This window comes from Melospiza georgiana, chromosome 6 (genome assembly GCF_028018845.1).
Source record: "Melospiza georgiana isolate bMelGeo1 chromosome 6, bMelGeo1.pri, whole genome shotgun sequence".
Lineage (NCBI taxonomy): Eukaryota > Metazoa > Chordata > Aves > Passeriformes > Passerellidae > Melospiza > Melospiza georgiana.
The window spans coordinates 41,387,649-41,629,823 of NC_080435.1; the positions used below are offsets into that span (position 1 = coordinate 41,387,649).

At 44.5% G+C, this 242,175-nt stretch overlaps 6 protein-coding genes across 10 annotated transcripts; 4 read left to right on the forward strand and 2 right to left on the reverse strand.

Moving 5' to 3' along the window:
* Nucleotides 1–1,416: 1,416 nt before the first annotated feature.
* On the forward strand, nt 1,417–19,155 carry JDP2 (Jun dimerization protein 2). Of its 2 annotated transcripts, XM_058025879.1 has the most exons (4): nt 1,417–1,475; nt 12,433–12,656; nt 17,148–17,252; nt 18,103–19,155. In XM_058025879.1, exons 2-4 carry the CDS (start codon nt 12,456–12,458, stop codon nt 18,286–18,288), a joined length of 492 nt encoding a protein of 163 aa, XP_057881862.1. In that variant the 5' UTR covers nt 1,417–1,475; nt 12,433–12,455; the 3' UTR covers nt 18,289–19,155. The 2 variants fall into 2 exon arrangements, with proteins under 2 accessions (XP_057881862.1, XP_057881861.1); XM_058025878.1 differs by lacking the exon at nt 1,417–1,475 and having other exon boundaries at nt 11,465–12,656.
* An 11,948-nt stretch (nt 19,156–31,103) lies between these two features.
* BATF (basic leucine zipper ATF-like transcription factor) lies at nt 31,104–39,369 on the forward strand. Its single transcript, XM_058025880.1, has 4 exons — nt 31,104–31,230; nt 34,119–34,474; nt 36,309–36,413; nt 38,768–39,369. The coding sequence occupies exons 2-4, from the start codon at nt 34,409–34,411 to the stop codon at nt 38,972–38,974; spliced, it is 378 nt and encodes a 125-aa protein (XP_057881863.1). The 5' UTR covers nt 31,104–31,230; nt 34,119–34,408; the 3' UTR covers nt 38,975–39,369.
* Nucleotides 39,370–49,366: 9,997 nt separating this feature from the next.
* On the forward strand, nt 49,367–82,344 carry FLVCR2 (FLVCR heme transporter 2). 2 transcript variants are annotated; one of them, XM_058026620.1, is made up of 12 exons: nt 49,382–49,669; nt 60,275–60,416; nt 61,614–61,754; nt 66,620–66,687; nt 67,399–67,502; nt 74,130–74,240; nt 74,629–74,734; nt 75,141–75,252; nt 76,223–76,278; nt 77,786–77,885; nt 80,846–80,864; nt 81,982–82,344. In XM_058026620.1, exons 1-12 carry the CDS (start codon nt 49,382–49,384, stop codon nt 82,013–82,015), a joined length of 1,281 nt encoding a protein of 426 aa, XP_057882603.1. In that variant the 3' UTR covers nt 82,016–82,344. The 2 variants fall into 2 exon arrangements, with proteins under 2 accessions (XP_057882604.1, XP_057882603.1); XM_058026621.1 differs by lacking the exons at nt 77,786–77,885; nt 80,846–80,864 and having other exon boundaries at nt 49,367–49,669.
* A 1,564-nt stretch (nt 82,345–83,908) lies between these two features.
* ERG28 (ergosterol biosynthesis 28 homolog) lies at nt 83,909–86,433 on the reverse strand. Its single transcript, XM_058026303.1, has 4 exons — nt 86,234–86,433; nt 85,954–86,044; nt 84,595–84,713; nt 83,909–84,439 (listed from the first exon to the last, which is right to left on the reverse strand). The coding sequence occupies exons 1-4, from the start codon at nt 86,364–86,366 to the stop codon at nt 84,360–84,362; spliced, it is 423 nt and encodes a 140-aa protein (XP_057882286.1). The 5' UTR covers nt 86,367–86,433; the 3' UTR covers nt 83,909–84,359.
* A 268-nt stretch (nt 86,434–86,701) lies between these two features.
* On the forward strand, nt 86,702–219,196 carry TTLL5 (tubulin tyrosine ligase like 5). 3 transcript variants are annotated; one of them, XR_009114530.1, is made up of 35 exons: nt 86,702–86,756; nt 87,269–87,398; nt 90,985–91,094; nt 92,891–92,973; nt 93,750–93,856; nt 94,432–94,562; nt 95,124–95,206; nt 97,528–97,597; nt 97,881–97,965; nt 108,629–108,730; nt 108,852–108,943; nt 111,007–111,114; nt 119,136–119,217; nt 120,107–120,168; nt 120,859–120,950; nt 123,775–123,816; nt 126,610–126,723; nt 127,094–127,185; nt 127,802–127,864; nt 128,795–128,833; nt 129,753–129,898; nt 130,892–131,183; nt 135,159–135,279; nt 136,852–136,998; nt 139,153–139,244; nt 142,064–142,197; nt 142,815–142,928; nt 143,289–143,696; nt 145,115–145,299; nt 160,507–160,661; nt 185,917–186,091; nt 193,249–193,469; nt 200,487–200,572; nt 210,192–210,340; nt 216,935–219,196. XR_009114530.1 is itself a non-coding variant. In XM_058025396.1 (34 exons), the coding sequence occupies exons 2-34, from the start codon at nt 87,319–87,321 to the stop codon at nt 210,230–210,232; spliced, it is 3,954 nt and encodes a 1,317-aa protein (XP_057881379.1). In that variant the 5' UTR covers nt 86,702–86,756; nt 87,269–87,318; the 3' UTR covers nt 210,233–212,992. The 3 variants fall into 3 exon arrangements, 2 of the variants coding, with proteins under 2 accessions (XP_057881379.1, XP_057881380.1); XM_058025396.1 differs by lacking the exon at nt 216,935–219,196 and having other exon boundaries at nt 210,192–212,992; XM_058025397.1 differs by lacking the exons at nt 123,775–123,816; nt 216,935–219,196 and having other exon boundaries at nt 210,192–212,992.
* Nucleotides 219,197–219,583: 387 nt separating this feature from the next.
* Nucleotides 219,584–236,726, reverse strand: TGFB3 (transforming growth factor beta 3). The gene is made up of 7 exons (XM_058025398.1): nt 236,139–236,726; nt 230,617–230,780; nt 229,207–229,336; nt 227,603–227,710; nt 226,650–226,821; nt 226,026–226,179; nt 219,584–223,701 (listed from the first exon to the last, which is right to left on the reverse strand). Exons 1-7 carry the CDS (start codon nt 236,620–236,622, stop codon nt 223,543–223,545), a joined length of 1,371 nt encoding a protein of 456 aa, XP_057881381.1. The 5' UTR covers nt 236,623–236,726; the 3' UTR covers nt 219,584–223,542.
* Between the last annotated feature and the right edge of the window lie 5,449 nt (nt 236,727–242,175).

Consider the following 242,175-nt stretch of genomic DNA (forward strand, 5'->3'; position numbering starts at 1 on the left):
CAGTTGTGAAAAGAAATTAAATTGGTGAATGCTGAAAGGAAGCAATGACTGACAAGTCAGGGGAAGGAAAATGAGGTAGGGTGGATGGTGCCTCTCTGTGGTGTTAGGTGGGTCAGAGAGGTGGCATTGTCACTTAGCTGGTTAGTGCTGCTCAGCCTGGTGGTTTTGTTAACTACTCTTAGGGAGCCCTTCTGTCCTGAAATGCTGTAGGAGCAACAGCCCTGGAGCATCCAGTACCTATGGCAGATCCAGCATGGTCCTCGAGTTGAGCAAAGCTTTGCTTCCCCAGAAGAGTTTGCCTGATGCAGCCGGGAAGAGGGCAATATTAGAAAGAAAGAGGAAAGAAACAAACTCAAATCAGTTATCAGGAAGGCCCCATTCTGTCACCTGCTCCCATCCAATATCAAGGTGCTGGAACACTGGGCATCATGGGTGTGCCTGTGCTTCAGGCAATGTCCCATCCTGATGTCCCATTGACGGTAAGAAAACAAAACAGCCGTGAAGAGGCGCCTTGAACCCCTCTGCTTCCTCCTGGTTACTCTTCAGGCCAGTCAAGGGAGTGGTGGAGCTGGGGCTGACAGCCCTGAGCCCTTGTATGAGGGAGCCAGTGTTGTGTGGGGCATGAGCCGGCCGGGCTGGGGGAGGGTGAGATGAGAAGGTTCTTGCCTCCCACGGGCCAGTGGAGTGACCGTGCAGCCCTGCCTGCCTCTGTGCCTTTGCTGCCCTGGGTGATGTGTGCTCGATGCTGAGGAGCACTGGATAGTCTCTCTGGTCCTTTGCCTCCTTTCTCGGGACTGAGGAGCGGAGGCTCTGCACAAATCAGGCTAGCTCGGGCACGGCTGCCCGGGACGGTGTCCAGGCGTGCGACCGAGGGAAGCAGAGAGTGTGCGGAGGGGCGCAATAGGAGCGCGGGGAAGACGCGCACCCGGGTCGGGCTGCGAGGTCCGGGGGCGCCGTGGTGCGGAGGGGTCAGGAGCTGCGGGAGCGTGCGGGGATGCCGGCTGCGAGGGCAGAGGGCGGCCGAGGGGTGGCGGGTGCGGAGTCCCGGGGTGCAGGACGCGGAGATGCCTGGCCGTGGGGTGCGGGATGCCGAGGTGCGGGATGTCGGGGTGCCCCGGCTGGTCCCACCCCTGCGCGGCGCTCCCCGCCCCGCGGCCCCGCTCCCCCGCCCTCCCTGACGTGTGGCGCTGGCAGCCCGGCCGGTTCCGCATTCCCGACCCCTCCCCGCAGCCCAGGGGCCGCTATATAACCGGGGCTGATGCAACCCACCCCGCCGCCTGCCACAGCCTGCGGGAGGCGCGCACCGGGGCGGCGGGCGGTGGCGGGCCGAGGCGCCCCGGCGGCGGCCGGCACCCACATCGGCACCCGGCGGGGCCCGGGGCAGCGGCGGAGGCGGCGGGGCTGAGCCTGCAGCCCGCGCCCGGCCCCTACGGCCGGGCCCCGCGGGCACCCCGGCAGCGCGGTCGCCCTGCACGGTGGGTACGGGCGCGGGCGGGGGACGCGCCGGGCGGGCCGGGACTGCGGCAGGGGCGGGCGGCGGCGCGGGGCTCCGCGGGGGTGGCGGACAGCGGGGGCTGGAGCGGGGGCGCCCGGCGGAGCATCCCGTGTCCCGCGGCACGGGCAGGGTGCCGCTGTCCGGGCGGTCGGGCGCACGGCGGAGATGCGGGGACACCCTGCGCGGGGGCGGGCACCGCCGCATGGGCGGCTCATGCCGGGCTGCTGCCCCCGCAACGCGCGGGGGCTGGAGGTGCCGGCTCGGGGCTGCTGCCGCACCGGGGGGCGGCGGGGGCGGCCTCCCCCGCTCCCAGGGCGCCGCTGCCTCCCTCCCTTCACCTGCCGGCCGGGCGCGCAGGTGAGGGGCGCGGGTCCCGGCGCTGCCGGCCCTGCTGTCGCCAGCCGTGTCTCCTGGCCGGGAGGCCCGGGGAAGGAAAGGGGCCCTGGAGGTGCCCCCGCCGCGCGGTCCCAAGTCCGCTTTAGCAGTCAGGCATGGAGTTGAATGGAAGTTGCATTCTTTTGCACGCTCTGCTCCAGGAGGCACTTTTCTTTTTTCCATGGAAGGGAAATAGGTTTGAGAGCAAATTGGGGGAAAGGGAGAAATACCAGGGGAGCGAGAGCCACATTATGTTTCCATTTTCCTTTAATGAAGGCCCTGTGGAGGTGTATTTGAAAACACAGGGTCTCCTATGCCTTCAAGGAGGGTGAGAACACTGTGCTGGCTGGTTCCAGGGCCATATGCAGCGTATGGTGGCCAATGAAACAGGGCCTGGCTCGTTCTCTTGCTTGTCTTGGCAGCCTGCTCCATGGCTTGCATTACCAGCCCTGGAACACAACCACTGCCAAACTGTGAGTGTGTGTGCGTGTGTGTGTGCTTGGACTCCAAGAGCTCAGCAGAAGCAAATGCTGCTGCAGCTCAAACCAGGATTTTTTAGCTAGTTTTAGGAAAACTTGCAAAAAAATCTGTGTCTGGAGGCTCTCTTGACAGAGCATGCCCTGGGAATTTGTTGCTAAAAGCTTGTGTGAGGGCATCTGTGAATGGCAGTCTTTGGAATTCAGATTCTTAGTATTAGTCCTAGTGATTTAAAAATGCAAAAACCTGCCCATCTAGGGGATGAGTGTGTGGGTGCAGGAGCTGCCATCCACATCATTACTGGATCATGCAGCAATTGGTTGCCCCTGGTGTCTGGGGAATTAACAAAATCTGCTGAATTACTGTACAGGTTATTGCCTCTGCTTCCTCATTGAGATGCCTACGGACGCTTTCCCTGCATCTTCACAGAGGTCCCTGTGCTACATTCTTTGCCAAGGAAGAGTACATACTCCCTCAGACCTCTTGCCTCCTCCTGCCCTGTCCATCTGAGCAGTATGTCCAACTGCTCAAGGAGCACTGAGCATCTGTTCTGTGGTCTCCTTCCCTGTGTTAGTGTTTGCTACTTCAGCTGCATTGCCTGGGCCAGGTTCTTGGCAGCATGCAGTGCCTTCAATGTGAAGCTGTAAGAGGCTCTTTTCACTGCAGTGGCTGTTCCTAGTGGGCCTGGCCCCAACAGCAAGGGAGGCAGAGCCATGGTGAGGCATGGGACCCCTTGCCAGCATGTGTGTGTGTCCTGCAGTGCCGTGCAGCAAGGAGGGGGCACTGCAAACCCGATGCCATCTGTCTTTGGCTGCATTTCTCAGTTGCTTGGACTGTCCAGAGTGTCAATCCAAACATTGCAGGCTATTTTAACATGCAGACAGAGAGCTGAAGGCACATATGGGCCTCTGAGCTGAGCAGTGCTGCTGCAAGCTAGCCAGAGCTGGTCTTTATATGGATTAGAGGTCTTTGTGGATGACCCTGGTATTTAAGGCATAATTTTGAGGAGTTTGTAGGGGGTGTGGGGGCTGTCATCTCTGAGGCTGTCCTTGGCCCCTGAGGGCAGAGCATTGTGCTGGAGCAGGATTGTCTTCTTGAAGGTTCTAGCCCTGACCACATGTGGTTATGGAAGGTCCTTGGTGGTTTCAACAAGTCGGTTGTTAGGCTGCAGCTCAGAGACTGAGGTTTTCTCAGACCAGGATATTCCTTCCTTCTGAAATCCCTTTGAGCTGCTTCAGGTACAAAAGGCTAACTTTTACCTTCCTGCTCTGCACTGCTGTCCAGTGGGTGGTGCAACCTCAAACAATTAATTGCAATCTTAATAATACTGTGATAATTAATGACCTTTTTTTGCAGTTATTGCACTAACTATGGCAGTAGGGGAGCCTTGCTGTGGTAGGTGCTGTACAAAACCCTGCTGTCACAGGTTGCTTGGAAGTCAATCGCTGCATTGCAGTGGTGGGAGCAGCTAAACTGGAGCTTTTTGCTGCCCTGTGAAGGTATGGAGGAAAATGCTCAGGGAGGAAGGGCTGTGAGCTGACTGCTTTGCTAATGGCAAATAGAGATTATTTCTAAGGCTGAGGACTGGAGAACCAGCAGCCCCCCTCCTCACAAAAGGGACAAGAAGTCAAAGCATTAGACAGGCAGGTGTGGAGGCCTAATGGTGAGACAAGGCAGCTGGACAAGGGCTGCAAAATGGCATTTCTGCCAAGGAGGTGCTGTCTGCTCTGGGCTGGCCCATGTGCACATGTAGGGAGCTCTGAGCTTCCCTGATGGAAAAGAGGAGGGAGGGCAGCAGGCCTCTTTGCATTCCTGTTTTTAGAAAGCTTCTCATAGCCCTCTGTCTGTCAATGACTCGGATGATCCTCCTGCCAGCTAGAAGTGCAGGACTGAGCCAGAATGTTCCCACTCATGAAGTAGGTTTAGAATTCCACCTCCTGAGGAACTGCTCTTCATAGCTCCTTCTTCTGTTCAGCGTTGTGGCCCCCCACTCACTCTGAACTAGGGGTGGGAGGTTACATGTATGGGTGTTCACAAGCCCTGCAACTCTTCACCACGTGGCGTTGCCTGTGGGAGGAAAGGAACAGCAGGAATGGCAGCTCAGAGTGTCTGTGGGAAGGGCACAGATGTCTTTGGACCTGCAATCCTAGAACTTGGTTGTAGGAGCTGTCTCTCCCTCCTGGGATGGAAATGGGGTGTGGGGGCACTACAGTGAGCAGTGAGGCACTGCAGTGTCCTGCATTCTGAGGTGGTGTTCTCCACCTCAGTGCTCTTGGTGGGCCATGCTGTGAGCATGCCTTTACCTGGCCTTTCAACAAGGGGGATTGCTGTGATGCCATAAAACAGTAAGTCATGTTAGGTGCTCAGTAGAGAGAGACATACACGTTTTCATCCCAATTGGTGTTGCTGCAGCTTTTCAGTATGCTCTAGGTGGTGGATTCCTTGGCATCAACAGGTTCAGCAACTGCATGAATGAATGCACCATGGCTGTTGTTAAAGTCCATGTTTGCCAGAGCTACTGCATGGGGACCTGAAAAGACTGGTTACCCCCAAAGGGCTTGTCTGCTGCTGTGTTCTGATGTTTGGCAAATAACTTTGATCACTGTGGTGCTTGGCACTGGCCCTGCAAGTTTCTGCTTTTAACAGTGCAGAGCAGAAGCAGCTAGCCAGAAGGTATGACTGTAAGGTGCTACTCAAAATTGAATACATCTAGAGCAGATAGAATTGTGTGGCAATGGGAGTGTCTCATGTTTTAGATAGCAGAAGAAAGCTCTAATTGCATGGGAAGGTACTTGTGGCACTGGGAATATGGGGTAGTGTCTTTCTGCCTTCATCTGTTCCCACTGGGGCCTGAACCTTGAAGTGGAAGAAGAGTCTTTAGGCTTCAGACCATCAGCACTCTGCAGTCTTCTCAGAAGAATCCAGATGGAAAAAAGCAAGTGGCTCAGAGCTTCAGAGAAAGAGTAGTAGCTAACTGCCCTGTCTTTGTTTAGGAAGTTACATTCTTGGTTCATGAGAAGTTGGGTATGTCAGGAAAGGGCTTTCCTATAAATCATCCTTCTGCTCACAGAAGGAACTAGATAGATTCAATGTATGATATACAGACTGAGGTAGCTTGATACCCAGGAGCTAAAAAAAAGTTTCAAAATGGCAGCAAAGCAGAGTAGAATCTAAGGAACTATATGCTGGCAGTGCTGCTTCTGATCTCCAGATCAGAATTATTGTTCCCTGTTGGCCAGGAGCAGATGAAAGGCCAGTTACTGTGACTCGGGTGCCCCAAGACAGCACACACAAATGGCAATGTCGTGCTAGGTGCTAACACACTGATGAAGAGTTCAAAGATTGCTTGTGTGGGGCTCACAGACTCCAGCAGTGCTCTGATGCGTGGCAGCTGACAAGTAATGGCAGGCACCCAGGCTGAGCCTGCTGAGAGAATAGCAGGCAGGCACGGCCTTTATTCTGCAGGCAGCATGGAGAAGGACTGGTAGGACAGACTATGCCCTAGTGCAGTGCTTAACATGGGCAAAAGAGAAACATGCTGGCAGGTACAGAGTGTCAGAATCTGCTGGCTGGCAATATTAGATGCTAGACTGGCTCTCTGAGCATCAGAGGAGCACTTGGATCAACCATTATAAATGTCAGCACATGTGAAATAGCTTATGTTGGAAGAAACTGTGATTGTATTATAGACAGCAAAACTGATAATAAGGCTGCAAATAGCCCTCACTCTCACCGAGGAAGCTGACACCAGAGATAAGGCAGTAATGGCAAGTTAAATTGAAGTGTGACAGTCAGAGCCTGCTTTGGGATGTCATGGTCATCTCTGCAGGATGATGCTCATGGTACAACAGTAGCAGCTGCATTTGGTTTTTAAAGAAACTAACAACACCTCTGGATGCATAGGATGATGGATACAAACGGAGGCAGTCTATGTGCAGGGAATTGAATGCATGATTTCAACACAGGTAGGCATTCCTGTGCCAGTTTTAGTCTGGGTAAGAATAGCAGTGAAGAGGTGGCAGGAGGGGTGTGAATACAGGCTAGCAAGTGGAGCACAAGCCCCTGGGTTATACAAATTATGCCTCCACATGTTAGATTTATGCTGTAACTGCTGTGCAAACATCAGCTGCTTAAAAAAAAACAACAAACACAAACCCAAACAAAGAGTCCCCTGAAAAAGCAGCAACCAAATCAGTATAGGAAGAGGAAAAACCCAACCCATCTGAAAAAAACAAAAACCAAGAACATGAAGATTAGAACTGCAGGAGAAAGAATAGAAAGGTATGTGGGGGCAGGGTCACTGAGGAAGCTGAGCAACTGTATGGGACAGAAACAACTTGGTAAAGCTTCTTCCCTCTAGGCTGTGGTTTCCAGAAGATAACAGACTCTGGCAGTAGGAGAAAAACTAAGAGTAATGGGTGCTGCCTTCAAGAAATAGTAAATCAACAATGTCACAGACTGCTGACCATAGGGACATAATTGGGGAACAAAGCATGCAAACACTTGAAACTGGTGGGAAGGATGCAGCAAAACCAAGGTGATCAAAGAAAGCTGTACTGCTGTCAGCTTTTTGAGTATGAGACTGCTGATAAAATAACTGAGTTTGATTGAAGCCACAGGAAGAACAATGCCAAAGCAAGGATGCAAAAGTTGCTGCAATTATCAGGAGGGTTTACAGACATTTCGGCAAGAGGTCGAGTCTTGTGTTACAGCATTTTAACCAGAATAAGGGAGTGTAGAGGCAAAGCTAAGGAAATAAAAACGAATTTTGACCTGTCAAATCATGTGATGACCAGATTTTTGCTGCAAAGATGGTTGCTGAACAGAGCAACGAATGGTATAAGGTACTCATCATTGAACTGAAGTTGTAAGAAAGCCTTCTCTGTCTCCTAATTCCATCTGGAGCACCTTGATGTCATGGCACTAAATGATGAATAGTGTTGGTGCAGAAGGCAGAGTAATGGTGAATGTAAACTCAAGAAGCTGGTGTCATGCTGATCCAATGGTCTTGTGCAAGACTGCACATTCTCTTTCCCCTTGATGTGCTGCTATTGGCTTCATTATGTGCAAAAGCATTGCTGATAAAATGCATACAAAGGAATTGTGTGGTTCAATGTAGGACACCAGAAAGCTGGGTTGTACTGAAGACATGACATTTCCAAGCTCATGTAAGGAGATGTTGAAAGATCACCTGGCATTGAGGGAAAAAGGCTGTGTTATTTATCAGTTCTGAAAAGAAAAAAATATAATAGGAATCCCATCTGAAGCACTGTGTTAGAAAGTGAATGAATACAGAGGTGAGTTGGTTCATGTGCCTTAGAAATAGCAAATGCTGCAAGGGAATATCCAGAAACTAATTAAAATTGGCACCAGCTGTATTCACCCCATCCAGCCAGATGTGGCTGTTGAAGAGCTGCAACTTAAAGGTCAAACTCAGATCCTGAACTTTAAGGTTCTGCCCTTCCATGTGAACATGGTACCAGTATGCTGGAGCTATGGGTAGGCATGTCCATGTCAGCCAGGATAACAGCTTTGGGAGGAAGACTGAAGTATTAAATAGAATTCCATACTCTGGCTTTTTCACATGATCAAAGTACAACTTACCTCTGTCACTCACCAGAAAAGAATGGGAAAGTATCTGGGACCTGGGGTGAAAAGAAAGTTGTGCTTACATTAGGAAGAAGCAAAGGAATGGAACAAACTTGGAGTTTGTTTGAGTCCTTCCAATCAGCAGGAGTGACAGTGCCTGGGGCTGAGGGCCCTCAGGAACTGGGGAGATGATCTGTTACTGCACCCTGCTCTGCAGAGAGGGATGGCACCTCTCCTCATTCCTTTTTATTTACATGGTTATAGCCCTGCTGGGAATGGTGTTACATTCTTCTCCAAGGCCTAACTCAGCTTGACTCTTAGCAGTTCTCAATGTGCTCCTGAGCTTTCTGGCCCCTGAGCAAGCTCTCACCTGTAGAAGACACTTTCCTCCCTTTCTGTCTAGTTCTCAGCTCATCTTAATATGCAGGTTTATGGTTATTCAGAAGGCTTCTGGCACTTTGGTTTGATGAGCTTAAAATTTAGTTTACACTGATGCAGGTGTGATGTGGGCTTTGCCACTGCAGTCCCTGGATCCAGGATAAATTTTTAGAGCATATTGGATACTGGGCCAGCCCCTTCAGTCTGACCTGTGTTGTGTGTTACACTGGTACAGAGGCTATTTCAAGGCATATCAAGCTACCAGATCAAAGGTGCAGAAGGAGAAGATGTGCTGGAAAAAACAGTGTTTTCTCAAATCCTTAGCCACTTGTCTCCAGGGACCTGCCCCAGGCTCAGGAGTGCATGGGGAGGGTGCTGAGTGGTCAGATTGGCCCACAGTCTGAAGCATGGATTTCTCCTTGTTCCTTATTTCATACATTGCAGTAACCCCATATTCAGTCTGCCTGAGGACCTGGACTGTCTAACCTGGGTGCTGTCAACTGCATGTCATGATGGAAGAAAATGAAGCACAGCATGGCCAGCCAGTCAAGGGAGGGGATTGTCCTGCTCTGCTCCACACATGTGTGGCCTCACCTTGAATGCTGTGAGCAGTTTTGGGCACCACAATAGAGAAAAGAGATGAAGCCATGAGAGGGCATCCAAAGGAGGGCCACGAGGATGGTGAAGGGCCTGGAGGGGAAACGGTGAGAGGAGGAGTGGCTGAGGGCACTGGGTCTGTTCAGTCTGCAGAAGAAGAGACTGAGGGGAGACCTCACTGCAGTCTACAACTTCCTTGTGAGGGGAAGAGCAGGGGCAGGTACTCTTGTGACAGAACTCGAGGAAATGGCATGAAGCTGAGGCAGGGGAGGTTTACGTTGGATATCAGAAAAAGGGTTTTCGTCCAGAGGGTGGTTGGGTGCTAGAACAGGTTCCCCAAGGAAGAGGTCACAGAACCAAGCCTAACAGCGTTCAGTAAGTGTCTGGACAGCAGTCTAAGGCACATGGTGTGACTCTTGGGCTATCCTGTGCAGTGTCAGGATCTGGACTCGATGATCTAGGTCCCTCCAACTCAGCATATTCTGTCATTTTATGAATAAATTAAAACCAAGTCCCCCAAGTCCAGAATGGATTTTCATGTCCAGGGCTGGGTTCAAGTCAATTCTCGTGCTGAAGCCTGTGAAAGGGTGGGTCAGGGCCCCAAATCAGTCTGTGAGAGACTTCAAATGGATGCTCATATACTTTTGCTATTGATTATTTTTCTATTTTATTTTTTTAATTTTGACATAAGCTGTTCAAGCTGGGGATGGACATCTGTGGGGTTGCTGGCTTGGGCTGTGCTGCTGTTGGCAGGTGTCTTCCCCAGTGCCACAGCATGTCACCTGGGTGGCAGCATCAGGGAAATGGCCAGCTCTGCAGTGTATGCAGCTATCCCAAAATGGTTGACTGGATTTAACCCCATACAGCTCTGTCTTGTGGCAGGGGCTCCTGGGAAGAACCTCTGGATTCACCTCCCCTTTGTCATCCACCTCACTGACCTGGTGCCTTCCTGCTGGAGAGGGATGATCTCTGAGGAAGGTGGCAGGGATTTAGCCACACTCCCTAAATACCTTGTGTTTTCCTGTCTGGAGTGCAGCCTAAGGGTGTGTTGGTACTTATTTCTGGAGCAGTGGAGCATCTCAGCCATGTGTAGGCCTGAAAGGAAAGGGGAGGGAGGTAGCCTGCAGCTTCAGAACCCAGCTGCATTGGGCTTCTCCAGGCACTTTACAAGATGTTGGTGCAGATTCCAGTACAAGATTCTACTGCAGATGTGGAGTTGCATTTTTCTAGTTCAGAGATCTCTGTGGAAGAATTAATACTTTGCATCAGCTTAGGTCCTTGAAGTCTCAAGGAGTTGACTTGTAGTCTTATTTGAAATCAAGTATCATTATCAAGTATTTTTTCTTTCTTTTCTGTCCCCAAATGGGCAGGAGTCTGTTTCATCAGAGAGTATCTCTTCTCTTGGGAAATTACTTGTCTGTCTTTCCTGTCTTCTCTTCAGCCTTTAATGACCTTATGCAGATCACCTCCTCCCTGCCCAGCTTCCTCTCCCCACAGCAGTGCTCCCAGCATTGCTGAACACTGCCTTGCTCTCCCCTTTCTGTCTCCTAAAGGATGACTGGAGCAGAGGGCTTGATTCCTCTTTATGGTTTCTGTCTTGCTGCATCTGCTTTCCCTGCTCTTTCCCAAGTCTTGGTCACAGCTGAGCAAACCCTGCCAGGGGACATCTCATGCTGACACCTGGACCTCTTCATTGGCAGATTAGACTGTTTGACAGCTCACAGCTCATTGCAGGTTGTAGGCACTCTCTGCTGCAAATCATTCTGTCTGTCACACCCATACAGCTTGCACAGCACCCGTGCTGGATGCTGTGGAGCTTGCATTAGCTCTCTGCCCTTGACTAGCCTCTATGCTTGTTTTTCCTTTCCTTCTGCTGCTTATCTCTGGTTCCTTCACATTAACAAATATATTAAATAATCTCATGGGAAAAGGGATGTGCCAGTGCCAAGAAATCCTTAACTTCTGTGTTTGTCATGATTAACCCTGTTCACCCTGCATCCACTGAGGCCACCTGAGCAGGGCAGTTGGACCAGGCAATCTTCAGAGATCCCTCCCAGCCTCAGCTGTTCTGTGATTCTGTGATCCAGCAGTTCTATCTCACATGCAGCTTCACTCAAGTCTTCAGCCTGGAACTGGCATAGATTTGTCACCTCAGGATGGCAAATGCTGAGCAGCTGTGGCAGCTGTTTGGCTACTTGTGTGTGTGTGTGAGTCTGCATGGCTCCACTGTCTGGGCCAAAAGTCTGTATCTCCTGTTACCTGGTCCCTCAGCAGATGAGAGTGGGTGCTTTGGAAAGAGCAGGGCAAGTGCCTGTTATCCCTCATTTAATGCTCCTCCTTTCTCTGACACTTGGTGCTGTGAGAGCCTCCATGAGTTTCCCCAGCTGTTTGTTGAATCCTGCCTTCTAACTGGCTCTTGTGGTTGCAGGAAGCTGCACACTGGGGTTTTGTGTCCACTCCTTTAGTCTGCTTCTCTCTTGACATTGCTGGTCCTTTTCCCTGCTGTGTTGGTGCCTCCTGCTCAGGGGCAGAATGGGGTGGGTGCCTGTAGGCTCCTACAGTGCGCTGGGACTTCTCTGGATGGGCAGAGCAAGGAGAGCAGTGCACACACACTGGGACATGTGGTTGAGAAGAGGGGCAAATGGCAGCTGTGTGGACAGCAGTGAATGTTGTAAGTAGGTAACTTGTGAGTGTCCCAGGCCAGTTACACAGCAGGCATGTACCTGCATTGCAGCCAACAACCATCTGCTCCAATGGCTTTTGGACTGATGTAGCAGCTCCAGCTCTATGGACTTCCCATTTTAGGTTTAATTTTATTATATCTTTGCTGCTTGTTCTTAATAGTTACTGATAACTCCCTTTCACCTCCCTAAAAGCGACTTGCTGAAGTTTGCCTTGATCCTATTCTCACTTTTTTTCTTTCATGATAGAAGAGGACTTTGGAACCTTGCACCATTTCCCTTCCCCTCCAGCCTTTGTTTCCTCATGTCTGTGCTGAGAGATGTTTGTACAGTGGTGGGTACTTTTTCTTGCAGTTTTATCTGTGGTCTTTGTGTGCTGTGTTCCAGCCCTGACCAGTGGCTGAGCCTGCCCGGAGGGAATCCAGCCTAGGGCATATTATGGGCCTATTTGTGCCATTTTCTTCTTGTACTAATAATCCACACATTCATTCATCAAAATTCAGCTAAAAGCAAACCTTGATCCGCTGTTCTCCAGAGAAATGTGTCCATGGGATCACATCACTGTCATTGCAGCCAGCTCCTGTTTTTCTGGTGCTTTGCCTCTTAGGTGTCTTCCCTTCCTGATCTACACCCCAGCAGCCTATTCTTCTGGGCAGGATTCATATATTTTGTTTTCTATAATACAGATTCTGTTTATTCTCTGCCTTTGCCCTTCCTGGGGGAGAATGTCTGCCTTGATTCCTACCCCTGTAGGTGACGGGACTGTAGGGTGAGCTGGTCCTGTGCTGTGTCACGAGGCCCTGTCACTGGTTGTAATGGGATGTGTCTGTGCCCCTGCAGCCCAGGAAGCCGTGTCCCCTGCTATGATGCCAGGGCAGATCCCTGACCCGTCGCTGACGGCCGGAGCGCTGCCTGGGCTGGGCCCGCTGACGGGGCTGCCGGGCGCGGCCCTGACCGCTGAGGAGCTCAAGTGCGCCGACATCCGCAACATCGGCGCCATGATCTCGCCGCTCCAGTTCCTGGAGGTGAAGCTTGGCAAGAGACCCCAGCCTGTCAAAAGTGAGGTGAGTATTGGGGGCTGCTGGCTGCAGGTGGCCCTGCAGGGCTGGTGTCTGCGTTTGCCTGGGTTTCCCTCCTGCCTGTGCCTGGCTGTGCTAGCAGTGGCCAGCAGTGTGTTTTATAAGCTCCCTGTTTGGTGATGTGCATGATGTGCATGCATGTTGGCAGCTGCTCCACTAGCTGCCTCTTCTCCCTGCCTGATTTCCTGTCCCTGGCAGTGGTGGCCTCAGCATCCCAGACCTGGTCCAGTGCAGCAATTGGCAGCCATCTGAACTCAAACCCTGCATGTGGAGTGGGGTCTGCTGCAGCCAACATGTCCCTAGGTTGGGACATGCGCCCAGAGTAGAAGTCACACAGCCTGTCACCCGTGTCAACAAGCCCTTGGTGCTTCTGGCATTGGTGTTGCCTTTCCAATGGGAATGGGGTGTGTGGAGCAGTGGCTTAGCCTGTGCTGCAGGTGCTGCTGGCTTAGAGCTGCCCCAGCCCCATTGCTTGGGGTGGGCCCTGGCTTCACCTCGAATTTCCTAGGGTGGGGAAGGTGGGTGGTTTCTGCTTGGTACCACAGGCTGCCATGTCAGAACCAGGCTGAAGGGACTAGGGAGATGCTTGGATAGTGTTTTCCTTATGTCCCCTGTGTTGGTTGTCCACTCTTTGAGTCTGGCTGAGCTGGTGGTGAGTGTTTGCACCTCCCACATCTTGCAGATGGAGCTGGGAATGCACCGTTCCAGAGGTCCCACGGTGGTGAGGGTGCTGGCTGCTGTTAGAAGGTCCAGTGAACAGCCTTCTGAACAGAGCATTTGCTCTGGGAGAGGTTACCTCAGATGATGCCATATGAGGATGGGGTGATGTGTGTTCTCTGGCAGCGTGAGCAAGGAGGTGCTGGAAGATGTGAAAAGCTGCCTGTGATGAGCTGTGGGCTGAAAGGAGTAAAATAGGAGTTCCAGGGGGCAACTGCTTTCCAAATGGTGTTGACACTTGATTTAGCCCAATTTTTTAGCAGAAGCTCAGCAGCAGCACCTGTGCAGAGCATCCCTGTTCTTTTCCCCCAGCCATTTGAGGTGGACTCCTGTGGGTAGAGCTGGTATGATGTAGCTCATCTGAGCACCACAGGAGCTCTGTGCCCAAGAGAGTGTCCAGTCAGCTTGTGCAGCCTGGAGGTTGCCTGGGAAGGACTGGACAGCTCTGCAGTGGGAAGAGCTGAGGCTGGGGTTCTCTGGGAGGCCCTTGTAAGGCCCTGGGCATGCTGATGGCTTTTGTTCCTCTATGGGCAAAGCAGTCACGGATTTGCAGCTGAAGCCAAATTCTCTTCCAAGCTCTTGGCCTGGTTGTTAATGCAACAAATGGTCTGCAGTGCCTGCCTTGCTTCATAGGTAGGGGAAGACAGAGGGTGACTCTGTGGCTATGCTGTCTTTCCAGACCCAGCTCCTTTCCTTTAGACACCTCTGAGCTGGCTCTGCAACCGCTGCTTTTGCTTTTTGTAGCATGGGTATGTGATGTCACTGGCATCTGTGTGACAGGGACAGGGCAGTTCTGCCCCACAGCAGGTACTGGAATTGCTGAGTGTCCTCTGAACCAGCTGTTGAGGCAGCATGTGGAGGAAAGCTAAGAGAAAACCCACTGCCAGCCCTTGCTCAGCTACCTTCCATGCAGCTGGTTCCTCCCCTGCATGGCCCATAAAGCTGAGGAGTTGAAGGCAGCAAATGGAGCTGCCCTTGGCAAGGCTTTGCAGCAAAAGCCTGAGGGAGCTGTAGCAGTAGCTGCTTATCCCATGAGTAGCCAAGAAGCTGCCCACGCACGGTTTTGCAATGCAGCCTGCAGCTGCTTTCCTCCTGCAGGGTGCTGGAGCCCAGGAATGCTGGGTGCTGGTGTGCCACTCTGTGGTGCATGGCAGGACAGGCTGCCTGCCATGAGCCTGGCCAAGGCAGCTCTCTCTGCCCTGCTGGGGGCACCAGCATCTCCTGGCACTGGGGTCTGTGTGCCTGGGGACACACACAAAACCCATCCAGTGTGTGTTGGGGGCCAGCTTCTCTGCAGGGTGATGGACAGCCCCAGTGGGTAAGCTGCTCTCCTCTTGGACAGGTGTACACAGATGCTGCTGGGCTCCTCCACCACTGAATGCAACCTGGGGTGCTCCTCTGGGACTGAGCCCTGCCCCTCAGGCAGATGATCCATCCCCTCAGGCTCTGAGGCTGCTGACTGAAGCAGTTCAGGAGGCATCCTCACAGGGACTTCTACCCACAGGGACCATGCCCTGGAGATCAACTGCTGGGATGTGCTGTTGAGTGACACATCATCACTGTCCCATGTGCCTCAGAATAATGTCCTAACCCTCAGCACTAGGGCCGTGTCACCTTTTTGAACAAATCAAGCAGAAGCAGATGGCGAAAACCTGCCGTCTGGGTCTGGAAAAGAGAACTTCTCTGCACTGAGAATTTGTGGATTCTTCATGCCTGGAAGTGTTCAAGACTGGGCTGGATGGGGCTTTTAGCAACTGCTGTACTGGAAAGTGTCCCTGCCTGTGGCAGGGGGGTTGACACTAGGTGATCTTTAAGATCTCGTCCAAACCTTTCTATTTTCTATGAAGCTACAGGAGCTGTGCTCAAAAAGCAGAGCCTAGGGTTCAAACTTCTTCTGTCTGTGTTGAGCCACCTTCCTTGGGCATCTGTATTCCATCTAAGGACACAGACCTTTAGTGGGCCCTCTGTGGGGTGGAGGCAGGGTCAGAGACAGGTCATTTATTCTGTAATTCTTGTTGAATGGACCAAGAGGGCATGGAAATGTCAGGCAGTTTCCAGGGCTGGTGCAGTTGCTGGTTGCTCTTCCAGTTGCTGTTAGGCCCCAAGATGTACTTCTGACGCCAAGTTTGGGGGTGTTTTTTGAGCTTTGGAACTGTGGGCACAAGAGACCTCTGTGTCACCCTCCTAGTAATCCTGGAACTAACAGACCAGGAAGCTGTCTTAGGGGTAGATGAGTAGTTGGTAAATGTGCAGAGGGGAATTGCATCTACCCTGATGTCCACCTCCTCTTCATTTCTGTCAGGAACTTTTGTAAGACCCGGCAGTGGAATGTAGAGTTAGTGCCTTCCAGATTACTCCTGCTAACCTGTCACATCTAATTTATGTGGGTGCAGTGTGAGCTGTCCATTTCTGACTGGACTTGGGGGTATCAGTGCAGTTCCCATTGCAGCTCTCTCAAGTGTGGTACATTGGTGCCCCAGGACACTACGTGGCAGCCTGGCATTATGGAAGTCTGTGCATAGCTTGTGCTGGCTTTGCTTAATATTCTCACCCCAGCTGAAATAGCAACTGTGGTATAGTGCTTGCAAAGCAAGGTAGAAAAGATGCAAAACTGTTAGTGCTGTAAAGCTCAGACATTGCCTTCTACAGCGTGCTGTGTGCTGTGTATTGGACATGCAGCTTGCTTAAGCCACCCCTTCACCCTGCCTCTGCTGAGCCCACATTTCGTCCAGTCCTTGTTTGTGCATCACGCTGGGATGTTTGGATTAGTGGGTTTTGGAGTTGGTGACTGTTAGCAGTGTGCACAGTCTGCTGTGGAGGATGGCCCCTGCAGCCTTCATTGCCATCAGGCATTGCTGGTGTGTCTGCATGTGGGGTGTTCCTGTGGTATCATCGATAGGATTGAGGCAGTTCAGTCTGACACCTCAAATTTCAGAGACCCAGGACAAATGTGGATGAAGGCACTGGGGACCTTTTCTTCTCTATCCATGCTGCAAAGTATAACCTGACTTTGCAGGGCTTTCCAGCACTCAGATTTTTCTTGAAGGAGCTAGTTTGGGTTCCTGGATGTAGGCATGCCATAGGCCATTTACACAGGCTTTGCAGCATATATCAGTAAATACTTTGATTATGGTTTTCTGACTCCTAGGGCCTATTGGCTTGGCCTGTGTGGTTTGAGTCAAAGAGCACAGAGAACTGAGTCATGGCAAACAGTGCAGGTACTGCTGTGTCCTGCCCCCTCACAGGGAATGCAGGACCTGTCCCCACCTTACTGTGCTGGCCCTGTGACTCAGACAGTCCCAGATACTGGAATGGGGCAGGCCTAGCTGGAGTATGTTCTGGGTTTTTCTGCCTCTTGTCCTTGGCTGTGTGTGCGATGCTTTCAATGTCTGCTCTCAGAGCTGTGCCTGTAGATGTCTGTGTGACAAACCACCCTTGTAGAAACAAGGAGGGAGCTCTATTCTCTGTCTCTTCCCTCTCTCAGGGAGGGAGAAGCCCTGTGAAGGGCTGTCTGTCCCCTACCAGCCACGTCCTCAGCTGTGGGTGCAGGTGTCCCTCTCTGTGTTCCCACAAAGTGGAGGTGGAGGCTGTAGCAGCAGCATACCTGGTTCCATGAGGATTGAGTCATGTTGCTGGTGGCCCCTGACCAGGTGGCTGCCCATTGCCCTGCCATGGCTGGGGCTGCCACGTGCTCACCCCTGCCTCCTGCCCCAGCCCACATCTGCTGACTCTGATCTGGGTTTCTCTGTCTTGTTATAGCTGGATGAGGAAGAAGAGAGGAGGAAAAGGCGCCGGGAGAAAAACAAAGTAGCGGCAGCGCGATGTCGTAACAAGAAGAAGGAGAGGACGGAGTTCCTGCAGCGGGTGGGTGCCCCAGTCTGTCCCAGGGCACAGCAGGGACCTCCCTAGAACAGTGCTCCAGCTGCAGGAAGCATTGCCTCCTGAGCTTCCCCTCTGCCACCCCTTGCTCCAGTGCCTTTATCAGGGAAAATACAAAATACAGCCCCTGCTTTTGGTGAGGCTGTGAAGGTTGTGGCCATGTACGTGCCCAGGCAGAGCTTACCCCTCGTACCAGGGCTGGAGAGGGCTGGGGGGTGGCTCTGGGCTTGTGGTGAGAGAGGAATAATAATGTCTCTGCCTCAGTGCTGCAGCAGGAACACTCATATGAGTGTGGCACAGGACAGGGCCTGGCAGTGTGCTGGCCCCTTGACCGAAGTCCTAAAGATTTTCCCACTCAGAGGCCAGATGCCCACTCCACCTCTAGCCCCAGGGCAGAAAAACTGTCACAGCACCTTGCTGTTTTTCTGCAAACAGTGGTGAGACACAGGCAGATGACACAACTTGGAAGGAGTCATTTCACAAGGGAAGATGCTTACAGATGGGCTGGGTGAAAACTTAAGCATGGGTTTGTCCCCAAACACCTAACCAGAGCACAGACAGCAGCCGGGCACAGGTTTTGCTGGGGGGCGGCACAGACCTGCCCCAGGTGGTGGCTGTGTGTTCCTGTGTGATGGCACAAAATGCCAAGCACGAGGCAGCAGGGCTGGGGATGAACTGCCTGGAGGGATGTGATGCCTTGGCAGGTCTTCAGCCTGCTCCCCTGCTGCAGGGGCTGAGGGACAGCACCGAGCAGAGGTGGCATGTTGGCCAAATTGTTTCTTGTGTCTTGTCCTGCTAGATAAAGTCACATGCGGTTGTGTTCCTGTCCTGCTAGGAGTCTGAGCGTCTAGAGCTCATGAATGCTGAGCTGAAGGCCCAGATAGAAGAGCTGAAACAGGAGAGGCAGCAGCTCATCCTGATGCTGAACCGGCACCGTCCCACCTGCATTGTGCGGACAGACAGCATCAAGACGCCCGAGAGCGAAGCCAACCCACTGCTGGAGCAGCTAGAGAAGAAGTGAAGGTGGCACAGGGCCACGAGGAGGAGACAGTGGCACAGGGTCTTCCAGGGTCTCTAATGTATGTACTGTATGAAGAACTGTGCACCCAGGCCTGGTGCAGCCAGGACCCAGTGGGCTTCCTTGGGAACTATGGACCAAACATGGGAACAGAGAAGATCAGGAACCTGCCAACCATGTACTCTGAGGCTGAACCTGGGAGCAGGGCTGGTGATGCCAGTGAGGGCAGCCTCCCTGTGATACATCATCACAGCCCTTCGCCCTGCTCTCAGCCCTGGGACCCACAAAGCCACAGCGTGTCCTGCAAGGAGCAGGCAGCCCGTGGGTAGCAGGGGCTGCGGGCTGAGGAGTGGCAGCTGGGCAGTGCCCACCAGCGCCCTGCCCAGAGGCTGCTGCTGCTCCTGGCATGCTCCAGAGGGAAACCCAAACCCAAGAACCACAAACACTTGATGCAGCCCCATCTGGTGGGCAGGCCTGTCGGGGCTCGGTGGCGCAGGCGCCCCCCACAAGCACACTCAGTATAATGTTTACAGCCCAGCTGTCCGTGTCGGCCGTGCTTTTGAATGCACATTTTTACACTTTTTTAAAGTATTTTTTACAAAGTTTTTATACAGTGATCTCTATATGGATTTATATAATCACTAGATGTGATCCCATAGAAATGTATGTTACAATGGTCTGTTTGTTACAAACACATATGCCACAGTTATCTCCATTGTGTTACTTGTCTGGTAGCATCCAGCTCCTTTCCTGGCATGCTGGGAAGGGGGTGCAAGCTGCCCTCTGCAGTGGTGTTGCTGCCCTCTCCATCCATGTATGTCCTTCATAATACTCAGTTCTGTATCTCTCAGTAAATGTTACCTTTGCGTACGCTGTCCTCCTGTGGCTCTGTTTGGCTCAGCACTGCTGCAGCAGTGGGTTCCTGGCTGAGTGGCACAGTGGAGCAGATCCCAGAGCTCTTGTGATGATTGTGTTAGCAGCTGTGGGCCAGGAGAATTCACCCTAGAAGGCTGGCAACCTTGGAGGCAGCTCTGACTATTGTCAAGCAAGAAGTGGCTCAGTGCTGCACCAAAGAGGGTAGGTAGGCATGGCTTGCCACTTGGAAAGGTGGAGGGAGACCATGTCATCCTTAACTGGTCCTTTGTGTTTCAGTCCCAAATACAGCAGTTTGAACTCATTTCAGGGATGAGAAAGAGACAGGGGAGCTGTCACGATGTCCTTGTGCTGGTGTTCCCTTTATGTGCCTTTGTGCTTCCTTCTGCTTCCTTCCTTCTGAAGATTGGCTCCTGACAGCAGCTGAGGAATGGGTCAGATCTTTGCCATGAACTCCACAGTCTGGGAGTTCATGGCAAAGATCTGACCCATTCCTCAGCTGCTGTCAGGAGCCAATCTTCGTTCTTTGAAAAATGTGATACCTCTGCCTTTCATTAAGCTCTGCTGAAAAGATGGGCCTCCTTGTCTTTTCTCTTTATTTCCCTCTGCAAAGTGTACATGGTAATAATTTCCCTCTTTGGTGGTCAGGGAGCTCCTTGCGGGTACCAGATGATCCAGGCATCTTGTCCACAGGCATCTCGTACTTTTTGCTCACCTGGATAGCCTGTGTGCTCATCTCCACTCCACTGGCAGTGCCGTGGGTGCAGGTGATGGCCTTTCTCTGATGAATAGCCACATTGCAGTAAAAATTTCTTCTATGGAAACAGCTGGCTTGGAAGAGAAATAAAAGGTGCCCTTTGAAACCCAGCATGCTAGAAGCAGCAAGCAAAGGTAGCAGCAGAAGAGTGATGTATTTACATCAGTTTAATGCTCAGCTATTCCAGCCAAGGCTTGGGCAGGAACTGAATCCTAGCAAGGCCCAGGGTTGGAATGAGATTATCTTTAAGGTCCTTCCTAACCCAGTCCACTCCCTGATTCTGCCACCCGAACAACCTTCTGCTTTATTGCAGTCAGTACCAAGGCGTTTGACACTCAAAGTTTAGGGCATTTATTTTTCAGGTAACTTGTTTGGGCTGTAAAACAATAAAGTTAAAGCAGAGGGTTTGGGCCTCTTCCCCTATGTGCCACAGCCTGTGACTATTGAACGGAAAAGGTTCAATCTCTGTGCAGTTCAAAGTTCCATCTCTGTATACTGCAAACCCCTCCTGGTTCCTGTAGGAGACAGGCTATTTGATGGTCTTTTCTCTGGTAGCATCTGTCCTCTCAAAACCCAGCTCCCACCTTCTCAGAATTAAAAATTTTTCTATGGGACAGATGGTCCACTGGACAGGCTTGTGCATTATGGTGACATCTCCTGGGCACGGGCAGGAGCAGAGGGCACGTGCCAGGCACAGCCTGTGTTGCCATGTGCCAGAACACGCTCCCAACCTAAAATGCAATGGTTCTACCTGTGGCAGTGTCGTTGCACTTGGATCCGCTTCACGCACGGACTGGTCGTGTGGATTTGCTTGGAGAAGTCAACTGACACTTTTCAAAGGCCAGGAAGCCCCCTCCTGGCCATCCCACACAGCCCACCCTGTCTCAGGTGCACTGTGGACCGCTACTGGAGCGGAGCTGAAGGGATCTCGTTCTTCTGGGACGGGGCTTGGTGCCGGTAGCCTGGGAGCTGTGGGGCTGTTGTCAGCCGCACGCCCTGGGTCCGGCCAGCCGTGGGGCTGCATCCCTCGTTCTGCGGGGCGCACGCACGGATCCCTCCCGCGGGTAGCTGGAGCTGGCTGGAGAGCCGCAGTTGGCTCTGAAACGCAGAGAGCCCTGAGGACGGCCGTGGCTGCCGGCGCACAGCTCCAGCCCGAGGCTCTCCCGTGCCCGCTCAAACCGCACACGAGGAGTCTGCAGACAGGCGCGACGGCGGGGAGGCGGCAGCGCGCGGGCACCGGGCACCGGGCACCGGGCACCGGGCACCGGGCAGGGGCGGCCGCTCCCTCTCCCTGCCGGCAGGAGGCGCCGCGCGGCCGCGGGAGCGCCGGGGCCGGGCCGGGCTGCGCGGGGCTGGGCTGTGCGGGGCCGGGCTGTGCGGGGCTGGGCTGTGCGGGGCCGGGCCGGGCCGGGCCGGGCTGGGCTGGGCTGGGCTGTGCGGGGCCGGGCCGGGCTGTGCGGGGCTGGGCTGTGCGGGGCCGGGCCGGGCCGGGCTGTGCGGCCGGACGGTGCCGGCTCCGCTGCCGCCCGGTCACGGCCCTACAGCATCATCTGCCCGCAGCAACGGGCAGAGGGCGGGAGCGCCTCTGCTGTGAGAAAAGGCAGCGAGAGCTGGGGCTGCTCAGCCGGGAGGAGGGGGCGCCTCAGAGCAGCTTTCCAGTACCTAAAGGTCTCTGGGTAAACCGGAGAGGGACATTTTACTAGGGCTTGTGGTGATAGGACAAAGAGAAAGTTTTAAACTGAAAGTGGATTTGGATTGTATATAAGAACATTTTAAAATGAGGGGAGTGAGGCACTGGAACAGATTGTCCAGGGAAGTGATGAATGCCCCATCACTGGAACTTGTTGGACAGGGCTCTGAGCAACCTGTTCTAGTGGAAGGAGTCCCTGCACATGGCAGGGGATTGGAACTAGATGACCTTTAAAGATCCCATTCAATTCAAACCTTTCTGTCATTCTGTGGTTCATGGTGCCATCCCATGGCTCCATCAGATGGTTCTTGTTAAACATGTGAGCCCACCTGGCAACATTGGTGCTTCCTGGCCATTTCACCTGCAGGCCTCTCAGCTTCTGAGGTACCTGAGGTAGCTTAACAACCAGGACTGCCAGCAGGAATTTCCAGGGTGCCAGCAAACCTCCTCCAGGGATGTGCCCATCTTCTATTTTATGAGATCCCCATTCAGGTCATAACTCTTTTGCTCCTTCTCACACTCACTAGTAGTTCAGGCCAGAGCTCTCCCCAGAGTGGTGTGATACCGTATTTTTCCTGAATCCTAGGTAGGTGAGCTGCATTACTTTTCCATTGTTTAGATGCTTGTAACAGCTCTCTGGTGCCCTTCACATATTACCCTGGTTCCCTCTGCAAAGCCACTCTTTCCTCTTCACTCCTAAGGAAAGGTAGGTACCACTTTGCCCAAAATTACCAGGCCTGAGCCAGTGGGGGACTCTGGCTGGGAGTCCAGCTACAGCAGTTTGGTGTGAGTGCTCTACACTGCATGCCTGACTATCTTCTTCTTGCTGGACCCTTCACAAGGGTCAGGACCCATGGGCAGTGAGAACTCTATTTCCCCAGAAGTTTCCCCAGCTCCTCTCCCCTCTCTCCTGCAATCAGCTCACCCTGAAGAGGTTGAGCAGGCCATCATGCTCCCAAAGCTTCATCATGCCCCTTTTCCTTTCCTCCTCATCCTCTCCTGAACCACTGCCCCCATCCCCTTGTAAGCAAGGTATGTGTGCAGTGCTGGAGACAGGGCATCCAGCCCCTCCCTCCCTTGGCTTGCAGCAGAGGATACTTGGGGGTCATCACTTTGCATTTTCATAGTATTGTTCTCACATTGTCTATGAAAAATGCCTCCTCTGCCCTTCTTGTCAGCAGCTGAGGGCAACTCCCTAGCTCTGTGGTAAGTGGTATTAACTAACCTTTGCCAGTGACCTGTCTCTCTTGTTTCATTTTGAGCCAAGGGCAACAGGTATTCATTTGTCTTTGTCCTTATTGGTTCTTCTACTGAACTTGCTGGAAAACAAGCCCCAGAAATCCCCAGCCTTGATATTTACTAAGAGTCATGGAAACTGCTTTGAGTGCCGTGGGTGCCACACTCTGCTGAGCGCTCCTGGCACCAGCACGGCCCATGGCTGGGTGCAGGACTGGAGCTGGGGAGAACTGTGCTGCCAGGATGCTCCCAGAGAAATGAGAAAACCCAACTGCTGCTTCCCTGAGCCTGGAAGCATCACCTGGCTCCCCAGGGCTTTGCACACTTTTTGCTTATTTGTGATCACTGGTTGCTGGCAGTTGAAGTGGGGGAGGGCAAGAGGGTGGGAGGTGGGCACAAGTGAAGGGAATGGGTCCATGTGAATCCGTGCTCACATGGAGGCATCGTGCTCCTGCTGGCTCAGGAAACTGCTCTGTGGGCAGAGCTGGGTGGGTCACTTGTCTCTTGTTAGGGGCATGAGTCTTCCCACACCATGCAGCTGGTGGGGTGGCCAGGGTCATCTCCCAGGTGGGTGGTGGAGGCAGGCAGGGCAGCTGCTGTCAGAGGTGTAGCCAGCCCCACGGGCAGGGAGCTTGCTGTCAGCAGCTCTGTCACCAACCCTTTCCATATGAGGAAAAGATCCTTCCCTGCAGCCAGAAGGTCTTGCCGGTCAGGGACACCAGGAAGGGCTGGCACCCGTGACATTATGGTTGGAGTTTGCCTTTTCTCTGCATCTGAATCCTTGGGAGCACCTGTCAGCTCAGGCTGACTCCTCCACTGCAACAGAGCTGTAATTCCAGGCACAGCCAGTGCCTGTGATGCTTCCCCAGGCCTCAGCACCCGTGACAGCCTCAGTGGCTCTGTCTGCATGCAGCTGGGTCTCCTGCCCAGCACAGCTATTTCAGCTCCTCACCACTTGGGGAGAACCTGGTGAAGGAGCTGGGGCTGAGGCTGGCAGGGAGACACAGAGCAGCTCACAAAGGCCACAACCAGGCTTTGCAGCCCATGCATCACCTAGGGCTGAGTTTAGGCTGAAGATGCAGTGTGTGCTTGTGGGATGAGAGAGTTTTATGATGTTGAGCCTTTGGTTTTATCTGTCGGGGTCAGCAAGAAGTTATTCCCAATTAGCTAAAGTGATGGGCTAATTTGGTGGTGAAAAACCCTGCTCCAGATGCCTTGCTGTGGAGTTAAAGTGGGTTTTCTTTGGTTTGGTTTAAGTGGAGTAACCAACTCAAGTAGACTTCAGCCCAGGGACATATTTGGTAGAGCAGGCAGTGGTATGACTGCCTGGGCTGAAAATTTGTTTGTGAGCAAAGCCTACCCAGGGGGCAGGGAGTGAGCCCAGTTGTACTAGGATGGCTTTAATGCTGATTAAGAACACCTGCCAAGGAGTTTATTGAACTTCAGTCACTTCCAAGAAGGAAAGAAGGAAGGACTTTCCCCTCTCCAGTCCTGTGTCCTGCTGTGCTTGTGCAGAGTGTAAGTAAGTGGGGTGCCATGGGGATTGGAGAAAGGTTGGGCCCTGAGGAGAAGGAAAAGCTTTTGCTGCTCAAGGCAGGAGGTGGGTCACTGTGGGTGAGACTGGCAGCTCTGCATCCCTGTGTAGTTCAAGGGACTCTGCTAGACAAAAAGGCCCTGTGTTAGCAAGGTGATGGACTTTTCCAGCCCTGGCCCCCAGCTTTGTGCCCTGGAGCTCCTAGGAAATACCAGTATGAAGCTACTTCCAGAAGCCCACGTGTGTTTCAGCAGAAGCAGTTTGGGTCTGCTTGACAAAAGGGTTTCACAGCAGCCTGCCACGTCTCAGATGAAGCTTCAGGAACAGGATCGTTTGCCAGTAACTGCCACCTTGTGCTGATGTTATCTAGTTTCTGCAGAATGAACTTGCTGAGTTGTCATGTGTGACACTGTCAGGGGAAGTCCTGACTCCTGACACTGCAGTTCCTGCCTCTGCTTTGCCATGGCCCCAATTCCAGCAGCATCATCTGGGCTGGTTGGATTTGCTGGATACCTGCTTGTGCTGAAATGTCATGGGGTTGTCAGAAAGAACTGGGCAGCAAGGCTGTGCTGCAGGCTGTGGGCTCCCAGATCCAATGGAGACACCAGCAGGCTAGCATGTAGTTTCTGGCTGAGGATGAAATGGCCACTGACAGCTCATCTGTGCAAGGTGGTGCTGGACACTCAGTGACCAGACAAGCAGCAAGAGGGGGTTTGCACTGGAGCTGATGTGTGGGTATTGGCAAGTGCCTCTCAGTACATGGGCTCCTGACTTCTGTGACAGAGGCAAACTCCGTGGGTGCCAAGCAGAGGCACTGCTGCATTTTGCAGGTGTTTGCCAAGTGAGGCATCCCTTTTCTTCTGTGCAGACCTTCCTTAGAGGCAGTGACCTGTTTCACTCTCTAGCTCCAGACAGCAGGTAATGGATGAGTGGCTGAGGTAGTCAGGTGCTGGTGCATGCTGGCACTGCTGTATGACCGGGCAGCACGATGGCACCCCGTGCAGGCAGTGTAACAGGCTGGCAAAGCCAGACTCACTGGTCCAAACAAACCCCTCAGCCTCAGATGCAACGTGTTCTCCATGTCTGCAAAGTGGATGTAGGCACCTGTTCCACTGTCTGTTGAAAACCTGCAGGTTGCTGGATCACACGCACAAGTTTTAGGAGCAATGCAAGCAGCCAGTGTAGCCTGTGTGACATGGAGCCTCATTCAGGCAGGGCTTTGGAGCAGCACATTTCTTCATCTGGCAGCAACCATCTGCTGTGGCTGCAAGGTCCCACACTGCCTGGCAGCTGAGTTTGCATGCTGGGGTAGCACCAGCTCTGCACTTCTCCCAGCCATGCTCTGGAGTGTGCCTAAGTGCCAGCTGGTACCTGGGTGGTTTGCATGTGGGTGCCAAAGGGTTCAAGGCTGTGCTCCAAATTCAAGATAGAGATACCTGGTGGGTCCCTCTCACTGGGCAGCAGTGGGGAAAGGAGGAAGGCTGCATGAGGAATAGGATGAAGAAGAGTACATCCATCCTTTGTAACTGTAATGCCATGGTAGATGGGAGGAAGCTTCCCTGGGCTACTGTGTTTGCTTCTGTCTTCCTTTCTATGAAATCAGCAGACATCCAAAGATGGTGCTGACCTAAATGAGGGCTGCAGGAAAATTTCCCTATGCAGGGACTAAAAGTCCCACTAGTTTAGCGTGGAAACTAGTGAAATGCCGCGTGATAGAGATGTGCAGAGCAATTCCTGGCTTAGAGATAAGTCTGTTCCTCTGCTCACCCCCTCACAAGATGTTCAAAGAGATGGAAAGACAACTCATTTCACACTGGTAAACTGACACACTTCTCACAGAGCCAGCAAACTGGTTTGTGCAGGTGGACAAGATGCCCTGCTGGCCAACATTTTCAGATGGCTCACAATGGATCAGGTATTGAGATGAAAAACAAGGATACCCAAAACTGAAGTAAAAAACTTTGGCTTAAATAAGATAAAAGATGGCATGATTCTTGGACATCTACTTTGGGGTTCAGGTAAAGAATGGTGGCAAGGAGTTTCTATTTTCCTGTCCCTTCTTCGAAATCAATTTTGGCATTATTTGTGACACTAGGAGGACCAAGTCTTCAAATCAGGGCCTTGCACCATCACTGCTGGCATGGCTTAAGGTGTAGCACATCTCCCTTGTCCCACCTCCAAAGCACCATGAGGGATGAGGTGCCATGGGAGGCTGCAGGTTCCCATATCTGGGCACTGGTGTTGGCAGCCACATACAAAGCTGTAGGAAAAGTAGCCATGTCCCAGGAGGCTGATTACAGAACACCTCTCTCTTGCCAGAGTACCAAAATGCAAGGGTGGAAAGCACAGGATTGGTGATCATCTGAAACTGCTCCCTCTCCCTCCTTGCATCTGCTGCTCCAAGCCCCCAGAGGAAACCTGTGGGACTTTACAAGCCCTGTGAAACAGCCAGCACTAAGCAAGTCCTCCCTTGGTGTTTGACCATGGGCCTCCTTCCTTGTGTTTTTCTCAAACAGGCATTGAAGAGCCTTGGCTGGGGGCTCTGGGGGATGGACCAGGTTTGGGTCAGGGGCTCAACCCTGCCACTGCCTCCCTCAGCAACTTGCTCTGGGACTCTGGCTTGTCTCCCAGAGAGTTGGCAGCAGGCAGGAGCTGTGTGTGCCAGGGTGTGACAGCATGTGCCAGTACTCTGTCCAGGCCCATGGGGCTTATACCCATTTGTGTATTTTGGTAACTCTGCCAGCATGGTTCTGCCTGCTTGCACAGGCACCAAGTGTGCCTTCTGCACAGCTCCCCTGTCCCTCCTGCACAGCCACTCTGCCCCACACTGCCTCTGATGATGTGCTGGGCTCCAGCACCGCTGGTACAAGCACCACACGTGCCTGGGCACAGGCTCACTGCATGTGAGCCCATCAGCACAGCTGCTTGTGCTGCACACCTCCTCCAGTCATGCTGCATGAGCTGAAGGATTTGGGAAGCTCTTGTTCCTACCAAATGGGGTGGAGAGAAGGGAAAACTGGTGTACACACCCCCATAATCCAAAAGTGAAGCAGATCCCAGTGGGGTGAAAGTACAGTACTAGCATGAGAGTTGTTCATAGCCATCTCCTGCTGAGGTGGGTGTCTCAGAGTCTGTCTGCAAGAACATGCCCTAAATAAGCTGTACTCAATTCTTGGGAGTCTTGAACATGTTTTGTGGTGATGGGTGCTGTTGAAGGACATTTTCCTCTGAATGGAGTCATGAAGCAGCAATGTAATACACTCAAGAGTCATATATTAATTTAAGAAACACCATCCACCCCATGCCATGGATCATGGCTCCAACCAAAGCCCTGTGAACATCAAATCCTCCATCAGGCATTGTTCATCCCCTGGGAGCACAATATTTGCTGCTTGGTTGCTGCAGCTGGATTCACTGCAGCAGCAGCAGAGTCCCAAGGTTGAGTCCACAGAGCCACATGTGCCTCTCCTGCTCGTGTATCGCCTGGAAATGCACACACTGGGAAGCACAAAGGAAGCTGGGGCCACGGCCCCTTGCCATCACCAGTAAGTTTGCCCCTGGGTGGATCAGCCCCTCTGGTTAAACGGGTCACTGCCCTTCCTCTTTGGGCCTTCCCCATCATCAGTGAACGAGACTGCCAGCGAGATGAGTCAAACCGTCAGACACCATCTGCGCCCCGCGCACAGCACGTCCATGGATAGCTCACCTGGAGGGCTCAGCGGAAGCACAGAAACCCTGGCTGACTGGGGGTGTCTGGTAGCTGAACCTTTTCAGTGTCCCAGGCGCAGCTGGGTGATCTGGCTCATTTCTGACTGATCCCAGAAGGTAGGCAAGGCCTGTGAAGAGAGAAGTGAGAGGAAGTTTGGCCTTGAATGGATGTACTCTACCAGGGTTTGAGATCTGCTGACCTGGAGACTCTTGTAAGTGCACATCTGAGTACTTGCTTATGAGCAGCTAAGTCCTTGCCAGAAACAGATTAGAGGTTGCTCAACTAAATACACAACCTGTACAGGACAGGAGAGGGAGAATGTGGTTAATCCCTTCAAAATAGCCTGGGGTGAACTCTAATAATTGATGTCTTGAGACTGAAACTCCCCGATGTGCAGGAAGTCTGACCCTGCCAACCTCCTGTCAATCCCTCAGCTCTAGTTAAGCTTGCTCTTCCTCTCCAGTGGGGTCAGATGGACCCATCTACCTGGAGCTTGGTGTCCATATCTGGAAAGCTAGCACATTTGGCATTTTCTTTCTACAGTTTCCTTCTTTTAAAATATGGACAAAAAATAAAAGCATTAGTAATGACATTCAAAAAAACCCACATAAAAATGGCAAAGCCAAATACCAAAGACCTAGAAATTGCGAGAAATGGGGTTTGCCTGGGCAGCCTACCTTCAGCTGTCTTGTGCATATGATAACTTCCTGCATTTTGCCCTGGATTGCCACTTCTTCAGCACCCAGGCTGCACCTTAGCTGGAGGGAGAAATAAGCAGGACAGCTAGGCTGCCTCCTTTCTTAGCAGGGCTGGGGAACTCCTATCAAGCTGGAGAAGCAAGAGACTGCAGAAAGAAAGGTGGTTCTCCTGGGTAGACAGCTGATGCCTCCCTGGAGGGCTTGGTCTGTGTCTACCCCTGCCTTGAAGTTACTCTGTGAGTTGGTGAGCCACATGAGCAAGAGCTTTCACAGGAGCAGCTGCGTCTTCCTCATTTCCCAAGCTGCTTTACAGAAGTGCTAAAGATTGCAGATGCAGTCACAGACATCAGGATCTGGGGTTTGACTAAACTAAGTGCTGTAGAGTGCCAAAACCATCAAAAAATTTAGATCCTAGTTGGTTCAAACTGTGTATCCAAAATGAATGAGTACTTATGACCTATATCTCCTTTGTCTCTTATTTTGCACCTGTTAAATAGGTATAACTCCATTTCTTCATCCTCACCTCTGGACCTGAAAAGGTGCCTGCGAAAACAGCTTCATTAATAACCCTGAAGCAGTCACTCAGTGCTGAAGTGCCGAGCATTAGAAGGAGTCCATGAAGAAATGGAAAAGCAGGATGTTGGAGCATGCTGACTGCAGGATGAGATGAAGGTAACACGGCCATCCCAGGGGATAAACCCTAGAGGATCATACAGCTACAGAGCACAGCATGTTACACAGCATGAGGGCATAAATGCAGTGTGCTTTAGGGATTTAATTGTGGGATTTCCATGCTTTTGAGTGCTTGACTTACAGCCCTTGACATTTATCAGACATTCTGGGTGTAAAGTACCTGTTTTCCTCTACTTTGGCTGGTTGCACCCAGTAAGGACTGAAAGTGTTGGTGTTTGCTCTGTGCCAAGTGGGATGAATTTGGTGGGACTGTGCTTCAGCTCTCCTGGCACAACCTCACTCTCACACCCAGCTCAGTGAAGATGAAATAGCCCTGGTGACAGAGACTGGGGAAGCTGCACACGATGCAGACAGGAGAACAGGTGCTGGCAGAGCTGGACATGGCAGAAGCATCTGGTAGAGAGCAGGGACTTTGTTCAACACAGCCATTCTCAGCACTGATTTTTGCAAAAGTCTTCAATGAGGAATTATAGACAAGTCATTGCAATTGTCCAAATATTGTAAGAAATTATTTGCATAAAATGCTACATTTGAGGCAGACACAACCTCGGTGGTTTACAGGAGGCTGAAGTTCAGCTCTAGGCTGGATTTTTAAATAGCACTCTGCACTGAATGGCCTTGCAAACGAGATGAGTGAGGCTGATGCTGTTTTGAATGTTGCTGTCATAAGCCTGCTGCAGGCAAGAGCTCTGGAGCAGCAGGCTTACAAGGAAACTCCATCACTCACCTGTGCTGAGGAAGCTGGTTGCACAGGTGGGACATAGGGAGAGAGGCTTTGAAGCAAAGCTGGTTCTAAAATACCCCATGTGCTCTCTTGGTTCTGAGGAACCCATCCTAGTAGCACACTTTTTTTCTACCCCCCCCTCTTTTTTTTTTCCTTTTTCCTTATTTAAACCTAGGAACATAATTCATAACATAATCCATCTCACAGAGGCAGGATTCAACTTGGATTTCTTTTGAGAGAGGTTTCTTCCCAGCCACTTCATATAAAGGGGCTTGAATAACTTTCCTGAATTGCCCATCCCAAGGTCTTCCTAACCTCATCTTGCTTCAAATATCAGACCTCCACCTTTCCTGCTGCAGTTGGAGCCTGTTGGTTCTTACCCTGCTTTGGCTGCACAGAAACCAGCTGGCCACCCTTTCCATTACAACATATGAAAGACTGTTCCTTCCTCACCACCCACTTCCCACCCCCAAGACTTCTCTTTTCTAGGCTAAATGGGCACAATTTCTTCACTCCTTTCTCTTAGAGCAATATTTTTCTGTGTTTATCCTTTGTATTTTCTTCCAGACTACTCCACTCCTTGGCCTGGGACTCTGAAAGGGTCCTGCACAGGCAGCACAAGGCAATCATCTCCTCCTCCCTGCCCAGAACCCCAAGTCAATACCTGACCCCTTTGCTGCTAGCAAAGCTTCAGTTTTCAGTGCTCTGCAACCCCTGGATTTTTGCCTCCTATTCTGCTGCCCCATGGGTTATTCCCCAGATCTTCTGCCTACAGCTCACTTCACTTTACATTTGCATTTGTTCTTGCTGACCTGCATCTTGCCGCTTTCAAACCATTTCTCTGCAGATCACGCTGCACCCAGGCCCCGAGTCCCTGCAGCCACTCTGTCTTGGGAGAACGAGACTTCCTTCAGCATTGCCTGCTGTAATTTACAAGGGACAAGTACAAGGCTGGTCCTGTCCTTCCCCTAAAAGCCTCTGGAACCATCCTTTCTCCATCAAGCTGCTGGTATGGCAGTAGCCTAACATTGGTGAGTTTTCCCAGTGCCACTGACAGTGATTTCACAGCTCCTGTGATTAAGATCAAAGAAAAAGAAATTATTCCAGAGAGGAAGTCAGGGAATGTTATTCACAGTGTAAATTTAGACACCTAAGTCATGCACAGAGATTAGGAGACTGACTCCTGAAGCTCTCCCTCATAGAGGGGGGGAGCCTGGGCAGAGGCAGCAGGAAATCAGCTCCCCATGCTGTGCCTGCAGCAGGTGCCCAGGTCAGTTCCCACAAAGCTGTGAGCAGATGCTGGTGGAGCCATACTGGTGGTTTCTGCTGCTCTGGGTTGGGGGAATCACATCTTTGACCAGAGAAATGGCAGGGGGCTCTCTCTGCCTATGAGGAGAAAACATGGGTCCAGACCAGCCCAGAGAAGAATTGTGAAGGTTCTGCCCATCTTCCCACCAGGAGACACTTGTCTCTCTTACAGATGTTCATAAGTGGCAGGAATTCATTGACATCATAGCCAGTTCAAGAGAAAAGAGTGTGTTTCGACAAGGCAAGGAAAGAGATGCTCTCTTATTCCTGCTCAGAAAGACCAAGTGTCAGATCCTCTCCCATGCTGTTGCTCTCTCCTGAGATATCTTCATCAGCTGTTCATAAAAGCCCAGCTCTGGGCAAATTAAGGTGCACTCAAAACCTCCCTCCTCCTCAAAGCACAGTCTTTGCCATAGCCACATTCTGGACAGTTTTGCACTGACTGGCCAGCTCCTGCCAGGACACTCAGCTTCCCTCTCTACCTCCTGCCAACAGCCCCACCACCTTCCCAACCTTCCCAGCTGCCTCCCAGATGCTGGCCCTGCTGGGTACAAAAGGAATGAGTTCAGCTAATCTGTCAAATAATGGAGCAAGGATATTTTTCTCTGAGGAAGGTACTCCCTCCATCCAGCAGCCTGCAGAGCAGGAGAGGCCAGGCAGTCTCTGAGAGCTGCTCACCAGCAGAGGAGTGTGGTTTCCTTGGGAGAGTGGGAATCCAGCAGCGTGATTCCTGGAAAGGAAGAGCCACACAGTGTTGCAGAGTTCAGAGGAAGTGTAGTGATGCAGTGAGCTAATGAATCCTTCAAGGGTTGTGCTGCTAGCCAGTGCCTTGGGAGGCCTGAACTCAACACCTCTCACCTCACTGATCCCTTTGGCTACTCCATTTCTGGAGCCAGCTGCACCAGAAGAGCCCTGCGTGCTACAGGGGCACTGCACTTCCAGGAAATTGGGTCCCTCAGTGTGGGTCATGCCAAGCCTTGCAGCCGTGTTAATAAGTGGTGGATCCTACCATGTCCATACAGCACACCAGGAGGAAAAATGCACTCAGTGCTGTGAAATGTTCAGATAAAAGGGCTAAGAGTAGAACACCAGTGGCACAGGATGTTTCTAAAAAGGAAAATGGGTCAAATGGAGTAGTTTTGCTGTTGGAGCTGAATCAGGAGATTTCCCTGAGCCACCCAGCCTGCAGCAGTTCTTGGTTTTGGCCATATTTGCTCCTCTGTTGGCTCCATGAGTGGCAAGGATGGGAAGAAAAGCTGGCAGTGCCCATGCAAGTCTGCACTGTCTTCCAAGATCATGCTTCTCTGCAAGAGTGTTTTCTGTGCTGCAAAATAAAAATTATTTCCAATACTCTTTCCCAAATGATGACTACATCTCAAGTGCCCTTACCTACGTCCCGCTGCTGAGACTTGCTAGCTGTTCCTGCCTGAGGCAGGAGAAACTCAACCAAAAGACCCATAGACAACAAAAAACAGTAAGTTGGGAACTGGGAATTGCTGTTTTCCACAGGAGTGGGTTACTGTACATGGATTCATGCCTGTTTCTAGGTCTGCTCCTTATTGCACATGCAAGAACTTCATGCTGCACATGCAGCTCTGAAGTCATGTGCTTCTGTCTGTGGATGGAGGGCCTGTTGGCATGTGGCTCACCCTGCTGGATCTGGTGACATGAGCAGATCAGAAAGCGAGTAGTCCCTGCTTTGGCACTTCCTACTCCTGCATTGTCACCTCTAGAGCCACTAGCATGGGGTACTCTGAGGGTACCCCTGAAGCACTGCTGTCCTAGGGGCTGATTGCACATCTTTAGTCTTCTGAGACTCGCACTAAGGGTAGAAGTAGTCCCAGGGAACACAGCCTGGGGGACAAAGAAAGGGATCCAAAGCAGCTTCTCCTTGCTGCTGTCTGCATGGGCTGATCCATAGATTCTTACATTTCCAGCACTTTGTCTGCTAGGGCTGCCATTCCCTTTGGCCAGTGGGGACATACTAATGAATGTTTTAAAGCGCTAAATAGCTTTGCTTTACAGAAAATACTAGTCCTAGCCAAACCAGTCCAAATGTTCTATGATCCTGAGCCTTTCTTCTTAACTGGGGCTGGTGCTACATGGTGCCCACACGAGCCACCTGCACGAGCCGTGTTGGTGTGGCAGCTCCCCGGGACCCGTGTCAGCGCTGCCGGGGGCGGCAGGAGGGGTGGGTGGCTTCTGGGGACATTGGGCCTGCTTGGGAATTTCCTCAGCTGTGCTGGGGCACTGGGGTTGCCTGGGGCTGGACTGGCGTCCTGCCTGCATAGGGTTAGCATGGGACACAGTAGCCCTGGAATTTCTGGGGCTCCCAGTGTCACCTCCTCCGCACAGCCCTCCTGTGAGGGTCCAAGTTTCACAGCCAGAGCTGGGGCTTTTCTTCCTTTCCATCTCTGCTGTTTGTCTCAGAGAAAACCCATGGTGCTGTTTTTCAACTGCCTGAAGGTGTTTTTCGGGGGTTTTTCAGGCTATTTTGAAGCTCGTTTTTCCCAGATGTACTTTTTTTTTTCTTCTTCTTCTTCTTTTTTTTTTTTTTCTTTAATTGGTTTTAAAAAAATTTTTCTTCTTCTGTAACTTCTTTGCCCTAAAGTTTCCGGCCACGTGACTTTCAGCTTACATCCCTGAGGTTCTGCGAAACCACGGAAGGCTGAGAGCTAAAGACCTAAAGGGAGGTACAGAGGCTGTGAGAGGAGAGGCAGCGAAAGTGTCGGAGTGCTGGGCAGGAGGACAGAGAGCTTCTGGCACGGGGGAGAGTAGGAAGCCAAGGGCCACATCAGAGGTGACACAGGAGGACAGAGAGGCGGAGAAGCAAGACAGAGAGCAGGCACACCAAGAGCACAAAGGAAGCTGAAGAGACCCTGGGAGCCAGCAGCAGCAGCTATGCCCCACAGCTCTGACAGCAGTGATTCCAGCAGCTTCAGCCAGTCTCCCCCTCCCAGCAAGCAGGTAAAGCAGGGGCCCTTCCCCAGCTCTGCCCAGCTACTTCAGGGTGGGCCACGGGTGGGCAGGAAGCAGGGTGGCACCCACTGATTGTGTTTGCACAGGGCAATATGGCAGAGCTTTCTAAGAATGGCTGTGGGGAGAGAGATGCAAGGCTCAGCCAGGGGCCCTGGCAGAACTCCAGCCACTGAGCTGGGTATGGGCAGAGAGAGATGGCCTGGGTCCCTGGGACTACACCAGGGGCAGCTGGGGGCCCAGGAGCCCCAGGCATGGTGGATCCTGTGATACATGCCAGGCAGGCAGGAAGTTTTGGTGTGATTTGGTGCTCTGGTGAGGAGCCTGAGCAGGCACCTCCTGGCTGTGGAGCAGGACAGCTCAGGGGCAACCTGCCTGCTTCCTGCTCCTCTGGACAGCACTCGGGACCCAGAAAAGCCTTGCTACTTTGGATCTGCTTTCTTTACTGTTCAGCCTCAGCAGTTTTTCTTGTCAGTGATGCTTCACAGAGGGATTTTGTTTTGTTGCATAGCATACCTTAATGGTAGGTCTTTTGCTAGCAGACACAGACACGAGTCTGAGGTATTCTCACTGCCTTTTCTGGCTAAACTTTATCTGTCATTTCTGGCTAAACTTTATTTTATCTGTCATTTGCCATTTCTCTAGGGCTGGAAACAAGAGCAAGTGCCTGAGACTTTGCTCAGAAATCTTGGGGTTCATCAAAGCAGATGATTTTTGGCTTCCAAACAAGGATGGGAAAGCAACCTGGCTTGCATCCTAGTAAAGACAGGGATAAAGCACAAGGTTTTCTAAAGGATAGGGACTGCACTTGATGCAGGATATGGGAGGTGCTATATCTGAGACATTTTCAGGGTATTGCAGGCAAGGATAAAACGGTTAAGTTCAAAGAAAAATATCTTGGGTTTGGGGGAGGGGGTAGAGGATGTGGACAGATAAATGGGCTGGGAAGATAACTTTTGTGGCTGAGTTTTGTAGTCTTGTGGAGAAGTGGTGGTGTGAATGTTAAAGAGTCCACAAGAGGGGCAGTGCAATATGAAAGTAGAAGATGAAAGTCTGTGTGACAGTTTCAACTGCCAGAAGGCAGCAGAAGGACCAGATCTCAGCAGAGAATGGCTAGTGCATGAAGCTCATGACCTGAAGCCTGGAGAGCTCTGTCCTCCCCTGCCTAAGGGGCTTGGGAGTGTTGCAGTCAGCACTGCAGGCATTGCTAACAGAGGACTCCAGAAAAGAGTAAGGACAGGGATAAGAGAGGTGGAACAAATAAGATCTGTGTTAAAAACAAAAGCTCTGAGTCTGTCTAGTTAAACAAAGCAGGGGCCATATTGTGTTGTGAGGGTCTGCAACAAATAAAGCCTGAGACAGAAGGGTGTAGGAGAAGGGAGGCACCAACAGGGGTGAAAAGAGGAAAACACAGGCTGAATATCTGGAAAAATGGTATAGCCAAGGAGCTGGAATGTCTGCAGTGCCATTGCCCTGCAGAGAGACAGGAAAGGAAATGGTTTTCTGTAGAATTCAAATTGTCTTTTTTCCAGAGGGAGGTCCTTACTCTGGTCCATCAAACTATATCCCAGGCCAGTGTGTTGGTGAAGAAAGAGTGGTCATTTCCCAGCTGTGCTGGGATCCCCAAGGATGTCAGATGTGCCCCTCCTGGCAACAGGGGTACTAAAGGCATCACACATCCCCTGGACCACAGCTTTATACTGGTGTGGAGGGTGTGTCCTGTGCTTCAATGATGTTATCTGCCGTGTCCCTTTCCCAACTACTGCCCTGCAGGAGGAGGGTAAGGGAGAGAATACCCAGTCATTTCCATGCCTTGTTTCCCTAGGACTCTTCTGATGACATGAGGAAAGTCCAAAGGAGGGAGAAGAATCGCATTGCTGCCCAGAAGAGCCGCCTGAGGCAGACCCAGAAAGCAGACACACTGCACTTGGTGAGCACTCCCACTCTTTTTCCTCCCTGGTGCTTAGGACTCATGGGAGACACCTGTGCTTTCCCCCTAGGACTCAGAGCAGAGATGCTCAGTGGAGTCAGGACAGGAGCAGTGAGGCTAGGGCAGGATGCAGGCGTCAGTGCTTGCAGTGAGAGCACACAGCCCAGGATGACTGCCACTGAAACGTTCAGTTTTGCAGCTAGTTTTGAATCCATCTTCATCTCTCAGTCTTTCATTAGTGACTTCCTTTCCCAACCTCTTCTGACTGAGCTCTTTGAAAGCATAGTCTCAACTGGCTTGGCTCTCCCCAGGTTTGAGATTCATGCCTCCACTTATGCAGAGGTGCAACAGCATACAAAGATGCTTTTCTGTACCAATGTGGGCACCCCCAACAGCTCTTCCCAGTGTGAAGGATTAGATATCTGCCTTTCAGGAGGGATGGTCACTTCTGGCTGTGTGTGTTTGGGCAGGTGTATGGGGTCAGTGCTGGAGTATAAGGGCTGGGATGCTCTGCATTTTGCACATTGATAAATGTGTCCCATGTATTTTGGGCTACTCATGGAAAGGATGAAGAACATGCAGCTTGCAGGGCAGAAACCATCTTTATCCCTGTGCTGGGCCTGGCTATCTTTTGAAAAGTGGTAGCTGAGCTCATGTTTGAAAAAACATCCTTTGATTTAGCAGTCTCCATGTTCCCATTATTGGAAATAATTATTGAGAATCCAGTTCTGAACCTTCCTCCTTACATAGTGCCCTTAGTCCATGGTTGGAGCTAGGTTTAAGGGAGAGATTTCACTCTTTTCTTAGTAGCTGATGAGCCTTCTCGAGCTGACATGGTTCTAGGCTGATTGCATTACATCAGCCTGCAGCAATGGCTCTGGGCAGCTGTGTCAGAGAGAGGTGAGAAAATACCCTTTCCTTGGGGTCAGAGCTCTCTGTACAGTAATCCTAAAGGTAGGTATGGGCTCTGAGCTTCCCCCAGGAAAATCCTGCCTAGCTGTTGCTCAGCTACCACTGATAGCACACAGCCCCTGCCTTCCCATTGGGATGGGGCAGTGGGGCTAAGTCCATTTTAGATCCCAACAGGCAGATGAAGAATGCAGGGAGGCAGGTAGATGATGGATGGTAAATTTCTGCTAGGTTCTTTTCAGTTCCAGTGGACAGTGATCCCTGTTGCTCCTGGGTTCATTCCCTGAGCACCCTTTGCCTTTGGATGTTTCTGCATCAGGGACTTTGTTTCTCTGATGCGGTTCTTCACAGAAAAGCATGGCTCCTTTTGAGCTATGGTGGTATGAAAGGAGCCATCAGCTCCATCTGCCCCAGGGTTTTCTAGCTTGTGTTTTGAGGGGAATGAGTCATAGGAAAGCTGGGACTCCTGGCCCCTGGTCGATTCCCATCAGTTCCTGAGTTCAACAACAGTCATGACTTCCAAACCAGATGGTCTCCCCTGAGAGATGCTGTTTGCTGTGTGAGTTCCGCTGTGGGAGCAGCTGTAATTGCTGGGTGCATTTCAACCTGCGCACAGAGTGGGCACCATCTGGAATCAGCATGGCAGCAGAGGGGCAAGCAGAAAGTTTGCTTTGCAAAGGTGGTGGTGCAGCTTTCCAGAGCCTCCAAGTGCTGGGTCTTTCTTTAGCACTCTCAGCTGAGTTTCCAATCCTCTGCTCCTGCCCAGACTGCTGGCTTCATGGTCAGTTGATGCCTGCAATGCTTCAGCCTGGAGCTGGCTGCACTTCAGCAGAAGCAGAGGTATCAAAGGCTTTGATGCTCTCAGTATTGTTGAGACAAGGCTGAGCATCATTATTAAACCCTTTGTTGTTATTCTCATTCATACCAGTATTAATTCAGTTCTTCTGAGGCCTTAGTTTCTCTTTTCTTCTGAGTCAAGCGTCTCCTCTTCCTCCCCAAAGGCCGCTGCTTTCCTTGGGGCTAGCAGGAAGCAGTGAGTCTCTTCTTTCCAGGGCCATGACAGGTTTCCTGTGGCAGGTGGTTTTCTGGTTAGAGGCGGCGGTTATTCAGCGTGCTCTCCCCGGGGGCTGGGCGGCCCGGGAAGCGCCCGGAGCAGTGCGTGTGCACCAGCGGGAGCGAGAAAGCCTGGGCGGGAGCAAGCCACAGGCGCTTCTCGTAAGCCGGCCCGGGGAGCGCGCCTGGGGCTGCCGGCATCGCACCCACACCCGGCCTGGCCAGCTGGGGGAGGAGGGTTTGCCCAGGCGTGGCTCTGTGATGAATTTACCAGAAATATATCGTTCTGGAAATTCTGTGGGGCAGAGAGGCGAAGGACCACAACTCTCATGACTCTAGCTCATCCCTGTGGGTCCCATGCTGAGGAAGCCCCTGTGGTTTTGTCTCCTCAGGAGAGTGAAGACTTAGAGAGACAGAATGCTGCCCTGCGCAGGGAGATCAAGCAGCTGACAGAGGAAATGAAGCACTTCACCTCGATGCTGAGCTCCCATGAACCGTTCTGCTCCATCCTGACATCCCCTCCACCGCCTCCAGAAGTGCTTTATGCCACACACTCTTTTCACCAGCCCCACATCAGCTCCCCACGCTTCCAGCACTGAGCCAGCCAGGAGGACAGCAGCCTGCCAGCTCCACTGATGGCAAGAAGTAACTTTGTGGGGCTTGCTTTCCCATCCAAGGGAAGGAATTGGACAGACAGACCTTCCTTCTTAAAGTATGTATTCTGAGGGATTTGCCTAAGACTTGCTCCCTGTGCAGAAATGACAGAGCCACCACGAGGCATCTTTGGACAGTCTCCAGCTTGGATTCTGGGAGGAAGAGGCAGTCACAAAAGGGCACCATCCCCCTTCTCTGGTCCTTGTCTGGGGAGACTCACAGGAGTGTGCAGCTCTGGCAGCCTCCATAAGAGCAGCTGGCTGTGGCACACAACAGCCAGACCTCCAGGAAGAGGAAAGGGAGCAGGGGTGGAGGGGAAGGTGGCGGGCCACAGAGTGTCAGGGCAAAACTGGTTTATTTTTGTAAAATAAAGATTGAAAATGCTTAACTCTTTGTTTCTAAAATAGGATTTGAGTTACTCCTAAGCCTGGTGTGATACAGTGAAGACACAGGCAGCAGGATGGGATAACTTGGGGCCCAGAAAGCAGCCCTGTATGCAGAGGAGTCTAACCCAGGGCCAGCAATCAGAGCCCCACTTTTAGAAGGGGGGTTCATGCACGTAGGCTGGGCAGGCAGAGGGGTGATGAGGTCCCTGGAGAGGATGGGTCCCTCTTTGCTGCGAGGCTCAACCTGGCTAAAGAGTGTGACATGCCATGTAGTACCACAGGTCTCTTCCCTGCTGACCCTCTCAGCTCCCTGCTGCTGGTGGCTATGCCTCCACATGCTCCCTGGCATGAGTGGAGGTGCACTGCCATGCTGTGTCAGCTTCCAGGTCTTGGTGGGCTGGTGGAGCCTTCAGTTTGGCCAGCGGCACAGCTGGGAAGGAGCATCATGCTGTGGAGGGAGCTGGTGGTGTTTTTCTGGAGTGCACAGGAGAACACAGGATCTAGCAGAACTCTTGCTCCAAGGTACCCTGCTAAGGAATGTAGCTGCAGCCTACATTCTTTCCCCTTGCCCGACAGTTACAGCTCCACAAAAGGCTGCTGCCCTATCTCATGCATTGAAACAGATGAAACCTGAAAGGTCACACAGGAGTAGATTAGTACTCCTCAGTCTGATTTGTTGGAAGCACAGGCCAGTCCATACAGGCAGTCTCTGCACCTTAGCCCACACCAGGCAGCAGCTCACTTATCAGCCCCACTCTGTACACAAGGCTGAACCACCTGCCAGTGGTTCTGCTGCTAACAGTGGCTCAGGACTACTGCCATCTTCAAGGAGCACCAGCTGCAATCTTTTCAGCATAGAGTACCACAAGTAGTGCTGCTTAGGAAGGCTTTTAAATGAGGGAAATAGACCAAATTTGTAGATCTCCTTCTTGCAGGCACAGAGAAGCAGCCTATTTCCAGATTGGTTTTGGCCCATCATCATAGCCCTCAAGAAGTGAGGTCTGTAATGTGCCATGCAGTGCATATTTTCTCTCTCTGCTTTGCATTAGCAAGATGATAACCAAATACTGTCTTGTCTTAGCAAGCTGTCCTCAGGATAGGTGCAGGTAGCACTGTGCTTTCTCCTGCCATGATCTGCTCAGAGGTTTGTGAGCTTCCTACCTCTGGTGTCTGTGCCAGCATGGGAGGCACTGTGGTCAAAGATGCCTGGTGCCAGCACACTGGCCTGGGTGCCACCACTTACAAAAGCAATGCTGAGGCAATGGGTGATTGCACTGGCCTGCCTGTGTAGCTCTAGGATGAGGGATGAGCACACTCAGGGAAGGACATAGGGAATGATGGTGGTTATTCCAGCCAGGTAGCTGGGTTTCTGTATATATGACATGCAGAATACATCTACAGGAACAATTTAATTGTGTCTTACACCACCCCTCTCTGCCAGATCTCACACCAGTAGGCTTCACTCTAACCATCAGTTCAACAAACACCTCCTGATTCCTTGCACAGCCTATGCTTTGAGCCAGTCAGGCTGCACAGGCTCTGCCCAAGGTGCTTTTCTCTGGAATTTGTCCCTTTAAGCCTGAGAGAGACAACTGACTCCAGCTCTAGATGAGCTTGTCTTTATAGGCTCTGTTTCTGCTCCTTGAGCTTCTGGTGGATTTTCTCCCAGATTTTTCACTTTCACTTTTGCTGTTCCTTAGGGTTCTGATGCTCCTATGCTTCCTGGTTTACAGTCAGAGAAAAAAGCTACTGCTACCTTGATTGGGTTTGCTGTGGAGGGCACTGCAGGCTCTTCACTGGAGGATACAAGAGAATCCCATTGAAGCTTGCAGAGTTGCATACATTAGAGATCTCCATCCTTGCTGCGACCTTTGTATTTTCTCCTGGCTATAAAATGCTAAGCTTTGTTTTAGCTGCAGATGGAGAAGGTCCTACTGTGAGGTATATGTGACCTATGCCCACACAGATACAAAGCCAATATTTCTGCTGCAAAGCTGCTGAAGTCTAGATCCTTCAGGCTGGGTGGGGTTTCTGTGTAATGCCCACAGAATTGCTAGACCCAGTCACTGGTAACGTCTCAGACACATTACTGCAACTCAGAACGAAAATAAACAGCCAGGGGTGACACTGGGAGACGAGTCTGCAACAACATCCTCTCCAAAACCTAAACAATATTCTTGGCATCATCAGTCAATGTGTCCTCCCTCTGCACGGCTGACTGTGAGCTGGAAGGCCTCCTACCTGTGTTGTGCTCAGCCATTCTGGCCAAATCAAGCCATTCTGGTGTTTGCTCTCTCCTAGGAGACACATCTTCCAATCTGACCTGGCTTTGCCCCAGTCTTGCCCACAAAAACCTGATCACAGAACATGATCTGCATGGTTCAAGCCAGTTTTAACCTCTGCTTTTTTCTGTAATTGTGAGGTCTCTGGGGGGCAGTCTCTCAGTTAGAAAGAATGGTTATCCTGGGAGAATACCCTTATCAGCCAAGCAGCAGGGGACAACATATTCTTTCTGCCCTTTTAAACAGTGCAGGGAAAAAAAAATCTTTTCCTAAGGCTATTTCCAGAGTTGCACAAACTGCTTGCTGCAGCTGTGTGAGGAGATTCCTTCACTTCCGTACTGGTGCTGTCTCTTGCTTCTCCTTCCCGGGCTCCCGGCCCCTCCTCAAGGCTCCTCACACTTTTCATTTAATTCATCTGCTTTTCATTTCTGAGCAGCGACGTGCCCGTCATCTGGTGTGGCCCTCACTGCTGCCCGCAAATGAACTGCAACGATCCTAAACGAGGAGCAAGGTGCAGGGAGGTGGCCAGGGCAATCACTGCCGAATGCTTTCGATTATCTGCTCCTCCCAGCAAGGCAGTTCCTGTAATTTTCATTTCCTTGGCATCTGGCATTTCTCAAGTGTTGTGTGCGTTATCTGGCCATGCCCAGCCTTCAGGAGCACTGAGTTGCCGGCTGCTCCAAGGGAAGGGGATGCTTCTGGGCACACAACCGGATACACCGGGAGATGTCCGGGCCTGTGGAAGCCTGTCTCTGCCCCAGCAGAATGTCAGCGCCTTTCTGCTGTGCTACAGAGCTCCTCACTGGAAACCTCTCTCACAGCAGTACATAAACGGGGCTCACAGGAGGCTGAGAGACTCTTCTCCAGGCGGGGAAGGGCGGGCAGCAGAGACAGCTCTGCCCGGCGAGCGCAGCCTGCGAACGCCGCGTGTGTGCTGGCCTCTGCTGGGCGAAGCCGAGCGCTCCCAGCCGCTCCCGCGCTCCTCTCGGCGCAGCCGCTTCGGTAAGGGACACACTGAGCAGCGCTCCTGCCCATTTCGCCGCGGCTCCAGAGTATTTATGCACTTTTGTTTCACAAAGCCCGTCTCAGAATTCACTTCTGTTAGAGCTGCCAGCCTGCATCAGCAAGAGGATAACCTCCTGCATGCTGAACCAAAGCAGCAGCCCACAGAAGGGACCCTCTCTCTGCTTCCTGCAATGATCATAGCGTACAAAGCAGCACTAGTTATACGAAAATGCTGCCTGGATGCTAATACTCCAGCGCACAGAGATCAAAGATCAGGAATCACTGCTGAGAGACAAAGTATTTTTATAAATCACAAGATGTCAAGAAGAGAAAAACCAAGGCATGCCATGAAATGGCAAGAGTTTCTCTGAGTGAATAACCCTGTGCTCACTTTGTCTGTGTTCTGCCACCTTATTGATTATTGATCTGGAGGAGATTTGAGCAGTGAGGCAGAGTTATATGTATCCATGAAGTTTTTTTAGGTTACTCAAAACCCCTACCCAATTAAATGTTTGGCAGCACATATTCACTGCTTGCCAGGGTAGGGTTACAATCAGTGTGTTAAGGTTAGAATATGAGACTATAATTTTTCAGCAGACATCAGCTCCTGAGAGTTCTCCTGCCTCAGAAACATCCACAGAGTGACAACACACCTTCCCCCCAACTCTTGTACCACTTCTGTGCTTTTTGCTAAGACACAAGCAACTTTTCTCCCCTCACAACAGTGGTGGTTTGGTGCTGTGGTCCTCAGAACTTTTCCCAGGTTTGGTTTTATTGCTGCAGTGTGAGTGAGAGGAAGATGAAGGACATGCCTGAGTTCAGCAGCGAGGCTACGCACATTTCCAGCACTCTTTTGTTATTAGTTAATGTCAGCTGCAAGCAATAGAAGATTAAAATCTTTTTCTCATGTCATTTCTCATGCCATGAACTAGTATGACCCACTGAGATGGAGGCTGGAGGATGCTGAGTAAGAAGGGCTTATATACTTCAAGCTTTGACATTTGGGGTTAATCTGTGACCCTGATCTGGACTGGGTGTGGAAATCTAGACTATAGCTGAGTTTTTCAGCTAACTCAATCTTTTTTCACTTCTTTTATTCTGAGCTGAGCAAAGAGAATCGTATCTCATGTGCATGCCTGGTGCTTAGTAGAGGAGTGAGGTGTGTTTGCTCCAATAAAAGAGCTCATGCACAGCTTTTCTCACAGCTGTCTGTATCTCCACAGCTTTTCACAAGCAAAGGTTGAGAGCTGGGCTTAGATACTCAAGCAGCACAGCAGGCTAACCACAGCTACACAGTTTTTAGATTAGAGCCAGTTCTCATCCGGCCTGATCAGAGGATGGGGCAGAGCAGGTTGGTACGTTTGCAGAAGGCCATGCAGAGGCAGCACAAGCACCCTGTGCCCAGGGGGGGTGTGCACTTACCAGAAAAAGGCACCTTTGAGATGCCTCGTGCCCAAGTGCTCTTCCATCCTGTGCACTCCTTCTACATCTTGTTCTTGCTGCAAGGAGGCAGCTGTGAATATTAGCACTTCAGCCATGCCCTCCCATCTACCCTTCAGAGTTCAGACTGACATGATTCACCCACACAAACATCACATCTGAACTGGACAGGGTTAAATTAAAGCCATTGCTCTGTTAAAGCCAGGCTTTGAATAGGGAGATTGGATTTGCAAAGAAGTGATAAATTCAAGCTGCTCTTGGACAAGCCCTTGCAGCCCAGGCTGGAAGGTGTCAGACTGGAAAAAATCCTGCCCCTGGCAAGGCCACACAAATCACCATAACTCTTTGTGGCCCTGTAAAATAGACACAGATGATGCATCCTCGCCAAAGCTCCCAGAGTGTGAGAGCTACACATGAAATATGCTGAAGTGGAGCAAAACATTATTTCCTTCCCCTGAGTTGTACTTTTGAAAGGCTTAAAGCTTTGGACAGTACAGGTTTGGTGCTCAAAGTTAGCCTCTGCACAACTTTGGTTGTTCTGAGGTCTGCAGTCTTCTTCAGATGAGATTTTAGACTGTGCAACTAAGCCATTGTGTTTTGTGTAGAGGAAAGTAATTTTTGCAAAATCTTTAGTGCTGCAGAGGTCGCCTGCTGCACTGTTATGAATGGAGTTGTCCATGACTGTTCATGTACCCAGATCTTCATACTGAAAATGTAACAGGAAAGATTCTTAAGGGTTTAGGGTATCAAAATAACTGTGTATCTAAACTACAGTAATAAATGAATCCATTGCCTTTAGTAATAAACTAATCCATTACCTTTATAAGATGTACTCTGGGTGGCTCTTGGGATGCAGAAAGCTCTGGGTGCCAGCAGAGGGCTTGCAGGGTTCCCTGCTCCATCGGGGCACACCACTGGCTTTGTCCAGAGCAGCAGCCCAGCCGGCCCATGCTTCACCGTGTGTCTCCAGCTGAGCACTGCGTCCAAGTGTGGCCCCCAAATGAGGGGCTCTGCCAGCTATTCGAGTCTTGTCATTTGGTCTTATGCTACAACTACCTAACCTCCAAAGAACTTCACTAAAGCAGTTTAGGTGTTGAACCCAAAAGAAAACCTTCTCTTTCCACTAACAAAGATCTTGTGTTCTTTCCTGCAATGTCTGTTGTGAAAAGTTGTGTGTGATATCTGCTGACAGTTCTTCTAGACCTAAATGCTGTCAGTCAAAATGTGATAGGGCCACCTAAGAGGTAAGCTAGTTAGGCTTTATAAGTGCAATGATGAAATTTAGAGGCACAAATAACAAGGCTGGCAGTTTGAAAGCAAGGGACATCTGTGATCCTTTCAGGTTAGAAAGCTCCCATTTAAAGGGAACCTAAAGAACTGCATGGATGTAAGATTTGGCAGATCCTCAAGTACTTGCTTGTCCTTAGCAGTTTTCTTCTTTTGTTCACCTACTCCTTGGATCTCTGAACCAATGTGGAGAGAAAAGACACCAAGGAATTATACTTTCCAGAATAATTTTCTACAATACCTTTGCACACCCTCCAAGCTAATTTTCCTCATCCATTTATATCACCTTGCTTGTCATTGAGGCCTGTTGCCATCTGGATTATCATTGCTGTCATCATTCCTAGCATTTGTATTTATTGCGTGGACTTTGAGAATAGTAAGCTTGTTGCAAGGCTTTAAATAAAGGAACTGTATGTACTAATTGGTCATAAAGGCAGCATACATTCCAAGACTGTCAGTGCTGGATTTCTTGAGATCAGTAGGGAATATTACAGAGGTTAGGTTCTACCTGATGGCCTGTATTCTAACACTTAATTTAGGTCCTGCTTCTTCTCTGATTTAGTGCATTCCAATCTTCACAGATACTTTTGGCTCTAGGATCCTATAAGCTTTTTAGCACTTCTGTTAATCTCCATGTAAAGGAGATTTCCCTCTAGCTTTAAAATCCACTTTAAGGGGTTGTCCTGAAATATAAATAATTTTTCATGGCTAAGAAATTTTTATATAAATATGCTGTGATGAGGGAAATCCAAAAGCAGCTGCTCTGTTGCTTCAAGAAGGGAAAGAGGCATGTGAGTAGAAACAGATGCAGCAATAGAGGAGGAAATGCAAAGCACAGGGGTTTTATTTTAGTATTTTATAATTAGAAATTGGCAAATTACATAAAGGGGTGATTGAGTACTTCACAGAGTTAGTAACAAAACAGCCCTGAAATCCAAGGACAGGAGTTCAAGGAAGTGTGGGCCTATAGGTATGAAAAGTCCTTTTCTGACTTGGCTTTGAGGAGCCAGTGTTGCTTCTCTGCCTGCTCAGTTCACTTGATAGGCTGCAGTCACCAGTGGCTGGGCACTGCTTTCATGCATCTCATTTCAGCAGAAGTCCTCATGTTATTTTCAGCAGAATCTGTGTTTTAGTCATTCTTGACTTCCCATTTGACTTTTCTGACAGGACTAAGGCATGGGAGCAAACGGGTCCTTGCTTGGCAGGCTCTGACTTCCTACAGATCTTATGTTGATGCTGAGTAAACCCAAGGATTTTTGAGAGAGATTTAGAAGCTGAAGGTGGGACAAAAACAAAACTCAGGATGACAGACTGTTTTTGACCCCAGTGTGGAGTACAGCTGGCAGGAGGCCAAGGACCCAATGTGTGTCTCAGTCATCTCCCATATATCTGATAATTTGTCTATTGTGTGTGTGTTCTTTTTTAAGTACTACATTAAGAAATTTAACTGTTCTCTGTGTCTCTCTGGTGTGTGACAGTATCTCCTTAATTCCTAATTTGTTTTCTTTATACTTTTACTGCTTATTCTTTTTCTAAAAACCATTCAGTCACTGATATCTTCCTCTTTGCTGCCCAGAGACCTTATGACACCAGTCTGCCATACAGTACCTAATTCCATTATCCTGCATTTATCTGAGTTTACAAATTAAAGATGCCATGGACTGTGATAATACTTTCAGTCACAGACAGCTAAAGCTACAGTCCCAAAGTCATTCTAGCCTTAATACAACATGTAGGTGACATATTTAAGTTAGGCTTGACTAACTCAGTAATGTCTTAACCATCTGCAAATTTTATTCCTTACAGTGCTAAAGGGATAATAAATGATGGTCCTCTGAACAAACCCGGATTGCCATCCTAAAAGTTGCCTGTACATTTATTTTCTTGACTTGGTTTTTCAACTGCTCTTTGATCAATGATAGTGATTACCTCTGTGCAATTTTGATTTCTGTATAATATTGTGGAGAATTTTATAAAGACATTTTCAAGTCTTATCAGCCCAGAAGTTAATCTTCTGTACTATCTCACTGTTTTATTGTTAGAGTTTTCAGACTAAGCAGTTGTTGAACCATAATAGTCTTATTCCTGCTCCATTTCACCTCTGCCCTACCTGCACGGCTGTCACTCATTGCATTCCTAATAACATTTAGATTATGAATTTGTTATACCAAATTCCTCTGTTTGTTCTGTTGTTTCAGTGCAGAGCTTCGAGTTAACTTTGGTTGCCTAATTTAGAAACAAATGGGATTGAAAACCTCTTTTCTGGCTTTTGCTTCTGAATTTGCCTCTCATATTTATTATGTAAAAGGGCTACATTATGACTATGCTGTACTGTTGTGAGAAGCACCCCAGCTGAGGTCCATTGGCAAATGGACTGTAGAGGGAGAGAGCAGGATGGTTTGCAGCTCTGCCCTATGGAATTTTGAGCAGAGTACATATGGAAGACTGCACTGGCTCTGCTCATCTCCAGCTCTGCTTCTGGCCACCTCTGGGAGTAGGAAACCCAAGCAGGTGAGAAGAAACAAGCTCTGTGAGGATACACAGCAAGAACAACTTAAACTGACATTTGTGCTCCTTGCAATCATTTTTGCAAAGCTTTTTTGTTTTGGGGTTTTGTTTGTTTGTTTTCTTTCATGGTAAATAAGAACATAAAGGCATCAAAGCTGTCTGTCTTTGCCCTTGACAGTAGGTAGATAACTCAGAGGACAGCAGCAACAACCTCTGACAGTGCTCCACCAAGTGTGTAAAAAGGCTATGTTATGATGCAGCTATCAAGTAAACAGAAGGCAGAAAAACTTCATTTTTTCATATTCTGTATTCGTTTCAGGAGTACAACATCCAAAAGACACTGCTCCCGTTTTTCCAAATGAATTTTGACTTGTGTATTAAATGCTGAAAGAAGGCTGAACACCAGCAAATCTTCGTCCTTGTGCTGAGGAATGTTTACGCAATTTAGGTAACATGATGCTAATTAAATGAACTGTAGATCATAAATGATCTCCAGGCAGGCATCTCCCAGTGGTGTGTTGCTCAAGTAATGGGAAAACAAGCGCTGACTCATTAACTGCAAATTCCTCATGAGAATGGAAACAAACACCACTTTTGGCTCTTTTACTTCAGTGACGCCGAGATGTTTTAATTTTCACTTCACTGGATATTTTCACTCTCAAGTGTGCCATGTTGTGAGAAAAACCATGAGAGGCCAACCCAAACGAAACCCAAACCGGTTCCTCCTCCAGGACTCCACCTTGGCACCTCTGGCGGCGTCGGGCACTGCCCACCGGCTCACAGCCTCCCCCAGATCACAGCTCTGCTCAGCCCACGTCCCGTTCATCTCTGCCGGCCGAAGCCTCTCCTGTCCCGGCCCTCGGAACGCCGGGGGAGGCCTCTCGGCGGGGCCGGGCAGGGGCGGGGAGCGGCCGTGGGGAGGGGTGGCGGCCCCTCTGCTGCGGGGCGGGCAGGGCAGCGGCCGGACCCGGGCAGGGCTGCGGCCCCGTCAGTGCCCCGGCGCTGTGGGTCGCGCCATGCCCCCCAGCGGCCCGAGCCCTCCCCGGCCTGGCGGCGGGGCGGGGCGGAGGGCGGGGAGGGTCGGGCCGGGGGCACCTCCCCGCGTGGCGGCCGCCAGTGAGCGCGGCGGGGGCGGCCGGCTGGGGTGTTTTGGACAGGTGGGGAGCTGAGCCTGGCCGAGCCGAGCCTGCCCGGGCCGGGCGCGGCCCACGGTGCCGGCATGGTGTTGCAGGAGCCCGCCGGGGCGCCGAGTCCGTTGACTGCGGCGGGAGGAGTGGGTGATGCCGCCGCCGAGGTGCAGCTGTCCCGACTTCGTTGGGCCGTGCTGCTGCTCTTCAGCAGCTACTCCTTGTGCAACGCCTTCCAGTGGATCCAGTACGGCAGCATCAACAACGTCTTCACGCGCTTCTACGGCGTGAGCCCCTTCGCCATCGACTGGCTTTCCATGAGCTACATGCTCATCTACATCCCCCTGCTCTTCCCCGTCGCCTGGCTGCTGGACAAGAAGGGCCTGCGCCTCATCGCCCTGGCCGGCTCGGCCCTCAATGCTGTGGGTGCCTGGGTGAAGCTGGGCAGCCTGAAGCCGCGCCTCTTCCCCGTCACTGTCCTGGGACAGGTCATCTGTGGCCTGGCCCAGGTCTTCATCCTGGGCATGCCCTCACGCATCGCCTCGGTCTGGTTTGGCTCCCAGGAGGTCTCCACCGCCTGCTCCATTGCGGTCTTTGGGAACCAGGTAATGGGCAGCTGCACCCCGGCTGGCTGCGCTTGTGGGGCGGGCTGTCAGCTGCCTGGCCGGACTGTGGAAGTGCTGAGGGAGCAAACCAGGGAGGGGTGAGGGATGCACAGGGCTGGAGGGCAGCCGCAGGGATAACACGAACTTACATGAAGTTCCCTCTGGAAAATGCATCTCGTATTTGGAAGGATGCCACTGGTGTTAGCCTGAGGGCTGATAGTGGGCAGAGGCAAATGGGACCTCCATCTACAAAGTTCAGGGCAGCATGGGGGTTAGGTATGATTCTGGCTCTGAGAGGGCTTTGGCTGAGGCTCTTCTCCAGTGCCCTTCACTTCCAGTATGTGCCAATCCCCAAGTCCAGGGCTCTGATTCGGTAGCCTGGGGGGGAAGGCACAGTGCTGAGAAACTGCTTTAGGCAGAGTGCCTTTCAAACCTGCAGTTGCATCTGGACTTGATACTGCCATGTCCTCTTTCTGCTGACAACTAGATGGGACAAAGGAGATTAGCTTTCTGCTGAAAGCATTGTCATTGGGCTCTGGAGGAAAAGGACTTTAGCACTTTCATACCTCTTAAAAGTAGGTACAGTGTTTACACAAGCAGTTGCTCTGAAAAAAAGTTCCATCAGGCCAGTGTGAGGTCAGCTCCTTGAGCACTCTTTTACCAATACAGGTGTCTGAGGCCAGTGACCCACACTTGCTCAAGGTGTGAGTCTCTTTTCTTGTATCCAGAGAAGATAATTTTTTACACAGCTTTGAAAGGATCAGGGAAAATATCTTCCTGACCCTTGCACCGGAACACCTGCTCATTCAGCTGAATGAAGTAAATAAGCTAATACTGATGCAATGAGGCATAAGTGAGCCTAGCTATGCAGCCCTGACCCAAAGAAGAGGAAAGTGGAACGTGGCATTGGCTCCTGGGCCTGTGCTCCTTACTTTGAGATGCAGTGTACTCCTCTGCATGTGACACTGTGCTGCACCCTGGACCGTTCAGCCTGTGAGTGACTGCCATTCTGATTTGAGTGGTTTTCAGTTCAGGTAGCTTCTAGTGCAGACTGATTCTTCCTGTGCTTCCGTATTTACTTAGGTACTGCTGCGGTAAAAAGAGGTGAATGCTTGGAGAGGGTATTCGAGGAACAGAAGTTTGCAGAACAGCACTAGGGAATTAAGGGGACTGCTTTACATCTTCAGGAGAGAGAAAACATACTTCTCTTTACTTGAGTGCACCTAAGCTATCCTTTTTGCTCTAATCATCCCTTATAGTGGGCTGTTTCTTTACGTGTTTTTAAATGAATCTTTAGAGTGGAACTTGGCATGAGCAAATAAGTAACTGAGCATTTTGCTGTCAGACTTAAAAAATTATTCAGGTGGAGTTACACAACAGTGTGCATTAGAAATCCAAACAATGAGGCTGTCTGCCTGTGTGGAGTCATGAGCATCCCAAAAGGAGTGGCTTAGTGTAACGGTTGTGAAAAGCAAACTTTAGCTGCCCTTTTGGTGCTCCACACTGCTCTGGTGGTTGCACTGACACGACAATGAGACCTCAGTTCAGTACATAGACTTTGCTTTGTAAGCCCAGACTTTCCTTTTAGACAATCAGAGAAGTCAGAAATAGTAGTGACTAAAGACAGAGTATACTCCATAGGGAAGACCTATTTATTCCCATAGTCAGGCATAATCCCAGTGAATGAAAACTAGCTATTTTGTTTATTGGTGAGGTTGGGCAGGGAGAAGAAATAGAGGCATACATTTTTTTTCCTGACTGTAGTTAAAGACTGTATTAGAGAGTGTTAGCAAAGGGTATAGTGCAGTGGTTTTGTAATTGCAGTATGGTAAATTATTCCCTATGCTCGTTTCTCTACAACTGCATGGTCTTCCTTTCCTTGCCATGTCACTTAGTTTAATTATTATTATTATTGAATACCAAGCAGTGTTGTCCCTCTCCATTAAGAATTGCAAGCAACTGCATGAGGAAGTAGGGAAGTGTCACTGCTTCTTTATTTGGTATACCTGCCCTCTTTCTGCTCTTGTTCTCTTGGCCCCAGGCTGCACTTCAGCAGTGCTGTCCTGAGGGAAGCCCTGTCGGGTCTGCCAGGGCCATGTTTGCTCAGGACACCGCCTCTGCTTGCTGACTGATGGTAACCTTCAAGCTCAAAGTTAGCCCTGAAGAGTAAATGATTGAATCAATCAGACCAGGTGTTAAATGCCCTTTAAAAAAAACAATCCCTCGTAAGGTATTAGAATCACCTCACTTGTTTCTGGCCATATGTTGGCTGTGGTATCTGAAGTGCAAAAACAGATTAGATTGAGCACTCTTGAATCAGTGCTGAGAGCTTCTAGAAGAGTGTGAGCACCTGTGAATGTGATCATATTCTCTTGTTTACCCCCTGCTGGTTTTCATGACATTTTGCTTTTCCACATTTTAACAGGAAGACACATAGGTGTTTTTCCATTCTTTTTCCTTGTCGTGGAAACTCATATGTGGGGAGGTATAGAATAAAGTTTGCCTATAAGATGCCTTGGCATTAATATATTAATGTTATTGGAATACTACTGGCTTCTCATTGCGTAAAAGACTAGGAAAAATCTATATGGGGACTCTTCCTCATGCTGAAGATCTGGGGTAAAGAAGCAGAAGTGTTATGGAGAGTTCACTAATGTTCTTCAGACATAATTTAATACTGGCAGGGATTTGTCTGGCATTCTTATGAAATGCAGCTGTCAGTAATAGTGTCCTGCTACATCAGCAGTGCTCCCTGTGGAGCACCTCGGTGCTGGATATCTGTGTGAAGTCCCACACACGAGGTGGGTAGGAGACAGCAGTCTGAGTAAGGCCATGCTGTTTCCATTTAGTTGTATTGATTCATCATCTGTGTCCCTGTTTGGGACTGTGGTTCACACCTGGCAGGCAGCAGCAAACAGGCTTCTGACCTTCTGTGCTGATGGCAGACTGTCCGTCCCTCTCGCTGGGGACAGGACTGCTGTGGGAAGGAGCCTGAGACAGTGGCATTGGCAGGAGTGTGTGCTTGCTGGAGCAGCAGGTCTTGCCCCTCCATTGAGCACAGGTGCTCTTCTGGAATGTGGGGATGAGGAGGCAGATTGTCCTTTGGCATGACAGAACTAACATGCTGGGGGGATGTTTAGGTAGTGAGGTAAGTTTTTGTGGCATTTTGAAATTGATAAGCGGGAGTCTGATGGCCAGTTACCAGCTCTATGCTTCAGCTGCCATGGTGCATGCTGAACTGCTGTGCCTGGCTTTTGTGCATATCTCACTCTTACTAGTTTATTTGGTGTGAGATATACATAAAACCCAAGCACAGCAGTTTGTCACTTGATGGGCAAGGGGCATGGACAGCATTCAGAGAAGTATATAACTGTGTTGCACACAGACAAAGAACATTTGTGCATTTGATTTGTATTGCTTTGCCACCAGTATTGGGTTTTCTGTTGGTTGAGAGAGACCTTGTTCCTGTTTCTTGCTGTTTTGACAAAGAAACAAGCCACTGATAGGCTTGGGAGTAAGGATGTGGGCCTGGTAAATTATCTTTTTGCAGTAATTTTGCCTTTTTTTCTATTTTTTTTAAGCATGGCTTGAAAAAAAGTGATGAGATTTGGGAGGAAAGAAAACTTCAGCCTTATATTAAGCTCTGCTTTAGAGAAAAAATCATGCAGCACCTTACTGATCTTAGGATCTGTCCGTGTTCTGATATAGTTGCAATGTGATTTTAGATATTTAGGGCTTTCATAACAGAAACAGCCTGAGGCAGAGGTTTTAGGTGGTATCTGCAGCCTCTGGGAGTGCCAGTCTTGAAGTGTTTAGATGATGGCTTTTGAAATGGACAAACCTGGTGATAAGCTGTGAATTAAATTCATGGAAATGTTCTCTCTGTCACTCCTGGAGGGTCCTTTCATCTGTTTTGAATTGGGGGAAAGAGTCTGCCTGGGGTAGTGGCTGAGGTGGGTTTTGCCATGTAGATGGGTCTGCAACATCTGAATAGCCATTGCTTATGAGCTGGTGATCCTACAGTGCTGTTTGTGCTGCTCATGTGCCATTGTTTGATGCCTCACTGATAACTTTCTTCTGTACCTTTTGCCCTTCAGGGAAGGCAGCATCTTAAAGTCTAAGAAGCATTTTGGAAAGGTATCATGTCCTGTGGAGTCCCTGTCTTCCAGTCTTAGAGTGGACTTCTAGATCTTCTTTGGCTGCTCTGTCTCTGCTAGAGGATTCCCATCCCTTCAAATGATTCCTTGTTAGAAATATGGACAGGATCTACCTCACAGCTCTCTAGCTTGGCCCTGATTCTCTCAGTTTTAGCTATCAGAATAGAGAGGATTTTAGTGGCAGTAGCTAATGTTGGCATAGTTGCTTGTAGTGATAGTAGTTAATGGTTGACATTCTCCAGCCCTGTCTCCTTTCCCTCCCTGACAAAAAAAGAGCAGGGTGGATCAGAGCACTTGGATCTCAAGGAGTGCTCCATGGCTAACTCTCCAAGATCCTGGATGTGGCTCAGTGTGGGAGGGTGTGCTGACCAAATAGCAATGTGGCTTTTGCAGGAATGCCTCTGTTTCTATAAATGGACATGAGAGCCTGAAATGAACTTTTTCTACCCATTTCATCTGGTGCTCCCTTCCCAGACAGGACAGCTGCCTTTGGTGTATTTCTCTTTCTCTCAAAAGAACTTGTCTTTTGGGTTAAGTTCTGCCTGGGAGTTTAAATGAATGTCTGCAGTGTTTCTGGGAGGCCCAGCAAGCACCCTCAGCACTTGCCCTGCAGGATATCCAGGATTGCTGTGCTAGGTGACTGGAGTAGGTCCCTGACCAAAGCATATCCTCACTGAGGATTCCAATAGCAGCTGAGGTAGCTGAAACCCTTCTGTTTTGTTCTCCCTCCTGTCCACTGCTGTTGTTTTGCTGTGTTGCATATCTTTCCCAACAGACTGGGGGAAGGTGCATTCAAGACTGCCAGGCCCTGAATGACTTGCACAGGGGAATTCTGACCGGTCTTTGCTGTACAGCATTGCACCATATGGAGCATTATGAGATGATGCCACAGAAGCAGAAGTGTGATGTGGAAGGGAGTTTGCTGTGCTTGCACTTGAGCTTTGGTTGTGCAAGTGGGGTTTGGAGAAGCAAAGTGTCTCTCACATTAGGGGGAAAGTAAATCGAGCTTAAGCCCTGTCTTTTCTCATCACGAGGCTCCATTACAGTTTTTCCTTCCACAACTTGTGTGCTTCTTTACTTTTTCTTAAAACACTGCAAGAAAGTTATGCAAACTGTGCAGAAATGTACACTGGCTTCCGGACTATCTGGATTTCAATAGGCTTTTCTAACTTTGCTGTCAGTGGTATGGAAGAAGCATATTCTGAGCACCAATTCATACAGTAAGTTTACTGTATAGGAACTGGCAGCTTCTGCTTAAACAGCACCTCAATTGGGCATCTTCATTTTTCCTGTAGCCTTTTATATGGCTGCGACCTGTGCTGATAGCAAAGTATTGGGAAGCCAATGTGCAGTTGGAAGGCACAGGGTGTGAGAAGCTGTCTGCTCTCTGCAGGTCACAATACATGAATTATAAGGTCAGAAGGTTCAGCTGCCCTGGTGAAATGTCATGGTTACAGTTTGAGGGGCACCTGTAGTTAGAAAAGGAGGGAGAGCCTAGGACAGAGCTTTGATACACAGATAAGAGTATAAGAGGATCCTGTGCTGCCCAGAGCTCTGGAATAAGCATCTCAAAGGAGTTTGACAGGGTGAATCCAGATGGAATCTGGGGTGTATCCTACTCACTCTCCAAAGTCTTGGCTAAGACCATACTGAAATCATGGTTTCTGAAAAGCCTGTTGTATTGGTGTTTATCAAAGCATACATCTTTTGATTGCTACACTTTCTGTCCACTTGGCCAAACCAGCTGGCTGCTGGTTTCAGGGTTTCCTGGGACTTCTGTTTATGTTGAGCCTCCTAAAAATTAGCATCACTTTTCTCTTCCTCCCTTCGCAATTTGAATATTTGGTAACAGACCATTTGGTATGTTTTTATGCCAGTAGTGTGGATTTTCTGTTGAGTTGTTCTTTTGAACTTGTAATTGAATACCAACTGGTCCTGATGCCTCATAGAATAAATTAGTTTAAAAAATTGAGTAAGATCTTCCACTCATAAGGCATCATGTCATGAATGATGGTCCAAGACCTCTTTCTTGAATGTTCTCCTTCCACACTGATCATCTTTTGACCCTTCTGTCAGGATTCCTGATTTTGTTGTGTTTGAAGAGTTTTGACTTTGTAAAGCTGTTCTGGTGCTTCTTTTGGCCTAATTATGGTTTTGCTTTAGCTTGGTCCAGCTTGCTGTCATTTTTCTTTGCTTGAAGGAATAATGTCCAGTTTTAGAGCTGGTGGTTTATGTTCTTGTTGGTGGTTTATTTTTTTGTGGTTTTTTGGAGGGGGGAGGTTTGTTTGTTGGGTTTTTGTCTTTATTTTTTACTTAATTGTGGTTCCTTTATTCTAAAATATTTTGCTAATATTCTCTAGGCTTACAGTGAGCCTCTGACTTAGTGTTTTTCCACAATCCTAGTGACATTTAAAAGCATTTAATTTCTTAGCATTTTCTTCTTCATTTCCATTTAACACACTTTTTTTCCTTTTAGGCAGCTTCCTCTTTTGAGTTATATATTGCTGTAGTGTTTTGGAGGGTGTTTCCTTTTTTTTGGTCACTGTTGCAAGGCAACTGAATTTTAGTCCAGTACAGAACCATTCTGTAATACTGATCATAGTCACACTGCTGTTCTGGGTTGAAATCACAAATTGTGCTGCCTCTTATAAGTTTTCCTCAGAAGAGGGTATTTATGGAATCCAAAAATGCAGTCTCTGCATCATCCCTGTCATGATGCTTATTTAGCTTGCAAGGGCATTGTCAAAATTTCTAACTGTTGTGTATTTTTGCTTTTGCAGCATCTCTCTGTCTTTTAACATTTTAATTGACCTTCTGTATTTGGTGGTCCCCTCTGTCAACATTTATACCTACTTATAGGTAGGTATAATGGTATATATGGAATTTTACAGGGCTTCTGTGTTCCTGCTGCTGACTCGTAGTTTTCTTTGAGGTGGAGGTCCACTCCTGCACTCCTCCATTGATCACTCATTTACAGTTTTTATGCTGATACACCACTGGTTATCTTCCTTCAGGAGACTCTTGGCAGCTAACCTTAGACATGTCATTTTCTGTTTCAAGACTTGGGGCACATTTATACCACCTTCTTAGCTACTTGCTCTTGGTTTTGTTGCCTGTTCTTGAGCACACTTAAATATTGAATATAATGTTGTTGTGATCCTTCACAAAATTCAGGTAGGAAATACATTCCTTCTATCCTTTACTAGTCTCTAAAGAGTAAGTCATCTGAACAGTGCTCTCTGTTGTAGTTGTTGACTTTCCAGGTAGTATGTTTAAAAATTACCCCAAAGTCTTATTTTAATAAAGTGCCAGCAGCCTGATCTCTTGGAGAGATCCTCAGAGATCAGGACAGTGCTGGGTGTTTTGGGTGAGAGGATTCTGAGTGATGAACCAAATTTTGAGAACAAGCTTATCTGTATAGGTATTGGAGACCTATCTGCCTGTATAGAGGTTGGAGATGCAAGCTTAGTAAGAGGGTCCATTATGATCCCTTATGACTGATGGTGTCTGTGAGCAGGGTAGCATGGACTTTTACAGAACTAACCTTATTTTTGCATTGCTTTATTTTCCCTGATGTGCAAGGTGTGTAGAAGGGAGACGTGATTTTTCCCTTTCTAAGGTATCTTTTACATTTTCTGGTTAATTGGTTACAGTGTTTCTGTGGGCTGATGGTAATGTGCACACTGACCTGCTGAAAACCAGGCTAAAAATCTCCTTGTGAAAGGTATATGCAGTGTAATAGTCATCATGTTGTTGAGAGCTTGTCTTCTTTGCTAAAAATGGTATGAATAATCCAGGGTCAGTGAGTGTTCAGGAAATCTTCAGTTTTAGTCAAGTCAAAGGGCCTTATCTTCACTGATCAAGAGAATGAGTTGCTCTGAAATATAAAATGTAGCTCCTATTGCTATGATTTTTGTTCATTCTGCTACCTGATTCTTATGAAAGGCATAATGAAGTTTTAATGGATAAAAGTTGCTTCTTTTTGGGGGAGGAGAAGAGAAAGCACAAAACATCTGTTTGTGGTTAGAAAAGTTGTTCAGGAAAGTCCTTCTGAAAAGGCCAACAAGTAGTTCAAGAAAGCTGCGTGGGTCTGTGGCCCATTGGGTAAGTGATGACTGTAGGACCTCCCAGGAAAGGATTTCTAAACAATTTGCAACACAGACTCTCAATATCTTCTCTGCTAGTTATATCAGGTAGATCCTTTTTCAGGATTGAGCAGCTGGAAGGGGATTGGAAAAGATTGAATCTCAACTGTGGTCCTGGAGAAAAACTTGTGTCAGAGGTCAGAATAAAGCGTGGGTCTCTCCTCCTTCCCCTGCTGGTTTGCTGCAGTTCAGCAGCTCATGTGATTGCATGTGATTGCAGAGAGAAGGAAGCCAAGAAGTACCTGGCACAGGAATCCAGCTTAGTTCTTCCAGGAATGAAACAGTGGTAAGAGAAAAGGTCAGTTTCCAGTAAGGTGTTTGTAAACCTTACTTGGGAAAGGGTGAGGGGCACATGGAAAACCTGATCTATGAGACTCAATAGGACTCTTCCCTCAAATGGAAAGGAGCATTGTTGAGACTCTTCCTCAAAGGTTAAATCTTCAGAAATGTTTTGGAGATAGGAGTGAAGCCCAAGCTGGCTGTGTCCTGGGCTGACCAGGCACACCAGAGGCACAGGCCTGCACTTGGCCACAAGGAGGACAAAATAAATGTGCTGCAGAGGCAAGCAGGCTTCTGCCCTCTACCAGCCATCTCTGAGAGCTTCTGTGCTTGATGCCATTACCTTTTCTGATGCAGCTGCAGGCTTGGGAAGGGAAGGGGAGGCATGCAGTTTGATGGAGATTAGAGCTTGAAGCCTCTAAGCCATGATAGTTGTGCTCACTGTAGTCACTGAGCAGTGCAGAGGAGGAGAGTCAGCCCGAGTTGCTGTGATGAGAGGCTGGGCATAGGGCATATCTGAGCAAAACTGAGCTCTGGCAAGTTTAGTCCTGTGTCAGAGTCTGGCTGTGCCATGTGGGATTTAGGAAGGCTTATCCTTCCTAATGATCTTTTAAGTTTCCTCCTAAACTAAGTCCTTGAATTGCTATCTGGGATGGCACAGCTTGGGTTTGTCTTCAGTCTGTGTAACCAAACCTCAAATGTTCTTATTCTTGACAGTGCCTTGAGCTGGTGGGGCACATCTGAAATCTCTCAGTGGCTCTTCTCACTAGCTCCCTGTAATGTCTGAGAGAATGAATGTAGTGTAGATATCTGTTGCTCATTCTGACCCAGGATATTCCAGGTCCCGGGGTACTGTGAGGGTACTGTGTGACACAGGAGAAGTTTGGCCAGACGTGGTTGAAAGTCACTTTTTTGTAAGCTAAATGTGGTACCTGAGGGCAGCAGATTGCTTAGGATTCAAACAGAGCTTTCTTCCTTTCTGAAAGGTACACCAGTTGGATGGAGGAGTAGGGATTTTGTGGAGAGTTTTCTGGGGCTGGGGGGCACAAGCTGATTTTTAGCTGATATATGCGATATGGCAACTGAAATATATTTGTTCTGAGATCTTTGTCTTGACCAGTAAGTCACGTCTTCCAGAATGAGTCTGTCAGTGTCCCAGAAACATTGAGATATGTGTGCAAGGAGGTTTTGCTAGAAGTCAGCCTGGGAAAGTTGTCCAAGCTCATGCCTGGGTTACAGGGCTCTTGGGTCTTCTGCTCTGTGCTGACATGCTTCAGTGAGGTTTATGGGCTGCCCAGAACTTGCCTTCCTTAGTCCTTGCTTTCTGTACACTTCAGAGCAGTTTTTCCAGGGACAGTTGCCAAGCTCCATTACTAAAACAACCTCGACATTGTCAACACTTCCTTTGCTTTCACCCTGATGCTCTTCTAGGTTCTCCTGATGGTTATAGGATGAGCTTTGTCCTGGGAGGATGCTCATTTGAAACTGTATCAAAGTTGGCTGAAACAGATTAATATCTCAGTTATGTAGAGTGGTCAGGTGCCTTGGCCCTTGCAGTTATGTTGTTGGAAAACTCATTAACCCAGCAAATATTTTGGTGCTTCGTTTTGATGGTCTTGATTTCTTCTATTTTTAATGAGCAAAACTGGATTACCAGGTGATCAGGCCAGCTCTAGAGCAGGGGCAAGGTAAGGAATGGGATGTGTATGTGAACAGGAGCATATATTTGTGGGGGAGGTCAGAGCAGGCAAGACCTCCACTTTGATGAAGCCAGGTATTCATTCTTCTCAATTGTGTTGTAATACCTTGCTTTGAATATCCTGACAGTTGTAATTGCAGTGAGGAAACCTCTCTTATGGCCTAATTGAAATGGGTATCTGACTTTTAATTGTTGGATGGTAAAGAAGAATTTCATCTTGGTTGTGAAATTGGATTAGGCTCAGTTGAGCCTGCACTGAGCTGTAGGGTAGTGGCCCTGTTGCGGTTTCACGTCATGCCTCTGTTTATCCCCTCTCTCTCCTCAGCTTGGCATTGCTGTAGGCTTTCTGGTCCCTCCAGTTCTGATCCCTAATGTGGAGGATGTGGAGAAGCTGGCCTACCACATCAGCATCATGTTCTTCCTGACTGCAGGTGTGGCATCAGCCCTGTTCATCCTGGTCATTATAGGTAAGGAGGTGGGAGTGTGCACATGAAACCAGATGGGACTGACATCAGCCGATGTGTGACGGGAGCCTGTGTGCCAGGACATGGGCTGGGCAGGCCATCTGGGGAGGTGTCCTACCATGCAGCTGACAGGCTTATGCAATACTGTATCTTGCTGCTTCAAACCCTTGATGAACAGCACATGTTGAAGGGAGGTTGTCAGCAAGCCTGCCAAATTCTTAGTTTTGTCCATTGCTTGCATAATAAATTCCAGGCATGAGTAAGTCTTTGAAAAACCAGCCGAAATCTTTCATAGTCATCTTCCCTACAAACACGGTGCTGGCCCCTGGGTTATGTCTGGGACCTGCCTATCCCTTAAGAGTAGAAAGAGGCAGATTATACGGCATCACAGAAACAAGCTCTTCCCAGTTATGAGTGAAAGCAAAAAAGCATGAAGGACAGTAGCAGGACACTAGAAATGCAATTCCCTGCTTAACACATTAAGTTGAAGCCAGATCTTTAGCATGAAACATTGGCATGCTCACTGGAGAGCTGAGTTTAGTTGCTGAATTCCATGCAATTTTTTTGATAGGCTCCTCTTGCCAGTTTGTTCTGTTGCTGATGGCTGAATCAGATGTAGCTGCAAATAGTGTAGGGCAGGGAATGGACAAGGTACAAAAATGCCTGTCTAGCACCTGGCACAGCGGTATCACCTGTGACTGGGATTTCTGGATGCTACTTTAATGATAGTAAGGGGCAGCAGATGGCTTGGCCTGAAATAAAACCTGGGAAAGGTTATTGTTCCCTGGGCACTGGCCACTGCAGAACACTAGGCCACCTTTGTCAACTGACTTGTCCAGTTCTGCTTTGTCATTTGTAAATCCACATAACACTTTTGCACCTGGATGGTCATCCTTCTAGAGACAAAGGCTGATAATAATCTTGAGAACTCTTTTGGTGCTGCTGGACACTGCCTACACAAAAATCTAATTGAAGGCAAGATGTTTCCCTTGGGAAGGAGACAGGAGCTACTGCTGGAAGAGAGCTGTTCTTTCTGTTCCTGGATAAGTTCATGCATGGAGATCAAAGCTTAAGGAAAATGGTGTGTTTTGTGCACTTGGTTCTACAGTCCCTCTGCCATCCCTGAAATGGCACAGTGTGTGCTCAGGCCCCTCAACTGTACCATTACAAACAGGTGTACTTTTTTGTGTCTGCTTTCAGTCTTCAAAGAGAAGCCCCCGAACCCTCCAAGCCGAGCTCAGGCCCTGATCCAGTCCAGACCAGCTGCAGAGTATTCCTACGTGCAGTCAATCCTCCGCCTGCTCCGCAACACCAACTTTTTGCTGCTTATGGTCACTTATGGTAAGGTCTGGTCTCCTTTCTTCTTGTGCAGTTATCACAGCTTCTCCCTTCCTCTCTGTGCTCTGCTGGGATAGTAACTGGCTTGAGTTGTTTTAGGGGAACATAAAGATAGCTCCCCTGTGCTGCCACAGACCAGGAATCCTTATAGCCCAGTCCTCTTCAGCAGTGGTTACCCGTGAATGCAGCAGGGAAGAACAAAAGGAAGGCAAGCACGCAGAGGATGATATGCCCCTACAACCGTTCTCCCAGTCTTTGACTGTTTGCTGTTTAGGGAATTTCCTTATCTGTTCTTTTTTTCTAGTAATTTAGCTAATTGCAGCAAACCAATCGAAGTGCTTACATAAGAAATGTATGGAAGTGTCTGAGTGCAAGTCACAGAACTGAGTGAAAGTAATTTCTGAAGGCAAGGACATGAATATGACTGCCAGGCATCTCTGTAGAGGTCATATGGAGTATGCAGATGTGCAGACTGTCAGCTTTCTAGGCGGTCCCTGTGAAGCACTTGGGAGGAAGGACTAGAGAATATTTTATGCCATCTGTCTTTGCATGCTGAATTTGCTGCTTGCTTCTCTTCAGTATTCTCGGTATATTTGTTTGAGGGCAGTGTGATGTGTTGAATCTATTCCCTGATGCTGAATTGGCATATGGAGAAATGTTTTTCTTACTAGCAGAAAGGCCATTGTGGTCTCTGCCTGGCTGCATAATAGGGTATACTGTAGCCAGTTAGTCTGTGGGTAGTTTTGTCCTCAGTCTTCCTACCAGCTCGCTATGGAAGCTTCTCAGAGGGACAGTTAAATATTGCTGAAAGTTCTGCACATTCTGCCAGCAATTGTATCTGAAAGGCCTTGTGGATGAGTGGGCAGGTTGGAGAGAGTCAGATGGTGGCTTTGTACTTGGTGAGGATGCTAATGGTCTTTGGAGTTGCTGGAATCTCTGTTCCCTTCCTTCTCACTGAAGTAGGAATGCCCCTCTCAGATTGCTCTTAAACTCTCCTGGTTTGCATTGCAGCTGCTGGGTTTGGCTTTTTGTCACCATAATACCCTCTCAGAAAGTGAAGACAGAAAAATCTGTCACGTCGAGTGTGTCTAAAGTTGGATTGTATCATCTGCTCAGTTCACATTTACCCTTCAGGAAAAAGAAAGGGGAAAGCATCCGCTCTAATAGGTATAAACAAGTCCTAGAGGAGAGAGGAGGGCTCTCAGTACAAAGAACATGTTTAGAATCTGACCTTCCTGGGATAATTCTTTTCTGGCAGTCACAAACAGTGTGGAAAATCTGTTTAGTGGCTCATAATTCATTTTCCCTTGCTGCTGGTCTGTGCATTTTTTCTTTTCCTCTCTGTGTCAGCCTCATGCCAATCTCCAGCTTGACTTGAGATGGTGACTGTTACTCAGAGAGGGAACTATGCTGTGAAACTTTTTTTTTTTAGCTTGTCTGGGTTTAATATGGTGACAGTTTTTCCTACTCAAGTCAAAAGTTACGTTGGCCGAGATTTAAGACATCTGCAGCCACATGAGTGCAACTGAGTCATCCTGCCCACCTAACACAAAGATATCTGCAGCCTGTTGGCTTTTGTGCTAGCATAGCATGTATCAGGGAGAGAGGGGCTAACCTGCTGCTTGTCCATCTTGCCTGGCTGTAGAAAGAATGAGGATCCTTCCACAATGACAGGTCAGAACACATCTGCAGACCTCTAAGATCTTGGCATTACCAGCAGCCAATGGTTCTTTTCTTGTGGCACGACTTGCAGTGCTGGACACAGTGGTGTCACCGCAGCTGTGTCAGATGCTCGTGAACTGATTTTCAGGAAACCCTCAGAGAACCTTTTCCCCAAGGCTGCTGACGTTTCTTCCATAAAACTGAGGTATAACATGGAATGGGCATTAAGGAATTCCAAGTCTACGGGGTTGGGCTTTGCATTGGAGAGCATGTTGCTACTCAGAGGCAGTAGGCAGGAAAAGGGTGAGAAATTCTGGGAAAGAGTAATAGAATGGGAGTCATGAGACAGTGTTAAAGAATCAGCATTTGGAATGGTGATGGGGCAGTGGGACCTGCATAAGGAGCCATTGTTGGGTAGTATTACATGGGTGAACAAGAAAGAGTCTGGCAAGTAGGTAATAGGCTGCTTACCTGTGGGAGACCTGGGTTCTAGTCTCAGGCTTAATAAGGGCTCTGTTTGGAGCTGTAGGCTATAAACTTCCCTGTTCTGGCCTCTATAAAATACCCCAGGAGACACTGGGGTATCAAAACATTATTCTACATTACAAGCAAACCATGATAACTAGCTAAAGAATCAGGTGGTGTTGGACCTTCAGATGGCCACTTTTGGATGGCAAATGGCCACTTTCCCATTGGAAGCAACCATGACCTGTTTTATGGTCATTCAAACAGCTGTAATTCTCAGAGAAGCTTCACTGAGCAGCTGTGACAAATGAAGTGCCTACAACTTTTCTCAGCCCTCGCATATGCAAATTTGACACATTGTCTGATTCTTAGAATGTTTTACTTGACTCTGGTGCCAAGTGTTGCTGCCAGCTCTTACTTTTTGCCCAGCTTGGGAGCAGAGGCTCTTCCCTGTCTTGGAAATCACAAGGATCACAGAGCTGCTGTAAAGCTGGTTTACTGACATGTTAGTTACCAGAGCAGCATCTGGCTGTCTTCACAAGGCTGCTGTCCTCTTGCCTGGGTGAGAAATAGAGGTGCACAAATGAGTGGTTAATGTTTATGCCCAGCTTTGAAGTGAAGAAACAGAAGGGCTGTGCTGATCTGCCATACTCCCGTGTCCTTGCACTGCAGCTTGTGGTGTCCCCTAGTGGGCGGGATGCTCCAGAGGTGGAGGTCGGATGAAGCTGATTTAGGGTGTGTTATCTGTTTGCCATAGCTAAGTGTTGCAAAGAGACAGCTTTTATGGCTGGAGGGTGCCTCCTTGCTGAGAGATCTCCAGTTGTTCTCCCCCATCCTTGGCTGCTGGCCCTGCCCAAGTTTCCAGTCTTCTGAGTAACTCTTAGTAAGGATTGGGTTGATTCTCCTGCCTAATGAGCATGTCACTCAATTTTCTAGCCTCTCCTGTAATCTTCTGACAGAGGATTCTGAAGTGGGAAACATTGTCGTGGGCAATATTTGGGATCACTTGCATAAGAGTCTTTGTCTGTTGTCTGTGCTATACAGCTGTGGAGTGAGCTTTACTTAATCAAGGAATGGTTTAGAATCATTAGAAGGGCTCTTAAAGATCATCTAGTTCTAACCCCCATGCCATGTGCCAGGACACCTTCCTCTAGACCTGATCACTCAGAGTCCAGTCTAGCCTGGCCTTAAACATTTCCATCTATGTCTTTGGGCAGCCTGTTCCAGTGCCTCACCACCCTCACAGTAAATTGTCATGTTGTCAGAGATGGTGTATGAAGGTAGTGTGATGCACCCTCCAGCTGCCAATCTTGTGGCTGCTCACAGTGCTGTGTACTGCAAAAGACATCCAGTGCTCAGTGGAAGACTGGGCTAGGTGCAGGATTGCTGAGTACTTAAGGGGAGATAGGGGACTTCAGGGTTAGCAAAGCTCAGAGCTTTGTTCACTCTGTCAGAGCTCTGCCTGCTAGACTGCACTTCTGTATCCAGTATCCTTAGTGTCTGCTTTTAGCTGAGGCTTAGAGAGGAAAAGTAGGAAGGGGGAACTTGACGTGTATCTGTTTTGTCAGGATTTCAGGCATCTGTGCCAGACTTTAAAACCATGTCTCCTTTTGGAGCCTATAGATGTGTGAGCTGCAGTGGTAAAATCTGTCCCCTTCCCTCCACCCATCAGAATCACTGAAGCCTTGAAGAGAAACCAACTGCAAATGTAAATGACTTTCTGAGAAGAAAGTGACATACTAACTGTTACAGACCTCATCAGCCTGGGGAAGGTTTCTCAGTATCGCCCAAGGTGAGAGTGGAGCCGTTGCAGTACTGCTGGTCCAGTGCACATGTGTATGCTGCTGCCTGCTGAACAAAGCTGTTGGGTTTTCTGCCCTTTGGGGAAGGCATTTAACCAACGAGAATTACATGTAAGATGCAGCTGAGTGTCTGAATAGGGCTTGACCAGTATCACCCCAACAGTTTCATTCTCACCTTGGGTGATACTGAGAAACCTTCACCAGGTGGTTGATCCTTGTAGCAGTTAATGCAAGTTCTCTGTCAGAAACACAGTTACTTTCACGGGGTTTTTTCAGGCCTCAGCGATAGCTTTTAAAATGCAAGACTTTTTCCATGCAGACACACAGCCCAGGTGCCTGAGGGTAGTGCTGTCTGTGCTTCACCAATCAGCTTTGCTCCCACTTGTCTTCTGGCATTTCTTGCCTTGGAGAGAATGTTATTTACTGGCTGTCAGCAGGGAGAATGCTGACCAGGCTCTTCTCTGGGAGGAAAATACACAGGTCAATGACACTGTTGTTAATTGAATCTCAGGTCCTTGTTCAAGGTATGGTGCTGAGGCAGATGCTTTTCTAGTTTTTTTACTTGGCTGGGAGCAGAGGAGAAAATTGCAGTGCTAAAAGATGAATCTGGCTGCTCACAGGGTTGCTCAGAGGGTTGAAACTTTGTGAAGGAGTTGCAAGACCTTTCAGTACCAGAAATGTGCACAGCCCTTCCTCTAGCTGCTTAGATAGGAACCATCCTGAAACTGCAGGGTTCTTCCTTCTGCATGCTGAGGCCTGGATGTTGGTCTGCGTTTCTTTCAGTATCCTATGTCTGCCAGTCTGGCTCACTCTCCTGAGACACTGCAGCCTTGTTCTGGATTGATGGTCCCAAAGATTTCTCTCTGCGTTTCTACCATTTCACAGCCCAGCAGGAGAGGAGCAGGCTCTGAATATGCTGCATTTTTATCCCCTTCTCAGGTCTGAATGTAGGTTGTTTCTACGCCTTGTCCACTCTGCTGAACCGCATGGTGATCCATCACTACCCAGTAAGTGCATCCAACCCTCATGGCCCTCTCTGATGCTTGCTGCTGTCCAACACAAGTTGGGTCCAGCACAAGTTGGCTGTTCCTTTTTGCCTTTGCACCACCCCATGCAAAAGCTGATGAGCTCTAGAAAAGACGGCTCCTTTGCACCTTAATTGAAAGCATTTAGTTATGAGAAAATCTTCCAGTAATTTCCTCTACTTGTTTCTAACTGTGATTTCTGCTGAGACATCTGTTCCAGGAGGTTGCCCATGCTCATGCTCTGGTGGCAGAAGGATGGGGTTCTTCTGTACCTGAGCTATTGTACAGCTCACTGCTGGTGCTGCATGCCACAGAGCTCCTTTCTGTTCTGCCTCATAGTGAGTCCCAGTATTTCCTAGTCAATCTGGTCCAAATCCTAACAGCAAGCTTCGTAGAGTTTATGCTAACTCCTTTGAGACTATCTGCTCACGCTGGCCAGTACACATTTTTCTCATAGTTGGCTCAGACATAATTGCCACACCACTTTTTTTTTCATGGACCAGAAAGCACTGGCTCATAGTGGGCCCAAAAGTGTTCCTGCAAAGGCCAGTTCTGGTTAGTGTGTTACCAGCAGAAAGCACGTGAGAAGACTAACTTTGCTGTCTCTTCCTCTCTGGGTTTTGTGCACTTTGCTTTTGGTTGGCTATGAGTTAGCTCCTGCACTTGTGTGAGTGTGTATGTGTCTCACCACAGGGGGAGGAGGTGAATGCTGGCAGGATTGGACTCACCATTATACTGTCGGGGATGGCTGGGGCTCTGATCTCTGGCATCTGGTTGGACAAAACCAAAACCTACAAGTAAGTCCCTTGTTTGCCCCTGTGCCCTGGTGACTGTGCTCTTCCTCCATACTGTGCAAGGAGGAACCCTGTGCAGTTGCAAGTTGCCACTGTAGAGACTGAATCATTGGGAGGATTTGTAGGGAAAAAAAATAGGGTTCTTCCAAACCCAGTTAGTGTAAGGTGAAGTTTGGAGCTGTGCATTAGCCAGCACTGGGCCCATACGAGATCTGGTGTTGGCGGTCCCTAGGGAGGCTCACAGAGAAGATGAGATGGCCCAATAACTGCTTTGCCAGGGATGAGAGAGTTCTTGGCACAAGCAGAATCAAGACTGTACCAGACCATTTGTCAGCCCTTACAAACCAGCCTCTGTGAATTTTTGTCCAGTTAATGAAAGGCACATTGAATCCAGTGCCCAGAGGCATTGTGTTGGTGGCGTGCTGCTGTATTTAGGGCAGGCACAAGGTTATTGGGGTTACGGGTGGATGAGGCTGTGCTTGTTGCCCTATGAGTTGGGAAGGCAGATCTGGCCAGCATGCTTTGCCATCTGCAAAGGGACAGTTAAGAGTCTTTGCTTGTCCTACAGTTCCTGGTCCTCAGAAACACCTCTGTAGGATATCCCAGGTGATACAGAGAGACTCTTGTCTATTATACTGGGGTCCACTTAGCTTTTTGATTTCTGTGCTGGCTTTGAGAACTGTGCTACAACCTGTTGTCTGAGCAGGTTGGGTGAGAGGGGGCTTTACTGGTGATGTGCTGGTAATGACTTGAAAGCAATTTCAGAGTTTTATTCCTTGCAGCAGCTTTTTATCTGGGGGAGTCCTACTGTCATTATCCTACCTCATATCTTGGGCCAGAAATGCAGTCTCATTGTAGACAGCTTAGATTAATCTGGCTGGCTGTGAGCTTGCAACTTCTGAAGTGGCCTCTGGCCCTAGCTCCCTGTGCAGTGCAGGGATCAGAAATAGAAAACTGGCTTCTCTAATAAGAAATAACAGTAGGTGAGGACTTCTGGGATTGGCAGGTTGTTTGTTGCTGTGTCTAGATGGTTGTGGCACTGAGTAGTGCTCATGTGGGAGTCCTGGGAAATAGAAATACAACTGTTAGAATTGCACTGCTAACCATGCAATGTCACTTGTCTCTTTCCAGCCCAGGGCTAGTGTTAAGGTAGCCTCAGCTGGAACTGCTAGACTGGATGATCTTCCTGATTCTCCATAAGTGAGGTTAGGTTGCAGCATGAAGGCTCGAAGAGCTTTGTGACTCAACATGCAGAGCTGGGACTTGAAATTTGGGAGAACGGGAGAGAGACAAAAATCCACAAATCCTGTATTTGTTCTGCATCCACTCCTTCCTTGGAGAGATTACATAGGTAGGCAGAGCTGGCTAACAGTGCAGAAGAATAGGACAATGTCACCTGTGGGGTTTATTCTACAGACCCCAGGGCCTATTGGGAGATAGTTTTAGCCTTAGGTGAGGAAAAACCCTGCTAAGAATTTGTTCTCCATTACAGCCTACAAAATGGATTTCTGTGAAACTAGCACATTTTTTTTTTCCTGAGTGCTACATAGTCTTTATTTAGCCCCATTTAAAAGTCTATTTAAAAAAAAACTGTCAAGATGCCAGATGTTCTAGGTGGGTACCCTCCCCCTTCCCTCTGTTGCTGAGATAGTGTCAAGAATAAAATGGTAAGCACATGAAAATCAGGAAGGAAAGATATTAAGTCCTTTTTTTAGTCAGCTTGCAGAGAGAGGGAAGCAAATGAATGGGATCCAGCTGTGATTGAGGGGAGCAGTGGAAGGTTAATAACAGAAGGAATTGCAGAGCTCTACATGCATGTTTGATCTTTACTGTACCATCAGCAGTTCCTTGAAAGGGTGAGGCTGTGCTAAGTCAGGCTTTCCCCATCTGTCATGCTCGGGCACCAATAAGCCTTGCACTCTTGCTTTTATTTGGCAGGCAAGTCCCTGCACTGTTCTTGTTTTTGGAATAGCAGGTGCAAATTTGGTCCATTAAAATAAACACATGGGTTATGTAGTGATGAGCGAGCAGTGCAAGAATTGGGGTTGCCTTTGGTGGTATGGCTTGTTGAGAGCATTCCATCTCTTTGAATCATAGAATCAGGAGAAGACCCTTATAGCTTTGACATCAAGTTCCTGGCTCAGAGGACAGATGAGGTTGTGACACCTGGAGACTGCTGGGTGCATTGGTGTTGGTAGGGTAGTCTGGCTCAGAATGAGGTGTTTGGGAACTGAATTAATCAGCACTTCTCTTTGGTTATGCTTTTCTTTAAACTGCGGTGTTCACATGGCCTCAGATCAAGCTGGTTGCAGTCAGTACTCTCTGCCTTCATTGCTGCATCTCTATAAGGCAAGATGTCAGAAATACCCATCTCTCTCTCTCCATTGACTAGGCAGAAGACCCCAAGAGGTGTTTTAGGTCTGTACAGATGCAAAGTACAAAAATTTGGGGGAGGGAGAAAAGATGGTGGAGGATGAGGCACTTGGCTCTCTTCCAAGTGAGAAGATGAGTGCTCTCTCAGCTTAGCCTGACCAGCAATATGGGCGTTCTTATCATAGCCTGTTTTACACAAGGTTAGTCCTTGTGTAGTAAATATGTCTTCACTCTGTCCTGCCATATGTCTTATATAAATAATTTACCAAGGCTGTCCTTTCTTCTGACCTTCATACAGGAAGAAAGTGGCATAAAACTGAATGCCAAAGGATAAGGGTGTGGTGAAAACCAAAGCAGTCTTCTCCAATTCATCCCTTTCTCCAGCATCTGACGCCTCTGTCTCTTCAGCAATGACATCTCCTGGGAGCATAGGATCGAGGGTTTTGTTTGGGTTTGTGTGCAGCCTGGAATGTGCTGTCCTCATGGCAAAGCCTGTGGAGGCCATCCGTCATCCCTGTCCATACAGGAGAGCATGCTGGAGCTACACACAACATCCCTGTGAGCAGCTAAAACTGTTGTATGTGCCTGTGCCCCTCATCCCACCTCCTGCTCCCAGCTTGTTCATTTGTTGCCTCAGATGTTGCTTGACTTTGTTTTTGCAGCTGCAATCCCTTCGTGTCACTTGCTTTCTTTGTCCAAGTGACCTTGTGAGACATGGGCTGGGCCATACCCATTCCTTACTCTGAGGCTTCTTCTGGAGCTGACTGAACAGCAGGAGATGTGTTCTTCATTTCAACCCTGTTCCCTGGGTGCTGGCCCTGCCTGGCTTTTCCCCCAAGGTCTCTTTTTTCTCACAGTCCCTTGTGCAGGCCCTTTAATCTGCCTCTTCAGAAGGTTTGGGAATGTGACTGGGAAGGCAGATGAATGTCAGGGCTGGTTAGGTTCATCTAAGTGACAAGTGTGTCAGGTCCTTCACAGATCTCCCTCTGGCTGTGCCATGGAGACTTGGCACTGGTGCCTTTGTAGCCATGCTTCCTTCCCAGAGCACAGGGTTGGGTTAATCTCAGTTTCTCTAAGGTAATGTGGCAGGATGCCTAACTTCCAGCCTGTACTCGCTGCACTAATCAGCCTGTTAAGTGGACAGTCTCTGTTCCCTGTTCCAGACTATGAAAATTGTCAGTCCCTGTAGAGCCATCATGGCAGTAGGTTGCTAAAAACACCAGAATGCAGTGCTGAATCTGCTCTGTGAATCTGAATGCTCTGTGAATCTGCTTCTCCTTCTTTATGCTTTTCTCATTCCCATGAGATTTATGGCTATGATAAGAGGCTTATTAAGCTAAACCTGGGCATTTTTCCATGCTCCAGTGCCCCTATGGCTACAGAGTATTCTTGTTCTCTAGTGAACAGGGTGTCAAAGGCCACTTCCTGAGAACGCTCTGCCTCTGTGTCTTTCCCCAGGGGATTTTGTTTCGCTGTGCACCAGTGTCTTCCAGTATCTCAGTTAAACCCTATTCAAAATTTTGTGTCTTTCTTGGACTGCTGAGCTCTAAATCTCCTTTTCTTGTCATCAGTGGTATGCTCGGGGAAGGAGGGTTTTGCTGAAGTCTAAGTCTTAAGCCTTTCAGGTTTAGGAGAAGTCTGCTTGTGTGCTTAAGGCTGTTTCCTGCAGCAGGATTTGCATTCACTGCTCTCTGTTCAGATCCTGTGAGGGTGTGTGGTGAGCAGGCAGCAGTTCATGGCTTCAGGGTGCTTCCTGGTCTGTATTTCTCACAACATTCAAGCCTGTGGTCTTGTTCTTTTACAAAGGTCTGTTGATTAATTTTGTCCTTCTGCAGCCTAATGACTCAGGAAAACTTGATACATGAGGTACCCCCGGCAGGATCAGTTTTCTCCTTTTTGTCCTCTACACAGTTCTGCAGTTTCAGTGAAGAACACCTTCAAGAGTTTGCCTGCAGCTATGAGTCTGCCTGCTCTAGTTCTCTGTGGGGCACAGCACGTTCTGGGAACTGAACTCCTCTCTCGCAGCTTGACTAATGACATAGCATCAATGTGAAATAAAGTCTTGACCACATCTGGTCACTGTCTCATTCATCACCTTTGCCTGGAGATGAAGGGTGAAGTGCAACACTTGGCAGCTGTCATGACACTGAATAAGATACAAATCCCTTGGAATACTTGAACCATAAGCCTAGAAAACTGAGTGAGTGAGATTTTTTGTGACTGTCCTGAGACCTCTGCACTGAGCCCAAACTGGCTGTGGTGAGAAAAAAAATTATAAAACTCCATGGACTGTGTGTCCCTGCTGGCAGTGACTAAACTTCAACCAAAGGCTGCAGCCACCTCTTGGAGGCCTGCACAGTATTTTAGCACTAATTGCTATGTAGTTTGGAGACTCCTGCTTGTGGAAGGAGCACCCAGTTCAAACTTGGTTCATGTAGCCCAAGTATAGAACTGTAATTCTAGCTTTGAGCTCCTTTCCTAATCATCTCTTACCTCCATGGCTGCTTGTCAGGGCATGAGAGGCATAAGAACTCATGGGACATACCTGAGGAACCTGTATTGAGCAGAAAAAAGCTTTTGCTTGCATCTCTTTCACTCTCTGGGGTTGCTGTTTGTTCAGTCGGTCTTTCAGCTCTTCTCCTTCTGCAGCCTCCAGGCACTGTGCCAACCATGTAGCAGCTCTCTGCAATGGATTATAACAGAAGTAAGCAGTCCCTTTATGCTGCCTTCATAGCTGAATTTTTCCTTTAGTGAAAACTTTGGAAAGAACATTCTCTAGAAATGATACAGCATTGGAGGTTAAAGAGATTTAACTACTCCTTTGATACACAACAAGTTTACAAAACAAAATACACAACATGCTCGCCACAGCATGTTGTTTAGTCTTTCAATATATTAAATGAGCTTGGTGAACCTTGTAAGTATGGATCAATAGCTGAAGGCTGAAATTAGCTTCTCAGGCCTATGTTTGGGTGAGAATGTGCCCCACTGACTGCAGTCATTGCAGCAGTGAAGGAGGAGAGAACCTTAGCTGGAACAGTCTGGATTTATCTGTAGTAATTCAGTGTACTGGAAACATTTTCTTACACATTGTAATACTTAGTGCATACTTGGGTTAGATTTTTGACAGTGATCATTTACATTAAAAAGGAAAAGTGAAAATAGTTTGAGATTTAGTTTCTTCAGTGGAATTCTAGGAACTGATATCAAACACATTCTTTAATGGATTAAGACTTAAGTTTGGGAGAAAGTACACAAGTAGCTTGTGGTAATACATGTAACTTCTTCCTAAAAGATTGTGATCAAGAGGTTTTATCGACTCTGGTAACTGTTTTGCTTTCAAAATTGTGGTGGAATTTCAGTCAGGTAAATACCTTTTCCTCCTTTCCCTCCTTTTCCTCATCAAAACTATGTACTGGGAAGACTTACTGCTGCCTCTTGTACTAAAAAGAGCCTTTTTTTTTTAATGTGGGAAGGGTTTTCTTGCTGTCTAGTCAAGGATGACAATTGCTAAATGTTGTGGTGAAAGCTGGCCTGGGCTGCTGCCTGTGTCTCGCAGTGCTGAGCTCACTGGTGATCCTTGCACGGCCTGGCTGCAGGTGTGGCTGTTCCCAGGGTGTGACTGGCATACCTCCTGAGCACAGGGTGTCTTGGTCTCCTCTGCACCCAGACAAGAGCTTGTGCCTCAGCTGCTGTTGGCTGAATGCTAAATGCTCGCGTGGCTTGAGGGTGAGGCTGTGAGGGCAACCTGGCTTGCATGTCACCTCTCCAAATACAGCAGGTGGTTTAAACAACAGAAAGGAGCAGCAACGAAAGCTGTTTCAGACAGCACTGAAAAATATAGGCCCATAAGACTCTAGCAGTGTTGACACCTCTTTACTTTCCTGCTTGAGAGTGCTTGATCTCCTTGGCTCCTGCTTATAAGTTAAGTATATTCAACTGACTATAGTATAGAGGATGCCCAAGAAAGATTAATGATCTCCTTAATTGGCTCTTGTTCTCTCCCTCAAGTGCCATGTACCATATATGACCAGGCACCTGTCAACCTGTGGTGGGATCTTTCTTCTGATGTGCTGCTCTGTGTGCAGGCCTTTCCATGCTGTCTGTCAGTCCATTTCCTCTGTCTGGGCATGAGTGCCAAGAGACTGGCAACTTTTAAATGCTTTTTTTTTTACCCATGTGCTACAAGCTATACTAAGATCTGTGGGCAAAAAGGAGGACTGGATTAAATAAAACCCTGTTTGCTTTTTCTTGCAGGCAAACAACGCTAGTTGTCTATATCATGTCTCTGGTGGGAATGATAGTCTATACCTTCACTCTGAGCCTGGGCCACCTCTGGGTGGTCTTTGTGACCGCTGGGTTGCTGGGGTAAGTCCATGTGCAGGCTGCTTTCCTCAGCATGTGATGGGAGGGGGTAAGCAGGGAGGCAGAACTGCTGTGGGAGGGACTGGGAAGAGCCATGGTACCTGAATGGCTCCTATTTGCCCTTCCCATCTCTCACTTGTATGTGTCTCATTTGAGTGAGGGACATTATCGTGACCCTGCTCAGCTTAATTGTTCCAGGTAAGTGGAAGCTTTTGGGAAGCAAGTGGTACCCACAGCCCCATAGATGACAGTGGACAAGAGTGAAAAGCATGTGGGCTGGCATGGCTGTTTGTGCTGGGGGTGATGCTGCTTAGAGTTACGGTCTATACTGTACCTCTTCAGTCTTCCTTTGGCAGTTGCTGAGTCTTCCTTTCTGTGTACTTCATTACAGGTTTTTCATGACAGGATACCTTCCCCTGGGCTTTGAGTTTGCTGCAGAGTTGACATACCCAGAATCAGAAGGAACATCATCAGGACTCCTTAATGTCTCAGCACAGGTAGGTGTGCTGTTTTCCCTCTGCTTGCCTCCTTTTAGGCAGAGAGATTAAATTGTAGTTCCAAGCCTTGAGTCCTATTTCTTGTCCATTATGGTGTAATGTACTGCAGATCTAAGCAGTATTTAAGAAAATACTTCAGGGTGCCAGTCATCCTTGCCTTTTCCAACATAGCTCTTAAGAGTTCTGGTTTGTCTCCAGTGAGAGATGAGATTCCACCCATCAGGGTCATCTGTCATTCCATTAGCTGCAAGGAGATGCCCCTGGATGTATTTATAATCAAACTTTAGCCTGACTAGGCCAACTGTTTGACTGGCCTCTATGCTCTGATACTTTGGTAAAGATTGGAAAGGGTTTGGGCTGCTTTATAATAGCAGTATAGCTTGACATTACCTTTGTTTGTTTGTAGATTTTTGGTATTGCCTTGACCATTAGCCAAGGGCAAATCATGGATCGCTTTGAGACAAAGGCAGGAAACCTCTTGCTTTGTTCTGTCCTGTTCCTGGGGACCATTATGACAGGTAATTAAAATTTTAAGTCTTTTGCTCTGACTTTGCCTTGGGCTTGACACATTCATTGGAGGCTTTTGTGTGCAGTTGAGTCAAAGAGTTAAGTTAGAAATGTAGTTAGCAAAGATCATATGCTGTGATTAGAGCTTAACAAGGAAACTAATTGATACTGGGTGGGGATAACTGAAACGAGGTTGGGAATGACAGGTGATAAATTAAGTATTGTAAGAGTGCAGGAACCATAAATACCACTGGATTCTAAGAATGAGAGGAGGTTTGGACTGTGACCAGCAAGTCAAGGAGCCCTGCCAACTAGACACAGATTAAGAGTTTACCATGAGGAAGACATCTTACTTCCTCCTCAGAGGGCCACTGACCCAATTAAAGAGGACAATTGCGCAGCTGTAATGGATGTTCAGCTAATTATAATACCAGGCAAGAGCTAATATTTATGTAATAATCATTGTAGAAACCATCCTGGAAACCATTTGAGTGTGTAAAACCTTTTTGGATAAATAGAGAGCAGGAACTTGTGACTTTTTTGCACATGCCTTTGGAAATGATTCTGCACGTGTTCGGTGCTGTAATAATGTACCCTCTTTTCAACTTAATTCATTGAAGAGTCATCTGTCTGTGCTTCACAGTGCCTGCAGGAAAGGGCAGAACCCACACAGCAGTCCCATAGCAGTGCTGTTCCTCTTTAAACATCTGCTCTGCTTACAAAGAAGAGCCAAGGCTTTTTTCCCTGGCTCTGGCTGGGGTCTCAAAGTTGCATCTTCTAAAGCTGCAATAAAGAATCTCTATCCTGCCTGTTTCAGAAGTGTTCTCAGCCTTGTCCAGGAGAGTGATTTCTCTTGCTCATTGTAATATGTTTCTATCTCTTCTGGGGCTTCTGCTGCTCCTTTGAGGCCTGAGGAAATTGACTTGGGCCCTGCATGGTGACTTGACTGCCTTCACATCTCTCTTCCTCCCTCTGTTCCAGCATTCATTAAGGCTGATCTCCGAAGACAACGGGCCAATTTGGAAAATGAACAGACAGTGAGTAAATCCCCCTTCAATCCCTGCTGTGCCCCTGCTATTAGCTCAGGACAGCACCCAACCTCTCTCCTTTCTAGGAAAAGGGGTGGCTTGTGGGGAAGCTCTTTGTTGACATTTTCAAACTGGATGTAATCCCAGCTCTGCCAGCTGCTGGGGCCTCTATTTGCTCAGTGTTAATGTCATGCAGAATCTGTAGGCTCTGGGGTTCTGCAGGGTTTCACACATCTTCATACCAGCTAGGGCCAGATGTAGGGCAGTGCTGTGATTGCTTCTTTCCCTTGACAATGTGTTGCGGCCTTCAGTGCTTTGCTCTTTTGTAGAGCTGAGTAACTATTATTCTAGGCCCCTAGGCTGTTAGGTTATTCCTCTTACTCCTTGCCCTTAGCTGTCAAGTGGGGTTCAGTGTATGTGACTGGAGGAAGCTAAGGTGCCAAAGCCTAAGTGAGGGCTTGAGCAACCTGGCTGCTCACACTTGGCATAGTGCTGCTGACAAGGCTGCTAGTTCATACTTGCACACCAGAGCTTGGGGTGTAATGTACTGTGCAGTAAATGCAGTTGTTTGCACGTGGGTGAACTAATTGCAGTGGATACTGTCAGAAGATGCGGGAAAGGGAGGGGACTGGTTCCTTGAGGCTATTTTCTGTATTACTCTGGGCTCCTCTTCTAGGATGTTAGCAGAGATATCCACTCAATGTTTAGGCGACCATCAGCAACCATGACTAGCAAAGTGTGAAAATCTCAGTTCTCTGCTGTCTATTCAGAAGACAGTGCTGCCCTTCTCCAATGCTGGCAGCACTGTGAGCTGAATTCATAACATGGATGTGGAAGGCCTGAGTGAAGGTGATGCCTTCTAGTAGTAGATCCTTTCCTTTTGTCAGACATTTCTCTCATCAGATGAATTGTACATTTCTGCCTAATCCTTTTCAGTCTGAGTACTACTGCAAGAGCTTGCTGCTGCATGGGGAAGAGTGTTGAGACCAGAGCAAAGGTGGTGCAATGTCAATTTTATAATCCTCAAAGTCTCCAGAACTGACAGTAGTAAGAACCAGAGGGATGTGTGTGAGATAACAGGTCTCATTCAGTCAAAAATTTCACTGGCAGCTCCTTCCCCCTGAGGAGACATGCTCGGAAGAAGTCATGTTGCACACCTCACCAACACCCCCAAATGTGTCCTCCACATGGCTGAGCTCACCTGAGTATTCTCAAACTTAACAACCAACTGCAGGTGCTCAACTGACTGATGGTAGGCTGAATCTGGTATTCTGCATTAAGATGGAAGCCTCGGCCAGGGGATCAGCCAGCTGGGCTTGGGCGCTGTGTGCTGCCTTTGTGGAGAGCTCTGGCAAAGTCAGGTACTGGGGCTTTTCTGTGTGGCACAGCTGCCTTACACATGCTTGGGTGATTTGACTGGTTTCTTGCATTGTCTGCTTCCCTTCCTTATTTTGCTCTGCTTTAATTTCTTTTCCTACTTGCCTCCATATTTTCTGACTTGTGACTGTCCTTACAGAGACTCCAAGGCAGCAATCAGATCATGGATTATGGGACTGTAGCTTGTAAATCTAACCCCATCAATTGCCACTCCTGCTCACTAGCTTATACACACCAAGGTAGGATAATTGCACCAATCTACTTTGAATGTTCCCAGGGTGTCACAGGCATGAAGCCAATGGCATTTCTGGGGTGACTGCAATGGCTGTAGAGTATCAAGAATCTTTCTGGTCTTCTCAGGTACTCAGCTGAGAGGAAGGACAAGACAGCCTCCAAGAACAGAGTGGAGATCCCCCTAGACTCATGTCAGACAGAGATGTAGAGATTCAACTAGGTGCACCAAAGAAAAGCCTGGTGCTGGAGCAGATTAAGAACTGAGCTGTCAGTCATTTGTTAGGGAGAGGAGGTGCAGACATTTGGAGTCACTTCTCTGTCATTTTTACAGTGCAGATTCTTGGCTGGAGGTGATACCAGGAACCCTTTAAAGAATTGGTTTTGGGGTGGAATGCTTTACTACTCACTGTCCTCTGTGCCACAGGCTGGTCTACTAAGTTATCCATGCTACCCTTTGCTTTTCAAGGTGTGATAGACTGTGTGTATCATACAGTGCCACAGCCAACAGGACTAACAGGCAAAGAAGAGTGAGTCAATTGGGAAAATCAGCCTTAGCCCTGCCAAGATTAGGGCATGTTCTGCAGGGACCATGAAGCTGCTATACTTTGATGGAAGTGTGAGGAAAGGTCCCATGGGCAGGGAGAGTGTTGGTAAATGGAGTTATATCCAGCTGGCATCAGGTCACCAGTGCTGTGCCCCAAGGCTCAGTATTGGGGACAGTCCTGTTTAATGCCTTTGAGGGATACAGTATGAGGGGATCAAGTCCATTCTCAGTCAGTTTGCAGACCAAACACCAAATTGGGCAGGAGTATTGCTGGAGGGTTGGAAGGCTCTGCAGAGGGATCTGGATAGGCTGGATCCATGGGCTGAGATCATTTATGAGGTTCAACAAGGTGAGTGCTGGATCCTGCAGCTGGGTCACAACAGCCTCAAGCAGTGCTACAGGCTTGGAGAAGAGCAGCTGGAAAATTGCCCATTGGAAAAGGATCTGGGGATGCTGGTCAGCAGCCACTGAACACGAGCCAGTGTGTGCCCAGGTAGCCAAGAGGGCCAGTGGCATCTTGGCTTATGTCAGAAATAGTGTGGCCAGCAGGACTAGGGAAGGGTTTGTCCACCTGTACTTGGTGAGGCTGCACCTCAAGTCCTGTATCCAGTTTTGGGCCCCTCACTACAAGAAGGACATTGAGGTGCTGGGGCATATCCAGAGAAGGGCAATGGAGCTGGTGAAGGATCTGGAGCACAAGTCCTGTGAGGAGCACCTGAAGGAGCTGGGGTTGTTTAGCCTGGAGAAAAGGAGGCTCAAGGCAGACCTTTTTACTCTCTACAACAACCTGAAGGGAGGTCATAGTGAGCTGGGGGTCAGTCTCTTCTCTCAAGTAACAGGCAATAGGACAAGAGGAAAGGAACCTCAAGTTACACCATGGGAGATTTAGATTGGGTATTAGGAAAATTTCTTCACTGAAAAGGTTGTCAAGCATTGGAACAGGCTGCTTTGGGAAATGTTAGAGTCACCATCCCTGGAGGTATTTATAAGACGTGTAGATGCAGTTTTTAGGGACACAGTTTAGTGGTGGACTTGGTGGTGCTGGGTAATGGTTGGACTTGGTGATCTTAAGAGTCTTCTTCAGCATAAACAATTCTGTGGTTGTTGCAAGGAGAAGACTCGGAGTCAGTTGTGAGCCTCCAGAGCATGCAGAGCTGTGGAGTTGTGCATATCTCACTTTCCATTGAAGCACTCTACCATTGACTGTGTAGCAGTTTGTCTTCTATTTGGTGCCCTCATCTGCTGTGGTTATAAACAAGTGTTGCAGTTAGTAGATGAAATTAACCTAATGGCCTTGTGTACACCTTGTCCTCTATTAATTTAGCTGTAATGTGGTCCCAACAATCCTCCCCACTTTTGTCTCTGCCTCAGTTCCCAGAGTTCCAGCTGGGTTAGCTTTCTGTATCTCTGGATGCTTGAATCAAATGCCTGTTTCATGTGACAATGAGGCTGTTTGTGTGCTGCCTTTGTTGTAAATGCATCTGAAGCCATTCCAGAGTTGTGCCTTAAGATTTCGTAGTAGTGTCAGTTGATTGAGCATGTACATTATACTCATGAATATGCTGTGTACTGCTCATGCTCATTTGCTTGTGATTTGCAGCATCCATGCAAACCTTTTTTGTACTGTTCTTTTGCATTAAGAAAAAGTACCTTTGCTGATCTTCCATAGTTTGTTTAGGACAAGTGTCCACCCTCAGTAGCTTACTGGAGTCTGTTGGAAGCTGCACCATGCTTGGCCTCTAGTGAAATACTGCCAATAAAAAAATGCTGGAGTTTTGTGTAGTAGGCACAAACAATGTGTACCCATTCTCTGCTTCCCAAACTTCCCTACTCCATTTCTCTGTTTACTGTGTGGCAAGCAGCCTTCTCCTGTCCCAAAGCCATAGGTAGGCCATCTGTATGCCCTTTTCCAGTACTGTGACTCACAGCTGTGAGAGAAGCTTTCCTTTCCCAAGGTGGTGGAGCCCTGCAGACTGTCTGATCTAAATCTCTGCTCCTGTAGCTCCACAGCAGATAACTGGTGCTGAGACCCCAGAGGTGCTTGGGGAACTTGGTCTGAGTTGCTTGAGTGCTTCCATGGTGCATTCTGGTGGAGTTTCTGAAGTCTAAGTGTGGATTTCCCCTTATTCCTACCTCTTGTACCACTTCATGCATCCCCCCTACCCTTCCTGCTTGTTGAAGTTCCCTCTTTGCACTTCCTGGTGTTTGCTTTCAGACATGTCTTTGGCGCTTTCCTTATCTCACTCTCTGCTTTGGGATATTGCTGCTGACTTCTGTAAGACCTTTTCACCTACAGATTGTGTAAGAGCCTACTCAAAATGAGACTGTTTCCTATCTCTTCCTTCCATGCTGCCTGGATTTCTCTTGAACTGCACTGGGGATGTGAACCTCTTTCCTGTGCACCTCTGATTTCTGCCTCAGATATCAGTCTTGCCTTACAGTGAGTAAACTTAGAGCCCCGGCTGCAGGAGACTCCACATTAACCCTTACAAGTCTGTGTGCTGTCTTCTGAATTGGTGACAGCTGGGCTGTGTCTCACTGTAAGCAGAATTAGAACTTGAGAAGTATGCTTTCCAAAATCCACTAGGGGGAAAAAAAGTCTCAAGTTTAATCCTAACACACCCCAGAAAGACTCAGAAGCTGAGTTTGTCAAACTCCACCCAGGAAAGCTGAACTGGAATTACAACAGTTTGGCTGTTTCATGAAACAGAGGATGGGGTGGTAATTGGGCAGCAGTCTCCATTTTCCTTGATTTTCCTCTGGGAAAAGCTTGTTCCATCTTAAGGTTCAAAGAAATTAGGTTGGTTCTTCTACAGGATTTATGGAGAAAAAAAATCTTTTGTATGTTTGCCTCTTATTTCTTACATCTCTTTAAGATACGAGTAGTGAACTTTGAAGAAGGCACTGCTCTGTGGAATTATCTCAGCCATAAATCCGAGCTGGGGAAAGGGAAGAAGCAGGACAGAGGGGGCCAGCACTTCAATGGGCAGTGGGGGTGGGGATGAAAAGACTTGGAAGAAGAGCAAGATAAGTGATGTGTCTGGGAGTTGAAGAGGCCTCAAACAGGCTGGAGTAAGAACACAGGGGAACTAGTGGTTGTGCTGAACCTCCTCAGGATGTAAAGAAAGCAAGTTCTCTCTGGTGTTTGCACAGACCCTGTGCTGCCTCATGGCATGGAGTGCACTTTCCATTGCCCAGGGAACTGGCCCTGCAGCTTCATGCTTGTAGCTGAGCTTGTGTCACAGTGAAATGTTGTTGGTGAGCTGGCTGTGGATCTGATCCCTCCAGTGGTATCAGCCCCACAGTGAATTAGCAGACCACGCTAGTGCTCTGAGGACTACAGCAAGTAGCTTAAACAGTTGGATGTTGCACTGCCCTGCTACCCCAGTGCCCCTTGCCTGGGCAGTCAAAGTGGCAAGAGAAGGAAGAGGGAACCAGCAGCATTGTCTGAGGATGGTGATTCTTCTTTGGGGATTTCTGCAGTAGTAGGGAGCTATGAACTACCCAGGCTCTGGCCAGCCAGGATCCTAACCATACTGTTTTTCTCTGACTTGCAGAAAGTGTTGCCAGAAGCCTACACTAATCCCATAGTCCTTGAGGAATCACGGCTGTGAAGTGAAGGGGTGGCAAAGCTGGGAGATACAGCCCCCCTCACTCCCATCTCTTCTACCTGCACCATCCTCCTGTCACATGCATGCCATGGGAGGGGAGCAGCCTCGGGACAGGAGCCCTGTGAACTGCTTGGGGAAAGTGTGAAAGAGCAAAACAAGAGGGGGGTTGCTTTCATCACTTTTAGCCTTGCATCATGCTGTTTTGGTGTTTGGGAGGAAAAGTTGGGAAAATCTGCTGTGTCTTCCCAGTCCCACCATGTATGCTTGGAAAAAGCATATGTGCTGAGAGAAAAGCCACAGTACCAGGCTAACCCTTGCATGTGGCTGTGAGGTGGAAGGCAGAAGCTGGATCACACTTAACTCTGTGAGCAGCCCTGGAAGAGCTGGCTCTAGGGAAAAGGGGTTGCTCTGCCCTGGTTCCCATGGTGCTCTGTGTTGCACAGGTAGGAGTAGAGGCCTCAGTACATTACCAGCAAGTGCAAAGCAGTGCACCAGCTGCTGCCAGCTCTTCTTTTATTATTTGGCTTTCCCAGATAAAGCACTTTAGTCTGGATAAACTTCTACTCAGAATTCACTGGGGTTGCCCTGATGTTCTTACATATTAGGAGTAATTAAGAGATACCAATATGCCTTCTAGCTTGAGGCAAGGACTAGTTCTGCAGCCTAAATCTAGCTCATCACTACATTGGCAACAAAAGTGACTTAAACCACTATTTCCCTGGGCTGAGGACCATGTCTTCATCCTTAACAATAAGGTGCTTTTTGCATGTTTCAATATTACATACAAACTTTTGTGAAGTGTTATATTGAGAAAACCAGCCAAGGCTGTGTTGCTCTTCGCAGCCACAGCGAGGGGTATGATGGAATCCAGCTTTGCTCCAGTGTGGAAGCTTCTCACTTCATAATAGAGGAGAAGGTGCCTACTTACCAGCTTTTGTGGCTTACAGACACTTCCCATCTGTATGCTGTTTATCTTCTAAACACAACTGTAGATCCTTTTATTACGTCTCCATCCTTTCCAGCATCCCACCCCTGCTGGAGACATCAAGTGTCCTAATATGCCTTAAATCATGCTGTTACTTATGTATTATTTGAGGCAGGGGACAACAGCTGTACTGAGGTGGAATGGTTGAAAATATTCCTCTCTGACAAACTATTTTTGACAAAACTTTTTTTGGTGAAATTTTAACATTTTTTGATACACTACATTTTGATACAGCCTGAGTTCAGTAAGTGCTTAGACAACACTCTCAGGGACATGGTGTGATTCTTAGGGGTCCTGTGTAGGCCCAGGAGTTGGACTGTGATCCTGATAAATTCCTACCAATTCAGCATATTCTATGATTGAAGTCCTATCTTTGCTAGTTTGGGATTGAGAATGGGGGTTTAGAATGATTTTCAATGGAAATTTTAATGTAAAATATAAACATCTGAAGTGTGCAATGAAACCTGATGTATTCATATTAAATCATTGGAAGCAGTCTATATGTGGCTCATTAAATGTTCTGCAGAACAGAAGAATCATCTTTCTGCCCAGTGCTACTGCTATGTTCTTTTCCTTTGTTTCCTCTTTCTTCTGCATGTGAATTATCTTCCCAGCTAGGAGTTCCTGGTTTGTTTTTTTTTTTCTGGATTCTGTGTGCTGCCCACTGTTTTGGGCATTATTTTTCTAGTTCTAAGGAACCTATTCCTATTTTCTCCATCTTCTGTAGTTATAACTTGCTACACAGACCTGGAACTCTGTGGCAAGGACTCAGGGAAAGGTAGGTTTGTTGTAAAGAGAGATTATATATTCTGCAGCATACAGTGGAAGGTGCTGTTGGCTCTGTTCTTCTACCCACTGCTGTGTAGCAGAAAGACAAACAAAGCCCACTGCAGTTTTTTCTCATTTATTAGAAATGGCCCCTGGGGAACACACACATGCAAGTTACACAGCAATGCCTGGGCCAGCACCCATTCTCTCTTTCTGGTCCAAAGTGTTCAGCACATCCTGGATAGTTCTGCACCTTATCCCCACAGGCACACTAGGAGAGAAGTCCTTAGTGCTCTGGGCATGCCAGAGGCTTTGCCTGCTACCCAGGGACTCAGTCACCAACTGCCTCCCATAAGCTTTGACACAAACTCCTCTGGGACTTGGTCTTTGACATCAGTCAGTTGAAATGTTGCCAGGACAAGACTAAAACAACTTGATAATGACAGTGATTGACAGAGTCCAACATTGACCCACCAGTGGGACTGGTGTCCTGGAGAAGTTCAGCTGAGCTTTTGTGGAAGTCTGGCAGTGAAGGCAGAAGATGACACTGACCCACTAAAAGCCCTCAACTTCAGTTTTTCTTCTTGTTTTGTGATAGTTCTTCTACCTCCAGGTACTGCAGTCCAATCAACATCCCCAAAATAGAGAAACCTGTGACAGGGATAGAGGATGGATTGTGTAGAAAATGCTGGACAAGAGATGAGGCATCCTACCCTCCCCTCAGCCCATGGCTGCACGGGCAGTTTTTCTGGGCTGTCATAGCTCCAAGGAGAGTATGCAGGGGGAGGATACAGAGCTCTACTTACTTGCTACCATGAGGGGTGCCATGACTCCAATTGTCAGGGCTGCAGTGTGGTATACGAAGACCTCAGAAAGGAAGTGAGCAAGGGCCAAGAAGAAGGTAAAGAGTGTGATGTGGTAGAGGCTGTTGAAGAGCAGAAAAAAGCAGGTTATCGTACCATACTATGGGCATGAATATGGCTGAGTGGGAAAAAAGAAACCTGCATGCTGCCATATCTGATCTCACTGGCAGCACAGAGGGGACTTTGTCCCTTGCCTAGTGAGGTGCAAAATCTCCCTGGGCAACAGCTGAGAGGAGAATGGGGCAGCGTGTTCAATGGTGCATTGAAATTCACAGGCATTATCTGGCCTGAAGGAAGGTGAAGAGCACGAGTAGGGCACCAGTGAAATGAGAAGTATGTGCACACACATAAAGAAGGTGAGAACAGGACGAGCAGAGAACTAGGGTGGCAGGACTTGGCTGACTTCAGGCTGCATCACCCAGTGTCTTCCCACCTGTGCTCTGCTACCCTCTATGGGCCACGGCTGGTGAAAAGGGAGCAGGTTCAAGAGATGCAAGATAAAATTCCTCAAAGAAACAACTGATTCTTGATAAATGGCATTGCCACCACCCTCTAAAAACATATTGTTTGGTTCCTGCACCTCCCTACCTCGGATAACCGTGGGCAATCCAAGCACATGCTGCCAGGTGAACAGTGACTTCTGCTGCAGGGCTGAAGGAAGCACTGCCAAAAGCATTTTAGCAACCTCCAATAAAGGCTTTGTCTAGCACAGACCTCAAGTCATCTTGCTTAGAAATCCCTCTCAGAAACCCTTCTCTTCTGTTAGCACAGGGAGAAATGGTGTGTCTCCCACTCAGCATCAGGCTGCCCCTCGGGCCTTGCTGTCAGCCCCAGGTAAGTGTAGGAAAGAAAGCAACCGGTTCAGACCACTGCAATGGGGCACCTAAAACTGTCCCAGTCTTTAGCTGAGCTGTCATAGTAAAAGTATTGAGCATCAGTCACACCACAGCATTGGCAATTCCTTAATTAACAGAGCAGCAACGGCATTCAGAAAATGCTTTCCAAGCTGGAGCTCAGAAATTGGTGACAGTAAGAGAAGGAAGAGGTTCTCAGATCTACCTGTTTCTGACTGAGCTAAGGACAGAACTCAACGGTGCAGCCTGTCCCCCCACAGAGGAAGAAGGGGGCAGCAGCTACCGCGCAAATCCCACACTGCTATTTGAGCTTCTTCTGAGAATGCTGTCAACGCCATCGAAAGTTCAGGAACAGCTTTTGATTCCCCCCCTCCTCTGTGCCGCCCCCTAAGCTCAGGCTGTGTCTAGCAAGCAAACTAATGGATTTCTCAGGTGCTGCTTTACATACGTCCTGTTACGGATGTCGATTGCGCAGAGGCAGCGGATCACGGATGACAGGAGGGTCCAGACGCCGAAGGTTCGAGCTTGGAGCCCATTCACTGCGTAAAGAAGGAGGGAGCACATGGACATCACGCACGGCCCTGCCTGCCACCCCCCGTCCCGCCGTGGAGGCGCTCGCCGGGGCAGCGGGCAGCTCCCGAGCCCCAGAGGAGGGACCCCGAGGACAGTCCAAGGCCCCCGGCTGGAGGGCGGCCTCCAGGCGCCAGGGCGGCCGGCGCGGCCCTTACCGAGGCCGGGACTGGCGGTGTATAGCTTCTCTGAGAGGAAGCCGTGATCGCGGAAGCTCTGCAGGGTGTTCCCGGCGGCGATGACCGACACCATCACCAGCCAGCTGCGCAGCACGTTCAGGAACCGGCTCATCCTCCCGGCCGGCTCCAAGCGCGCCCGCCGGGCCCGGGCCGAGTCCCCGCCCGCTACCAGCGGCGTTCCCGCCCGCGCCACCGCCCAGCGCTCCGATTGGCCGCTGCGCGCCGCTCCATGCGCGCGCCACGGCACGCAACACCGCCTCCCGCCAATCGGATCCTTCGACCCGCGGGAGGCGCGCCCGCCCCGTCCCCGCCCACCTCGCGGGAGTAGGTGGGAGTGCCGGCAGGGGGCGGGGTCGAGCGCGCCTGCGCAGTGAGGCGGCGGGGGCGGCTGCGCGCCGGGCGGGGCCGCCGCCCGTCGGTTGTTGTAGTAACGGGGAAGCGGCGGGAGGGGCCGGGGCTGCCTTGTGCGCCCGGCCCGGCGCGGCCCAGCGTGCGGGGGCAGGTACGGCTCGCACGGGGACCCGCTGCCTTGGGCGCTCCCCGCCGCTCTTGCTTCCTCTGGGGCCGCCGGAGGTCGCCGTGCTTAGCCTGGCGCGGGGTAGGCCGGGCCGCAGCCGCCCCTCCGGGCCGAGGGCCGCTCCTGCGCCGGTGGAGGCGTTACGGTGTCCGGCTGTCCCCGGGCGGCGGGCCGGGCTGGGCGGGCGGTTCCCGTTGGGCTGGGCCGGCCTGGCGTGGGTCTGCGGCCCGAGGCGAGGCAGGGCAGGGCAGGGCGGGGACGCGCGTTACCGGTAAGTGCCCGGGTGGTTCTCACGGGCAGGTGCGGAATGAGCTGCTGGAAGGTGATGCTGCTTGCTGCACTCGCGTGGCTCGGAGGGGATGTTTAACAAATCGCAGATGTTAAACAGACTGGTTGATAGTATTGTGAGAAATCCGTGCTGGCAGGAGGTGGTACTTACCTGATAGCTCTCCCTGTCCTGCTCAGCTCTTCATTCCTGCTTTTAATCCTTATTGCAGGTAACTGCTCTTGCAACTAGGACTGGGCTGTATGAAAACTCCCAAAGGAAATGCCAGTTGGGATGGCTAAAGATCTGGAGGAAACTGGCTCATCCTCAGAGGAGGAAGAAGATCCTATAGATGCACTGGAGTAAGTAGGAAAAAACCTCTGAACTGTATCTATGTCTCTTGCTTTCTGGTGGATCTGTAGTAGTTTGAAAAGACAGATGCATTCCTTTCCTTCCTACCTATGAAGTAGAAGATGATCTGTTTGGGCCTTAAACCTATGGGGAGACTATCTACATCTGCAACCTCTCATTCATCAGGGTTGGATGTGCAGCTTTTCTTTGGCTGCTCTGAAGTCGATATTTTCATTCTGTCATGTTCCTAAAAGGGGAATGTTTTTGAAGATATCTGTTCTTTCTTTCTTTTTTTTTTTTTTTTTTTTGGCATGTGTGGTTTTAAGGGGGGAGAGGTTTGTGTCGTTTTGTAGCTTTTTTTTTTAGTTTTTACTGCTGCAGAGATTAGAAATGTGCTGTACAGTGGATTGATATACAATGCTTTATACCCTGTCTTGTGATAACTCATCTCCTAGACTTCATATTTCTTACTTCTTCTTATTTCTTCTTAGTAACAAGTCATAATGTTTGCTCCATCTTTGCTTAGTAACTTTTTTAGCTTTGCTTGTGAAGGAATTGCTCCCTTATTCTTTCCCATAGCAGAATCACTTTAGTTTCTCCTGGACCTACTTCACTGTGTCCTGTTAGGGTTTTTTTGGATGCACAATGTGACTGAGTGCTCAGCTGCAGACTACAGTGACTCAAGACATTTAGAGGATTGTTGCTTCATAGCAAGTGGTTGGCTTGGGTTTGCCAGTTTCTCGTGGCTGGAAAGGTCCAGAACTAGCTTCACCTGCAATGTAGCTGTAACAGTGTGTCTGCATCAAGTGACCAGGGGTCATGCTAGGAATGAATGACTGTCACCTGGAGGATTGAGCCTTGCTGCAAATCCTCAGGACAGGCTTAGTATAAACTCCTGTCTTGTTGCCTCAGCTCATTTTCCACTTACATAAGGCTCTGGCCTGTAGTATGAATTCTGGAAGCTTCTTGGGTCCCTCCTAATCTGAATAGCTAATTACACCCCAGTTGTAGATTAAGAAAAAAATATTTTGTAGAGGTAGCAGAAGCAGGTAGGAGTGCTGTGAAGTTAATTTGTCTGGGTGATAATGGTAGTGGCTTCGTTAAGAAGACCAAGGCTACTCTTAAGAACCCTGGTCCTAGCATCAGAAAGTTGCCCTTCTATCTCTGTTCCTTTGTTCTGAGTGTTGGAGGTGTTTTGTCTTGTGTAGCTTCTCCAAACCTTTGGCAGACAATGATCTTTCATATTCTATAGACAAATGCTTTTGTATATGACTGTCAGTCTTTGTATTTCTTCTTGTTAGTGTAGAGACGTCTCTCCAACCCCTCAGTCTCTGTTTTCTCATGTTTTAAAAAAAGTTAACTTTTTAATGTTTTTAATTTCCCTATGCAGTGTTCATAAACAGCCTGAGTTTTATTTGCCTAGGGAGATTGACAGTTTTTCTTTGTGTGATCCTAGAATTTGATATAACAGGTCTTGATGGGTTTTTTTTTGGTATGTCCTTAATTCCTCTGAGGAGATGATATTTTCCAGTGCACTCTTGTTGTTTGGTACAGAACTGATCACTGCATCACAGAGCCTGTAGCTTAAGTGGTGCACTGGGGGGCATTGTTCTTGAATTCTGGTCTTGCATTCCACTGTATCTGACAGGAATTAAAAGGGAAGAATACACAGCTTTATCCATTGTGTTAAGCCAGGTCTGTTTTAGTCTCTCAAACTCTGCATTATTGCTTTTTTTGTGTATTTCAAACTCCAATATTACAGCCAGGCTGACTGCACTGATCTGCAGCTCTAAAATTGGAGGCTGGAACCTGCATTGAAAGGTCTGGTTGTGTGGATACCAGCAATTGTGGTTTATGATGAATTATAGATCTTGTTTTCAGGCTATAAATTCAGAGAACTGTAGCTGTGAAAGCTCATGAGGCCTCTCCTAAATTGTGCCCACTAAAATAAATACAGAACTAAACAAGATGAAATAGAACTCAGACTGGCAAGACCAATTCTAAAAGAGTGATCTGGGAAATTCCCTTTATAGCTGAGTACCAAGGGTGCTGTCTTGCCTTTGTGTAGCCAGGTTTTGGTGATGGGGGGGCTCTGGTGGTAGGTTCTGTGAGAAGTTGCTAGAAGCTTCCTCCGTGTCTGACAGAGCCTGTGCTCCAATATGGACCTGCCACTGGTCCAGAGAAAAGAGGACTGAGAATATGTGACTGGAGGAGCTCTGCAGCCCTAAGGTCAGAGGCCAAGGAGGTGCTCCAGGTGCCAGAGATGGGATTCCCTGCAGTCTGTGGTGAAGGCCATGGTGAGGTGGTTGTGCCCCTGCAGTCCATGAACGTCTGTGGGGGTGCAGAAATCTACCTACAGCTCGTGGAGGAGCACGGCACTGGAGCAGGGGCATGCTCAAAAGAAGGTTGGGATCTCATGGAAAGCCTGCACTGGAACAGGCTCCTGGGAGGGACCTCCAGACCCATGGAGAGAGGAGCCTACCCTGGAGCAGATTTGCTGACAGGACTTGTAGCCCTGTGAGGGAACCCATGCTGGAGCAGTTCATGAAGAACTGTGGACAGGATTCACACTGGAGAAGTTTGTGAGGGACTGTCTGCTGTGGGAGGGACCCATACTGGAGCAGGGAATGGGCTCTCCCTGAGGAAGAAGCAGTGGCAGAGACAACATGTGATGAACTGGCTGTAACACCATTCCACATTTCCCTGCACTGCTGAGGGGAAGGAGGTAGAGATTCAGGAATAAACTTTAGCTTGGGAAGGAGGGAGGGGTGGGGGGAAGGTGCTTTTTAAGATTTGATCTACTTCTTATTATCCTGCTCTGGTTTTGATTGGTAATAAGTTCAGTTACTTTCCACAAGTTGAGTCTGTTTTTCCTGTGGCTGTAACTGGTGAGTGATCCCTCCCTGCCTGTGACTCATGAGTCTTTTGGTAAATTTTTTTCTGACCTGTCTAGCTGTGGAAGGAAATGATGGAGCAGCTTTGGTGGGTGCCTGGCATCTAGCCAGGGTGCAGCCTGGAACCACCACAGATGCCTAGCATGTGTGTGTGTTGAGTCAGCACAGGCATGGCTTAGGGACAGCCACAAGACTGCATCTGAAATGCAGAGCAAATTTTTTTTCATTACCTTGCTCACTGAGGGATCCCCAAAGCAGCAAGCAGAGGCAGTCACTGTGGAGCTTGGTCCTTGCTAGAGAATCACTGAAGCTGCTGCTCATTTTTCAGGGATTCTTGCAGGTGTATTTTACCACTGTGCTTTGACCCTGCTCACCGTAGGGCAGGAGTCTCAAGCAGGTTTGATAGAGTGCCTTGAAGTCTGTTGCAGTGCTGTGCTATCTGACTTCAGAGGTTCTGCTTGTGAAACACACAAAGACAACAGTTAGTATGTCATGTGTATTATTCTACACCCAAGCTGTAAGTCACTCAGGCATGGTTATGGTTCTCCTCACCAATCTTCCACTGTTTTCCCCAGCATGTTTGCTTGTGTCCTGTCCAGAGGCTAGGTGGGTAAGTATGGAGAATTGCTGTGTCATTGTTGTAACTAACTGCTGCATGTATGAAGCTCAGCAGTTGTTTATACTGACTGTCTTGTCATTGCAGAGGTCATCCATGTATCAAGTGGACAGGTGGTGGCTGCAGGCGGGTCCCTGTCTTGGTGTTTCATGCTGAAGCCATTCTGGCCAAGGACAGCTACCTCCGTCTAATTGGAGGTGGGTGCTACTACGTGCCAGCTTTTAAAAGGCTTGAAGGCATGAGTTAAAAGTCTCTAACCTGATGGTCCCTTCACTTTGTGGTGGGAAGAGGACATAGTAGGAAATTGGAATCCTCTCTAGTCTCTGACCACTGAGACATTCAGAAGTGCTTAATCTGTTGGTGAATGCTTATATTGTCTTTGGACTGTGATAGTGTCTGTCCCTCCACTGGGTCCTGATGTGTTTTGAGATGGAACTGTCTGCTTGCAAATTGAACTTGGAGGGCATGCTAGAACTTAAAACCAGAATGCAAATTCACCATAGCTAAGACCTTAAAATCAATCACTGCTGTGGGTTTTGAGAGCATTTTGTTGGGAAATAAAGCAGCCAGCCTCACAGTTGAACAATAATAAGCTGTAATAACAAATCTGAGTCTACAGCCTCACAACCCCTAGAAGGCCATAAACAAATGGTTCCTGGCAGCACTTGAGTTGGGAGACCAAATCTGTCTAGTGTCAAGTAAGGGAAAGCCTCTGAAGAGGCTGGGTTGTTATAAACAGTCACTTTGGATTTGAAAAGTTAATACTTGTGGGTGTGTACAGCTGGGAGCTTGTTCTGGATGTGCTGAGTTAGAGAAAAGCTAAAATGTACTCAGTTCCCTTTTGTGAAGGTGCTGACACTTCTTTCTTCTCTTGCTTTTCCTTTCTTAGGTAATTGGTGCTTTCGTTTCTAATATCCTATCCAAGCAAAAATGCTTCTGGCTCATTGGGGTAAGGGGTGGAGAAGGTGTTTTATATGTGGAAACTCCAGATCCTTTTCATGTGAGTTACAAACATACTTGGATGATGCCAGGAGCTGATGGTAATTGTAACTTACATTTTTACTGCAGCGTGGTGTCTCTTCTGCTTTTTCTCACATGGTTTAACAAGTTTACTGCTGAATAGTGCAACATGTTAAATTTCCTCCAGCTTTGTCTTGTTCCTGATTATGATACTTCTTGCTTTTTTGATTTACTTTTGTTGATAGAACATATTTCCATAAGTTTAATTTAATCTTCACCCTTTTATTCTCAGTTTGAATACATTTGTAAATTGCCTTTCCTAGGCAGTTCTGTATTCTAGTGTTGCAATTTCTTTATCTACTGTCTTTGAACTCTTTTTTTGGATTGCCACATCCTTTTATATTACCACTGACCTCTAGTCTTCCTACTTGCTTTTGGTTTATCTTATACCTTTGGGTCTGCTTATTGTCTTTGTTTTTACGACCTTCTACTTCTATAGTGAGTGTTTATTTCCTCGTACTTTTAACTTAATTTCTTACTCTATTTGCAGTTATTTGTTGGAAGATTGGTACAGGTGAATGAGATGTAAACAAAAATTCAGTGCTTTATTTTGGATTTTCATGATCTAAGAAGTGATCACATAAGCAAGCCATATCAATGAGAGGGGCATTAGACATAATTACTTCTAGACAGAAATACCAATATTGACTAGAGAGGAAATCTGAAATAATGTTTGGAGTGTTATAAAGCAGTCTATATAATGGAACATTTTTAAAAAGTGTGGGTATTTTTTAGGCTGTCCTGTGCTTTATTTTATATGATGGGGTTCTGTGATGCTACTATATTATAGCTAAGGACTGATGTCAGTTCAGTGGTGCTGATGTTGGCATTTCCTATCTCCCTTTGCCTGTTATGTGCTGCTGCTCTCTGTGAATTAAGTGCAGCTGTACTGAGTCCTTTTCTTTGGCAGCATGACTTTGGTTTATTCTCCCAGGTGCAGACTCTAATCCTGTGTCTCTTTGCCTCCTCACAGAGCGCTTCCACATGTCCTATAAGATTGTGCGGACAGACAGCCGGCTGGTTCGAAGCATTCTGACTGCCCATGGATTCCACGAGGTGAGTGCAACAAACTTCTCTCTGATTTTGTGCTGGGCTGGGAGGTGATGGTAATGTTTTTGGATTTTTTGTGTGTGTGTGGTGTTTTTTTTTTTTTAATTCTGCAGGGTTAGAACCAGGAAGTTGCTGTGGAAGTGGCCTCCCTTGAGGTTTTTTGTTTTGTCTTTTAATGTATTCTGCTAGTCAGACTGAAAATAGGTCATTTTGCTCCCTCAAAGGAGAACCCATTAGACTTAAGCCTTCAAAAACAGGAGAAAAGAAATCCTGAAGTTTGGTCATGTGATGCTTTTAAAGCATCACACCCTTGGGAAAATCTGAAGGATTTAATTTCTCAGCCTTTACAAGCTTTCAGAAGTATTGATGTAGTATTTCACACTTCTCTTCTAGTGCCTGTCTTACTCTAAAGAGTGTCCTGCATGCAGCTAATGGCAATTTGAGAGATGTGTAGGGTTGATTTTTAAATTTTTTTTTCAGAATAACAGCAACTCAAGGAATTGATCTGACAAGTTTCTTGAAGAGATTAAAGCTGCTGTGTTTAAACCATCTATGAAAATAACAGTCTCACAACTTTTTAAAAAAAATCTGACATGGTTGTTTCCCAGCCTGGGAATACCTTAGGGTAGCAGTTTGGCTGGAGTTGCCCCTATATTGGAGATAGTAGAGGAAACTGTCTTAGACTAGACTTGCTTTGGCCTTGTAGATCTAGGGACAAGGTGGCATTGCTTTTCATTAGTTCAATGTTTTTGTTTGTGGTGTTTTTTTATGCTGCTTTTTAGGTTCACCCTAATAGCAATGATTATAATCTCATGTGGACAGGATCACACTTGAAGCCTTGCTTGCTGCGTTCCCTTACAGATGTCCAGAAAGTCAACCATTTCCCTAGGTAAGGCCTTGATACCATGTTTTGTTGAAAATCATTGTGGTGATTTGCAAAAATCTGAACATAGATAACTCCCCAAAAAATAGAATATATGTGGTACTGTAAAATCCCAACAGATTGAGACAGCAGTGGCACTGGCCCATTCTTAATGGTCTTGGGGGTTTTTAGGGAATAGTATATCTATTAAAATGTTGTTTGTATCCCAAATATTGGACTTTTAATTCTATTTTCTTTATTTGATGATAAATTATTTGTGGCTTCAGTTTTTAGTTAGAGGGATGGTCCTATGTCCCCTGCTGAAGTTTATATACCACTGTTATAACCAGTTGGTTTATAACCACCATTATAACAGGTTGTTGTGCTTCAGTCTGTCTTGGGAATTGCAAGAAGTGCCACAGAGGATATTAATACAGCTATAAGGTAGAGGCAGTAAAGCTTGAGAGTCAGTTAGGGCTTAGACATCTGACAGGTTAGGGCTTAGACATCTAACAAAGCTACAGATACTTCAGTAACTAGGACAAAGGGTTGCTGTAATGTTGGGGAATAAATAGATACAGTCTCTTGTTTTGGGACTCCAGGTCGTATGAACTGACACGGAAGGACAGACTGTACAAGAATGTCTGCCGAATGCAGCTCACCCATGGGTTCAAGGCATTCCATATCTTACCTCAGACCTTTATCCTCCCAACAGAGTACCAGGAGTTCTGCAGTAAGTGAATGGATGATGATGCCCCAATGTAAAATAAAATAATGGGATGTGGGGGGAGGAGAATTATTTTTAATATCTTAGCCTTTTGATCATGCCAGTGGTTAAGGTAACAAAATTAGAGGAAGCTGGGAAGACAGTAGAAAAGGTCCACGTGATTTCTTTGTCATTTCTGCTGTTCTGTTTACTCCATGCCTATGTAAGTTTGCAAAAGCTGATGTGGGGTTTAGCATTCCAAAATGGAGGAGTTAGGTGCACAGTGTTGTCGATGATCAGCTTCACAATATCACTGCCTAGTGCCTGGGGGTACTGAAGTGAGAAGTGCCAAAAGGAGGCATAGGGCAAAAGAATGAATCTATCAGAGCACCATGGGGGGCTTCAGGGAGGGGCTGTAATAATTGCAATGATTCCACAGGGGTGAAATAGCATATTCGAAAAGCAGACTTTGATCTCCCTGTGGAGTTCTCTGAAGTGTTTACCATAGGCAGCATTCTTGATTCTTGCTCCCCTGTTAATAAGCAGAATGGAAAATGTTGCAGACTTGTGCTGTTTTCTTTTAACCAGATACCTATTCTAAGGACAGAGGCCCGTGGATAGTGAAGCCTGTGGCTTCTTCCAGAGGTCGGGGTGTCTACCTGATAAATAATGTAAGTGTTTACAGAAAGGACTGTTCTTGAGTAACAGTGCCTTCAGAACTATGTTGGCTTCCAGGCCAGAGGCATGGAGGCATCTAACTGGACACTGGCCTTACTCTCAATTTCAGCCATATATTGGTGAGCAATTCAACAGCCCTGAGCAGCTTGGAAGGCCTGCCTGGGCCTGTGCTGTGTAACCAAAAGCAGTCTTTCTCTTTGTATGCTGTGCTCATTTTGCAATCTACCTGCAAGTCTTAGCTTATTAGGAGCAAGTTTATACTCCCTGAGACAGTTTGGGAAGCTGTGCTGCTTCATGCTCTCTTTGTGGCTGACAGTAGGCTGACCTTGTGGAGATTTCCAGAACTCTCCTTAGTTGTTTCCCTGTGGGACCTAAACAGTTCTCAGACAGACCCCTTGTCTCACACTGGCCCGTGAAAAAGACCAGTTTAAATGAACCTTGATAGAGTAGTGAGTATATCAATCTTAAAACTATGTTATCTAAAAGCCAGTGTGTCCTTCCTGAGGTGTAATGGGGATAGTCCTTTGAAATCAATGTGCAGGTTGTGGTGCCTTTTGCTGTTTGTGAGCTTTGCAGGGAGTTAGGTTGTCATAGATAACAAATACATCTGAACTGGAGCCAAACACATGAGGGGATTCCAATAAATATGCTCAACAGCAAAATGGCTGTTGAGTCATTTTGTTTTCACTCATTCAAGCCCCTTTAGCCTTCCCTGCACTGAAGGGGTCATGCTGCCTCATCTGTTCTCTACTTGGATCATTTCCCATAGAATAAGGGAGCAATTTGCCAAGTGTATGAGGTAAGTATTTCCAGAACTACACTCAGTTTTTTCTTTGCTTGAAAGGGAGGAATGAGCTCAGGCTCACATGGCAGTTGGCCATGACCTGGGGAAAATACCCTTCTGGGACCAATATCCCTTTGTGTATTTCTGTTTGAGAAACACTGCAGCTAGTTTGGCCCACAGGCCTTTTTCCTTCAGTGTGATGCCATTAAAAGAGTGTCTTTTAGAATCTCATCACAAAAGTTTTTTAAACAACAATAACCCTCCAAACAAATAACAAACCTTTGCATTTCCCTGATCCATATATAACAGTGTGTTCCTTTTGTGTGATATTCTGAGGGAAGTTGAGCTTGTTCTCTCACATTCTATATAAACATCTTTTATGCTTAGGTTTTCTGCTCATTGTGCTGGTGTTGTGGCTGAATAGATACAAAATTGAATAAAGGCAGAATCCTGTGATTCTCTTGCCCCTTTTGCAAACTGAAGGCAAGAAAGTGTTGTGCAAGAAACTGGTTACAAGAGAGCCTTGCATAAAGCAAAAAGTAAAAGCTTTTCCATCAGATCCAGTAACTTTGTGACATGTATTTGTCATAGTTTGAGCTTTCTGTTCTTACCTACAAGTGTAGCTTCTTTTGGGTACAGGAGCTCCTGCTGTGAACTGAGACTCAGTAGAAGGTGGGCAAAAAGGTTGGATACCAGCCCAGGATGTAGTTATAAAGATCACAAGTTGAGTAATTTTCCTCACTTGTGGCTTCTTCACCATCTGTAGTTGCATACTCCATTCTGGGTCTTCTAAACCTCTTCTCCATGTGTTTGTTCCTCTGCTTCTCAATGGTTTAACCAATTTCTCCTTAGATGTGGGGCTTTTTTTCTCTGCCTATTTTACATCATTGCCATGTGGCTGTTAAATCAGTATGCTACACTGAGTATTTTACTGGAAAATTCAATGAGCAGTTTTTTTTGGCAATGTAATCATTCTCTTTAGGATCTAAATACCTTAAATATGTTGTGACTGACAGTCCTGTGTAGGACTGACAGTTTGTGGTGATTGGGAGTGGGGCTGTGGCTGAGCCTCATCCCCAATGGGCACAGCTGTGAGCAGCATTGACAGCAATGAGCCATGGAGTGCCCAGGGGCACTGACCAACCACCAAAGGGAACAGAGGCACACAGGTGCAATGCATCAACATCAGGGGTATAAGAAGTTGGGCCAAAGAACAAGAAGAGCAGATGCCTGGAGCCTTCTGATGTGTTGTGGTGTTACTCTGCATGGGTTGAAGCCTTCTGATACTGTATGGTGATACTCTGTGTATGATGGCTGTCTTAACTCTAAACTGTGGCGTATGCTGTGACAGTTATGTTTTTTCATTTTGGTTTTATTTCTTCCTTCCTCAGATGTAGTTATTGGTACAGGGTGGCTGTACCAACCTCCTTTAGGAGGGAAAGGTAGGAAAAAATGGTGGATTTGACCTAATTTCTTCTTATTCCTTATATCTGCTGTTTTTTCACTCTTAAATACTCTGTTCTTTTGCAGCCAAACCAAATTGTAGTGGAAGACAACATCTTGGTGTCTCGTTACATCAGCAATCCCTTACTCATAGATGGTGAGTGTGCTTAGGAATTGCTTTTCTCCCTTCCCCTAACCCTGCATCTGAGGATCTCTGCAACCTTTGGAGGAGTTTAGTTGAATAATTGAGTGGTCTAGCATCAGACAAACGTAACTAGAGATTCATTAAAACCTGGAAGCTTTACAACTGGGACATATTCAGGCACCTATGTCAGCAGCAGATAATGGTTTATTGCTCCCAGAGTCTGTTGAAATTCCTCAGCTAGTTATGATGTCTGAAAGATATTTGCAGTCACTGACTCTTGTCAACTCTATTTCAGATTTCAAGTTTGATGTGCGTCTCTATGTTCTGGTTACATCCTATGATCCCCTTGTTGTCTATCTCTACGAGGAAGGATTGGCCAGGTATGGGAGAAGTCTTTGACTTTTGATGTACCTGCATTTAGTGATTCAGACATTTCTTGGCTTGCCTCTCTTCTCCTGAAACAATAGTAAAATGAGGGAAGTGCCAGTTAAGGAATTCTGCAGAGTTGAAATAGATGATACTTCATTGTGCTGTGTCCCATCAGATTTCTTCATATATAGATTATAGGATCTTGAGTGAGGGATTTTACTGGTGTTATATATAATTAATAAAGCAAGTTTTCAACTCTCAAGGGTTAAATGGCCAAACAGATTGTCACTGGCATGTTCATTCTCAAGGCTAAGTACTTCTTGAAACTTGGGATTGTTGATACTGTAGAGCCTCTTATCCATCCTCTGAGGGAAGGGAATGTAAGCTTTCTCAAATTTGTCTTAAAAAAAAAAAGCAGTTGCAGACCTGCTTTGAATGAATGAGCTCAGTGACTCATTCATTTCAATGACTCTTCTAAATTTTAGGTTAGCATTTATGTTTTCTGCAGTATCTACGTAGTGGTTTTAGGCTAGTTTACTGTTTTTACTCTGCAAGATAACAATTTTCCTTTGCATGTAAGTCATGAAGACACCTAGAATCAATAGAATCAATACTTGTCTGCCAAAAATACCTGTTTTTCTTCGTCCCAGAAGTTTAACAAAATATTTGTCTGTAGTAACTAATAGTTGTCTGTAGTAACTAATATTTAGCAAAGTATTTGTCTGTAGTAGCTGGATTCGAAGCAATCACCCCTCTGAATTCTCTACGGATCAGAATTTTAACTGTACTGATGCTTGAGAAAAGAGCACCACACAACTGTTTCAGCAACAGTTTTGAGTAATGCTGTATCTTTCTTACAAGCACCTTTGATTTATTCAGAATATCTCTAGGGTTCAGACCTGACATAGCTCTGACTTGGGTAGATACTGAATCCAAATTCTTTGTCTCAGGAACATAGTGAATCCCAAAGAATACAGAAATAATGATCCCACAAGACGTATCCATTAAATTGATGAACACCCTTCAGGTGTGTTGTGATGTGCCTCTACCTGCAAAGATAATGTGAATGCATTTTTTCCCTAAAAGGGGGCAGAAAGGAGAGGCTCATCTTTGTAAGTGGAAAGCTTAACAACTGTTTTCACTTGGGAAAGGGAGCCTTAAACATGCCAGTCATGCAAGACTTTTCTCTTGGGAACTGGCAGCTTAATTGCTAGCTGCTAGTAACTGCATGTTTTTGGAAAGTGAAGAGGGAAACAAGATAGTGTATAATTCCAGCATGTTCTCAGAATGGGCAGTACGTAGCAGGCCTTCAAAAATAGGATTTGCACCATCATTAATATCATAAAGGTGGTTCTGCAGATCTTGTAACAAAGGAGTTTCAAGAGCGATTTCTGAGCTATGGGGAGTAGCTCTGGTTCTGCTATTAAACTTCAAGAGCCCACTAAGGAGTTTCAGCTGAAGTGTCAGCTATGGCTGAACACTTGTAGTTGAATGCTTCCACATGAGAGCTGTACGTTTATTGCAGACAGTATCTCTAATTATCCTTAAGCTTTCCTCATCTACTGTGGTTGTTCAGCTGGTGTGTTCATGCTGCAAGTGCTGGCAAGCTCTCCTTGGGGGACAAGGCTGAAGGTGAGCAGAGGCTGGTAAAATTTTAGGTGGGCTGTTCTGGGTGGCCTCCAGATGGCACTAGTGCACTTCAGTTGGAGCGATTCGTGTTTTCTCCATAGTGTGCGTTTGCAGGTTCAGTTGGTGGGAGGTAGAGAACCTGGAGTTACTGAGTTATGGCTTCCTATTTAGCTGTTTTGCCATTCATTTTAGTGGGAGTTACGTGCTGGGAGACACCATTGTATTGCCTCACGTAACGTAATGCTTTGGTTTAAAGCTGGGACAAAAATTTAGCTCTAGGGAGAGGGAAATGTTTTAACCTTGGGGAGTAGAAGCTGCTTTTATTACTTTGCTTAAGGAATAAAAAAAAAAGCCCATGCTGCTTAAGGATAGAAACAATTTCTAGCAGAGAACTGGGAGGTAATGTCAGGGCCTGGAATCGAAGGTGGTATAGAAGCAATCCAAGGTGAAAAATGCTGGCAGAACAAAGCAATCTGGTTTTGGAGCCTCAGCTAGTGCTTGTGGTGTACTCTGGTGACTTCCATGTTTTGAATTTGTTTTCTGAAGGCAGATAGTCTGTGAAGTGTAGTAAGGATGACCTAGCTTGGTGTTTTAATTATTTGCTTCCATTTTCTTAGTCTGAAAGGTTATCTTCCTCTCTAGTGTTATGCTTTGCATATTCCAAGAGCAACCTGACTGCTTTGTTAAACTTGGTGGCCTCTACCAGAAAAGGAGTGCCATGAGGAACCCATAAGATGTAATGATCTGTACAAGGAACAGACTTGGTATACCAAACATTTGTGATGTTTGACGAGATAGTTCCTTAGGCCTTGTTTCTTCTGGCACAGCTAGATTTGTCATGACATGATTTAGAGTGGAATTTGAGGCTTCAGACCTGAGAAGTAAGAGATTGTGGATCCAACATTTTTGTATCTTCTATTTCACTTTCCAGTTTTCATCTAAAGGAGATAGGAAGGGTATGTACCCAGATGTGTGTAACAAAGCCTTCAGCTGTTGTGCTGGAAGTACTAAATAGCTACTTGGTTTGCCTATGACAAAGTTCTCTCTCTCTTTTTTATTAATTTTTTTAAATGCAGTTTTTCAGGAAGATAATGACCTCAAAATGATGTTTGTGTTAGAGGGGTTTTGTTTGGTTTTTTTTGTTTTTGTTTTTTTTTTTGGCGTGGCGTTTTGTTTTATTTGGGTTTTTTGTTTAGGTTTTTTTTCTGTTTATCCTCTGAAAGAATACTGAGTAGAACGTAGGAAGCACTGATGTTGAGTAGGTTCTTTTTCTAGCTATTTCCACCCCACTCATGTGGAATAAGCTGTATAAAGGGACAGAGCCTCAAGTGAGCAGAGTCAACTATGAGACTTCTGGAGAGTTTTTAAGAGTGGTATCAGTGAACATGCCGTGGCTTTATCTTTTGTTACAATACAACTTTTCTAGTTATGCCTTCTTCAAACTCTGTCAAAACTCTTTGCATGTTTTGTGCCTGGTGGACCTTTAGCAGGAATGCTGCTAATAGATTAATTTGGAGATATTCAGTGATCTCTTTGGAGGGGGTAGAGTGGGGCAGGCATTTTCTTTTCTTACTTGAGGCTTGAAACAAGGCTGAAGCTGTGCATAAGACATAAAGCAGCACTGGGTGACTTAAGATCCTCCTGTTGGATTGAAAAGTACGTTGAACACTTTGCTAGTACATGTTAAAAAAAAGTAGACACAGTGTACTGCCATACATATGTTAAATTGGCAGATATTTAGTAACTTTTTACTGGAAAAGACAATTATAATCTAGATTGGTTGTCTGTGATCACAGCCTGGAGGATTGTAGCTGGGACCCTTGCATTGAAGGTATAGGTTTGGAAAATGAGATGGTCTTGGCAAGCTTGGTCCAGGTTTGCCTGAGGGTATAACTCTGTCATCTGATCATACATTAAAAATCTTGGTAGTTTTATTTATCTGAGATTTCCAAAACAGGCAGTATAATATATTTATTGACATACCTTTTGTATCTTAGATTGAATAAGAGGTACATTCTTAATAAACTACAGTCTCATTATAAACTTTTGACAGTGACTCACCAAGCCCAGTTATGTGGGAGTCCCAAGGCTTCACTTAGAGCCAGCTGTTGAATTGGTGCTGGATTATGCTGGTTTTTGGAGGGGCAGTCATGTAAGTGGGGAATAACAAGCCTGACTTGTGCCTGAAGTACAGCTGAAGAGAACATAGGGCCAGGAATAGCTTGTGCTGGTTTTGAACCTTCCCTGTTGTGCTACTTCTCTCTCCTGTTGAACTTCCTCTCCTTCTGTGTGACAGAAAGGAGCCTGGTGGACCTTTCTTGCTTGGTGCCTGCAGGCATGATGAGGGCTTGACACATAGTGTGGGGAATTCATAGTGAAATGGCTCCTTGTTTTGGGGAGATATCTTGATTGACTGCTTTTTCTCCTGAACAGTGTTTAGACAGCTGTATTTCTGAGTTTGAATAGCTGGAAGGATCATAGATCATCAGGGACTTGCCATTCAGTTTTACACTGAATTTGAAAAATAGATTAGAGAAAAAGAATCAAAACTGATCTGAAACCCAAACATTCTTGCCAAAGGCCTGAGGAGCTGCAGCTTGGGGGGACTTTCCAGTGGGACACGAGGGTTTGCTCTGGGCTTAGAATGCTGGGCTTTGCAGCACCTGCCACTAGCTGCCATGAGCCACCTGAGCTCACACCACTCAGCCTTGTGTCACCCTTCCTTCAGTAGCCTGGCTTCCTAATTGACACTAGCTCCTCTGGGATATTCACCATTTCTGTGCTGGATTCCTGTGGTTTCCAAAGAATTCAGGTATTTGTTTTGAGCCAAGGAATTCACATTAGCTCACAGGCTGTGCTTAGGCCAGAGCTGGCTGGGCCAGCTGCAGTAACCCCTGCCCAGCAGCTCTGCTGCTGAGGGAGTGCAGCTCATTTGTTTCTGCATGGACACCTGGGGGTGGGCTGCAGCCACTGCAGCAGACACTGCCCCATGCAGAAGCTGTGAAGCAGTGTTATTCACTAGATGTACCTGCTGGGCTTCAGGCCAGTGGATAGACTGTCAAGCCACACAGCTTTATGTTGCTTCCTTACTTGTTAATGAAGATAATCAGATTCAGATCACTGAGGTGTATAACTACATGACCCTTCTGTTGTGCTTAACTGACAGCCTACTAAGCAGTTGTTAAATGTGGTCAGCTCAGTTGTTGATGCTGCTGACAGTCTGAACAATGAGAAACCAGAAAATGTGAGAGAGAACATGAGAGGTTCACCAAATCACAGAGTAGCTGAGGTTGAAGGGATCTGGTCCAACCCCTTGCTCAAGTGGGACCATCTAGGTCTGGTTGCCCAGGACCGTGTCCAGATGGCTTTTGAGTATCTTCAAGGATGGAGACTCCACAACCTCCCTGGGAGGCCTGTGCCAGTGCTTTGTTATCCTCATGGTGTTTTCTTGTGCTCTGAAGGTTCAAAATCCCATTAATGTCAATGCATAAATTGAAAATATGCAAGTTTGTTGTGAAAAGATTAAAGAAGTCTTTAGTTTTTCCCCTGTTCCTGCCGATATCTGGTAACACTGCTCCTGCATCTTGTTCTTTAATACAGAACTGTTTGAGTAATTTTATTCAGCTTTGATTAGAGAAACTGCCATCATAGAGGTGTCACCAAAACTGCTTTTTATGTTTAGTAATTCTCTTACATGCTTTAGCTCCTGTTCATGTTTGATTGCTAACTGACGTACCAGGTGAATGCAGTGAAACATATTAATGTTGGAGGTAGGAGGATTGTGTTGGTCTTTAGACTTCTGTTTGCTGTCCTGTACTGTAAGGAGGAACTATGTTCCCTAAACAAAGTGGCAGCTAATAGACTAACAGGGAGGCTGAAGTTTAATGCATGGGGAGGAGTGAGGGAACGGGAAAGTGACTCCAAGCATAAAACGTGAGGAGCATGCTTGTAAAAGCACTACACTGATTATTTCCAGGACATTTATGCAGGAACTCTGTGTGCAGTCATGGAAAAGTCGATCATAATGTGTGCTTTTTTTGTAGAACTCATTTGAGAGAAGAAGGATTAACTATTCTTCCTTCTTCCCGCTTGAGTCTTTTCCCTTCTCCTCTTCTTTTCCCAGGCTCTGACTAGATGCCTCAAATAAGCATTCTAGAGCTGTCAAGTTTCATGCAAAACCATGTAACATCATCTGTAAATATTTAATGATCCAGTTTACATGTTTCTGAAATGACTTGCAAACTTTACCTTGTGGTTAATTCGTTTCCTGAAGTAATGCTGGAGATAAGGCAAAGAGCATTATACAGTCCCTTGGGTAATGTCCTGCCTAAAATTGTGACAGTAAAAGGGTAGTTGCTTAGGTTAAGGCAGTGTAGGGATGTGGGTTAGGGGCCAAAGTTTGGTGTGGTGGATTTGGGGACTTTTCAGTGTGACTCTGACATGTTTTGTAGACTGCTAGGTGAGCAGGGAAGAAGCTTGCATGGCACTTGTAGAGAAGGTGACGTATTGCAGGTAGAGCTTAAGTGAGATTATTAGGCTTTTAATGAACTCTCACAAGAAAGGGAAGGAAGATTGGAATCTGTCAGTGTCTGAATACCAAAGGTGAACCTGAGGCATGACAGGGAGGCAGAGAGCTGGGATGTCTCTGGATGTTATACTATTAGTCTGGAGGTTGAGAGTAGTTCTGGAGTCTGAAGGAATTAGTGAGGATTTTTCCCTTAATTTTCTTTTTGTGTTGCCCAGGCTACCTGCTGCTATTGTCACCCTTCTGCTTGCTTTTGATTGCTCTTTTTTCCTCTCTGATCCAAGACAACGTACAGCCAGAGGGAAGGGAAATGTGCTGTTGGGGAAGGTGAGCAGTGTAGCAGTGCATAGTTGCTGGTAAGAGAATGGGTTGTTGCCTTCATCCAAGCTGCAATGTGCCTGTGTCACTTGGCTGAGACATGAGCAGAGGTATCAGAACAGTGGAATGCATGAATATCATTTCTCTGTTCTAAGCTTTGAGTTCAGAAATGAAGGGCATCTCCTCTGTCCTGCTGGAGAAAGGGAAGCTGCAGTGAAAGGGAGGGAGGCTGCCAGGGCTGTTTCCAGTATGACTGCAGCTACTTGTGCCTGGGAGGCTGTGTTACAGGCAGCAAACTGAAACTGAACAATGGACAGCCAACCTCAGTTTAACCTTTCCTCTTTCCAGTTGTAGTTTTGAGGTTGAAACTCTCCTATAATATTTCTGCTTAGAGGCTTTTGGAATCTAATCTCTTGTAGACTATGTTAGAATGTATCCTTAATTTTCTTAACTTAGCCCTTTCCTCAGACATTAAAATGACAAGATTTATTAGGAGGGGAGGATCTTTAGGAGGATGAGACTGTAGTAAGGCCAGGTAAACAAGTTAATGAAAGTGAGTATCTTTAGTATCACTTGGAGTTCCTTTTCAGCAGTGACTACAAGCAATACATAACATTAGGACATGGGAAGGTACTTTCTGTGTTTTTGCTGCTGTGAACTGCGTTACCTCTGTGTAACACATCTCAGAGATGACCTGGGTCAATGCTGTCAGAGAGGACCTTTCCTCCTGCATCATCTTCTCCTGCACCCTCTCCAGGTACATTGGCAGGTGAAAGAAGGTTCAGTCATTCATTTTTGAAAACTAGTGGTTAGAACTTGTGTAACAGAGAAAGCAAATCTCTATTCACGCCAAACCAGAGTTGATATTCTTCTGATGGTGGATACAGAACAGACACTCATTCCTTTCTTGGCTACCTGCATAATATTTCACATTGTTAACAATAAGAACTGCTGGTTTAGATGAAGTGGGGACAGAAGAATGCACTGAAGTGACAGAAAACCTTCCTATCTGACTAGTAGTGGAAAATTTTACCTTTTCGTAGCTTTTTTTTCCACTTGACAAGTCATATAGAAGAATTAAAAGAATTAAGATTTAAAAGCACTGTGAATCTAATTGTTGAACCACTCAGTCCACACACACTTTATCAGCAATACCTGTTAAGTATGTTGGGTCTCTGCATTGCAAGGCCTATGGAGTAGTCCAGAACTTGGACAGGAACAGACCACAGTGGGGGGAAAATGAGAGTTGCTGGAAGCAGAGTAAGAAGAGATGGTGTTAGTAAGCACAAGATAGTGTTTAGATGAGTTTCCCTTGATAAAATAGTCTTTTTTGGCTAAAGTGGGGGCCCCACATGTGGACAGTCCAGCCTCTGGTTTAGGAGTACTCCTGGATTCCTGTGTGGTTGCAGGCTCCCACATAGCAGCATCCACGAGTAATGCCTTGGCTCAGAAGCAGTCCTGTCCTGGCAGATGGGGATCTGGACTCGTGTACTTGTGCCTTCATCACTCTTTGGCTGGATTATAGCAATATGAGACACCTGGGCATGGAGCCTTTAGTGTTTAGAAAAATAGTTCATGCAGAATATTGCAGCATATGCTTGTGGTAAATTCTGTTACTAGGAAAACATGAGGCTTGCCCTTTATTTTCTGTGCCTGCTTAGCATATAGTTTTTGAATTGCCTTTAGGATCTGGGCCCTTATCTTTTGAGTAACATAGAATCTATTCTTAGTAGTGGCCCAGAATGAAATTGGAAAAGAATGTTGCCCTTAAATGAAGTAATCTTCTGAAGGATTGTAAGATTCCTCAGGAGTTTATTCCAATTTCAGGTTAACACCTAGAAAAATTTTACAAGCACTGTTTCTCTATTTTTCACTATTACTGTACTAATCTTGGTTTCTCTAAAATAAAAGTAAATTTCTGCTGAAAGAAGACAATTTGTAGCCTGCAAGTCTCTTCTTCTTCCTGGAGAGAAAAAGTGTGGTGGATGAGCAGCATAGTTACTACAGGGGCAGAAAGATACAATAAGGTTTACTCTTAAAAGCTGCAGAACTGAAGAGTACTGAAGGTGATTGTGACTGGTATTTCAGAGTTAGTAACACTCTTCCATCTCATATGAGTGCAGAACACAGAAGTGTAGGGAGTGTGGGCTATTTGCTTGCACTGTACTTCTGATTTGTTACTACTTTGGCATCCAGAAGCTATTGATAGAAGCTCTAGAAATAGCTTGGATTTTCCATTTGCAGACTTGCACTTAGCATGAGGCTCGTCAAACCAGCTCTGGGTGAATGTATTAAACATAGGATTATGTTGTTTAAAGCTTGGGCTTTTTAGATAGTAGATATGAGTAATTTCATGGTTTGGAGGTTTTTGATCCATTGCTGAAGTTGCCCATGATGTCCTTCAAGAAGATAGCATCCTAGCAAAAGAGAAAGCTTAGCTACTGGGAGCTCTGGAACACAGTGAGATATCTTCTGAATAAACAATCCCCATGGAAATGTAAAATTCTGAGCATGGATCTCAGACCACCTAGTAATTAAGGATGGTCTCGTAGAAGGAATTAATGCAAGCATTTGAAGGTACAGAAACACTTTTGTTTAGAGTACTGTCTGTCTGCCGGGGGTTCCTATTCTTTTATTTGAGGATGGAGAATTAAAAGCATAAGGTGAAAAACATGGTGAACCCCTCTGCTTGGAACTACCAAGGGAGACTTGAAATGGCTCCCTGATTGTGCTCAGTATCTTCCAGGATCTGGCTGAAAGTGTATTTCAACAAATACTTCTGGTATGCTGCCAGTAAATGATTGTTAAGATGGAGATTATGAAATCATAAATAAGAACCAAATATATGACAGGGCTTTTGTCACTGTTTTCAAAACAGAAGTGCTAAATCCAGGAAACTTACAGTTAAACTGAAAAGAAATTCAAATACTTTAAGCTGTGGAAATATGTGGAAAGGGGATCCAAACTTCCAAATGCTTTTGTTGCCAGCTGCTCTGACTTAGTACGTAGTTTAAGCTGAGAAAAATATTTTTCCCTCTTTTAACCTTGCTACTCAAAATTAGTTATATCACGAGGGGTTTGTTTCCCCCTCCCCTGCTTCCACACATGTATTTAAGAACAAGTTTAAGCATTTTTTGTGGATTTGCTGGTATAGTTCTTATGGCAATAGGTATTTCTCAAAATGGCTACCAAGTGAGGGCAGTAATGGCATAGTTTTAACTGAGAAATAAGGTCTTTGTTTTTTTGGCAGTTCTTTCTAAAGGAAGGATTATGGGGTTTTTTGTCTTTGGTGTTTGTTTGTTTGCTTTTGTAACGTGTTAGCTGCCTTTGTGTAGTTCAGCTTCTTCTGAGCTATGGGCAATAATTGGGAAAGGATGAAGAAAAGAATACACCTCCAATTTTTTTCATTTTTATTAATGAAAAAAATTGGAGGTGTATTCTTTTCTGAACATTATTTCATTGCATAACCAGATGATCCAACTTTCTCTCACTCTTCCATTTTTCCAGAATCCTGTCTCCTTTTCCCTGGGTTGAGGCTTCCCCCATATCTACTCCCCTTTTTGTGCAGCTAACCCTGCTGTGCTTGGTACATACTTTTCCTCTTGCTGTGGCTTCTTTGGGTAGCATGTGTTTGACTCTCCCCTCAGCCTTTCTTACTCCCCTTATCTCTTTTGAGACATTGGCATCTTAAGCTCTTGTGGTACAGGAGGACTGTCAGAGTGAAGGTGTTCTTTCTCTTGTTGGATTTTTTGAACTGTAGCATGCTTGCTGTTATGAGTGGTGGTGATTATCAGTGGCTCATACTGGTCATTCTACCTACCAGATGTTCTGGTTTCTCCCCTCAATTTTTTGAAATTGATCTTTCTCCAAAGTCTGAGACCTAAAATATGTATTGAATCAGGATTATATGTAGTGTAAGAAAATGATTCCAGTTGGGCTAGATTACTGTTGTAGTTCCTTTCCAGCTGCAACTATTCTATTGCATTATATTCACATTCTATGGCATTATTTTTTCTTGATGTGTCCTTTGAGGATAAATTGTATTTTGCATTTGATGAAGTCTCATTACATGCATTCTCTCCCTGGGTGTTGCTGTTGAGTGGTCTGTATGGTGGTCTGTGATTTGTAGTGACATGCTTGCTGTATTTAGCAAGAATGCCACTTGCTCAAGAAATACTGTGAATTTTTATTCCTCTTTACAGATTTGCAACAGTGAGGTATGACCAGGCATCCAAGAACATTAAAAACCAGTTCATGCATCTGACCAACTACAGTGTCAACAAGAAGAGTGGAGATTATGTCAGGTACTTGGCTGGAAAACGGAACCCATTCTTCAGAGGTTGGGTCTGTTTACCTGAGTTGGTCTAATGCTGATCCATAGAGGTAGGCCAGTGGTGTAAGTCTCCTCCTTTCATTTATTTTTAGCTGTGATGATCCTGAAGTAGAGGATTATGGAAACAAATGGAGCATGAGTGCAATGCTGAGGTACTTAAAACAAGAGGGGAGAGACACTGCAGGTCAGTAAAAATCTTGTTCTGTTGTTTCTTTGTTGGATCTTGATCATCTCAGTAGTGTGAATTCTAAGAAGTCAAGGAAGTGCCCCAGTGAGTCCCACTTAGCACCAGAGCAGGGTGGAGGGAAGCATTGTTCTTTACTCATGAGAGCTGTGCATTTATTCCCTATCGCCAGAGATAAGGCTTAACCCCTTCCTTGTTGCAGCTAGTGTTCTGAGACTTTCTCGGGGTGTGTTTCTTAATATTTTACCTACATTTCCCCTTTCTTAAGGTCATTCCATTCGTTCTAAAAGCTTCCCTCCCTCTACTGCTCCCATGGCCTGTTCGGTCTGATGAGTGACCAACCTCTGGACAGCTGTGCCAGTTTGAATGACTCTTGGATGTGGTGTCATCTTTCCATGGCTCAGGTTTTTGCTGGGTGTTTTCATTTAGTCTGTGTTTCATATACAATAGCTCCCTCTTCCACACCTTTGCCAGGTCTGCTGGTAGTAACTGCATCTGCAGAGCAGAATCCAGGTATATCCTTAAAGGGATAATTTACCTGTGATACTGAGGCATCAGTAAAATTACTGATAGCAACTATGGCCCATATTGCTAATGTTGCCAAGGAACACTCAAATGTTGGAGAAAGGGATTTGAATCTGGCTTTCAGATGGAAGTAGATTTTTTTTCCATCATGTGTGTGCATGGCAGTCCAATCCCTTGCACCATATGTGTTGAGCCAGTTGTGAATGTGCATTTATTAATATTAATACATCTCCACTCCTCACCCCAACCTCAAGTATAAAATATACACTCTTAATTAGTAAGCAAACTACTGAGCAATGCAAGCAGATTTCTTTAACTGTTCATTACAAGACACGCACCTTTCTCTGATGCATCTGGTTCTGGCCATAGGGAGGCAGAATGCTGGCTGAGAAGTGCTGGCCTTGTCTGGGCTGGCAGGGTTTTTGTGCTCTGGGTTGTTTATGTGTGCTGGGATGTTTCCATGCTGTGTTGGTTCCACTTAGTTGTTTTCTGGTACAGAAGTTCACATCTGAATTTGCTTGCATGATCTTTCTGTAATTGTTCAGGTCCCTGCATGTCATCATGTGAGCATGAGAAATAGTAATTGTACAACTAAAGTAAACTCTCTAGTCAAGTGGTTTCTAAAAGATACTCTTTGAAGTAGTGATTGCCAGATGTCTCTGTGAATTTGCTTGTGCTCCCTTTGAGGGGTGGGGAAGGCTGTCCTTTCATCTTTATTAACTTCTGAGGCTATGACTCCAGTATTTGTTCATTTCTCCTTTCTCTCACTTCTCTATTTCTTGTCCTTGAAAACAAAAGCAGTGTGGTGTTCTTTCTATCGCATGACTCATCCCAAGTCCAGTGTAGAATGCAGGTCTATGTCTAATGCACATCTTTTCTTGCCTTTTGCTTCCTCTGTCTGCTTAGACTCCTGTTCCTGAGCTCTTCACAGGCTCATGCAGGAGCTGGAGAGTGCTTTCTTACTGTCTGTTGTCTATAGGTCAGCAGGACTGGGAGCTATCACCAGTCACAAAATTTTGAAGAGATTTATGAACTTTGGTTTGGGAACAGCTGCTTTAGAGGAAGGTGCAGTGTCACAGAACAGTTATCTCATAAAAGTTCACCAGAAAAATTTTTCTATCTTGGTGTTATGGCTTATTCTCTGTAGTTTGAGGGCTTATCTCACTAACCCACTCCTGTCTAACCTTTGTTTAATCCTTCCTATACTCCGAGTGGGCAGTGGTCAGACTCCAGCTGACTTGTGCTGGTGTGTTTGCCATATGTTTGTTTACCTGCACTGGACATATACTCACGTTTATCATTCTCACATTCTCATTTGTGAGTATTTTTGCACTAAGATATGTATGCATGTCTGTTTACTTAGGCTTGCATGGATTTCCAAGCATCATTGCTTTGTCATCCATAGGGTCTCATGTGCTTTGATTCACAAAGCTGTATCTCCATTTGCATATTCTCATGCCTTCCTGGATATTATGTGTTACTTCACAATCTACTTTTTTCCTTTTTCCTCCTCCTCCCCCCCCCTCCCCTCCTTGCAGCACTGATGGCCAGCGTGGAGGACCTGATTATCAAGGCTCTAGTTTCTGCTGAGCTGTCCATTGCATCAGCTTGTAAAAGTTTTCTTTCACATCGTGGCAGCTGCTTCGGTAAGACACTGGGGACATCTTTGTTGATTGCCTGCTGAGTTCTATTTGGAACCTCCAGCTTTGTCATGCTAGAGAGAAAGTGCATTCCCTAGTGCAAGAAAGCTGGATGCTATTTTGGTTGGTTTTTTTTTTTTTTTTTTTTGTTTTTGTTTTGTTTTGTTTTGTTTGGTTTTTTGTTTTTTTTTGCATAAGTCTCGGTGAGGGCAGGGGGCATCACATGTCATTTCACCCTGTGTCAGCACCATTGATCAGAGTCTCGTGCAAGAAAATGAAAATAGGATTATAAAAAAGGACTTGAAAGGGAACTTGGGGAAGTGCTGGGAAGTTGGTGATTTACCAGTGCCCTTGCAAAGAATGGCTGTGGGTGATTAAACACGTTTCTAGAGCATTTGCTGTTTCCTCCTGAGCCAGGTAGCAGTGTAGTTTTGCCTTTCCCCGGTGCGTGTGAGGACGGGGAGCAGCCGCGGGCGGTGCCGGTGCGGGCGGTGCCGGTGCGGGCGGTGCCGGGGCGGGCGGTGCCGGTGCGGGCGGTGCCGGGGCGGGCGGTGCCGGGGCGGGCGGTGCCGGGGCGGGCGGTGCCGGGGCGGGCGGTGCCGGGGCGGGCGGTGCCGGGGCGGGCGGTGCCGGGGCGGGCGGTGCCGGTGCGGGGACGGGGACGGGGCGGGCGCCGCGCGGGGGCGGCCGAGGCCGCTGCCGGGCCGGGCGGTCGCTGCGGAGCTCCCTGCCAGCGCAGGCTGGGAGCGGCTCCAGAGAGCAGCGCCTGGTACCGCAGTGTGCCTTCTCCCGCTTTCCAGTGCCTGCTTCCCAACCTTCCCTAAAGAGGCCTCCTCCTGCTCCTAGCCGTCCTTCACTCATTGGATGCGTGCACGGAGATGAAGTCTCAGTCAGTGCTTAAACCAAAGGCCAAGCTTGGCTTAGGCTATCCTGTGTTTAGGTATTGGGGCTTATATTTAAATTAGCTGTGACAGGTCAGATCCCTTTATGTGGTCCTTGAGTTGCACTTAGATACTGATAATTCTGCAACTTTCAACACTCCAGCATAAATGCATCTTTGGATATTTGAGAGTGATAAGACAGTCAGGAATCAAGGAGCTATGACTGATAGGTTGTTTAGTTGCCTCACAAAACTAGCTACCTCTCCAACCATAGTTTCTCCTGACTGACTCTGATGCCTTTGTAAGTTGAAGGACCTGGTGATACATGGGGATTTATGAGTAAGATAATAGTCTCAGTGAAATGGCACTTTATTGGCTAGTTGAAAAAAAGACATGTCAAAACCACTTTAGCTGCCCCTTTTTTTTGGCTTCTCTCTTTTCCTTCCTCAGTTGTGTCTCCAGAGCTGTGTATATGGAAACTAATGTTCCTAATGTACTTTCTGCTGGGCCTGGCTCTGAGGTTATCCCACTTCCTGCTGCCTCCCCAGGGCTGCACTAACCACCCTCTCAGATGCTCCCCCACAAATAAACTGTTTTGTTCCATTTATTTCAGTGTAAACATAAATTAAGAGCTTCCCAGGAAAGAGAGCTTAAGTAGGAGCCATACTGCTTCCCTTGGGAGACTTAGGCATTTCCAGAGCTCAGTACTTTCTGCCACCTTCCCCCCACAATTAAGTGGTTGTCCTTGTCTCAAGGATTTGAACTTCCATCATGTTGTATGGTTCATTTGTCATCTGTGTGTGTGTCTTTTTCTGACACTTTTGGGTTGTATGGCTTTTAACCTTGTAAATATTCAGTTTTTCTAGCTGGAAGTGTACATAATGGTTCAGATCATAGTTGTTAGCATGAAGGAGAAAGCTGCAAAGGAAGACTTCAAGGCAGCATGTTGAGTCTCAGACAAGAGCCTTTTTTAAATTTTTTTTTTTTCATTCTGAGCTGTGAACAATGAAACTGAGTGTGTGTCCTGAGGAGGGCTGATCATGTGAAAAGTATCTTAGAAACCTTTATCTGAAATTCAGATGCAGAGATGGGTCTTGTTTGGAAAACTCCTAAAAAATATAACTAAGGTGTATTCTACTCTAGTGCTTGTAATGCTGTTATAGGGAATAGAACTCCTGTACAATTGCCGTTTTCTTCCTAAAAAATTAAATCACAATTACTTATTTGTCCAGATGAGGTTGCCCACTTTATTTCTCTAATTGTTTAGTACTGCACTGATCCTTCAGTTCTTGCACAAGTAAGTTTTTATATGTACTGTACTTGTTTTCTGGATTTAAAGGATGAGAGTTTATTCGTGGCTTCTTCATTTTCTGGGACTGGTGAGACAGGCTGATTCCTGCTACCAATGCATGCCTAGAAAGAGAGAGTGCTAGGTCGGGAGGGTCCTTTTTCTCATGTCAAAACAGAGTGCTGGTGACAGTTTGTGTAAAGAGTGAGTTCCATTTTGGTCATGTAATGTGAGCTATTTACTGCATTCTAGTAATAATCAAAGGACTTGGGATGTTCAGTTTTGTTCCTCTGAAGTGCATCACAGAAGCACTGCAAGTACTACATGATTTTGTTGTCTTGTTCATACACTGTTATTAACAAAGTGATCCCAGTCATCTATTTTGTTCTTTGTAATTAGCTAATAATTCCTCATGTAAAATTAAGCTTGTAGTAAAAATTGTTTCAACCAATTCCAGAGTAAGTAATTCCAGAGTAAGGGCATGCTGCAACTCTCCAGATCACTGCCCTGTCCTGAAGCTGGTCACCAGCTGAGTCAATGGTCACCTCTGGAGCCTTCTTTAAGAGACAGATAGATAGATTTTGCACTTATTTAAGGGATGTGACATCTCAGTGTGGGAACAGGAGGTACAATAGGGCTGCATATGCCCAGGATGATTACAGACTGTGTTTTTCTCCCTCCTGAAGTAAGCATGGCTGGGTAGGCTGGAAAAGGCAGTGAGGCCTGCTTTCAGGCAGAATGAAAAATCTCCCTGTGGGATTGGTTTAGTAGGGTAGGAAATGAAGGTGGCTGGGTGCAGCACATATTTTTGCCAGCAGCCAGGTAGCAGCATTTTCTGCACTCACTGAAATGTGAGCCTAAAGAAGCACCAGATTGAAGTCCTCTTGTTTCATTTATGTTCTAGGAAACCCAGCTGTGACACTGTTGAGCTTGTCTACAATTAAGAAGGCCGGCCAGGATAGGGTAATGGGCATATTGATCCCACCAAAGCAATGACTTTCTTATTTAGCTGCTTCTGTGTCTTAAGGCTGAATTGGTCAGGCTTTTGCTTTTAATCACATCTGTATTGAGATAAAAGCAAACAATGCACTGTTGTATGACTTGAGTGGGGGTGAGCTGGAGCTAAATGCTTTAAAAAGTCTTCATTTGTGCCAAATCACCAGTTTCGCAACTGCCTGTGTTGCTGTTCTTCATGAACATTTAGCTTTCTGAGTGGTGGCAGTTGACCTATTTAGGGGAAGCCTTTTGTAGTTTTGAACAGTGCTGACCTGCTCCATCATGAGTTTTCCAGGGCACTAAAAACTTGAGATTCTTAAGGAGTTTCTGTACACACTTACTTGATGTGAGGTGAGCCTATGCTTAGTGACTTAAGTCAACCATACATATACCACACATTTCCTGTCTTTTTCTAGTTTCTTACATGACATGGCACAGAAAAGCTGAACAGGGATTTCCTTATTTCCTACCGTTACCTTTTTTTTTTTTTAATGAAGCTTAAAACTGTTCTTAGCATCAGTCTTTGCTTTGAAGCCAGTATGTAAAGATGCCATTGGAATCTGAAAAAGGTTGTAGACTCCTCTGGCTACAAGGAGATTCAGGAGGCCTGTACCCTTCATGACAGGTGTTTTGATGATCTGATTGGTGAGGTAGATTTTATAATGTAACTGTGTCTTCAAATTTGACTAAACTGTCAGCTGAGTGTGAGGGGTAAAATGAGTTCAAGGGATAGGTCTTCTAGTCATAGCTTCTATAGGAACAGGGGGTCTATCCCTGCACTGTTTTTCTTACTTGTCACTTCATGGCTCTAAGTGGTACCTGTCTGATATTGATTATTTAGTACCCAGAGCTTGGTTGAAAGACTCAAGATCCCTGTTGCTGCAGAAACTTTCTTTAGGAAGTTGTTCTCAGCTTAGTAGTACCAGTTTTCTTCCTCAGAAGGCTGGAGCAGACCTAAAAAGCTTTTATGGCTGTTTTTGGGGGACTTAGGAAATGACCAGCACTGTCAATTTATCGTCAATGGGCTTGTGTTATCAAAGTCAGAATCAACCCTGGCTTCTCATTCTGTCTGCTACTGGTTCCTGTGGTGGCATTAGGGTCTTCGCCATATAGATGACATCAAAGTGAGGAACACCAGTTTATTCTTGCCTCATGGCTTTCTTGGAGTGTAAGAGCTTGAAATGGGAACTAATGAGGTTGGGAAACATGCTCTCTTTATCCTTCACTTGATGTATCCATCTAGAGAGTCAGATGGCTTTTATTTTAGTCTACCTGGTATTGTTCTGTTAATTTGTGCATTTGAGTTTGTTGAGGACCAAGTAGCCACGTACCTACTCTTAAGTTCCTCAGTGCTGGAAGGGAAGTTAAGTGGTTACTGGAATATTAACCTCTGCTCACTCTGGTATCACACACTGGGTTGAACAAGTTTATACCTTGTGGGTGATAATTTATTTACTCAGTAAGATTAGGATTGCAAAGGCAGCTGAATCTGCACCAAGACTCCCATTCTTTGATGTTAGCCTTGAAGCTACCTGTCCCCTCTTATTGGGTCCTTTTCTGTAATAATATAGAGATAACACCTTTCTCTGTTAAAATAAAATTATCTTAAAAAGAGAATTAAACCTTAATATAAAACCAGAATGAATAGGAACGAAAAATTGAAGACTTGAATTTCAGTGGCAAAATTTCCTTGCATTAGAAATGTCTGTAACTATGTTCCTACATAAAATGAGGAGATAGGTTTCTATTGCATTATCAAAAAAGAGTTACATGCTGTGCAATTTTTTTCCCACTGTTTGTGTCCCTTCATAACATCAGGTTGTCTCCATTTAATTGTAGAGTATGTACTTTGCAGTAAAGCTTTTTTTTTCCTCTAGGGAACAAGCTGCAAAGAAAGACTAGAATTACAGTGACCCTTTAGGAACTGAGCTTATTCATGCTGTGGAAAAACATGAAAAATTTCTTTATGCTACTGTGCTATCACTTGTGACTTAGTTTCTGTACTTAGAGATAATAACAAATTCTTTGGGGGTATTTTGTAAAAGAGAATGCTGGTGCAGTCTTGGAGGGGATTGTAAGATAAACTTGGAATACATGGGAGTTTACCAGAACCAAAAAGCCTGAGACTATCTCTGTAGCCTTTGTCTTAGTCTTGGATAATGTCATTGGCAAAAAAAAATCTCTGGCTGAGCTGTTGCTGTTAGACTGCATACTGAAGCTAGGCCTTCTTTTGGGAGTGGGAAGCTCAGTCAGCAGTGACTTCTCTTTGGGCTTTAGAGGAGGAACAGGCAGGCTGTTCCTGCTGAGTCTTGGAAACAGTTGGTACCTCCTGGTATAATTCCAGTCTTTAGCAAACCTAGGGGTGAAACATGCTGTTGTGGATTCTAGTAGCAGGAGAAGGCACTATGGAAACTTGGTATCTTAGTTTCTTCTGTTCTTCCCTTATAACAGTAGTGGCACTAGGTGGCTTGTCATGAATCTAGCATTGCCACAGTGTGAGGCATGTTTTGCTCTTTCAGTTGTTGTTCTCTTTACTCTCTCTGCAGAGGAAAATGGCAGCCTCGCTGAAGTTGGTAATTGCAGAGGATATACTTTTAATTATCCTATGCTCGTGTGACTCCACATCTTTGTCCTGCCTGTGTATTTTTTATTTCAAGTGGTAGTGGAGTTTCACAGTGCAAGGGTACTGTAACTACTGTGTTTTATCTAGGACGTGCATTTTCAAATGTGGAAGAGGGCCAGCAAGATATTTCTGAGTAAACTTCTGACTGTTCTTAGCACAAAGATCCGCTCAGCCTTGCATGTAATCTATGAGGCTTGATTCAATTGCCAGAACGTGGATATTATGTAGCTCCTGATGCCCTGAGGCAAGCAGAGACATCTCTCTAGGGCTTGTAGAAATCTCAGAATATGTGAAACTTGGGGCATTATGGAGCAACAATGGAGACTTCCTAGGAGACCCTAAGTCATTGCAAGTGGCTTTAGAATCTGTGTTTAACAATGGAATTGAGTCAACAGGGATACCCTGAAGAACTTATTGTCCTAATAAATAAGGCAGACACAAGGGAAAGGAATGTGAAGCTCCAGCAGCATGGTTAGAGCTAGCTGAGGTCGAAAGGTTTCCCATGTGTATTTGAAAAAATGGACAGAATGACTAACTGGGTGGGAAAGATGGAGCTTTAAAGAGCCAGCAATTTGCAAGAGAATTGTGTGGGAGAGGAGCACAAAGTCAGAGGAGCCAAAACACTAGGAAAGGGCCTCCGAGGGGCCAAGGAAGGGAATGGCCAGCAGCAAAAGAAGTAGGAGCTAGTCAAAACAAAATGCACTTCTTCCTGCCTGGGGCTGGGAGGCTGCAGACCAGCAGCTGCTGCAGGCCCACTCATTGCTTCTCTGCCTTGGGCATGAGCTGCTGAGTTTTCTGTGCTGTTAATAGTCATGGGTCTTCACCAAACCTGAGACTGTACTTTGAAATAATGTATTAAAGTAATTTGGAAGTTTCTCCTGGTCAAAATGCTTTACTAATATTTACCCTTACTATCCCCACCTTCTCCTTTTCCCTCTACGGCAGCCATTCCTGTCTGGGGAGCAAGAGAGCAAAATGTAGGTTCAGCCTCATTTCTTTGCAGTGAAGCAGTTCTTTAACTCTCTGCTGTTTTTGTTTCTCATTCAGTGTCTGGCTACAGACTCTAGAAGAGTGAGCAGGCAATGCTCACTCTTCTGCCTTTCCCTCCTTCCAAGCCTCCCCCTGACCCTAGCTCATTGACTTCCCATTTTAAGCTGCATGAGCTTTTGCACAGCTGCCTGCATAGGAAGATCTTGTCAAGCAGTCCAGCTCCCCAGAGCCAGCATCAACGTCAGGCAGGAGACAAAAGGCCAGGGCCAGAACTAAAGGAAAGAAACATAGCAAAGAAGTTATCCTGCTTTTATTTCAGGCACTAGGGAACTGGTTAATTCCATGAAAATCCTTCTCTGCCAATACCCTGTTTTGTGGTGTTAAAAAAAAAATGTTTAAGTTGCCCTGATGATTACAAAGTCTGTTTCTTAATACTGAAGGAAGGAATTGCATGCTTCTGATTTACACTCCTCTTTGTGCATCCTTCTTGCAACTCTTTCCAAACTAGAGAAAATGTGTATAGAGAGTGAAATAGTAAAATCAGATTTGGAATGGGAAGCTGGCTCCCATCTGACCTGTGTAGAGCAGAACACATCTAGCAGATGTAATATGTTATGACTGGTTTAGAAACTAAGGAAAAAATATTTCTGTTGTGGTTTGCTTCAAAGTGGCAAGCTATCAATAAGCTAAAGTTATGGAAGGTTGTCCATGTAGATGGAGTTGCTGAGGAGAAGTCTGCTGTAACCCCATGGGATGTTGCAGAAAACATATAGGAATAATTTAAAAGAAGCTGATACTTGAAAAAAGCAAGATTTTCTCTAGCTGACTGGAACAATGAATAAAGGGATTAAAAAATGGACAGGAGAATGAATTTTTGTTGTTTCCAGGATCTAGTGGAAGAAGTAGATTTAACCTGCTATGCTTGTGTCAATTCTATGTGAAAGCAAGTGGTAGGGTTCTGTATGAACTACAGCTTGTGAGCAGTAAAGAGTTTTTTATTTTTCTACATAATACTTTCCTAATATTTTTGTTCCCCTGTTCCCCCCCCAGGGCAGAATATATTTATGTTTAATTCTGAGGATGTGAAAATTGCTACTTGAGGAATGTTATTATTTGTTCATCCCTAGAGAGTTTACTGGATTTAACATGTATAATTTAGTTTCTACCAGGTCATTTCTATCTACTGTTGGACCTTATGTGAATGTTTAAAGATGCAGTGAGGTAAACTTGGTGTCTGCTGTGTTTTCAGAGCTCTATGGTTTTGATGTCCTTATTGATGACACTCTGAAACCCTGGCTGTTGGAAGTGAACCTGTCCCCATCATTGGCCTGGTAAGTGATTCCCAATATAATATTAGGCAGGGACTGTTGCTGGAGATGGTTGTCTTGGAAATGTGTGGTCCAAAGAGGGCATGGTTTCCTGATGCCTGCAGATTTTGTTCCACAGCTGATTGGCAGAGAGGATATTCCTTTGCTTTTTTCCTTTGGATAAACAAACTTACTGCAGCAATAGGTTTTGAAAGAGCCCAGTTGGGATTCCATTTACTTTTTAATTATTTCTCTTCCGTTGTCACTGTTAACGATTCATAATCTCTCATTATAGATAAATTTTGGAGCTCTGTCAGATTATTGTGTTGGATTTCAATCTTCTTGGCTGATAGAAACTTTTAGATTTTGGAGTCCAAGCAGAGTTCAATCAGTTGCACTTTATTTGAATATGTAGAGGAGTTCTTGGGCTCAGTCTAGTACTCTAATCAGATAAATGCTAAAGAGTGAGTGTTGACTTGGCCCTTATGCTGACCCTCATGCTCTAATGGAAGTTGAGGGTTTATTTTGGTAGATCTCTCAGCTATAATTTTATGTGGAAGAGGCATAGTTAAGTGTAGTTTTTAAGAATTCTACAACAGTAACTTTTATCTACTTCATGAAATGTAACATACGTACATTCAAAGAAAATGCTTCTAGTCCTAAGGAGAGTTTAAACAAAGCTGTATGTGTCTGCATTAGGACACTAAAAGCTGTGGAAAAAGGATAAACAGATTAAGCCATTGCTGTCTGATCTTTACCTATGTATGTGAAAATCACCTAATTTTTTTCCTGTTTTTACCTGTTTTAAGAAGGCAAGGAAGCTGTATTGGAAGATATACTAAATACTGATGCATTCCTCTCATGTAATGCCAGACAAATAATTGCTATTATCCTCTGTTGCATGTGGGGACAGTGATGCTCCTTTGGACCTGAAGATCAAAGCTAGCATGCTTTCAGATATGTTCACTCTTGTAGGTGAGTGAAACAAAAAAATCCTTCAGTCTTTCCCTCATTTAAAACCAGTTAAAGGTAGGTTCATGAGTTGCATATTACTAGATGAGTATAATAGGTGTGAACTCTAGTTAAGGAGAGCAGCTGTATTTAGCATTGAGAAGTGATATATAGACATTTCAGCTTCAGAATAATCATCTGTTTGTGATGCTTAGGTCATTTTAAGAGTCCCTAATTTGGTGTTTGAAGACACTGCTCTCTTTAGCTTTCAGAGTTGGTATTCATGCATTTTTAAAGTTGAATGTACAGGTTTTGGTTGGGTGACTAGACTTGGAGTACTGTCTAGAGCACAGTGTCCCTTGCATCTTGATTTAGTTGCTTGATGCAATTTGCCTTAGTACTGAAAGAAGTAAAATTGTCATCAGGTATGCTGCTCAGCTGTTTAAAAAACCAAGTCTGTGTCTGTGCTGCTATTCAGTAACCCATTTATTGATTTAAGTACTTGGTCTTGAAGCAAGTTTTTTTTCAAAAAATGTAATGCAATTACAGTGTAGGATTAAACAAAGCAAGGTATAAAAAAGAAAAGGATTCTTATTGGTCCTTGGGCAGGGACAAGAAGGTCTTGTATAGACTGAGATGGTGAACAGAAATGCTAGATTCATCTTTCAGGCTTTGTCTGTCTTCAAGTTCTCATGCAGCTCTTGGTGCCCATAGGCTTTGTGTGCCAGGACCCAGGCCAGCGGTCAAGCCGGAGCATTTATCATTCGTCTGAATCTGTCAGAAGAAATCCATACCAGAAGCTGCAGGTAAGTGACTTTTACAGGCCCTGGCTGAGGAGCATAGGAGGAAGTCATTCTCATAGAATTTGACTCATGGGTGAGAGAGGCAGTGAGTGAGATTATCTGGATTTCTAGCATAACTATGGAAGATGAAATCTTTACCTGTGGGGGTGGTGGGGCACTGAAACTTGTTGCCCGAAGAGTTTGTGGACTCTGTATCCCTGGAGGTGTTCAAGACCAAGCTGGATGGGGCTTTGAGCACCTTGTTCTACTGGAAGCTTCCCTCCCCATGGCAGGGGAGTTGGATCTAGATAACCTTTAAGGTCTTTCCAACCCAAACCATTTTGTGGTTCTCAGGGGATACGCCTGCATTCTGGGCTGTTCAACCACTTTGATTTTGTTGTGGACAACAAGCTTCCAGGACCCTGGAGCTTTATGAATGTCTCTCCAAGACCTTCTCCTAAGTGAAAAACTTCTTGCATTTGAAGTTTAAGGCTTCTTTCCCATTCTCTTTTGGAATCTCACTTTCTTTCCCATGGATCATTGGACTGAGGCCTCATGTATCTTGCTGTGACTGCCCCATGTCTTTTCTGTTGAGGTAGTGCTTTCTCAGCACTGTAATGTGGAAGGACAATTGTTCTCCATCTCTTTTTGTCTATGAAATGGATTCCATAAATATCTTTGAAAATAGAGCATTCACAAAGGGGGCAGGGAGATCTGTTACATCACTTGGACTTTCAACTCATTTCTCCTCAGGCAAATAGGCAGATGGTGTTCTTTGACATCTCTGCAGCTGGTGGTGCTGTGATGGACATGCAACATGGCTGTGTAGCTCAAGTTCAGTTAGGAAATGTCAAGTCATTTTTGTTCAGTGACAGTGTACTAAGACACTGCATTTTGGTATAGGGAAAGCTCACAGAAATTGCAATGTTTGTCTCTTGTAAAACTCAAGAGTCTTTAGTTGCTGTGAGAGAGGTGAATAGCTGGTAAGATGAAATTTGAGCATCTTTAGGATGCATGTCTGAAACTTCTAAGACAGATATAAGCCTTAAATACAGATCACTCTGACTGTATAGGTGCTCTTTGTAGCAGACAAAAGGTATGTGAGATAAATTAGAAACCATTCAAAAGAATTACCCTTCTTAGAGTAATGGGATCAGATCCTGATGATTCGACAAAATTATACAAGACAGTCTCAGAAAATTAAGCTGTTGTAAAGAATTGAATTTTAGTGAGGCTTTCAACTTTGTTTTGCTTAACAAATACCCACAAAGAGATGTAAGGTTGGCCGGTTGAAAGTTGCAGAGATTCATATGACAGTGCATTGGTTATGAGACAGGATTAGGTGATTGCTCTAACTACCTATATTTAATAGGAACAGGTTTGTAATGCAGTCATAGTTTTACAGCATTTTTTTCTTAAGTACCTAAGTGGAAAACCCATGGCTAGATAGGTGTTTAGATCTTTCCATGGTCCCAGAATGTTTTAGCTTGTTCTTTGCTGAATATGTTCTATCTCAGATTTTTGGATTTTCAATACCTGTTCCAATTTTCTATTGCAAAGGCTATATGTAATCTTTTGGTTTTTCCTACCACCTTCATGATGTTTTAAGTTTTGATCATTCATATAAGCCATTTTTCATAATTGTAAAATTGCTGCTTGAAAAAAAACTGTTGGTGCCTGTGCTCTTGAGAGTGCTCTTGAATAACTATCTTGAGATGGTTACTCTCTTTTCTGAGTTTCACCAGACTGGACTGCAAGTTTCTTGTACAATTACTTTGGTTTGGCTCTTCAAACATTTCTCCCTCTAGGGAGATGAACAATTTTGCTGCTTCCATTGTAACTTCTTGTGGATTTGGGTTGGAGCTCTTTCGGTTAATTGCAAGCAATGGAGGGACCTTGATCTGTTTTGAGTAGGCCAACTGTAGAGAGGAACTTGTCAGTAGTACAGCTAGAAATGATAGATAGGTCTCCTGAGAATCCTTTCTTCCACCATTTGCTCCTCTTGGGTGTTGGAAGAGGAAGACACTCTGAACACCACTGAAGGCAAGAAAAATCTCAGCTCCGATTGTTTGCTTTTGAACCTGTCCTTAAACTGGTTTTACTTGTAGGCCTGATACCAGGTAAGTAAAACTTCTTGACATTCTGATGTTTCTACACCTGTGTTAGAATGTTAAGTAGTATTTTTTTTTCTCCACAAGAACTGGAATATTGTTGATATATTTAAATGAAAGTACTTGCAAAACTTTTTTTACTTTTTTCCTCCCTCTGTTCTGTGAACAATTTTACTTGACAGCATCTCTTTCTCCTTGATGCATAGCTATTAAATATTTTTATATGGGTGACTCTAAATTTACAAAAATATGAATTTTGCTCATCATAGTTGAGTTCAGTGTGCTTTTGAAAACCATATGTCCAGGTGCATTCTGCACAGTTGAGCACATCTGAGCTTAGAATGAATGCTGTGTTTGGAATGGGGACAGGATACATTTGTGCAGGATACAAGGGAGATCTAGGGAGATCTAAGTGATTAGCTTTATCTCTGGACTTCAGTTATCATAGAATCATACAGTGCTTTGGATTGCAAAGTACCTTAAAGATTATCAAATTGCAACCCTACTGCTTGGACAGGGTCACCTTCCACTACACCAGGTTGTTCCAAGCCCCATCCACCTGTCTTTGAACAGTTCCAGGGTTGGCAAAACTTCTCTGATCAACTTGTTCCAGTGGCTCACCACCCTTTGCTTATACTGTTTTGTTTAGGGTACTTGCCAGTCCTCAACAAGTCAGGCAGGGGTCGTAGTGTCTTGGAGAACACAAGATTTTTATTCTCTTTGTGTGTCTCTTGCAGCGTCCTGTGTCTGCACAGTCACAAAGAGCAAACAGCAGTTCAGTAAGTACCCTTCAGCTCCATCACCCATGTAAGGGCTACACTTTCAGATGTTACTGTGTGCAATGCTTTTGGCATTGTTAATCCCCAAATATATTTTACAGTTTGAGTAGCCTGGGGCAAGGGGGATGGGGGTGAGAGGGAAGTCAACATGAGAAGAGGATATGGCACCAGCATGTTTCCATGCAGCAAAAACAAATGTTGAAAAAATATTTACATCGCTTCTAGTAGCTTAAAAAAAAAAAAAAGTAGGTGAAGCTTGCTGAGAGTCAACGTCAGCTGGATCAAATCCCTCAAAGTTTTTAAGACTACAAGTCTGAATGATAAGGTAAGCACAGGAGAATCTGTGCAGACAAAATTCAGGTGGCCCTACAAGAGAAGTAATCCTTTTCTTTGAGGCAGTCCTCTGAGGGACACTGCAAAAGTTTGAGAGTGAACTGGGTCAAAATAGATGCAGAGAAAAGAAGGATTTCTTAAAGTTAATGGAAAAATATGGGACTATTTTTAGCCTAAGTGAGACTGATCTACCTATCTTAGTATTATGTTTGTTACCCTTACAAGCTGTATAGACAAATCAAAATTAGTTTACAATTCTAAGCTATTGGCCATGTGGAGACATGTTAGGCATTTTGCTGCTGGGCTTCCTGCACAAATGTAGTAGGAGTTATTATTTTTTAATGGGGCTTCCCCATCAGGAAGAAAAGGTAGATGGAATCATCTTGAGAACCTAATTCAGTCTGTTCCCTGCTGTTTGTCATTCTGAGTAAGTTTAGCTGAGGTTCAGAGGAAAGAGTATTACTGAATTACAAGGTTTTGTAGAGAATAAGAATGATCTTTGTGCCAACTGCTGTCAGTGCTTATTAAATTAGAATCATGATTTGGGAACCAAGGATACTTGCAGAATTGGAGATATACCAGAGTGGTTTGATTTATCTATACTTTTATAGATAAGCTGGGTCAAAGAGGAAACAAGATCTCTGAAGTTGGAGACATTTCTGTGCTACAGCCAGAGGGCATTCTGTAGTGAAATATGGAAAAAACTGTGCAGGAAGTCCAAAAAAGAGAGTTTTCTCTAGAAATTTGACAGCCATGTAGTTTTGCTCAGGGAGGAGTCAGACCTGCCCAATACGTACACATACATTTACTATTTGTATTTGATGCAATCATCTCTGTTGTGTGGAGACAATGGAAATGATTTCATTGAAGTGTTTCCTTAGTAAAGCAGATAATTTAATAGATTGAAGAATTTCCTGTAATATTCTCTTGGAACAACAGTTCTCACATGATGATGGATTGTTATGGTAGTGCCAGGAAATGAGAAATGGTTTTTAAGAGAAATGGTTTTTGCCTCTCAGGTTTTAGAGAAAGTTGTTAAGCAACATTTTTGAGCTGTGGAGTAGAAATGGAAGGAAGCTTAGAAAGAAAGACTTAAAAGTCTTTAAACTTAGTGCCATCCACAGCATCAAGCAACCCTGTTTGATTGCTGGCATTTTATTTCTTCTACAGATGTTTGTGTCTCCTGCCTTTTCATCCAGATTGTCTTGTTTTCTCCTATGTTTTTAAACAGACTTAACAAAATGTTACAGCTGGTACCTGCTATGTTTGTTTTTTCTTTGGATTTTTCTGTGCCAATCACTGCAGTATTACCTATTCTAGTGCCATGCCTGTTGCTTCATCTACAGATTCTGAGTAGCTGCTTCTCATTTCTGTTGAAATGGAGAGAATGGAATTAAATTCCCATAGTCTTTACAAATAAAGATGCTTCCTGATCTTGCCATGGAGTTGTTTTTTTTTTTATATCTGAGCAGTATGGGATATTCCCTTGGACTTACCCACCTTAAGGTTTCTGTCAGATTTTTGTCTTCTTTCTAGATTAAGGCTTTCTGTGCATTCTTTGCTCAGTATAGAGCTAAAATAAACTTTTGAATTCAGTAGAAATGCTTGAGACCTTCTCAGTAGACTCTTTTAATGCTGTTTTTGCAGAGGTAGTTTATCTAAACTGAGCCTAAGACCATCTTAAATGTACTTGAGAGCAAGTTCAAAGGTTTTTTTGCTTGGATTTTAAAATTTTATAATCCTGATGATTTGAAGACATTTTGAATTCCTGTTCTTTTGTTAGAATTGGCCAGGACTGCCCATCAGGTTAAAAATAAGCTTAGTGACACGGTCTGCAAATTATTGCTTGTTTTTAAAAGTTTGCATATGTATACAAATTTGCATGATATATCTGTGTACATCTGCAGAATGTGTCTGTTAAATGTGAGAAGTAGCAAGTTGAAATTGAGCAGTATAGCAACAGAAGAATAAAAGGCGGTGAACTTTTCCCTGCAGCTTTTATCTCACCGGGGAATCCCAGTTCTGTTGTTCTGGTATAGCAGCACAGCTAGAACAGAGAATCATGGTTCTGGTACCCCTGATGTGTGAATTCAAATGTATTTGGTTCTTGTGAATGCTGACTCCAGTGCCCCTTGGGTGAGGATTTTCCTTATATGACATTCTGACTTTGCTGTTTTTGGTATGTCTCCTGTTTTTGCAGAATGGGCCAGAGGTGTAAACACTGGCAGTGATTCCTGAACTGTGCCTGCTGTGCTAAAATCTAAGAATCTGAGTACTCATATGTAGTGACACTTGGGCTGTGGACTCTTCAACAGCTGGGGTGTGGAATTGTGAATTGTGGCCTGTAGTGCTCTGAAGTGTAGATCCTGCTAGGAATGGGGTCCTGGGATTTGAATGTAATTTTTTTAATATGAAAATTGAGAAAGGAAAAAAAAAAATCTGGATTCACTGTCTCTGCAGCATACCCGTCCTCTGTCTGCTGGCGATGCTGACGTGAAAAGCTCGATGCCCTTAGGCAGGGAAAAGGCAGCAGGAAGGCACAACAGCTCTATGCTAGGCCTCTCCATGGAGGAGGTAAGGAGGCTATTAAATAGCTTTTATTTACCTTGGCTTTCATGCAGTATGTGGGGCTATTTGCTCAACAAATGGCAGGTGCATATAAATGAAAAATGTGAGAGAAGAAGAGTAATTTTTGAAACAGAATTTGAGTTTTACTGCTCGTATTGCCTTGCCCACAATCATGCCAAGCAGAGATGTGCTTGAAGCAGTGATAGACTCCTTCCAAATTTAAATGCAAGACAAAATTCATTAAGGATATCATTATCTACTCAGTCCATTTTCAGGACTGAATAGTCTTTTTTTCTGAAATTCAGAGATTTTTGGAAGGTTTATTTTTCATTGTTATCTATTTTGCTGACTGTTCTCTATTTTTCTTTTTAATCAGATCAAAGTTCTTCGACGAGTGAGGGAGGAAAATGAACGGAGAGGAGGCTTCATCCGGATATTCCCTACCCCATTAACATGGGACCTTTATGGGTAAGAATAAAAATCTGATAGGATGGCACTGCTGCTCCATGTTGAGGGATGTTCTATGTTAGAAATGTGTAGATCAGCTATCTTGGCATTTTAAAAGAGGTATTAAAAGTTTTGGCAAAGTTTACTTTAGCCTTGAATATTCTTTTTTCTGATCCCTTGTTCAGAAAAAGGGATCAGCTGCTGCTTTGCATAACTGCACCCCATGGAAAGCTGTTGGACATTATTTCTGGTATTGCTTTTCTGTTATAATAAAAATGTCTTCCTTTCAGATTTTTGCTATCTACTTTTACATCCTCAAGCTGTGCACTGTGTACTCTTGTCATTAGGCCATAAATGCCATATAGAACTCACTCCTTCTGAAAGTTATACTATATTACAATTTTCTATGTTTATTTTTCCAGTCTGTAATGTTTTCTGTCTCCTGCATCACCAGGAACTTCAGCTGAGAAATGATAGCTCTCCTCCTTTTGTCTTTTCTGTTGTGGTGCACCATGTTGTCTGAATTCCCTTCTGGGATATGTTTTAGAGGCCATTTATTTCTGCACTGTACTGCCTTTCATTGAGTTGAGCTGTCCTGATAATCCTCTTTTTTTTTTTTTTTTTTTCCTTTTCCTAGATCTTTTCTAGAGCACAAGACATCAATGAACTACATGCTGGCTACACGTCTGTTTAAGGACAGGTAGAAAGCTTCTCTGTTTGGGAGAGAGGTAAAGGGCACAAACAGTACAAAAAGGATTGATTGCTCATTTATCCAGTGTTATAAACACAAGTCTGGGATTTAGAGGAGTGCTGATAATTGTGCATCTCTTTTCTAGTGTGCAAATGATTGTTGGTCATATATTTGTATTGCATTTCTGAAACCAAGGGCAAAAATGACAGTACTCAAAAGACATGGGAATCATTGGAGTACTAATATTACCATAGGCATGAAAAAACTTCAAGCTCTTATATGATTTTTTTTCTCTATGAAAGGATTATAGGTGGTCCTGGCTTACCTTTTGTTTCAAATTTCAAATCACATTAAAGTTTGTCTTCATGTACAGTAAGCCCTGAAATTGACTTCTCCAATGGTTTAGTATCCCTGTTTTGATCTGTGCAGTCATGATTTGATGATTCTTTTTCTGGGTGGCGGTGGGAACAGTTCATGCCACTAGCTGAGCTTCCACTGAGAGTTGTATGCAGTGTCTTTCACTGTGTGTTTAATGCCCTTCCTTATCAGCATTTCTTCTTGTGCAAATTTGAAATCCACTATGAAGTAACTACCAAGTAAAGACAAGGTGACTGAGGAAGGAGACAGTATTTACAGAAGTTCTTCCAACATCAGTGATGTACAATTTTTTTTCTCTGTGTATGTTCAGGGATGTGTCTAAAGAGTTCTTCTAAATTATGCCTTCTCCAGCTTAAGCCAGACAAATGCAAGCATCAATTGTAGTACAGCTGCTCAGGGCTCCTCTTTTGTAGCCCTTTTTATTTTTTCTTCTTTGAGATAGAACTCACAAGCAATTCTGTAAATATGGTCTTTACATTGTACATGTGAAAGACTAGGGAGGCTTTTTAATCAAGGCTGATCTGGTATGCAGAGTAATTTTTGACCTTTTTCTCTATGTAGGAGCAAGACGAAAAGAGAGTTCCTCACTGGAAGATCCCGGTAAATAGCTTCTTAATGAAATAATTTGTACTCTGTAGGATTTATTACAAATTTAGATTTCCTTAGCTTCATCTTCCGAGTTGTGAGTCAACGCCTTTCCTGAAAATCCATGAAAATAACTTTAGAAACATAAATACAGTGCAAAAAGAATATACCCAGATATGGAGAGCTCATGTTTTCATTGGATGTTAAAATTTCTCCTCATACACTTCTCATTTTGGTATTCCTATCATATTGATAAGCCTTATTGAGCTCTCTTTGAAAGATCTTGTCATGCACAAGGATTTGGACTTCATATACTCATATATTCACTTTGTTAGAACTGAAAAGATAAATGAAACAATAAGCATTTTCTATGCTTGTTTACACTTATATCATGGGGAGCACTTTTCTGGATTTTTGTGCACTGGCAGAAAATTGTTACTTTTGATGTTTCCCTTCTGGAATCTGGCAGGGCTCCTCGTCCCTTGTCTTAGGTCGAACTTGTAGAAAGTTTGGCATTTTCCACTTTTATTATGTTAAAATGCTTTTATCTGATCAGTGAAGAGCAAGCTGTCTACATAAATGGTTCAAACAACCAGATTCATGTAAATATGCTCTCTTTCCATTCCCCTTCCCTATTTTGTACTCTTGCAATGTTAATTGTGCCCTGAGCTGTTGCACGATGGGCAGAGGCTGCTCAGTGATGAAAGTGTGACACTAGGTGAGTGTGTCTTGGCGCTTTGAGAGGTGATGTTCTGTGGAGTACATACAAGACTCTCTTCAAACATTTACAGGCTTAAGTAGAGCAGAGTTAGACTGATGGTAAATATTTTTTCTGTGTATCAGCAAGAATGTTTCTTGAAGTTTGGTCTCTTGTGTTATCAGGGAGAGAAAGATAAAGGGTGACTGAGGGATATCTGTGTACTGTGCTTCCCAGAGCAGGTCTCCATGGAAGGCTGGATAGGAGGATGGAAATTGTGGGCTCTCATGCTCTCTTTTATGAGAGGAAGCTCGTTTCACTGGAGTTACGGAAGCGGCAGCGATACCGTGGCAAGGTTGGAGCAGCACAGGCAAGAGCATTAGGTATGCATGGCTAGAGTTTTAAATGAGCAGCTGGTAAAAAAAAAGGCAAGCAAAGGACTTTTTCATTTGAAATGTGTGTGAATGGGGTTGTTCTGTTTCAAATAGTTAATAGTTTTCACTTCATTCTAGTTCTGAGCTTCTTGTTTGTTTAGTGCCTTGAATTTCATTCCCACCTTCCCACACTTCCATGTGTATGATTAAAGGTAAACAGTGCTTACTTACAGATGAGCTTGTTTGTTGCATTTTGGGTAAAGAATTCAACAGTATGTGTGCCTCTGTAATTCTTCAGCTTTTCAGAGAAAGATGGGATCTTTCAGATTGATTCTCCTAGACAGCTGTGACTCTTAAGCTGTTGGGAACAGAAGTCCTTATCCAAGCTGGTGTTGGAAAAACTTAAAGGGGTACAGAGATGAATGATCCCCACAAGTGACTGTTCCTGCCTTTATCTAAACTCTTTCTAGTAGCTGTATGGTACTGATTGCAGTAGGAGAGATTGGATGTTATAAGATGGTTTTTGCTGCTGTCTTAAGCTCTATGATTGTTATTGGCTCATGTGGAAGTTTAGATTTTTGTAGCTTTATTTGACACACAGCATACAAAAATTTGTGTGTGTGTGTATATATATATATATATATCAAGTGTGGGTGTAGGTATGTCAGTATGTATGTAAGAATCAGGATAAAAATAGAGGAAAATGTCTTTGCCTCTTTGATTTTGTGTGGGCGTTCTTTTTTCATTTGTAAGGCTAAAACAAGAATCTTAGTGTTCTTCTGTGTTCTGTAATACTGGGAAAATGGACTTCTCAACTGATGTACAAGATGAAAGACAGAATAACATAGAACAGTCATAATTAAGATGGTGTTCTGAGATGGCAGCGTTCTGTCCTCCTAGCAGAAAGGAGTTTACCCCTAAACCAAAGGGTGTGAGCAGTAGACAGTCCTCTCCACTTTCTTTTTTTCTTAATCAGCATAAGTGATTTCTCCTCTACTACAGGCACATCAGAACCAACAAAGCTGTCCCTCAAGTCCGACACAGAAGATGAGGAGGAAGAGGAGATGGATGAGGATGAAGATGAAGACGTAGATAGAAGTGTTTGCTCTCTTTCGGACACTCCGGTGAAAAACAAGCCAGAGCTCTCTGACTCAGTGAAAACTGCTTGTAAGGAGAGGTTACCAAAAAAACATAACAAAAAAACTGGAAATGGAGAAAAGCTGTTTCTGAAAAAACCAGACTCAAAACCTCAGTTTAACTTGCTTCAGATTCTTCAAAATCAAGGAAATTTGAGGTGAGAATTTTCTGCGTATTGCCTCTAGTTTTGACTTGAAGCTAATAAGAGTTAAAATATAGAGGATGCACATTATGAATGTGAAGGGATAAGAAGGCCCTAGAAAAGGGCCTAGATTTTTGTCTAACTGTGGGCTGCCTTAACATCTTGTTGGTACAGAAGGGAGACCATTGCAAAGTCTGACAGTTTACCCGAGTGCCTGACCTGTTGGATCAGTGTAAAGCATGACCCTGTAGTTTCCATTGCTGTTCTTTGATCTGATGATGTAAGCTGTTCTTTGTCAGCTCAGGCTTCTAAAATGCCTCTTTGCCTTAATGCAGGATGTCTGCTACTGAATTCTATTTTTTTTTCTTCTCATTCTTTGCATTTGCCAAGAGGTGGTTATAAATGTACATTAAATTATCCAGGAAGGGTTGGATAGGAGTATCTCAGTGCTGTCTCTCTGTAAAATTACTTTTCTCATTTTGTGCTTTTATTTTTGATGATAGAATTTTTCCCTCTGGTAGTAATCTTTGCTCAAGGTCATGGCCTTCTGAGAGCAAAATTAGGAAGTAACTTGAGAATGACAAATTACTGAAACATCTCATTGCATGTTGTTGAGTAGGACGGTGTGGAATAGAGTGTCTTCTGATGCATGGCTCTTTCTTGGAAAAAATGAGATGTACTGGAGGAGATTCTATAGAAAAACACCAAGCAAGGTTTTAACCAGCTGTTTTGAAACACGGTCCTCCCCTTGAATGTGGTTAGCAAAACTGTCTAATTGCAGATGGACAGAAAATATAAAAAAAAAGGATGGTTATATATACCTGAGTAGGAAGACTACACATCTTCTAGACAAGAAGCAGCGTTATGTTTTCTGTGAAAAATAGAGGTAGAGAAAATGTTTCTTGTTGTTGCTTTCTTAGTTTAGTTTCTGGGAGAAACTATGAATTATTCAATAGCTTTGGGGATTGTTCTGATGTCTTATTGTGGGAAGGACATTTGCTGCTGTGACAGGGAAGATTCTGAAACCTCTTTTGAGGATAAACATAGCAGTGCTGTGTCTATATCTATATATATATATAGAACTGACTCCTGCCAAGAACATAGTCTCTGTCTGATGTTCCTGGCAGAATCTTGCTCAGCACCCAGCACTGTTGGGATTCCCCACAGAAGGGTATAAGGCTTATGGTGACCTCTTGTTCTGAGATTGTGTTGGGCTTGGCCCCATCTGGGATGTCATTGATGTAAGCTTTGCTTATGGGCTCAACAGGCAGAGGAGCTGAATAAAATTTTCCTCCAAGAAAAACCAGGCCTATTCTAGTCAGTTTTTGTAAGTGGTAGGACTTTTCTCTCCTTTAGTCAGCCTGATGAGGAAATATCTGCCTTCCACATTTTGGGTGTTACTGGTAAAGAAATTATATTCAAAGAAAACCTGTTCCCCCAGCTCTGCCATTCCCAAGGAAGTAAAATGAAAAGCAAGTTACTTGTTTCTGAATTTAAGGCCTCAGGTTTCAATATCACCCCCACAAAAGGAGAGACAGTGTTAAACAAAAGCCTTCTGTAGTTTTTAGTCAGAAATTTCAGGTGCAGGCAAAGACCTGTATTATTGTGCTGATGTTGATAATGGGGGCTTCTTACCAAGCAGAAATCTTGAACTGGTCATGAGATGTTTGAGTTGTACCTACACCAAAACTGGCAGCTCTAGAAAGCCAAGGTGAGAGCTTTTTCTGATACGTGGTGGCCTGATGTAGAGAGTGTCAGTTCTCAGCAGGGATTCGGAGAGTTCTCCCAGTGTTCCACACATGTAGAAAGAAAAGGTAGATGTAGTGATTAGTGGCACGCAGAGCTCAGAGGTGTTATAAGGCCTGCTGTGCATTCTGGAGTTCACTGAAGTTCCTGGAAGGCAGAAATTGTAACCATGTGTAGTTGCTGCAGTATAGCTATGAACAGGATGTGTACTTGTCATTGGTTTAGCCCTTCTCTGGCTCTATGTGACCTTCCAAAAGCATCAAAAGTTGATGATTAAGCTGATACATGGATACTTCCACTGTTTTTTATTTTAGTTTCAATTCTTACCCAAATGGATGCATTGATCTCTCTGAGTGTTGCTATGGTATGATTTCTGTGTAACACTAACATAATGTTCCTGAAATTTTTAGACCTATAAGCCAGAAAGACTTAATTGCTGCACAGAGTTTTTAACAGCATTTCAAGGACTTGTGTCCCTGGAGTCATAAGGACTATATAAGCATGTGAGAATATTTGTAAGAAGCAGAATACAAGTAGAAAAAATATGGTGAGGTTCCTCAGGAATTCGTCTGAGGCTGATTATATAATCAATTCAATAATGCCACAAAATATACAGCTGTGCTAATGAAATTTGCTGATAGAAAATATTTGGGAGTTATTACCATGAGAAAAAAGTAGTGCACTACGCATGAGAAACTGGATGACCTTGAGGATATAAATAATATAACTAGGATGAAATTCAGTAGCACAGAGTACAACGGGATGCTTATAAGAACTAATAATTTACACCAGAAGTTCTGTCAGCTGGGTGTTCATCAACTAGAAATTAATTACAAGGAAAAATATCTTGCATGCTGGTTGATCAGAGGAAGTTTGTGAAGTCCTAGCTCATGCATGCATGAAAACACCAAATGTGTTCCAGGGCTTATCACTTGACATACTTCTGAGACTTGATGTGGAGTATTGTATCACCCATATTCATGGAAGGCAAATTGTGAGTGGAACACAGGTGGAGGTGAGCTGCTGGTCTCATCATGTCACCATTGTGGGTGCTTTTATAGAGGACACTGGCAAATGTGGATAGTTCACATTAATAAAAGGAAAACTATGAAAGGATTTAACTCTGTTAACAAAAACATTCAAGGTGGGAGATCTGTCAGGGATTATATTTAAGGTACAGGACAATGCTGGAGAAAGAACAAGCAATTATAATCTGCTCATAAGTGAAGCTGTGCTGGGCAGAAAGGAGATTCCTATTTATTAGAACAGTAAGTTCTGGAATAATATTTCAGGAAAGTAATGGGTTCAAAACTCTAGTTTGTTGAAGATGAAATTTAAAATTCTACAGAGCATATTAGGACACTTCCTGTGATAGAAAGGGAAATCTGTTGCTGACACTAAGGCAAATCTGCTGCTATATCCTTATGAAAAGCTTCTAGCAACTGTGGGGAAAACAATGAGGGAGAGCAGAATGTTTGAGGATAAGGTTTGCACCAAGAGGACAATGAACAGAATTAGGCAGAGCTTTCAGCAGTTTCTCTCACAACAGATGCATATACTAAAGTGGCTACTATTGCAAGGGAATGAGAAGCTGTGTCCCTCCCAGTCTTCTCCTCAGTTCATGCTTACAGCTTCCCAACATGTTCAGCCAGCTGCACAGCAGATTTTGCTGATGTTCCCTCATTCCTCAGTGGTGCCTTGCTCAATGAAATTTGGCTTGTATCCCTGAGCTAGCAGGGGAAGAGCTCACTTTCACAGATTTAATTCTTTCATTTCTAATGGGAATTACAGGGCCTTTGTTATAACTCTGGCACCAGTACCAAGCCCTTTGTTTATTTTATGGTCTGTTGTTGTGGTGTTCAAAATGTTTGTGAAAACAGAGGCCCAGTAGAGCCTTGAATTTGTTTTAAAAATACGGTTTTGCTGATGTCCACGTTACTGGCTTTTAGAGGAGAGTAACCAAGGCTGTAAAAGGCAGGAAGAACATTCCATTTTTAGAATTTGTCTGAGAGAGTGTGTATTGTCTTGTGTACCTCCTGCAATACCTAGCACCCCATCTTGGTGAACTGAAGGTCTGCTTGAAAATGCTGATGGGGTGAAGGGGTTCTCCTTTCTTTGAGCTTCAGCATTACTGCACTTAGGAGGACCTTGCTGACTGTACTTTGGTTCATAAGCTGTGCCTCACTGCTGTAACTCTTTCCATTCCTGTTCTGAAGACAACTGGTTGATTCTTTTTGTCCCCAGCAAGATTCAAGCTCGTGCAGCTTTCTCTGCCTATCTACGGCACGTTCAGCTCCGACTGGCGAAGGAGGCTGGAGAACAGATCCAGAATCCTGCCTGGGTTGCCAAAGAGGATGAGCAAATGGTAAGAAGCTTTGTGTTGGCCAGGCTGAAAAGCCAAGTTGGAATCTACCTTGAGACATTTGAAGTCAGTTCCTATTCTTGCAAGTACAGAAGTCCAGCTGTGATGATGGTTGTTCATCTTTGTCTGGCTGCCAGTGCTGTATTTTTAATATACCCATGTGGTAGGACTGCTAACAGACCTCAGAGCAATGATAGACAGGTCTTAATGACTAGACTCTGTTGACATTCAGGCTCCTCAGATCTCATGCTGAGATTTCTGAGCTTACCTGCTCTTGAATTCTTCTCTAGAAGATTCTTTGAGAGTATTTGTTAGGATCTGGTTTGTGCTGCATTAAGCAAAGCCTTCGTCTATTCAAATAGAACAGGTACCCAGTTAAGCTTTTTCTCTTATGTACTGTTGTAATATATCCAGACATCTGTGTTTATGAATCTTACTTGCATTCTAGATAGAGGAAATTAAAGTAAAAGCCAGTGAGAATAGAAAGCAAAAGTGATAGACTTTTCAAGGCAGTATTTTGAAGTCCTGTGTTTGATATGTATGCATTTTAAAAAGCACAGCAATCCCGGATCCTTTCACAAACCTTCCTAAAAGAGCTTTGTACAGTAGGCTCTTGAGCTTTCTGCATATATTCTCACTGAGTGTGTGTTGCAGGGAAAATGTAGTTCAGAGATAAAATTGTGTGTCAAGAATAATCATTCAACTCAGTGGAAAATGTTACCTCTGCTCTTTCCAAGTGGAAATTAAAACGGGCTTTTTGAGAGTCACTTTGTCTGCTGTACTGTAAAGACTAATGTTTAAAATAACAGATCAAACCAGCCTGGAGTAATGGCAGTGAGAGGCGAGCTGTGAAATCCAATAGTTTGGCTGTGAGGCTGCTCATTTATGCATTAGCAGAGCTCCTGAGCAAAAGCAAATCCAGAGGCAAGACAGAAAGGGTTCAAAACACCCACAGGATGCATCTTGCCTTAGGATCTGCCTTGCCATATGTTTCCCCCACCAGAGGTCAAACAGACCTGGTGAGGGACTGGAATTACATGGCTATAGATGTAGACATCTAGTGCTGTGGAGAGGATGTGGCAATAGCACGTAGTTGAAAAATGATGAAATGGGGCTACCCACTGCAGTGGAGATATCTGACCAAGATCCCCTTTACTGTGGTACTGCTGAGAGAGTTTTATGTCAGTGCACTTTCCACTGGCCACCTTTAACACATTGCATGTGGGATTTTGGAAACATTCTCCTGAGATACTGGACTTTACAGGTGTGTCACTGCATTTTGCTGATTGGTTATTTTTTCCTTTATCTGCTATGCTTTTGAGACAAACACTTCCTAAGTGTTCAAAATTCTGACCCACTTCAGCCAAGATACACCACTGTTTTTCTCCCTCACATTGGATTTATAGGGCTGTATTAAAGGTGCATGTTGCAGAATGCCTTTGCCTGCCAGTTTCAGCTCATTTTCTCAGGACAATGCGTATAGTTCCTGCCAGTCCTTAGCTGATGTAGTGTCTCTATTCTCTTCTCCCCACACCTTGCAGACAGCACGTTGTTAACTCCATCTCTTGCTTGCAGGACCTCATCATCCGCTTTCTGAAGCGAGCTGCCAGCAACCTGCGGCCGTCTCTGAGGCTGCTGCTCCCCAGCCGTCACGTGGGACTGACGGACAGGCGGCGCATCCTGGCTCGCCAGCTGGGCGAGTTCATCATCTGCTACAACAAGGTGACTTACACTTTTTGAAATGGGTTCTTTGGTTTCTCTTTTCTTCTTACAAAGTGTTTCGTGCAGGCTATTTCAAAGGCACTCTTCTGTTATTTACATGATCTGCTTGCAGCTGTGCATCCAACAATGGTACTTTGTTGAAATTGTCAGATAGACAACAATATTATTACATAATATGTGCAGGCCAGTAATTATGTGCATAAAAAGAAGTGCTGAAATGAAGTGGAATTTAACTGGCAGTGTGCTTTTTCTTTGCCTTGCCTTTGATTCTAATGCTTTGTAATGCCTCTTCCCACTTCTTATTTTTATGGGGCTTCTTTAAAGATGTTTTATGCAGAACAGCATGAAATATGTATTTTACTATTTACTTGCTATACTGAGAGACTGCTACATATCTGTAGTAATGTACTCTGCATGCTCAGTGTAAAGGAGTTGTGGGTCCTAATTTAAACAATTTTCACATCTTTAGATGTAGGTGGTGTTGTTTTTAACATAGTGGTTTCAACCTAATCTTCCTCCTGCAAGGACAGCTTCCCCTTTCCTTTGCCCCCTAGCATTTCTTCAGTGTTAGAACAAGGGTAATTGAAATTCAGCTTTCAGAGGCAGCCATACAGAGGCCTTCAAGCTTCTACTCGTTAGGAGAGGATGTTCACTTACATTGCCTTGTCAGAACTGACATCTGGTAACTTGATCTGTCTAATCAAGGTTGGTATTGAACCAGGTCTGTTCCAGGGAGTGCCTTGTATGCCTAATGCTCACTGAAGTACTCTGTTAGGAGGAACCACAAAGCACTTGGGTGGCTCTGTGGTGAGTGAAGAATGCAACTGCCTTTGGATATAATTTCCACTCAAATTGTATTCAAACATAGGATTTTCTGCTAACTCTTGAGTAAATTCACAAAATAAAGCTTTGTAGCTGGTAATAAATCAGTGCATAAACATATTTTCTCAGTTAAAACAAGTGAGAACATATCACTTGAGGTTTCAGGGCATATGTGTTTAAACCCTTGAGAAACTGTTAGGCTGTGAGGCTTTTTGATTTCGGATTCCAGCATACAGACTTCTTTCATTGACTTGTAACTTCAGTTTTAATATGAGTAGATTTAATATATTAAATGGCAAATTCAATACTTGCCATTGTATATCAGCTATAATGACACAGAATAATACAGCTCCAGTAAATTAAGTTAAACCCATCACATATTATCCAGACATTTACTTAAGTAGTAAATGGTAAAGATGTCCCAAACTGACTTTAACTTCCCTGTCTTGAATTATGTATTAAAATATGTACCTGACCCTTTTTTCCTGGGAATGCTCAGGGTAACAACAGGAAGAAATGAAGTGGAGGTCAAGTCTGATCAGATAAAGTTTTTAAACTGGTAGTGGTATTTCAGACAGGTCTGAAGGTTTTTCTAAGGAACAGATATGTTTGTATCAATCCAACCTCTAGTGCCAATCTGTTCTACTGGTGTAAAATAGACTGTATTTGAAAATTTGCTCCGATTTTCACCCACAAAGGCTTATCATTTATTCCAGTATATTTCAGTGTATAGGCACATTTGCCATAGGCTGTACTATTTTACTTTCTTAGTCTTTGCTAAAGCAGTGGGGTTTTGGTATGTCTGTAAGCCCTCAATTTGCTGCTTGACAGAAGAAATTAACTCAAGAGAACTACTAGTTTATAGTAGAAAATCTGTTGATTTTTCTACAGACATCCTTCAGTTTCTTTAAGATTAATTTTATACTTTTTCCCTCCTTCTGTCTGTCTACTTCTGGGACAAATGCATTGATAAAAGCTGTTTGGAGGAGCTCTGTGGCAGGAACAACAAAATGGAGAGGGGACCCAATATCTGTAATGAATGATTTAATTTTTTTTCCCTTCCATACTTCCTTATGTTCTAGCAAAGAGTGTAGTTGAAGGAACAGCACACATTTTTGAAGACTTGATCTTTTCTCAGCGGTTCATTTGTATCAGGTGGAGGAATGGACTTTAGTGTGTGCTTAGGATGCTGTCTCTGGGGCTGTCTATATTTATTCATGTTGTTGCATGTAGCAATGTTCTTTTTTTCTTAGCTCCTATGGAATTGGATTTTGTATTCTGGGAGCTATGCCATGGAACATAGAGACACTTACTGATACTGCTTCTTAACAGGAAACAGAGCTGATGGTTCAGAAACAATCAAAAAAGGAAGAGGAGGAGGGAGTGAATCCTCAAGATTTTGAGAACTTCATTGCCAGAGCAAGGTAGGAATAGATTTTATTCCCCTTGAGAAATGATCTTTCAGCCTTGAAGCCTTGTTCTAAAGAGGATTTGATTGATCTAAAGCCTCTACATACCTTTATTAACTGTAGGACCTTTTCCTGCTGAGGGACAGAGAGCTTGTCTTCTCTTGTCTCTTCCAGCAACCAAACACTTGTAACATGAGCATCTGGTGCATAGGGAAGAGCATACAGTAGATGTTTTGACCATCAAGTTCACTTCCCAAAGGACAGCAGTGGTTGCCCTGGCCTTTGTAAATTTCAAACTGCTGCTGGTGAGTTAATGGTTTCCTCTCCTCTGATGCTGGACCAAATAAGGCAGTACTTCAGAAGGAGAGTGAAACTAGAACTGCTGCTCAGATGATCTGGAGCTGCTGTGGTTGAACAGTTGTTACAGCTCTGACTCAAGTTTCTGCTCTCAGAAACAAATCTCATGCTTGCTGCCTCTCTTCAGGAATTTTCCAGGTCTGGATTTTCTGAGATGAGCAAAGAAGGGAGTTAGGTCTGCTAAGGCAGTTCAGTTCAAGCAGTTACTTTCACAATGGAAAAGCAGCATTTTCTATCAGTGCCCTCTCTGCTTTAAACTTTAAAAAGTCTGCTAAGAAGCATATTTTGAAAATAGTTGAGTATTCCTTAGGGCCTGTAGCATTGTGTGAAAAACAATGGTATTATAACTATCTAACTATGGAGAGGTCTGAAATTATTCAGTGAACCACAATTATGTTTTCAAAATCTCTGATTCTTGAGGACAAAAAGCAATTATTCTTGACTCTGTTATTTGGTCAATATATGACATGCCTATATAGGCAAGAACCCCAGTCAATATCTGGACAGAGTTTACCTGCCTTTTCCACGTTCATCTTCTTTTTTCTGTGAAGATTATGGTCACTTCTTTTGTGTGACTGCTTGTTAGTGTTCTTTCTTTCTCTCTTTGGATAGCACTAATAGTGAATTGTTAGAAGTGGGTGGTAGCTGAGGCATCCTAAGTTCAGGTGGTTTCACAGTCTGTCTTGATACATTCTTATGAAAACAAGTATTTTACCTTTTGCTAATATAATTGATGGAGTCATTACTGCAACAGATTTACAGGATTGCAGAAAAATCTTCAGATAAAGATGCCTGACTGCCATACACCATAGATCTACTGCTCTTGCTAGAAATGCATATTATGTGGGCCCAGGCTTTTGGGTCTCTGAACATTCTGGCCATTAAATATCTGTTGTGTCCCAGGCAGGTAATTTTCCCTTTTGCAACAGAAATGATAAGAGATAGCTGCATGGAACTGATCTGCAAATTCTTCTGTTTTGATATTATTGACTACCATGCCATCATGGCCGGATGCACAGTCTAGGCTGGGGCTGGAGATTTTTGCTGGGTTGTGTGAGTGAGTGATATAGAATAGCTTGCCCATGATCACATGATTTCTAGGGATGATCTTTCTGCTTCTTATGAAGTATGAGCTGTGTTTGAAAACTCTGATATCTGACACTACTTGGCATGGTGCTTCAAACTTAAATCAGTGAGCAAGTCATTTGGAACCAAGCAAAGGGGATAGATTTCCACTTCATGTATTCATTCTGCAGTGCAGTGAATGCAACAGTGGAGAAAATGGGGTAATAAATGTTGCTTCTTAATTGAGATGGTCTTACTGACTCTAACTTTGGTATCACGTTGATGTGATTGTGTTTAGTTGTATGTATGCTATGACCACTGATTCTAAACATCCTCAGTGCATTGTAAAAACACATACGTACTGATAAATTCATTTAAAAGCTTAAAGCAGCTTTCCACATACAACTTCTCATTCTTGGATTTCCTTTTCACTTTTCCTCCCAGAATAAAAGTGAAGTTTGGATCTTCAGGGCATACTGCAAACTTCAGTGTATCAGCTTTAGACCTGGTTTTTACCAAAGCTTAAGCTAGCTAAGGCTAGTTACAATTGTGATATTCAGAGGATATTTTGAAAGGTTCTAACTGCTGCTCTGCTGCTTTATACTCCTGTGTTACATCTTCTTGTAGTGTTGATGGCACTAGAGTACTTGCTTTGGTCTTTGCCATGCCATACAGCTACTTGCTGATGCTGAGGCAACACTATAAAGCAAAAGGAAACCATTTCAGATACGAAACAACCAGAACTACAACTTGCACAAGCTCTAATAAGAATGGCCAAGTAACTGATACTGGTTTGGGACCAATAGATGTTTAGGATATTGGGGCTGTCCCACTTTGTTCTTGTAAGGAAAATGAGAAACATATGTGAGTTTTGTGAGTTTCCCAAAAATATTGACTGTTCTGGTTGTCCTGCAGTTTTGGCTAATTAACAAGCTTTTGCCTTCTTTCCTCTTCTCCCCCTACTGCTGAACAGAAACTACTAATGGTGACTATAAAACAGAGACTGTGCTGAATTCTCTCATGAGAAAATAGCTGCTCATTCTAAAGAGCACCTGCAGAAGATTGACAAATTTAGCTGTGAATGGAATCTCTCATGTTGAGCTCATCTCCCCAGATGTGTTCAAAGTATTCACTTGCTCTTTATTTATCCTGGGAGGGCTCCTGAATGCCTTGGATTTCCTACTGCATAAGAAGATGGTATTTTAGTGGGAATCTCAGGTTTAACCAGGGCATGTTGCCTTCCTTTTGCTCTTACCCTGTAGAACTGAGCAAATCGTTAGCTTGTCAAGTGTCACGTTTTTTTTGCCCCACTCCACTCTTCAGTTTCCTTTTTGTTTATTGTCTTTGATTGTTACACGAATGCAGAAAAGCTGTGTCCTCACTCTGCATCCATTCTTCTCTCCTTATTGCAGTGAAAGTGACCTGGAGGAAGTACTGACTTTTTACACACAGAAAAACAAATCAGCAAGTGTCTTCCTAGGAACAAAATCCACAACCACAAAACACAGCAACAGCAGTCACCAGTTAGAGAAGCAGCCCCAAGGTGGTAAGTTTTGGAGGCAGTTCTGAGATGATGTTGTCCAGACAAATCTAGTTTAACTTATGTCTATGAAAAGAAAACCACCTCTCCACAATATTACTCGGGTTTTCTGAGGTTATGTATATTTTTGGTTTTTTTGTTCTTTTTTAGCTCAGTCTTATGTGAAGACTAGAGTAGCTTCACTACTGCCTTCTTTTCCTGAAGTGAAATGGGTTGAACTTAGACTGGTATTTATAAGGAGTTAGATATGGTACTTCATGACTGAATTGAAAACGTGAAAACTGAAGGCAATAAGAATTGAAATGAACAGAGAATCCTGAAATCAAAGTAAGGGATTAATGAAATCAAGATCTTAAATTTTGCTGCCTGCAGTGAGTGTATCCATTGGAGGGCAGAGACTGTATATTTGAGCCTAATTGCACATTCTGTGGAAGGAAGAGTGTGCTAGCCATATGTATCTAGTAGTCCATGCTACTACACATGACAGCATAATTGTCATCAATGAAGTTCTGTGGTCTACAGGAAGTATTAGCAATAAAGTCAATCACAGCAAGGGTAAATTCTGCAGCATTGTTCTAGTGATTTGCATTGTTCTACTTCCTAACTCCTTGATTTTGTTGTAGAGCATCCTGAGATGGTGAAAAACATAAAAGGTGATTACTCCAAAAGTTCAGTTGCAGATTTGTCTGCAGAAGGAGCACTAAAAGGCTGTAAACCCAAAGAATCTAAATCAAGCTGTAAGTGAACTGACTTAAATAATCATTAAAAAAAAATTGACTGCATATACTATTTTAAAGAAAGGTTGGAACCTTTGGGTTCAAATAGAGATCCGAATGCCCAGTTTGTACTTTTAAACACAAGATACTGCAGAGTAGGTAGTGGCAAAGAGTTAGCTGCCCCTCCCTGGGGGGGATGATCTAGATATGGCAGGCTTTGAAAGGAGGTATTTATCATGTAGAGCCTCTTCTTGTCTCTGCCGGTAGATGAGGTCATTTTGGCTTCCGTGGGTCTGAGTGCAGGCATTTGATGTGTTGATATTATCAAAGGACCTAAAAAGCAGATTTTCCTCATATAGTATGTTCATTATCTTTATATAGTTGCAGAAGGACTCACCTTCTCCTTAAATGCCGAAGTGAAATTACCTCAGTGCAGCCCTCCTGATGCTTCTTCCTCTGTTCCTGGTGCCACGTTGCAGAGAAGTTCCAGTTCTTGCATGCCATCTCAGCCTGCAGCCTCTGAAAATCCAAAGGTGTCTGGTCAGCCTTCACTGCCGGCTCCTCCAGCTGGTCCCAGACTGATTCAGTCCCCACCCCCACTGCACTCCTTGCAGAGCACAGCTCCTGACAGCTCTTCTGTCCTCACAAACTCAGTGTCCACTGAGACTTGTAGCCTTGCAGGGTTACATCGTCGTTCTGGTAACTACACCATTGGCCCATTCTCATCTTTTCAGAGAGCTGTTCAAATCTACAGCCAAAGATTGTCCCAAATACCCTCTGCAAAAATAGGTGAGTGCTCTGGGATTCATAATAACCTGCTAGTTCAGTACAGAGACTGTGTAAATTTCTGTTGTGGAATACGTAGAAATTTTACATTTCCAGAATTGAGTTGTTGGATGGTGCTAAATTTCTTACAGAAAGCAGGAGTACAGGATGCAGCCCTTGATAGGCAGATGCCCTTTTGTTGACCAAATGAACAGGCAATCATATAATCATTTGGGTTCAAAAAGACCTTTCAGATCACCAAGTCAAACAAATAATGCTACCAAGTCCAGCATTAACCAGATTCCTAAGAGCTCCATTTACTCCATGTCTTTTAAGTATCTTTGTGGTTTCTGACTCAGCTGCTACCTAGCAGCCTGTTCAGTGCTTGACAATCCTTTTTCCTAGTATTCAATCTAAATCTTCCCTGGTACAACTTGAGGTCATTTCCTCTTGTCCTGTTGTTTGTTATTTGGGAGAGGGGGCTGACTTTTACCTCAAAAAAACCTCTGTTCTGGTAGTTGTAGTGATATGGTCTCCCCTCAGCCTTGTGCTTTGAACTTGGCCTTTGAACTTATTCAAAAAGAGCTGTGGAATTAAGTATTGTATATTTTCTTTATTATGCTACTGAGTTCATCTATCTTTAGTGGGTTTAAGGTTGTTTTCATTAGCAGAAGTCCTGTCTCAGTCTATGTGCTGTTTTTAGTACTCTGGTTGTCTATCAAAAAGAGAAATATTGTAATGAAGCCTCATAAGTGTTGAATACTTAAAGGTGTGTCAAGACCTCCAGAAAAGGATCTGAATGAATCATTACAATATCTCGTTCTCTAGGGTGTTTTAGCACTGCCATATCCAAGGGTATCCCAAAACCAAAATGTAGAGATCTATCATGCTGTCATAGTACTCACTTAAGCAATGCAGCTTGAGAGTGTAAAGAACCTGAAGCATAGTAGAAACAGTAGGAATTTGCATGCAGACTGTAATCTATTGGGAAACTTTTGGGAACCACATACATGCTAACAGTTGTGATTCCTGATAATACTAATTTTGTATTTTTATAGTATTTATTTGTTCTAGGTTGTGTGTCAGGGTCAGCACATATTTGCTAGGGTTGCTGTGTATATATCGACAACCCCTCAAGCATTAAAATACATCTTACTTCCTAACTGAGTAGCTTACTTAAAGAGATCCATTTGGTTTTAAGGGCAAACTGCAGTTTTAACTTGGGTAACAGCTGCCAACATCTCTGGAATTGGGTGCCATTAGATACATTGTAATAAAGAGCATACGGGTTTGGAATTGCTAATTGTTCATTTGGGCAATACCCATGCAGAATATGGCTATTCTGTATTATTCTTGGTGTCTTATCTGCTTTTGTGTGTCTGTGATCAGCAGGCTGAGGGTCTGACTTGCTCATGGAGCACATTGCAATGTTTGTTTGGTAGGTCTCCATCGCAGCTCCAGCGGGCCGTGCATGGGCTCAGCCAGGATGCACAAGGATGCAGAGCACCCTGCCCAGGCCAAACGTCAGGGGCACGCTGTGGCAGCAGCAGAACTGCAGCAGCTGGCAGAAAAACAAGCAGCCTGCCAGCATTCCCCACCAAGCCACGTCAGTCTCGTTACACAGCAGGTATGTAAGCACTGAAGTAGAGTCCCTGTGCAAGGGAGAAGTTCTGTGTGAGCACTAGGCTGGCTGAGATAGGCTGCATGCTGTAAATGTCGTGAAAATTCATCTCTGACCTGTTGTTTCAAAGTGTTTACAGTCACCAAAATTTGCATTTTTCTATGAGTTGACAAGAATGTCTTGAAGTCATTTCATAGGAGAAAAGGCAGAGGATTAGAAAATATGTTACAAAAAATGGAATCTGTGCTTTGTCTTACTAGATAATAGACCAAAGTCTTCTCAGATTTGTGCTTCCATGCAGTTTGCTTCCTTGTTCCTCCAGTGTGTCATTACAGTGTTGGCAATGAAAGTCTGCAGAATGGGTTCTGATGTAAATTCTATATTCCAATAACACTGTAAAGACAGAATGAAATACTTACTAGCATGATAATCCTTTTGTCAAACATGGTGATACATGATTGAGTTCTGGTAGCATTCCACTTGATTTCTTGTTTCATGTTGAATTATGTCCTAAATGGCTACACAGAAACATTTTTCTTGCTTTATAAGATGCTATAGTTGAACTCATCAAAGGTGTTTAAGTTGAACACTTCTCAGTTAATTAATGCCAACTGCAGATTTTCTAGCATAGGCACTTAGCCTTGGACAGTAATTTTTTTTCTGTAACTTGCTGGAGACAGAGGATTTGAATGTCTTAGTTTGATTCTTGTATTTTGGAATTACTGTTTTAATGGTTATATTTTCCTGAGTTTTCTGAGGCATGTTTAATAGTTGCAACAGCTGCTGGTATTTGCTTCTTTCAATTTTATTATGTTTAGATTTTGAATAACTAGTTATGCTATTGGAAATATATTTTAAAATGTGGGCTACATTTATAACTTTAGGAAGCTGAATAGATTTTTCTTTGCAGATAGGCCTTTAATTTTTAAAGAATATGTCAAATAATAAAGTCTCATCTTGTTGATGGACTCAGGAGAGTCTGTGAGCGCCAGCTGTACTGGTGGTGCTGAGGCCTGCTCTTGCATAAGGCCAGATCCTATTTAGACAATTTGTTCTTGTTTGCTTGTCTAGTAATACTTAGAGCTATCAGTCTGGTTCTCAGCTGGTTTTAAGTGAAATATTGTCAGTAAAACTGTTCAAAAACTTTGATGGTGAAACATTTTCATTCAGGAAATGCTGATTTGTTGAAAGCTAAGTGTATGATGGAAACTACCTCCTTGGATAGAAGATACTATCTAAGCAAGTACTCGGGGGGAAAAAATTGAAATGTGTCGATTTCATTTCAGTCTTTCCGGAAAAGAATTTTGAAAAACAAGTTAATTGATTTTTTTTTTCCCTAAAGTCATTCATTAGCCATTCCACTTCAACTTTGTGGTTTGTTAGGTCGGTCTAGAGAACTCATTGTTTCTGCTTGCAGCCATTTGTGTAGCTGCAAAAATGAAATTATTCCTAAACTCCTGTATTCCTACCATGGCTAGTTACTCCTAGATAAATTACAAAGTATAAAAGGGGGAGTTAAGAGGGGAATTCAGAAAGATCTGCATGGGAAGGCCGGTGCAGTTTCCTGAGCACAGCTGTGTTGGGTGGCAAAGGAGCATATACTCTGGTGGCAGCTGAAACCTGTTTAGCCAGCAGTCAGTCTCTGTGGGTACACTCAGGAGTGAAAGTGGCTGTGAAGTGCATGGATAGCCTGGAAATGTATTGGCTGCAGTAAATGTGTCTGCATTGCTTTTGCTTCTGGATTCTTCCAAGATACTTACCCACAGAAGAGGTGGGAATTGGATAGTAGGAAAATGATGGTGCTAATTTGCTTTGCAACAAGCAGACAATAGACACTCAGCTCCTAGACACTGCTGATTTTGTCACTCTGCTTTATTTTGTGTTCAACTATGCAGTGTTTGCACAGACTTTGTTTCAGTAGTGAAATATAGAAACATGTTGGGTTATGTCTTTGTCATCTTCTGTCGTCATGAAAAAGATCAGTGTAGAAAGGAATTCTTAAGCCAATGAGAAGTTTAGAGCTGGAGTTCTATCTGACAAAAAATTTCCTTCCTGAGCCTGTGTCCATTCAGTTTTAGACATCTGCTTTCTACTGTGATTTTTCTGGCTCTGTTTTTTAAATTATGCCTTTGGAAAGATGAAATCTGAATCTGAAGTTTGCTTAGTATGAAAATTTGAATTTAGTTGAGAATAGTTTTTAAGGCAATCTGTTTCTTCAGTACTGAATTTATGGCACATAGCAATTTCTAAACCGAGACCATTATTTTTAAGCGCACTTGAAACAGTGATGTTTTGTAAGGTTCAGATGTAGCTGCAAGGCCCAGTGTACAATAACTAAAGCATGCAGTTACTACTTCTGCTTTTTTTTTTTTTTCTTTCACATGGACATATTTTGCTCTTCTGTCAGTTGTTAAAGAGTCATTCTGATTATTTTTTGATCCGGCCTGGATTTTAAATCCTGTCTTGCAAGAAGAGCCCAGGGATTTTGTGAGAAGACAGGGCTGCCAAGACAACAAGGGGCAGTAAGAGGTATCAGCATACAATAAAACACAATAGTAGGGCAGCAAGGCTTGGGCTTATTGTTGAGGGACCTGGAACCAGGATATCTGACTTTGAACTGCTAGGCATGGATGTACATTGGAAGCAGGGACATTGAGTCAATAGAAGTGCAGGAATTGCAGAGTAGGCTGGCAGTTTGGAAAGTGATTTGCAGAACAGCAGGTACTATTGAAGCTACCTGGGTGTGCTACATGGTTTTAGATTTGGGCAGACCAGGATTTGGCCTGAACCAGCAAGGGGGAAGGCAAGGACAGATGAGACAGAGAAACAAGTGGGAGAGGATTTAGTAAACACCTGGAGAGAACTGGGAAGTCAAAGACTATTGGTATGAGATGAAAGAGGGAAAGGCTTGAGATGGGAGGGTTTGAGGGTTCTGGGTTATGGAACTGATGGCTTTAGGACAGGAGAATTAAGGGGTGGAAAATGGAGAGGAGAGAAAGGGCTCATATCAGGATCACTTAATTAAACAAGGCATTACTTTTCTATACATTTCTAGACAGGAAACTCTGAATTGTTTTCCCCCTTTTCACTTCTGTAAAACCACTTTAAACAACTTGAAATATGATGGTATTTTTTTTTAAAAAGCAGTCTTAAATAAATTGGCATGAAGATTAGAACATTACTTATCTAATAATAAAAATAGTACATTTGTTTAAAGCCATTCCAGAAACTTGGAGTTAGTCTACCTTGCTGGAAAGTACCTGGCTGGTACAAAAAGGACTTGATATATGGATTTAATTATGTTTCATGATAAGATAGGACCATTTATTTGGAGGGGGTATATGAAAGAGTGACTTGAAAATACTGGTGTTGCTGTGGACTGTATTTTTGTGGGGATTTTTGGTTTGTGTGTTTTGGGTTTTTTCCCCCAAGGGCAAGAACTTCTATGTGAGAGTTGAATGCATTGGTTCCCTGTGTTGCACCAAGCTGTGTCTTGTAGGCTGGGGTGCTCTGAATACATGCCTCCTTCCAAGAGCAGCTGGGAAGCTTGTTTTCCATTCCTGTTTTTGTGAGAATTGCTTCTGGTATCCATACAGTAGTGTGGGTCTCTGGGGTTCCCAAGAATGCAGCCTCAGCAGCTGTGCTTGGAATGGTGTCATTCTGGTTGGGAATCCACCTCTGTCCCTCTCCAGTCCCTGCTGTTCTTCACTGTTTTCTACTCATGCCTAAAGCACCTGTTTTGTGTTTCCTCTTTTAAACTATTGTTTTCTAGTCTATGTATTTAATTAGTTTATTGTTGAGGTTTTTTAATTGATATAATTTTTTTGATATTATTGATACTACTTTATTATTTACTACTAAAGTACTAATGTCCAAAGGGAAAATTTTAAGTATCTGATGAACTTTGAAAAAGGTGTTTAAGATCTGTTCTCTGAAGAAAACAAGATTTTTCTGTTTACATCAGCTTTCTCTTTTGTTGGACCTTTTTATTCTCTTCTGAAAGATCAGAAAGGAACTTCACACAGATACTCATAACATACACAATTCTTAGCATATGAGAGATGGAGATGTAGGAAGGTAAAGCCTTACTGATGTGCAGTTTTGTTCTGTTGTACTCAGTTTTCAGTCCTCACAGACAGTCACACGAAGTGTGTAGGAACACTTTGCCTTTCATTAAGTTGTGTATTTCTACTATTTTGATTTTTTGTCTAATAAAAAAGCTCATTTTGAGATCATGACAGCAGTGGGAGTTAGGTACCTCTGTCCATACTGTACATTTCAGACGCTGCCTGATTTTTGCAGTATGTGCAGTCTGACTATAGTTACTCTACAGCATCAGAAAATAGAAGGGTGTCCCTCTCATTAGCTACCCAGTGTGTCTGGGAGCAAGCAACAGAGATCTCTGTGGTAAATGTGCCTTTGAGGGTCCAGTATTAACCTGGTAAGGCAGGGGCTGAGTAGGCTAATAAGGAGGTATCTGATCTCCAATGGCCAAAAGAAAGTCAGTAATTATTTATGTCCTATCTGTTATGTACTATCTATTAGAGTTCTTTGAACTGAGAAAAACAGCACTCGGTTTAGCTTGTTCATATTCAAACTTCCAAAAAGGTTTTTGACAAGCTTTCTTCAAGTACTGTTAAGATGGACAGGTGTCTGTAGGATGATAAAGGAAGTTTTATTACAGATCAAAAACAGATAAGTAAACAAAAAAAATAATAGTCAGTTTGCCATAGCAAGGGGATAACTGAAAATGCATAATACAGGATGTACATGATCCAGTGTAAAATTACAGGTTTGTAAGGAGGGGGTTCATAAGGGCATTAATAAGGCATTTTATTACTTAAAGAATGAGCTTAAAAGCAAGTTATTGCCAGGTAATATAGGGTGTGAATTTACAGTAGGTGAACTACTCTGTAGTGTTCATCCATGTTTGTACAGCTCATTTTTACTACATGGGGTAATTTCTTGTTACCTTCAGTGTAATGTGGGCTGCAAGAGTCTCGTGTTCAGTTACAATGAAGTTAGGTGTGTGCTGTAAACTTAAACTTGAGCCTACCTCCTGGTAATTTGTCACTATGTTTCCATTCTTTTTTTTATTATTATGAGTAAAACTAGTAGAAATCTAAGAGCTGCCTTAATTAGGCAAGACACTGGCAGATGAAGTTCAGTGTTTGTAATTAACTGACTATATGATAAGCAATAATTTTGACCTCTTGAATGATTAATCTAAACTTTATTTCTTTAGGGAAGAAAAAAAATTATTTCATTGAAAACTCAGTGCAGATACCTGTTTTGAGTTAAGCAGTAAAATCAGCAAAGAAAAATGATTAGTGTGTTTAAGGAACAAGATAAAATATATTATGTTTAGTGTAAGCACCAATTACAACCTCCCTCAAAACTGTTTTCACTTCTGGGTGACATTTCTAAAGTGAATTTAGGAAAAATAACTGTTTAAAATGATTGACTGCAAATGCTGTTTTAATGAGATGGTAAAAACAAAGTTTTTTGAGGGAGGAGATAAGTGTGAAGGAATTACATAGAGCAACGAAAGACAAGGTAAATAAGGTTTATTTTATTCACGTTTCTCGTAATATGAGGAGGATATTCAGTTTAGCAGGAAGATATTGGAGTAAAAAGTTATAGTAAAAGTGAATAGTTATTGTCACAGAATTTACCTTCTGAAACTTCCCAAAATGAGATACTGTTAAGGCTGAAAAATTAGTAGGCCATAGTTTCATCAGACAGAATAATGAGCATTTTGCAAATGATAGATCCCTAGGTCTTACAGAAATAAAAAATTATTTGCCTTATCAATAAGACGTTTGTTATATGCATGGAAACCAAAATTGTTTTCATCTTCTGAAACATGTCAGACAGGATAGTCAGTTTGCTGGGCCATTGATCTGAACTGACCTTTTATACTGAAGAGCATGTGCTGTGCTGCTGCTTCCATGTTTATGGGATTTTCTTTGTCACATAGCTTAACTGTAGTCAGTCTTTTCGTTATGATAAGGGGGTTTCTGAGACACTTGTGAGGAACCAAGTATCTGAAATTGGTGATTTCCCTAGTTACGTCAATTGGATGTTTGCTAATTATTTTTACAGAATGATTATGTCTTTGTCAATGTGTGCAGTGTAGTGGTTAATGGTGCATGGTAAAACAGTTTTTCAGTTTCCCGAAATGTTGTTGTTCAGTTTGCCCATTGGCTCTCATGAGCCTAGGATGGTGACAGTACTATTGGGGAAACAAGGCAGGTATGTTGGTAGTCAGTTGGGGAAGGAGACCTGAGGGATACAGTTCAGCAAGCCCATTTCATTGGAGAGGAACTTTATTGCCTTTCTTGCCTTGATTTTATGATGTAGAGATCTCACTGACTTTGTGACTTCTGCACTGCTGAGCTAAGAGGGGTTTTTTACCTGTACCTAGCGTAAGCCATTGGCCTTTCTTGATGGATGAACGCTTATCCAGGCTTATCTACTTTTCCTTTTATACCAGGCTTTAATCTGAAGTCTTTATTTCATGTGTGTTTAGCATAAAATATTTCCATGTGTTTGCATTGCAAGACTTTCTGCAGGGAGGACATGAAAATACGCAGCATGTGTGTACTTCCAGAGCCAGGTGGCTGCTTCCTGCATGCATGTGAGTGTTTTTCTTTGTAAACAGCATGCTACTTCTTTCTGAAGCATGCTGTAAGGTAAAAATTCTTCTGCAAGGCTGTATCTGTGTGAGGTCCCTATCAGTGCCTGGTGATGGAAGGGAGCTGGAGTTGATATCTAGCAGGCTGTAGTACTTCGTAGTTATTAATGCTCGGGAGCTGAAGAATGTGTTGAGTTGGCCAGCTTGACCAAGAGGAGGAGGAAGAGAAGGAGGGGAAACCTGATGGGAGCTCTGACTCTTTGTGTGTGTGGGAGAGTGAGAGATTTCAGGTCCCAGCTATCATCAGGAATAGCTCCAAATCTTGCAGCCGGGGAGTTTAATCACAGGGATAACATCAGACCACCCAGGCAAGGGCTATACAGAGCTGCCTCCTTCTGCGCTATGCAGCCAGTCAGTGCCCAAGATCCAGCAGCCAGGATTCCTGCAAACATGCTGACAGATCCAGTGGAGGATGGGGCACTTGTCTTATTCTACGTTTTTCATTTAGACACAAGGTAGAAATGAGAAAAAAGCAGGTGAGTTTACTAAACCTTAGGGCCAGGGAGAAGGAGTGAGGAAGAATTGAATGGAGCATTTTACAGTATCCCAGAGGAACCCTGTATATGCTATGGGAATCCCAAAACAGTGAGCTTCATCTTAACATGAGCTACAGCAATATTGGAAGCCACACCACTCCTCATTTAACTGTTTTAGTTACACAGTGTGGTACCTTCACCTGCTTTGTCCTCGACACAGCAAACTGCCAGTCTGCCAAAACACCCTGTACAGGTCCCAGTGGGCATCAGCTTTTTCCTGTCTAGACCTGAACAGCACAAGAAGAGCTGTTAAATTTAGGGTGCAGCAAATATTTACAGAAATTCAGTGATGGTGTTTTCCCCACTGAAGACCTTTGGGTTTTTTCCAGTGATGATCCCTTGGTTGACTCAACCCACTTTATCTGAGTCTTAGTTTTAGTTTCCTTATGTGACTGTTTCTTTGGTTTTTACACTCCCACTGATGGAGAGAAAGGGAAGTGTAAAGTAAAAAGGCATCTTACTGTAACTAGTAAGAGAAGCAAGAAGCAGGAAATCACCTCTGAGGGGTATTTTTCTTTCCTCTCACACACACTTCTGCACTGCTGCAGGGCCCCATCTTCTCCTCACTCAAGCTGTTCACACAGGAGCTGGAATTACTTTTATTACTACTGATTTAGCAGCATCAGTAATGTAACCAGTTGTCTCAGCAGAGGTTGTAGGAAGTGAAAATATCACAGTAGTTTCTGCAGTGCTTATGTTGAACTCCTCCAGCTCTGAGGCTCCACAGGGAATAGAAGCAGAGGGTTTTGTTATGATGCAGCAACATCTGCAGATAGTCACCAAACAGGCCAGGCTGAGCAGCTAGGTCTCATGTTATGGGAAAGATTACACCCTGATCATCAAACTTTTGGCAGGATTGTGCCTTGTAAAAATCACTCCCACTGGAAGTTTTGAGGCAGAGTGTGTCTAAATGACAGCCTGACTTTTTCAGAAGGAAGAGGGGGGAGTTCAACCATCCACAGCAGCAGCACTAACTTGAGTTTTCTTTTTTCATTGTTAAATGAATGCATATGCTGGAGACACTACAAAGGAATTTGCGAGTTTGTCAGGTTTCCCAGGAATGTCTTTGGCAGGTCTTTGTTTGGAACATTTTCTGGAGACTGGAACACTTGTGCTCTGTATGCATATGTATATCCTGTAAGCTGGTAAGCTCCGAGAGCAAAGAAGGAATGTCACAGGCCTTTCTTTGGGCAGATCAGCCTTGGTGCACACACAGATTTCACACTTCCCAGCCTCTTAGCCCCAGTTCTTCCCTCCTGGCCAGTTGTTACTGCAAATTCAAGTCTGTACATGAAATGAAGGTGCTTTAATATGGAGTGTGGTCAGCAAGATGGCCTCTGGGTAACAGAAAGGTGGTTTTAGAAAAATCTGTTTGTATTACATGATTTCCTCATGGAATTTGGAGTGGTACATTTTGTTACACTGTTCACACAGTGGTTGTGTGTGTATGTATGTCTTATTTGTGATTTGGGGTTTCCTTTGTCTCTTAAGAGGCACGTTAAGATAGTGTGATTTTTCTTTTTCCTTCCCCCCCATGCTGGGATAGCCTGTTGGATTCCTGTATCTTAATGCATTAAGGAAGGCAAGGCAGCTGAACTGCTTCCAGTAGTACTGGCAGATCTGCCAGTAAGCTGTTAGACCAAGTCATGGTAGCCTGTCCTGGATCCCAGATGTACCTGGGAGCTCTGTGGTAAAGCTAGGAAAAAAGCAACACACTCTAGGGAGGGGACAGGTTAACAGTGAGTATTTATATTGTTGTAGTATTCAGTCATCTCTGAAGGCTGAAGGAAGAAAAATAACTGAAAGAATACAGTAACATTTCTTTCCTTTTTTTTTCCCTCCACATGGCAAGTTCTTAGCTCTTCCCTTCTGTTAAAGATTTCATGGATCTTGAAAGCCTTAGGGGTATCTGTGTTTGAGGAAGGCTTGGCAAGTGAAAATACTTGTGACTATGAAAGTCAGATAATGAAAGAAAAAGCACATTTCATTTGCAAGCTGCTGGATAACACTGGCATTGCTGGATGAATAATAAGCAATAAAATGGAGAATTAGGGATTGACTGCAGGGTTGTGAAGGAGTCAAACTGGATAAACTTATGCATACATATGCTTACAGAGCATATGGTAAAAATAGATTGAAAGGCAAAGGAGAACACACTACAAATGATGAAACATTTTGCACATTTTCAGTTTTAAAGTGGAATGGTTCCCTCTTTGGACTCATGATACAGTGTCATCTTGTCCTGCCTGACTCATCAAAATTTAAGGATTCTTGTCTGATCCTAAGGCAGAGGAGTAGTAATCTTATGTGTATCTTATCATGATCTTGTCCAATCCTTCTTTAAACAAAAAGGTCTCATTAAACAGTTTATTCATGTATGCCTTTGTTGATGGGGTTTGTTGTGCTGAAAACTGTCTCCTCCCATTTCTGAAAATTGTATCATTTTGAAGGGCTTTTTTGAAGAGATGAAGTAGGTGTATGGTTACTGCATTCTTTTAGCATATCTTTTATATGCAACATGTGAAATGTTGTTTGAGCTCTGGACCCCTTTTCCTCCTCACCAGTCAGAAAGACCCAAATGGAAATGTGAGATGTGTAAACTGCAGAGGATGCAGTGTGGCTCCAAGTAAGAGAAATGATCTTTAGACTTTGTAGATCCCCAAGCTCCACCACTTTTTAGGCAATATGACTGGCTTCTGCCAGAAAAGTACTGGAACTGCCAACTGGAGAGGATCAAGTAGATAATTTATAGTGTATTGCTTGTTGTAACATGTTGACCAGTGCAACTTTGGATCTGCTGTTCAGGATGTTGGTAATGAAAATTTAAGTCACTTTTTCACTGCCTGCCAAGAGGGCGGCAGAGTGACAGCTTTTAGTGATGTGTCCCTGTTCAGCCTGGTTGACTCCTAGAAACTAGTTAAGAGAAGCATTCAGGACTTCAGGAGGCTGTTCCTTAAACCATGGAGGCTGATCTGCAGCACTCATTATTATTGTTTTTTTTCCTGATTGTTATAATTGATGGCTTTAGCTTATTTCAGCCATTAGAGAAGATAAAAAAGAAAATACTAAATTTAATGTAGAAAAAAGATTGAGTATGATAATGGACAACTCCTGAAGAACTAGTATAATGTGGATCAGAAAAGTGAAAGATAGTAAACTCTTTTTCTGACTCTTGCTTGTGATTTCTTAGAAGTACTATACAATGGATCTTTGTCTGTAGGCTGCTATTAATTGGAAACAAATTCTATCCTGAAGGTTTTATTCTTATCTGTACTTGGAGAGTTCATATTTCATATTGAATTTTAAAAGCAGATTAACAAAAACAAACCCCTCAGCTCCTATATTCAGCACTTTGGGATATCATTCTGTGTTGTGGCCTTGCTTTCAGTCTTAATTTTTTTTCAGAAATAAATTTCTCTGAATAAGGCATGACCATAGAAATCAGTTCTTTTAAGCTTATGTCTCTCTTGCTGGCAAGTTTATTGCAGTCATAAACCTACCTTGTAACATTTTAAAATAAAAATAAAAGTAGAAAAGTACTTTGGCATTATGCAATAATTTGTCTTTTGGCTTATTAGCATTATATTGAAGTAAATGTAACAGTACATATAAGTACTGTTTCTAACAGGGGTCTCTATTGACATGGCTGTGACAACCCATATGTTCTCCCCTCCCCCCAATTTTTCATGTTGTATCATAAATAGAATTATACCAAGTGGGCTCTTTTCCTTCCGTGTGAGCTTTTGGGGATTTACTATATTATGGTATTCTTCAGTCAGCATGGTCCTTTCAGCTTCTGACATCTTTGCTGTTCCAATCAGTTTAAAAATTGCAACAAAACTTTATGAATCCTTCTCTCATGAGAGATTTGGTGCATATTGTCTTGCCTTTTGCAAGGTCCACAAAGAATGTGTAGATGTGACAAGAGAAGTTTGAAAATTGGCATGTTTGAAGTGTGCAGGGTAGGCCACACACGTTTCCTGTCATACTGTCAATGTCAGGAAAAATATTCTCAAGTCCATCACTGCAAATGAGAACCAGGAGTCTTATCAAGCAGGAGAGTTTGAGCCCATCTTGTTGCAACTCAAATTGAAAACCATCTTAATTCTTATAGATCCACACCAATAACCATCTTCTCTGTTGAGCCCCACTAGCCTTCCTTGGTTTTGGAGAGATTTTTTTGTTTGGTTTTGCTCTGTTAGTGCTATTTCTGAAGCTACAAGCTTTTCTATATGGATATTTTTGTCCAGGTGCTCTACATGACCTTTTACACCAAAGTACCAATTGATTTGCTGCTAAGTGTTTGCCTCTGTAAAGGGAAGAAGAATGCAGTTCCATCAGGTGCACAGGAAGACTAGAAAATGAAGGCACTGCTGAGCACAGATGTGTTGGGGGTGCCTCAGTAATCCTCCCAAACATCCTGGCCAGCTAATTATAGCAGCTGAGATGTCTCAAAGCATGGCATAGTAACAAGCAGTAACACCTGTCTGGGTGGGCTGGCTGCAGATAAACCTTGTATTCTTGCTGGTGTTCTCTCTCTCTTTCTGAATCCCTTGCCTGTTTTTAATCCTTCTGTAGTTTAAACACCTGTCTGTCTGGAATGTGTGAAATGTCACTATTACCCATGCTAAGCTATTTGCTCATCTGCTTAAAAAGATAGCTTTTAAATAAGCGATGATACATTGATACAATGATAATTAAAGAGGAAAGCATGTCACAGTAATAGAGTAGGATTGAGGTCGTAATTCATCAGACTAAATGGTTCTTGGCATCAAGATAATGAGGAGAGAAAATTAGATGAAGTCATTTTCATTTCACATATTGGATGTGTTAGCAACGTTGTGATCGCTGTTGCTGACAAGCTAAGAATTGTATATAACCTGTTTTATTTACCATGTTGCCTTCTGTGTTTACATAATTTACCATTCTTCCTTCTTTTCAGACAATGAATTCTTTGTGACCAGCAACTGTCATTGTTAGGTATTTGTATAGTGCCTGGCACAATCAGAACTAAATCTCATTTGAAGCTTTCTGTTACTGCAATGAAGATGCTTTAAATTTTAATTAAATTCTACGGAACACAGCAACGTTAAGGATGAGGTAGAGGCACCAAAATGTCACCTAATATTGTTTTCTGTATAAGGTCAATAACACTACCCATAGCTTGCCTGATAATGCCCCACTCAAGATCTTGTCTTTAAATTGCTTACAGTGATCTGAAACTTTACTTATTTGAATTAATTTTTTCTGTGCTTATTGTTCAGTTTTCAGAACACTTCAGGCAAGGTGAGGTATTGTAGCCAAAACCAAGGCTGGATTAAAAAATATTTTGTGCATTTTAATATCTGTGGAACTTTTCTTTCAAATCTCTTCATCTCCCATGCTTTGAAAGAGCAATTTGGAATTCAGAATTTTGTTGAAACTTGATTGCAGAGTAACTATTGAAAAAGCTTCAGGTGTAATGTACTCAGGAAGACCTGCTAGACCTTCTCAGCTTCCTGAAGATTCCCTCCACACTGAAGATGCTGAACTGAATTTCTCTGCATTTGCACCTCTAAAATGTACTTTGGCTCGAGCTTCTGTTATCCTGTGTTTTCAGTAACCTGGTCCATGCTGGACAGAGGACCTGTCTGACTTGACTGCAGAATTAGTAGGAGTTCTGCCAGGCTGTGAAATTTCTATCTGGACATAATTTAGGAGAGGACACTGAGAGCCATTCAGACAGAAGAACAGAAATGGATGGAGTGATAGTGTGGTAAATGTGGCCCAGTGAGCAGCCCACATTCAAGGACTGGATGAACAAAGAGGTTGGCAAGAGGAGTGGACTGGGAAGGGTAATAAAACCAGAGCTACTAGCATAGAAGACGTGTGAGAAACCAAGAATGGAAGTTTGGAAAGACAGATCAAGTGGATTTCCACTCCTGTGGAAAGTTCCAGACCTGAAATAATGTGGGTCAGGGTCCAGATGTAGTAAGGAAGCTGGTGCTGGAGGTCTGTAAGAATGAAACTCTGAGGAAAACAAGGAGAATGACAGCTGAAATGCAGAAGCTGAGACTGACTCTGTGATAATAATGACACACAGATGAGGAGCAAGGATGGGAAAGGATAGACCTGAGAAGGGGTGAGGTAAAAGTGGCTGCTTTTGGAGAAGTGGGCAGAATCCTAGGTATAGCCACTAGAATTTAATCCTTTCCAGAACTTGAAGTAGGATTTCTGAACCTACAACATGCTTAGGTGCCTTGTACTACTAAAACACATGGAGGGGCTACCTGCTGTGTAGTCCATGGCAATATTTGTGGTCCAGAGTTCTGTGAGAGGACTGTCTGTTGTCCTGAACAAGCCCAGTTTAAGTATGAGTATATTGTATTGCAGTGAAGGTGGTATGTACTTGTTAGCGTTCAGAAACACATAATCACGTAGGGATTATATGCGGTGCTTTTTATTAAAGAGCTTTGGGAATCAGGGTATTACCCAAATCTGATTCTGACCATACATCTGAAATGATCATGTTTTATACTCTATCGTTATATAACTTTCATGTTAATTATTAAACTTATATTGTTCTATTGTATACATAGATTTAGCCCCCCTCTGAATTTCCAACATAGTTTCTCATTATTCTTCTTATGGTTATATAATAATTATATTTAATTACTAAACAATCATCATATCTAACAATTATATAAATTTATCATACTGCTTATGCAGGTGCAGTTGATCTGGGAAAGCACAAAGCTTAACATTTTAGATTCTATCTTTAACTTTTTCCAGGGCTCCACTATCATACTTGTTTGAGTAATTGCACACCAATTCTGTTAGGAAAGCATTGTTAAACTATGCTTAAGTCACACTTGAAGTGTCTTAAGCATCCCCTTTGAGATCTGGAGCAGATGCAGGGCTAGTTGTTAGACTCTTGTGTCCTATGTTTCATTGGACACATGCCTTCCAATTGCTACAGAAGTGAGGGGGCCAATACAGGTTCACCTGACTATGATCCTAGGCATTGTGCGGGCCCTGATGTTTCTGCTGTTCCCAAAAAAATAACATATGATCATGTAATTTGAAGTAGTTGTATGTCAGAGCCTGACTGGGAGGCCTTTGCAAAGCTGGCTTTTCAACTTTTCTATTGTTTTGTTATTTTTTGTTTTTGAAATGTAAACTGTTATACTGCTGTAGTAGATCCATTGCATTATGTATTTCTTCAGTACATCAGCTGATAGTGTCTACATGCAGAGTTTGATCTTTCAAGAGTATAAGCAGCACAGGAGGAATGCTCATAGAAAGAAACAATGGAATACATGTTATATGCTTAAAAACTTCCAGGTTTTAGAGCTTGATATTGCAAATGTACACCTAACATGATTTTTGTGCATTTACTTGTGTGAACATGGTATTTGTAGGTGGTTGTGTGAGCAGTTTCTTTAATGTTTGGTTGAGTTTTGGTTTGAATTTTATATCCAAAGTACTTATGCTTTGGGTTAGGCCTGTATGTTTGTATAAAGAGGGGTAGAGACATGACAGGTGTGCGTGGTTGGCTTATACTGACACAGCTCACCCTGACTGGAGAGGTACTCTGGTTCTTTGCTCAGTGTAATATAAGCTTCTCACTTTTGATCCATGCATGTGGAGTTTATTTTTCACATGGCAGGAACTTTCTTACTTTGGGATTTTTGCCCCATCTTTGTCCTTTTCCTCCTCTGTACTTCTGTGGATGAAAGAGCTGTAATTTTCATGCTGGCCCCTGAATTCATCTCAGGCACGGTGGATGTTGGTGTCATTGCTCACTGCTTTGTGCAACTAGCACAGTGCTTTTGCATTTGAGTATTTCCATATTCTAGCAATTTCACTTCTTGTAGTACATACTCTATCCCATTTACTTAGTGATACTTTTTTCCCTTTTCTTAGCTTTTAATTGTCTCTGATAGTTTGTTTGGGTTTGTTTTTGTTTTGTTTCTTTTTTTTTTTTTTTTGCCTCCTTAGTTAACAAACCTGGACTTGGCAAGTGGAGCTATAAGCAAGGGAAATGCAGCTGCCCCACAGAGCTACTGGTCACCACTCAAAAAAAGAGGGTCACTGTGGCCTGTTCAGTCAGACACTCATAGAGATGACAAAAGATCTGTCTCTTCAGCAGTCAGGTAAGTTAAAATTGCTGCTCTAGCTTTTTGGAGAAGAATGCAATGCACTGCACTCATTGGTCATTTGTAATTTGTGTTTGGCTTCTTGCTCAGATGCAGGGGTGTGTCCAGAGAAGGGCAACAGAGCTGGTGAAGGGTTGGGAGCCCAAGTCTTAATGTGCAGCAGCTGAGGGAGCTGCTTAAGGGAGGTTGTTTATCCTGGAGGAAAGGAGTCTTGGGGAGTGGGGGGCACAATATTGCTCTGTACAACTCCTTCCAAGGAAGTTGTAGCAAGGTTGTGTTGGTCTCTTCTCCTAAGTAACAAACTATAGGACATGAGGAAATGACCTCAAGTTGCATCAGGGGAAGTTTAGATTAGATATTAGGAAAAATTTATTCACCAAAAGGATTCTAAAGTATTGGAACAGGCCACCTAAGGGAGGTGATGGAGTCACCTGAAGGTTTTTAATACATGTGTAGATGTGATACTTAGGGACATGTTTTAATGGTGGACTTGGTAGTGTTAAGGTTAACAGCTGGACTTGAGGATCTTAAAAGGAGGATCCTTTCCAGCATTAAACAATTCTGTTTCTTAGGGCTTAGTAATGGTTTCTCTCAGGTCTAAAAACTAGCCCAGTGAAAATAGCTGTGTTCCCAGAACTGTCATGTTCGTGGTGAAATAAGGGCATAAATGAACATGGTGGATGAGAAGGAAATGTCTGTTTTTCCTTGATTATTTCCCATCCCTGTATCTGTAAGTTTAGGTTTGCTGGCATTGAGACATATATGCAGAATGAAATCTTAGACCTTAAAGCATCTTCATGCTTTTTCCTTGAATATCAAGTGTAGATTGTTCAAAGATAGAGCAGTGTTTATCAGAGTTTCTTTTTTGGATCTCTTCTTTATACCTTATATTAATTTTGGGCACTGGAATTTATAGTTATGACTTTTACACTCCTGGGAATCGGGGCAGAGGACTGATTCTATGGTAAAACTATTTTCCCTGTGATTCAAAGAGCAGCAAGATTTACTTGCAGGAGTCTGAATCTTGGAAGCTAGGAATAAGGCAAACTTGCTGCAGTAACCAGGCAGGAATACAGGCTCAGGACTGCTGGAGATTTGAGTTCTTCCTTTGCCATTCCAGTAAATAATATTGAGTCCTGAGCCTGTATTCCTAGGTGTTCATTTTTGTCTTCTAAGACCAGATAATAAAGCAGAGCTTCTCCAAGACGTGAATTTAGGTCTGGAAAGCACTATGTACATGAAAATACTGATTTTTATCACTGGTGCCTGAATGCTACTGGAAGATGGAGAGAAGTGAGAGAGGGAGAAACACAGTGCAGAAGGCATGTGATCTGAGTGGTGATCCTTTCCCAGATGGGTCCTTCAATAGAAAGATTGTAATGGGATTTGGAAAGCTCAAGTAAAATTGTTCTTATTTCATCAGTCACTACTTTTCATCCTGCCTCCAGAAGAGGAATGTGAGAAATGAATTCCTGGCCTGTTTCTGTTCCAGCACAATGTTTGCCTCAGGGGTTTAAACTTATTGAGAGAAGTGGTGGTGATTCTGCTCTTGGACCCCATCCAGGCAAGCTATTACCTAGTCCAAATACAGAACCTATCCAACAGGTGTAAATTGCCTTCCCCTCCTACGCCTTGGAAGAGCAGCAGCATGCAGGCTGTCCTAGAGCTTTCATTGCCTTTTCAGCTGTTTGCACCTTTGCATGGGCTCGCAGACAGAGCTGCAAACCCCACCACTAATGCCTAGAACTGCACTCTGAATGACATCCAGGGTGGTGCCTCATCTAGCATTGTGTGCATAGTTTAATTGTGCCTTTAGTTAGAGTTTGTGTTTTATTTTGTACCGCAATCTGAAAATACTTCAGAATTTTCTAGTCACAACTGATAGAAGATTCCATCTTCTAACCTTTTATGAGTCATTTAGTCTTTCATTACTTCAGTTGCTCTGTTTTCTATCCTCAGAACAAGAGTCAGAAAGATGTCTTAAGACTCTCTATTGAATTATCTTCATGGCTGCTTTTATTGAATGGCCAAAATACTGGTGGTTAAGAGTTTTGTGTAAATCTGGAAATGGAAAAAAAATTCTTGAGGCAGTGCTGGATTTCTTGGTCTGTGAGCTTCTGTTTAATGAGAGAATTCCAAAAGGAATATCAAGGCCATGGTATATGGGGATGACTGTCTTGTATTGTAAGTGCCTTTTTTGCTGCTTGATTTGTTACATTGGAGCAAGCAATTCATAGAGGGTCATCTGATGGGTGTCAGCCTGTGCTCAGCACGGGATGACTGAAGAAAAGCTTCCTGTTTTGAGATTGAGATTGTTGTCTATGGGTTGCAGAATTCAGCAAGGATGGAATTGTTCTGTGAATGGGTCTCTTATCTGGCTTGCACTTAACTCCAGGTCAAGCATCTGTCTCTGAAGTGCAGTCCCCACTCGGTTTTTGAATGGCTCTGTGCTGCTGAGGTTGGTTAGAAGATGCTCGCAAAGCTGTAGGATTCAGGCTATTCTTTTAGACAAATCATCTTCCCCCTTAATTCCCACTCTCACAGTAGTAGCTTACCTAAATGTATCTCAAAAGAAGTTATCCTTTCTTTTGTTGATTCCTTTGTGTTGCATGAGATAAGGTGCTGAACTAGTAGTCTGCTTGCCAAAAGGCAAAGGAGGTCTTGGGTTTGCAATACAGAGACAGAGGGCAGTTCTAGGTATGTTAAAATGTTGTTTTATACATCTGCACTGCTGTGCATTTTGAGGGGTTTTTTTGCCACTTTCCATAATCATTGGCACTGTTTCCACTCAAATGATGGCCTAGCCTGTTGCTGCACCTCAGACAAAGAAGCCTGCAGGGCTGCACAAGTGAAATATTCCAAATTGTATGTGGCCTTACTTCTGACTGCTGTGATGGGACAGTCAGCCTCTGCCACGTTTGCTGCATACCTGCCTTGTTGCCCTCTGTATATCAATGAAATTATGCCAAATCTAGAGCTGCTCTTGAAAAAGCATTTTTCTGAAAGCATTCTTGGTTTCATAATAAAGGTAAAAACTCAGGTGTTTGACAGAATGAAACTTGTTGATTCAGAACATAAACTGGCTTTGAAGTATCTGTTAGCAAATAGCTGTGTAATCCCAAATTGTGAGGACAGTAGGTGGAGGTTTCTGGCTTTGGAATTTGCAGCTGCTGTTTCATTTGTATTTGAAAAGGACAATGGATTTTTGTCTCCAAGAATTACTTGGGCTCTGCAGGTCACAAAATCTTTAAGACCTGGACCAAAACTAGCAAGAAAAAATTTCTTTCTAACTGGTACAGATTTCTGTGTTTTCAGTGGGCACCTTGTATTCAGCAGCAACCATCCTTGCTCGTGTTCATCTCAAAGGGGCAGTAAATTGGCAAGAATTCAGCAGTGAAATGGTCAGTGTGTTCTCAGATCTGTTTTATTAGCTTCCTACTCATTCATAACATCTCTCCCAAACCTGAAGGCTGACCTCACACTTCCAAACTGCTCAGCATATTTTTTTTCCTTGGATTTTCTGACAGACTTATCTAATTTGGTTGGGGAAGGCAGGCAAGCTTCCTTGTAATCTGTCAGAGGGTAGAATGGCAGTTGAATTTATATTACAGAGCCTGTGAAGGGCCACTGCAGTCAGAGAAAAGGGATTCTCCTCTTTTCCTTGCTTGACATGTCTGAAATACTTTTTAGCTCATAATTTCTGCCAAGGTGCTCAGGTTCATCAAGAAATGTTTTGTTGGTAGACTTGTCTAATCTGGTTTAAATTTATATAAACACATGCTTTTTCAATTTGCTGATGTAAGGAGGTTTTAAGTATCATTTACTCTGGTATCACTCTCAGTGATAGTAATAGCAGCGACTCTCAGGGCCTCACAGGGTAGGTGCATGTACATGTACTTGCTGTATGTCCAGGTTCTCAAACAATCTCTGCTTTGGCTATTTTTGTTTTTATTTTTCCTTCCTAGAAGTATAGAATAGGTGGAAAAACCAGAAAATGCTGTCTAGACTTTTATCATCTCAGATGCTTCTGGTTGCATTGCATATATTTACTGCTCATGTACAGATCAACAATGTAGGTGCAGGAAATCCAGTACTACTTAAAAAGCTTCCTGTGCCTGCTCTAATAGAAAATATGTATCAATTTACATCCCAAAAATTCTACAGCAAAATGATTGTACACTCTGCTCACTTGCACATTCCAATTGACAAAAACAGTCTCCCAAATCAGGACCCTCCTTTCAATTGCTGGCCTTCCTTAGCCTTGGCTGGGTAGTGGGTACTTTCTATTCTGATTCCCCACCTAGTGCTTGCTGTTGCTTCATGCCAGTTTCTTTTACTGCTAGGGGTTACATGTACTATGTGTTCTAGGTTTGAGATGCTCTGATCACACCCAGTATATATCCTCTGGACTTATGAGGAAGAATCCCAGGTCTCTTTGGAGGGTTTTCTCTGAGCTGGTCTATTTGGCTTCTGTAGTTTCACTGAATCTTTGAGTTTTGTCAGAAAGACGCCAGACAGCAGTCAGCAGCTAATTGTGGTTCACTGGTCTCAGTCCTTTGCGTCAGAGGGGCAGCTGGCTGTGTTTGACATGCAGGGAAGGTGAAAGTGGCTTTGTTGTTTCCTTAGTTTTTATTTTAAATTTTGGAGCTGTGGAATGTGAAATAAAAAATTGTGCTTGGACCCTGACTAGACAGGCTCTGAAGAGCAATAAGAAAAGGGAGACTGAAATAGACAAAAGATGTGCAGGTTGATCCTTACAAGGATAGAAGGGTGAGCACTTGATGGGACAGTCTTGCTTTTTGCAAGACTCTTGACCCTAGACTAGGGTGGGCTTAGCATGGCAGAAGCAGCATGGGTGTTGCAGTTGAGGCTGTGGGAGACGGTTAATTATGTATGAGCTTGCAGCTAGAAGTAAGGACAAGAAAATTTCCTGGGATGTTGGTAGCTAGCACCAAGTTTTTATAAGAATAAATATCTTCTCTATGTAACGTATGTGTTGCCTTGTTGTTCTGGCTTGATGGTAACTTTATTCTCTTCAAAATAGTTTTTTCAAGCTCCCTGCAGTTTCTTGCGAAGTGGAGACTACCTGACTGCTCTCCAGTGCTGCATTTGCAAGTGCTCAGGGCCTATTTGTTTGCACAGCATCTAGGTGTAAGGTGATTTGGAGGCTCTCCTATGCTGCTGCCTGTGGAGGATATGAAGGGATAAAGCAGCAGGCACTGAGGGTTAAACAGTAGGTCCTCAGTTCAGTCTGAGCAAACTGCAGTGACCTTAACACCTCCCTGGCTAAGCACTACAGGTGTGCCAGAGCAGCAGCAGCCCAACAGCCCTGACTCTCCAGCCCTCTGCTAGCATAGCCACATGTCTGTTCCTTGATCCCCACAGTGCTTCTTCTCTTTTCCCTTTACCTTAATGCCTGAATTAATTTGATTTCTTTTATTTGAGGTAGAGAAGTAATTCAGGGTGGGTTCTGTGATTTTTCTGTAATCTGCATTGCCTCAGTGTCTCTGTCATGCTGATTCTACCTGTGGGCCACGAGAGAGGCAGCATTTCTGAGAGCCCTGAATTTGGGGTTTATTACTTCCTGCTCAGAAGAGGTTTGAGGAGGGCAGGTGAAAAATAGAACTACTACCTGGGTAGCTGTACATTTTTACAAGTCTGTTTCCAGTTTGTGCATGTTCTTCTCCCTGTGCATCCATGCATATTTGTGCCTGTATTTCCTGCCTTAATAACCTTTTACCTTTAGTTGGTTTGTTTTTGGTATTTTTTTCCCTGTGCGTGTCTCCCAGGGTCACCAGTGACAACTTGTTAAGTGTGGAAGTGAATTGTCTGACTTAAACTTCAGAAATACATGGCTCACCTTGGTTTTTTTTTCTCTATATATATTGGTCACACTAAGGAAAATTGTCAGGGCCAATTGCTCTCCATCCTGCTTGGAAATGGCTCTGGGCCTGAGCACCATGGGTTGGCAGAGTCCTCAAGGATCCCAGCTTCCCACAGCTAGGCCTTGGCTCTGTGTGTGTGGAGGCTGCAGGGAGGGAAGGCGCAGAGCTCGTGACTGGCCCAGACAGTCTGAGGCCTGGCCCCGCAGCTCGGCTCCCCAGACGCTGTTGAGTCGGACTTGGCTGGCGGCCGCCGCGCTGTTCCTTTGCCGAGGTAATAAGTGAGATTAATCACAGGACCCTTTCCAGAGGCAGAGGAGGTTTGTGCTGCATGCAGGGAGACCGTAGGAGCCAGTGCTGGGAGCTGGAGGCAAAATCGGAGGCCTCACAGCGGGGCAGAGCAGGGCACCGGTGAAGCTGAGCAAGTGCGGCCTCTCTCTCTGCTCAGCTGCTTCTGAGAAGCGCTGCTGGAGCTGCAGCCTGCTGCCTTACTGAGCACAGGGGGCTCAGCCACTGCACTGCCTTTGTCTGCTGGCCTTGGACAATTACATTTCCTGCAAGTAACTCAGAATTTGAGGGGGAGCAAGCTTCTTTTCGACTGTGTGACTTCCAGAGGAGATAAGAGGATCTTTCCTACTATTCCCTGCAGCACACTTTGGAGAGCAAGCAGCCCAAGTTGATAAGTGGAGGAGAGTGACAGGGGTCTCCTACCTTCTCCCAAACCAATACTATGTAATGATTTTGGGTTTCCTTTTCAGCTCCCTCCACAAATTGACCTTACCCTGATGTAAACACAGGATTTGCTATCCTAGACTGGGCTGCTAATCTCTTCAGTACGCCATCCTCTGCTTCAGAGCAGCTATCTCCAACATCATCAGTACAAAAAATGTTCTGATGGGCAGCAGGGAAATTCCCTTTCTGAGGTGAAGATAGATTTCGCCCTCTAACTGTTAGCAGCTGGCATGTACTTCTTGCAGTACTTTTTTCTGCATAGTCTAGTGTGGATTTTGTCATTAATAATCTTTTGCCTTCTGCAGAAAATGTAGTCCCGTTGAGTTGTAGCAATGAGTTCCATGGGTGGTGCATATTATGCAGAAGTTTCCTTTTGTAATTTTTTTCCCAAATTTTCCCAAAAGTCTGTGTACCTGTAACAAGATCACATGAAGGCAAACAGAAATGCTTGATTTATTTTCTGTCCTATTTATTCTGTCTTTTTCTTGTCTCCCTTCTTGTTTGTCTCTCCTAAAATAAACAGTTCCATTCTTTTCAAAATCTAAATGGAAATTGTCCTGGCTGTCTAATAATTGTCTGGCTATCTTTACAGAGATGACAAGAGATGAAAACAGTACATCAAGAAGGGGTAAAACATTAGTTTTATGTAAATAACACTAGTGTATCTTTAATTTCTGTCTCATTAGATATAGGAATATCTTGTTGGTTTCTGACCACGCTAAACACTGAATTTTTTATTAATATGCAGTTGTTTTTCTTTGATTATTACAGTAAATGTTGAACTGAACAGGTATAAGTAGTTAATTTTTTCCAGGGATTTTTTTTTCTTTCCCCATTCCTAGGCAACTCTTCTTTTTCTGCACTGGTGGATTTTGTTGGCTATGGTGGAAGTTGCTGGATCTTTTCTGTTCTGTTAAACACCTAATTCAATATGGAACAAGTTGCAATCTTCTTGTATCTTGCCCTAGACTCAAATTTCCCCAGTTTTTCCTGATCTCAGAGGTCTTTTAAATACACCGTATCAGTTCTTGATACTTCATGTTGCAAAGTGACCAGCGCATCTTCCTTTCCCCTGCATTTATTTAATCCTCCCATTCACCATTAAAATAGTTGTTTTCCAGAGTGGTTTTCAGAGGGTTAATGTGCCTGTAGTTGTCATGGGGGAGATCTACTCTGCTCCTTACATTCTTGTAGGAATGAGGGGACCCTATATTCTGGTGCTCTGTAGGAGTGGCTCTGCCTCCAGCAGCCCTCCTCTCTGAAGGAGTTCTGAAAGGGTTACAAGGGAGCCTTGGCTGTTTCTCTGAGCTATTTGGAAAGCACTGGCCTCAGACAGCTTGGCAGGAACCTGAGGCCCTGTTTTTTCCAGCCCAGCCCTTCCTTCTGCACAGAGCTGTCAGGGAATCCCACGAATGTCTGGTTTTTCCCCCTTCCCTAATTCTTTTAACAATATTTTTATCCATCTGTGACTCTTCCTCACACAAGGATCTCAAATTTTATCCATTGATTTGCCTTGCACGTAGTGAAGTATAAAGGAAAGCTGTGCTACAATGCCATAGCTGTTGGAATTGGTTCACAGTTGTGCAGCTGAGAGAAGGGCATTGGGAAGTTTCCCAGAAGAATGTCCTTTCTGGCATTGATCTTAGGGCAGGTCCATCTGGACTAAGAACAGAGGGATTGAGTGGGCCCATCTTTGAACTGTGCTATTCCTGTGTGTTACAGTGAGACACTCTGAAATCTTGGGGCTGCATGTTCTGTATCCTCCCTATCAGAATGCTGCTTTGTAGAAATAGAAATCCCCTTTGTAAGCCAGGCTTATGAAAGACAAGATAGGGTTAGTGACTTTTCCTTCATTTGCCTCACCCTGTCCGGGACTGCCCTGAAGCTGAACTCATTGTGAATAGTTTGGAGATTTCCAAGTCTGCCCTGTACCTTTTCACTTCAAGTAAATGAAAGTGTAGTGGGTATTGTGAGGAGGGAAGTTTGGTTACTTGTGAGAGCAAAGGTCTTGAACAGCTGTGTTGAAGACACTGGTGTTGCACAGCTGAGGAAGAGAAGTTGAATTGGGGTTATATGACTGTCTCAGTAGGCCTGTCCAGTGCTGGGAGTTGGGTGTGATCTGAGTTCCATGTAGAAAGACTTCCATTGGGCAGCCCTCCTGTGGGCCAGTCCCTGGACAACCCTACAAAGTCAGCAGCCAAGGGCTTGGAATCAGGCTCAGTTAAGGGTTTCAGTGACCAAGTACAAATGCCAGAGCAGGAGGTAGCAAAAGGGGTCAAAGGGTTTTCCTTCCTTACTAGGCTTTGTTTTGGAGCTATCTTCCATTGTACAGTGAACTTTCCACCAGCAATACACAGTCCACCAGCAATATTTTCTTTCCAGACCGAGGTCATGCTTTGACCTCCTCAACAGATGAACATTCTTCTTTTTGGTGTTTTGTACTGTGATATAAATGGGAAATGCCTGCAAAAGCACGAAGAAACCCCTTTCCTGTCCCTGAAAGTGTTAGTTGGCCTTTCCTGTGAAGACTGTGCTTTCACCTAATTTCCCCTAGCTTTGTGACTGGTCAAGTTTTGTGGCTGACACCAGAGTTTGCAAATTGCACGCTGTTGGCTCTATGTCAGCCTGTTATTCTCTAGGGTTTCTCTGAGCTGCAGGTATCAAGCAGCAGCTGTTTGTGAACCATGCAGAGATCCAGTATTTAACAAGAAAGTCTTTTGAAAAAGGGGAAGGGAGAAATGTAAAAGTCAGGATTATTTCAGTTCCCCTGTGTATGTGGTAACAGCTTTGCTTGGTGATCCTGTTCAGTAGGTCCTAGGGGTAGATGTGTTTTACAATCTGAAGAAGATGCCACAACCAGAACTCCACTGTGGAGCACCAACTTTTTGTGTAGGGATTAGTGTGGTTTATAATAATAAATAACATTTTTGGTTACAAGTACTTTTTTAGTGTCTACCTAACACTGGATACTATCAGCCATTGAGTAGCTTGACCAAAATGCTCTGGGTAAGAGAACTTTTGTTGGTAATAAGCAAGAAAGCTCACTCAAAAAAGCTTATTACTGGGTTGTCCAGAACCAGTGCCAATTACAAGAATTTCTGAATGCTCTGTTAGGGCTGGACTGTGCAGTGTCAGGATGGAAATGTCAAGAATCCTTTATTACAAGCAGTTATTTCTAGGATTTCATTCTGTAACAGTAGTTGAAAGCTATATTCTTAAAAAAAGAAAAAGCAGGGGAGAGTGAGCAAAAAAAGCTGGGTAGTGCTAAAAGATACCAGTTTCCAGACACCCTTCTATTGCACACATGGCATTTTTATGAATATTTCTTATCCAAGAACTCTTCACAGCAAACCAGGTGGGGAGATGCCAGGCCAGCCTGGCTGATTCAAATCTATTTAACACTGGCACTGAGACAAGAACCTTTAGTGAGAGGAATTTAAAACTAAGAGAGCTCTGCTGGATGGTTGGGCATGTGAACAGGCTCCCCAGGGAAGTGGGGAGCCTGCCAGAGTGTTTGAACAATCCTCTTGGGCACACAGTGTTACGCTTGGGGTGTCCTGTGCACAGCCAGGAGTTGGATGTCAATGATCCTTGTGGGTCCCTTCCAACTCAGGCTGTTCTATGATTCTGTGTTGCTTGGCTTCTTTGCTTGAATTTCGGATTGTGTCTGGCTCAGTACATGTCTTCCACTCCCCTTTCAATCTTTCTGCCCTCTGGCACATGGGACTTGACTGAAAAGTTAGTCAAGGAAGATCTGGCAGTGCTGCTGTTGGCAGCTGTCTGTCAGGGATGCGTTGCCTGGGCAAGATTGATCCTTTAAAGCAAAAGGGCTGTGACTTTCTTGGTCTAAACCTTTTGTATGCATAAAGATTTCTTTATTTGCTTGCTGCTGGAAAAAAAAAACCAAATAGAATCTTCTCTGTGAAGAATGTAGCCAAGTTGGGCCATGAATGTCTTCAGTGCTGGAAATTTGAGTTTTCTCAAAATTCAGCTGAGAAAATTTTCCTGTTTGGTAGACTATCTAAAAAAGAGGAGGAAATTTCAAGTCTGGACCATCTGTTTCTTTTTTGATATTGAGATAATGGTGCTGGTGAGTAAAGAGGTGTCAGCTTATCTTAATTTCACATAAGTTGAAGATGCAGAGACTTGAAATTGAATAAGTTTAGGAGTTTTGTTTCTTGATACTGGTACTTAGTTCAGAAACACTTTTCAGTCAAATTCTGAATTTCAAATGAGAATTTTTCATTATTAAAGACAATGTACTCCTTAGTGAAGTGACTTATGCTTCCCATTACAGTTTCCTAAAACTTCTCAAGCTGTTGTGTTAGAAACAGTGTGAAATAACTTGTTAGAATGTTCCGTTCAATAAATTTCTGATCTCAACTCCACTAGACACGTAGGTGTGATTCTTTGGCAGTCTCACAATGCTAAAGATTCTGGCTTCTCTGTAAATATCTTTGGATGCATCATAATTTGAGCAACAATTAAAGGCGTTCTGATTCAGGCAGTCCACATGACAAAGAGAACAGAATCTCATCTTTTCTGAAGAAATCAGTTAATCGAGCAGTATATGTGAGAGATTTAAGCACAAGCACAAAAACTCAGCCCCAAAAGTGATTCTTCATTGACTTTGCTGTTCTTAAGATTGTCTTTGGATGAACACATTCCTTTCTAGTAAGGAACTGTGTATAATATCTCCAGGAGAGTGAGATTTGGATTTCTACTATCAGTGATCCCCCTAGCCTTCTGTTTTTAAAATTCCTTACCAAAAAATCCAGGAAGTTTAGACATATCCCTCAGGAACAATTTCAACAAAGGTTGCCAATTAAGGTTTTTTTGGAACAGTTGTCTTTCATAGAGATTGATTTTGCATATTGGCAATTTGCTTATCTTTCTTCAAAGCTGAAAAACCTCAAGGAGGAGCTGTGTTTTAATGTGGAATTAGTTTTGCTGAAAGGTCAATGGGAATAATAACTTCTCTCTTACCAAAGTTCGCAAATATATTAATTTTTTTATTTTAGTTTCTACAAGTAAGCACATATAATACATTTAAAGGTATTATGTAAAATGATTTTGAAAACCCAGTTTTAATAGTTGGATTATTCTGGTATATTTAAAGAAACTTGGATCCAATCCATCTTTAGTCATTTAAATATTTTGTTTTTCTGTTCAGGACATTGTTTGCATAACTCATCTTGCTTTTTTCAAAGGTCAGAGTGGTGTTTTCATTTGTTTCTGAAATCCCACTTTGCTGCTGCTGATAATAACGTGAATGATTTAAATATGAAAGTATCCTCCGCTCTAAAGAGAACAAAATATATACATCAATTTCTAGGCTGTTTTGTGATGTAGGAGACAGACTATGGTTTATGTAGTGCAGAGGTTTTCTCTACTGATATTTTCTAAATAGAAAAAAAGAAAGGTTAGCATTCTGTGTTCTCTAAAGAACTGCAAATCCTGAATATGAGTGTAGACATTACTGAGAAGCATTTCTGTGACAGCAAAAAGAGCTGTGGTCCTGGGTGTTTTGCTGTTTGCATGTTTCTGTCTGAAATTACCTAAACTCCTGGTATCCTGTAACACTATGAATTGTGAATTGTTGTGCTTGTTGCTATACAAGGCATAGTTGTTTGTGTATTGTTTGTCAGAATCTCACTCTGGTGTTTATGGTGTATATTGTTTGGTAGCAAAACCAGGTACTGACTACTCCTGTCATTTACTTTCAGTTTTTTTCTAACACTGTTACCTTTATGTGAGGGCTTGCTTATGGTCTTACATTCCAACTGGTCTCTAGAACCTTAAACACTGTCAACATGAAGGTTGCAAGTGTTTCTGCCTTCAACATGAAGGTTAACCTCTCTGCAAGTGTTTGTGTTCTCCTCAAGCCTTCTGGAGGCCTTGTTTGGACTCCTATTTGCCTGTACTGCAGATGAATTTTCTCTGAAATGTGCCAGTTATGGCCTTTGAGTCTGCTCTACTTAGAACATTTGCTGAAACATCAAGAAAGGCATTGAGGATAAAGAAGCAATATATAATGGAGATTTCTTGATGGACACTGTTGTTATTTTCCTTGCTTGATGTATCTTATCTGTGATAGGAGAGAAGTCTTGAAAGGATGTTGTTCCATGAGTGGCAGGGGTATTTTGGCCTGCCCTTTTAAGGGATTAGCATCTGCATCTTTGTGTTCATGCTCAGAATTACATGCAATCACTTAGTGAAATTCCTGGGGTGGAGATTCCATGGTTTCCCATCTGTGTTCCTGAGTCTGGGAGCTTCGGACTAATTATACCATTTTCTCTGTACTTGTAGGAAACAATTTCATTTTGGCTCGAGAAAAAGGGATTGGGTTGGAATGGAATATGGGATTGCATAACTTTTTTCATGTTTTACCACAAATTCCAAAAATGAAAGCTATTGCACTTCCTCTGAAGATACCTACTCTTGGCTTTTGGTTTTCAGAGTCAGTAGAAGTATTCAAACCCCATATAGAGTCCAAAAAGACCTATCAATTGAAAGGCTTACCCAAAATTTGTTATTAATGAATCCAGCAAAATTGCATCTCTGAAGAAACAGCACCATTCCTAGATGCCTATTCTCAATCCCCAAGTGGAAAAGATGGGTATAATATGCAGTTGGGATGACCAGCAGAGCTGGCACATTGCATCATAGACTTCTCTGTCCACGCTGGAGGAGAAAACATCACAAACACAGGTGCCTGATCAAATGGAGATAGGAAAAAAGCTTTTAAGCTAAGTGTTGCAAACAAAACTAGTGCTTACAGTCTCTACCTCCTATCTTACAGTTGTAGGTAGAGACAAATCTCATGAAAAAATGCTTTAGTCAGTGGGTGATGAAGTAAGTTTTGTGCAAGGTGAACATCTTCTGCAGACAGGACCTGCCAGAGAGGGATCTTACAATGAATACTGGACAAGTCTAGAAACTGCATTTTAAAATGTGCTGTCTCATCTCTTGGTACTATATGATATAATTATCTTAACATCCTTTTACTCATCTTCCTCTAATGACAAACTTTGTCTGTCATCAGATGTATCAGTTTCCTGGAGAAAGATTTTGTTGACCCAGTTTACCAAGATAAGTCTGAGCCTTTTCTGTAGTTTCAGAGAATTAGTTACAAATCTCCTGTTCTCAATTGTTTCCTGTCAGCTGGCCTTCTTGGTCAGCATGCGTGTTGCTGCCTGCTGGGGAAAAGGAGATAACTGCATGATTTGGGGCTCTCCCATGATTTTCCACTGCACCACCTGTTTTGGAAGTGGTTGTAGAATTGCCAAACACGCTGAAGTGGTTACGTGTGTACCAGCTCCTAAAGAAGCTGAATGGGAGGAGTGGTTCTTGCCTGATGGGTTTTCAAAGGGAGCTGAGACTTTGATGTTCTGTTTTAGCAGCTGCTAGATATAGTGCCTCAGCCCTGTGCAGCACTTGTGCCCCTGCCTTCAGGCATGGTATCCTTCTTTATACTGCCAGAATGGAGAGAAGAAAATAAAATAAACCAAGAGTGTGGGCATTACCAACAGTGTTGCTTTATTATATTTTACACTTTGAGTTGTAGTACCTTGTGTCTCATGCCAGGAAGTACCTTGGACTTAATCGGGTCTGTTAGAGTAAGAAATTTATTTCACTTCAGCTTTCTTTGCCTTTCTAATTGCTTCTTCCTCACCTCTTCTGTTTTATATCTGTTTCTGAAATAATGGTAGTAATTTGTCTTTTGTTCTGTAATGGCCGCATAAAATAGGGGGAGATTTACATGTGTGGTGCACCAGAATTCCTTGCTTAGTCTAGAGGGACTGGATCATCTTTCCCATAAGGACTGAGGGAGACAGAGCACTGTAGTGCCTGAAACAAGGCTTCTTATAAAGCCTCTGTTAAAGCAAGAACAGACAACACTCCACTGTATCTGCTGAAGGCAGTTTGCTGGGAATTTCCCTTCTACTAACTTAACTCTTCACTGCCAGATATAAGATGCTGTAACTCATTTTATTATGTTAATATTGAACTTCTTTGTGGTAATGTGGACTCCTCTCTGATTTTGCTTGTTGAAATATTGGTTTACTGGAAACACTGGAGGCCGAGCTTTGTTTTCAGGTGAAGAGGCTGGTAGATTCCAATTGTGGGAGTGGAAGGGGGACTGTATTCTGTGTAGTTTGAAACAGAGGCCAAAATTGTGGTAAACTGGAGTGGTCTCTTTTGGCAAGGCAATACACTTCTGTGGTATTTATCTCTAGAGGACAGAGTAAAAAAAAATGTGGAGATTCTTGCTCTGCAGTACTTGTTTTTCCAGGTAAGGCTGTATAAATAAATACGAGCCTTTCTAGTCTTTTCTTGCAGTTCTTTGTAATACAATTCTGATATGTCATCACCCAGGCAATAAGGGGGACAGATGTGCAGAAGTTTTTGGGAAGGAAATGTCACTATTGGTTTTTTGTCTTTGTTCTAGTGCTGGCTACAGAATTTCTAAATTTTTTCTCTTCCCATATTAAAAATCCATAACACCTAAATCAAAATGGAACCTACCATACTATTCTGAAATTTTTCTTAGGCTGAATTTTAGCTATCAACAAAACAGAACATATTTGCTCTTTTCTGAGAAGTAGTTTCCTTCAAGTAGGATGTCTCTTGGGCATTCTCAGGAGCACTACAGACCTGGAAAACTTCTGTCGCTTTTGGCCTGAGAAAATTATTGCTAGGAATTTGTGCTATTTTGATTGAAATAATAAACACTTTTGTAAAGTATCTTCCATTTCCTCTAAGGATGTTGGGTGGAGTGAGGGAAAAATAGCACTTTTTGCAATACAAATACAGTGCTTTGTGGCCATCAGCGAGGCTTGCAGTGATTTAAAAAAAAAAAAAAAAAAAGCTGTGAAACAACTAGCATCACACCTCTGGTGTTGCCTTGCTGTCAGTGTGCCATGCTGCTCTTAGAATGGCTGAATGTCTATATCATGATAATATCCATCTGTGGTGTCTGTATAAGTAGCCTTTTTTTCTTATATTTTTTAATTTCCTGCAGGATGTGGGATAGGATGATCTTGCCTATGCAGCATATACAGTCACTGAGCCAGCTTCTTCAATAGATAACAACCCACGCTAGATTCTCTGTGTATCTGAGCATATTCCGCCAACATCCCCTGGGTATCTTTTACCTAACTTTGTAACAGACATTAGGAAGTGTGTGCTGTCAGATACAGTCACTTCCTCCTCTAGTCCATTGCTAAATGTTCAGGGAGCCAGGGCAGGTGAGTCAATCTTTGTACAGGAGGTGGAAGTAGAAGAATTCTCCCTCAGCTCCAGCATAAATGAACTGCAAAATGAGCCTGAGGAAGAAAAAAAAAATCAGTGTAACAGGTGGATTCACTCTCAGATACAGTCTATGTTGTGTTATACCTTGTTACCTTAGAGAAATCCCCTTGAAGGATAAGGAAAGCAGAAACTATGTATACATATGGAATTGAGTTTCTAACACTGGGCAGATAAGAATGCTGGAGGCACCACTTTGGCCAGCATGTGAGTATTGTCAAGCTTAGGGGACTGTGCAATCTATCTTTTTATTGGCAAACTAAGTCCGTTTCATTACATTGGATGTAGGTTGATAAAATTCAGTTGTTTAAGGGTAGAAGTCTCTTTAGGACCTTTACTTTGCCCTTGTATTCCTTGGGGAATTATTCAGCAACAAGAGACTTAACCACAAGCCCCCAGCCTCACAGCAAGGACCCAGATAAGTGACCTTCAGTTCTTGTTTTGTATCTTTTGTCTTCTTTTACTTTATTTCAGCAGCTAGATATTACACAGCTTCAGTTGTGTTACTGAATGGTAGCACAGCAGATGCATCTTACGGGTGCCATGCTGTTTCTCTACCTCTTTTACCTGGAACATTTATATTAAGATAACTGTGGCCTGCTGGCTTTGAGGTGGCACTTGCCACAATCCCTGATTAGATGAATTTGTATATGTTTGCTTAGCCTTCTCTGTAGACGTATGTAGATTATAAATGTAAAGTATTGCTTCTTTTGTGAAGTTTTTTTATCTGGCTATAATTCTTGAAATGTACAGTCGTGATGTCAGGCAACTGTATGCTTCAACTGCTTTGTCCCCATAGACAGACCATCTAAGCTGCCAGATTTATCAAATCTTCTCTAAGAGACACTCATAAGAGTTTTCATCTATCACGTAACAAGGTGGAAGTTGTACTGGATGTCAATCAAAGTTAGTTGACATCCTCTTTAATTCCAGTGCAAGTTTTGTGAAATCTAGTGGCTTGATGTGCTCTCTAGAGGTTTCAGTATACTAGGTCTTTAATATTTAGACAACAAAATAGCCAAAATAAAGTGCATGAGATGTCTCTACTACTTGGTCAAATGGCACTAAAAATTTGTTTGGGCTCAAGTGGATTGATATCTGGACAGCACAACCCTAAGGAATCCTTAAGGTCCCCCCAGTGTAACACCATCCTGTGCTATGTCTTTTGGGATACTGATGTGGCTGGGGCATTTAGCTCTGGGCAGGGGCAGGGCTTTGAGTACTCTTCCCCATCTCGTGAATCCTAACTCTGAAAAACTCAACAGCCTGTTTTTGTTTGTTTGTTTATTCTTCTCAAGTGCTCTAGATTTCACCAGTTTAGCCTAATTGTAACTTTTCACTTGCCTCTTGGCATTTAAAGAGGAGCCTGGGCTGCTTTCTTCATTCCCCCTTTTCTTACTCATTGGGATCTTGCAGCTGCTGCTTGAGCACATATAGCAAAGAGCACCACAGTCCAGGAAAGCTTACACAGGAGGAAGCTTAATGGAAAATATGAAAGGGAAAAAAATGTGTTTGATGGACTTTTAATATAAAAAGGGGGTAAGAAAAGAAAAGGAGGAGGGGGAGATTTATTTGCTGTAATAGGAACCAAATGTTGGCTGGGACAGCAACAAGTCTCACTCTTTCCCTGTAAACTCTGTGAGCAGCTTTTCAAAGGCATTACAGGGTGCAGGGCTAATTTAGTGGTCCTGACTTAACCCCTGCCTCTCTAGAGAGAGGTAAGGAGTATGGGTTTTCAGGAGAGATTAGTGACTTCAATTCAGTCAAAAGCATATTCTAGACAGATAACAGTGCCCATTTGTTGTTTTTATCCTTGTGTGCTACTTCTGCTATCCACCCATAAAATGCAAAATCTGCTTGCATAAAGCACTAAAAAAGGCTTTCTGTCTAGAAAAAAATAGAGTCTGTAAGTCTTTTTCAGTTTGGTTTTCAATAAACTTGTCTACAGTGAAAGAGAGGAAGTAGAAGAATGTTGTTACAACTCCTCTTCATCAACTTGGTCCACTTGATTCATGCTAGGCTTTTGCAGTGGAACCTCCTCAGTGAGGAGTACCTTTCCCATCTCTAAGTTGTGCAATACTGCATCTAATTTTATGTACTTTGGATTCTGTGAAGTATGTATATTGACACCAGGAAACTGTGCCTGGATTAGGATAAGCCATCAAATTCAAGATGGCACTTAACACATGTTTTTAGTCTGAATTGCTTACCTTAATAAAAACAGATCCAGACAGTACAGTGAGGTAAATTAATTGTGTCCACCCTGGTCTGTCTGAACTTCCTTAGTTAATTAATACTTTAAAATTGGGAGTAGGGGGTGTGGGACCACGCAACACAGTTTCAGGCTGTTGCATGTCAGAATTAAGCAGTTAATCCCCCTAAAACTCCCTTATGATAGCAAAATGATACCAGCTTTCTATTTTAGTCTTACTGTATGCTGTTAAATATTTTTGCAGGCTCTAACTGTGTTTGCAGGTGTGGAAATGTGTGCAAGAAACATGAAGCCAGAAGAGCCTTCCACTCAGTAAAGGTCAACCCTGTGTTTGCACTTATTGAGGGTGGAAAGGCTTGTGATTTTGTTAGTCTCACTTGGAGGAGATATACTTAGTTACCTTCCTTACCTTTCCAGTAATCTGATGAGCCACAATGGGATGAAGACACTGAACTTTGTAGTCAGTTGATTCAGACTTTCTTGATTCGGCCTTTCTGCTAGTGAATTTCAGAGCTGCCGTGTGTAAAGAGGAGGAAAATAAAAGTGTTGTTTGTTAACCTGCCTAGTATTCCCCAGACCAGAGAGACTGACAGTATTTTGTAACAGGCACAAAGGGATGCTACTAGGGTCCCAACAAAAATTGTCTCCACTAAAGGGTAAAGATTGGATTTAATTTGCTGAGACTAGCATGTTTAGGGTTTCTGACTGAAAATGCCAGCTAAATCCAGGAGTAGCTGAGATAGCTTAGGCCTTTCCTGAAGAGGTTATCCAGTGCTCCATAATCTCATTCTGCCCTTCCCCTGCTAGACTATCAGAAGGGTGATTTGATGCACCTCATTTCTAACCTAGCAGGTTAGACACTTAACACTCATGATCTTTCCTGTATATGGAGACCTAGGATGTAAAAGGCACTTAATTCCCAATCTCCATTGCCTTTGTTATAAGAAAATACTGATGTTCCAAAACCCAGGTTTATCAATGACAAGGAAGCAGCAAGAATAATTTTCATAAGCTAGGGAGCAGGAAATAATTTATCCAGCAACATATACCAGAAAAGAAGGAAGCCTGTGGACTTTGATAGTAGTTGTAGAAAAAAGTGAAGAGCAAGAAGGCAGTGGGCTTTCCATATATAGCTATTATGCCTGCACATCTGGAATAATAAAGTGGAAAAAGTTCACGGAAAAACAATGTGCAATCAAGGCCAGAAGGGACTGAGTTGAGGAAAAAGAAGAGAGCTAAATGTGCCAAGGCTGGCTGAGCTCAAAAGAGGCATGCATAGTTCTAGTAGTGAAGGCTTAGTCCTGAAATAAGAGGAATGTCATATAAAACAGTGAAAATGTAAGTTTAATTGAGAATGCTGGGGGAAATTATTGATGCTGAATATGTACCTGCTTGTGGAGTTATGCAGCTGAATGTGACACATGGACTCCTACAGCCACTGAAATGTTTTGATCCTGCATCACAAGGGGATAAGCTGGATGCCTTTACTCACATATTTGTTTCTGAGTAAAATTCTTACAACAATATCAGTTCTCTCAGCTGAAAGGGGGAAGTGCGAGAATAGCAGAGGGGGACTCTTGGCAATTGCTAGATATTATGCATATTAAAATGTTCTGGAATGCTTGAACTGTGCCTCTGGTAGCTCTTAGAGTTTACCTGTGAATGGATTTGGAAATTGCAGTTAAATGCACAAAACTTTTCATATTTTTTGCCTAAACCAACTCAGTTCTAAGGTTTTGCATGTGAATATTATACATCTGTTTTCTCATGACACAAATATACTGATGGTAAGAGCCCCTTCTGTAAGTAAAAGTAGCTTGAGCTACTGGGAAAAGGGAGATAAGAACTAAGGCTGAAACTATTTCATGATGCCTTGTCAATAATAGAGGAAAGTTTGATTGATGGTCTGTGCCAGAAACTCCCCTGCATCTCTGCACCAGGTCTACCATGGGAGACTGTGCTTTTCATTTTGAACTGGATTTGAACCCAAAATGCGGTTCTGCCGGTTTCTTGTGCCAATGCAGCCTTAACAAGCCTCTCATTAACTTTAGAAGCTTTTCCTTAGCTTCTTTTGATGAGTATAAAAGTAGATTGCAGCTCAGGTGATGGCATCCTCATTTCATACAGGCCAGCTGCTTCCTGCCCCTTCCCTGTCTCCAAGTTCCTGTGCCATGGGGAGTTCTGGACAGCTCACAGTGCCTCAGATCTCCAAAATCCCAGGCTTAGCTCTTACAGAAATATTCAAAATGCTTTGTTTGCCCCTAGTGTTTCGTGAAACTGTTTTTCTTTACCTTTGTAAGACAGCTCATGCAATGTTACAAAGCAGGAGGTTTTTACAGGCTTGCATGTTCCAGCAAACAGAGCTCCAGTCCTTGCTAAAGTGTAGACTCTTGCTGACTAAACTGCACCAAAGTCACTCTTTCATAGACACTCCTGATAACGGCAGAGGCCAGGAGCAAACCATTCTCAAAGACTTGGTGCTCTGTTTTTCAGTTTTTAATTTATTGCTTTTGAAGCTAAGGGGAAAGAAAAAGGAAGAAAGACAAAGTAAGGCCTTGAGGCAAGTGAGAGGCCCAAAACTCCTGCATCCCAGCCAGGACCCCAGCGTCCTGGGCTTCATCCCACTCTGTTTATCATTGTTCTGTAGCCAGCCCCAATCTAGGACCTATTGTTAGGGATGGAAGAAGCACATAGTGTGCCAAAGAAAATGTTCTGTGTTTTTCTGAGTGCCTGAACATAAGTCAGCAGGATGCTGGGAGCTGCCACACTAGACAAAATCATTAGTTACTATGCCAACTACTTTCTAGCAGCTGGTGCTCACCAAGGATTTGTACTGAAAACTTCCTAGACTTGTCATAGCATCTGAATGCCCTGTGGGAAGGAAACTGGTGCCCAAGGTTGTCTTGCGTTCTATGGCAAGGTGGGAGCACTGATTTATAAATGCACTGTGTTCCCTTATTGCCAGCAATTGTTCCTCCATAGCTCCAGTCTTTACAGGAGAGGACTGTACTGATGCAAAGTAATTTCATTGTCAGCTTGTTTTCTTGTTTAGTAGGAAAGTAATATTTTTCTCAGTTTGCTAGACCTCCAGATATACTGATTTCTGCTGTGATCCTATCAGTTCTGACAAACTAAGCAGGTTTAAACAGAGGAATATTCTTCATGAATGCTGAAGTTTCATTTACACAATAATTTGAGCCAGTTTGCCCTGCCTTTCAATAGGATGTAGACACTTTTCAAGTATTTCAAAAGTGCCTGCTTAGTGAGTGATATATGGAAAACACCAGTGTACTTCATGAATTGGTATTGTTGCCTGCCACACAGGAATTGGTATCAAGCAAGTGCCCAGCTGTGCCATTGGAAGAAGGCTTCAGCTGAAATATAAATGTAAGCCTGATGTGTCATTCTTTTAGTACAGACTTGCTGTTTGTCCTATAGTTCTTTGTAACTATGAGATCCTCAGAGACTGGTGTTCTGGGATCTGATCTTGTCTACAACTTCAGTCCTTGGAATTGTCTTCAAATTATTTTGAAATGGAAACAGAAGCCAGCTCTCTCCTTTCTTGTAAGAGCTGATACTCACATCCCTTCTGTATGGAGACTGGATTTCATAGAAATCTTTTTTTTCTGAAATCAATGAAAGAATGCATTAACGTTTTGTTAGTATTTTAGTACACTAACATTAGTTTCTAGTACAGGTGTAAATAGTTGATTACATAAAGGCTGCTTACATCAGAAGAAGGGCCAATGGATTGGAAAAGGGAACTAGAGTAGAAAGGGAGTTTGGAACCAGAAAACCTGGAGATGAATGCATGGTGTTTTAGCGCTTTTGGACTGGATCCCAATCATAATCGCATGGTGATTTGTTGAAAATGGTCTCACAAGCAAACCTGTATCTTTTGTGGTACAAAAAACTGCAGCAGAGAGGTTTTATTCTGTCAGTAATTTGGAAGAGAGAATTCTGGCCCAGCCTTTATGAAAACTACAGTTGAAAGAAAGGAACACAGTGGGTTTCTTGCCAATAACACTGAGTAGCCTGAAGAGCCGCTGGAAGGACAGAATCTTGCTTACAAAGGATGGGCCATAATGCCAAAGGCTGAGATTTCCTGTGCATAGTGAAGGCCTGAATCCTGGCCAGGTCTCTAAACTAAGCAACTCATAAATAATTCTGAGCAAGCTGTGAGAAGATTGCTCACAACCAGCCTGGCTGACAGAATGAAACCAAATCTTTTCTGGTGGCACAGTCAGGAATTTGTATTTCTCATTTGCATGTGTGTGCATCTTTGCCTAAATCTGTTGTCTCTACATGTGAAGAAATGAATATTCAATCATTAGTGTTCAAGCAATAATCCTGAATTGAAAACACGCAGGTCTGGGAGTACTGACTGTACAATTCTCATTAGGGGTGTGGAGGTTTTTTCTGGTAATTTTTGGCTTTGCCTGAAACAGTGTAAGTTTTGAGAAAGCTTTTAATTCAGTTTGAAGTATTTATCCAGTCCTCTTAACAAGTGAACTCTTTAATATCCATTAAGATGTGAGGTCCTCTACTGCTTTTTTGCAGTCTTCATTATGGTGCTGAACAAGCTGTAATTTCCTTAAGCAGAACTAATTTCTGCTTCAGGATGCAGAAGTGTTGCCATGCTGTAATAAATCATCCAACAGGAGAGACTGAGGATAGGAGATGCTCCATGATGCATTCCTGTGAGCGTGGCAAATAGACTGAGAGCTGGAGCCTGTCTCTGGCAGCAGTGTTGAGTTTCAGATCCTAAGCCTCTTCTGTACCAGGGCAAACATCACCTTATAGATGTAATATCACTTGATAACATGTTATGTGGGGACTTAACGAAGCTGCAGATGAAGTATCTCTTTATGAAAGTGACTGGCAAATGCACTGGCTTGCTGTTGTCAAGTATTGTATGTTTATATTATAGAAGGTTGAAGTTATGTTTTGCAGCATAGTATCTAAATGCAGAATAATGCATTTACTTTGATTTCTGTTTGTAAATAAGGAAAACCCATAGAAGCCAACAGAGGAAGGATTCTGCAGGCCAGGAGGATAAAATCTGCTTAGGCAAGCAACAGTGTTTTCAATATAGTGTCTAGAAAAAAAGTAAGTGTTTTTTTGTTGTGTCATGTGGAGAGAAGGTACTGCAACTGCAGGGAGTTGTGTACGAGATTGTTGGCCAAAAAAATCTTAGACAAAGTTTTGTAGTTTTGTTTGTTATTTTTAAATTTAGTTTTTCCTAAATGTTTAATAATGTAGTTGCAACAGCGTTTGCCTGGGTAATATAAGCCAAGTTTACCTGGGCAATACTATGTCCATAATATTGGTTGAAATTGAAAAAGTGAATTAAAGCAAGTTAAAAATCCCGTGAGAGAATTTGAGAGTTCATTGAATTGGACAAAGATTGGAGAAAGGCAGCAATCTTGGTGCATTTTTAATAAGTCAGATTTAAGGATTTGTAATTCCATAAGTTAATCTTTTGCTAGATACCTCAAAACAGAAGAAATGAGAATCAGGGAAATGTTACTAAAATGTTGCCATTTAGATAGTGGCCCACATAGTGCTGCAGTCATTGCACATTATCTCTGTGCCACAAAATCTGGCTATTGGCAGGTCCAGTTTTAGTGGAGTTGTCGTTCATATCAGTTTTGTCTCCTCCATTTTGTCTTCACTGTTATATTTTAGAAGTAATCACTGAATCCTGAGCTTCTTAAGCATTCTTTTGGATCAAAGGATGAATTTTATGCATTGCAGGTTCTGAGCTGAGGTAGATATGGGAGGAGTTGGAACAGATATTAGTTTTTAGAATTAATAATATAACTTGAATAAATAGCTTGAAGAGTCCTTGAGTGAATTCTTTCTGAACGTTTTAAGGGTTTGCAATGACAAAGCTTTTGAGGGAAGGAGCAACATATTCAAGGCAAGCTGAGATGTGTTTAAAAACAATCTAGATTGTAGGTTGTGATAGGTTCCTGAAGCAAAGAGATTGCAGTGAACTCCCTTGCCAAAGCCATGACCTACACTCCAAACCGTGCCATGAAAGACACCAATTATCTTTTATGTCCCTGTTACATATTATGTAGATAGGAAATACGAGGGAGGCCTGCCTTGGAAATCCAAAGGACAAATTTGGAAGGAGTGGTTGAGAGAAACATCAGAGATCAATGGACACTTAAAAAGTTCAGGCCTTGAGGCTTGAAGGTTATATTAGCCAGAGTGTCAGGATTCAGTGGGTCATACAACATCTGTGGTGTGAGCACAGAGTGTGTGAATTGCTGGGTCGTTGTAGCCTCTTCAGGACACCTCTTGGTCCTGTCAGTCCTGAGAGCCACCTGCTCTCTGCAAAGCCCCTCAGCCTTGTGTAGAAGTGTGTTGGTGCTGCCTTCTCTCTAGGGCTTACAAACTTCAAAGCAAGCTGGTGAGCTTCTGTTGGTGCTTATCATGTTGCAGGCCACAGCTGAACTCCTACCATGTAAGCTTGGGCTGCAAGAGCTCCTGTCTCTTTGCAGGAGGCCTTTTGTCCTCTAAGAAAAGCTGGCATTTCTCTGAGGATGAAAGAAGCGAGCCTATCTCACTCTCCCCAAGCCTTTTGGATTGTAACTGTATGGAGTCAGCATGTATCCTAGTTCCAACCTCACCCAACCAGTCCTTTATCCTCTCTGGATGTTGTACTTGCATGTGTGTTTCTATTCTCTTGTCACTGCAGCATGGATGTGTTTAGTGTAATCCTTGTGTTACTGTATTAAAGTCTCTACAAATCTAAATAACTACTTATCTCATTAGGAATGGGAATCAGCTTTTTTTCCTGCTGCTATTCTGCCTGTCTTCAATGCTAATCAACCACAGAAATGTTCCAGTTTAGTGTTTTTAATTTCCTTTTTTCTCCTCAAGAGAATGTCTAGTAATATAGTCCCAGCCTACATTCAAGAAAGTGCTTAGCAGGAAGCAGTTGGCACATGACACCTCTAGCAGGTGTTGTTCTTGCTAAAGCCATGTAGTACAAATTCATAGCTGGCTAAATATTAAGAGATTTCTTTGAAGCAGCAGTGCCTTATAGGCAGGAGTCCTTAGATGCAGAGTAGTGAAAACTTGGTCTCTTTTCTTTCCTCAGGGCTCCAGAGAATCATCATTTTGCCTTGGAAGGAGAGATGGAGAACAGCATTTACAAGGTGACACGGGGTCCTGTGGCACATCCCAGCTATCAGCTTCAGTTTGCTGTGCAGCAGCTTCAGCAGCAGAAACTTCAGTCGAGACAGCTGGGGGAGCAAAACCAAGCATGGCAACAGGTAACTAAGAAGAATTCCTGCCTGGGATGTAGCAGTGCTGGCCGAGTCTTAGATGTGAAAACAAACTCAGGGACAGTATGGATGGCAGAGATTTTGTCAAAGAAGTAGCTCTTAAAGTGGGTTGCAACAAAACCAGTATTACCTGCAGTGATTTTGATAGCATTTTGATACTATGGTTCCCAATACCTTCTTCCATTATGTTGGCATCTTAAGAGCTGGAGAGTGTATGAAAAAGGGCTGGTGTTATTGATGTTCTGGATGACTCCTAGGTGCCAAAGGTGGACCACTGTGTGTGCAACAGCATTTTCATTCTGCTGGGAGAAGCTTTCAAGGTTATAATGACTTAATTGATACACTTGTTACCTTCCTTTGTTATTATGAAGAGAGAGAGATGTATTCTGAGTGATGTCCAAAATGCTTCTCTGCTGAAAGGAAGGAAGCCTTTGGGTGATGAAACCTTCATTCAAAACAACTTGGTCTCCAGTAGCAAGGAGCTATTTGTTAGCAGTCTGGCATGATTGGACTCCCATGAACAGACCTGACACATGGAGGTCTGGACACCCACTCTCCCTCCTGTGAAGCAGATGAGTCAGGGCCCTTGGGAATATGTTATAGGCAAATTGGGAGTAATCCTTTTCTGGGAGTATCTTGAAAGAGAGGCCCTTCTGCTTTTTGCTCCTTGCTCTCCTTTCAAGGCCCTTACTTAGCTGTGTAGTTACCACCCTCAACTTCTCTCACAGTCTTCTTGCTCTCACTCACTTTCTTTCATCTCTGTCCACTGGGCTCTGGGTGGGCAGATGGGCCGCTCACAAGTTCAGGAAAGAGCCATAAACTGGCTTGTGCCTGTGAGGAGGCTGGAGCTGGCCATGGGGCCTGGCTGAGCCTTCTTCTAACTGCTGACATTGAGCTGATGTTATTCTTGGCCTGGGGCAGAGCCATTACTCAGGAGTTTCTGTTAAAATGATTCTTTGTTAAACCTCCTCTCACCCCCACAACATCCCCCATCCTTTCTCTCCCTCCCTTTTCCTTCTGAGCCAAGCATTTTGGAGTTGCTGTGTTGAGGCTATTGCCATGCTGCAGGGCTCAGGCTGCACTGAATTTGATGTTGTTGAAGAAAAATACTTGCTGAACATGGGTGCCTTCAGACTTTCTGTTATGAGTAAAATGTCATCTTAAAATGATTGTCTTTTGGACACTTCCTGTCAAGACATTGTGTGGAGCCAGCCAACCCTCCTCTTCCAATAACAGTTGCATCAATCCTCTCATGCAACCCTGCCAGTCATGACACTACCCTTTCCTTCCCTTGCGCCCTCTCTAGCTTTCTATCACTGACCATTCTGCTAGTTAGCTTCTCAGACTTTAGTCCTTTAACTTGGCCTTTATAAGAACTGCCTTCTTTTTTCTGCTGCTTATGCATTCTCTGACCTACATCTTCCCATTCACACTGCTTTGACTTTTGCACCATCCTTTCATGCTGACTCTCATTAGTCCTCCCCTTTTAGGTAGTGTTCATGTAGCTTTTCCTAGGCTGCATAGCTTTACCACGTTTCCTTGTCAGTGTCACCTATGCTACCTATCTCCCATTGCCTGCTGTTTTGTTCTCTTCCTTCTCATGTATTGAGATCTACATCATCCTTTGTTGTCTTGCCTGTTACATTGAAACTTGTCAGTCTCCCCTCAGCAGAAGAAATATATCCCTCAAGACTGAAGACCTATCACTTGAAAGAGTGTCATCATCTCTCTGCTTTGGGGAATGTGTGCAGGATATCCCTGAGACTGTTTCATCTGATTGTTCAGGTTGTTGTTATGGTTAGAAGGCAGACTAGCCATTTGTCAATAGCTGAAGTACATCTATTAATGAATATATCTTGAGCTGCTCCCTGAGTGTGGTATGACCATGCAATATGACTAGGTGCCAGTCTTTGCTTCTGTCTCTGGCAAAGGGACTAGTTACACATGTAACTACATATATGTGATCAAGTAACAGAAGCACCATGATTAATAACACAGCAAATGCTTCTCCTGTACATTAACCTGCTCAGTATGTTGGAGATGAGATGAAAAGCATGGCTTTTTTAATCAAGTATTTGTGTCATAAGAATCCCTCCATTTACCAGGCAGTAGATCTGTCTTATCATGTGTGTAAACATGAAGGCTTGTTGTATGCTTTGTTGCAGTACCCACTCTTGGTTGAACACTTTCCAGACACATAAGAATGATGATGATTTCTCCAGGCATTTAACGATCTGTGGAATATCAAATACTGTGTGGGTGAAGGAAGAGGAATTCTAACAAACAGTTTTCACTCGTTGTATGCAGTAGCTAGTTCACACAGCTAGTGTAGTATGGTAGGAATAGACCTTTGATTGCAGAATAGGTACTTGCTTACTTGGATTGAAGTGGCTGGATGAGAATCTAACAAATAGGTGGAGTGATATGGACTAGGAACAGACACAGTACAGACCTTGAGAAAAGTGAACAAAGATCGGAAGGGGAAGAGTTTTAAAGTAGCGACAAGAAGCTTAAATCTGATATCAGTAAAACCAAGGAACAAGAATTAAACAAGAATTAACAAAGTCAAACCAAAAGACAAGAAAAACAGGCTTATAGCAGTATTTTTCATGTTTAAAGGAGACTTTGTGTGACATGTTATGACCTAGATGTTATTATCACTGCTGCAGTTGGCAAGACAGTTAATATACCATCATTGTTTATTCTCTAATTGTTTCCTGTACTGGAAAGATGCCATTAGCTGTTAGGGAGGTTCCTTCTTTGTGTGGCTATGTTCTGTCTGCTTAGCCTAGCATCTACTGGATTTAAAATTTTATGCCAAACATTTCACATGGGAAAAAAGCTAAATTAAAACAAGGGAAGTACAATTGTATGGTGGAATGATCCCTGTCAGTCCTGCTTACATCAAAAAGGCTCCTGTTAAGTAAGACATGAATCATGTTAATGAGTTGTGTGGGCAGTTACGTGATCACAGTTTCAATCACAAGTTTAAGTAGATTTTATGCTGTAGAAGATTAGGCTGAGTTAATATGAAATAATTCTCCTCTCAGTCATTTAAAAATTGTATGTCCTCTGAAATATTCCTCATTTCATGAAGTTCAGCCAATTTTTTGTCTTTTCAATATTTCTGATTCCCTCCTGACATACTTATCATTTATTTAGATATGACTGGAAACACTGAGTACTGTGAATAATATTCCTAGTGTTCCTAGAACTGTATTATTGCTGCTTAAGGATACAGGGCATCTTTGAATGCAGCCTCATCATTAAACTGTTTTCTAAACTGTTGTATATTGAACTGCTGTCAGATTTGCAGTATCTCTTTTCCTTCCTTCCTTTTCTTGTTCATTCTTGTTTTGCAGCTTTCTCCCTCAGATTGTTTTCCCACACAATGTGCTAACTGCCATTTTTCCTATTTGAGTCTTGTGATACTGATGAGTCAAAGTCTCAGTGTAAGTAAAACAGAACAAGCATTCTAAAAGCAGTAGTCTGAGCTGATTTATACCAGCTGAAATTTTGTCCCCATGTTTCTGATCCTGTCACTATTATTAGAATTATGGTGACGCCCAGATGTCTTAACTATCTTTCCAATACAATGATACAGTCCAATTCTTGTCCCAAAGAGCTAGCAGTACCAAGAGAAATAAAACAGAAGGCACCAAGTCAATTGAATAAAGTATTTTTTTTTTTCTTGCTCTGAAGAATTTACCAAAGAGGACATGGTTCACGACAGTCTGTGCATACCATATCCTTCTTCTTCTTCTTTAAGACCTTAAGATACTCTTTTTAGTGCAGTTTAACACTCTGGTAGTTAATAGTACATTTTGAGCCTGCTCTTTATTGCCACTTTTTGAATTTTCAATTCAACCAACCATTTTATCCAAACTGATTTAACTGAATGCATTAGTATTTGTTCAAAATAATTTCCCCTAAACAATTTATATGGCTGGAAAGGTCTTCCAAGGCTATTAATTCTCTGTATTTTTGCTATGTTATCTGAAACACAACTGCTTTTCTAAAAGTGGTTGCTTGTGTTTTGTTGGGTTTGCTTTTTCTTTTTTTAACTTAGAACCTCTTTATTGTTTATTGCTTGTAAACATCTCAGTTTGCAGTGTCAGGGATTTGGACTAGCTGCACAGATCTTTATGCAATACATGTGTGTGTGCATCTGTCTGTCAGTTCTCATACACTGCTGAGTCTCTCATCTTTTTCAGATTTGCTGATCCAATTGAATGTGAATGACTGTGGGATAGAAATCTCACGGCGATGTTTCATACAAATTACATTAAAATCAAGAGCCATATATCTGGGAAGGGGGTTCGGCTACTGTTCCCATTAAGGCAATGGCTTCAGTATGAGACCACTCCAAATTAGACAGCACAAGAATGCCCAGACCCATGAAGGGAGGCATAATTTGGGGTATGCTTTATATTAGATACTGTAAGACAGATTTGCAGGAAATGAGCTTCATTACCTCCTCTGGTCACACAGTGAACGTGTTTCTGCTTGCAACATTTGTTCCATTACTGTGCTGTGGATGGGTGTTAGATACAGGCATGGTAAGTGCCAGGAGCATTCTTTCTGTTTTTGAAGAGCATTATTATATCTGCTTTTCTTCAAAGTACTACACTACCTCTGCTTTTAATCGCTAACAGCCCCAACTTAGCTGCTACTTATACTCTTACGTGTTCATTGTCCTTACTGACAAGGTGCACACATTGAGATTTTCTAATTAAAAATTTATTTTTTTGTCCAAGGAATACTTTGTGTATGGTGTAGTAGATGTTGAAACAAGAAAATATTGCTTCAGTCTGTGATGTAGGGAAAAATACTTTCGGTCAGTTCTTTCTTTATGGGCAAGACAGGGTTAATGCTGTTCCTCCTCCCCAGAAAATTATGCACCAGAATTAACTCACTATTAATTTACAGAAATTTTAGCTAAAATGTCTAACGGCTTTTTTAGTATTTTACAGATTTGTAGCTCTAGAGACTTCTTAGGGTAGCAAATGTCTCCTCAACATCAAGTTATATCTGCCAGCTTGGGAACTGTAATTGAAAGTTTTTCTCTTGAAGCAGCAATAGTTGTAGAGTGCTACATGATTCAGGACTGCATCTGTCAGGATTTGTTGAGGCTTCTGCTTTCCCTAGACCCTTAGTTTTCAGAATCATGAGTGATAAGGTCTGTCTCCTATGTTTTGGATGTGCTGAAAGCTTCCCAACCCTTCCTTTGTGTGGTCAGGCTCTGTTCTCTACAGCTGTCCTCTTTATTTGCACAGAAGCTTCTCCTGGTTTCCCCTCCTGTCCCCATGGAGTTCACAGCAGGGCAGTATACTTTGTAGCTGAATCCAGAAGCCGTGGTCCTTGTCAGCTTCCAGTCTCCCCGTCCTTGCCTGGAAGACAGCCAGAATCTCAGCACAGTGTGGAGACAAAGGCATTTTCAGAAGTCTGTAACCCCCAAGAAAAACATCCATGACCTTTCTTTAGGCAGGTTTCCACACAGTTTTTGCTGATCAGGCTTCATTAGAGCATCCATGCCTGCTGTTTCTTCAGAGTCATGGATCTCCTTGCCAGTGCATATTAACACAGGCAAAGAGTTATGACTGTACGTGTTGTGAGCTCCAGGATCTTAGTGATTTTGGTAACAAGAAAAAGAACTCCCAGGAAAAATGCGTAATATTAAAATAACTTAAAGGAAAGATGGATAATATAATTTCACAGTGAAATGTCACTGCTGAATAAGAAGTGGGTGCAGTGACTTGAGAGTCTCCATCCCGACCCTACGACATGTCAGGCTCTGAGATGCCAGAGTCTAAGTGCCAAGTTCCATTATAGTTTGTTTTTCTGGGGAGAGGTGGGGTGTGACTGCTATTTTCCAGACTACTGCTCTTGTACTAGCTTCCTGATTGAGAATCTGGAAGCTGCAATCAAGGTAGAGCTTCAGGGAAGGGAGAGGTTAAGAAGGATTGGGAGCCCAAGGGCGTGTTGTCAGTGAGCTCTAGTTAGGAAACAGGCCTGTTTTGGCTCCTGCACTTCCTTCTCTCCCTAGAGCTCTGCCTGTCAGAAACGCCTTCCCACACAGCGCTGCTCTGCCATTTGCCAGAGAATTGCGGGGGAGAGGGGCTTTTCCTGTCTGTGTGCTGAGACTCAGCCAGCTCTCAGCCTGTGGTTTGCTCTGGAGCCTGGAGCCCATTTGCTGTGGTTTTGTGTATTTTCCACCCGAGGAGAAACTGAGGGCAAACTCAGTGAAGGGCACTGCTCCCAGGGTCACACAGAGGGCTCAGGTCTTCCCTTTATCGCCTATCACTGACCTCTAGATGCCAAATTACAAGGTTATGGTATTGCCGCTGTTCTGGGAATCCGACTGACTTCGAGGAAAGACAAAGCAGAGCTCCCAGCAGGTTGCTCCTTTCTGAAGAAAATTTAGCAGTCTGCAGAGCTCCCATAGTGGAAATATTCTCCACTCCCTGCTTTGCCAGGCCATTGCTCTGTTCTCCAGTGTCTCGTAACATGCAGATCCTTTTGTTCCCAGTGTCACATCTTCAACAAGCTTACTCTCCCACATGCTATAGGAATAGAAATATTTTCTGTTCCCTCATATTACTGGGAATTTCCTTTTTGTCAGTGGTGGCATTAAAGTTCCCTTTTCAGAAGAAGGTACCGTAGAGCTTTTCTATTACTCCAAGCACCTACGCAGTTAGACCAAATAAGTAGCATTGTATCATCTTCCCCATAACCTCTCTCCTAGAACTGCGTCTCAATCCTACCTCCCACATAAAGAATAATTTAGCAAGATAACACAGAAAGTCAATGTACTGAAATATTTACTACTTTGTGAATAGAAGCCCACTGCAAGATTAGATTGAGTATTGGGCCTGTTGTTTTTAATCTGGAATAGTAGAATTCTGTGGCAGTAGTGAAGTTGTCTGCCTTCCTAGAAGCTACTCCTGGTTTCCAAGAGCATAAAATTCACTGACTTAACAACTTAACTCTTTATGTGTGGGGCTTTGCCTGGAGCCCTGGGATTGCCTTCACCAGGCAGATATTATCCCTCACAAAAGTGTCACCCACCTCCATCAGCAGTCTCAGCAATGTTCACAGAGGTAATCACCAATTACTATGGGATTTTTTTTTCTTTTTTTACCCAGGCTGTTTTTGCCAACTACTCACAATCCAGCACCAGTCATATATCTATGCCAGCTGGCTCTGATGCCCGCAAGACATCAAATGCCACTTCTAGTATCCAGAAGGCAGCCAGTTTGCACAAAGTGATGCCATCCCAGAGTACAGCTCCTCAGCTGGTTCCAAAGCCTCCAACAAACCACAGACAGGCAGTGATCAGAAAGGCTGCAGCCCAGAGGATATCCAAGTAAGTTTTGTCTCTTCCATCCACGATAGGGAGTTGGCACTGGTTCCCCTGAAAATGAATATTTGAGAAGAAACTGTCTGCATCTGACTCGACAGATCTTTTTGGCTGTGCTATCCAGGATAAATCTCAGAATAATCTGAGGTGTACATACTGAAATAAGCATTGCACTGTGCTGCAGTTGTGTTTCATAGGGGTATGGAAGGTAACTGTAACCTTACTGTAAGGTAAGGACATAGAAACTGTCATTCAGTAATGTAAATACAGGCTGCTAGTGGCATTTTGGATGCCCAGGGCTATTCCACATGACTTTCAGCTGCTCTTCCAGATGAGTACAGGTCTTCTGAAGTTCTTGTGTTGTATCTGTCAGTCCCATGCAGATGTCTCAAATAACTTGAGAGCACCAATTAAGGTACATCTATGTTTAGGCACTTAAGTCACTCCCTCAGTCTAATCTTTGATGGGGGCTAGAATCTAGAAGAGGGTGCCAAAAAAACCCCAAAACTTAATAAAAAAAACCAAAACAAAGCAACAAAGCAGTTCAATACCTTTAACAAGATAATCTGCCCTTGAGCCAAGTTTTCCCATAAATTTAACACACCATGTTGGATTTAGGCCTTCAAGCATAAGTGTTTATTTCATTCGAAATGCTTATTTTGTCCCTGATGTAATGATAGCTTTTCTCATTAACTATAGAAATCCCTCTCTTTACTTTTAGTAAGCTTTTAGTTAAATAATGCTTGCTATTCTAAGGTAAGTGGATGGATTTGACAGTTATCTTTAAAAACAAATGCTGTCTTTAGAAACAAACAAAAATATTCGCCGTGAAATTTTGCTTACTGATTATAAGTTTCCTTCCTTCCTTTCCATTTCTTGGTATGTCTTCTCTTTTGTGCATTATGAGAAAATGTGAGCAAGACTCCTCTGGGTTTTCAGCCTCCTCAAATCTCTGTTTATCTCCTCTTAAATGGCCAAACTGCTTTAGTCTAAATCCTTCATCAGGTTTTTCCTCATATATCCTCAGACTTGTTTCATCCTGAAAAATTGATTTCATAACTTCCTTCCTTGTACTTACTATACAGCCAGAAGAGTTGTAAAGCTTTCAGAGCAAGCTCCTATGAGGTTTCCTGATTCTGTTTTCACTTCCTGTTTAAAGAGAGAAGCTTTAGTTTTATGTTACTGATGAAAGACACCTCATGAAGATGCAGTCACTGTGTGTGAATCAAATCTGGAACCGCAAGGCATATTTAAGGAACTTGGACAGAACTGATTTGGGGAAGTTTGTGTATTTGCTGCCTGTACTCTTGCTATCTTAAGAGATAGCACACAGAGTTAATCCCCCAAAACTATTTTAAAAGAAAACAAGATGTTAGTAAATTTTGTCAGCTCAGCGAATGCAGATGTGAGCACCAGGTCTGTCAGGTATGCGCTGGTGGCTTTGCTATCTGATTTCTTTCATGTTGGGTGGCTCTTGTTAGTACAGGTGACAGGCTGTGTCAGTGGGTTTCTCTGCTGGGCAGCAGGCATGTGTATTTGAAGATGCCGGTGTGCTGTGCTCACTTCTTGGCAGAGGAAATGTTTATCCTTGTGAGATGGAATTGCAGCTCCTTGGACAGACTTTACTTTGCTGCATTTTTGTGGTTTCTGCTCTGTGACAGGCAGGAGTGTGGGAAAACCGGAAAAAGTTCAGCACCAAAAATGCACAGAAGGGGGAAAAAAAGCAAAAGATTCCTTCAGAATTTCAGAAAACTAATCCAAGTATTGAAGGCTGCAAGGAGCCGCTCCGGAAATATTTTCCAAGTTGCCTTTCAGTCTCCAGCACAAGGCTCCAAACCCATTCTTGCCATTCATGGGATCTTGCAGTAACATTTTTTCACTTACATGGAAAACAACAGTGCCTAGCTGTAGTTCCAGCACACTGAGAGCTGATAGTTTAAAAACTGCTATGTCTCAGACTAATTTAATCCATTCATTGTTGTCAGGAAAAGACCAGATACACATCTACAAAGGAGAGTGAATGGAGAAAAGCCTCTGTGTCAAAGGAACATGGACTAGAGGAAAAAAAGATGTCTTGCATGCTTCAGCCTTTTTTCTACAATCCCCGATAAGTTGTACAGAGTATTTTCAGACACAGTGTAGTTTGCTTTCAAAAAAGTCCAGTGGTAGAAACTCTACTGTGTGCTATAAAAATCTAGTTAGGAATCTAGACAACCTTTTAATCACCTAGTTTCTCCTGATGTGCTGTATTTTTCTTTTGAGTTATTTTCTGAATTTTTCCTTTGTTTCATCCTGTTGTACCTTGTTCCTACTTCCTGAACCTGAAACACTTTCTCATGTAAGTACTTTCCATCTTTTGAATATTCTTTTACTTCTTGGAGTAACCTAATTTTGCTTAGACTTGTTGAGGTATGTTAACCTCAGATAGTAGTTCTACTTGCCAAGTCCTTAATTGTCTTGAATTTACTCTATTTTCTCCAGTTTGTCAGAGTGCTTGGGCTGTGGCACCCAAAATTGTACTTTTCCAGTGAGACTACTGTGTCCTTAGGTTACGACATGGCAAATATCCCTCTCCATAACATCTTTTTGGCTGCTGCATTTGTCTGTCAGGTCACACTTGATTTGCTGCCTTCTCTCACTCCCTAATACTTCTTGGCTGTTTTTCTGATACCTTTCCTCAAAGAGGATCTCAGGGCTATGTATTATTTACACGAGACTTCCCTGAAACTAATCCCATTCTGTTGTTAAAGCTCTCATGTCTCTTTCTCCCCCCATATATTTCATTAAGCCAGACTTTACTTCTGTGTGCTCTTGCACTGCCTGGCTTTTGTTTCACATCTTTATAAAGATCATCTTTTTGAAGTTGTTTCTAGAATTTCTCCAGAGACAGGACTGTGATGACAGAACTAAAATCAACTTTGTCTCTTTGACCTATCTCCTCCTTGCATGCATTATCAATTCTCCCCCAGCCAGCACACGTGGCTTCCAGAAAAGGAAGAAACAAGTAGAAAACTCAACTACAAACAGAATGAGATGCTAAAGATGAACATTACTGACTAATTCAAAAACTGTCTAGTAACTTGGACACTTTCCTGGTTGAAACATAAAGGAAAAAAGTAATGGAGCAGCCAGACAATTCAGTTTTGTCTTTTCAGTTCCTGGCTTCTCTTGTTTTTGTAGAAGGTGGTAGGTTGACTTTATAATGGATTGTGTCCAAAGCAGACTCCTTGCTTCAGCTAACAGAGTGGAAAACTGGGGCCCGTATTAAGGTGTGGAAAAAGACTAACTGGGAGAAATGATTTAGTATGCAGCTCTCTGCTGAAATACAGTGCCATAAAATGGTGTCACAGGGCTCCATAGTTTTGATCAAATGCACTTGTATCACTAATAGATAGCTTTTGAACAGCTGATAGAACAAACTCTTTTTCTTTCCCAGAGTCAGACTGGGTCCTTCCCACTGCTCATGTTGCCACTACTTTTGGCAGGTAGTGGTTCTGTGAACCATGAAGAGACCTGCTGATATTTTGAGATAGAGATCACAGATACAGTATTTATAAGCAGTGGAATGAAGCAGATATTCCCTGGCAACAGTATTTGGTGTTATAGAGTCTTCACATTACAGATGACAGCATGCAAAGTAGAAAAACATACATTAGCTCAACTGTTCACAAGAGTGAACTGGTGGTAGATGAAAAATCTTTCTGCTTTTAGGAATGCCTGAGTTGTAATAAATACACGTTTCTGTGCTGTCATTCGCATAGTAACTTCTCAGAAACTTTCTCTCTGTGACAGTGTCAAGAAGAGTAACACTTTGAACAATCTGTGAACAGAACCATCAGTCAAAGAAAATAGCTTAGAAAAATTGGTCTATCAATATTAGACCACTGTATATAAGGAGAGGAAATGCCAGGTAGGGCAAAGGAGCATATTGTTCAAGATGTCAGAGAGAGACCAAGTTTACCAGTAGTAGACTGGAACACTACAAACTGTTGGGGATATTGATCAGCATGTCATGGTTTCTTGTTCTGAACATCTCTGTAAATGCCATAACAACTCTATTCAGGAAGACTTTCAAAATAAATATTCCTTTAAAGCCCCACCACCACAGAACAGAAGTCTTTCTACGTTCGCTTTTGTTTTACATGGTGCCAGCAGTAGAAGAGCCAAAGTTCTTCTCTATTGTAACTAATACAGAAATAGGGTAGAGGGGGATCCATTTCTCTAGGGTTCAGGAAATCCATCCCAGAGTGGGGAGGAGTTCTGACTGCAGTTGGACACAGAAGTAGCCAGCTTTTTTCTAGGATCCACTGGCCAAGCCTAGCAAATGTGCCAAAAGCAGATGATGATCACAGAGCGAGGCTCTGTAAAACACTATGGCTCTGTTTTGTATCCTGTCTTGCCCATGTGTGAAGTGTCTTTAGTGAGCCAGGTACATCACACACAGAAACTGAGTGCCCACTGATAAGAGGACAGGCAGCAGAACGCCCATCTGACAGTTATTGGAGCCCCTTTGACTGTTTTGCTGCTGCTGTACTGCAGCACACTTGTTTTTTCAGCTCCTGAATATCTGGGTTAATCAGGCTGCCTGACCCTTAGACATTTTTGGCAGTAAAAGCAGTGCATCTGAGAGACATGCCTTCATTTAACACCCTGCCACAGCTGGGCTCACTAGACCTGTAGCTCGTAGCCCTTGGCTAGCCTCAGATCATACACCCAGATACACATGCAGGGTACCCCATCCAAGAACAACAAAGAGGATCAAGCTTCCTTGGCTCTGGGTCTTTACATCTGCTGCTGTCCTCTTGTCAAATCTGGACTTTTTGTGATGTGAATACGGTAGTGTCAGATCTGTCTGGTTCCATTGGACCTCTAGATGAATCTGTAGCATCCCAGAAATAAGTTGTTAAAACAAAGATGTTCAAAACTCAGTCAAATATCTTTCACCTGTGGAACAGAATTTGCAGTCCAAGGCTGGGCAGCTGAATGCTAGTCTAGTACCTAAATAAAGGAAGCCCGTATCAGTCTTGAGGACAAGTTACCCATATAGGAGATAGAAAAGAGCAATGACAGATATTAAAATGGAGGGGACAGTTGGGACTGTTTTTGTTAATATTGAATAAGAAATGGAGAACATAACAATGGATTTGCACTGGAGAAATGGAAGCAAAAACATCAGAGACATTGACATTAAGAAACTGAGAAAAAGCAGTGGGATTTCAGCCAGTCTGAGGAGGAAGAAAGTGGAAAGGGATTACCTCAGTTTAAACAGTGAATATGTTCTGGCACTGAAGCTTTCATCAGGACAGCACAGAGAGTACGAGGAAGTGATCTTAGCCTGGTGGGAGATCCCAGGAACAGAGCTGAGAATGAGCTCTCAGAATGAGGTGACTGTTGAAACTGCAAGAATCAAGGTACCCAGTGTTGTGGGTAGGCAGAGAAGAAGGGCAAGTCTGTAGAAATAAAGAAATTCTCTGAACAATAAGGTAGAAGAGTGACTGTTTCCTGTTTTGCTTCTATATTGTTGTAGTACTTGCTGGCATTCTTGGTTACTTTTTCAACTACTAGTTTTGCATTCCAGAAGGGTGAGCTGAATTTGACTGTCAGTTGTGCTGTGTTAACAAAGTGGGCATGCTAATTATGAACATGGAACCTCTATGTAAGAAGCATAAAGATCCATTTAGATTCTCAGCTTCCAGAAGGACCATGCAATATCAGCAAAAAAAACCCCATAAATACAGATCCAAAATTCTCTCCAAGAGACAATAAACACAGAAACAGGCACCTCATTTGACAATAGCATTTCCAGTTAAGACTGACTGAATTAAGGGGCTGTGGAATGCAAATGTATCTGCATCCCTCTCCCTTCATGTGTATACTCCATTTCACTGAAATCCAGCTGAAATAAAACAGAGGAGTCCCTCACAGACCTTTTAGCTGTCAGAAGCACCTGGTTTCTGGCAACTTGTTGACCTTGAAATCTGGAAGCAAAAGGTTTCAGATAAAACCATAGAAACTGTATGTGTTTAAACAGCGAATTACAATTTTAAACAGTGAGTAACAGTCAGTTGTGAAGGCATCCCATGGGGATTGGAGATCATGATGCTCTTCAGGGGAAGAGCTGACAGCAACTGTAACACTGCAGAGCTGAGAGAGTGAAGTACTCTGGCAGAGGTGAGACTACTCGCAGAAAAGTCTGTAGTGATTGGAAATGAGTTGGACCAGAAAGAAGAACAGCAAGGAAGAATAAGGGAGGAGAAGACAAATCAGGAATAAATTATATAGGTTTTTAAGGACAGAATAGATGCTTGCAGCTGTATAGCTTGCCCTTCTCTTGTGAGTAGACCCACTTTTTCTGTAGTACATGGTCTCAGTTTGGTAATTAATATTTCTGAGTCAAACTACAGTTGTAGTCTACAGAGTATAGTTCTGCTGTAACTCAAGTGCTGAGATCAATGCAGAAGGATTTGCATAAGGTATCTGCTTGAGGAATGGCACTGGATTACTGAAAATTAGATGCATCCCATGTGTCTCAGTTTGCAAGATAAGTGGGAAATCTTGGCTAAATGAGCTCTCTCTGCTGAGGCAAGATGCAAAGACTTAACTCTTGAATCTAGTATGTTTTGACAGCATGTGCATTTCTGTGCAGCAGTTGCTTAATCACTTTAATTTAAATCATTGGACTAAGATGACCACAGCATACACTAGTTGCGGTGTATGTTGGTGGCCCAATACCATTTACTGTCTTCTTTATGCTCCAGAATCAGCTTCCAGGGCATATGAGACAATTAAGTGTTTAATCACATCAAAGTTTCCCTGGTGGCTTGACTGTTCATTTGTCTTGCTCTGCTTTTTGGAGTCAGTTGCTGCCACTGCCTTTTTTGTACCACGTTCAGGCACAGCTTCATGGTTACAGTCCCAGTGAGATTATGTAAACTAGGAGAATTCTCATTTTTTTGTTTGAGACTTTCATTCTTCCTCGCTTTATCACTTACCTCTGTCTAATTTTATGGTGCTACCTCTTAGGTTGATCTCCGCTGAAAAGCAACTGGATGGATTCCAGAACAGCCTTCACAGTGCTGCACCCTGTGAGCCAGGGACATGTTCCACAGGTGAGGGACAGTGCCAAAGCCCGTGAAAGTGGGGGTGGGTATGCTGGGATGTTTTCATCTTTTTCAAGAACTGGCAGGGAAAAAGCTTATCAGCAAGAAGAAACACAGCTGCCTCCCCTACATGTAGTGGTTCCTAGGTAACAGTCTGGGTTCAGCTGTGCAGGGAATTTATACCCCCTGGGATAAAAAAGACTAAACAGAAGGGAGCATAGGCTGAGTTTCATAGAATTGGAAGACCCCCTTAAAATATGGCTGGGGAGGGAAAAAAAACCACCTTGGCTCAAGTGGTTCCTTTTTGCTTTAGACTTTGGCTCAAGATGCTCTCTTGTTTAAGCTTGGCCTGTAATAAAAGGCCAGGACATGCTTTACATTTTTCTTTGGTCTTGCAGAAAAGCTCTTAGTGCAGAAAGACATAGCTGAGACTTGTGAATCAGCTGCATAATGAAGTCAAGTAGTAGACGTGAAAGTATCTGATAGAAAATCACTGAGAATGACAGAATCAAATCTTTGTCTTTCCCTAGTGGCTAATTAATTCAAACAGGTTTATCTGCTGATAAGTTCTCAGCAAATGAAGACCCAGTCATTTTTGCAGACCTATTGGCAGGTAGAGCATAGTCTTGCAAATCCGTACTACCTGTGGTTCACAGCAATTTGTGATAGTGTTATGGAATATGTGGACACATTATGTTCCAGAATGCTTTGAAAAATTATGTTTCTGATCTTCTGTTTTGAAATAGAACTGTGAATGGCTTAAGTGTCACTAATGCAGTGATCTCTGTGTTTTCAGAGGCTGAAAGAAAAGTTTATGGAGAGGTTCATCTCTTGGATATTTATCTCTGAAATTAAAATATGACATTTCCTTTATTTATGTCAGTGATTTTTTTGCTGATCCTCTAGCACAAACATTCAGCTAATGCACTTAACATACAGTTCAAAACTGCCTCCCACACTTTACTACCTGCCAAAAACTCCAGTTGTCCTACCAGAAATTTTATAGGCTGAATGGCCACAGTCAATATTAAGCACTGTATGGTACACTGTAACAGGACAGTGTACTCTAGCATATAATGGCATTATCCAAACAAATAGAATTATGTCAACCCTGCATTATGTGTATAGCTAAATAAAAAGTTTTGATCTACTGTGTAGTGCAATTTAAGTTTTTAGTACAGTATATAAAGCAAGATTACAGATAAATTTATAAGTAAATGTAAAAACGAAGTTCTCAATATATTGGCAAAATTAGTTTGTTGAGTGGACTAACATGAAGGTGTTTTGTGTGCTGGATTTTGCCTTCTTTTTCACATTTTATAGAGTACTGTTGCAGTTGCCGCTCTGTAATTTTAACCTTTCCAAGAGAATCTTTCCATCTCCGCTGGATACTGTTGTTATGTGTGTCCATGATAACTGTAGGTAGCATTTTGCTATCCTTCCCCATTTCTGTGAATACCCACACAATGCATGCATGAAGATGGATGATAGTATTAATGATGGTATGCAACAGCCAGAGTTGGAGGAATAATAGAGGCTGGATACCAACAGTGAATTTCAGGGTAGTCACTCCTCTGTGAATACTTATAATCGAGTGAGAATTGAGAATTTCAGCTCATGTTTCCTACTGTAGAACTGGTCTAGCTGCATTGTGCTAAACTACCCTTTCTGAAGCTGAAAGAAAGGGTTAGCCTGCTATTTAACTGAGAGTATCAGGGCCTAGGTAAAGCCTGGGTTTGGCTAGGGGTGGGTTAGTAGAACCACGGTGGGTGGGTCACTCAAAGCTTCCTGCTGCTAAAAGAGGTCCATATCTCCAAGAACAGTGCTAAATGTTTCCGTGATTAAACTAACTAGAGCAAAAGATTTGTTCTTTAGAACTGGGGGATGATATTTTCTTCAGCTTTGCACCAAGTTACTGGTACGTGTCAGAGGCTGTTGTGCCCAGTTTGTGTCTCAGAAACTACTCTGCAGCAGTAGTCCCTGCTGCAGCAACAGCTGTTTTTCTTCTTCACTCTCTCCATTGATTGCTTACACTAGGGCGCCAATTTCCCCTCAGCAGCAGTTTACTTGGGGTTACTGTTTCACATGTATTTAGTATCTTAGATACCAACTGGAGAGGTTGGACACACGAGGCATAAAGCAAATCACAGAATAAACTGCAAGCATTTAAAAATGGATGGGTGTGAAAAGCTGCTGATATAAAAGAGGAATGAGGCAGAACCTGTGTTAAAACACATACACACAGATGATCAGAAACGTCTGAGAAGCTTGAATAGGCCTTCTCTAACAGCCCATCTGAGAATAGTTATGGGGCTCTGTGAAGAAGCATAAAGGTGCCACGAGTGATCTTACCTCAAGCCACGATGTTGCTCAATGGAAGAGAGAATCAGGCAGTATGGAAACTTTTAACTAGAGTGTCCCGAAGACAATTCAGTAGTGGTTAGTGCTGCAACTGTAAAATAGCAGCTGTAGACACTGTTGTGCAGTGGGCTCAGGCTCTTGAGAACAGATCCTTTGAAATAAAAGGGAAAATAAAAGTCAGCATTTCTGCAAGGTAGCTCAGGATCCTGAAACAAACCACCACTACAATGAAAGTAGCCTCATCTTCATTTCACAGAGGCAGAAGTTTTGGGAGCGGTCTGTCACTGGTGTAAAGAGACAAGGCAGAGAGCCTCATGACTCTATACAGACAGGAATGTAAATTTGAAAGATAGCAAATGGGGGTTATTTGTAGTGTCTGAAGAGACCGGTTCTTAGCAAAATTTGTGGGAGTTTAGCAGGATTTATTCTAATAAAGAAATACTAAGAATTACTGCCTCTAGGGAACATTTAAATTGCTGTGACCTGAGTTTTCACTGAACACCCAGTCGCTAGTGGGTTTCTGAAAATAGGGCCATTATCACATTGCTTTTTTTATTCTGTGTTACTTTGAGGGTCCCTCAGCATGACATTGATTGTTTCCTGTTTTGTGGAATTCAGTTAGTATTATTGAAAAAGGGTGATTTTGAATTAAGGAACCAGTTCTCTTTTCAAAGTTGTCTTCAGAGTATAGCTTGCTGAATAACAGCTAAGATAAGTACTGTAGCTCGTTGTTCAGGTCTGGGTTGTCTTTAGGAGCCTGTGCTTGGTATATGGAGGCTGTGCTTGAGTTCAGATGATGGTCAGGCTGGTAATTTTTGTTTTACTATATATTTTAAGAATGTAAGGTGTATGGAGACATTTTGCCATGTTTTGCTGGTTTATTTTCCTTTCCTCTCTAGTGGCATTAGATAAATAGTGTGGGAATTTGTTTTCTCCAGAAAGTGAAGGTCTAGAGAAAAAAAGTCATTTTTCCACCAGAATTTAGCTTTGAACAAGCTGGCAAGAAATATGAAGGAATTTTTGTAGTTATGTGTCGATCTCAAAATTTGAAATTGTTTCTATTGATTATTTTTCATTTTTGAATATACTAACACAGAGGAGGTTTTGGGGAGACCAGAGGATGAAGAGCACTTTATGAAAATACAGCAGCATAGTCCCAAGCAGCTTCTCTGTTCCTGAATTGGACTCTTGTTTGCAAGAGTCTGGAGATAGGAACAGTCTGAAAGTATAGTTAACCCCTCAGTGCAGCTGTAGAGTAGATGCTTAAGTTGATTTTATTTGGTTTGGTTGGATATGCAAAGGTTACCAGCAACTGTTGAGTTGCTGTATGAGTGACACCTGTGTTCTTTAGGCTTTTATCCTTCATTTGCTGCCAACTTCTTTAAAGTTTGTGACATTTTTATTTTAAAAGCTTCAGAAGACAGAACACCTCTGGGGTTCTGTTTTGCTGTGACGGAAACATAAGGTACTAATAAACTATATAATTACAAACATGAATCATTAAAACTGTGCAAGACTTGATGGCTCCAAGCTTGACAGGACCTTCATCTTTCCTTTATCAGACTGATTAACAGTAATGCAGTTCTATTGTGCTGATGTTTATGTTACTAGTGTCCACATAACTTTTCCACTGTGTCTGCTGGGAGGAGAAAAAAACCATAAGAATTAGAGGTCAAAATTAATAATATGCATTTCAAGTTTGACAGTGAAGACTGCTAATTCATGCAAAGTCTTGGATCTCTACCTAGTCTGGTTGAAAACATGAGTCCAAAACTAATTTATTTGTATTTTAGTTCTCTGGATAATACTTGAGGCAGAAAGCGAGTGTCAGAACTCAGTCTGAAACTAGGGTGAAACTTCTTGAGCGAGTTGGTATAGACTGGATTGTATTTCCCATGATTCTTAGTGCTGTAGCTGTGCTTAGTTGCAGGGTGATGAACAGTTGTCTGTTTATTTTAGACATTCACCTGCCCCTGTATCTGCTTGAATGCCAAGTCCACAAAGTATGCAACTCTTTGAAATTGTGTTATCATCTGTAAGGGCTTAAAACTGCATCCTGAACTGCAAAGAGACTAGAAGAATATGGGGATTAATAAAATGGTTTGGATCTAATCCGTGTAGAAGACAGGCTGCTATTCTTAATTTTCTAGTGATACCCTTCTTTAGGCTAAGGTGGAGAGCAGTTCCTGAATGCCATCGAAATATGATGGCTGTGTAAGCAGTGTGGTCCAGTGTGGAGCAGTGAATGGAGCCTGCTTGTAAACCAGTGACAGTAACGAGCACTTTTGTACTCACTCACCATCTAATATGCTCTAGATTTTTTTCATTTTACAGGAAATCTACAAGTTGACTGTCTATTTCTGAAGTTTTTTTATCCAAGATTATTGTATGGACTTTCAAAACAAGGTCATATTGTTAGATGTCGTTATTGGAGACCTGAAATTAGAGTTAGCATTGGAGGTGCTAAGTCTTGACTGACTGTTGCCTACCCACAGCTTGAACATTATTCTTGAAGTGCAGCCTCTTTAGATTCATTTAGCAGGTGTGCAAATGTACAAGCTTCTAAATTGTCCTGGTCCAGGAAAAAAAAGGGCAAGTAAGCACAGCAGGCATGTAAACAAGACACATACAAATACTTAATATTTTTTGCCAGATCTAAACAAGCAAAAAAAAAACATGTGGAATTTGGAGATTCTTTTATCAATGAGAATGTCTCAACTCTCTTGGAGCATAAAGGGTGGGGTTGGGATGTAATATGCACTGTTACCACTGTGCATGGCCTGTGTCAGTCTTCCAGCCATTTGTTACAGTGGGGTGGAATTCCCAGCTGCCCAGCCTTGTCCAGACTTCCTCAGCTTCTGCCAGGTTCCCTGCAGCCTTGGAAAGCAGCAGATTGTTGAACACCAATGTGTTTATTTTTATGTTGTTACCACATTCCCAGGAGGAACCTTGACTATGATTTCAGCTGGTCTCACCACACTGTCCAAATCCTTCATCAGGAGCAGCTGGGAATAGAAATCACTCCGGTTTCTACACAGCACATTGCTGGTACACTTCCTCCTTCTCAGTAATCCTGTTAATTCCAGTCTTCATTTGCCACTCTCCTGGTTCTCTGTGTTGTTGCTGTGACTGACTGCACAAATGGTCTTCATTTCAAAAGATGACCTTCAAATGGGCACCTCAAGTAACCTCTACCTCAGACTGCTTTGAAGACCCAGGCACAAGGTATCTTATGACACAAAAGAGAAACTTTTGATGTCACTTCATTACTTATCCTAGTCCAGGAATGGAGTCATGATGAGCTCTTCCACATAAATCCTTTCAGAACCACCTGTCTGGCTGAGAAGCTCTGGGTGAATCATTGAAGAGGGAGCTCCTGTGTGATATCCAGCACTTTGCATCAAACTTTTTTGGTGCAGCAGAAAAGAGATACTGACAGCAGCTCTGTCAGTATCTCTCTGTAATGCTGTCTCCATGCAGAGAAAGGATCATTGAGAAACAGAATTAGTCCCTTTTATCATACTTTGGAAAGCTGGGCTTGAGTTGAATCCTACTATTGTGCCTCCCTTTTCGGGAGGGCAAAGAATCAGTTACAATGGAGGATATTTAGTTGCACATTTGTTCTTAAAGTTATCTTCCTAAAGCCATTGATTTTTTAAAGCATCACAAAAACATCCTGAATAATTTCTCTATTACTACTGACTTCCACAGTTTTATAAAGAGAGCACACAGGAAGGGAGTAAAAATAATTTCACTCCCTTCTTTAATTGATCAGTCAGTCCCAGGTCAGATAGTGACACACACACCAAGCCTCTAGTACCAGATGGGCCTGAAGGGAAAGGAGAATGGTAAAGAGGCTTTCTTATTACCCCATTTCTTAGTGCTCTTTGGAGGGGCAGGGAACCATTATCTTATGACTAACAATGAGCAAATATTGATGTTTTGAATCACTACCTTTAAAACAGATACAAGTTATCAGCAGGACATGACTATGTTTGAGTTCTGAGAAAAGTGTATGTAAGTCTCATTAAGCCTCAGCAGAGTGTAAAGTGCTGCCAGAAGCAGCATTCCAGGCCCTTCTCAGATGAGAGCATCCAACTCAGCCATCGCCTCTCAGATAGAACTGAGGGTCGGTGTTCGCTTCTAATCATCAGAAATGACATTTAGTCTTTCACTTGTGAGAGCAGCCTGCCTCTCACATCTTTACTCAACCTTTTGCCTTTCTTTTGTCAAAGGAAGGGTTTTTTTCCTGTTGCTGCTGATCTCATGCCACTGAAAGGACATTCCACATCTCAGGACTCTTCCTGAGAAAGCAGGAGAAAATGGAAAGAACAGTCTTTAGAGTCAGCTTCCCTATCTAAGAGCTAGAACTCAGCTTGAATTTTAGGAGCCTTTTCTTCTGACAAACTCAGAAGCAGGAAAAGTGATGGTTGTAGGCAATTGGGATTTTTGCCTGACGGGAGGCTTGGGCACTGCTTGTTCTCAGTAGTGAGGTGATGGTGAGCTGCCTGTGTTTCCTTGCTGTCTTGGAAATGTCCTTCAATATCAGGTGTGCAAAGACACGGGAGAGGTTATATAATATTTTGGCTGCTTCTGTCTCACATCTGGTCCTTTGGCATTAGGCTACCTATAGAGGGAATGACTTTGCCCATCCAAATTGGATTTTGTTTTAATCTGGCATTGTTTTATTGAGGCTAAAAATAGAAGCCAAAATGTGTGTGAATAGGCTAAAAAGTGTATCTGAAGTTATGAAATGAAATGTGGAGAAGAACCAAAGAAGAGGGAGCCACAGTGAACCAGGGAGTAGAGAAGTGAATAAGAGAAATCAGAAAGAAAGCTGTCAAGTACAGAAGGGCATTAGCAGTGGGGATGAGTGTTACATGGGGAGTAGGAAGGCTCATGCTGACTTCCACTGGTCAGTGAGTCTGCTCGCTGCTTTTTTATGCAGGAAGACTTCTCTGGAATACAGTTGTATATACTGTTCATGGCATACACATCACATTCCCCACACACACTCAGACATCCAGACCTCGCCACCCCCCAAGAAAATTTTCATGACTTGGAACTGCTGCTTTCTCTTGCCTGCCTGGTCCAACAAGTCAGGTTGAAATTGTGCCCAAAATATGGGGGAGGGAAGGCTGGCTTTCTGTTGTCAGCTGTCCTGGCTTGCTAGTGTCAGTCACCCGTAGATATAAATAAACCCCATGTATTTATTGCCTTTCTTAGTTATCCTATGTATTATCAAGGGAATGCTGGGCATCATTCTAAGATCAGAAATTCACTCTGGAGTAAAAAAAAATTTGAATTTCTAGGATAATCTTAGCTTTTCAGGGAGAAAGAAAGTTCCTGCTTTCAACATTAGATTCGGGAGACTTCAATAAAGGTGCTCAGTTCTCCTACAAACTTTCTGTGGGTAAGATGAAACTGTCCCAACTAGCTGTAAAAAATATTAGCATGGGCTTCTGACTCAATACTGTCACCTCGCCTTGTGCTTGTTTCTGTCTTATTCCTGCAGCTTGGAAGCACACTAGATTAGGTGCTGGTTTGTGAGCAAGGCTATGTACACCTGTGCTGGGGAAGTCTATATGGCAGTGAATTTCAGTGTGCAGATATCTCTTCAATGACTTCATGCAACTCCTTTGATTTTTTTTGTGATTCAGAATTCTATCCATAAAAGGGAGGTAATCCTTTTCTTCCCACTGTGACTGTTCTGAGTTTTTGAGGTGCAGTCATGGGTGACATAATAGTGTGTAAACATGTGGACAGACATATGGGCAGATACTTTGACACCTCATGGCAGGCAGAGAATAAAGGAGGTTCATGCTGTTGTACGTGGTGATTCACAGCAATGACTCTTTATCACTGGGGAGAATCAATCCTTAATGTTGGCTTCTGTCAGCAATGAGCTCTTTTTCTGTTCCCACTACTCAACCAGAACCTCCAAATACTCAACTGCAAGGAGGTGGAATGCTCACCAATAGCTTTGAAAACTTCAGAGCGCTATATACATTCATTTTTATGAAATCACTGAATTGGCAATGAGCACCACTCTTGATAGGAATGTCCATATTTACTTGTAGACATAGGAATGCCCTTCTCTGTGCTGAGTCCTCAAGGTACAAGAATGTACAAGAACTCAAGGAAAGTGATTTTAACTCAGTTTGTGAGAAAAGACAAACTGTGCAATGCATTTCTCTAGGAATAGGAAGGCTCAAACATCTTCAAAACGGGAAAATGAGGTTGAAGTTGGCTGCCTTCTCTCATGGGCCTTTGTTTCCTTAATTTCAGCATATTGCCAAGGGATATGTTTCTGGACGGGTATCCTGCCTTAATGCACATGGTTGACAGTTTGGTTCCTACTTCAGTTTTCAAGCTTTCTGTGTGGTGACGTAGCTGGCAATTCCACTTTCTAAACGTCTTTCCAGATCCTCTGTGTTATGTGATGTTTGGCTGTATGCTGTATGTTTCAAGGAGAGTGACTGTATTTTCTTTAAATATAGCAATATTTTTAATAAACATCTCTCAACAAATGTCACTCATGTTTAGGAGCAAGCTGATGTGCTAAATACACAGGACAAGCTCTACCTACTAGATTAGCTGTAAAATGCAAGCTGTCCAAAATAAACTTGGTACATTTCTAAGTGTTTTGGTTTTTTCTTTTTCAAGGGCTAAGTATGTTTAAGTAAAAGAAGTGAAGATGGCATTGACGTTTTCCCATAATATGCCTAAATAGTAAAATGCTGCAGTATGTAGAAGTCAAAACTGTTTCTTTATAATAATTGGGTGGGGAAGGGAGCCACATTCCATATTCCCAATTTGTTTCTTTTTAAAGATCTACCTTTCACACCCTCAGCTCTCCTGCAGCAAGGTCCTCAGCATGTGCTGGAGTGGGGAAATAGACTCCCATGCAAGCAAATGAGTAAAAGACCCAAAGAAAGAGATAAAGCATACTGATAAGGGAGAAAGATTTAGAGGAGGGTGCATGTGAAGAGATGAGTCACATGAGTAGGAAGCAAGAGTGAAGAAGGTATTCTGGTGCTTGAAAGGAATACCAAGAGTACTTTTTCACACAGTAGCTTACTAAGTTAGGTTTTGTTATACTGGTCTCTGATCTCATCTGTTGTGGCAGAGAGGTTGTGTGGTAAGGACGCTCAGGTTTCTGGTGATGGCTGAGATTTGCAGAGCAGGGCATCAGTTTTCCCCGTTGAACAGTCCTCCATGATTACTCGAAATCTTTGAGTAAAAAAACTTTGGTTTTTTTTCCCAGCTTCTACTCGCAGAGAAGGATTAACGCAGAACTCCAGGTGAGGAATCCCAAGAGTTGCTTCAAGTATGGGACAACGGAAGAACCAGCAGCAGTGACTTCACACCATCACATTCTCATATCAGGCAAAAAAGAGAGAAGAGGAGACCTTGGTGAGAGAGCAACCCACTGAAAAGAGTATCTAAACATCTGTGAAAGCAGATTGTGGTGATACACCTGCAAGCTGAGATGAATGAATGTTTCTGGGAGCTTCTGCTGCTGAGTCTTTGTCCCTTCAAGGGACAAATCACTAACTGTGAGATCTTTCTGTAAGACAAGAGATCTTTCCTGCAGCTGTTCTTCCTAAAGTCCAGGTTTGAACATAAAGTCTCACTTGCTCAGCCATTTCAATCTGTTCTAGTCTGGTAATAGCCAAGATTCCATACTTTCATCACATGGCAACCATCAGCAGAGAAAAATATTAGAACGTGTGACTGGAGATGTCCGTGTTGGTTGCCATCTTGAATTTTGGCACAGAGCCATAGAAATTAACAGTTTAAATAAAGTAATTTCATTTGTTTGTTTTGGTTATAATTTCAGTTATTAATTCACACGCCCAAAATATTTGCTGTTGTTATACAGGACAGGATTTTAAATCTGTCTTTGTTTCACTGTAAGATACTTGTATTCTGTGTAGCTTATTTTGTATTTTGATTTCTGTTTGTTTAGACTTTGTAAACTTTTAAAATCGGCTGATGTTTTCAGACCCAGGCTTGAACCCCAAGGCCCAGGTGGCTCTTATCAGTTGCAATAGTGTCTTGGTGAAGGAGTTCAGTTAAAATTTGCCTAGTGTTATGAAAATTAGTTTGCTTATGTTAGAAAACAATGTCAGCAGCTGGAAATTGTATTGGAGAGAAGATCCATCCATCCTTAAAATGAACAGGAAGCAGCTTCAGCTCTGGCTCTTTGTTGGTGCCAAGTTAAAGGAAAACTCAGTATTTTGCAACTTCTCCCTTGTCCAACAGCAAGGGGTGTGATTGATAGTTCTCAAAGGTAAAAAATGTTCTATTGCTTGTATCAGAGTCTTCAGAGATTGGATTCAACATCCTGTTTGATCTCTTTTCTTACTCCACTTTCCTCTGTCTTTTGTAGTTTGTATAGTCAGTGTTAAGAGGTCATTGAAATCTGTTGACAGGTAGATAGTCATCAACCCAAAGGACTGATAAAAGAAACTATGTCAGAGAGGGAAGGTGTTTTCTCTTGAAACTATTATGTTCATGTTCACTCTTGAATTCCACATATTTTCTGTCACTCAAGACCAGACAAATTGTGAGAAGGTTAAATAATTATGTTAATACCTTATTAGTTTCACCATCACTCACTTCAGGCATGAATTAATAGGACAGAATATGCATTTTTCTGTTTCTGGTACACTCACGCATGTGACACACTGAATACTTCACTTGTCTGAAGTGCAGCTCTCTGATACAGCTGTTCCCTTCCTTAGCTTATCTTTCATTTCCATTAGACAGTCATGATCACGTTCACTTTCTTCACATTTTTGTTGGCTCATGATTAGTGAAAGTTTAGTTGCAGAAGTTATTTCAGACTTGTGCACATTCTTAGCAGCTGTGGGCTTCAGGACCGTAGGTCTGTCTTCTTACAGCCTACTCTGCTATGCTGATATTGGCTATTGCCTCCAGCTCGGTCAGAGGGGCTATTTCCATGTAAGATTGAGCTTCAGTAAATAACAATTCCATTCCTTTCTTCCTCCCAATGGATCTGAGTTATCTTTATTCCACTGGGTTTTATATACAGGATTCAGTAGCTGTAGGATATACATCCTTATGGACCTCTCATCTCTGCTTTTGTTTACTAGTTTGTTCAGGTTATCACAGCCACTACTGAAAACTGTAGAGAGGTTTGTAGGATAAAGACTTAGCTCAGGAAAGGTGATTGTCTTATGGTGGGAATCTTCGTCAGAAGCAACATTCTTACATATTTGTCGAGAAAATTACCAATTAGTGCTGGCTTATTATGAACACAGGTGAATTGTTTTGTCAGTTTTGCCAGTCTTACACCCACTTATTTTGGGATAATGATGTGAACTTGGTTACAGACATTTTTCCTCAACTTCTTTGTATTGCATGTTAGATGTAGCCAACCCCCACATCTGTAACTGTGATGACTTAGTAGCAGCATATTAAATATCCTGTCTCTGAGATTTTTTTAAATATTCAGGAAAATGCACAGTGTGATAAGACCCTTATTTTGAAGGGATGCATTTTGTCAGGAGCAGTGAGGACTTGCATCCTTTTCCCTGAGAAGATTTTTCTCCTGCTTCAGATAAATGAAAAAAAACAACCCAGGAGTCTCAAGACTGGTCCTTTTCCTGAAGCCAAACACCTAGACCATGAATTCCTGTTTATTCTCAGGATGTGCTCAGCCAGAGCATCAAATGACATAGCAGTATTCCTTTGTCTTGAGCATCTGCTGATCCCATCTCTGAACACAAATGCTGATACACTGGGAACATGTGCAATAGAGAACAAATTGTATGATTCCAGCCGCTTATTTCTTCCACCTCCCTGTATTTTTCAGCCTGGAGTCCATATGTCTGTGCATGGTGGGTACTGTGTACTGAAGAGTAACACGTATTTTCTCTCTTTGCAGCTCTGCTACCTCCATGTCTGTCCCTTTCCATAAGCCTCTTAGTGCTGCAGTTAAGAGATTCAGTGGGGAAGCATAGGACTGTTTCCCACTCATCTTGGGAGAAAAGGCATTTTACAGGAAGTGTTTTCTTCCACAAGGGAGGGAAGTAGAATAGCAAAAAATAATAGTTGCACAAGGAGAGCACAGGTATGTGTTCCTCAAGTGTGGTTCATTTTTTCTCTGTATTCATCAGTGGTTGCATCAGAAGTGTCCTTCTTCACTGCAAGACAATTACTAATAGAAAACCCCAACAATCATTCAGCATCTATCTCAGTGCTGACAGTGAAAAATTTTATCAAAGGATTCTTCTGTGATGTTTGTATCACTTCTGACTTACAGAGCCTGTTCTAGTGACAGAGAATGAGGCTTGAAAGCAATAACGTGCACATCAGAGTCCTGGAGGCTGAGCTAGTGAAGAGTTCATACAGCATTTGTGCTTTGTTTAGGTGATGAGCATACCATGACATAAAAATTAAGGGCAGGGTTATAAAATTCTCTTCCTTTCTGGAAGAGGTGACTTGTGCTCAATTAATGAAATATCAAGTTTCCTTTTCACATATTTTATCTTGACCTTTAAAACAGCCTCACAGGGCATGTGAGTGCCATCAGTGGGAAGATCATGTTGTGACCCTAAACAAAAACCACTTAGTCTTAGATGCCAACAAGATATACTGAAATTTCTATTCTCAAGACTAGGTATTTTTTTGCACAATCATGATTTCTTGGGCATGCTCCTTACTAAGATGCCTGCAAGGTCAACAGATATATCTCTGATGCTGTTCCACATTGTGGATGGAAGTTCTGGTGTTTACTTTGTTTACTAGTAGGAATCTCAGTGCTGTGCCTTTTCCTCATGACACTCCATTTGCATGGAGTTGAATGGCTGGCAGTGCTAGACCATTCCTCTTTCCCTGAGGAGCTCATTGATGTGCAGATGGCTTAACAGAACAGACTTGGATTCTCAGCATGCATTCTCTAAGACCTGTACCTTGTACTAATACAACACTTCCTGTAATTTTGGATTATTTGCTGGAAACAAAAGTAGTCTGTCTCCCATTTTATTTTTTAAGATTTACTTGATAAAACTGCCAAAGACTTTTTACCTCAGTCAGTTCTATATTTGCTGATAATCCTGGGGTCACTGTTTGAATCTGAATGGGTTATTTTCTGGTGTATAAATAGTTGGATTTTTTTGGTTGCAGTAAGTGGCTGATTGATCCTCTTCAAATGATTTCCTTTCTGAACACATTGTTCTCATGGTTCTGTCATAAGTTTCTTCCAAAAGAAGCTGCTGAGCTGTACTTAAATCTGGGGCTGGGCTTTTTTTTTCTTCTAGAACCTCATGTTTCTAGAACTGAGACATCCTTGTTTACACCAAACATCAGGAGAAACTTAATTTTACTTTGCAGAACTGAGATTGCTTATACCTGCAGCTTAACATTCATAGTTTTCTTCATGCAGAAAGTAATTGATTGGAAAAGAGATGAGGAAGAGGTATGTAAGGGAGAAGTTGAAAAAGGAGCAATAGTTCACTATCATGCCCGCTAGAAGTAGGAGCATCAAATGAAACTAACAGATACAAGTTTCAAAGGAAAAAAATAAAGTGGGGAGAGATAGCAACTTTTTTGCACAGTATGTACTTGACGTATGGAATTCCTTGTTACAAGATGTGAATACAAAAAAAGAGTACATGGTTTGAAAGGACAAGTAGACAAATCCATGAAAAAGTAATCTGTTAGGGCATATGAAATATTAAAACTGAAAAATAGGAAGTTTCTAAGATTTTTCAAATTACTATTCTGGTGTCTTACAAAGGTCTTACAATGGGCTGTTCCAATTTTTAACTTGTGCATCAGGCATGAGCTATTGACCTCTGTCCAACAAGGGCTAAGCTAGGTAGTCTTGCAGTCTGACTTTGTATGGGTTTTTTATCTTGGCAGTTGCAGTACAGACTACTAGAACGGCCAGGACAAAGCTTCTTTCCTGACAATGGCATGTTCCACCAGCATTCATCCTGTGGTCCTTGAGTTTTCTCAAGAAAAGTGTCTGTTGCTGACATATGCCAAGTTGTCACATGCAACTTGTGTAGGCTTTCATCTGGCTGGGCACTATATATTGCAGAGGCTTTCAAAAACTTAAAAGCACGTAAGGGACACCGAGATCCACCTCTAGACAAACAGGGATTTTGGAGGAAAGTAGGTGGCTATATGAAAGTCATCCATAATGAAATGCTTGTAAATGGTTAATCATGTAAATATGGAAAAAAGCTTTTCCACTAACTGAAGCTTTTAAGTTATCTTATTCGTACACATTTTGCTTCTTGCTGTCTTTGTTTTCCAAAGAGCTCAAGTGCAGAGCACCTTCAAGGTGAATGTGCACAACCACAGCATGTTTTTAGGAACCTGGTAACTTGCTCATTCCCACTTTAGAACACTGCTGTCCTTTTGCAAAGAATGAAGATTCCCTGCTGACTTAGAGATGAGTAGTTTAGAAATGCAGACTGATCTCAAAATTGTTGGATTCTGAGTCTTCCTCTGCAGTTGTAATGCAAGAGGACAACTTCACTGAACTGAAGGTGACAAGTAATACCAAGTCTGCCCTGAGGAGTCTGCTCTATTAACTTACCAAAAAAGGATTTTATTTGCCCTCATTGAAAAAGAGTTTTCCCTGCTGTTTTGAATTAAAAGGATAGAATCACTGATCACTGTGGAGACCCTGGTATGAAGCCTTTGCCAGTGGTATTCAGTGAATCATCGTGGTTCCCAAGGGAAAAGACTGTACTTACCAAGGCCTCTTCTCTACAAGTCCACGCCTACAGTACAGACAGTGAGCTTGAGAAATCTTCTGTTCTTTGAAAAGAAGTGGCTTCTTTATCTGACCTATCAGACAAATCAAATTTGCCTTAAAAAGATGAAATTGGATGCAATTGTTAAGGATTTAGGGGCTGTTAAAGATATGTCTTTTATTAACAAAATTTTTATCATTTGTTTGGGGCAGGTGAAAGAGGTGCTGTTATCTCTAAAAGCAATTTCAACATTGTATTTTGACATCTTGGCTCCACCTGTTCTGGGATGGGCAACAGAAGACAACTCCTGAACATTAATTCAATTTGGTGCCCCTGCAAGAATACTTTATAAAATCTTATCACCATAATTATAGTAATGGTAGTCTCCTTCCCCCACACAAAGGGGAGACAAGTTACAGTACTCAGTTATGTTCTAAAGTCATAAAATCTTCCCCAAAAATATTTTGGGGTTGTTGAGCTGATCCCTATATCTTGAGTATTATCATGTCAAAAATCAGGAGGGAATCTTTGAAAAGTTTCTTTACTGATGAGTCAAACTGCTTGACTGTCATCACTTCCTCATTCTACTGTAAAACTGGTTTTTTTCTGAGTCTAGGGAAGAAAAATGGCAAGGGATTTTTTCCACACTGTTTCCAGTAATTATTGTATAGGATTTACCTCATGGTTTTCATGTGGTTTTGCCTTATTTATATGATCTTCTGAAAAAGTTGTGCTGTGTCAGATATATTTAATATAATATATTTAATACACCTAGGATGTCTTAATACACCATTCTTCAAGGTGCAGATGGAGAGCTGTGAATCTGCTGGGAAGTTTTAGCATCCCACTGGTGCCAGTACTTACGTTACTAATGCTTCCAGTTGCATGATGCTTCCCCCATTCAATCTGGGCCTGTCTTCCTTCCTGAAAGTGTTTTCTCCACTATTTCTAATTCCAGAAATCCTATGTGGAATCCACTTTGTCTGATATCAGCCTGGATTTTTTTTCCTTATACACAGACCTACAAAACTCATGTCTTCATATGTGTAGTAAAACTTCTTTTTGAAATTATCTAGGAATAAAGATTGGTGGCTCCCTCTGCCAAATTGTGGCCCAGGTGTTCTGAATGAAGGCAGGTAAAATTGACAAAAATTAAGACAATTTAAAATGTGTATTCAGCACTATGTAACTGCTGCCACAATATGCTTTCCTGAGATTTTATTGCTATCTCTTTTGTTTCTCTTTGTTTGTTGTGTTTGTTTTTTTCCAGTTCTTCAGATTAGCATGACAGAGCACTTAGCATGGTAGTATCTCAATGAGATCTTCAGATTTTTGTAGCAAGTCTCCTCTGAGGGGGCAGATGTCAAATTGTGTCATGCAAGGCAGCTTGTTACAAGCTGGATGTCTTTCAGAGACTCTAGTTGTGTCAGACTGTCTGCTACTGCTTTCCTCTGCAAGTGGAGTTTCTTACAAACCCTTAAAAACAGTGGATTTCTCTCAAGCATCTAGTCAACCTGCAAGAGGATTTCAGCACTTCAAAAGGCCAAAATTTTGTTTCAAGAAAGGGCTAGAATATGGCTACCATGACATTCCCCAGTCATTACACTACATGCATTGCACAAATCCTGTAAGATTTGCCCCTGGCTGGACAGCAAATCTTTGTTTTGTCTGCTTCCTGAAGAGGATAATAATTTAGAAAAAAATAAATCCTTCCTGAAAAATGTCAGGAAATATGGTTTGAGATGACACAGCTGGTTTCTTTCATCAAGTGATGTATATGGACTGGCCATGATATATTGTTATAATGCCTCATTTCTGAATCTGATGAGTGAATATCTAAACAGCTAGTGAGAAATGGCTGTGTGTTGGCAGACCAGAAAAAGGGATTCTGCTTTGCTTTCTACAACACACCTAATGCCTACATGTTGCCTTTTTTTTCCTGTATTGGCCTCATGTGGACAGCAATGAGGCATCTTCCTTTTCTTCTGTCACACCTGAACGATGGGTTGCTATCCAGAGGGAGCTGGATAAACTCAAGAAGTGGGGCCATGGGAACCTCGTGAGGTTTAACAGAGTCAAGTGCAAGGTGCTGCTCCTGGGTCAGGGCAGTCTCAGCACAGGCTGGGGATGAGCAGCCCCAGGGCAGCCCTGCCCAGAGGGACTTGGGGGTGCTGCTGGCTGAGAGGCTGCACATGAGGCACCATGGGCACTGCCAGCCCAGAGAGCCAAACGTGTCCTGGGCTGCAGGCAGAGCAGCGTGGGCAGCAGGGCCAGGGTGGGGATCCCTCTGCTCTGCTCTGCTCTGGTGAGAGCCCCCCTGCAGGGCTGCATCAGCTCTGGGGTCCCCAACAGAAAGAGCAGGGACCTGTTGGAGCGAGTGCAGAGGAGGGAAACCAAGATGATCAGAGGGACAGAGCACTTCTGTGAAGACAGAGTGAGAGAACTGGGTTTGTTCAACCTAGAAAAGAGATGGCTTAAGGGTGACCTAATTGGCCTTTCAGTACCTGAAGGGAGCCTGCACAACAAAAAGAGACTTTTTACAACATCATGTAGTGACAGGACCAGAAGGAATGGATTCAAATTGAAAGAGTAACTTTAGATATTAGGAAGAAATTCTTTACTGTGAGGTTTGTGAGGCACTCAGGGTAACCAGGGAAAACATGGATGCTGGAACCCTGGGGATGTTCAAGGCCAGGCTGGATGAAGCTCTGAGCAACATGGTCTAACAGGCGTCCCTATCCATGGTTGGGGGTTGAAACTACATTATCTTTAAGGTTCCTTCCAACCCAAACCATTCTATGATCTTTCCTAGTCAACTAAGTGGAATGAGAGGCAAAGAATATCACCCTTTACAAAGATCACAAGCTTCCTGAAAGAGGGAGAAATAAGTCTTTGTCTTCAGAAGGTACCACTTGGTATTGCTTGGTTTAAGTTAACAATAGCAGCATAAACTAGCCTAGGGGACAGTGTTTCTGCCTTGAAGCTGTTCACTAAGTTTGCAGGATGTGGGAAACCAATAATGGGGGGGGGTGGAGGGAGAGGGGAGGAGGGAAAGAATGGTTTGCCATAAACCACAGCTGTAAAGAAACCATTATACCATTAGATAGGGATAAGGACCTTATCCCTAAGTGTATCTTTCATTAAATCATAGGCCAGTAGCAGAAAGGGCCCAGTTTCATGGTTGAATGCCTCTAGACCATCTCTGTATCTGTCTAAGAAACCTAGTTCTACATTAGGGTGTTATAAAGCAGCCAAGTAACTGAGATCTTTAATCTTGCAAGTTTTTCTTTCCTGGAAACACACTGTGACATCCAAAGTGCTGTACCATATTCTTTCTGTAATTTTAAGTGGCATCTCAAATGCATTACTGTCATTTAGAAAATTGCAATTATTAATTAACAGTTTTCATTTGCTGTATTTCTTGTTGATACACCAGAATTAATTTCTAAGACAATCTATTTCATAATGAGTAAACTGTGTCATCTCTTCTATGTTGACTTGTTGCATGATAAAGGATCTTGCATTTGTGTCTGAAGCCTCTCTTCAAGAGAGGACAAGACACACTGAGGTTTGTTGTTTCCATCTTTGCTTCTGGAACTGCATAAGAAGTTAACCAGAATTTAAGTAAATTCCCTATATGCAAAAGAAAATACTGGTAAAACAGAGATCTGAAAGTCCAGGTTTTCTTTTACTAAACATAGTAATTTTATACAGCTTTTGACCAATATTTTCTACTGATCTTGAATGTAAAAAATAATAGATGTTATTTTTAAAGAATTAGAAGGCATATTTACATCCTTGCAATAGATCCAAATTGCTGCTGTTATTCTAAACCACAACTAATGTAAATTATAGGCAGCCAGTAAGACCACAAAGTAGTATAGTTTTCCAAGTGTGTAGATACCACACTGACTCCATATTATTGAAAACTGTATTTTCATGATTGACTTCGTTGCCTTTTGATCACCTATTAGAGAAGACAAGCCAGTACTACAGAGATGCTCTTTTGTATGCCACTATAAACACTTGTAATGAGGAAAAAACCTTTTCTGCACAGTGGAGCTGTCTCTAGAATTGTGTTCTGGTCACTGTGATACTCAACCTGCCCTGCACTGGACTTAAGAACATATTGAAGACATCTGCCTCCTAAGACATTGCAATGGATCCTCTTTATGGGATGGCTGTAGTGGTTGCATTTACAAAGAAACCTGAGCCAGACCTCCTGAATCTTTGCTCTGGTGAGGACATGCTAGTCACAGATAAGGAAAGCTTCAGAGCAGCACAGAAAGATAAGAAAAGGATCTGTGAACTGAGAAAATGAAAATTTTATAGCCACAGCAGAGAGATATGAGACATCCCAGGACCCAGCAGAACAGAGCTGTGATATTGCCAGAGAAGTGGACAGGTATGTTTGTCTTTTATTACTTTTGGGCACAGTCCATCTTTCTGACTGAAGGTACTGATGTCTGTTGGTTATATGGAAAGGTGAAACACCAAGCAGCATATCCCAGTTCACACAGTGGTAACAGGGATGGGCTTTATGTAAGTGCAGTGGCATTGCTAAAGCCCATCCCATTCAAAGCTTAGGGGACAAAGACTCGTTTAGTCTGCAAAGACAATTCTTTGCTGAGGTATAAATGTACGTTCTGTACTTTCTGAAGCAGTGTTCCTCTCAGAGCTCTACAGTGCAGTACAGCCTGAAAAACAAGGTGTTCAAGTTCAGGTCTAGGCCTTTTGCATACTGTAATAGTTTGCCACAGAGAAACAGGGGCTGCACAGATGGTTGTTTGATCATCTGTGTAGGATCTGCCTTATGGCACTGCAGAATAGGTTTTTTTCACTCTTTCCAACCATTGATCTTTGTTAAAGAGACAAACTGTGCTGGGATTGTTTTCATCAGCTTTTGTTTGTTTCTGAAAACAACAAAAGAGAACTGTTGAGAGCTGTATGCAGTGTTGGCAATGAAGATCCCACTTTTTCTTTCCCATTGTCTTCTTCAATTTGCTGGCTAGTAACAGCACAGTAACTGCCCTCTGCCTTCTCACACAAGTGTCCTGAAAAATTTTGGTGCATTTGCACCCAGGAGCGTTACTCCTGTTCAATCTGTTACTAAGCCCCATGTAGCTAGTATAGTTTGTTGCTGAATTACAGCTGAAACACCCCAGAAAAGTTACTTCCTTTTTAAGAATTCAGAGCCTGTCTCACAAATCTAATTCTCAAATGTTGCCACAGAAAGGGAAGGCTGAACAGAAAAGCAGTAACTGAAATGTGTTTGATTTAAAAAATTACTGTTCCCATGAGATACCTGTGTCTATACTGGTTGGACACCCCAGGATTTTTCTCCTGATTTGCCATTGCCATTTTGTCTCCTTTGCCAAGAGGCAAAAGGCTTGGTCTTTCTGCCACCCCTTCCTGTCACTGAGGAGCAGCAGTGAACAAGGGCTAGTAATACAGTCCCATTGCAAGGGGCTGCCAGGGTTAATCCTGGGTGGTTCTGATGTGCTCCAAGTGCCACACAGAACTCTGAGTGTGCAAGTGTTCTAGCTCAAGCCTTTGCAGCTCCCCCTCCTTGCTTCCCTGTTTATTAGCAAGGAAGCCAGCCCAGGGCTCAGGAGGAACAATGACCAAAGAACAGACTGCAGCTTGTAAACCAAAACCTCCCTTGAGGCTGCTCCTAAAAGGAGATCAGAGAGAATTCCTATGCCAAAAGGCATCTGAATTTCTCCCACACACACTCTCTCTTGTAGCTAGTAAATTTCTGGCCTGTCTATCAGCATGGTGCTGCAGTCATAATGCATTTATTTGCTCCCTTTCTGGGCAGGTGGCAGGGAAGCCTGGGCATGGAGAGGTGCACAGGGCACAGCAATACTGTTGTGCTGCAGGGCTGATCAGAGCTTTCATCATCACACCAGTCAACGTGTCAGGGAGTCCCAGAGATGAAAAGGATAAAGCACTGGGTAGTGCCTCTATCAGGGCATATGTGCCCTGGCCAAAATGGCACGCAGGTTGGCAGGCTGCCTCCAGTGACCCACCCTTGCTAACATCTACCAGCTGGTGATGGTTCAGGAAGGGCTGTTTATGGTTTATTAAGACATTTGAGTTTACACAGTTTGGCAGCCTCACATGAGCTATATGGAAGCAGCCACTGTTGTGAAGGGCTTGAAGGAAGAGCTGGGTTCTGAGCTGGCTGTGGAGAGCCCTGGCCACACGTGATTAACCAGCTAGGTGTCATTTTACACTCAGTTGCTGGGGACCAGGAAATGGTAGGAGACAGGGAGGAACCTCTGTGGTCTCTAGAACAGGACTTTTGAGTAGCTGTGTTTTGACAAGTCAGAGACAGCCTCTGAGTCTCATGTGGCATTCAGCACCAGAGATTTTAACTCTGGGACTACCTATGGCTGCAAAAGCCCATTTAAAGGACTACATTGATTTCTTGCCTGGGCAGCATCTGTAATCTTTGTTATGAGCATGAAATCAGGACATGAGAGGAAGGGTGTGTTATATACATGGATGTACAGGTCTGTACTGGCAGACCATATATATCTTCAAATGGACATATGACATTTGTCAGCTGTGGCAACTGCATTGCCTTGGATATTGAAACAGTATTGTTGAAAGTGTTTTATGTTTGAGGGGAGCTTTAAATGAATCTATCAAAAGCGGATGCCAGCGGTGATGTACATGTCTGAAGGACTAGGTTGGAATGGGGCTCATTTACACCAGGTACAGTTTGAGAGTAATAAGAAAGTTCCATTTTGGAATTTTCCTGCTGACCTAAATTCTATCTGTTCTTTTGAAGAAACATTTTGGAAAGGGTAAAAATTTTAGAATGAGTATGCCACAGCAGTAGCAGTTTAAAAACCAGCAAATCATCTAACCCTCCAACAAAAAACTTGCTTATGAAAAAGTTAGCATCTCCCCCCACCCCCCAAATATTTATTTTTTACAAAGTTTTTGAGATTACTATTTTTTAAGTCTTGGCAGGTGAGACCAAGTTCAGGTCATCATGCAGAACAGGTGCAGAACACCCCAAAGCACCTCACAAACCACAACAGACAAGAGGTCCTCAGGGTGTGTCAGATCACAAATGAATAGGCCCAGTATTCAGGTACCCACAGATGCTCCTGCTCTGACCCTGAAATCATCTCTTAGAAACTCCAGGAAGCTAAAAGAGCTGAATGGAGACTTCAGTCCCTCTGAAAATGGACTCAGCACGGTAGGCTGACTGGGAGCCTTGCAGTTTGCATTTGGAACCCAATAGCCAGGATCTGTCAACTGAACTTAGAAGTTTTTGCAGACACAGTTTCAATTGCAGGACTCCTGGAGCACGGCTCTGAGGAACAAAAGTCTTAAGTTTATCTCTGAGCACTTCTCTTAGCAGCTTCTCTGCTTGGTGCATTTTCCTTCTCTAAGGAAACCTTCAAAAATTCCTCCTACAGGGAAAACCTTTAATACTTCAGGCTAATGGGGAGGGCTGAGGTCTTAAGATAGCTAAAGCAAGAATAGAAAACATCTCCCCTTTTCCATTCTTCCTTTCACCTGCTTTCTCATTCTCTTGCTTTCCCATCTCAACCACCTAGCATTCAAATACACTGCAGTTCTTCCACATTATCCTTTTCTTCCACATCAACTGTCCAGCCATTTTGGAGAGTGTGGCCTTTGTGTCACCAAAGTACTTCCTAGAAGGAACATTACACTGCCAAGACGACCAAGGAGTGTTCCAGAAGAAATCCCCAAGGGCTGCCAGACTCTCAAGGTTTGGCACTTGGCCCTCAGCATGCATAGTCTCTGACCCCCAGTTCTCTTTGTGTTAGCCTGGGAGCAGGAGAGTGGGTGCTGACAGTTTTTTCCTTGGCTTTGGGTGGGCCAGGGGGCCTTTCAGCTGCACTTGCAGGATTTCACCACCATGTTGGAGAGCTGCTCCACTTTGGGGGTCCTCCCAACATAGTACAAGATAGTGAGTGGCTCCAGGTCCTGGGGAACACAGCAGGGCGAAGCAGATGCCTCAGGGTTCAGCGTGTTATATAAACCCAGCACCTGCAGGAACAAAGGAAATGTTGTGACAAGGTCAGGAATACGTTTAAGTTACTTGAGGACAGGAAGGGGCTGCCAAGTCAACAAGTCTTGAGGTGTTTGCACTAGACTCATCAGAGGGTATTTCCCTGAGATGAGTAATACTCCCCTGTCACTTCCTGATCATGGCCTGCTTCTAAATGGTCTCACCTGCCCTGGCCTGGCTCTTAAGAGTTTTTTGGGTTTTTTTTTTTCCTAATGGTAATACCCTTGCTCCCTGTGACTGATGCCTAAGGGTTGAAGGAGTGCAAGTAGTTGTCTCCTTTCATCTCTAATTTGGTACAGCAGTGTGTCACAATTTTTGCTTTTAACAAGGTTGGGTGTAACCAGCCTGGGGCCATGCTGTCTTGGATTCTATTAAAGAAGCCAGAAGAAAGAATATCAGTGCTGCTTATTTCAACCAACATCTCCAGATAGCACTGGATGGATGCCAGTCCTCTCAAGTATCCACAATTCCCTCCCAGCTTTGAACTGTCTGATGCTTTGCCCCTCCATTCCATCCTCCAAGTCATGACACTGTAATACTGGAGCCAGGACAGTCCTGTGGGACCCCACTGGATTTCTCCTCCCAGCTGGCCCCAGCCCACAGATGACTCTACACTACAGCCATGTAACCACTACAGACCAGTTGCCACATTTCTTGCCAGAGGTGACCACTTCTCAGCAGTGAGCATGATCTCACCTGCACTAGTGTGGTCTCTTCAGTGCTTATCTGGTATAAATGACAGGGTCTGGCACATTCCATTTGAAGTACTTTACAGTCTTTGGAGATGAGAGGTGCTAAGGATACATCCTGTTCTATCATCTAGACCCATGGAATCACTATTGTTGTGGTAGAAACTCTCTGGGATCCTAAGCAAAGTAGCCCTGGCTGTACCACAGGGTATCATGTGCTCTGAGCCACTACTCAACAGCAAGTTAAACAGACTGGTGAGTTTTCTTTTCATCATGTCTTTCCTAAGTGTTGCTGGCAAGCTGTCAGCAGCTATATTGTTCTAAAGTTTTCTTTGATCACTTCACTGACCTTAACGCTTGCTCATTTCCTTTCTTGTTTAAGATCATTAGGAGTCATTCTAAAGTCTCCTTTCTCTCACACTGATTCAGTCCAGTTACCTTCTGGAGAGCTTCTCAGGACAACCAGATGGTAAAGCTACATGCCCATTACCCTTTCAAAGCTGTTAATTCCCTTGCTTTGTCTTGTGGTTACTGCCCAGCATCTGTTCACTTCTTCATTCCCACAGATCAGCTGTTCCCACTGATATTAGTCCTTGAGCTTCATTGAACCTTACTGCTATGCAGACTGTCAAAAAAATGTTAGGATCTTTTCTGAAATATCATCCTTACCTAGTTATTTGTTCTTCAGCTGAATCTGTTTTTTCCAGTGACTTTTTTAATGAAATCTGAAGTTAATTTGCTAGTGAGCTGTTGCATTGTCTGGATTGCTGCTTTTTGACTCTTGTGGGCAGAAGCACACAGGATTTTCCTCTGACTTTTCCTGCTTCAGCAGTGGACTGTCTGATCCTTAATCTGTCTCTTTCTCTCAATACTTCTCCCATGCCTGTGTTATTCTATTACTTTTATTTTTTTTCTGCTCTAGCCAGGCTCAGACTGCATTCTTCCCAAAGGCTGACTAGAGGTTGTGCTTAAGTTACCTAAGACATCTGCCAAGTTTTCACTCAAAAATCTCACTGCCTAGTAGCCTCCTCCCTGCTGTAGGTCAGGTAGGATTTATGCAGCTGGAAAGGATACTGTGAAAAAGGATATCCTACTGTGTGGCTGTGTTCACTTCTGGAAATGGACATGGATTTCCCTACACTTTTGAGCTATAGCTGCCCCTTTAGGAGCAGATGGCAGGCACATGCCATTGCACAACAGTTTTTCATGACAACCTGGAGAAAAATCCTCTGTCCAGTGCAAACTGCAGGAGAAATTTAGGAAGAAGGTAATTACCAGAACTGATGTTTGATGTGAACAATTCACTTAATACTATGGCGACTGCCAAGTAAGTACCCTAAAACCATCAGTTCTGCTCTTTCATATCTTATCTAAGAGACAACAGCATCTTCCTCATCGAGATTTGCCTGAAAGCAGAATCAGTACTGACTCCAAAGCAAGCACATTTCCCCTGCTGAACCACCCAGGCTTTTTTCTGCAGTTTCCTTGGAAGGTTTTTCACAAATATTGATCTGAACTGCTTATGCTGCTTGGAAAAGACTGGATATTGATCAGACTTAGGGAGGAAGGCAATCATAGCCACAAGCCCTGGCAGGATAATCTAGTGGATGTACCGTGCTGTGAGTGGTGTCTGCGCTGCGGAGGTACGGACAAGGGCCCGAACAAAAGTTAGCAAAGTAGCCCTTGGGCTCGTGGACCCATTTCCAGCCGAGGTCCTGTCGGAAGTCAATGTACAGAGGACGCACGCAGCAGTTCTCCTCCAGGTTCCTGAAACACAGTAGTGAAGCACAGTGAATCTAAAGGGGGGGCCTTCATGCAGTTGTGAGCTGCAGCTTCCTGAGCAGAAGGACTCGTAGCAGCAGTGCTGGTGGCACGTGGTGGCTGCGTGTGCCAAGCACCAGGAGCACAGCCAGGCAGCGGTGGCAGCCCAGGGGCACTGCTGCTGGCAGGCAGCTTTCCCACCACCCCTGCCAGGCAGGACCCGGCTGCTCCAGCAACTGGCATGGGGCTGCTGCTGATCCCGCCCAGCCTGTGCTCCTGGAAGGTGCTTGTGGATCTCTTTGAACCAGTGGCTCTGCCAGAAGCACAGAACAACTCTGCTGAGCTGGCCAGTGGCCCTTGTGACACCACGGTGAAACACAACCCCCTGGAGGGCTCTGCCTTTTCCGGTGGCATGGAGTCCCACCAGGCCTGCCTGCCTCAGGCAAGGGGTCCCAGCAGGATCCCTTCTCACTTACCGGAAACAGTAGTTGGTATCCAGGGCCCGTTTCTTTCTTTGGCTTCCCAACACGGGGCTCTCCAGTCGATGTGGGGGTAACATCATCAAGATGAGGTGGGGATTATGCAAGTCTTTCTGCTTCTTCAGGCGGCCCAGGTCCCCGCGGCCATAGTCATCCTCACTGTCAATGCCTTCAGAAAAAAAGGATCCACAAAAAAGAAATCAGCAGGGAAGTGGAGAATGCAACAAGACCTTTCAATTTAACACTCTCATGCTTGCTCTTGAACCAGGTTCAGGCACCATGTCTACTTCTTCCCTCACAGAGACCCCTTTATTTCTGGTAAATTTGACTGTTGCAGGCCTGAAATAGAGGCTTATGGGCCACCTGTTTTACCATTTGCAAACTGCTGGTGGGGCCATTAATCCATCCGTTCACTCCTGGCTTGAATCCCAGGATAGGCAGGAAGATGAATGGTTTAAAGAAGATGTCAGATAATTGGCAATCTGCGGAACAGCCTCAGAAATGGAGCCTGTGGGGGCGAGTGGCTGCTGCCCAGGGCTGCAAGCCAGGAGGTTCCTAGTTCTTAGGCCAGCCAAGCCACTGACTCTCTGAGCCACCTCACACAGGATGCCTAACTTCCTTGTGTTTCAGTCACTCTAAATGCAGAGTAGAGCCTCTGTGGAAATCTGAGAAGGCATCAAGTTGAATTTCCCAGAGAGACACTGAAATATAAAATTACTCCTTTCTGCAGACATTCATGCAAACCCATCCAGCCTGCCCTTACTTCTTTTTGTAACCTATGTATATAGTGGATATACCCATACAACGAACACACAAACCCAGATATGTTTTAAGACAAATGTTATACAATGTGAAGTGCTTGAATACACAAATCAAGACCTCGTTTTTTTCTTTATATGCTTGAGGCTTTCCCTTCCCCAACAACCTCCCCTAACCCAGCTCTTTATCACCTTTGAACTTGATCTCCAGGACTTCATGCAAATTCTCCAAGATGTCCCCATTGGACTGAAAAGTATGGCAAGGACAGTGTATGCTAATTTCCAGGCCAAGGTTGGACTCTGCAAAGAAGATGACTCCATGAGAAACAGTCTTTCTCAGCTGGGACAGCTCCTGGCATAAAGAAGTTTTAAGGAAGTTTTACACAGCTGTGCTAACCCCATGACAATGGGTTGGTCTCAAAGTCAGGAGTGTTATCAGAGTTGAGGAACAGATGCTGCCTTGGGAAGAACAGGAAGAAAAATCCACTAGCTTCACCTTTGCCAAAAGCCTTGTTCTTGCTAAAGGGAACTTTCTGGAGAGGTAAGAAGGGTGCTTCTTGTTACTTTTTTTTAGGCTATTCAGCATCCAAAACCATTTGTGAGTTTCAAGGAGCTTCCCTGGGAAAACAAGTATTTTGAAGAGCTGGCTTTTGGTATCTTAAATCAGTTTCACAATCCTCAGTACCTATTATCTGCCATCTGCTTAGTGTCTGAAGGAGAAATCTGAAAATAAGCAAGTTGGATATGGACAAGTAATTTTACTGGAAGCATTCTTCTCAGCAGCTGCAACCTCCTGTTTTATTGAACTGCTAGCAGTCTAAATCACACAGACTTTCCAGAGGCAAATCTACTTTCATAATAACTTCCTGGACCAGCCGTGCTGTGTGGGCCTGACTACAGGAACATAAGACTCTTATGAAAGCTCCTTTTTTATGTTGTGCCATGAATTAAAACATCTGGCTTCCTGGGGCATTGACAAGGTGCCTAGCACCATATATACTCTGTGATGTCTTGTCAGCTAGTGTGCCTGCCCAGAGCTTGCTGCAGTGCCAGCTCTGAGCTTCAGCTATCAGGGCACAACTTAGATTGCTTGAAATAGGAGGAGCCTGCAAGCTCACAGCTTACCCTTCCAGGGAGCAGCTGCTTGCCAGTACCTGCATTCCAGTCTTCAGTGGCACCTAGCTTCTATCTGTGTACACCAATCCAGCTGTGAGTGGTGATGCCTTGTGCTCCAGCTGTGAATGGGATCAGTGTTCTTGCTGGGAACTGCCCTGTAACTATCTGTTGGGCTGTCCAGCACTGGCAGAGGTGTGTTCTCTGCAGTGTTAAAGCCTCCAGCTGTCTAGGTGTGTCAGCCTCTGGTATTTCCTCACATTTATACCTGACAAGCTGTACACAGCTAAATAAACCAGGATCCTTGCTGCTTTTTCCTATACTACATTTGCTCTAATTCACATGAAAATGTAAGCAAAGCATTTTTCATTTTCTATGATCATTTAGGCAAGCAGAGGGGTCCCCTCTGGGCTTAGCTGTAAAGAATTTCCTCCAAGGAATAAATCCTTGTTTTGACTCAGCCCACAGAGCTACATGGTGGGGCCTCCAGGAAAAGAGGCAGGAATATAGCAAATGTCACACATTGAGGAGGCTCTCTGGAGGAAAGCTTGTTCTCAGACTGAAAGAACCTGTCCTCTCTGTGTACCAAGCTCCTGCAACAAGGGGAGCAGAAAGATACTTCTGTGAGCATTGATCCCCATTTCTGTGGATGCCTTGGCACACAGTGCAGCTAAGAGCCCTACCTCTGTGCAGGAGCCACTCACGCACGGTCTCGGTGACGTCGAAGGACAGCCACTCAGGGGAGCCCCGTGTCTGCACATTCCTGCCACTGAGGTACCGCTGCTTCGCTATGTGCTCATCTGGCCGAAGGATCTGTGGCAGGAGGAGTGGTGGAGAAAAATCAGCCAGTGCCATGCAGAAGGAAGGGATAGCCTTTAGTCTTTTTTTTTTTCCCATAGCTTGCTAAAAACTAATTTAGAAAGTTGGTCTTGGCAAGTGAGACACCAGGAATACCCTGGGTCAGGTGAGAAGGACATGCTTCACAACCAACTTGAACTCCAGAGATCTACACAGCGCTTATTTCTGTATCCTAAGCAGCCCACCTCTCTCAGTTGAGAATTGTTTAGGGACACAGAGAGAGGCAGAAGCATGTGGCAATTCATTTAATGGATGGGTTTGTTTTTGTATGCAGCTGTGGAATATGGATCTGGATTTCAGAGTAGAACCACCAGTGGTAAATGCAGTATCTGGCCACAAGTCACCTGCCCAGGAAGCCAATTTATTGAGTTCTCCTGTGGCATTTTCAGGTGTTCTACGCTCTTCAACTTTTGTCAGAACACAAAAGGGCTGTTCAGGTTTGGAGACCTCTGCCTCTGCTCTGACATCTCTGTCCACTTCCAGACAAACAACCACAGCACATTCAAGGTGTTCCTTCCAGCAGACCCACAGACCACTGAACCTATGGAGAAGCTCTGAGAACACCTCCTAGTCAGTTGTGTCATCTGGTAGAGAATTGCTCTGACCTTTGATGCTGGATTCCAGGAAGTCTTCAAGAAGTGCCACCCAAACACAATTTTAGCTGCACTCTTATGGAAAAGTGAACAGACATGAGCCTGTGGGAATATGCTGCCTGGATGCTAAGCTGTATCATTAGGTGGTCCAGTTCAGCCTATTACCACTTCCAAGCCTGAACCATACCTTATTCTGTCAGTCCCTAGTTCAAAAAAAACTCCAGATAAGTACAGGTGGCCTGAATTGTGCTTCTGGGGAGCTACTGCTGAAGAGAACATTGAAAGCAAGCACTGTTTTTCTAGTAAATCAATGACAAGACAGAGAGCTCCATCCATTGAATTAGCACCAACTGTCTGCAACAGTCAAAGGAGTAAGACTGCCAAGGGTCCTACACAGGATGTGACAGAAGGGTCAGAGCTGCTCCACTGATGAGGGGCTCCCCTTCCAAGTGGGAAAACGGCAGCACCACATGGTAAAAGGAAAGGAAGGTGACTGTATCACTGCATATGGTGGAAGAGGCCTGAGTTACAGCATGCAATTTCTTCTCTCTTCTATGGGCTTCCACATATCAGCTGAGACAACCATTAAGGAGCCAAGGTATTCTGGGCTCAGACACTGGGGAAGGTGATAAGAATACTCACCTGGAAGAGCTCAATGCGCTGCTCACTGCGTTTGGAGCTGGGGTTGGGCACGCGCAGCACCCGAAACTCAGCCCGGAATAGGTTGGTGCTGTTCTTCTCTGCTGATGACACATTAAAGCGGAACACATTGGAGGTGACACCTTTTGGACAAATGCCCAACTCATCTAGGAGAAAAAAAACCAGAGAAACACTGAGAATCACATCTCTGAGGGGCAGGATCCCAAATAAGTATTGTTTGAGAAAGAGCTTTCCAGTAGAGACTTGTCATTCAAAAGTCTTGCCACCTGTGAAGCATGGCTACCTAGCTCAAGATAACACAGGATGAATTCACTCAAATTTGGTCTACATTGCAACATTTTGCAAACATTCCCACTACTGCCATCATTACTTCAATGCTACAAGATGAAAAATCAGTGGAGATCAACCACAGTATGTTTATTATTATGTCTTCCAACTCTGCTCATCAAATGTTGCTAATACTCATGAGCTGGCTGCATCCAAAATGACAACCCCAGTCCAGGCAATGGGACAATCTCACTTACAGTTAGTGGGGCCTATTCCCAACAACTAGGATGCTCTTATTCTGCTCATGATTGAGACATGAAGCTACATACAAAGTGATCCCATTGCTGCTGAATCTTCACTTTACTAATCTTGATATTGCCTCCTAGAGTGGAAACCACCCAATGTCAAAAACAACAAAGCATGAGGTGTCAAAGACTCTTTAGGGCAGTGATTATCCAATGTGTACTGAAAGAACTGGGGTTTAAAATTGGTTCTCACTCATGAACTGGAGAAGGGATTCACTAATAGTACTGGACCTGTGGAGATACACATAAGCAGGAAATAATACAGCAATTTTCTGCTTCCGTGTGTGCCTGCTGAACAGAAAAACCCATTTCACAGGTGCCTCAAAAGAGAGGAGGTAAAACCTTTAATGTCCAAAACAGAGTCCTCAATAGCAAGTAACACTTTCTTCAAAGGGACCATTTTGGTCTCATGGAAGTCTTTGTTGTTGCTGTCATTTCTCTCCTATTGACCTTGTTAGTCTTCAAGTCTCTTACATCGTGAAAGCTTCCTGCAAACAAGACACAGCAGCTCCTGCTCTATGTCCACATGCAGGTTTGTTTGCAGCCCTGCAGAGCCTCTCAGATGACCTCTGACTGTTGTCCAATGCAGCAGGAGGCTCTTGTATCTGCTGATTTTAAGTTGCTTCTAAACAAATGAACAGAGAGAAACAGAAAGAAAAACTATCACCTGTTCCCAGGCATGGTTCCAGTCTTTGACAAATAGGCTAGAAGCTCTAGCTGGAACAACCTTCAAGTTACATTCCTGAAGTCCTGCAGGTCCTTTTTTTGATCTCACTGTATCTCCCCTGAGTAACAGCTTCTGAAAATGGGATAGTGTGAAACAGCACCTAACTGCAGAAGTTCACCTCCTATGCCAAATTCTGATTTCAGCAACACTGATGTACACTCATATCAATGGAGATTAAGGTCTTCCTCTTCCGCTGCACACAAATCCAGCAAGCAGGACCCTGCCAGTTTTCAAGGATGTGTTTTTAGGGTGCTGAAATTTTACTCAATAAGCTAATGGCCAGATGCTGACATTGGGCTTTAATTGGAGGAGGTTTTGTTATTAGTACTACCGAACAGATCAGCATTCCCACACAGGAAAGTCTCTAGCTGTTATTGAAGAGGTGGCTGTTCACATATCCCAGGAGACCAGATCCCACTGCAGGCACGAGCTGGCCTGCCCAGCCCAGCCCAAGAACCTGCAACACAAGGAGTACCCCCAGCCACACACATACTCCTGCTGTGGGGACTCCACCCCTGTGACCAATTCAAGGCTTGATGCTGCAGAAAAGCCCAGCAAAAACCCAAGTTCTCATTAAGTGCCCAAAGACATCTTCTAGCTGAAGTATAACACTGATTACTGTTCTGTGTCCTAGAGCTTGGCAGATACTGTGTTTCAATAGCCCCTGAAGCTGCTTTGCACATTTAGCCCTATTAATAGTGCTGTTAACAGCCTGCCCTTTCATTTCAGACCTGACTGCCTGGCCGTAAGGGGTGTCCCAATTATCATTAGAAATGCCTTTTTGCATCAGACCACTGGTCAGTCCAGCTCAGTATGTTTCCTACAGCAGTGCTTTTTCTGACAATCTCTTTAGAGACTGCAAATATGGTCCTACAGCACAGAGCTGATGAAAGACACCTAATGTGTTATCATCTCCTTAATGTTTTTGGCTAAATTAGACAGCCATGGTGATAAGACATTACATCTATTGTAATTCACCTGCTGTGAAAGAAAGAGCCACATTGCTTTCTACCTACTTCACCATCAAGGTGCTGCTCTTGGGAGACCTTCCCAATGAAAACAGTAATAGCTCTTTTCCCTTCCCTAAAAGTGTCATGTTCCCTTTGTACCCTGGGGACAAGCCCTCTGTGAGGCAGAAATGGAGCTGTGTTCGGTGTTTCACTCCAAGCCCTGGGAGGCTAGAGCCTGTTTCTCTTAGCACGGGGCTCAGGATAGAGGTCTTACTCCCAGGAAACTTGACAGCTTTGGGGCAAAGTGCTTTTTTGCACGAGGTCACAGGCAAAGGGAGCAAGGGGATTTTTCAGGGAATTTGGTCCAGGCCCAGCTGAGGTGTGTTAATCACACTGGAATCCAGACCTGTTCACCACCAGCACAGAACAAAGCGTGGAGGCAATATTCCTGCAAGCTTTCCCAGTCCACAGCTCTCAGTGGCAGTAACCAGGCCTGGAGACCAGGACCCTGGACACCCTGTGCACCCATGCCAGGCTGTCTGGTGTGACACAGCCTCACAACTGGACCCAGCTATTACTGTGGAGTCACACCCAGAGCTGTTCACTGCACCAGTGATGAGACCAGCAGCCTCCTTGTGTGGATAATGTGATAGAGAGAGCAGGTTCTTTTGGGACCTTCCACCTTCCTACCACTGCTCTACATGAGGTGCAGGCTCACCACATGCAGCTGTTTCCAGCAGAAACAGCTGTTGTTTCTGGCAACCCCAGGAAGGCTGATGGCTGTGCAGTTCAAGTTTGATGAGAAGGAAGGGTTGGCTAGCTGTGAGCAGGTATTGCCTCATGCTGTATTATACCTCTGAATCACCAAGGTGTTTCATGCCAAAGCTGCATAACTTTAGAGAAAAAAGTTGATCCATCTGCAACTCTGCAGGTGGCAGGTTTGGGGGGAATAGATGCTTGGCCCTAGTGACCCATGACTTTAATTGCTTTGTCTCTCAAGCTGCCTTGGAAAATGGCATCTGTTTTTCCCTCAGGAAGGTAAGCAAAAAGCTATTTTCAGGACTGTTGCAGATGCTTCCCAAGCTTGAACATAACCAAGTCAAATCTGATCACATGAGTTTTATGAGATCCCTGAAGTGAATGGCTGGTCAAAAGTAAGTTATTCTCTGAAAGAAAATCCCTTTAAATCGAGGCAGTGTACCTGAGAGGCACAGGGGAAAAGACCATTCTGTGAGTCACCAAGCAGAGAAGGGATGGAGAACTTGGCTCTCTCATCTTCTATTTTTGCTTCTCAGCTCTCCTCACTTTTGGGCTTTGCATCTTTGAAAAAGATGAGTTCTCTGAGCCAATATAACAGTTGACTAATAGTCTGGAGCTAGAACAGTTTGTGTGAGTGTGCACACATTTCAGACTCATCTGTATCATCACTGCAGTTCCTTCAATGGAGTAGTCCTCCCCTTCCCCCCCAGGAGACTGGCTTTGGCTCAGAGCATGCTCTTAGATCACCACCTGGCACAGTGACAGAGTCATGGGAAAGTTGAACATCAGCCACTTCTGAAGATGCGGGGCCAAATTCAGCCATGGTGTAAGCAATGAAACTCCCCAGGTTTCAAAAAGAGCATGTCTCTTGCCACCACAATCTGTCTGGAGCTAGTCTCCCCCAGTGGGACCAAATTACAAAGTTCCCTCTTTCTCTGGGTGGTGGTATCTACACTGCCCACTCCCAGAAATTTAGTCTCAGCACTACTTGGTTTTTTGAACCTAATATCCTATGGGCACATGGGACAGGATCGGATCATTTCTACAGGAATTTTCCCAAAGCCACAATCCCTACTCATCACTCCTTTTCATGCACTGTTTCTTCATTCCACTTTCTCCTCAATTTTAGCCAAATCCACACCCCTAACTTCATTTGCCACTGTTGTGCTTTGTGTTTTCCCCACCTCCTTCCTCCTAAAATGCATAGTGCATAGTGTGGCTGTACTATTTTGCAGACACTTGGTTTTTCCATATTATATGTTTATAGTTTCACAAATGACACTTCAGTAGATCAAAACCACTGAAATACAGGTAACCTTTGCCCTTTCTGTTCCTTGAATCTCAGTGTCTCCTGAGCTAAAAGCTAATCATATAACCATATGGAATGCAGTCTGCTAGAGATTAAGTAAAATTTGTTGCATTACCAAATTCTGGCTTATTCCAGCTCATCATATGTCAAGATTAACATAAACCTGGCAGAGTAACTGCATTCTGTGGCTGCCTCCACCAAGTCACAGCTCCTCCCCAAAACTGCTGGTGTTCAAATCTTGTCCCCAGGACGGCACAACATCACAGGAGAACACCCTGGATAGTGGTATGACTGCATCTTCCAATTCTAAGGAATCCCAAACAAACCAAAATGACTGCTTGTGTCTACATGTGCTCAGCATCTGCAATCTGCTTTTGAGTTCATGTCTGCTCAGTCTCTTTGTATCTGCTCAGCTTCTGCACCTGAATCTGCTTAGTGTCCACATCTGGGCTTGCTCATCATCTGCTCCACACCTGCTCAACATCTGTCATGTTTCCTCAACGCCTGTGTTCCCTTGGGGGTCCCTTTGGCATCACTGTCTGCTTTACACCTGCTCTGCATCCCTGTTGTCTTCTGCTCACTCTCTGAATGCTCACACTATCTGAGTAACACCTTCATCAGCGTCCTCCAAGCAGCAGTCTCTTCAGTAAGCACCTCTCCACCTTCTGACTGCGGGCGCGGGTGCTGCACGGACCGGGCAGTTGCCTGTATCTCTGCGGCAGGCGCTGGAGCTTCAGCAGGGAGGAGGCCGAATACCTGCTGTCACCCAAACAGCAGACCTGCGCTGTCTCCCCGCCCGGTGCGCAGCATTCACCCCGCCACCCGCACGGCTTGCCCTCCCCGCCTCGTCCTATGTCAGGGCTCTAGGCACGGGCTTCTAGGCACGGGCTCGGCTCGCCGCTGCCGCCGGGGCCTGCGCGATGCCGCTCCGGGACCCCGCCACCCACCGTCCCCACTGCCGGCCAAGCCCCGCGCCGTGCCGAGCGCCCCGCGGCTCCCGCTCACCTCCGTACCGAGCACGGCCGGGCGGAGACGCGCCCTCCGCTCCGCCGGGGAAGCGGCCCCTTCGGCGGGGGCCCGGCACCCCTCGGCCCCGGCTGGCCGCCCCTCCCCCGCGCCCGGGATCCCGGGCACTCTGCCCCGCGGGCGCGGCACCCCGGCCGGCACGGGGGGAGTCCCCCACTTACTGTGTTCGGGGAGGCCCTGGATCATGTCAAATTTATGAATCTCTTTGGCATAGTATTCTGACTCGGTGTTGTCCTGAGAGCAGCTTTCTTCCTTCTCCTCCTCCATCTCCTCCAGCAGCTCCCGAGTGCTGTTATAGAGGGCCAGGATCTGGTAGGGCACATGGGCCGGCCCCACGGTCTCCGGCGGGCTGGTGAGCCGCAGCTTGCTCAGGATCTGCCCTCGGATGGCCTCTACTCTCTTCTTCTTGATGTGGTCCAGGTCCAAGGTGGTGCAGGACGACAGCGAGAGGCTCACGGTAGCGAAGCTCAGCAGGGAGAGCAGCACCAGAGCCCTTTGCACGTACATCTTCATGTGTGAGGAGGCGGCGGCGGGGGCCTCCGGGAGAGACCCCCGAGCGGCGGCGACAGGGCGCGGGGGACCGGGCGGTGTGCTGGCGGCAGCCTCCCCAGAACCCGCAGGCTGAGGCTTGGCGAGGAGGTGCATGAACTCACTGCGCCGTGCGCGACTCAGGACTTCCAGGAAGAGCTGGCAGCGCTCCGCAAGGAGAAGCGGCAGGCGCCGTGCCTCGCCGCGCCGCGCTCCTTCCCCATGCGCCGCCCCGCGCCCCGCGGAGCAGGGGGCGCCCCGCCGCGCCGCGCCGCCGCACGTGTCAGCGGCCCGCGCCGCCCCGCCGCCGCGGGGGGAGCGCCGCGCCCGCCCCTCTCGCTGCACCATTCATGCCCCCGCCGGGCCCCGCGCCCTACATCGCCCGGTGCCCGGCCCTTGGCGCCCGGGAGCGTGACACCGCAGCGCTGCCGCCGGGCCGTCCGCCGCGCCCGTGGGTTCCGCTGACCGTCGTGCCCTGGTCCGTACACCGACACCGCTCCACACCGGCCCGCGCACACTGCCGCTCCCCCGGCCCCGACGCTGAAATTTTATACCTCCCTCCCATGACGTCCCCGGGACGGGGCTCGGGCGGGGGAGGGAGCTCCAAGCCCGGCCTTCGGCCGCGCCAGCCCCGCGCTAATGGCTCCAGCAGCCGCGCAGCCCCCGCCGCTCCCCCCCTCTTCCCCCCTCCGCCGCCCCCCGCGCTCGCCGGGGCCGCCTCGCCCCGCGCACCCCGGGCCCCTCGGCGCGGGGCGGCCCCGCGCGCCCTCCGACGTGGCCGCCCCACCGCTCCGCCAGCGGCGTGCTGGCGCCCCCTGCTGGCGGCACTCGCGCGACGGCGGGCGGGCCCTTCGCGGTGGTCCGGGCGGCGCGGGGAGGCCCCTCCCGCTTCCAGCTGCGAAATCGCATTAAAAGCCGCTAAAAATACCCCGAATACTTTCCTGATGTAGTTTCTTTCCGAGGGAGGGAGGGGCCGAGCGGAGGGGTTCGGCCGCCGCGCTGCGGACGGGGGGCTGCGGCGGGACTGGCGGCCCCGCGGGCCGAGCGCGGTGCTGGCAGAGTCAGGGCGATGCCCCTGGGCCCTGAAAGCAGGTGGCAACCAGAGCTCCGGGGGGTGTCCGGTCACGGCGGCCCTCGCTGCGGTGAAGGGGCTGCGTCGGGCATCCGACGGGCGGGAGACAAAGCACCGGCCGCGCACGGGGTTGTAATTCATAACCCGGGCCCATTCGGGTCTCTCTCCCGGGGCGTGCCCTCACGACGGCCACACCGGCCTCCTGCCTCAGTGCCGCGGGCTGGGCCGGAGAGACCAGATAGAGGCTCCTGGTCCGCGGAGCGAGCGAGACCAGGAGCCTCTTCTCTTGGCATCACCTGGACCCTGCCCCCAGCACCCAGCCCTTCTCCTGGAGCCAGCAGAGGGGCAGCCCCTGAGCCAGCGGCTTTGTGCCTCCCCAACCCATGGCAGCCGCTCACAGCACTGGCAGCGCTGCCGAGGGTTGGCAGTGCGTTGGAAAAGTGGGGCAGGGACAGCTCCTGCGAGGCTGTGAGCAAAGGGAATGTGGGCAGAACTCTCTGTGGAAGCAAGTCCTCTTGCATAAAGCAAGATCTTTATGCTCTGGGAGAGGTGGGGCCCTGGTAGCATGTGGCCCCTTGGAGCGGTGGTGTCCAGCAACAGCAGGCAACACTGCAGCTGGAAACACTGGGCAATAGCTGCGGGGAGCCTTCCCTTACCTGTGTGTTCGGGGGCCTTGGGCTGGGAGAGCACTGCAAGCTCACAGGACAGCGGCTAACCCAAGACATGGAATGTGGAACAGAAAATCCACAGGCAGCTGGGGGTGCTGGATGCCCTGTGAGCCTTTTTGTGCAGCTCTGAGATGTAAGGGTGAGCTGCTCACTGTTTGCTTGTGCTTTGGTTGGGGAAGAGGAATTAAGAGTTCTTTGATGGAGCAACAAAGATGTAACAAGTTCTAGTAGCTTCAAGATGATGTCAGGCAAATTTTGACTTGAAGTAAGATGCAAATTCTGACTGTTGACATTAAGTATCCATGGAATATTATGTAGGTTAGGATGGATGTTTCTAGAGCTCCCCAGACACTTCTGAAATGAATTTTGGATGCTTTTCCACACTGGGATCTCCTCTATTCTGCTGCCAGGTTCGAGGTCCCACTAAATGCAGTCAAATTGATTGCTTTGGACTCCAGTAATCCATTTGCTACAGTGCCGCATGGTGAGTTATTAGTTAGGATGGAGATAAGTACAGAAATTAAAAGAAATTACGAGAGTTTCCCAGAGGCTGGTCCTGGGCCCAGGTTTTATTAATTATCTTGGGATGCCAAAAGGGATGTGCTAATCAAATTGGCTGCTTATCCAAAACTGGAGGCATTGTCAATATAGGGGAGGACTGGGATATCCTATACAAGGGGATAGGCAATTTTGAAGGCTAATACAGGAGAAATGGGATGAAATACAATAGTACAAAATGCAAGGTTATATTGCTAATGGCTGAGATCAGACTTTTTTGTTACAAGCTGACAGTGGGAGCTTGCTGCTTGGAAGTAAAATAGGAGAAGGATGTAGGTGTCCTGCTGGTTCCAGTACCGGGCCACTCACTTTCTGCTGCAAGTGTTGGTCTGTGAGTTGAAAAGAGGTGAGGAAGCCCCATGGTCTGACATGCACTGGAAGCAATGTCGGTGGCTGTGAGCAGCAGTCATTAACAGGTTGCACATCTTGTACATGCTGTAATCCAGCTAGGGTGAGGGAGAGCCTGACAGGGCTACTGAACATGTATCATAGGAAATATTTCACACTTGGCAACTCTGGCTGGGGTTTGACAGTGTGAGCTGGAGCTGATGTAACACGAATAGCATCTGTTCTCATGGCGATCAAGACAGGCAAATGTGTGGGCCTTTGCTGCCTGTCAAAGCCCTTTTCACCTTCCAGAGGGAGGGATGTCTTGCTTGAAGCTTTTCAATTGTTAGGGGATTTTGTTCTGGAGCATACAGAAATAAAAATATTTGCAGTTGTTTCCCTCCTCCAAAACCCTTTAGAGATTGGGAGGTGCATGGAGGAAAAAAAAAACTGCAGAAAAACTAAACTGAGATGCTTAGAGCTGCCAGTGTGGAGCAGGATACAGCAGCAGTCTTTGCTGAGTGCTTCACTTCCCAGTGGAACTTAATGTTTTAATGAATTGGCCCATATCAAAATTGGGAGTCTGGCTGCCTGCCTGATGTGAAGATTGGGTGAGGAAGAAAGCACTGTGCTGTGTCACTTGTTGCTACTGGAATTGCCCTGCATCCCATAAATCCTACTGCTGTCAAAGACCTGCTTTAGAAAACCTTTGGCCACTCTGAGTAAGGTGGACATTGTGTAGCCATGTGAGCTTTCCACCATAGCTGTAGCTTTAACTACATGTGTGTGCCCTTGCTTTAAAGGGGGTCTAGGACCAGAAGCATATGGGCGGGCTCAAGTGTGATTGCTTTCCCAGACTTTCTCATGGATAGGAGGACCAGACACAAGCTCTATTCATATGTCTGCCAGTCAAGGAGAAATGAACAGTAAACAGCACTAGTAGGGGACTCTGTTAGTCCTATTCTGTGTGATCAGGTTTGTGTTGAAACCAGATGGAGGGAGTCTGTGCTTAGATGTGAGAACTTGTCCATGAAAGGAATGCTTGCCTGGTTTTCACTTGCTGTTCAGCCTAGAGGGGGTGGCAGCAGTGTGATTTACAGTGAGGGCAGAACCAAACAAGAAAGGCAGACTGAGAGCTGAGAATACACCTGAAACTGTACACTGGGAAAGAGAAACCCTGGCACCACAGACCTGAACTGGACAGAAAGCAAGCACTGAAAACAGCTTTGGACAACCACAGCAGCACCAAACATTTGTCCTGGTACCTGGCTCAGTTGGTTAAGTGGAGCCAATGTAGGGCCAGGGTCAAATACTGCCTGTGGAGTCACCAGTAAGACAGAGGAGAATGAAACTGTTCAGAAAATGTAACCCCAACACTTAAGGCAAGCAAAATCCACTTTGGCCACAACATGAAATGATGGATGAAAACTCTTTTGCTCCTGTTGCCCTCCCCAAGCAGGCAAAACTTTTAGGGGTAGGTGACAAACCCCATCCAATAAGTGGAATTCAGAGGGACTAGAGGTAGGACGGATTTTAGGTTTTGTTCTTTCTGCACATCTGCTCCTCTCTCTCATTGAGAATCTCTGAAGTCAGGAGTCAAAACTCTGAGGCAAGGCTCAGTTCCCCAAGTCTTTACATGTTTTCTTTCCTGCACATGGACTTCACCCTCCCTCAACTGGCCTGAGACTTCTCTCCCTGGGGTAGGCAGGAAGCAGCACAGAGTAGCTTGGGGGAAAATGGGAAGTACAGGTATACTGTCTGGGATGGGGACCCAGGGGAATTGTGAGGAGAAGCTTGGAGGGGGAGGGCAGTTCCACACAAGTGAATGCACTGGTCATGCTGCTTCCTGATCTGTCTGTCCAGGATGGCACCCTGTATGGCTCTACCCTGGCTCTGGGAGGATCACCCTGCCAGCTACCTGTGTGGGAGCACAGCTGCCAATGTAGTCCTGCCCAAGGATTCCTGCCCCAGAGATGCCTTCCTGTTTTAGCAGGTATTGCTCTGGATGCTATCATGCTCCTCTTGGGATGCACTTTTTCTGATCAGAAGGTCAGCTGTATTGTAACCTCAGAGCTACAGTCCCCTCTGTCTCCTGGCATCTGTGCAGCTGTGTTGTTGCAGCAGCTGTTTGGAGGAGCTGGGGAGAAATGAGAAATGCAGGGCCATATTCCCATGGTCTTGGTGGCGAAGCATGGAGCTAGGTGCAAACTCCTTCTCTACCTCATGAATACTTGAACAAAGTATATGGAAGATCATCATTTCATAAAGCCCAGTGAGCCTGGCTTCAAAAAAGGAAAATCATGTCTCACTTACTGAATTTCTTGAACATGTCAAGATTTGTAAAGGGAGATAATATCTTTTATTAGGCCAATTGATACAGCTGGAAAAAACACACAAGCTTTCAGGCACAGAAACCCTTATTTTATGTTTTCTTTTCCAGCTATATCAGTTGGTCTAATAAAAAGTTATTACCTCTGCCCACAAATCTTATTTCAGTTAATCCTTAGATCATTACAGCACAAGTACTTCAACATGTCAGTAGGAATGGAAAAAAGGAGAATTATTTGATACAATTTATTTAGATGACTTAAATTTCCTCAGCCAAAACATGAGCTTCTACAAAAGCCAAGCAGGTTATAGAGTGAAATCTAGTGCCATTAGTAAAAGGTATTCCTAGGAGGCTTAAAAGTTTACTTAGAGAGTCAATTTTCATCATGGCAAAGTGTTAGCAGTGTTGTTTGTGGTGTGGTACAGTTCTCTATTGTAGCAGCAGAAGAAATTATTTAGGCTAATGAGGATAGGTGAAAATTGTGAGGAATGTGAGGCAGGAGAAAAAGAAAACATAGGCAAAGGGACAAAGTATTGGAAAACTGAATGTTTGTTCAACATGTGGACCAAAAACCAGATTTATTTACAATTAATCTGTACATCTGTCCAGCCAAGAAACAGACTGGGGTCGTTTTATACAGCTCAGTGGAAATCTCTGCACAACTCACTTGTGAGAAGCATGTGTGCAATGATCGTTGTGCTTACATTTGATCCTTG

Coding starts and splice junctions, on each gene's coding strand:
- JDP2 (XM_058025878.1), top strand. CDS start 12,408: ATGGGATGTGTCTGTGCCCCTGCAGCCCAGGAAGCCGTGTCCCCTGCT. Junction 12,657..17,147: donor CCCAGCCTGTCAAAAGTGAG/GTGAGTATTGGG, acceptor GTCTTGTTATAG/CTGGATGAGGAAGAAGAGAG. Junction 17,253..18,102: donor GGACGGAGTTCCTGCAGCGG/GTGGGTGCCCCA, acceptor CTGTCCTGCTAG/GAGTCTGAGCGTCTAGAGCT.
- BATF (XM_058025880.1), top strand. CDS start 34,409: ATGCCCCACAGCTCTGACAGCAGTGATTCCAGCAGCTTCAGCCAGTCT. Junction 34,475..36,308: donor CTCCCCCTCCCAGCAAGCAG/GTAAAGCAGGGG, acceptor TTGTTTCCCTAG/GACTCTTCTGATGACATGAG. Junction 36,414..38,767: donor AAGCAGACACACTGCACTTG/GTGAGCACTCCC, acceptor TTGTCTCCTCAG/GAGAGTGAAGACTTAGAGAG.
- FLVCR2 (XM_058026620.1), top strand. CDS start 49,382: ATGAGCTACATGCTCATCTACATCCCCCTGCTCTTCCCCGTCGCCTGG. Junction 60,417..61,613: donor GTTCATCCTGGTCATTATAG/GTAAGGAGGTGG, acceptor GTCTGCTTTCAG/TCTTCAAAGAGAAGCCCCCG. Junction 74,735..75,140: donor TCCTTAATGTCTCAGCACAG/GTAGGTGTGCTG, acceptor GTTTGTTTGTAG/ATTTTTGGTATTGCCTTGAC.
- ERG28 (XM_058026303.1), bottom strand. CDS start 86,366: ATGAGCCGGTTCCTGAACGTGCTGCGCAGCTGGCTGGTGATGGTGTCG. Junction 84,714..85,953: donor ATCGACATCCGTAACAGGAC/GTATGTAAAGCA, acceptor GCTCTTCAACAG/CCTCTACCACATCACACTCT. Junction 84,440..84,594: donor GGCACCCCTCATGGTAGCAA/GTAAGTAGAGCT, acceptor TCCCTGTCACAG/GTTTCTCTATTTTGGGGATG.
- TTLL5 (XM_058025396.1), top strand. CDS start 87,319: ATGCCAGTTGGGATGGCTAAAGATCTGGAGGAAACTGGCTCATCCTCA. Junction 108,731..108,851: donor AAGAGTGGAGATTATGTCAG/GTACTTGGCTGG, acceptor ATTTATTTTTAG/CTGTGATGATCCTGAAGTAG. Junction 143,697..145,114: donor AATACCCTCTGCAAAAATAG/GTGAGTGCTCTG, acceptor TTTGTTTGGTAG/GTCTCCATCGCAGCTCCAGC.
- TGFB3 (XM_058025398.1), bottom strand. CDS start 236,622: ATGCACCTCCTCGCCAAGCCTCAGCCTGCGGGTTCTGGGGAGGCTGCC. Junction 230,781..236,138: donor CCAGGGCCTCCCCGAACACA/GTAAGTGGGGGA, acceptor TTTTTCTCCTAG/ATGAGTTGGGCATTTGTCCA. Junction 223,702..226,025: donor CAGACACCACTCACAGCACG/GTACATCCACTA, acceptor TTGTTCCTGCAG/GTGCTGGGTTTATATAACAC.